Genomic DNA, 288,358 nt, shown 5'->3' with positions numbered 1-288,358 from the left:
TTTAGAGTTGAGGAACAGCGCGGGCATATTGAGATGTTCCTCTTGCGGTAGATGCAGGCAGCAGTCGCCCAGTTCTCCCTGTGTGCATGTGATTTTCACATCTATCCACATGCATGCATGCATCCACACACGCACATGCATGCAAACACGTACACAACGTGTGCTGTCAATGCAGACAAAAACTAGGTAGAATAATGAGAGAGCAGCTTTACATGAATAAAATCTAATAGGAGTGGCTTTGAATAAAGCTAAGCCAAACCTTCCAAATGAATCATGTGTGAACAGTATAACCCACAGAAAGGGACTTCCTGAAGTGATGTAGGTCCTGGTAAAACCCCTTTCCTCTATTCCATAGAAAGGAGCATCTTCTGGGGAAAGCTGACGTCTATACAAGTACAGGTCCCGTTGGAGTTGGAGCCCTATTTGCGCAATATTCCAGATTTACTCATCTCCTTTAAGCCATTACGTGGTTTCCTTTGGACTAGTCAAAATTCAGGATTGTGATGAAACTCTGCCCACTTTTTCCACTGGCATGTGACCTTCAAGTAGGCAGCCCGAACTAGTTTCTCACCCCTGAACTACACCAACATGATATCAGGAAAATGGGTTTAAGATGTGAAAGGAAAGCACCTTCTCCAAAAGGACCAACCCAGGAAGTACCTCAAAATGGAGATTTCCTAGTTGTGGTGTTGGTGAGAAGGTGGCCAAGTTGACATGACCACTTCCGTTGCCACCTGCATGGGTGTTGCAAGTCCTTTCCAAGCAACTGCGACAAGAAATAATCAATTGACACGAGGCGTGCGATTCAGCTTGTCTGTCATTTGCAAGAACTCAGTGGTTGCTGGAGGAAGTGGCTCTGGCAGAGCCCTTAGTGTTTCCAGCTGGATAACACACACCACACAACAGGAACAACATGTTGTACATATTTGTTAGATTTGCAGCACTATTATTCATTACATTTTATTTGCTTGTTGTCATCATGAAAACGGGTTCTGTTCTACATAGTTAATAAAAAGAGCCATGAAACTTTGTGCGCAGTGATGTTTTTGGCCGGCCATCGAAGTGTCAGCAGACTGGCATTGGATGGGATTAAAGGGTCATTTTTCAAGTCCCATCAGAGGCATCTTCTGTAACAACCACTTTGTAACTCATTCCTCTTTCATTAAGAAAAAGAAATCAAGCCATTGAAGAGATACATATGTAAACAAGGTTTATAGGTTTCATTGGATGAGCTCAAAGAAAAAACAACTGCAACTGGTTTTCTGGAAAGCGATACAATTCCCACCCACACCCCGGTCTTCCTTAAGATACCTTTATGCATTTACTGTTTAGCACAGGTCAAAGCAATGTGCTCTACGTGGGGCTACCTTTGAAGGTGACTCGGAAACTACAATTAATCCAGAATGCAGCAACTAGACTGGTGACTGGGAGCAGCCGCTCCAAGTACATTTCTGAGCACAATTCAAAGTGTTGGTGCTGACCTTTAAACACCTAAATGGCCTCGGCCCAGTATACCTGAAGCAGCGTCTCTACCTCCTTCATTCAGCCCTGACACTGAGGTCCAGCACCAAGGGCCTTCTGGCGGTTTCCTCACTGCGAGAAGTGAGGTTACAGGGAACCAGGCAGAGGGCCTTCTCAGTAGTGGCACACACCCTGTGGAACACCTTCCCATCAGATGTTAAGGAAATGAGTAATTATATAGCATTCAGGAAACATCTGAAGGCAGGCCTGTATAGGGAAGCTTCTTAAGGTTTAAGCTTTTACTATGTTTTTATATATGCTGGAAGCCACCCAGAGTGGCTGGGGCAACAAATAATAAATTATTATTATAAAGTAGACCAGGAATGGATACAATCTGGTTATTCTGCCTTGGTTCACTCATGTGCCACGATGAACATATCTGGGACATGCTTACTCCACTGTATCTCAGGATAGGGCAATAGCATGCTTTCTAAAACAATCTTTACAATTAGCCTGTAATGAAAAATGTGTGGGCAAGCAATGAGGTTCATGTTTCATAAGCCACAACAGGGAGCGGGTGGTGCTGTGGTCTAAACCACTGAGCCTCTTGGGCTTGCCAATCAGAAGGTGGTTCGAATCCACGCAACAGAGTGAGCTCCCATTGCTCTGTCCCAGCTTCTGCCAACTTAGCAGTTCGAAAGCAAACCAGCGCAAGTAGATAAATAGGTACCACTGTGGTGGGAAGGTAAATAGTGTTTCCGTGCACTCTGGCTTCTGTTATGGTGTCCCGTTGCACCAGAAGCAATTTAGTCATGCTAGCCACATGACCTGGAAAGCTGTCTGTGGACAAACGATGGCTCCCTCGGTGTGAAAGCAGGAGGAGCGCCACACCCCATAGTTGCCTTTGACTGCACTTAACTGTCCAGGGGTCCTTTACCTTTTACCTTTTCATAAGTCACAGTTGAACACCTCAAGTTGTTAATGTTAACTGCTAGGATTGTCCTTTGAAAACGAATTTTAAAAAAGTCTGAGTGAATATACTGACAGCACAAAAATCCTGTATGTGTAGTCTACCCAGAAGTCACATTCAGTTCAATGGGGATTGAAGTGAACAGGCATAGTGTTAAAGTCTTCTCAGTGCCAAGGAAAGAGGATTCACATGGACTGACAGGTCATTATTTACATTACTACAGTTAAGTAAGCCTTATATATAATTTTGGGTTGGCTGATTTTGGAAACTCCAAGGTAGATTTGCTTTAATGGGAGTGGGGAGGCAGCAGCCGGCATTTGTGGTCTGCAGGCATCTCTCAGTATTTTGATCACCCTTACAAACACAAGCCAAGAAGCAAATGCTTATACACAATTGGTCCTTAATAAGACCAGGGGGGAGAGATAACTTTTTTTTTTATGACCCAACATGCTGTAGGGGGAAATTGAGGAGTAGAGCTAAGCTAAATATCTCCCACCACTGATATTTTTATTAAGGCAAATAAAGACACATCACAGTGCAAGCCTATGTGTGTTTACTCAGAAGAAAGTCCCACTGTGTCCAATGGGACTTACACCCTGCGCTAAGTGTGTTTTAGGATCAGACATAGAACTGCAATTATCATATGCTTCAGGTGTGTCTAAAGGAGCATAACCTTCATGGCTGGAACAATGGTTGTCTAGATCTTCCCCTTAACCTCACTAGAATCAGTGGTGTCAAAATAATCCTTAGCAGATAATTTGTCTAATTTTCATAAAGAATCCATTGAAGAAGTCAAGAACAGTGCAGTCACATTGGGCCATTGCTTCCATTTCCTTCCTGGTCTCACCACTAGACCAGTCTTATTCATGTTTACTCATAAAGAAGTCCCACTGAGTTTAAGCAAACATTTGTGCAAATACATATTTCTGATCTGCAATCATAATCTTTCCTCCTTTAGCTTAATCCCGCAATTCTTTTTCTTACCACTGGGTAAAATGGATTCTTCTATCCTCCTCCTGAGAGCTAAGGATGGGCAAATCTATCAATTTTAGTTTCACTTGGTTTTTCATTTGTCCAGACTTAAGCTCAGTTCTCTGCATTTCTGCGCCAGTTTGTGATTTTTTTAAAAAAAATAACCCTCGGGGAAATTTGCTACCATTTTAGTGCACATTTCTCCCAATATACGCAATTTTGTACACAAATTTTGCCTGATACACAGTTCCACAGGCATTTCCTCCCTAATATAATGTATTTTAATATGTTATTTTCCTGGTATATGCATTTTTATGCACACTACTTCTGATACATGCATGTTGTACACATTATTTCAGAGCTACATCGCAAAATTCAGATCATAAATTTTGAAAGATAGCTGTGTTTCAGTCCCCACTTTGGTTTAGAAAGTGTGAATTAGGTGGAAATTGTGTGTGTGTGAGAGAGAGAGAGAATAAGCATGCTTAACTCCTGGACCTCTTTGTATTGATAGTAATTGTTCTTCTCTTCTGGTAAATGCCGCCCAATTAGTCAAGGTCTTCTTTCAAATATGGCCGCTCAGGTTCAGTGTAGTACTTGAGGCCTAAAGAATCATGACCGGAATAGCTACTTCCTTTTCCTTGGATGGATATGAAGCATCTATCAACACAATTCAAAACAGGTTTTTCCTCATTTTTGCCATGGCATCATTTTATTATATTTAGTTTGTGAACCACCCTAGCCCTCCAGTTCTGTGTGGGAGAGTTTTCACTGCTATTCAGGAGAAAGGAAAACCATTTCACAATGAAAAGAATGATTTTTTGTTGTGCCAATTGAAAACAAGCATTATATTGTAAGTTTTTCTTCCTTCCATGTGAAATGGTAAAACAGTGTTAATTCATGTTAACCTTTAATCCCAAGACTAATTGTCAAGAATATCCATTGGGGTTTGTTTTGGTAAAAGACTTGGTCAGAAGGCACACATAGGCAACTACTACCAAAGACTGGCTGAGAGCAGAACAAAAAACCTGGAAACAGTGGCTACGCCTTATATTTTTATTTTTATTTATATATTCATTTGTATTATGAACTGTGCCACCCTGATATCACTCTACAACTGTAAAAAGGCAATTAGGTTGTATTGCATATGATTAAGACAAAACAAACACAGTGGTTTGAAAGTCTTATATGGTGTCATTTCCCGAGTTGCTGTGACTAAGTTCCTATACCCCAACTAAATGTCTGCAAACTAAGCCAAACCATGGTTGCAGAATGAACCTTCATGACAGCTTGTGGAGAAAGTTAACCACAAACCTGGGTTTGGATGACACACTAAGCTGCCTACCTCAATGCAGCACAGCAGTCAAATGATACGAGAGGAAGAGAACAGCCATCTTCACCCTGGAATCCTGCACATTTGTGCAAACCATGGTTTACTTTAAGGTAAAGTATGAAGCAGGCCAAGTCTATCATTTCTGTGTGGTGTGTCCTTGCCTAATGAACCCTCCAAATAAAATGGCGAAACGTGACTAAGAGAATGAAGTATTATTACTGGTGCATTTGTTGCTGGGTGGGTGGGTAGGTGTGCACTGCAGAATGTTGTGCTCAAGCAAACGCTAATGAAATATGAAAGAGAAAACAACGGACTGCAAATCTGGCAAAGAAAAACAAAGCCTATAGATTTCACTCCGCAATTTCCAACGCGAACCCTCTGAAATGTTTTAAGCCGCTTTCAGATTCCATCTTGCCTCCTTCCCTAAATTTAAACCTGGCCCATTGTTCATGCCTAGGGCAAGTTTTTGTGTGCGCGCGAACACCAGCCCTGAAAGTTGCCTTGAAAACGCCATATGCACTCTTAATGCAGAACAGTTACAGAGAACTCCTGAACAACTGCCTGCTTCAGAATTTGCACAGAATCTATAAACTCAAAACAGGGATACAGAGCGAGTGGATGCCAATGACTTTAACTTCATTTATCTATATTTGGCAAAAATTGCACTGCAGCTGGAGATGAAATGCTGAGCTAAATAACTGCAGTGATGTGAGCTCCAAAACAGCAATTACTAAAGCTGAGCTGCCTTGTGTAAGATCTTACTTTTATTTATTGTATTTAAAGCCCCTCTCAAGCTGTACAGTGCAAGTGTTGCCTAATCAAATAACACTTGATTCTAAGGGTATCATCTCAGCTTCTGCTATTGAAATATTGTGATATATAGGCAGAGCGCGTGCTTTTCTTTGTTTCAGCCAAACTCAAACAATGTGTGGCACTCTTTGTACCTTGTTCTTGTTTGCTCTTAATCTTTTCTTCAAGTGCAGCCATTTACTCTCAATTAAGTTCCTTATTTTTATTTAGTTTTAAAAAGTTTTTATTCTCCCATTCCCATTTAAACAAGTGATGCTACCTCTGAGCATGAGCTATCCCAAAGACGATCACATGGCACTCCCATATCAAATCACATCATTGGTCTAGCCAACCGAGTGCTCCCTGTTCTGACCAATAGGGTTCCTGATTCCCAGGTCTTCCACCTGAGACCGATTAACTGATGCCAGTTTTTAAAAACTGTTACATTCTCATAACAAGAGCTCTAGCACTCAGCTCTGTCTTCTCCCCATATTCCCTTCCATTGGATGAGAGAGTAAGGAAGATGTTGTATTCAGACAGAACACACGTCTCAACTATTTCTGCCCAGAAGAACACTTTATTCTACAAGTGTCCTTGTTATCTCTTTCAAGCATCTTAAAGGGAAAAAGCAGCAAAGCACTGCTAGATCTCAGAAGTAAATTAACATCAGACTTCTGCTGCTCACACGCAAGAAAAACAGACATTGCCTTTCAAGAGCAGCAGAGGAACATTTTCACCGGCCCTCAGAACAAACAGGGCCAGCTCAAGATTTGAGACAGGTCCTTGATAAAGCATCCTTGTGGGAGACCCCTTCCTATGCCACCAGGTCCTGGCAGGAACATCCAGCAGTAGCAGCAGTGGCCATGGCCTGTGGCTGCCATTTGAAATTATCCACAACATTCCCAACGTAGGGTTAGTCTGTGGCATTGTGGGAAATGTAAATGTCAGCTCCAAGACACACAACATACAGTCCTCAGAGCAGGGGTAAACCCTGTCAGGGTACTGTTACCCCACAGCTTACTGGGGATACTACATGCTCTTTCTAGGGCAAATGTTGTCCTTTCTGTCCTGGGTCTGAAAAATATCCAAGTTTGCTTAGCTCCACTAGACAAACCCCATCACCAGCGAGGGGAAAACTGGAAATGCCTACCAAGTGCCCAGATGTGCTTTTCAGTTGTTTACTTTTTAGGAGAGTGTCCACCACACTCCTGGGGGGAAATATCTGCAGAATTCCAAAAGAATTTAGGCAAGACTAATGATATTTTTCTAGGGCATTTTTACATAATTAATTTGCTGCCATATTTCACCAAAAGAGGCATCCCCCCTAAGACAAATGAAAATTTTCAGGCGTATTTCACATTATTAATTTGACTCTATATTTCACATTTCAGGCAAAATCGGACATTCAAAATATCCAAGGTGTTGTTGTTTTTTTGAAGAAAATCAAATGGGTCAATAAAGCTAGCAATTTCTCTAAAGGGATTAGAATATTCTGCTTTCAATTATGTCCAAAACAAGGAATTCTGAATGTAAAGACATATGAAATCAGCTAATCAAACATAAATATAGAAAATGTACACTCACAACATTTAAAATGAAGTGCCATAAAATTAAATATTTTTTTTCTACGTAACTGAAAAAATTAGTCCCTTCACCATGGTGGAATAAATATATTCCTGGACTTTCCAACTAAGACAGGAATGTGAACACACAAGAGGCATCAACTCTTGCAAGCCAAAGCAACAGAGGTAGAATAAGAGTTGTACATAGCATGTCATATTCAGCACAGTGACACAATGCAATTTTTCTTTCCATGTGATCAAATCTGTTTGTTTTTGAATTGCTAGAGTCCAATACTTATATTTTTATGTGTCTCTACTTGATCCAGAATATGCCAGAAGTTCTCACTGAGGAATTCTCAGTACAGTCCTACTATTTGCACACAGGGTTCCTACATGGGTTTTTGTTTTAAAATGTCATTCAGTAATAGCAATGACAGATGCTCTTTTTATTTTTGGAGGTGGGTGTCAATTAATGTTTACAAGTCAAAGACATAGAGTGCAAATGCAACATTAAATTAACAAGGGTTTTTGTTTGTTTACTGATTTCTTTTGAGAAACTCTCTCTAAACTATCTCAGCAGAGAACAAGAATATATAAAACATATAGAGTACTACAAAATTCATAGCATAAAATGCACAACAGTAATCCTTTATTGTTGATTGCATTGGCTGCGAAATGAAAAACAACAATACAGCTGGGGAAGGCCTGAGTAAAAAGAAAGGATTTCAGCAGGTGTCTAAAGCACAGAAGAAAAGGCAGCCATCTAATTGCTACAGGAAGAAAGTTCCAGAATGCATACCTGCCAAGTGCCCAAGAAAAAAATGGGACATTCAATTTTTTTCACGCGAGATCTCGGCAGCCATTTTGGCATAGAAGAAGTGCTTTTTTCAGGGCAAGAGTGCGGACTGGAAGATGCACACCCTAGATTAGGGCCTGAAAGAGTTGGATTGTATGATAATGCTGGTGTAACCATGCTGAAGGCCCTGTTGTTGGTAACCACATAATGAATGCATGGTGGCAGCACCACATGAGCTGAATGCTGCAACCAAGTGGAGGATATAAAAGACAAGGCGGTCTCAGACCTTTATAAATGAAAAAAATGGTAGCTCCAAAACTCTGAAAATGTCAACATGCTGAGATTCTAGTCCTCGAGCTACAGTGGTTACTCATCATCACTTCCTTTGCTGGTTCTACATCTGCAAAGCTTCTAGTCAACTTTCCTCCATTTTTTTTTTTTATTAGTTTCAATTCATTATACAACACCAAACATTAAGACAACAGAAAAGACAGAACAAACAAAAAGAGAAAAAAACAACAAAGAAAAAAGAAACATTGCATAACATAAAACACCAACAGATTAAACTTACAATAACTAAATAACTAGATCACACAACAATAATTGACTTCTCTTCAACTTGGTTTCGGAATATGTTACAAAGGGTTTTTTATCTGCAGTTTCGTTTTCTTAAAACTCTTTATGTTGCGGGCGTTACATCAAGCCTACTGTGATTTTTAATTTTTTTGCATCTGTTTCAATATATGTCATAAATTTATTCCACTCATTATTAAACTTTGTACCTTTTTGGTTTTTTATTTTCTGTGTCATTTTTGCCAATTCTATATAATCAAATAATTTAGATTGCCACTCATTTGTTGTATCAAAAAACCTCTTAACACTGCCTTGCTGGCATCCCAGACTACATCCATATTTATTTCTTTGTTAATATTTAAATCAGATTTAGCCTTTTCAATCACATCCTCTTTCTCAAATAAATAATCATTCATTCTCCATCTGTACATACCCTGGGTGTACCATTTTAAGTGTAACATTATTGAACTATGATCAGATAGTGTTCTAGGTTGTATCTCACATTTCGACACTCTTATTGTTAATTCTCTTGAGATCCATATCTGATCCAGCCTGCTCCAACTCTGATGTGGCTCTGAAAAGTGGGTGAATTGCTTCGTCATGGGGTTTTTGTGTCCCCATATATCTATTAAGTCTAAATTTTCCTCGAGGTCATTAAACGATCTTGGAAGTTTCCCTCAATTTAAGTTCTTCCTTTTCAAGCTTCTGTCTAATTCTGGTATTGGCACTCCATTTAGATCTCCAAGTTACACCAAATTGTTGTTCTCTAAATCCAGTAATGTTTGTTCCAGTTTCTTAAAAAACTCAATTTTATTCGTATTTGGTGCATAGACCGTTACCACATTGAGTTTTTCTCCCTGATAGTTGATTTGTACTCCTAGGATTCTTCCTTCTTCGTCCTTACATATTAATTTAGGTTCTAATTTCTCCTTCACATAAATTACTACCCCTCTTTTCTTCTTGGAGTCTGAATTGATAAACTCTATTCCCAACTTTTTATTTATCAAAATATGTTTGTGTTTTTTGGTGACATGTGCTTCTTGGCAACAAATCACATCAATATTCTTTTTCTTTAAAATCTTTTCAAATTTATTTCTCTTAGACTTTTCATTAAGACCATTCACATTCCAGGACAAAAATTTAAGGGTCATTTCTATATTTAACTAGTGTACGCTTTATCCTAATTTCTAATTTAAATTCTAGTACTTCTATTTCCAATGGTTTCCTCGTCTTCCCCCTCCTCCTCCTCCCCCGATTCCACTTCTTCTGCTTCTTCCTCCACCTCTCCCCCCCTCCTCTCTGTCCCTTTGACCTCCTTCTCCTTTCTTCCCCTCCCCCCTTCTATGCTCATCTCTCCTCCTCCATGTTGGCTTGATTATTTGCATGCCAAAGTTTCCTTGTGGCATCTGACCTCCCCCCCAAAAAAATAATCTGCTGAAGATTTCCTGGTTGACCACCACCCCCATTGTTCAGCCAGGAAACTGAGATCCATGCCAAGGGCCTTCTGGCGGTTCCCTCACTGCAAGAAGTGAAGCTACTTGGCAGAGGGCCTTCTCGGTAGTGGTGCCCGCTCTGTGGAACGCCTTCCCAACAGATGTCAAGGAAATAAACAACTGACTTTTAGAAGACATCTGAAGGCAGCCCTGTTTAGGGAAGCTTTCAATATTTATTGAATTATTGTATTCTAATATTTTGCTGGAAGCCGCCCAGAGTGGCTGGGGAAACCCAGCTAGATGGGTTGGGCTATAAATAATATATTATTATTATTATTATCGCAGCCCCATCACAGACCATTGCTTCTGCTTTCATTCTTCTCAATGAAGGTGTAGACTTCTTTCTGGGCTATGCAACTTGAAGCAGCCGGTGGGGCCTCTCATGATAGAATGTTTTTCCATAGTAAATAAAATGGCTACACACTATAAGGGGGCGGGGACAAGTCAGAATGAAGGATTCTAGACTAAACTTCTGTGTTTAATGCCTTTAAATTGCAGGATTAAAAAAAAATAGAATAGTATGGAGGAGTATTTGATTGCATAAGCAACCAGATGCAAGATATGCTCCTGCATTCCTATAGTAGAATAGGAAATGTGAGGGCATCTTTTTTTCCTTTGTATGTTTAGTAAGAATTGGGGCATCATTCTTTTCTTAGTCAGTCTCATTCAAAGTTTGCCATAATTCATAGCTTCAGGTTAGGTTGCCCTCCCCTTCTACCCTTATTGAAAGTTTGTAAATCATAACACTGGCTGTGCCAGATTAGCCTTCTTCTGGATTCCTTGTAATGAAAGTGGAAGCTGCTAAAAGCTCAGAAATGACTCCTAACCTATTTTGCTGCTACAAAGCTACCTAAAAATGATAAAAGAACATGCAATTGCTGGAGATACAGCATATACCCCATATAGATCAGGGACTAAAATAAGACTTATTACCTTCTTAAAGCAAAACATTTCAGCTTCTACCTTCTTCAGCTGTTTTGATGTGAGTCAAAGAGCTATAGGAGATGGAAGCAGAAATATTTTGCTCAAAGATGGTCATATCTGTTCAGTTAGCCACTGTGATAAATACCGTATTTTTCGCCCTCCAAAAATGAAGGGGAAATGTGTGTGCATCCTATGGGGCGAATGCAGGCTTTCGCTGAAGCCTGGAGAGCGAGAGGGGTCGGTGAGCCTTGGGAGCCCGGCGGGAGTTCCCACGGAAGGCGCCCACTCCGTCTCCAGCAGGGACGCGGCGCACGGGGAGCCTCTGCATGGGCGGGAGACGAGGCGATGCCGGGGCATCCGGCCGAGCTCCGCAGCGCCTGCAGCGCCTGCAGCAACACTTGCTGCTGCTTCTGGAAAGGCGAGCTGCTCCTGATGCGGGGAGAACCAGGGACATGCAGCCGATACCCCTCCGGCCCCGAGTTTTTTCAGCTGATTTAGGACGAATCTGATGCGCTGAATCCAAAAATCACATTGGTTTTGCTCAATCAGGTCAAGTTTTTGAGCTATGGCCACATGTCTTTTTGTACGTTTTTGTTCACATGTACGCTTGTGTGGAGCATTTTAGAAGAAGTTGGTGGGGGTAAAATGCCTTGTCAAATAATTGTTTTGATTGGAAATGATTATTTTAATGACAAGAAGTATTCAGGTCCAATAGTTCTGGGTGATTATGTCGAAAAGGGATCAGTTTGAAGTCATAAAACCTCAAAATTTTCCATAAATTGGTGCAGCAAAGCATAAAGTTGGGTGATCAAAACTAAGTTAATGGGGCAGCCGCCCCACGAATTATCCTGATCTTCAATCAGGACGTCGTCCTGTAGCTCATTGTGATGAAATTCCAGTGCCTATCTTCGGAGAACTTCCTGACATTAGTGACGAAGATGCCTCCAGTGTTGAAGGACATGAAGAAGAAGAAGTGGTTCTTGAAGATGATGCTCCACATCCATTTTCCCAAAAGGAGTTGAATGATCTAGTTCGCGTCCTCAGCTTGTCAAAGGACTCTGCCAAACTGTTGGCATCCAGATTGAAGGAAAAAAACCTCCTCTCTGACAGTGCTCGCATCAGCTTCTTCCGCAACAGGCATCAAGAGTACCTCCATTTTTTCTCGGAAGAGAAGGACTTGGTGTACTGTGCAGATATTGCGCAGCTTCTGCTCAAGCTTGGAGTGCCACAGTACGAACCCAAAGATTGGAGACTGTTCATTGACAGCAGCAAGCGATCACTGAAATGTGTTCTGCTACACAACGGCAACCAGTTTGCCTCTATACCCCTGGCTCACTCGACTACACTGAAGGAGAACTATGAAGCGGTGAAGTATGTGCTGGAGAAAATTGGTTATGATCAGCATAAGTGGTTTATTTGTGTTGGCCTGAAGATGGTGAACTTTTTGTTGGGACATCAGTCTGGCTTCACCAAGTACCCATGTTTTCTGTGCATGTGGGATAGTAGGGACCGTGCTCAGCATTACACGAAGAAGGACTGTCCTGTGCGGGAGGAATTGGTCCCTTGCAAAGAAAGGAACGTCATCAACGACCCTCTGGTGGACAGAGACAGAATATTCTTCCCACCGCTGCACATCAAGCTTGGCTTAATCAAGCAGTTCACCAAGGCTCTGGACAAGGATGGTGACTGCTTCATTTACTTGTGCCAGGCTTTTCCAGGATTGACCATGGAGAAGTTGAAAGCTGGCATCTTTGACGGTCCTCAGATCCGTCAGCTCATCAGAGATCCAAAGTTCGGAAACTCAATGAACGAAGTGGAACTGGAAGCGTGGAAGGCATTTGTTCTGGTAGTGAAGAACTTTCTTGGCAACAATAAGGCCAGAAACTACGCAGAACTTGTCAACAACATGCTGACTGATTTCAGAAACCTGGGCTGCAACATGAGCATCAAGATGCACTACCTATTTTCACATATGGACCCGTTTCCTGAGAACCTGGGTTCAATGAGTGACGAGCAGGGGGAGAGATTCCATCAGGACATGAAAGAGATGGAGACCAGGTATCAGGGTTGCTGGGACGCAGTCATGATGGCTGACTACTGTTGGACTCTGAAGAGAGACCTCCGTGCTGCTGAGCATTCCAGGAGTTCCAAGAAACGGAAGTTCAAACCCTGAAGTTTGAAAAATGGTGAAGCAACATGCAGTTTACGTGTACTTACCTTTATCAATGCCCATCAATTTACAGAAAACCTGACCTGATGGAGAGAAATGGATGCCATTTCCTGATTCAGCAGTGCAAAAATACCCTAAAAAAGTTGTAGAAATCTAGACAACATTCAAAAAGTAAAAAGTTGTTGCCCAGTGTAATAATAATAATAATAATAATAATAATAATAATAATAATAAAGTAGGACATCCCTATTTTCATAGAAGAAAAGTTGGAGGGTATGCAACAGTCTTCATGCTCTAATACATCTCTGGGATCCTTTAGTAACCACATTGCATCATTCAGAATGAACAAATAAGTCTATTTCTGCTCTTTCTCATTTTCACATTCATTCACGTGAGTCCCACTCCATTTGCACCTCAATCTGTGATTCAGTTATTTTAAAATGTGTGGTTTTAGGTGCGTTTTCTCTATAAATGCATGTCGGTAATTTTTTGAGCCAGAAACATCCAGGAAATGCCAAAGCTGATGGATAACTTAAAGGCAAACTCTCCTTGCACCACACTGTGGGGGTGGGATTGGACTGAGCAGACATATCACTGCATACAGCCCTCCTGGAAGGCAGCGCCATAAATACAATGGTTGAATCAGGCCTGGAGCTTTTTGTACAATGCCATCTTGTAAGGTCAACTCAATTCCACAGGGCCTTCTTCCATTTCAGTTACTATGAGAAACAACTAACAAACAGCCTCAGTCAAATACTCCAACATTCAAAGTTGCTGTTTATATTTCAGATAAGTTCTGTGCTGTAAATTGACTGGTGCACATATTCAAAGGTAATCCAGGTCTCACATCCAATAACGCTAAAAGAGATTAACCAATTGGGTCTTTATGATGCTGTCACTCCTGATGTAAAGTTGTCTACTTCTAGCTTCATAAATAACAGGCACAGAGTAAGGTGAACTTTCGCTTGGTTTGCGATTCCTCAGTATAGAAAACAGAAGCTTCAAGGGACATCTGATTTACAGTGCCTATACTTATTTTCATATATAGAACTAGGGGCACAACTTGAATAAAATATTGAGGGGACAGGTAAGCCCCACCCTGCATAATTGATCAGAAGATATGACAAAACACACCTTGTGAATGGCAATGCCCATCAGCTCTGAGGGGCAGCCCCCTCAAATATTTCATTTGGGAAGCCCCTAGGAATTGGCTCCTGGGTATAGAACTAAAATAAATTTCTTCCTTTTAAAGAAACTATGTAGATCCTACCCTCACCTAATTCTAATAAGACATCCTTGCAGACATGTTGCTTCAAGAAATAAGATTCGACTCTCTTCTTGCACCTTTGATTTTTCAGTTAATATCTTAAAGGTAAACTGCCACGATGAAATGCTATCTATAGTTACATGATCAGTTTATCATCTGTTTTAAAACAATTTCTCAGTCTCGTCTCTTGCTTCTGCCTTATTCCTCACCCTACCATGTTATGTAGAAATCAATGAAAGAGAGTAATTTGTTTAGGTATGTTTCTGAGACACTATGTATAAACTAACTGGGATCTGGACATGATCACTTTAAATATCAGAAACAGCACAAATTGGAGATTTACAGTGCAATCCTATACTTGTCTACTTAGAAGTAAGCCCTGCTCAGTTCAAGGAAACTTATCCCGAGGGAAGAATGTATAGAATTGCAACTTTAAAGAACTTTTGACTTTTCACTGCTTGTAAAACTAATTTTAACGTTTTGAGAGGTGTGTCTGCTTAGGCATGCAAACAAGTGCACACATATAAATACACATGTGAATAGCTAAGTTGTGTACCTAAATACCTAATAACACAAATTAATAAAGTGCTGTCTTTCTCCTATAACAAGAAACCAAAGGGAGGAAATAATCATAATAGATACACATACACAAACACACAAGGATTCCAACTCATATATATATGGAATTTGATTCACTGCCTGTATATTATTATATTTAATATAATAATATAATACTTCTAAGTATATAATAATATAATATTTCTAAGTTGCTTAGTACCTGAAGGTCTCTATGTGTCTTACAACACATTTAAAACATAACTGCACATACCTCATACCATTAAAACAGAACAAAACAACCACCATAACACCCAAAGGAAGCCTGGGCAGCACACTGGTAACAAAACAACATCAGTTTAGTCCATCAAAAGTCAGGGAGGGATATAAATATTTATCTGGTGTCAAAAAGATGTCAACAACAGTGCCAGCAGACATCACTAGGTAGAGCAGAGGTGCCAACTTGAATAAAATATGGGGGGCAGGTAAGCCTCACCTCACATAATTGATCACATGATGTGGTAAACGCATACCATTTGAATGGCAATGCCTATCAACTTGGGGTGGGGCATCCCCCTCAAATATAGGGGCCCCCTTGGCCCCTAGGAGTTGGCTCCTATGAGGGAAAGCATTGCGCATATGGGGAGCCACAACTGACAAGGCCCTCACCCTTGCCACCACACTCTCAGACTCCCTCTTAGGATGCGGTTAATGTTCCTATCGGAATAGGCCTTTCATAAGATACAGGAGACCTGAACTGTAGCTTAGGAATCAACACCAATCACTTACTGAAATCCCAGACATAAGTTGAAGCTATGCCTGCTCACTAACATGGACTTACAGTGAGCACACATGCAACATCAGGTGATGGGTGCGACAGACAAACAGCCATTGGAGCTCCTAAGACATCCCTTCCTCTTACTATGATTCGCAAGCACAATGCATTTCTACGGAGGCAGTTCACACCACCAGCAGCAAATCAGGTCAAAATAGGAGTGGCGTCCACCCATGTGTGTTCAAATCTCATGATATGGCATCTTGTGATATTTTTTTCATCGCAGAAGAGCAGCCATTATATTCTTGAGAGACCCTCTTCCCTTAATACACCCTCTTCATACACAAGCAATTATTTGCACAGTTGTTTTTTTAGGACTATGGTTGTGTAGCAGGATTTGTGCTGGCGGTCAGGAACACACTAAATGTGGTTTGCAAGGCAAATGGCATTTATTTTATCACTTTCAGTGATTAATCAGTCAGTGACTGAATTAAGGTCATGCAGTAGGGGTTATAATAGGGACGCGGGTGGCGCTGTGGGTAAACGCCTCAGAGCCTAGGGCTTGCTGATCAAAAGGTCGGCGGTTCGAATCCCCGCGGCGGGGTGCGCTCCTGTTGTTCGGTCCCAGCGCCTGCCAACCTAGCAGTTCGAAAGCACTCCCGGGTGCAAGTAGATAAATAGGGACCGCTTACTAGCGGGAAGGTAAATGGCGTTTCCGTGTGCGGCTCTGGCTCGCCAGAGCAGCGATGTCACGCTGGCCACGTGACCCGGAAGTGTCTCCGGACAGCGCTGGCCCCCGGCCTCTTGAGTGAGATGGGCGCACAACCCTAGAGTCTGTCAAGACTGGCCCGTACGGGCAGGGGTACCTTTAACTTTACCTTTAGTAGGGGTTATAGGCCTGAGGCCCTCATAATTACCCAGCATACCACATTGACGCTCAGAAGGAATGCGCACACATTCCTTTCCATGGGTGGTATTCAGCAGCAGTCCTACTCAGAGTAGACCCGTTAAAGTTCACAGGCATGACTTGCTTAGGTTCTTTCATTTCAATGGGTCTGCTCTGAGTAGGACACAACATAATGGGGCCAGATTCAATTAATGAGTCCTGCTAGTGGAAGCCCAAGCAAGGACTTCTCCCAACACAACAGGACTTCACCACGGCCCACTCCACCTCCTGCCCCCCATTCCCTGCTAAATTGGCTTGGGGGGGTGTGGTCAAGAGAATCTCCAGAACAGCGCACATGGGCAGGAGAAATAACTCATGCTTGCACTGACAGAACACTTGACATAGCACTACATCGAATGTACAATCTGTGTACACAAATAGCCATGTAGCTGTACAGTTGTTCACATGCAATGTTCAGCCAGTACATAGTCTGTGTTCACAACAGATGAGCGGCAAAGATCAACCAGTATACACTTTTTCACACAATCATACTACCCCAGGATCTTCGGATGGTGGTATACAAATTTAAATAATAATAATAATAATAATAATAATAATAATAATAATAATATACTTGCTTAGAAACAGCAGGTACCTGTGTTCAGTGTCAGCTGTTAACAATCTTAACTTACTAAAGTGTTTTCAAATGCAGAACTCCCCCAAACCTAGATTCCGCCCCCCTTCCCCCCCCCCCCATTTCATAATGGCATTGGACTTGAAACTTGCAATCCTATGTGTGACTTACCTGGGAATAAGCCCCCATGGGACTTACTTCTGGGAAAACATGCATAGTTATTGCATTGCATGGATTCATCCTCAGAAATCCCTGGTTGTGTGCTAACTATACCCCTCGTTTCACAGTTTGCACAGCCCTGGGCGACCCCCCCCTGCTGCTATCACTGTACGCAGAATCCAGGCATGAGCAGGCTGGCTTTTGTGTGTGTGTGTGTGTGTGTGTCTTCATGCCCTTCAGTTCTCATTCTTTTCGTTAGCCAACATAAATAATTGCGAGTTAAGAATAGAGCTAAATTCTGCTACTCTGTTTGACATAGGGAACTCGCTGCAAAAGATTCTCAGATCAGCTTTCCTTAGATCCGTCTGTAAACAGTGCAGAAGCCAGATGTGCCCTGGGAGAGCCAACTTCATGTAAATAAAGTAGGTATTATTTAAGACCAAAAAAAAAAAATCAGGGTAAATAATTCAAAGCCCCTTTGTGCCCTACACCTGTGTGTAAATCTAGACCGGGGGGTGGGGAGACAGGGGGTGACGACCTGCAGAATTGTTTTACAGCCCACGCCTGTGCATCTTTATTCAGAAGTTAAAGTCCTGCAAAGTTAAAAGGGGCTTACTCCCTAGAAAGTTAGTCTAGGATTGATTGTTGGTTTCCCACAGGCATCTGGGTGGCTAATTTGAGAACTAAAAGCCAGACTAAATGAGCCATTGGCCTCATCCATCTGGAACCTTCTCATGCTCTTAAGATTCCAGCCTTTAGGTCATGAGGTCAAGAGCACTTATTCAATTTATAATCCATTTCATATTAATAGCATTTTATTTCCAAATAGTGGGGTTTTTTAAGAGATTGGGTGTTACGAAGAGTTAGTGGTTCTAAAAACGAGTTCCCAACCTACTTTGTGCTCTCCCAGTATCGTCTACACCAGGCATCTCCAACCTTCGGCCCTCCAGATGTTTTGGACTACAATTCCCATCATCCCTGACCACTGGTCCTGTTAGCTAGGGATCATGGGAGTTGTAGGCCAAAACATCTGGAGGGCCACAGGTTGGGAATGCCTGGTTTACACTAACCACAATAATTGTTCTTTACCCTCTGTTATAATAAAAACTGCTCCTTTTCCCTTATGGGGTACTCCAGAACCCGTATAGAGTCCTTAAGTGGGTTCCCTATTGTTAGGAGAAATAACAGAGGCCAACCAGAGTATATTGAGAAGCAAAGCGGCTAGTAAGCCTGATCTTTATTCAAGGAACTGTTGCAACAGGGTCCCCACTAAACCTGAACAATGGTGCAAAAGCCCTTATACAGACTTTTGAAATTGCCCACCTTGTAGCCCAAGACCACCCCCCTAAAACATCATACATACATTACAGAAGGAGGTGGTCTACAGCAGAAATCCTGTCTGCCATGATACCAAATAATGGTCACTGATTACATTACCTGGGCAGTCTGGCCATATTTTTTTGTGATGGTTTAATACTTTAGTTTCTGAATCCAGGTCACAGACTCACCTTATTCATACCCAAATGTGCCCTTAATACATGATTTGTAAGCAAATAGACAATGGGAAGGCTTTCCCCATTTGCCTCCCTTACTGCACAGGAATATTTGAGGTCATTGGAAGAGTCAAAATGGCTTCAGGATTGCTCTCCCATACTGTTTCAGGCACATGGTTCATATATTGAGATATGTGTGCATTTATGAATATTTATTCTATATTTGAGACCTTAAAATTCTTACCACACCCTCCAAAAGGACATTTCTCTCCCTGAAGAGCAGCTGCCCAGTGCTTCTCATAGATTTAAGTCCCTGTCTTCCATGGAAGGCACCCGTTTTTATTTTGTTCCATTTGCACAGCTGTCCTGCACTACTATCGCAAGAATCAACCTCATCTTTACTAAGACAATATGGGGAAAACTGTTGTTTGGCACAAGCCAAAGGAAGACTGAAGGGCCCTCCGCACTTCACTCATGTTTTCGTTTGCTAGCTGAAATGTTTGAGCATCTCAGACTGTGTTAAGAGAGTGAAGCTCTCCAAGCTTAGCCAAGGCAGCCCAACAGGATTTAATTAATTTCATCCCTCCTCTAGAGAAAGACAGATCAAAGTGCAGCATGAGCAGAGGGAGAACAATAACACGAGGAGCAAAAAAATACTGCAAACATTAAGACAGCCTTAGCAGCCTTAGTCCACCATATAACATAGGAACACAAGGACCTGCCTTATCCTGAGCCAGACCATTGGCTCAATGCTGTCTACACAGACTGGCAGCAGCTCTTCAGAGTTTCAGACAGACACATTTCAATGCAGTCCCCTGTCACTTTCTAAACCACTTCTAAACTTCGCCGGGGTGTGTGTGGGCCGTTAAAGTGGATTGGTTGTGCTACAGCAACAGGGTACTTTAATCCACTTTTACTCACACCTAATTTTCCCAGTATGTACTTGAATCTCTGCCGCAAAATATTGACCGTCTGGAGATGCCCTAAATCCTCTTTTAAAAACCCGCAAGAGTGTTAAAAGCACTGTGTTCAATTTTGATTCCGTTTTGTGGAGGGTGTTGTTGAACATAAACAATATTCCCAGTGTAAAAAAAAATCTCAGATCAGTGTGAAATGCCAATCAAGACTGTAGTGAAATCCTAGCAGACTCTGGGCAAGTGTGCATGACTCCAAAAAGAACATCCTCTGCTACAAACTTACAAGGGTAAAGAGTGCAAGCCCTGCGCTCTGGTTTGCCAGCGTCGTCACAGAAAATGGCAGACACTAATGTAGGCAAACTCCAGACCCTGCCCCAAGGAAATCACAAACTGTTTTCTTGATTGTATCAATACTGCAACAGCAAGACCAAATATTAGTCTCAAGAACAAAACAACAGCAACTACTCAGACCCTCCAAGTGTCCCTATTTTCCAGGGACAGTCCCAGATTTACAGAAGCCATCCCAGTTTCTGATTTGATCCCAGAATGTCCCATTTTTCCTTAGGTAAAAGTAAAGGGACCCCTGACTGTTAAGTCCAGTCGTGGACGACTCTGGGATTGCGGCGCTCATCTCGCTTTACTGACCAAGGGAGCCGGCATTTGTCCGCATACAGCTTCCGGGTCATGTGGCCAGCATGACTAAGCCGCTTCTGGCGAACCAGAGCAGCACACAGAAACGCCGTTTACCTTCCCACCAGAGAAGGTATTCCCACCTATTTATCTACTTGCACTTTGAATGGTCAAGGGTCCCTTTACCTTACTATTATTAATGGAATAGGACATCCCTATTTTCATTGGAGCAATGTTGGCGGGTATGCAGATACATTACTGGCAGCCCTTAAAACAATCATGTATATGGGGACAACCTTCATAGAGACTGTCATTTAATATGGACTGTAATGAGAGTAAGCCTGGAGCCCAGCACGACTGCAAAAGCTGCAGATTGGAGAACACAGGGAGGGAGGGGAAGCCAAGGAGTGAGGGAGGCAAAGGCCTCGACACTGAAGCTGCAGCACAAGAGTGATGCAAATACAGATTCTGAAAATTAACACAGCCAGAGAGGAAACATCCCACAGGGTGCATCAATACCCAGCAAAGGATAATGGGAACCTTGTTCCAGCAGCTGTGTCCTGCCCTCTGAACATTAGCACCTGTCGGTGGAAGCAATCAATGCTGGTCAATGGGCAGCTCCCCTTACAGCTCAATTCACACAATGATCATTAGCTGGAACCAAAACAGTGGCACCCTGTGCTGCCAAATGGTGTCCTTTTCTTTTCAAACGCAGGCAAACAATGCCTTTCCCAAATAGATGGCACCGCTCTTTGTAATCTCTCTAATTTCTCTCCTGCCCTTCTTTTCTTTCTTTCTTTTTTGCTGTGTGCAAAACAACAAGAATGCCCACAATAATATAGAACAAGGTAAAAATTAAAATATTCAGCCTAATTTCATTAGGGGTTCCACTGCTGGGTGTAAGATCCATCAGTTACTTCAACCAAGGCAAGAAATCATATCCCTTGGTCAGTATTCTCAATCTGCACATTTACAAAACGATCATAATTAATATTTTGCTATTGCAAGGGGGGGATGTGAAATAAATTATTAATAAAAGTGCTGCCTTAGAACATGGTATCTATGACTTCCCTAATTCCCCACCTGAATTATATTTAGATATTTTCAGCATTCCACCTAAAACTTCTGCAGTCTGGTTTTGGGACTGCAATGTGTTCTGAACCCCTGACCTACCTTGTGGCAAGTCAATACGTCAGTACAGGATCAATCCACATGCTCAAAGTCCAAAGTACCATCCCATAAAGATCCTGGAACATCCAAGCCAAGGTCCATCAAGATGACCAGACACAGCCCCTCAGCTCTGCTTCCCTTTTGTTCTTGGCATGCTGACGGTAGCCTCTGGGCTTCATGAGGCAGGTGACCCTCACCTGTCCTAACCCTACTCCAGCTGAGGAATCACACCTCTCCTCCCAGAGCTATTGAGCCCCTCCCAGTGCTCCCTACACCTCAGAGCCTGCCATGTTCTGGGAAACAGGAGCTCCTCTGACTCTGGCGATGGGTTCTGCTACTCTGGTGCTTGTGCACGGACCCCTATGCCCTCACCATCTTCCACCACCCTGTGAGTACAGTGGTACCTCAGTTAAGGTTAAGAACTTAATTCCTTCTGGAGGTCCATTCTTAACCTGAAACTGTTCTTAACCTGAGGTACCACTTTGGCTAATGGGGCCTCCCACTGCCACCGTGCCGCCGGAGCATGATCTCTGTTCTCTTCCTGAGGTAAAGTTCTTAACCTGAGGTACTATTTCTGGGTTACCAGAGTCTGTAACCTGAAGCGTCTGTAACCCGAGGTACCACTGTACTTCCCTCCCCATCCTCATCTTGCCCCGGTGTGTCCCAGTCCTGGCTACACCCCTCACTGGGATCCTCTTCCTCCTCTCCGTAGTCCTGCCAGTTCATGACACAAGCTCAAGTGTGGGGAACCATTTCAGCAGGAGGGACTCATTATTTTCTTTTTAGGGAACACAGGCCAATGGCGGGCTCTGCCAGAGGCCAAAGCAGGCAGAGCAATGGATGTACATTTTATCTTTGTACAATGGACACACACACACACATATATACACACAAACACACAGAGAGAAAGCACTCTCTATCTTCCACCCAGCAATCTAGATTTAAATGTCAGGTTTAAAGACTTCGTGACAAAACACTCAAGGAAGGTATGTGGCAAGGGGTGCTGCCTGGAGAGAGAGGGTGTGGTTGAGGGATCCCAAGGGGTGGACAGAGAGTCCTGAAGGGCCACATTTGACCCCTGCATTTAAGGTTCCTGACCCCTGATCTGGGAACTCAAGGGGGAATGTGTGTTTCCCTATTCTTTCCGCTGACCTCCAGGGACTATCAATATCATCACCAATGGAATCCATTTTAGACTACCTGGTTACAAATGATTTTCTTTAAAAGAGAAAAAAAATCTTGGGAACTCCAGGGACAAAACACTCTCTTCGATTACATTTGATTGATTGGTTAAGATGGTTTAAATTCCCCAAACTGGTGATTCTACCGGCAGATGAAACAACAAGGTCATTGCTAATGTTGTAACTGGTTCATAAATAAAAGGTAAATTAATTAATGCGTATGACAGATGGGAAGTCCAATGTGTGACTAACATAAGGATGCCATCAGAAAGTGTGGATAGGCAGAGGATTCTAACCAATTTATTGGAGCATTCTACGTTAAGAGTCAGTTACAAAAAAACACACATTTGTAACATGGAGGTGGTATGCCCTCAAATGGCATTTAAAGCAATGAAGAAGAAGAAGAGATAGTGTTGAAGGACGATTTTGTTTTGACTGAAAATTTACAAGCTTTCCTGATAACAGAGTTCAGTGTGAAATTAAGAGATGGCCTTTGCTTCCTATTTGCTTTCATGACATTATTCCCTCTAGGCAGAGGGAGCCACACTGGTTAGCAACACAATGACGTTGCAGACCAGCATTTATCTAGGACAAAAACACTTTTTTGTAAGACACTTTGGTTTCTCTTCGTTCCTCTCCTAACTTTTCCTAGAATGTGAAGGTGAGCACCCTTTACTCCTCCACAAATAAAACCACAGAACTATCAGAAGGAGCGCATTTAGAGGATAACGCTGCCATCCCTATATGCCTGGTGTTGATTTAAACATCTGTGTGTGTGTGTGTGTGTGTGTGTGTGTGTGCGCGCGCGCGCACGCGCATGCAATAAAGCCATTATTTGGCTGATATTGGAATGACGTATCTTTGCTGCTGTTTAGTCGTGTCCGACTCTTCGTGACCCCATGGACCAGAGCACGCCAGGCACTCCTGTCTTCCACTGCCTCCCGCAGTTTGGTCAAACTCATGCTGGTAGCTTCGAGAACACTGTCCAACCATCTCGTCCTCTGTCATCCCCTTCTCCTTGTGCCCTCCATCTTTCCCAACATCAGGGTCTTTTCCAAGGAGTCTTCTCTTCTCATGAGGTGGCCAAAGTATTGGAGCCTCAACTTCACGATCTGTCCTTCCAGTGATATTGGAATGATGGATCTTTAGTCATGTCCATTTAAAAGAAAGTAGATGATTGCTCAGAAATAAGCCCAATTGTGCTCAGTGGAACTTACATCCAAGCAGCCATGTTTAGGACTTACATCCTTTGGGTGGTTGCAAAGGAAGGCAGAATCAGCTGAAACCACCTTCCCTTTCCATTCCTCTGGCAAGCACATCCTCCAAGCAGCATTTCACTGATGGGAAGTTTGGCTCCAATCCCACTTGATTCAGCTTGATTGCTTCAATAGTATGAGTTGCCATTTTGACTTGGCTTTGTGATATATTCATTTTGAGGGGAAACTGTTTGGCCCCACACCGTCTCATCCCCTATTAAGTGACTCAGAATCATGAAATCATACGAGTTGGAAGGGACCCTGAGAATCATCTAGTCCAACCCCCTGCAATGCAGGAATATCCAGCTGTCCCATGCAGGGATCGAACCTGCAACTTTGGCATTATCAGCACTACTCTCTAAGCAACTGAGGTTGATAAATAAAATAAAATACAAAGACATGTTTGAAAGAACGAGAACTGTGAAACCCAGAGCTAATTAAAAATCTGAAATAAAACTGAAAGCTTGGTGAAACAAAGAAGTCTTTGCAACTCACTACATTACCCAGTTAAAACATTGTCAGTTGAACCCAACCCCTTAGGGATAGGTTAATTTTAAAATGTGTACATGATGCTGAACTGCACTGAGATTCAAGCTCCAAATCGCATCCACTATCTACCTCTGGAAATTACAATGTATAAACTGGGGCAAAGTCATCCCCCCCCACCCCCACCCCCGTTCTCCTCCCACAAAAATTATCTAATTCTTTCTGATCTTTCAAACTATGTTCCATCCCTCATATTTATGTAAGCTATATTTCATATTCAAAGCACAAGCCGTATAAGGTCATATTCAAAACAGTTTTTAATATTCACTTTTAGGAGGGTATATTTCTGCTCTTATGTCTCATCCTGCATATGCAGCATTTTCTCCTAAAGTGCTTTAATGAGACTTCCTAGGTCTAAATTAGCAGTAATGCAAAAAAAATCATCTCCATTACCACAACCAAGCAAAAAGTCCAAAAATTAAAAAAAGAAATTAAACGTATAAAAGGCAATTTGGTGGTAAAGTTGTGCGGATTTCTCCAGCTCAGCTCTTTTTAATATATATTTTCTTAAATTAAAAAAAAAACCTTTGTGACCCATTTATCTTTTAAACAGTAGCAGCAGCAACAAACTGAGTACAGCTAATTAGCCCAAAGGTCCCTTGAACATCTCTTTATATACAAATAACTAAGTTAGTCTTTTATATTTCAACATAGCAATAGCAAAGGCAAATTCTGATCTGAACATTGCAAGTCAGAGAAGGTCCACGTAGCCTAGACCTCAGTGGCATCTTGTAATTCTCAACCCTATTTTCAGGCAGATAAAATTGGGGGGGCGGGTGTCATTTCACCCACTTCTCGGGGGCATGGATGAATTCTTCAACAGTTTGATTCTACTGTGAGCAGAGGGGATTTTATTTGTTTACTTTTACTAGGAGTAACAGGGGCGTGGGTGGCGCTGTGGGTTAAACCACAGAGCCTAGGGCTTGCCGATCAGAAGGTTGGCGGTTCGAATCCCCGCGACGAGGGGAGCTCCCGTTGCTTGGTCCCAGCTCCTGCCCACCTAGCAGTTCAAAAGCACATCAAAGTGCAAGTAGATAAATAGGTACGGTGTTTCCGTGCGCTGCTCTGGTTCGCCAGAAGCGGCTTAGTCATGCTGGCCACATGACCCGGAAGCTGTATGACGGCTCCCTCGGCCAGTAAAGTGAGATGAGCGCCCCAACCCCAGAGTCGTCCATGACTGGACCTAATGGTCAGGGGTCCCTTTACCTTTACTAGGAGTAACAAGCACACAAGTCACAACAGGCACCAGCCCATACTGGATAGGATCATGCTGCTGGAATTATTATTATTATTATTATTATTATTATTATTATTATTATTAGCCCGACTATCTAAGTGGGTTTTCCCAGTCACTGTGCTAGGAATATAAGAGGCTGCCTTTTACCAAATAATACCACTGTTCCATCCTGCACAGCATTGTCTATATTGACTGATGGTAGTGGCAGGAAATTTTCATATCATCATCACCACCATTTTATTATTTATACTCTGCCCATCTGGCTGGGTTGCCCCAGCTACTCTGGGCAGCTTCCAACACATGTACAAACATAATAAAACGTCAAACATTAAAAACTTCCCTATACAGGGCTGCCTTCACTTGTCTTCTTAAAGTCAGATAGTTGTTTATTTCCTTGATAGGGGATGGGATGGCTGTTAAGTACTGAAGTTCTCACCCTGGGCCAGCAGGGGGATACTGTAGATAGTTTTCACTCAGGTCCACATATGCAAATAAGGGATTGAAAGTGACGTTCAAAGATTGGATAGTTACAGAAAGTGGTTACTGTTGCGTTGTAGTGGAGCTCATATAGAGTAGGCTGACTGAACCCTTCAGTTCAGTTCTGTTCTGGCCTCTGAATAAACAAGAGCTGTTTGAAGAATCACTGTGTCATCTGATATGTTCACCCACAACTTAACAATGGCATTCCACAGGGAGGGCACCACTACTGAGAAGGCCCCTCTGCCTGGTTCCCTGTAGCTTCACTTCTCGCAGTGAGGGAACCGCCAGAAGGCCCTCAGAGCTGGACCTCACCTCAGTGTCCAGGCGGAACAATAGGGGTGGAGACGCTCCTTCAGGTAGACAGTTGTTGTTCCTGGAGGTGCCAAAGGCTGAACCCAGCACTTTCTGCACACAAAAAGCACGTGATCTACCACTGAGCTGTGGCCTCACCCTTAGGCTAGATTTGAGGTTAGGAACTTGGAGCAAATGGAGGGTAATTGTAAAACTATCCTGCAGGATGCAATTAACCCTGCAGCTCCCTCTCTCCTGGTTTCAGGTCATGTGACCTTGAGTCTATTTTTTCGTAAGAACTTCATCTTGGAACTTGCTCTAAGCATTTTACTACAGCATCATATGAATTTTACAACTGTTTTCTGATGATTCATGTCAACTTGTTTGTCGAGTCGGGAGGAGGGCATTTAAATTCCTTTGCAAAGTACGCAGCAAATAAATTTACGCTTGTGGCCTGTGTAAGCTTCCAGTAATCAAATATCCATGGAAGACACATAATTATCAGTTAGAGGAAAACAAGGACGCATAAGTCTCTCACACACCATATTAGAAGAATTATGTGGTTTGTGGTGCATCTTAGCTATTCAGGCAGAGGAGGGTGGGAACCTTCAAAGATTTCTCCATCAATATTGTCCCATTAGAAATAGTGAGCTTACGCTACTGTAAGAGAACAGCATGTTTGGCCTTCGAACAGATGAATTCTTTTTTTAAAAGGGTCCCATAGATCCTTATTGCCATGTGGGTGTGGTTTAAGAAAGCTAATATTTGCACATGGAAATCATTTATGGTTATAGAGGACAGGCCTTTGTGGCCCAGAAAATGATTGATGATACATTTGCAGCTGGAGATTAAATGGAACCACAGCTGTAGCAGTAGCAACCTTTTGCCATTGTGCCAGAACAACAACAAACAACAGCTCATGTCATTAATTGTTTATAAAACCTCATGTTCTCGAGCCTTTATTTCTGCTGTTAACAACTCTCAGCTTAAAAAAAATAAATCAAAGATGCAAACATGCCATCCTTTGGTTTTAGAGCAATCACATCCTTTTAAACAGAAAGGCTAGCATGGGTCATCCTTCAAGATAGGGATGGCAAACCTCTGTAATTCTTGGGGAGGCACCCTCATCTCCAGATAGAAGTACCAAGGCTGTTAAGCATGTTTTACCACACACAAGAGCCAGCCCTGTTATGGGTGGTCTGGTGTCATAATGAAGTCCATTCCAAGAAACAATTAAGTGCTTCTCAGTTAAGGGGCACATTTGGTTTGGCATGCCTAAAGCACAGCAAGAAAAACCCAAATAAATGGAACAAGGGGTGTAGCATTGCTCTCCATTTGGAAATAGTTTTTTCCCACCCCTTTCATTTCTAGTGAAACTGTCAGCAAACTTTTTATCACATTTTGATTAAAAATTGGAAGGGTTGCGGTAGTCCGGAATAACAGCCCAGGAGCTGCCAGTCGACCATTGCTGTCTGATGAGGGTGTGGTTTCTTCACATTTCATCTCTTAACTTATGCGCATGCACACACAAAATTTAGCATGAACAATGCAGCAGACGGAATAAAGTCGGCTGATTAAGAAGAGACCGGTGGTATAAAAGACAGCAGAGCCCTATTTTCTAATCCAGTTGGAGATGCTCAAAGTAGCTAATAAAAATCCATAAAGCTATATAGATAGATAGATATACAGATACAGACACAGACACAGACACAGACACAGACACAGACACAGATACAGATACAGATACAGATACAGATACAGATACAGATAGATATAGGATGGGATTCAACATAGCACTCTGGCGATCATTTTTCTTGCGCAACAGAATGTTCTCTCCCTCTCCTTCCTTTGGGCACCCCCGAAATTTGTTCTAGGGGTTCCAACAGCCCTTTGGAGCAGATTTGGAGATGGCATGGGGATAAAGTGGGATGAGAGGGGGTGAAGTCCCCTTGTGCATGTGGAAGTCATTTTGCTCACACAATCATTTAGCTGAATGCCACCGAGAAATACAACTCAAAAGTAAAATACAGAATCGCACCACAGATCAAAAGCAGGTTTGTGGCACTGTTGTTGTTTAGTCGTTTAGTCGTGTCCGACTCTTCGTGACCCCATGGACCAGAGCACGCCAGGCACTTCTGTCCTCCACTGCCTCCCGCAGTTTGATCAAACTCATGCTGGTAGCTTCAAGAACACCATCCAACCATCTCATCCTTTGTCGTCCCCTTCTCCTTGTGCCCTCCATCTTTCCCAACATCAGGGTCTTTTCCAGGGAGTCTTCTCTTCTCATGAGGTAGCCAAAGTATTGAAGCCTCCGCTTCAGGATCTGTCCTTCCAGTGAGCACTCAGGGCTGATTTCCTTAAGAATGGAGAGGTTTGATCTTCTTGCAGTCCATGGGACACTCAAGAGTCTCCTCCAGCACCATAATTCAAAAGCATCAATTCTTTGGCGATCAGCCTTCTTTATGGTCCAGCTTTATGGTCCAGCTCTCACTTCTATGTAAAAAGACTAGTGATTTTATTATGGCATGAGCTTCCTTGGACTAGGATCTGATAGCTCTTGCATCAGATAATCCAGGCTCTACAGATGCTGCCGCATTTCCATCATCCTTGACCAATGGCCATGATGGCCATGCTGGGGAAGCAATTCCCAACATCACCTGAAGGGCCAGAGGCTTAAGTCATGATAAATTCTTCAAGTCTTCAAGATGCCACCATATTCTCTGCTGTTTTTAATGTGATTAAATTCAAAGTTCAAACCAACAATGAATTGGAGGGGAGGGTGGAAGAGCCAGCAAGTGAGTTAGGCTAAAATAAACAAGTAAATAGATCAAATATGTTAAAAAGAAAACCCAGCCCATATATCCACCAAACCAAGCACAATAACCTTGTGCTTCTATCATACCCATAATTAAGGCTTGAAGTCAAGGTGCACACATGCCCCTATTGCTCCTCGGCAACTGCTATTCAGTGGCATGCTGTCTATGTACCTGAAGACCCCATATAAACATCTATATAATCATACAAGTCATGGAAGGAGTAATCACGTGTACCTGGTTTCTCAGTTTCAAAGCAAAGGTTTGCATACAGCACAGTACTGACTATTGACGGCCATTATTGGAATACTTGTCATCCTCTTCTTCCTCATTTAGAGCAAAGCACTTATCAATATTAGTAAGTTCTGTAAGGTTCATTTGCAGAATTCAGAAGTGCTCAGAAATTGAGATGCTCCTCAGCATCTTTCAGCTCTCCAGAAAAGATGTAAGTGGGCACTTCTAGACAAACCCTAATCTTTACATCTATGGGTTCTGGGAATGAATGGTGTTTTCTTTTCTGTTGCATTATTTGTGATTAGTATCCTCCTGTACAGGCCATAATACTGAACCAGGTGAATCATCATACCTATCCTTGCTGCTTCTTGTGTTCTGTTAGATGTAGCCAAACGATAAAAGAATATTCAGTGCTGTTCTGGCATAGTGAGCAAAAACCATAGAGACAACTGACTCACACATAATTATGGCAACACCATAATGACGGCCCTTCAGAGCACGGCAATTATTTTAAATGGTTTACTTTATTAATTATAACCCTGCATTAAATGGACACAACTCCCACAGCCATTTGGATCGCTGACTCTCAGAAGGGACTGGAGTGTGTTCTAAACTCAATGTAAAAAGAATAATAAAAAAAGAGCACAACTCCATTATCACCCATTGCTATTTAGCACTTAAATGCAGACTTGAATATTTGGTAGAGCAAAATGCTCCAGACCCTTACATTTAAATGAACATGCAGGCTGCTTTTTTTTTAATAAATTGTGGGCGTTAAATAGTTACACGGAAAATAGGAAGGAGCCTTGTCCAACCGTTGGCCATCTTGCTCTAAATTGTCTATACTGGCTCTCTAGGGATTTAGACAGACGTTTCTCTCAGCCTTACTTGGAAATGCTGGGAGATTGAATCTGCAACCTTCTGCATGAAAGTTCTTACAAAGCATCTGAAAGAAAGAAAGAAATGCACACCCTTTTCCAGAAGGACACGCATTGACAGCGCATTTGCCATGCAATATGCAAACATTATCTAATGAGGGTCCTTTGGGACGCCTTAAAGAAAGCAAACAGCCATACTTGGAATTACAGTGACCGTAAAGACTGACCTGAGACCCATTTAAACGAATGGAAATGCCACCACTGGCTTCAGCAGGCTGTGTGGATCAAGCCTGAAGGATCTCCACATGACAATATATATATTTAAAGAAATGATCGTGAACGGAAAGACTGTCCCCTTAATGTCTAAGAGCAACAGCTGCAGTGTTTATCCTCACTGGGCGACAAATTGTTCCGAACGCAGGGCAGCCCAAATCAGTGTCTTCACGGCACTCTGCAAACGCGCATGGCATTTTTATAAAGGCAATTATGTCTGAGTACTTTGTCTGGCTGTCCTGCCAGACTGATTTAGATAAGACCAGTTTTCTGCTCGTGAAAATACCTTGCCATGTACCTGGAGTAGGAGGCAGGAAAAACTAGCAGATCTTGTGATATGATGTTTGGAAAATAATCTGCTACTAGGCCCTCTTCCTCTCTATTTACAGGCAGGGGAGAGAAGCTGACAGATGTACAGTAACTTGGGGGGGGGGGTTCACAATGAATAGATAAAGCATCACAGTCAAAACCAGCCACTTATTTCAGAGGAGTCCTGGAGGATCAGCTCTTTCAGCAGAGTTCAGGACTCAGCTCTACATAACACGCCTCCATGTACTTGTATGTATGAGGTTTTACATACCACCCTTCGTCGGATGATCACAGAACGGCTTACAGAATAAAACAGGGCAGTTTACAATGGGTTTTTTGACAAAACAGTGAGGACTAAATCATACCACTTTGGTGTTGAAAGGTGGAAGGGACTCTCTGATCTGTGTTGTCAACATTCCTATAGGGTCCCCCCCCCACAGTATATCAAGTAAACCCAACATTTTTTTTCTTAAAATGCATTGAGTCCCCACCTCCACCCCCAGTTTAATGTTGAATATACCTGACAGCAAACCTTTGGACCTTGTTGTAAATCTTATTCCACATACAGTACTTTTGCCCCTACTGAAATCTGAAATGGCGTTCCTGTCTATGGGATGGCTCACAATCTACTTAGAAATAACAATGCAAATCCTATACATGTTCCACAGAGTGCGTGGGTATTTACTAGTGATAAAACCAAGTATGGGATCGCTGCCTAGGTCTCTCTTCCAGATATACACACATATCTGTACACATACACACACTGATCTAATCAAGTGTGTAGCCCCCTTCAGATTATGAAACAAAGACAGAATGGGCTGTTATTATATCCTTTCCAGCATTCTCCTCCTTACTCTGCCTTCTGCAAATATTTGGCTCATTCTGTACATGCTGGGGAGGATGCTTGCAACTGTGGATAAAAGACTATGGGGTTCTTTAGCTTTCAATATCCCCAGTAGACACTGGCAACAGAATTATATATGGCATGGTATTGAAGACAGCATTCTTGTATGTATCCACAAATCCTGTAAATCCAAATGAATCTAAGCAGCATTACATTGAAGTTCAAGGAAAACATAGTCTAATTTACTGTGTTGCCTAAAAGCAGGAAAATATTAAAGACAGATGTAATTAATAAATTATACCAATGGCCACATGCCAGTGTTGTCTTGAGAGTTATAGAGACCAAATGTCATACTGCAAGAAAATGCTTTTATTAAAAACCTAGTGGCTGCTTCTCTGGGGGAAAGGTCCCCTGGGCAGGGGAGATTTGGGAGAGAAAAGTAGCAGGAGGGCATCAGCTTTCTCCTATTTCCCCCCTTTAAACTGCCTTTCCCACCAAAGTTTCTTTCCACTCACAGGATTCTTCACCTGACTTTACCCTCTCCATTTCATTCAGTCTAGGGATGAACCAACCTTCCAATTTCTCATTTTATTTTTATTTTTTCACATTTATGGGTCTATTTGTGGCTGAAGAGAATTAAAAAGTTCTCATGAAAATTCATCACCATTTTAGTGCAAATTTCACCTAATTTACACATTTGCATAGAATTTTGCCTGGTGTGTGAATTTCTGCAATTCAATTGTCCTTGGAACAACACATTTCTGTAGACTCTTTTCATTAATATATGCATTTTCCTGCACACTTTACCCTAATACAGGCATTTTTGTGTACGTTATTCGGTTGGAAGACTTCATCGCACAATTCAGAGAAGTGTGGATTTTGAAAGATAGCTGTGTTTCGATTTACATGTTGTTTAGGAAAATGTGAATTAGGTAGGTTCGCATTAAAATCCTAAATGAAAAAAAAGTTCTCCATTTCTGGTTCGCTCTCCTTCCAAAAGCTGTAGTCCTCCCCCCTCCCTAGTATTATTTTGTAATACAAGTGTTTGCCTATAACACACTGTCTGCCAGCTCAAGCACCTACAAGTAGTTAAAGAGGTTTGATAGATTCTAAAGGCCAATGAAGATCTGTACCACCTTTTTTACAGTACAAATACCATTGCTCTCTCTCTCTTTTTTTTTTTTTTCAGCAGCAGGGGACGTTATAGAAGATGGTAAGGAGGAAAGAATTCAACCATACTCACTAAGCCATACCCACACAAACAAAAGCTGTTTTTAGGAGCAAGGTTGGGGATGTACAGTACATATGCAACAAACAAGGAACGAATTTGGCCTGAGGTTCCCATCTGGGATTTGTCTGATAGGGTATCTTTGGACAGTATGTCCCTCCAGCTATCACCTGTGAAGGAGCGGTTAAGTGGCTCTGGAATCTGATGCAATGTTGCATTCTTTCAAGGCCATGACCTTGGGCATGGAATAGTCTTAGCATGGGTGATTATAGCTCTGTAATGGATTCTCTGTTTTCCAACTTCTGTCCAGTTGATCGTGAGTCCAGCACCTCACACAATCCAGAAACTATTTAAATATTAGTGTAAAGATGCATAAGAAATTGAAAGGAAATTGTCAACAGCACAAGATATCACAAGACAAGCACAAGGCGTATCAGGGAAAGAAAGAAAGAAATCTTCATTCCCTACTGAAATCGGGATCAATAACATTTTTCTTCCTGTGAGAAATCTGCAGCGGGGCCCTAACAACTAGGGACATCAGAGAATTCCATCCATGTGGAAGGGTACCAAAAACTGTGCAAAGAGGAACAGATAGGCCTATATAATCAGCATCTGCTGTCATGGTCTTTTTATTTAACGTCACAACTCTCTAACATTATTTTTTCACTATGTTATTGCAATGTCTTCACTTCCCCACCTCCAGCTGAAATGAATGGTGTGGAATTATCTAACAATAGCATAATTAACTGCATTGTTAAATTTGGTCAAGGGAAAAATGGAGCTGAGTAACTTTGGTTTTTGTGGAATCTGAATTGCAGTGGAAACGAACACAGGGTGGAGCAGAAAACTTTGGGGTTCGTTTGGGGTTACATGCTCCCCGACGAACTCCTAATCACAACTTCAGAATAACTCCTAACAAAAAAAAACTCACTCCTTTCCTTTAAAAAATGACACCAGTTCTTATTTGATGCTGTGTTTGTAAGCTCTTTTCCCTGTAGTATTTTTTCTCCCTGTTCCTCGCCTTTCCTCTCCCCCCCCCCCCCATTCCACCCGCCCATCTCTTCAACTCATCTCACATTTCCATCTAGCAGACATTTTGGAGAGGCTAGTAAATATCAAGCAAATGGTTTAAAAATTATGTGTCCTTCTAATTATGGGGTGTGCATGGCTCTCTAGCTCAACTGCCATGTGCACATCCATATGCTAGTATTTTGCAAAAAAAAAGAAGCAAGCATGATTAAGGACTGAAGCTGCTACTGAATGTTCCACTCTTCTGTCGCATGCTGCATCTTTAGATCAAGTTCTAAATGTTTGTTAAGTCATCGTCACCATCATTATTATTTAAAAAATACACTGCGCTGAATATCCAATAGTTTGGTGACAGACAGTTGCCTGGTTAAAACTTCAAACAGAAAAGTTTTGCAGCCATCTGATGAAGGCGGGCGAGAGAGGGTGATCTTTGCCACTCTGCTGGAACAATATGACAAGAGGTAACATACTGTAATCAAGGCCTGGAGTGTGCCAGATTTCTACGTTTTCTCTAGAAATGGGATGGAGCTGAAAGGAAAACGAGTGCTGGCACCCTGCAAAAGTACTCCCAAACTTTGTAGGGACTCCAGCGAAAGATGTGAGAAACAGAGAATCCTATCACGGTAAGGAAAAGTTTTGCAGGCAACACTGTGTTGTTGTTTTTTAAGTAATATAATGAAGGGAGCATTAATATTGGCGCCATTGCAAACGGCAGATTATTTTTTACCACGAAAAGAATCTGAACCATTTAATACAGGATGGGGAAAGTCTAGCTAAACCTCTCCTTGGTCACCCAGTTGAGGAGCCATGGAAATGAAGGGTTTTTTAAGTATATATATATAGCCTACAGACAGTGTACATAGCCAGGGTACATAGTCAGGCAGCCTTGCTGTTCTTAAGGGCTGTTCTCTTCATGGTGTTAAGGACCTCTGCTCCAAAGTCCTGCTCCATCACTGCCACTATCCCAGCTTCACAGCAATATGCTCCAATTTACCTCTGTATACAGAGGAAGTAAGACAAGAGCTCTAAGCATCCAGGCTCTCCCAACCTGTAAGGGCTTTTCCTATCATGGGGAAGGGCACAGAGCTGCTTCCATCACAGCAGTGGAGAAGGAAGGTCACACTCTCGGGCATTCTGCAGAGACATAGAAGCACTGGCCTGGCACAAACTGGATATAAATGCTCAAAACTCAGCGGAGCTGCCCAGCGTATTAGGCAACTGGGCTTATAAGACAAACCCCCAAATTGCAGCTGCCAATTTGGGGGGGTTGTCTAATACGCCCAGTCACCTAATACACTGGAATCTACGGTGTGTATATATATATATATATATATATATATATATATATATATATACACACACACACACACACACACATACAAAGTGGTACCCCAGGTTACATACGCTTAATGTTACATACGCTTCAGGTTACAGACTCCGCTAACCCAGAAATATTACCTCGGGTTAAGAACTTTGCTTCAGGATGAGAACAGAAATCATGCAGTGGTGCAGCAGCAACCGGAGGCCCCATTAGCTAAAGTGGTGCTTCAGGTTAAGAACAGACCTCCAGAACGAATTAAGTACTTAACCCGAGGTACCACTGTATATAATTGATGTAAGCTGCACTGCGAGATAATTGTCTGAAAAGCAGGATGAAAAACCAAGTAAATAAATAACCAAAAGCAGCCTCTGGGTTCCTGAAACACTGCAAAAACTTGCTTGACCACAATTGCTCATGAGATAAGCAAGCCTCACGCCACCGTCAGCAGCACTCTCTCCTTCCCATTCCTCTCTAGCCGAAATACTTTGCATGCTTCCCACACCACCTGGGTAAATGCGTCTGTGGCATATTTGTTTATGAAAGACAGTGTGTATTTGTTTATTTGGGGGGTCAGAGGTACGGTATTTCTATTAAACGCATTGTTCCATTCTATAATGGCTTAATCTTACTTCATTGTTGCAAGCCTACTGATCCTGTTAGTTGAACGATTATTTTATTTTATTGCAAATGAACAGAGTGCTTCAGTAATGAAATAAGCTATCACAGATGAGCTATCATATCAAATAACAAAATAAACTTCTCAGGGGGAGGGGTGCAGCAGTGATAGTAATTACAGGTTCTGTGTTTTCTGTCTTCTCTGCAGTTTTATTTCTGTTTGAGAGCAGCAACCTTCCTTTGGAATATTGAAACAATTCTTCTCAACTATTCCTGCTGTTGTAGAGTTATGATGCTCACAAGGATCCCATCTTAAGCCTCATATAGACATGGAATGTCGAGCAGTGGTATTCAAACTTAGGTCCCCAGATTGTTGTTTGACCACAGCTCCCATCATCCCTAGCCATTGGCTAAGCTGGCTGGGTATTGTGGGACTTGTAGTCCAATAACGACTGTTATTCCAAACTTGAAGAACACCCATGTAGAGGATCACTGATCTTCATTGGGTGAACAGAGAGAGAGATGGGTATGGTGGCCAGCTTCTCTTTCCAGAAAAGGAATGATAAGCTGGAGACTAGGAAGTGTGGACCAACTAACTGATCAGCTAGAATTTCCCAAACTTGGGTCTCCAGCTGTTTTCAGACTACATTTCCCATCATCCCTGACCACTGGTCTTGCTAGCTATGGATGATGGGAGTTGTAGTTCAAAAACAGCTCAGGAAACAATGCTCTAGAGGCTGAGAGTGGCAAGATGAATCAATAACTCTGGTAACAAGTAAACAAACAAAATAATGTTGTCCAGCATGTCAAATACATTTTCTGGAAGTTCAGTTACAAAGGTAGGTGTCACTTTTAGATAATACACATAGCTACAGGGCTTTTTCGCTTCCTCTAAGTCTGCTATATACAGGGGCGGAGGAAGGAGGTGGTGGAGGTGGTCTGCCCCGGGCGTTATCACTGAGGGGGGTGACATTTGCCTGCCCATGACCCGCAAGCCTACCCCGAGCCGTCGGGGGAAGGGACAGAGCTGCACCACCTTGCCAGCGGCCTTCCCCCCTCCCCCCTTCGTTTTGACAGCTCGGGAAAGGCTTGCAAGTCGCGGGCGGGGCAGCACGCCATTGCCCCCCGGTCCCAGGCTGCTTCCGGGGGGGGGGGAGTGAAAGCCTCCCCCAAGCTGTCAAAAGGAAGAGGGAAGGGAGGAGGGCTGCTGGCAAAGTGGCACAGCTCCCTTCCCCGCCCTGCCCAGGAAGCAGCCCACCATGAGTGTCTCACCCCCTGGGACGCTCACCATGGGCGGCACCCCCCTGGGATGCTCACCCCCATGGCCCCATCCCCGGGTGCACAGCATTTGCGCTAGCTCCGCCTCTGCCTATATAGCCCATAATCCCAACTTCTAGTCGAAAAATACCCAAGACGCACACACCCTTTGAACATGGGCATATGACAGAGCTTTGTTTTCAGCTTTGGACAAAGTAATTACATATTTCTAAGATGTTTTGCCTGTGCTTGCACAAGCACATGATATTACACAACTATTTGGATGTAACATTCTTGGTTTGAGTGTCTGTTTTGGAACCAGTTCTGTTAGTAAAGCTTTTGAACCCTATTTTTGGACTGGACAGTTTTTATTTCAAGAAGAGTCGGTTTTTTATTCACCCTATTGCTTCCAAAGGCACAAGATTAATAACCGCAATAAAGGCCTGCAAGATATCCAGTGCGTCTGCTACTGCAGCCACTGAGAACCAAGAGTTCTTTCCAAGGCCCTCAGGCTATTGCAGGAGGGCTGTTCTAGTCTGAGACTGGGTCTTCATAAAACGGATCAGCTCAACTACACATGGGCAGATGAAACAAAGAATAAACCTGGAGTTGTGCTTTTTATATATATAAAAAAACCAGATCTATTTTAAATCTGCCCACGTATTCCACCACAAACACTCGGCACTCTGATTGCAGTGTGCCCTGGGAAGACTGTTTTTGTACAAGAGTGCCCTGCCTGCCTTCTTTCTGGTAACCTTAACACTGTAGCTTTAATAGCCTTCTTTTCTTGTCAAGCTCCAATGCACAGACTCTTTTAAAATTAAATTACTCTTCTCTGAATCACCTAATTAAATTATCTCTCCGCTAATTTCCCTTATCCTACAGTTCTACTTTCCTGTTTCACCTTTGTCACTTACTTTCTAATGATACTTCCTATCCATTTCCCAGAAGATACATTCTCCCATTTAGGGCAATGTGCTGTAACCTTGTAAGAGAACAAGACAGAACTTGGATCAGTTCCCAAGTGAGCTATAAAGGTTTATCATTCAAAAGTAGGTAGCATTGTTCCCTCTCTATTTCTCCCCGTGTCGCTCAGCAGAGAGGCAAGGCAGAGCTCTCATTGCCAAAAGGGATGCCTTCCCACTAGAAACGCATCGTTCGCTCACTGACTACTGTAGCCAAATCTATAATCTCCCTGCCTCCTGCTACCCAAATGTGCCATGCAAAGCCAATTAGATAAGATTAAGATTGTGGGGAAATTTGAAGGGAGGTGGAAACCTCAAAATTCAAGTTGAGCCTCTAGCAGCCGTAAAGCATGGCTCATCTCTTGCTATTTCCGCTTTCTTGTATCTGCAGCTCCTAATATGGTTATGGCTTTGCAGCTGGATCAGCTCCCAGGCTGTAATATAGCAAGGTTCCTCTGAACAGCTCTCTTTTCTCCACTACTTTCCCACTCTGCACACCACTGTAGACATTAGCAGAGCCATGCAAGGCCCATTCAAGTCTCCGCCTCTGCTTATTCTCAGAACACCTGGGGAGAGGAGCAGGTTTAGGATCACATGCATGATTCTCAGTGCATGCCACTGAATGCATGAAGCTTCTCCCTTTGGCGCACAAAGGTCCAAGGCTGCAGAGGACAAGGGCAAGGATGGAGAGGGTGGTATTAGCTTATGCAGACTTGTTCATCCATTAATTCCTCTCCTGGATGTCTGAAGAAGGACTTCAGTGGTTAGATATATCCACAGTACACAGAACTCTCAACTTTCAAGGGGTCATCATTAGGGATGGGTGAATCTGTTGATTTTGGTTTCTCTAAGTATCTCATTTTTTAAGTCTTAAGTTAACCATATTTGCACATCAGTCTCTAATCTTGTGAGTGTCCTTTATTTCAGAGGCTTCTACTCTGCAGCCTCTTATAGTTGTTTTAACTGCGAGTCTTTTAGTTCTTATGCTCTTACAGTTGTTTTAACTGCGTTTTTGTTTGTTTTTAGTTCTTATGTGTTTTAATTATCAGTTTTATCCATCCATTATCCGTGTTTAATCTCGTATTTTATTCAGACGTTTTATCCTATGCTTGTTTCTTTGTCCTTATTTGCTCTAACAAGTATCTGCTAAAAAATCCTAACTGCTATTTTATTTATATGTTTTTTTATCCTGGTCTTGTCAGGAGCTTGTCCTACACTCAAGTAGGACCCTGGCAGAGACACATGCCTGACTGGCATGTTCTCTACCTCCTGATTGATCATTCGGGAGCTTCAAAAACTTTCTTCTGCCCAAACATCACAGCAACTGATGCAAACAGACACCAGCACACTTAGGGATCCGCAGAGTCTGAGTAGTTCACATGACAGAAATCAGCATTTTGGCTAATCTATTTACATATAAACACACACGGAATACTGCAACATGGCTCCCTCTCTCTCTAGCATCAGACAGCAAAGAGAAAGAACAAAGGACAATAGTCCCACTTCACGGAACACAGTAACACAAACATCCTATCTCCATCACTTCCCACTCTGTGGAGTCAAAACATACACCGTCATGTGAAAGACAACAATCCCATGACTGCAGTCAAGGAGCAGGAATTCTAACAGGTCTGTGACCATAATAAAGTTCATCCATTCATTCATACTCTGCAACCTTCCCAGGTACCTGATCTTCAATGAAAGCCCAGGGGAAAGACAGCTTCTCCAATGGGGCTTTTTCATATCAGGAAGCATACGCAGCCCAGGAACCTGCCAAGCATTAGAGAAATGTTTACTGAAAAGAAACATGCACACACATACACACAAACACTCCACCCATGGCTTTCTCACGATGACAAGGCAAGTCCCTAAACCCCAGAACCACTGAAATCCTAAAGAGATCCTGAACTGCCCTGTGAGCAAATCAGGAAAATGAAAGCCTTGTTCACCAGAGGAATAACACTATTTTGAGAAACCGGAGGACAGATTTCAGTCCAGCGCTAGCTGGACTACCTTCAGACGACTTGTGCATAAACTGTATCCTCAGTAGTGAATCCTGTCTGAACCTCAAGCGAAATAACATTCCTGGAAGCAGTGCAGAAAACAGATTTCCAATTTCCTTGCTCTTTCCCCTTTACACATTTTTCAGCACAGCAGTTTCCCCAAACTACAAAGAACAGGTGTAAATGTGAGCTACATTGTGCGTACAGCTCTATAAACAACAAGGCCTTCTTATTTTGGGTACTGTGTCCATTAAATGCAATTTAGAAGGATGATCAGAACTTGAAAGGGCAGATCAAACAGCACTGAAAAGCCCAGCTGTTCTGGCCCCAATTCAGCATGAACATTAAACAGAGCACTCATAGATAATTTATTTCATTTGAGACACACAGATATTCTACGGGACTCCCTTACTTTCACCCTGGTCTCATGGTTTATCTTTATGACATGAGAGCTTAAACATGCCTTTAATAAAACATTTTATATAGGCACAGCAGAAGACAGATATTTAGAATTTTGTGCACATATTTATACTTGTGTAGAATGCATTGTTTCGTACTTGGCTTTAGATTTAGATTTTCATTTTACTTAGTGATTTCCATAACCATCAGGAACAGCAGACTTCAAGGAGGTAAATTATCTTCAATAATTTCAGGCCTTTTCATTTTGCAGGTGGAAGGCAGCTGGGATGAGATAGGAAAGAAAACAACATTTAGACAAGAGTGTTGGCTTTGTACTCTAGTCTCTGCCTCTCTGTGGTGCTCTGGCTATAAACCGGTGTTTAAAAAGGAAGGCCACATTGAAGAAACCCCCTTTTCAGGCTGCAATCCTATACCTACCTACCTGGGACTAAAAACCACAGTGATTTCACTGTGGGCTTACCTCTGAGCAAGCACAGAGCATTGCACTGTAAGAAGCTGATGAGAATCAGCGATTGCATCTTAAAGGTTACCAAGGAAATGCCTAGCAGAATACGGAGAGCAAAGCTGAATCCTAGTGCCTGAAAATCAGAGATATGCATGAAATTATTTGTCAGTCAAGCGCAGCACAGTTCAATTGCTATAACCACCTATATACAAGATATGGTCTTATGTCGTATATAATAAGTTCCTTGTGATTTGTTCGTCTTTCACTTTTAATTTTAATTTTACAATGAAGTATGCTCAGAATGGCCGATGGAGATAGAAAATACTTGGTGGATAAACTCAATACGTGGCTGCATTGCCAAGATAAAGAAAGAACAAGTAGATTGACATGCATACAAAGCCACTCGTACAAACGCGTAGATTATGCATTAGAGGGAAGACAGTGGCTATTTTAAGTAACTATTTTTGACATGGCTGCTAACTGCAGTGGAGACATCTGGTGACAGTTGAAGGTCATCTCTAATGCAGAGATTAGGAATAAATTCTCACAGATGTCCACAACATAGAGAACATGTTTTTTTTTTTTTATCTCTTCATCTTTTCCTCACCCATAATTTTAATTTTTATTATTTTGCTTCCGTGCTCACAGTTTGCTATATCACAACACAGGCACCATCTCTTGCCTCGTTTTTCCTTAGGTGTTTCAGCTGATATGGCACCTGCTAAGTGATAACTCTCTGGAATACTCACGGGGCCTTTTCAAGAACAAGAGATCAATGTTTCCCTGGTCAATATCATGATTTTCTGAAGCAGATCACAATTGCGGCCGAGTGTGTGCAGCGGGGAGATAAATATTCTGCAGAGATTTCTTTCACTTTTCTGTACAACTGCAAAATGTGCTTTGAAGGCGCCACACTCCACAGTTGCCTGAAATATAACAAAAGTGGAAACAGGACGAAGGCAGAAGAATTCAACGCAAGAAACAGTTAGGAATAAGCTTGGAGGGAACCATGTGGTGATTGCATCAAGGATGCTGAAGACAATTCAAGAAAAATGGGGGAGCAAAAATACTGCAATGACTTCTTAGTCCTCTTAGCATTAACAGCGTTAAAAGCACCTGCAAGGTCCTACACCCCAGCAGAAGCCCAATGCTTCTAGAGTTCCCTGTCTCTGCCTTCCTCTTCTTTGTTGCTGTCTCCAGTGCTCACCTGTCTCACAAAGGACAAGTTACAAATATTTTCCTGGCCCAAAGGTAAAGTGATAATGGAAGCCTTCACCTGTAGTGTGAGGGGTTTTTTATGCTATGCGTTGAACAGATGTTAAAGCACAGGAGGCCTGACATGCAAAACTGCTTATTTGCTGTTTACTTTTGCTACTGTCGACTGCTGATACATTTCTCTTAGATTTGGGGTTTTCAGAAATTGTGCACTGTACATCCGATGAAAGACGAAACGGTTGGAAACTCAAGTTCATAGCTAGGATACTTGCGAACATGGTGTGACATAATAGCAGCTCAGCCAAGCTCTGCCTATACAGTGGTACCTCAGGTTAAGTACCGGTACTTAATTCATTCTGGAGGTCTGTACTTAACCTGAAACTGTTCTTAACCTGAAGCACCACTTTAACTAATGGGGCCTCCTGCTGCTGCCACGCCACCAGAGCACGATTTCTGTTCTCATCCTGAAGCAAAGTTCTTATCCTGAAGCACTATTTATGGGTTAGCGGAGTCCGTAACCTGAAGCGTATGTAACCCGAGGATCACTGTAACTTCTCCACAAAATCTCTTACAATTATTTAATAGACATGGGGGTGGGTGGAAACAGCTAGCCCAGACTCTAGCCAATGGTCAATAAACTGTGTTGAAATTAGGGCTCTTGAGTTGTGATTTCCAAAGCACTTTGCAGGCTGCGCACTGGCCTGTGCCGTTTGATTTCAAACTATGTGGGCAAAAAGAGGTCACGTGACATCACTGTGCCATCTGCTGATGGAGCAGTGGGTGGCTCTGCCCACTTGCCGAATTTGTCCTGTGGGGGAGAGAACAATCTGGCCAGCCAGGAGATGTCTATTGCAAAGATGTTTAAATAGATAACTATAAAGATAAATGCCAACATGCCAAACCAAGCACATGGGCTGGATTCTGGGTTTACATTACAAGCATTCATTGTCCTATAGCATTCTAATATTAAGACCTCTTAAAACACCTGGTGGGCCTGATTTTATTCAAGCTTGCTGCATCTAGAATAGAAATATCAAGAGTCTGGAAATCAGCAGCCAGCTACTGACTTGAGAGCTAGTTCTCAAATGTTTGGCATATGGCATTCCCACAGTAGTTAATACGCCACAGCAGACTAATTAGTGGAATACTAGAGCAGGAATTATTCTCAGAGCTCCTCCAGACGCCCTTTTTATTGAGCATTCACCCTGATTGCTTGCACAACACTAACAGGAGCGTTCTTTCAGATTTGTTTACTGAATAGATATAAAACAATGTGCATCTATTCTGCGTGTGTGTGTGTGTGTGTGTGATGCTTATTTCTTCATTCATCCCATACTTTTCATCATCACTTTCCTCACCAAAGAAAGTCCAGGTTGTGGGGGTTTTTTAAGTGGATTTTATTGCCCTAGGGTGACAGAGCACTTTAATTGACATCAATTGCACAAACTTAAATTCCTGGTATATGCGTGAATCCCTCCCACAAAATACTGTCCATGTGGAAGTGACTTCAGTCACATGGTTGCTATCTCCTTCATACACTAAGAAAGCCCCTCAACCCCTATTTGTCTGCCTCCTTTTGCTTTTATAAAAGTGTCCTCTTTTTGCAAAATACGGAAATAATTGAGTGGCAGTATAAACAAAACAGTAGAAGGCCTGTCCCTTCTGTGCCATCGTACCACTTATCAACTTTCTAAGGCGTGTTTGCAAGGGGGCAAATTACATTTTTGTCAGTCCGGCAAAGCAATAACCCATGAAACAGCATTGGTTTCTCCTGGGCACAGTACTCCATGCCTTCAAACACTTAAAATTGCACTTGTGGTACATAAAGGTTTTATAATGATCTCACCCACAAATATAAATTTTATTCCACATAAGGGGTAGGGAGGGAAGGAAGGGGAAAGCAGAGAACACGGCTGAGCACGGCGTCATAAATTCATAACACTTACTGCCTTTTAACAACCAGAGTCACAAATTTGAATGATTTCAGATTAATTTATAAGACTTTGTGATGGAATCAAGCATATCTGTTTTAAACCACTCCCCCACCCTCAGGTATTTTAGGCTATACTAGCATGCCTCAAGGGGAAGATGTGCAACTGCAGATAAGAAGGCATTAGAGGTGTTTGTATGTTGCATTCAATGAGTGTACCGTCTATGTTAGGGTTGCCATATTTCAAGAGGTAAAAATCTGGACACAAAAAGTTGTTGAGCTTTAGGGCAATCACATGATAGCCTGGCCGTCGCTGCCGCCAAGCCTGAACCGCCCACACTAGAGTCAGAGCCAGAGCCCGGGTCACCCGCACCAGAGCCCCAGGCTGAACCAGAACTACCCACACACAATTGTTTGTTGTTGTTGTTGTGTGTTTTTAAAAAAACCAAAATCATGTCTGGGAATTCCTGGATGTATGGCAGCCCTATGTCCTTGTGTATAAAAATAATTGAGCCACACACCCATACCTGTTAATATTCAGCAAGAGCACAGACTGCTTGCCGAGGTACTCTTGTTGTGCCCATAATATCAACTACAGTCATACCTCATGTTACGTTTGCTTCATGTTACGTTCTTTCAGGTTACGTCCCGCAGCGACCCGGAAGTACCGGAAAGGGTTACTTCCGGGTTTCACCACTCACACATGTGCAGAAGCGGTGAATTGCATCCTGTGCGTGCGCAGACACGACGCTGCGGGTTGCACCCTTTTCATGTTGCAAACGGGCCTCCGGAACAGATCCCGTTCGCAACCAGAGGTACCACTGTACTGAAATCAAGTAATATCAGGCATCATATATTCATTCATACACACACACACACACACACACACACAGTTATCAAATTGGCAGAGGAAATTTTTGAAGAGCTTTCTGTGGAAGGAATGTTTTTGTTTCTCAGTTTTGGTGCGGTATGTACCGTATTGCCCCAAATATAAGCCGCATACGAATATAAGCCGCACCTTAAAAATTGGAGGGTGAAAAAGGGGAAAGGAAAAATACCCAGATATAAGCTGCTCCTGCTCCTGGCTGCATACTTGGGGGGGGGGGGAGCCACTCTGCACTGCTGGCAGCCTTTCCCTTTCCTCGCTCTCTCTCCCTTCCCGGCCTTGGGGGAGAAGACAGAGGACTACGCACGGGGTGGGGGCCGCTTCATCGAACTCCTTGCTGCATACCATAAGGTTACGAATATAAGCTGAACTTTAACTTTTCACGGTCAGAATTTGGGGGGAAAGTGAGGTTTATATTCAAGCCAATACGGTATCATAGGAAAAGCGCACACACAAACTAGCTCTTGCAGGCAGATGAGGAGGAAAGACATAGAAGAACAAGTCAAGAAAAAGTGTAGAAACTTTAAGAAGAAAAGCCTAATGGCAGATTACTAAATTTGTATCTGCGAAGTAAATCTTTACCACACACTGATAGCAACTTGTTGTTGGCTTGGAGTGGTGGTGACAGTGGGGGTGGGTGGGCTCCCCCTCGGAAAAAAATGATGTGAATGTCAAGCTCTTTAATAATTAAAAGAAATAGCCCTGAGCTTTGGCAAGCAAAACACCTCCTTGTTTATTTTCTTGGACATTGAGATAGAAATTTATTTTTGAGTCTGGCAGAAGGAAAACCTTCGAAACACCCAAGAGAATGGCGGGTTTGCTTCAGAGCCGACTGTCTGCACCTGTCAGGAGCTTGATTTTCTTCTGCCGCACATATTGGCAGATTGGAAGGCTAACAAATAAACAGCCTGCTTGGAGTTTTTTAAAAAACGCACCCCCCTCCCGCCACCATTAAGCTTAAAGCTTTATTGTGCAGGTGGGAGGGGGGAGCACAGATTTAACATTTTAAACATTTTTTTGTAAGTCTCCACAGAAACCCAGGGGCCATACTAGCAAAGATTTAAGGGAGTGATTGAGAGTCAAGGATTCTGGGGGTGGGAGACATTGGAAGGAAATAATAATAATAATAATAATAATAATAATAATAATAATAATTTATACCCCGCCCTCCCCAGCCAAGGCCGGGCTCAGGGCAGCTAACAACCAATTATAAAATGAGTTGAATGAATACAACTTAAAAACAAGATCAAAATACATATTTTACTGCCTATATTACCATGCTCAAGCATGACATGCTTGTACTGTATAACATGGCAACGCAGTACTGAAATGGGAGGCAAAGACTTGGGTTCTAATTCTCTTAGGACTTGTGGCTATGGTGGGGTTCAACTAATAAATCCCACCAGTGGATGGCCTGCACGAGAACTCCCACTTGCGCAATGGGCTCCCCCCCCCTTTCCCTGTGCCCCCAACCCCATCCCAAAATTGGCTCAGGAGAACCCATGAGAGGGCAGATAATTCCATCTGGCAAGCTGCAGTGCTGCAGGAACGATCACGTTGAATTCCTCCCAATGTGTCCTACTTTCCAGAGGACAGTCCTCTGTTCAAAACTGTTAAAAGGGCCAAGTCTGGTTTAGAGACGAAGAACCATAAGAAGAGAGCTCAGGAGCCTTGAAGTTGTCTGTCAAGAGTTAAAAGCCTATGGCAGGATGCAACTAAGTACAGTGGTGCCCCGCAAGACGAATGCCTCGGAAGATGGAAAACTCGCAAGACGAAAGAGTTTTTCGTTTTCTGAGTTGCTTCGCAAGACGGATTTCCCTATGGGCTTGCTTCGCAAGACGAAACGTCTTGCGCCTTTTTTTTTTAAACCGCCAATGCATTCCTATGGGAAACCGTCAATACACAGTGGTGCTTCGCAAGACGAAAAAACTCATAGAACGAAAAAACTCGCAGAATGAATTACCGTATTTTTTGCTCTATAAGACTCACTTTTCCCCTCCTAAAAAGTAAGGGGGAAATGTGTGCGCGTCTTATGGAGCGAATGCAGGCTGCGCAGCTATCCCAGAAGCCAGAACAGCAAGAGGGATTGTTGCTTTCACTGCGCAGCGATCCCTCTTGCTGTTCTGGCTTCTGAGATTCAGAATATTTTTTTCCCTTGCTTTCCTCCTCCAAAAACTAGGTGCGTCTTGTGGTCTGGTGCGTCTTATAGAGCGAAAAATACAGTAATTTTGTCTTGCGGGGCACCACTGTATTAACACTAGCACAAGAATTAGTGCTAGTACAATGGAATTTCCTCCTTACATATGCAGCCCGTGCTCTTCCTAAATCTGTGCTGGTGATTTGGGGGAACACCCAGAGCAGAATTAGGGAAGGAGAGGGGAGAATGTTCCATTGCACAAGGAAAAATCCTTGCAGTTGTGCAACAGCCACCTTTGCACTGCACGGCATACAACCCCTAGACAAGGCAGGCACAGTCTTCCCCGCTACTGTGCTATGAACTGTATTTATATCGCAGTTACAATGTCAAGGAGATAAAGAACTCTACAACTTTTAGAAGACATCTGAAGGCAGCCCTGTATCGGGAAGTTTTTAATGGCTGACATTTTATTTTACAGTGGTATCTCAGGTTACATACGCTTCAGGTTACATACGCTTCAGGTTACAGACTCCGCTAACCCAGAAATGGTACCTCGGGTTAAGAACTTTGCTTCAGGTTGAGAACAGAAATTGTGCTATGGCAGCGTGGTGGCAGCAGGAGGCCCCATTAGCTAAAGTGGTGCTTCAGGTTAAGAACAGTTTCAGGTTAAGAAAGGACCTCCGGAACGAATTAAGTACTTAACCCGAGGTACCACTCTATTTTATATTTTGCTGGTAGCTGCCCAGAATGGCTGGGGAAACCCAGCCAGATGGGCGGGGTATAAATATTAATTATTACTATTATTACAAACTATTTCTAAATGTGCATCTGCACATTTTCTACAGATTTCTGCCATCTTTTGTCCTTCTTTTTTGATGACATAGTTCCTCTTTTTTGGCAATTCGCCATGGGCCACTCTACTTTGGGTTCCCTCCGGGTGGTCTTCAGTTAGGCATTATGATCTCCGATTTTCAGCTTCCTGCACCTAAAGGCAGAACATAAATGGCTGGCCTCATAAGGCCAAATGCTTGCTACCGATCTGCCAATCTGTTAAAGATATTATGCGGTATTTCATAACAGATAATCAGGGCCTGCCTCCTCCAATTGGAAGCTACCTTTTTGTAGCAATGATTCACTGAGCCAGCTTTTCTTTCATTCCAGGTGCCATATGTTTATCATAAAACCACTTCAGTGTGTTTTTCGAGCTTTCCAGTTACAAATTCACCCCCCAAGATACAAAATCTGGAAATTCCAAAATGGTTTTGGGACATTTTTGGTTGGTCCTAACAAAGGTACTACCCAGCTGTGTATTTTAGATTTCCTCCTCCTCCTCCTCCTTCTTCTTCTGGACCCAAACAGCTCTCTTGGCTTTTTATGGGCCTTCAAGCTGGAAATGTTGGGTTTCTAGGAATGTTTAGTTTTATGTCAATGGATCATGAATTTAGTTCGGTTGAATTCAACGTTACCACTAAATGGGAAATGCAGTATATGAAAAATGGTAATTCCAGATGTGCGTCTATGAGAGAGTACCACACACACCCATGCACATTTCCCCTCTTGGAATAAATGGACTGATTGCAAGAAAGGAGATAATGACTGCTTCCAGTAAAATGTGTTTTGCAGACCTGATTTATACGGCATGCCAGACCTGCAGGAGAAGTTTGTGGTTCAAAGCTTACCCACACTAGCAGTTAGTGAACTGCTTGAACAGTTAATGGCATTCCTTGAACACCAGGGCTAAAGAGACGTGTTCTTCTGAATGCTTTTTTTAACATAATAAGTAAAATATTCCTCGAAGCTCGTTACACTTAGCCTTGTGTGCATTTAATCCCATGTCACCTAGAAGAACTAAGCATTACTATGACTGCAGCCTGAACTTTTATCCAATAGCTGCAGGGCTGAATGGAGCAACTGATCATGGAATGCATTGCCCTACTGTTTGCACCAGTCAGGGCAAAAGAGGGGGGACACAGAGTACAACTGCCCATTTTTGCTGCATCAGCTCCAGGCTAACACAGCAGAGAGGTCTGGAATGAGCCCACATACGCAGTAGCTGGTCTGACTTAGGAACCAGCTACACACCTCTACACACACACACACACACACACACACACACACACATGTGCTGTCATCTAGCAGAATGAAGACCCTGGGATAACCAGTCTCATATAACCAACATGCTTAAGTCTAATTAATGCATGAAGGGGTTAAAACCATAGAGTAAGCTGTCCTGCCAGGCTTAGCTCACCTTGGGACTAGGTAATCAAGCCTTTGTTCCCCTTCAAGTTGACCTGATGAGCACAGTGTGAAGAGGTCTGGGCTGGTTGCTCCAGCTTAATCGCATGGCTCTTATAAGTTATTGAGTTTGTATGGCTCTTATGAGGCTCTTGAGTTCCTATGCCAACAATTTAAGATCTTTCACTGCTGTAAGTTTTACTGCCCATGCAACTTTTTCTGAATGCTGTATGGGAAAAAGCACATGATTCTGACCTTTGAAGAGTTTGTAAGTGAACCATTTTTAACTTGCCAAACACATGGTCTTTTTTCTATGCTAGGGGAACTTTGGAAGGAAGGCATAGGAGGGCATATTTTAAAGGTCAAACCCCTCTATATTTCCATAATTTATTTTTCTACATATTTGGTATCCAGGTATTCTCCTTTTTATTCCATTTTTTTCCCCTAGCCACCAACATATTAGACCAGGGGTAGGCAACCTAAGGCCCGGGGGCCAGATGCGGCCCAATCGCCTTCTCAATCCAGCCCATTGACGATCCAGGAATCAGTGTGTTTTTACATGAGTAGAATGTGTGCTTTTATTTAAAATGCATCTTTGGGTTATTTGTGGGGCATAGGAATTTGTTCAATTTTTTTTCCAAAATATAGTCCGGCCCACCACAAGGTCTGAGGGATGGTGGACCGCCCCACGGCTGAAAAAGGTTGCTGACCCCTGTACTAGACTGACAGATACATTGTCTGCTGCAGCTCTGATTTGCAGGCTTTTCTTTCCTCGTACCCTTATGATCACTGGTATACTTGCGTATACCCACGCAGTGTTGGGATGATCACATCAAGATTCCTTTTTTGCACTGCTTTCCCCAAGACACACAAGTGCAATCAATAAGCTGAAGAGTCGGGGAGGGACATAGATCAATGAACAGAAGGAACTACAAGCTGTGACAACCTGCGCATCTGTGGCAATCTATAAGGAACTTTCACAATCCAAAGTAAAAGAATAAGTGGCTGGTGACCCATCAGGGCAATTCTACAAATACCACTGAAAAATTGGGGAATTGTGTGTGTGTGTGCACATGCATGCGCGTGTGAGAAGAAATTCAGAACTGCTTAAACATCCCTAATTTAAAAAGAAACCTTCATCCAAGCTAAAATAATTTTTGGTACAATTTGTGTGTTTGTGTGTGTGTGTGTATGTGTGTGTGCGCACACACAGGCAAGAACCACCTGGAATGCTGCATGAAACATTAAGGGTTTTCATTTGCTTACATATATTTCATTTTCCAATTTCTCTTTGTAGTTAAAACAAATCTATTATCAGCTGTGTCCTGAATGCCTATGCAAATCCCTGTATAAAAAAAGCTTTAGAATATGAAAAGCAGGAGTTTAACAAGACACAAACCTTATTGTTTGTTCAAGCGGCAGATCTAATTGAGCTATAGTATTCTAAGCCATGCTTGTGTTCATACTGCAGAAACATAATTTCTCTCCCATTTGCTGCTGTATCAGAGAATTAACCTTCATTTAAAACACTCCCATTTGGAACACTTCTTTCCTGCAATGTTTCCTCTGCTACTCTCTAAATTTTTGAATGTTAAATTGACAGACCTGCGTGACTAAGCTGAGGGTAGTCATTCATGATCAAAATGAGGAGGCACATCAGCTATATCTGAAAAGCTTCTGTCGTCAATTCAATTAGTCACAAACAGAAGCAGCAAGAGTTCTGGGCATCCAGAAAGGTCCTGAGACCATTCAACCAAGCTTTACCTACAAGTCCATGGTGCAAATACAACACTTGCCCTGTCTAATTCAAGATCATCAACTTTATGAATCAGTGTCCAACGTTTCTCAGTGCCCACCAATCATCAGCTGCCCTGGTTTGCCAGAAAATCGGTGGCATCACAACCTCTGAGCCCATGGAGAAGGTTGCAAGCCATGTGGGAGGCAGCTATCTTGCTTGCCAGAGTCACTCTTGGGGGATTGGAGCAGAACAGAAAACACATTAAGAAAGGTGAGCAGGCAGAAATCAAAAGCACAATGGGAGATTTTAAGAGTGAGGTCAGGGGACAAAGAGGGCTTGCAAAACCACCAGTGTTCTGTTTCTTATACTTACAGTCCCTTAGTGCCACCAAGTGCAAAGTTCCCCCCCCCCCAAAAAAAAGATTTATTTTTTTTTGAGCACCTGCAAACCTCTGGGTTTACTCTGAGCCCGTTGATGTTGTTGTTTAGTCATTTAGTCATGTCCGACTCTTCATTACCCCATGGACCAGAGCACGCCAGGCACTCCTGTCTTCCACTGCCTCCCGCAGCTTGGTCAAACTCACACTGGTAGCTTCGAGAACACTGTCCAATCATCTCATCAGGTGTCATCCCCTTCTCCTTGTGCCCTCCATCTTTCCCAACATCAGGGACTTTTCCAGGGAGTCTTCTCTTCTCATGAGGTGGCCAAAGTATTGGAGCCTCAGCTTCAGGATCTGTCCTTCCAGTGAGCAGTCAGGGCTGATTTCCTTAAGAATGGATAGGTTTGATCTTCTTGCTGTCCATGGGACACTCAAGAGTCTCCTCCAGCACCATACCTGCCCTTTATTTATTTATTTATTTATGTTTGTTTGTTTGTTTGCTTGCTTGCTTGCTTGCTTGCTTGTTTTTATTATATTTGGCCTTTCTGCCAAGGACCTCAAGGTACCCTACATAGTTCTCTTCCTCTGCGTTTTATCCTTATGACAACAACCCTGGGGTCCTAGATATAAGAGAGGCAGTTTCAGCTACATATGCATGAGTTCGCAGAAGTCTGAATCAGTATCAGATGGTCTGATTATTATTATGATTGTGGTTGCAATTGTTGGCTTATTTCTTACTGCCATAACCTTCACGGGTGCCAGCCTATCCAAGCCAAATATTTTGAAGGACAGGCATACCATATTGATTATTAGAATATTGGATAACTCTAAGGCTTTGTCTTGGATCTCAGACTTTTCATTGATAGAAAGTTTGTTACTTCCTTACTTCACTCCTGTGTACACGGCATGATTCCCAGACCTTTGCTATTACTATTTTTATTTCATTTCATTTCCCTCATTGATAAACCAACCATCATCACATTGCAATCCCTGGGTGGTTTCCAATGCAATATATAAAGCAGAGCACAGTAACTACAGCCATAGGCTAGTAAGAAAAAAAATAAACAATGCGAAATATGGGCTGCATGAGAGTGCATGTTGCATATAATCATATAACAGTGAATTATGGCTATGTTTATGCCTACATAGGATTAAAAATATAAGTCTAGTTCGGATTCCAGAGTAGCCTGTGTGGATTCATTCTGAAAGATACCTGCTGGCCACCATTGACAGTACAGAGCTCTCAACGCAGTCCTAATTATTTGTAAAAGTTCAATTTAGAAGATTATTTCATAAGGTCAGATTTATAGTTTTCAAGTAGCATCAATTTGTCTGTAGTGTCAAAAATGTACTTATCCAAACTGGGAATTTTGTAAGAGTTCCCCAGCAATATTTCCATAATATTTGAAGAATCTGATGTGTAAGCGGCGTAATTGTCCCAAAGAGGAGAACATTATTATTTCTTTCCAAATTCTTTTATCTTTATTCAAACTAAACTGACTTAAAAGTGCAAGGCGCGTTGCCCACAATTCTGATTTCTGTGGGACTTCAACTCATGCCAAAACTCTAAGCCTGACCTTTGAGTTACTAGTTTGGAAGATTAACAAAGGTGATCAGTAGCTTCTTGCATGAATGGCCCATGGGGGCTAATTTGGAACCTGTAGTTGGTTTTATATTAAGAACTCTGATTATTGGTTGTTGTTGTGTGTGTTGTTGTTTTTAAAAAGCAGAATACTGTGATGAAATAATTATATGCAAATTAAGAGAACTGAACTGTTAAAGGAATCTATGCTTTAACCATGGCGTAGATTAAAAATAATTAAAAAATCAGGATTGGAAATTATGGGGGGACCTAAGTCATACTAACTTTTGGTTTTTGCATCTTTTCACGTTACTGTACTCTGTATCAATAGCTTCTGGCTGTGAAATGGTTTATAAATATATACAACACCAGCAGCAACTATCAACAACAACAAGCAAGGAAACAAACAAACAAACAAAAGGTTAAATGAGATGAACGTGGAACCATGTGAGGTGGCAGTCATTGATAGCATGTAGCAGTCCATAAATTTAAAGAATTGGTCATAACTTTACCTCAGCTATGCAGACAAAGCATGCAGGCCTCCCCACACTGAGCACAGGTACCACATAGAACTCTTGAAAGCATCTACTATAGTGATGGGAACCTGTAATTCCCATTAGCCCCAACTAGCAAGGTCAATGACCAGAGATGATGGAAGTTCAAGTCCAACATCTGGAGGACCACATGTTCCCAACCCTGGATCTACTGCTTGGTTTCTGGTGGTGCAACTCCACCCTTGTTCTGTAATGATGAAGAACCTTGATACTGATCCAAACAAAATCTAGAATGAAAAGCTCGAGGATACAGCAGACATTTCATAATTAACTAAATGAAGCATGCTCATCCAATAAAATCTTACTTTTGTTAAGCAAACAAGCTAGCACTTTTATGGATGTCTATAAAAATGAATGTTGTCTGTGATATATTTATTAGCAGAACGCAAAGATGTATCCGATAGCTAGTCTAGAGACCTGCTGAATTTCATGGCACAAGCATGAAAAAAAATCCATTAGCAAGTAACTGAAGGTATTAAGATGTGTGGAATTTTGTCAGTATAAACAGAATTCTGTTGGGCATGAATTATCTTGGCCTGGCAGTAGAACAGCTGACAGTCTTTCAACAACTTTAAAGATTGATTTACATTACTCCATAATTCCAGCAGTATTTTAAACCAGTTTAGGGCCCCAAATATCACTTGATAGTCTGATAAAAACATTTGTGCAGAGTTGTTCATGTGCTGAGTAAAAACAAACAGAAGATGTATGAAATCTATTATGAAAGGTTTGTGACTGATCGAGGCCTTAAGAAAAAGGACACATTAGTTGTAAGAGTAATGATACCAACATGTGCAAGAAAAATTTAGATCTGTCACGCGTTGACTCTATGTAATTATATTACCAAAAATTCGATTAAAAACATCTGAAATCTGTGCAGAGGAAACCCTTACTCAAGAAAAACTGCACAAGTAAATAACACTGACGTATCTTTACTCATTTTAGATGAAATGCTATCATTTGCAGGTTTTCTGCAGGACCTAATTTATCAAAGGCAGAATTTTGGGGAGAGTATGTTTGTACAGTATATGTAACATGGAAGGGGAAAGATACACATTAGAACGGCAGGTTTCCCCCCCAATAATGTTCTAGTCACTGATTTCAAGGCCACTTCATGCCCCACCTTCTGTGGTCATTCATGATCCGGTGTATTCAGAGCAAGTTTATTCAGAGCACAATCATATACATGTCTCCTCAAAGTAGACCCCAAGCTAAAAAAGGTAAAGGGTAAAGGGACCCCTGACCATTAGGTCCAGTCGTGACTGACTCTGGGGTTTCGGCGCTCATCTCACTTTATTGGCCGAGGGAGACGATGTACTGCTTCCGGGTCATGTGGCCAGCATGACTAAGCCGCTTCTGGCGAACCAGAGCAGCGCACGGAAACGCCGTTTACCTTCCCGCCGGAGCGGTACCTATTTATCTACTTGCACTTTGACGTGCTTTTGAACTGCTAGGTTGGCAGGAAGCTAAGTGGGCACAAAATTGTATCTAGAGGTGTAAACAAATTGCCCCCTATCCATGAGGAAATCAAAGGAGAAACATTTCATCAAGCTTCTCTAAGCAGAGGGGAATTTCCCATATTGTTTCTTGAGTGTGAGGCTCACCATTAGCAGTGGCAGAAGTAGCACAGTTCATTTCTTTTTCTCTTCCCCTTAAGTTTTTTGACAACGGTGGCAGCTATGTGGGCAATCTGGCCACCATTTTGCACCCTCCACATTGCCCAAAACCTGTCATCATCCCAGGGCATTGTGTGAGAGAATAGTGGAGAGGGTTGTTAGCTGCCACAAACAACTGAAAATATTCTAAGGAAATTCTGTAAAGTAGCCTTCTTTTGTGGGGGGCCAGGGGGTGAGAAATAGAAAAATCTCAGAAGTTTGTTGTTTGTTCCCCCCCCCCCCTCCAGAAAAAAAGACTAAAGACAAATTTTGGTTCAGCTTTAATGGCAGCCTTACACCTAATAATAATAATAATAATAATAATAATTTATTTTTTATACCCCACCCATCTGCCTGGGTTTCCCCAGCCACTCTGGACGGCTTCCAACAAAACACTAAAATACAATAACCTGTTAAACAATAAAAGCTTCCCTGAAGCTTCAGATGTCTTCTAAAAGTTTGGTAGTTATTTTTCTCTTTGACATCTGGTGGGAGGGTGTTCCACAGGGCGGGTGCCACTACAGAAAAGGCCCTCTGCCTGGTTCCCTGTAACTTGGCTTCTCACAGCGAGGGAACCACCAGATGGCCCTCGGCGCTGGACCTCAGTGTCCGGGCAGAACAATGGAGGTGGAGACACTCCTTCAGGTATACTGTATACACCACAATCCTATACACTCTAACCTGAGAGTAAGTCCAATTGAACACAGTGGGGGTTATTTCTGAGTGGACGTGCACAGGATTATGTTGTCATTAAATCAAATACATTTCTTCCTATTTCAGCATTGCATCCTCACTCTGAAGACTATTCCCAAGCAACCTTTTTATTCAGCTGAAGAATGGGAGAGAAACTTGATTCAGTTCACATTTAAAGGTGAACCTACCTAATCTGCATTTTACGAAATGAATGCAAACTGAAACTTAGCTCAAAATCCACACTTCTACGAATTTTGCAGCACAGTTATCCCGCCAAGTAATATGTACATAAATGTATATAAGTGAGTTACAGTGTCCATAAAAAATTGCAGAGATTGGTGAAAAGAGCATACAAAATTGTATTATTTTAGGGGAAATGCCTCGGCAAAAAAAAAAAATGTGCATATAAAGAAAATTGCATGCAAACATCTGTATAATAGAAATTTGCACTAGAATGCTGATGCATTTTCATGAGAGCTATTTTTTTAAAAAAAAACACACAAAATAGTGTGGAAATGTGGAGAATCGAATAAAAGGAAAAAAAGATGAGAAGTTGAAAGAGACCAAAATTGAGAAATTCACCCACCCCTGAGTTCACAGAGAGAGATCTTATTTTAAGTAGCTCTGAGATTTGTGTGAGTCAAACGCTTGGTCTTTCCAGCTTTCCCTGGAAAACAACACGGGCCTGCTATTTTTATACCAGGGAAGAATTTTGTCGCCCTCTTTTTCAAATTAACACATGATGTAATGGACAAACACACATTGTATTAGTTAATATCCATCATGGATACATAGCCTTTTTATTGTTTTTTGGTTTTTTTAAAGTTGGGATAACTGGGTGGGGGGGGGAGGGGAAATGCCCTAAAAGATAGGAGAGGAAAGAAAAAGAGTTAGCGTTGAATGAATTAATAGCAGGCAGGTGGCTGGGTGGGTGTCATGGCAGATAAACAGTGTGGTGAAGCCAAGGTAATTATAATTATAATCTGGCCAGTAATGCTTTCAGCTGGGGGGGGGTGCATAAACCTCCCTAAGTTAATGCTGAGATAGTCCACTCCCCACCTGCTCCTTGCCCCCACCTCCCTGCAAAACAACAACACCATCCATAGCCAAATTCATACTTCACTCATCTTGGAGCAATACAAAGCAGGGTCGATTTCTGAAAGGTTGCAAACCCCGGGAGGAAAACGCACACAAGCTTCTAGTGATCTGAATCTGCCTCCTAGCCTCTCCCTACATTTCTGGACCGCATCCACTCCTTTCTGTGCTGCATTATTCACAAGGGTACAGCAGGCTCAAGCTAACAGAAGTCAATGGCAGATGTGTCGGCAGCATTCCTTTCTGTAATTTTGCTAAATGGATGTAGCCCATAAAAGCAGCCTTAATTAATGAAAAAAAAATTAAACGCACTTATATTAGGAGGGGAAACGCAGTTGCCAAAAAAGCAAAACTTCACAGGTGGGAGGTGGTGGGAATTAAACCAACTTTGACAAAGATGGCCAAAGTAGAGGTGGCCCTCTGCTCTATAAAATGAATCTGTCTGAAATGTTGTTCGCCGGCCCTTGGCAAAGGGAGGGCATTTGTCTACCTGGGGAAATGCACTAATTAGTCACTTCACAGCCAGCTTTAGCTCTAGGTATGGTGCAAAGTGGAGATTTAAAATTAATCATCCCACTGTGTGCTAGATATTGGGTGTGGGGAAGTGAGACTGCATAGTTCCACTTCCTCGGTCCATATGCAAACCAAAATGCAGCTATCGTCCAAATTTTGCGGGTCTCTTAATTTTGCAAAGCAGCCCCCCCCCCAAAAAAAATAACGTGTCCAAAATAATTTCTAAATGTTACAGTTTCCAGACAGACTTGGTAACGAATTGTATAATTTTGTGTGTTCTTGTCGTAGGTGAGGCAGGTTCAAGTTAGAAAACTTATTCAAAGCAGTGCTTTTCAGCATACGTGAACTATATACTGCAATTCAATGATCTCTTCCTATTAATTGTAGAATTGCAGAGCTGGAAGAGACCACAGGGGTCATCTAGTCCAACCCCCTGCAATGGAGCCATCCCTTGCACAATGTGGGGCTCGAACCCACGACCTCAAGATTAAGATTATCATTCTCTACTGACTGAACTATTGCCACACATATTCCTTGACTCATATGTTTAGAGTCCAGTAAGCTTTGGCAACACAAGTCTTACTGACGATATCCATGCTCTGCTTTGATGAGTGGTCATTTTTAATATAATCTTGTTATTAAACCAGCATTTAGAAAGTGCCTTGGGACAACTAGGGGTGATTTATCATAGGAAGTGATCTATACGATTCTAGCCTGTAATCATACTGCATGGACCAGGTGACGAAGTGTGATAATTTGCTACCCTTTCACCTTTGATGTCAAAGTGGCAGAGATTGATAAATCCAGACACCTGCATTTTCTCATCAGTGTTTTTATAGAATTAAATGTAAACTTAAATTATTTATGTGCATTTATTTGTCTCCTCCTCCCCCCCTCAAAAAAAATTGACTGGAAATAGCTAGAATTCCTCAAGCTCAACCAAACTCAGCATCCTCTCCCAAATTAAGCCTACATTGCTCCTGTTTATATTAATATGGACAAACAGCATGTATCACACCAGCTGGAAGTGACAATAGGGCAAATCCTTTTAGAAACGTTGCGATTGTCAACATCTTCCCTTGTGCGTTACTTAAGTAGCCCCACAGAAAACCGGATCAAGAGAGTGTTCAAAAGATTGGTTGGACCGTGTGTGTATGTGTCCCCAAGCCTTCTTTGAAATCCAAATTAAAATCCCAGTAAGAAATAGAAAGCATTGGGTTGTCCAGGCCAGGAGAAACTATTTATCCAGCAGACTTTTAACTATGCAAAATCATGAGGAGGTGGCAGAATGTACCGACCTAAGGCAGATAGATGGAATCAGCAGAAATATCAAGTCATTATTATACAGAGCCATTAATATGTAACTGAGAAAAGCAATGACAAACCTAGACAGCATCTTAAAAAGCAGAGACATCACCTTGCCAACAAAGGTCCCTATAGTTAAAGCTATGGTTTTCCCAGTAGTGATGTAGAGAGCTGGACCATAAAGAAGGCTGATCACCGAAGAATTGATGCTTTTGATTTAGGGTGCTGGAGGAGACTCTTGTGAGTCCCATGGACTGCAGGAAGGTCAAACCTATCCATTCTGAAGGAAATCAGCCCTGAGTGCTCACTGGAAGGGCAGATACTGAAGCTGAGGCTCCAATACTTTGGCCACCTCATGAGAAGAGAAGACTCCCTGGAAAAGACCCTGATGTTGGGAAAGATGGAGGGCACAAGGAGAAGGGGACGACAGAGGACGAGATGGTTGGATAGTGTTCTCGAAGCTACCTGCATGAGTTTGACCAAACTGCGGGAGGCAGTAGAAGACAGGAGTGCCTGGCGTGCTCTGGTCCATGAAGAGTCGGACACGACTAAATGACTAAACAACAACAACAAACATTAATATGTAACTAGGGCTTTTTACAAGGTAAGCAGAAAAAGGCAGGGCCCCTGACTGAAGGAATGGCCTCCATTCATTGTTTGGACTATAACTCCCATCATTCCTGACCACTTGCCATATTGGCTGGGGCTGATGGGAGCTGGAGTCCAAAAACATCTGGAGGCCACAACATTGGCTGTAGCCCCAGTCACATGAGCAATGAGGAACTAGTCTCCCAGAGTTAATATAACATCCCCTCCTGATTGTTAGCTCCTTCTTGTTGCTATGATACCTTGGCTACCCCTGCACAGTGAACAAGGCACCAAGCAAGTGGGATGGCTAGCTACTGTCATCCCCACCCAGCAGACATGGGACTGGTGGAGAAAGTCCATTCTCCATCTCTTGGCCAAGACTCTCAAACCCTTAGAAATCTGACTGCATTTTTAATTATTTGTTTTCGGAAAGAGAGTGTGAGTAGGCTGCTTGCCAAAAGGTAGACACAATGCAGCCAAAAATTAAGAACTAAAAAAAAAAAAAAAATCCACTGAAATGCTGGCTCAATCATGCCTGTGAGACACACACACACACACCACTCCAGCCTGAAAGTCCATGGCAAATGGCACATCTCCCACAAACTTCAATAGAAACAGAACATCACCTTTGGAGAGTAGCTAAAGATCTAGCTATGTGCATTACACAAAATGCTTTCAGATGGAAAGGGCTGCTTATTCTGACTCAAACTGACATGACCACTCAACAGTGCCTCCAGACTTTTGAAATACATCTGCCATCAGCCCCAGCCAGCAGGTCAGCAATGGTGGGAGTTATAGTCTAAAACATTTGGAGGAACCTCCCCCTACCCAAAAAGGCTGAGCTATAAGATGTGCCATATCCTATGTGAGCAACAAGTTATTAGTATCATGTGGAACATTTTCCTTCCAGTGATGTCAGCTTTCCATACTCTGGAGAAAGGAAGCTCAGGAAAGTATAGAGTATATTTAGCCAATATATTTCCAGGCCCTCCAAGTGTCCCTATTTTGCAACGACAGCCCTGGATTTACAGAAGCCATCCCGGTTTCTGATTTGATCCCAGAACATCCCGCTTTTCCTTAGGTTGTCCTCATTCATCGGAGAAATGTTGGAGGGTATGGTGGGATGTCCCTATTTTGATTGGAGAAATGCTGGAGGGTATGAAATAGGACATCCCTCTATTCATCACAGAAATATTGGAGGGTATGTATTTAAAAGTTAAAGCTATGGTTTTCCCAGTAGTGATGTATGGAAGTGAGAGCTGGACCATAAAGAAGGCTGATCACCGAAGAATCAATGCTTTTGAATTATGGTGCTGGAGGAGACTCTTGAGAGTCCCATGGACTGCAAGGAGATCAAACCTCTCCATTCTGAAAGAAATCAGCCCTGAGTGCTCACTGGAAGGACAGATCCTGAAGCTGAGGCTCCAATACTTTGGCCACCTCATGAGAAGAGAAGACTCCCTGGAAAAGACCCTGATGTTGGGAAAGATGGAGGGCACAAGGAGAAGGGGACGACAGAGGACGAGATGGTAGGACAGTGTTCTCGAAGCTACCAGCATGAGTTTGACCAAACTGTGGGAGGCAGTGGAAGACAGGAGTGCCTGGCGTGCTCTGGTCCATGGGGTCACGAAGAGTCGGACACGACTAAACAACAATGTATTTAAAAGCTAGATTAATGCTACAATTGCCAATTTTATTTTGATTTTTTTTAAAGGTAAGGAAGGGCTATTCATTTGACCAAGCTTTATGTATTAAAGAGAACATAAAATTTGTCCTGTTAATCTAGTATGAAAAATAATTTTAAATTGGGGAAAGGAAGAGAGAGAGAGAGAGAGAGAGAGAGAGAGAGAGAGAGAGAGAGAATACAGGCCAGGTAGAACCTAAAAGCAAATGGAAAGCCAAATCTCTCTTTCCACAGTACCCATCTTAATATGAAAATTAGTGCAATACGATTAGCTCTTCGTCTCAACATGAACAAGAGGATATCATGGGGGATTATTCTGCACAGTGCTAAAGCCAGCTGTATCTGATCCTAACCCAGGGGAAAATGGGGTTGGGGGGGAGGGATATGGATTTCAATTTGTGCCATAATGAAATGGTAAGTGATATAGCTTGGGTCTTTAATGGCTGTATTAATTTCCAGGTGATGGCGCTAAACTAGAATAGAGAGGCCTAGGCAACAGCCATCTATCTGCACAGCAATCAATGCTACGTGTAGGGAAAGCTCTGCTTTGCTAGCGTGGCTTCGAAAGCAATGGAGTTAAAAGCAATGAATATAGCAGATTGTCTGAGAAAGACGGTTACCATTTCTAAACCACCTCATTGACCTCTATAGGTTATTCTGGATCTCCAGACTCTAATACACTTTTTTGAAAATAGCAACTACCTACACACACATTCCTGCTTTTATTATTTTCCCCAATACACCTTTTTTTAAAAAAAAAACCACACACCCCTCCATTTGTGGTAACTAAATTGAATTTGCACCTTTCACTTGGGTTCACATGAGACATTCAGATCTGATCTAACCATTTTACAAGTGAAAATCCACCCCAAGTATATTTCCCCCAGTGTAATTGTTTGACGTCCAAATGTATTATTATTCCATAGACGACAACAAAATGGAATTCACTGTAGACTGAAATTTTATTGAAATACTCAGCAATTTCCATGTATATTCTATGATGTTTTAGCATTGTGTAAAAATCGAGACACATGAGCAAGACGAAAGTCAAGTGTCAGGATTGCTCAAGTTCAGGCTCGTGGCGAACAGATCAAGCTATTTCTGGTCTGTGACACTTTTGTGTGTGCTCATTCATAAACCCATTCTGCCCCATTGACCCATTACTTACGTTTCAAAAAACTGCATGAAAATTGTTATTTAAATTTATAGGGTGTAATCTATTATTGACCATATACGAGGCAGACCCATTGAAACCAATGGGTTTAAGTAGCTTAAGTCCGTTAATTTTATTGGCTCTCCTCTGAGTCAGTGGGTCAATTCTAACTAATATGGGATATCGGCCATAGTTAAATGCTTATTTATATACATATTTTACAACAAAATAGCATTAAAATACACATTTTATCTCAGTGTATGATTTCCTAAAATAAGCATTTTGGAACATTTCTTGACCTAAGAACTGTGGTGCAAAATTTAAAGAAGTGCAAAATTCAAGGATAGTTATATTAATTATACTTATATATTAGTTTAGGAGGTGTGAATTAGGTCAGCACACTTAAAAATACAAACCAAGTGTAAAATCTACTGCATCCTCAGTTCACACACATCCAGAAAGAGATTTACGTCTGGACTCTTCCTTGTACTGTAGTCTTATAGTAATGTGCATATGTACCCAAGTAACAGGTCCTGTGAAAAGACCTTAGAAAATCCCACATGTAACTGACTCAGTCCATGAACCCTCTGCCTCCCCTCCCCCACTCTATCTATGTCTGAGAAGATGCTCTACCACTGAGGTATGACTCCACAATGGACCTTCACAAGTCACTCAAAATTCAGCAAGAGTTTTCCCTCACAGGAACAGAACCTGCTCAGCCACAGGAAAGTGCAAAACTATACTTGGCATGAAGAATCATTCTAACATCTTGCCCAGCTCCCAAACAAAACAAGGTCACACAGTACAAGTGAATTATTGTTTTTGGTTACACATTTCAATCTTACGGCTTAGTTAATTGACTTAGGCAGTTGTCAAGCCACCTTTCTTCCCCTGCTCCTTAAACTGAAATGGCAGTCTTGAAGACGGAGTGTGTGGGTGTGGGGGAAACCAATCATTTGATGAACTTAATCTAAGTGCCAACCACAGAATAAATGTCCCCTCTAGACCTTTCATCGCATTGGAGCGTTCAAAATTGTTGTAGAATGAGCAAAGCAAAGTCGAAAAAATACTTTCCAGATAAGAGACTGTAGCTTCCTATATGCACCCAGTATACATGGTGCACTGGAAAAGAAAATACTCAGTTGCTTAATTCAGCTGAAATGGCAACAATACCAAGCCATGGTTTGGCAACCAAGGGTGCTCCATGGGCTCACCCATTCACACACCTCCCTTCTGCTCAGACGCATGTTGCGTTCCTCCCTCCTTTTATGATTCATGACAACACAAATTCAGTAAACTATGGTTAGCAGCAGAGAGAGTTCCCCAGTATTCAGCATATGGGTTGGAGAAGCTGTGCAACACTGGAGGCAGGGCCAGCAGCGTAGCCTTGCCACTCCTTGTATCCATGTGACAAATCCATGAATGAGGTTCAAGAATTAACTGCCTTAGCAACACTAGGAATTGATAAAACTGTCGATGTTGGTTTCTCTCAGTTTCTCATTTCCTTAGTCTCACATTCAGTTCTCCCCATTTCCCCATTATTAATATCATGCTGACTTTTTAAAAGAAATAGGGGGAAATTGTGTGCATTTCACCTAAGATACAAAAATTTGCAAGCCATTTCCTGTCGTATAATGCATTTTCTAGCGTTATTTTCATAATATAAGTATGGGGGGGGCATTTCCCCCTAATATGTGCTTTGTAAGAGCATGTTCAGTTGGAAAACTAAGTCACATAATTTGGAGAAGTGCAAATTTTGAAGGATAGCTGTGTTTCAGTTTTCATGTTGGTTTGGGATGTGTGAATTGCGTAGGTTCACATTAAAATGTGAACCAAACAAATTTCTCCTCAACAGGTGGCTAAAGCTGCAGCAGGTAGACTGGGGGCCGCCAGTTCACCTGTTCAGTTGATGCTACTTTGACATAGGAAAGGACTTAGGAAAGCAGGGGCATTGTGCCAAACAATGCCAACGCCACTCACGATACAAAGACTCACTCACTCTTATGCTTTATTTCTGTTCACAGGGAGAAAATACGGTTGTTTAAAACTCCATGCTAATTACATCCGCCTTTCTCAAGCTGGTATCTTTGCTAGTTTTGCAGGATGATGGCGGGTGGGAGAGTCACAAACTATACAATTGCTTGGAAGCACTTCAGTATCATTATCCTTGCCCTCTTCTTTTTCAGTATTCTTCTCACATTTACATTTTATGTCTTGTCTCAACTTGTGAATTCTGGTGCGTATGTATTTGTTTATTGTGCATGGTACTGTAAACCAATGTATTGTTTTCGGAATATTTGTAGCATCTCTTTCAAGGGATCGACTAATTAACTCATTAAAATTAATAACAGCATCTCAATGCAGGGTGATATTCTAGGTATAGTAATGGAAATAGTAATTCCCTCTGCTCACATAGTACATAAAGAGCTCGGTCCTATGCATGTTCACTTGGAAACAAGTCCCATTGAGCTCACTTTTGCTAACAAGTTTGAATTAGCACATTCACACTTTGAAATAATTAGTCAGTTATTAATCATTACCATGGAAAGAATAGATTTGCTATCAATGAAATCAAGACCATTCATGAATGTGGCCTCATATTATACCTTCAGAGAAGCCTCCAGATAGTCTCATTGTGCAGCTGTGTGCACTTCCTCTCTGCAGGGGCAGGGCAAGAAATGGCCTTGGCACAACAATGCCCCTTTACTTATTATTGCTTTACATAAATCTCCCAGCATAGAGGCTTGTATTGAAGGTGCAGCCAAGCTGGTGAACTTCAACCCAGATCCTCGGAGCCTGCCCTACCATTAGGCAGAGTGAGGTGGCTGCCTCAGGCAGCCGATTTGGGGCATAATGAAAGGGCAGCACATTGTTCATTATTTAATTATTGTTGTGTTATTAACAATACAATTAGACAGAAAGAGACATGCAGGGTAGTTTTTGCCGAAATAATTTGGCCAGGCTTTGTTACCATGATCCTGTCCTGTTCTGCCCCAGGCACCAAGTGTAGGGGGCCAGCTGTGTAGATACTGTCTTTAATCATACAGACTTTCTTACTGGAGAGACAATGTGCCCACTCGGAGGCGGAGCTAACTGTGCACCCGGGGGCATGGCAAGCATAGGGGCGCCACCCATGGTGATGTCACACACACCCAGGGATGACACCCCGCACCCCCTTCCTCCACCAGTGTGCCCACTCACTTTCTACCATTGTTATTATCACAGATTTAACCAGCATCAAATTTAGGGTTCGTTCGTTCTTTCTCTTTCTTTCAACATTTCACAGGATAGATCATAAAGTAGGAAGGGCACCAGGTAGGTACTGCTGACTTTTCAAGTCCCAATCCTATAGGTAGGAGAAGTGGAAGCTGTCTTTGCAAGAGTTTGTTTGGCTGCCTGTTGCTCCCAGTTCCACGAGCAGCAGTGGCCCAGGACAAGTGACTTAGTAGAACCCTGTTCTTTGTAGCATTACAGAATGGTTCTTACAACCATTGAAAAGAAGTATGGTTTCAAGAGCAGCTGAAAAGAACTAGGCTGGTATCCCACCCCGCTCTTACCCACTTCAAGCACTAAGAAAGCCCTGTTGAACAACAGTGACCTTAACTCCAAAGCAGGGCTTTTTTTGCAGTGGGAACTCACCGGAACTCAGTTCTGGCACCTCACAAGTGGGCACTATTGCCATTCTAAGAAAATGAATGGCATTCGGGGTGAGTTTCAGCACCTCTTCTTTCTAGAAAAATAGCACTGATTCTAAGTAAATATGCATAGAATTGTTCTGCATGTCTGATGTATGAATCTAATTCCTTGTTCCATGATCTCAAAAAGGGAGGGCTCTTTCACTGTTAAAATGTAATAAACATGTTGAAATCATAAAAGCGCTGTCATCATCTGGCCTTGGGCCTTATCTTCAATTCCGTCTCATATCTCCCAACACTTCCATGTTGGTTTGTTTTTAAGCACCTTCAAAAGCTTGAATCTGGACCAAAGCAAAAAACCATCTGCAGAAGGTTTCAGAGTGTTCTGGTTGCAGTTCCTTAATGAAATAAAAAAAGAGCCCATCTATTTCCAAAGAACCAATTTGAACCAGTGGTTTGATCATTCCCAGTCAGGATTCGGTGAGCGTCAGTTATCACTAGCAACACTGTGAAACAAGATCTCTTCCTCAATTCGACAGCTCCTGTTCTGCACACATGTTGTGGATCCAAGATGCACACACAGCTCTGTGGGTGTGAAGAGGGGCTGGCAGTTCAGAAACATGCAATCTAACTGTTCAAATCACACTGCTCAGCCATGAAGGTCACTAGGTGGCTTGGGGGAAATCACATTCTCTCAGCATAAGCAAATCCATAGGATGAAATGCGACAAAGAATGCACCTGCAAAGTACAAATGAGACAAACAGACAGGAGTCACCCAATTTGGGATACTATTCAATTGAGTTTTAGTCCAAATCAACCTGCTGTTTGTCCATTTCAATGGGTCTACTCTGAGTAAAACCTAGTTGACTACCACGCACGCATGGGGAGGAATTCAACGCGGCACTAAGTTAAAGTCCCTTAGTGGTGTACTATTTGCACTAGCAGAATGGTTTGCAAAAGGGAAAGCCAGGAATCCAGCACAGTTCTCATGGCTGGTTCTGCAACAGATTACTTGATGCTTCCCATTGCACAACTAGCTGCATGACAAGCTTCCGCTATTGCAAGCGTTGTGTTGAATTCCATGTTGTCCGTCCATTATTCCTGACCGCACGCTAGTGCATCAGCCTTTGCCCTGGTGGCCAGAGAGAGTACTGAATCCAGGCCTTTGTCTCCAGTGACTTGTCCAAGGTCATACCTGTTCAAGAGCAGAGGGGGGAAAGAACTAAAATCTGGGTGCAACTTGGTGAGACTCCCCTAATTCCAGACTGATGCTCAGAATGCTTATTATGCCTCCTACCTTGAATGAGAGGAAGATAATGGAAATACTTTGCCTTTGTTTGTTTTTTGTGTGTGTGTTCTTTCCCCCCGCCCCCATGTATTCGAGTTTATCGCTTCGTTGTATCATGCCGCTTGGCATCTATATGGTACGGGAGGCAGGCTGAATATTAAGCATCCTGCTTCATCTGACTCATTCAGTCCTAACACAGGTTAATCCCTGTATCATAGGCTGCCACCAGTTTCCTAAGCAGCTTAAAAGGACATGTTATAACTTCGACAGTGACCCGCTAATGGTTTTACATTTCTCAGAAGTATTATGAGCTGTCTTTGTCACTTTTATCTTCTAATGAGATCAATAAATTTAGGGAGCAGACATCGCTGGTGCAAAATGCAATGCCTCAGTCAAGGACATGGCGTATAATGGCTATACTATAAATAATAATCTGGGAACTATCATCAGACCTTGACTCCCCCCCTCCCATCAGTGAGCAACACCAATGCAGGTCCCCTGGAGGAAACAAATCTGCTTGTGCATTAGGAAAACAAGGTAGCCTGTGATTTTTTTCTCCCTTTCAGATCGCACTGTGCCCCTCTTAATGAAAACTCTCACACTGGAAAACAGCTTCTGAGCATCACCTTTTCTTTCTGTAGGCTGTTATAAGTATGGGGGGGTGTCTTCTTCCCCATTTTATCATTGACAGATCTTGTTGGGTTTAAATGTGAAATAAAGCATTTAATAAAGGTCCAACTACATTGCGTTTCCCCCCAATGTGGACCTTCTCCATTTACATGTAAATGTGGTGGGTTTATCATTTAGCTTTTATCTAAATGATAAAAGCTATGAATCCTAAAAGAGCTGCTCCTGGCCTTGCAGGTCTTTTTCCACCTGGCCTAGGAGGGCAGGGCCCTGACTGACTCCAGCTACAAAAAGCTAAGGCTGCTGCACAGATAATTGGGTTAATTAAATCCCTAAATCCTAGCCCTCTAACTTTGGTCATACCAAGTCAAATACCAAGGCTAAATGCTCACAGACTAACCATTTAATTATTTGTTCTAGGACCTTTTGTGGTATTGACGTCAAGCTCACGTGGGTCTTCTTTCCTTCCCCCCGCTTTTAAAGATGGGGACAACATCTGCCTTCTTCCAGTCTGCAGGGACCTGACCTGTTCTCCCAAGAATTCTCAAAAATTATAGACAGAGGCTCTGAGATTACACATGCAAACTCCTTGGTACTAAACCATACTTTGGTTTAGTGCTATGCATGAACTGAGCCATTGGGAATAAATATGCCTGTGATCCTAGCATGGAATCATAAGATACAGGTTAAAGATCAAAGCCAACGTTCACATTTGGACAAACGCTGTTTTCCAAACTATCAAAAACTACCAAGGGGGTGGGGAAGGAGGGGTGGAAATCACAGGCCTCTCTGGATCGTCCATAGTGCATTAATTTTGCTCATCACACAAGAGGCGCCAAGGAAATGGCACTGAAGCCCACAAAGAGCCTCTCTCTCCACAAGGCACAAGACTGGTATGTGCAGCAGCTGCTTCAAGGCGGCAGCATTTATGAAAACGAGATGTTATGAATATTGCACAAATCAAACCATCCTCATATTCCAAGTTCAAGCCACAGGAAGGTTCAGTGGACTCTTGACATATGGAAGGGGAAGAGGAAGCCCTAAGGTTTCCAGAGCCAATAAAGCAAATATGCATGACAAAGGAAAACCTCTGAAAGGCTACCATCAGAATGGCAGCATGCGTGCACATGTGCCTAATGTCTAAAATAAAATAAAAACATTTCTGTTCTTGTCATATATTTTCTTGGTGGAGGGAATGGTATGGCATAGATATTAAAAGTGATACAGACCTTTGACTGCATGTGCTATTGATGTCTAATCATGGCCGGGGACAGGGGGGAGAGAACAGGCAAATTGACATAATATACAGATCCAGACAGAATCAGGTATTCACCCGCTAACCCTCCAAAGTGTTCAGAATTTGGATTAATGAATACAATGTTCTCCCAGATGTTCCTTCAATGGGCCAGAGTGGGAAGGAAAACTGGCTGCAGACCAAATCAAATTTTTATATTCCTCTAAGATAGTGCCAGACACTAAGATTTCATCAATGTAACATCTGAGGCACAGAGACAATGCTCCATGGTTGGCTAACCCCCCATATTCAATCCATTTTGCTGAAGACAGGACAAATAAACTCAGAATCAGAGCATCCAACGACTCATATCAAAAGGTATAAATTGAAAGTCAAAACTTGTACTGCCTATAATCTTGCCAAAGAAGAATTTATAGCTGAAAATTTTCCTATGTAGAGAAGTGCTGCTGTTTGCTGATAGGCTCCAAATGCTAGCTTTAAACATTTCGAGCCCTTTCAAGTCGAGAGTTTTGCTCTCTTTGCAATATCTGCTGCGCGCACACACCCTTCTAAGGAGTGAGAAAAAGAGGAAAGTTGGAAGAGAAATGAATGACTAAAAATGGCTACTTTATATCCCCAAGAATGCTGTTTTAGTTATATTAAACGACTGGGGGGTGGGGGGGTAGGCGTGGGGGTGTAGGCCGTAGTTTAGCCATTTAAAGAAAATATAATAACAATGAAATAAGTCCCAGTGAGAAAAATCAATCAGGGAAAGGTTGAATGCCTACTAATTTTTCAGCCAAGGTGTTCTGTGCAAATGAGTCGTTTGTCAGCGATATCTATAATGACCACCACCACCCTCCTAGAAGAGAGATATCCATTCATTGCCTTATATAAATCCAGCAATATGTTATGCTTCATGTCGAGGTAAACTATTCATGTGAGCCCAAAACCTTTTGTTTCCTAAACAGCAGGTTGCCAGGCATGCGCCAAGCATTTTGAAATGGAGGTTTCAGAAACAAGTTGGAATGGACACCAGAGTAATGCTCAGAAATAGCTGTTGAAAGGGGGGGGGGATCAAACATTTCACTGGTCTTCGGCAAACCTTATGTGTAAGACTAAGCAGCACTCGGAACCCTAGCCAGGTGATGTATTTTAATATTGTTGCAGTGTACTGGTTAGCTGCCTTGATTTTCTTTTGAAAATTAGACAGGATGTGCTTAAAATATAGTATGTCGTTTCCATTGGCACCAACAGAAAGGGTTAATCTCCTTCCTTCCTGTTGTGGTCCTGATCCTAATCAGGGAGCCCAGCAGCTGCTATTTACAGCAATGAAAAATGCACTCCTTATTAAGCCACTGTTTAACCTATGTGCGGCTTGAGCCTCAGACTCCAATGCAATGCAGTGTGCTGAAGGAGTAAGTTTCATTGAATACAATTATATTGTTCTTTTTCTCTGTTGCTGCTTTTGATTACAGTGGTACCTCGGGTTAAGTACTTAATTCGTTCCGGAGGTCCGTTCTTAACTTGAAACTGCTCTTAACCTGAAGCACCACTTTAGCTAATGGGGCCTCCCGCTGCGCCTGCGCCGCTGGAGCACAATTTCTGTTCTCATCCTGAAGCAAAGTTCTTAACCTGAAGCACTATTTCTGGGTTAGCATAGTCTGTAACCTCAAGCGTATGTAACCTGAAGCGTATGTAACCCGAGGTACCACCTCTTTGAACGGGCCTTCACTCAGACAGGGTGTCTTTAAAAAACTGTTTAAATCATAATTCAACTGGACTTACTTCAGAATAAACATGTATAGGGATTTATATACCAACCCTCTAATTACAAAATGTCCAGCAGCATGCTAGAGCATTGGCCCATAATGAAAAAACGTGATCTTGACTGTACTTAAACTAATTAAAATTGAAGATTAATGCCCATCCACTTTATAAATCAATTTGTAATCATTAATATTTTGACAATGAAGGACATTGGCTGCAAGAAACTGCAGAGCTGTTCCAATAAGGTATATAAGAGCAAAGTAATTAGAATTGTATTAATTCGGAAGGAAAAAGAGCCTTAGCTCTCAGTTTACTACTGCAGTCCACTTTTTGCACACGAAGGAAGTCTTCACGGTATTTCAGTGTAGAAATGGGATGAAAATAGCCAAGTGAGTACTCACCATGTTCACATTACAATCACACCTGCCTTAATAGACTGGTGGTGGCCAATTTGCATGCCTGGGAATTTGGGTGTATGCCTCGCCCTTGAAGGAGTCACAGTCCATCTGAAGGAGAAGGACTGTAGCCTAGAACTCCACTTGAATTACGTGCCAGCATTGATCCAGCTGGATGCCGTGAAGACTTCCTGTTACTAGTTCTGGCTGTTCTGTGCCAGCTCTAGCTTTTCCTGGAATGAGACAGCCTTGCCACTGTGATCCTTGAAACCTCATGTCTAGACTACTGTAAGCTACCTCAAGGCGCATCTCTGCCTGTTGTCATATAACACCAACTTGGGGGGGGGGGCGGATCTGCACTGGCTGGCCAACGTTACTGTGCCTGACTGAAAATGTCAATATTAGCCTTTAATGAGCTGCGACCCTGCCACCCGTCAGAGCTCCTGCCATATCAACCAGACTTCTAATTGTTCTGCTGTTGGATATAGCTCTTGGACAGTGACACAAGGTAGGACCTCTGTTGTAGCAGCCTGCCTATGGAACTCTCTGTCCACCTGGAGATGTGATGATGAACGGTGTGAGGACACATTTGTTTTCTCACCTTTGGGTGAACTTTATTGGTTATTTCAGGCTTCAGGTTTTATTTATGCTGAGTTGTATTGCAGTCTTGTGTTTTGTGGATGATTATTTTTATTTTGTTTGGTTTTACCTAGTATAATGGTTTTATAATATGTTGTACACAGCCCTGCGATCTCTTGCACGATGAAGACATTTCATAAATAAGTGAATCAAAATTATACCATTGGGCACCTGAAATTTCCATCCCTTGTCAGCTGTCATGGGTAGGAGCTTTCGTTATGGGATCCTGAGGTTTGCTGGTGATGTTCAAGAGGTCCAAACAGTTTGTGGATGCTCTTTGAAGAACACAGCGCTACCAGAATAATACTGCTGGAATGTTGCATTATACATCTGCAACATATAACTGAAGATAGGTAGCTGAAAACTAAAAGGCCTCACATTGTTTGAGTGAGCGTGTGGTGTCATTGTGAAACAAATGCATAACAAAGCTCTGATCAACAATAGAAGATGCCATATGAAGCCATCTAAGAAAAGGACTGGAGGAGACTCTTGAAAGTCCCATGGACTGTAAGAAGATCAAACCTATCCATTCTGAAGGAAATTAGCCCTGAGTGTTCACTGGAAGGACAGATCCTGAAGCTGAGGCTCCAATACTTTGGCCACCTCATGAGAAGAGAAGACTCCCTGGAAAAGACCCTGATGTTGGGAAAGATGGAGGGCACAAGGAGAAGGGGATGACAGAGGACGAGATGGTTGGATAGTGTTCTCGAAGCTACCAGCATGAGTCTGACCAAACTGCGGGAGGCAGTGGAAGACAGAAGTGCCTGGTGTGCTCTGGTCCATGAAGAGTCAGACACGACTAAACGACTAAACAACAACAAGAGAAGGACTCTAACAGAAGAAAGATGACTGCCAGATGTGAATATTATCAAAGGCCAGTCTTACTTATTCAACGACAGCCCTACAGATTTTGGCTAATCAAATGTACTGCCCCATTGGCTCAGTGTACCTTGTAACTAACTGCACTCATGAGGAAACATTGGGGTCTGTCATTTATTCTGTGGTGAAACTTGCATCTCACTCAACTAATAGCATTTTACTGCTCCTAAGAATGTACTCATGCTCATAACAGTTTTAGTGAGAGTAGAAGATTAACAAAAGAGGAATTTATAGTGGGGCTTAGTAATCGTTAGGAAAAATCAATCTCTTTAGTGATAGGCGGTGTTGCTCAATATACATGTTCTAAGTCCCTTCAATGCAACTGATAACAAGTTTCTGGGTGTGGGAACATGCTGGGAGGAGAACCCTGGGATTTTTTGTTTCACTGGGAATGTAGAAGTCCCAAAATATGGACCACAAACACTAGCAAGCGGCCAGGGCATTAATTAAATTACATTTAGGGATATGGGGAGGAAAGAAAATTGAAAAATAGCAATCTGGCAATCTGCTTTGACAAAGTGCACAGACTGTGGAGCAGAAACAAATTTTGGCAAGGGAAACAAACCAAGCAAAATCTCCTTAGTTGGAATTTCAAGTTCAGCATTCATTTCATTTTTAGCATTTCCCATTCAGAGTGCTGTGGATCTGGGGATTTAAGAGGGTGGTGGAGGTTTAAAAACGTGTAATTAATTTTTTTATTATTATTTTATGTCTTTAGGAATTTAAATTTAATGTCTAAGTTACGTGTCTCTGAGAGTCACACTTTGTCAACAAATGTTAGAGATTCTGATTCATAAATTCTGGTTTGTAATTTTGAAATGGCAAGAAATGTAAGTTTCCAATCCATTTACCTGGTGGGAAATGCAAAGAATCCTAGAAACTGCAGGTTCCTAATGCTGATGGGAATTGTAGCCCTCTGTTTGCAGGATTCTTTGGGTGTTGCTTCAAGTGCAAGGTGTGTGAGAGCCTAGACTTGAACCCAGGACTTGAACCCTAAATTCAACCTGCCGAATTTAGGGTGAGAGTTACTTGATTTATGGAACACACGCACACACATATGTTGGGCTTCCCTAAACTGCCTTTGGGACTCTTGCAGCTGAGAAGGACGGGGGGGGAAGTCCATGGATCAATTCTTTGGCTTGGAGAGAGACCTTGATGGAGCAGCTATATTGACAAGGGAAGGAGATGTTCCAAAACTGGCTTTACAGCAACATGGAAAGGGGATTAAACAGAGGAAGAATGGGAAAACTCCCTTACAGATCTTCAACCCTCCTCAGAAGAAATAACAAGCCCCAAGCTGTTCGCCTTCCATGAGTCTGGCAGCTTCCTTCCTGCATTTCTTCCCTGTCCCCAAAGGGACAGATCTGACCTTGTTTGGAGGAGGACAGTGGGATAAATTGGCTGGACTTTACACTTTTTTAGTGTGACGACCATAACCTCCAGCATTTCTCCAATGAAAATAGGGATGTGCTAAGGAAAAAGCAGGACATTCTGGGATCAAATCAGAAACCAGGATGGCTTCTGTAAATTTGCAACTGTCCCTAGAAAATTGGGACATTTGGAGGGTCTGTGACTCTTCCCTCAGATCAAGGGCCATATAGCCCAGCCAACACAGCCAACAGTTAGTGATGGCAAAAGGTGTTTATTTTTCAGTCTGCAAATTGAAAAAATCTGTGTTCCCAAATCTTGCATGCATCTCTTACCCCGTGGCTGTAAAAAGGCAGCTTGGGAAGGGCAATTTTGAACTGGTTACACAATTTATCTCTGGCGGTCTGCCCAAGCTAATGTCAGCTTTTTAAAATGTGGCGTAGGGGAAAAAATGGACAGAATTCAGTGTAATATGCACTTTGAGCCCAAGATACTGGTATAACACAGACCTCTTCAATCCAATCCTGTAAATATATTACACTGCTATTTGGGGTTGCCAGATTATTATTTTTTTCTTCCTCCTCTAGCAAACCTCTTGTAAATGCTCAGAAATTCAACAAGTGAGGCATATTAAATCCCTGAATCTCCATGTTCACAAAAGTGCTTCAGAAAGCTTTACATTATTTTTATTTGTTTTTTCATATCATGCAGCAGTTAAAGTGCACAGGACGATGCCAGAAATAAAAAGGCATTCCTGCTGCTTTTCAAGAAATTATGTTTTCATCGAGTTTTAAACAAATCTCTTGGAATGTCTCGTCCTATTTACCAAATACTTGTCTCTTTCCTCATTTTTTTCACTGCCGGCCATTGGAAGATTTCAGAATGGGCTATGTGGAGAAGCAGTCTATTCTGGCCACCGTCCTGTGCAAGGCTTGTGTTAATATTCCCTGAGGTAAATATTTTCACATAGAAAGAACAAATTTATTTAAAGATACTCTTGAGATAGCACAAGGGCTTTAATGTAAGCATTGTGTCTGTCAGGCACTCGTGTCCAAAGGTTCGAAAACACCCAGAGTGGAAACTAGACAGAAGATAGGCTGACAGGGTAAGGAATGGTCTGGCCATCTCCATCTGTGAAAGGTTACTTAGGGTATGTTCACTTACTCTTCATGTGAACTCAGCACATGTCGAGTGCAGTATCTTTGTGTTCACGTAATGTTCTCAGGATGCATGCACACCCTGTTTCTTTTGGGGTGGGAAATGGTTGAAGCTTTTTTTCCTTTCTTGTCAAACTGGCTTCGCAGACATTAGAACCTACATGCGGATGCAGATTTTTCTTTACTTGGGCATGCTGATCGGCAGTTTGACTCGGTGCGACAGGTTGAGCTCCTGTTGCTCTGTCCCAGCTCCTGCCTACCTAGCAGTTCGAAAGCACACCAGTGCTAGTAGATAAATAGGTACCGCTGAGGTGGGAAGGTAAATGGCATTTCTGTGCACTCTGGCTTCCATCATGGTGTCCCATTGTGCCAGAAGCAGTTTAGTCAGGCTGGCCACATAACCTGGAAAGCTGTCTGTGGAAAAACGCCAGCTCCCTCTGAAAAGTGAGCTGAGCGCCATACCCCATAGTCGCCTTTGACTGGACTTAATCGTCCAGGGGTCCTTTACCTTTTACCTTACATGCAACAACACTGACAGGAAAGACATGCAGACCCTCCAAGTGTCTCTATTTTCCAGGTTTACAGAAGCCTTCTCCTGGAATGTTCCGCTTTTGCTTAGAATGGCCCTATTTTCATGAGAGGAATGTTGGGAGGGTATGGAGTTATGTGACCCATGCACCCCCAGGCAAGGATAAGTAACTACACAACCTTTAGAAGACATCTGAAGGCAGCCCTGTACAGGGAAGTTTTTTTAAAAAAGTTAAATGTTTTATTATGTTTTTATATCTGTTGGAAGCTGCCCAGAGTGTCTGGGGCAACTCAGCCAGATGGGTCGGATATAAATAATACATTTATTATTATTATTATTATTACTACTACTATCATTATTATTGAATAGGACATCCTGATCAAAAACGTAAGAAACAAGAAACCAGCTAGGGAGGAAGTTAGACCTTTGGATGACCAAGGAGTCAAAGGCTGGATCTAGTCATGTCAATTCATTTAAACGCGTTGTAAACTCATACAGGGAAATCTGGTAGGGAAAGACAGGACTCCACAGTGCCATCTGGTGTCACAGTGTTATATCGTATATACAATGCATATAAAATGCTTTTTCTTTACCAATCCAGCTGAGTCCAAAGGAGAAAGTGGTGATTGTAGAGTAACTGAATTACTTGTGCCTGTCCCCACAGCAAAATATGTAGGGTAGATCCCTGCACTTGAACTAACTTTTTCAAGCAGAGAGTCTGAAAAACTGAGGTAAATAATTGTCACAAGAGATTAAGTTCTAGTCCTTATTGACAAAAACTGACCAAATCACCAAGTCTAGGTGGCACCCACCCAAAAGTTCTAAAGGAACTCAAATGTGAAATTGCTGATCTTCTAAACACACACACACACACACACACACACACACACACACACCCTAAGGTGGACCCCAGGACTGAAAAGTGTTTAGTGCAACACCATTAAAAAATAATAATAATCCAGGGGTGATCTAGAAATCACAGGCTGCTTAGTTGATGTCTGTTTTGGTAAAATTGGTGGGCACTGACATCTAAAATCCTGATTTATAATAGCTATATTCATAATACTGACTGTGCCAGCAGAAGGCACCATCTAAGATACACTTTCGAAAGTCAGCTTTTCCTCTTTCAGAGAAGTGAAATCAGGCCATGGGAGGGAAATCAAAATATTTCCAGATTATTTAAAGACGCACAAGATAATGTGAGTGTAAACAAAAGCTTAATGTTTGCTGCTGCTGTGAATCAGAACAAACAAAAACAGCCTTACCTGAGAATCTGTAGCATGAAAACAAACACTTGGATGTCTGACAAGATTTCGAAACAGACTCAAGAAATAAAGCTTAGCTAAAGGGCTGGCAGCCTTTCCTTACTTCGATTGCAGAATTTGAAGTGTATTCCAAGAAAGTTCCTTCCACTTGTGTGAGGTGTTTCCCCATCCACAAGTCATGCATTGTGATTTGGGTGGAATAATGTGCTCATACATTACATAGGAAGCGTAGACAGGGCTGGCACCAGCGCCTGGCATCCTTGGGTACATGCCAGACCCTCATTGTCTGTGGGGCTCGCAACTAACACATGCACCTGGTCTTCTTCCTTCACTTTTCATACCGGTGCTGTGAGCAAGCACTGGCACTTGCCTACGTGTTAAGTAAATTTCCCACAATGCTCCTGGTATTGTGTCACCCCGGTGCATTATGGGAAATTAAAATGGTTCTTCCGTAGCCACATTGTTGCTACCAATGGTCCCCGTTGCCATGTAAGCCTTCCAGGGCTCATCAGAAAAGAGGGGGCACCAGAGTGAACTTTGTCCAGAGCCCCCTGAACTCTGGATAGTCTGGTATTTCCTTTATATCAGAAATGTGATTGAAAGGACCAAGAGATCGGAAAATCTGCCTTGGGATCTAGGAGCAGTTACTCAGGACGGGAAATACAATCATTTGGGAGAAAACATGGCTCCCCTGGAGCACACACACGTGGTTTGTCTCCTGATGGAAGATAGAAAAGTCTTCATTACAGTCTTGGTTCTTAAAAATTGTTTTAATTTGTTGGAAGCCACCCAGAGTGGCTGAGGCAACCCAGTCAGATGGGCGACATATAAATTATTATTATTATTATTACATGAAAAGAGCAGGAATGAAGATGATGAGCTGACCCTAGCTTACAATTCAAAACACAGATTAGGCACTGAGACAAAACCTTTGGGTTCAGCCTATCTTTCTACACAATGCACCCCCACAAAAAAAAAAAAATTGGCCTCCACAGACACACACACAGCATCCTGTAATACTTCCAGCTTCTCAAGCTATCACATTATGTTATCCAGGAAGTTAAAGACACTAATCTGCCTCACCTTTTCCAGACACTCCAAGTGTCCCTATTTTACAGAGACAGTCCCAGATTTATAGAAGCCATCCCGGTTCCTGGTTTGATCCTAAAATGTCCCACTTTTCCTTAGGATGTGCCTGTTATCATCGGAGAAATATGGGAGAGTATGGAGTGATGCCACACACACACACACCCCTCTGAGCCAAGGAGGTAAGTAACTGTACAACTTTTAGAAGACATTTGAACAGTGCTTTTTCTTCCTGGGGGGACGCATACCCCTAAACATTTTGTGAATCTAAGTTTGGCCTCATTGAGGGGCAGTATTTCAATATAAGTAAGAAAATGAGAGTACCCCAAACATTTTTTTAGGAAAAAAAAGCACTGCATTTGAGGGCAGCCCTGTACAGGGAAGTTTTTAAAAAATGTTTAATGTTTTTTATATAGGTTGGAATCGCCCAGAGTGGATGGGCCAACCCAGATGGGTGACGTATAAATAATAAAATTATTGTTATTATTATGAACAAGGACGTCCCTGTTTTCATTGGAGAAATGTTGGAGCATATGGTTTCCTAAAGTGCTATTCTCCCTCATGCTACAGTCTAGACAAAGCAATATGTATGTCAGGAATCAATGCTGCTGAGATGATGGGGAAGTATATCTAAAGGGACCCAAAATAGATTTTAGCAGGGATGTGCATAGAAAGCTGCTTAATACTGGGTCAGAATATTTGTTCACCCAGTCCTGTCTGGCAGTAATACAGTGATACCTCGGGTTAAGTACTTAATTCATTCTGGAGGACTGTTCTTAACCTGAAGCACCACTTTAGCTAATGGGGCCTCCTGCTGCCGCTGTGCCGCTGGAGCACAATTTCTGTTCTCATCCTGAAGCAAAGTTCTTAACCCGAGGTACTATTTCTGGGTTAGCGGAGTCTGTAACCTGAAACGGATGTAACCCAAGGTACCACTGTACACCAGGATCTCTGGCTGACATCTTTCACATCACCTGCTACCTGCTCACCTTTTTTAAAAAGCAGAAATACCAAGGGTTTAACCCCACAACCTTCAGCACGGAGAGCAGGTGTTCTGACACAGAACTACCCAATCCATCTCGGCAGGTCTTGTCTAGGATTTGAACCCAGGAATTTTTGCAAGAAACCTACCCCTAGAGCAAACCATTCCTTCTTTGTCTTTGGATGTTCTTTCAAAAAAAAAAAAAGTATAAGTTCAAGATGAAGTAATTCTAGTGGCTACGTTATGCGATAGTGCCCTAGAAAAGAGAATTTTGTTGTTACCAGATTGTTTCAGATATTTGATCTTTCCTGATTCCGTGAAAAGGTTTCAACTTCTAAGCCTAAGAGGCAACAGATGAAGTTTGTTTGAGGTGCTCCATTCAATTTGGTTCCGAAAGTCACAGTTGCTCACATAAGTACTCCAATGATCAAAAGTAAACTTATGACGATGGTTATATTGAAAAGTATTTCCTCTAGTCTCTTGGAGACTGAGGCCGAATAGGGGGTGGAGTTGACTTCTGGGATCATTTTATTCAATGGGTTTGCTTGTGTTTGTGTGCATGTATAGATTGTGTTTTTATTTCCTCATCTTATTTTTATTCTGTGATGTTATTGTTGTACTTTTATCGAAGATATTGCTCCCCGTCCTGAGATACTTAGGTTAGGAGTGGGATATAAACATTTTAAAATAATTTGACATTAAAATTTAAATATTTTTCAACAACAGAGAGAGAGAGAAGGCTATGACTGGGAGTAAGAATGAAGAGAGGTTGCTCAACCTCTGACCTGTTGATAAATCATCAAGTTGCTTTCATACCTAAAGAAAAAAAATGTATGGTGGAACATTATCTTTTCTTCCCTATGGCGAGAGATATTTAAACAACCCTTTGAAATGGAGCCATTTAGTGCATGTTCTTCAAATTTGATTTGATTTGTTAACATCATTGAGCAAGTAACTAGTTAGAAATATGTATTTTTCTTTTAATGAACAGAATCCTATTCCATCGCTAGAAATTTCCATGGTAATACATCTCCTTCTGAGGCATGAGATCTCTGACTTGCTTTTTTTTTTCCTAATGAGAGGAATAGTGGGGAGACCATCTGACTTATCGATTAAACTACTATAAGGCATATGTTGGTTCTTTTCCTGCTGCTGAGACAATGGCCTTGGCGTTAGAAGAGCAAAATGAGCTCAGTGAGATTTCAAACTAACCCAGCAGAAGTCTTTCGGGGCAATTGGAGAAACTGGGTGTGGTGCTTTTGGCCTTCTCAGTCTCTGTTTAACTTGTAGACAATTTTAAATGTACAGTGGTACCTCGGGTTACATACGCTTCATGTTACAGACTCCGCTAACCCAGAACTGGTACCTCGGGTTAAGAACTTTGCTTCAGGATGAGAACAGAAATCGTGCTCTGGCAGCGCGGCAACAGCGGGAGGCCCCATTAGCTAAAGTGGTGCTTCAGGTTAAGAACAGTTTCAGGTTAAGAACAGACCTCCGGAACGAATTAAGTACGTAACCACTGTACACAAAAAAATTGAAAAAGGTATGTGGACAAGGGAGAAGGTATTTGAGGGGTGAAACCGTCACAGCACATGACAGGACACTAGGGGTGGGGATGGTGGCAGCGGGAGAGGAACAAAAGACTTGTCATAAAGGCATTATTTAATCAGTCTCTTCTAGAATGCCAGGCTTCATTTGCACACCATGACCTCCCTAATCAAAAGCCATCCAATTAAATCAGTGAGAGGGCAATGAACCTATGCAAGAAATTCATAGGTCTCCTCTGTGGATTGTTCATTAGTCGTTCCCAAGTGCCCATTACGGGCTTTACCCATGAAAATGCACCTTGAGAATAAAAGATCTACATCACCAGCACATACACACCCACCAGGTGAATGGTATTCACTTTTAAAATCAACCCCTCCAGAATGGATAAAGTACAATAACCTTTGCCTACTTGAAAGGGACAAGTGATTTATCAGCTGGAACAAAACCAGAACCCAGTAAGATTAATTTCATACTAATCATAAAGTATTATATGAAAAACTAAACACACAAGCACAGAATGTGCAAAAGATTTTTAAGGAGACGTCTATGTAGCAATTAAACACAAGCATGTGGTCATGTTTCAATAACTGCACGCCGATATATTCTAGAACTTCTAACAAATATGAAGTCACAATAATTAGCACTTCCAGTTTGACATCATTTTACAAATGAAAAACGAAGATATTTGCCATTAAGCAGTATTGACGATATGCATACAGTACACATATTTGTCAATTTCATTAACCTTCCAAAATTCACAGTGCATTAATGATAGCAATACACATCATTCCAATATTCAGTGCAATTTCATGGGAGCAAATTCCACATCCTCTCTTCCTTATAGCTGCTAGGAAACATTATACTTTGCAAATATCCCATTGGGGTAAGCAGATCCTAAACAGTTGAATCTGAATAGACTATACAGTATTATGCCCCCAAATTAATCCCAGATAAAAAGTAGGGGGCTGTTTTGAATCTATTCATCCTTTTTGGATACACAACCTGCACGGGTTCTTTCCACTAAACACAGTCACTTCATCTGGAAGAAGGGATCTTTCCACTATCAAAAGTAGGCTACTTTTCTAAGCCACATGAAAGGGATATCAGCCTTAAATACATAGTTGATCTAGGCAAAGTAATAAAATAGTATCCCATCTGGTTATAAAGCACCCATGTTTGGGTTGGCCACCCTCATCCATTTCAAGGCAGGCCCCAGGCTTGAGTAGACACTCGGCATACTGCTGCAAATGCCCCCTCTGCCTATCAGCCTACCTGGAACTACTGGTATTGCCCTCTTGGTATTGCCACCATCTCCTGATGCTGCTTGGGCCCCCTGGTGGCATGACAATTAGTCCTGCCTCTGCTTATTAATCTGGGCAGGTAGCTCCTCCAGTTGGTGCCAACCAACAGCCATGTTTTATCTCCACAATGCAATGTCCAGCACCCAAATGAGTCAGCAAATATGGAAGTTGCCCAACACCAATTGGAGCCAAGAAGAAAACCACTGTTGAGTAAACCTGCTGGGGCAATGGAAAAAGGGAAAATGTTGGTTCCCAGCTGCAGAGCTGGCAGGGCCAGCACCCTTCACCAGCTGAAACAAGTGATGTTGGGGAATATGAACTATAGCATTGTTGCTGTTATTATTCTTATTTCACACCTAACTTTCACTTTAAGGTCCCAGGATGGTTCTGGTGGGCCCTGACAGTGGCCACCCCTCCATATTCTATAGTGTGTTTGTTCTTTGGTTTTTTTATTACGAACCAGATTGCCAGTTGCCATCACAGCCTCTTCCCATCTTCTGGCAACATGCCCTGAACCCCCAGGTTCAGTCGCAGACGACTCTGGGGTTGCGCGCTCATCTCGCTCTATAGGCTGAGGGAGCCGGCGTTTGTCAGCAGACAGCAGTCATGTGGCCAGCATGACTAAGCTGCTTCTGGCAAACCAGAGCAGCACACGGAAACACCATTTACCTTCCTGCCAGAGCGATACATATTTATCTACTTGCACTTTGACGTGCTTTCGAACTGCTAGGTGGGCAGGAGCTGGGACCAAACAACGGGAGCTCATTCCATTGCGGGGATTCAAACCGCCGACCTTCTGATCGGCAAGCCCTAGGCTCTATGGTTTAGACCACAGCGCCACTCACATCCCCAGCCTACCTGGCGGCAAGTCAGTATGTCAAATCCTCAGTCCTGGCTCAATCCACATGCCCAAAGTCCAAACCGAAGCAGTCCCACAGAGATCCTAAAGCATCCAAGCTGAGGCCCACCAACATGGGCAGTTGAGCAGACACAGCCCCTCCGCTCTGCTTCCCTTTTATACCTTGCATGCTGATTGCAGCATCTGGGCTTGATGAGGCAGGTGACCCTCACCTGTCCTGAGCCTACTCCAGGTGAGGAATCACACCCCTCCTCCCTGTTGTCATGCTAGTTCATGACACAACAGAGCTGAAACAGAATCACAGCCCAAAAGTACTGCTAAGGCTGGATCTAGACGCATCAAAGAAGTGTTTCAATTTAAAGCATTGTAAGTTTAAACATGGAAAACAGGTAGAGAAAAGCAGGACTCCATGTCGCCACCTGGTGGCACAATGTTATATCGCACATAAGGTAAAGGTAAAGGGACCCCTGACCATTAGGTCCAGTCGTGACCGACTCGGGGGTTGAGGCTCATCTCGCTTTATTGGCCAAGGGAGCCGGCGTTTGTCCGCAGACAGCTTCCTGGTCACGTGGCCAGCATGACTAAGCCACTTCTGGCGAACCAGAGCAGCGCACAGAAACAGCGTTTACCTTCCCGCCGGAGTGGTACCTATTTATCTACTTGCACTTTGACATGCTTTCGAACTGCTAGGTTGGCAGGAACAGGGACCAAGCAATGGGAGCTCACCCCGTTGCGGGGATTTGAACTGCCAACCCTCTGATCGGCAAGTCCTAGGCTCTGTGGTTTAACCCACAGCGCCACCCGCGTCCCTATATCGCACATACAACGCCTATAAATTGCTCTTTCTATACCAGTCTAGCTGACTCCTAAGTCTCAGTACTGTTAGGTCTGTCTCTCTCCCTCCCTATGTTCACTAGCCAGACTGGTTGGGCCTAAATATTCTGCACCTTTGCCCCCCTTGAACTAAAGCATGCAGTGGTCCAAATGTTTTCTCCTCCCTGTGCCTCTCCCTGCCAAGGGTCTTAAAAACACATTGTTCTGCTGTTTTTTTGGGGGGGGGACATATTCTATAACATGAAGAGATGTTAACATTGTAATCCTATCTGTATCTACTCAGAAGTAAGTCCTGTTGGGTTTGGTGGGCCTCACTCCTAAGTGAGTGTATATAGGATTTCAGTCTAAGGCTGTGCAAACCTATGCCAACTTACTTGGAGGTAAGCCCTATTGAACTTGGTGAGATTTACGTCTGAGTAAATATACATTGAATTAGGCCGAATGGCTCATAATGAAACTAGAAGAATTCAACTGCTGCCACATTCTAGGAGCCAATACAGCATTTTCCCAAAGAGGTGTGATGTATATAAGCCATTTCCTTTTCCTATCTTGTGTTAATGTAATTTCACACTAATTTAATATGGCTTTATTTCATTTTATTTTACTTAAAAACAGGCACCAAAGTTGCTTATTGGCTTGATAGGAAACGTTTCAAAATGCTCCCTTTGTCCCACAAATCCACACTTATTTTTGTGAGCTCTTTCTATAGGATCAGTTGAATTAGGCAGACATTCAATTATTTCTAGGAAGATTTGATTTTCAGTCTTCAACGTTCATTGTTTCAACATGATGAAAGCGGGAAGGGGAGGATGACAGCAACTAAGAAAAAAAACGTTTGCACCGTTTTGAGCTTCTCTGTTATGATGAACAGAGAAAGAAATTAGTGCAATTATATGCATGTCCATGCACACAGATCTTGACATATTTATGTCTCAAACATTCCTCCAACACACACAGAGAGAGAGAGAGACAGACAGACACACACACACACACACACACACACTTTTTTTCACATTGAGGAGTGGAATATTGTCAAGCACAGTGCTGAGGCTACTTGGCTTGTTCCCATACAGAAAGAACCTTTGGCGTTCCCATATTCCAATGGGCAATTCAGTCTTGGCAGAAATGTGCCAATGGATGCTATAAAGCAGCAGGCAGTGGGTGTGTGGTGTGTGCAAGCATTTCAAAACTGCTAACAGCAGCTCCGTTGTGATCCAAACAGCTGTGAGCAAAGACACAGGTGTACTAACCCAACAAGGCCTGCTTGTGCCTTCCCAGTATGCTATTGGCCAGGTTTGCGAAGTTGCAGCTGACCACATAACAAACAAGGCTGCCTGAGAAACATCCGCTTGGAGTAAACATTGGGTATGCTTAGTGCTATGTTCAACTCTCCGTAACTCTAAAGAGCAAAACACAACAACAGCAAATCCCATTGTCCTAAGCACTGGCTGTTATGCTGAGAAGGTCCCTCATCTTGGTTTGTGGACAAGTTGGGGTTTTCCTATAGGTGCAAATGTACCTGTCCAATATTGCTGGTCCGCCATGCCAAGCTGAAGTGTTCATCTGCCATTTTTATTGACACTTCCATTCTCGTGCCCATTCTCAGACATCAGCACAGTTAAACAAACTTCAGAATAGGGCCTTTGGATATTTGCATAAACAATGCATTCCCTTGCCATTTAGAAAAGAAAAAAGATGTCTTGGCAGTGTAGATTAGTTGGAATTCAACCAGCTTACACTCCACAATAAGAGTTCAAATTGGGTTCCCGCACTCACCCTCTGCAACAATTATCACCACGTTATGAGAGACTGCTGGATTTGAAGTGGATTGTAGAGCTAAGACTGCTTGCCTAATGAAAACTAAAATTTCTTTGACTTAGTGTGGGCTAGCTGTGGACCTCCAGCTCTTGTTGGGACTACAGTTCCCATAATCCCTAACCACAGGCCATGTTGGCTGGGGCTGATGGGAAGTGGAGCCAAAACAAAACTCCAGAGGGCCATAGGTTCCCCATACCAAATGTCCAAAGAAGACGCTCTAAGAATTCGTGCTGGTGCAAGTAGAGTGCCAACCTAGCATTCGTTCCTCTCTTTCATTGCATATTCCTCCTTTTTTTGTGACAGGCCATAAAGCACAATGTACACTGAGGTAATAAAAAATATAATCATCTGTCCATCATCATTCTGGTACCCTCGAGAGATCCATGTCAAGAAAATTATTCTGCCCTGACTAATAGGCACACACACACCTTCAACTGCAGACAAAAGCCCTTGCACATAAGTTTTGATGAGATGCAATGACTCTCCTTCAACAAACTAGAACTTGACTAGTTTATGCACACAGTTCTCTGCAGTTAGGACCTAGATTAGTCCCTGCAGAGTGTTGAATGTGGCAGTTCTATCTAGGAATTCAGTTCACTTCTACCTAGGAATAACTAAGGGCACCCCCTCACAAATGTTATAAGAACAGCTTTTACATTCTTACAAGCATCTGAAGCCAGAAACACACCTCCGCAAATTCACTAAAATTAAATCAATCCAGTCGTCAAAAGTAATAGGACCAATCAGACTTGCTTCACAAGAAACAGAGGTTTTTAATAATTGTTTTCTGTGCTTATTTTTTGAACAACTGCCTTGAAGAAAATCAGATTTCTAGTTGTGATTTCTTTTCAAAATGTAATTATTGCATATAATAAACCCTTTCTCTCTCACACACACCATTTTTCAACTAGTCAACAGTAATATGATCATAATGTGCCATTAATTATTTTTTTCAGAACAACCTGGAAAACTTGACATTATTTTATCATGAAAGGATATGTCCCAAAATTTGATGGTACCTTTGTCCATCGTGACCCCAGTAATTTCATAGAATTCCTTCCATTTCTACTCCTGTCCATCCTGCTCTACACTAATAAGCCAGTTCATAGACCTAAATTGATGATGATGATGATGATGATGATGATGATGATGGTGGGGTATACCTGCAGGTCTCAGGGAGGTTTACAACATAAAAACACAATACAAAAACACAAAATACATAATAAAAATAAGAACAAGAACAACCTAGCACATTTTAAAAGTTACTGATTTTAAAATAAAAATAACGATCAGCACAAACTTCTTCACATTTGCTCAGAACTAGGTCCTACTGTTTTCAGTGGGTCTTACTTTTAGGTAAGCACACATGGGATTGCAACCTAAGGTTGTCTTGCGAGTAAATTCTGCTGAAGATGGTAGTACTCATGTTTTTTAGTGAGAATTCATAGGACTGAGTGATAGCTGAGCATGGCCAATGGCCAGTGACAATGGGAACTGTAGTTCAGCTCCCTCTGAAGGGCCAAAGGTTCCCCACACCTGGGTCAGGAGAAAGAGATTTAGCATCCTGCTAGCCATAGATCTAATTGCCTGTTGAACCTCTTCTTACTACTTGATTCTTCATAGAGCCTAGAATTTCACTTCACTGTAGGAAAACTTGTCTGGATCCCCATGTATTCTACTTGTGTAGAGTCATACTGCTTGTTCCTATTTTCATCAAAACATTTGGTTTCCTTTCCCTATCTTGCATCACAGCCAAATTCTCTTGCTCTTTAACTTCTCTGTCACATGTCAGAGGGATTTACGTCTATGGATCCAAGATCAAAAGATGCAAACTACAATAACTACAGCAGAAATGGAAAAAGGGATGGTCAGTTGTGGGGGGAAAGAAGCCCGTTTTTCTCATTCATGAAGCAAGATTTCTTTTTTCTTTTCTTTTTTTAAATCCCAATTATTATTAATATTATTATTATTATTATTTTGTACCATTTCTCCAAAGCAGGCCACAGAAATTAAAATCAATTCACTGTTATAGCAACTCATGCTAGCATAGTCAAAAAGCATACACAAATCGGCCTCATGTCAGCCTTTCATCATTCAGAGCAGTGAGCTCAGTGGCGACAATAGAGCTCACGCTATTGCATAGAAATGTGAAGCCCAATTAACATCAGAACACACGCTAATGTTCTAATGAAGTAAATGGACTTCAGATGAGGAGGGGGGGGGAAATGCCTATGCACCAATTAGCTGACACCAAAGGCATGTGAAGAAATAGCACGAATAGGAACGAAACAAAAGAGAGGTAAAAGTCACAATTTAAAGTAATTACACACAGGGGCTTATGCCAAGATGTTGCAGTGCCCTTCATCACAGTGAGAGGCCGGCAATTCTTGTTCGTAGGATGTGGGCAATTCACATTTCACATTGTCTTTCTGTGGTGCCCACATGCTCAATTTTACAGAACAACAGGCCCCACTGTAGTTTATTTACCTACTGAAGCGAAAACCCACTTTAATGTAAGAACGTACGCCGAGGTGTCGGCTTGAGCAGAAACCAAGCACAAAAGAACTCCTCCAACTTCATTTGAACAGCTGGGGAGAGTCTGTTATGTATCAGAGAAAAAAATTAACAAAGGCCAAAAAGGAAAGAAAGAAGGGAGGTGGGGGAAAAAACAACCCAGCAGCTCAGCATAGAACTAGAGAGCTAGCACTGCCCTCGCCCAGCTGTTGCACGATATGGAAGCGTCAGAAGAGGTGGGGAAGTGGAAAAGCTGCAGCACATCTGAGCAAAAGGGATGCTTCCTCCTCCCCCGCGTGAAGATGATAATATTATATAAAACGAAAAGCAAAGTCAACTCTGTTTAGATCTAAAAGCGGCCTTGGAAGACTGCGAAGGCAGTAGCTCTAAACAGATTGTGCACCAGAGGAGAGGAGTATTTTGTGATAGAAAGGCTATATAACAAGGCTGACCTGTTTCCTGTCCATGGGCCATATCTCCCCTACACACACACACTCAAACTGCTGTACTCTTTAGGCAGGAAGCTGGCTTATAGCAAGTCAAACGAAGAGTCCATCTTAATCAGTATTGTCAACCCTGACTGGCAGTAGCTCTCCAAGGTTTCAGGTAAGGGTCTCTCCCAACCTTACCTGGAGATGCTGCCACGGATCAAACCTGCCATGCTCTGTCCCTGGACTATGTATCCTATATGCTTAATATAATTATATGTGCAGTGTGGCTTTGCATTGAACTGGCCATAACTCTTTAGTTGAATCCAGCCCATAAATACTTGGACACGCAGATTCAAATTCACATTTAAGTACACTAATGAAATAGTAGACTACTTGAAGTCAGGGTGTACAAGAAATATTTAGAACATGGATGGGGAAACTGTGGCCCTCCAGATATTGTTAGAGTCCAATTTCCATCAGCCTGCCTCTGCAGCCTCCGCTTCTACCTCCGATTCTGGACTGCTCTCTGCCGCAGACTCTTCCTTCTCACTAAACCCTGTTACCTCTTCAGCTTCCAACACTGACTCCTCCCAGTCTGTTCCCTCTTCTCCCTCTGACCACTCCTTGTCATCCCACCGCCAATCCCCCGGCTCTGAGCCTTCTTCCCTTGGGGGTTCCCAGTGCCTCCCACCACTCCTCTGCATAACAACAAGCTTAAGAAGGAAGTCATAAGAACTAGTGGCAGTGAAGTCCTATGCATGTCTACTCAAAAGTAAAAATCACTGAGTTCAATCAAAATGCCTCCCAGGTAAATTTGAAGAGGACTGAAGCTTTAATGCCTGCAGTCCTATAATCCTATAGACACTCTTTGGTGTCATAAAACTCAGAGGGGCTTACTTCCTCCTAGCTAATGTGGTTTGTTGTTGTTTAGTCATTTAGTCATGTCCGACTCTTCATGACCCCATGGACCAGAGCACACCAGGCACTCCTGTCTTCCACTGCCTCCCGCAGTTTGGTCAAACTCATGCTGGTAGCTTCGAGAACGCTGTCCAACCATCTCGTCTTCTGTCGTCCCCTTCTCCTTGTGCCCTCAATCTTTCCCTTCATGGATCACTGCCTTGCCATGGCAAAGGGGCTTGAATAACTCAGAGAAGCTATAAGCTATGCGGTGCAGGGCCACCCAAGATGGACAGGTCATAGTGGAGAGTTTTGACCAAACGTGATACACCTGGAGCAGGAACCGGCAAGCCACTCCAGTATCCCTGCCAAGAAAACTCCATGGACAAAGACAACAGGCATATAAAAGCTAATGTGGTACAAGAGGTTAAAAAAAAAAAAATCTGAAAAGAGTCTTCTTTGAAAATCTGGAACCAGGCTCACTGGTTTCAAGACAGGGTTGGTTTTAAAAAACAACAACAACCAAATATTTAATATAATGAATTCATCCTGTATATATCTGATCAAATCAAATGTTTAATTAAATAACTGCCAGAATATGCTTTTGCACATTAGGTTTCTTATGTATCTTATTCCAGTATTCAATAAGGGGTTTCCTGTTATCTCGTAAAGTCCTGGCCTTTTGTTTCCCTTAATATAATCAAACGAAACTTGACAGTGTATCCATTATATGCTTTGCTGAACCCATTACAAAGATCAGGTGCCTTTTTATTTTGCCAGTTTTAGTCAATATTACCTTCAGCATGATTAATGAATTTCTTACCAGTCCTGCTGTTTTGCAATATCTTTAATTAATCCAAGTAGTAATACCTTGGGATCCAAAAGGTAAGCTATAGCTAATCATTTCTTTTAAAAGAAAGTATTGAAATAAGTCTATAATTCAACCAAACACTGTGTGTATTTGTATTTTGTATTTCAAACATATATTCTCTTTTGTATCTCAAACAGCTTAGCAGATACTTTCTGAGATGCATGCACAAAATGTACCATTAATATACCATTCTATAGGGGGAGAAGAGGAAGTTCCCAAAAGTGGAAATCTAATATTCAGACATACTATGGACCATCTCATGAAGGACCTTCATCTAGTCAAAATAGATTAAAATGGCTGTGAAACAGAACAAAAATTATCCTGATTAGTTAGGAGGATCATCAAATATCAGTTCAGAGATGGTTTACCTTCATTAGCTCAAAGCAATGAGAAAGTGCAAAGCTGTTGAAACCAGAGTCCTTTTTGTTGGTCAAAAAAGGCTATTTATGTATGCCACCACCGCGGCCTGTGTTTTGTTAGCCCAAAAATTGAAAACGAGCAAGGTCCCAACTAAAGAAGAATGGCAACTTAAACTGATGAAATATGCGCAGCTTGCGGACCTAACATATAGAATAAGAGAACAAGAAGAACATACATTTAAAGAAGATTGGAATTGGAAAATGTTTATAGAATATATGGGGGCAGATTGTGTACATTTGGAAACCTTGGCAGCCTTGAGATAAATTCAACAGTGTAAACAAGTTTTGTTGGTTGTAATAATGGAATACTGAATGTTTAGCTTATGTAAAACATGCAGGGATATATGATATGCAAAATGAACCATGGAAAGAGAGGAGGAAAGTCACTGACATTTTAAGGTTGTCTAAATGAATATTATAAAGTGTGAAACAGAAAATTTAATAAAAAATTGTGTGTGTGTGTGTGTGTGTGTGTATGAAAATGCAAAGCTGTTGCACACCCTCCAATTCCTTCCCCATCTGCTGCAGAGCAGGTGAGGGAGGAAAGTGAGCGGACAAATGGAACAGGAAATGGATCAGGAAACAACTATAGCACCTCATGTTGTAGTGGTCACAGTGGTTGCCTGTCTTTAAGGGTGAAGCTCAGTGAAATAGCACCTGTTTTGCATGCAGAAGGTCAATCTCAGGCATCTCCAAAGAGGAGCTAGGAGGGACTCCCGATCTGAAATCCTGGAAAACTGCTACCAGTCACAATAGACAATGCTGAACTAAATGGACCAATGGTCTGCTTCAGTCCATGGCAGCTTCCAATGTTCCTATCTGGGAGACTTCTTCCAGTCACAAGGCCCACTTTACGGCACTATTGTGAACCTAATCCAAACCCACAAATTATGTTTCTACAAGGCTTTGGCCTAGACCTGGTATCGGTATTCTCTCAGGCTTAGCGTTAACATTACACTCACCTCATGATGTGGGGAGTTCTCATGTGATGTCTTTGCTCATTGGCATTGTATATCATGTGCAGTTGACATTCTCTTGCTTTCCACCTCTGGAATCTAGCCCAGTAATTTCATGATTGCTCAGTTTGCCATCTTGCTCACATAGTAACTGCAATATTTACCTTAAGTTTATGTGGAGAAACTTCCAGGAGCAGGAGTGCCAGCTTGGCCCTGCAACTGTGAGTGCCTGGGGCTGTGGGTGCCACACAGGATGGATGGTCCTGGCACCGAAATTTGTGGGTGCCCAGCCCCTTCATGGGGAATTTTGTGGCTTCTCAGGCACCCAGAATCCCAAGGAGTTGGCACCTATGTTCAGGAGAAAGATATTTCTCCATCAGAACAGAATACACAGCACACAGATGGCCAGTAAAGTGCAGGGGTGGAGGAAGGGGTTGCGGTGGCTGCGGGCCATCCCGGGTGTCACCACTGAGGGGGGTGACAAAATGCCAGGTGGCACTCACCGTGGGGCCTGCAGTGCACCCGAGCCGCGCGTCTCTCCTGGGAGAGATGCAGTGCCTTGGGCGCTCACAGGCTGTCCGCTGCCCAAACGGTCTGCCCACTGCCTCCCGTCCCCCCAGCTGTAGGGCAGCTGAGTGGGAGGAGGCTGGCTGAGTGGAAAGAGGCCCCGGCCCTATGGGTGGCTCACACTGCTCCTGGGCGTGCCACCCCAGGCGCCCAAGCCGCTTCCTCCACCGCTGGTAATGTGGAGACAGTCTAGCTTTCTTCTTCTCTATGGTTTTGGTCAAGGTACTGGCACAGAGGGACTCTGCCAGAACAGAGTGGCCATATTTGTAAAGGGCAGACAATACGGCCAGGGTAACCAATATGGAACCCTCTAAATGTCATTGGACAACAATTACCATTGTCTCTGTCCATGACCAATGGCCATGCAGACTGAGGCTGATGGGAGTTGGAGTCCAACAATATCTGGACTATACCTCTGCTCTGCAGAAACAGAAGTCTTGACTTCCATTTTATTGTTAACTATTGTTGATGTGGTATCTATCCCAGGGGGAAGGAAAGTACATTACAGAAGACTCACCTAGGGCAAACAAAACATGTGTCAACCAACATTACAGCTCATTTCCTATACCAGCACATCACAATGTAGTAAGGATAACTTTTAAACTTCACCTCAGTATCCAAAGCTGGTAGCTGGCTTCAGTTTTTCACACCGTGTAGTTTTGTTCTAAAGGGATGTCTATTTACAACCTTAACTGTACCCAAAGAAGGTGGTGGTGCTTGTTTTTGTCTGATATTTATAGGCTATACTTTATAGTTAAAATATATAATTACTGAAGAAGGCATAATGAAATCTTCTATTGTTAGACAACACACAGCAATTCTAATTAACAGGGGAACTGATAAAAGAATTTACAGTGGCACTGCTGCAGGAAAATGCAATTTCTTAGTATGGCTCTTGCCGTTTGTTTTACGGCACTGCGGTTCTTTTTGCATTCATGGTTGATTTGGGGAACTCTTCTACAGCAAAACATTTTAGGTACCACCAGCCGTGTCAAAAATACTACAGTGTAACAAGCAACAGAATTTCTGGGATGACACCACAGCTAGCAGCAGAGAGGATGGTGGGACGGAGGCACTTACCTGACCTCCTGGCGGGTGAATTGTTCCTGCTTACCATGAGGACAAGGCGTGAGGCAATGCAAACAGACAGGCAGGAACCAGATTGGTTCAGCTGATTCATTTTACCGTATATAATGAACCGCCCTGTGATCCTTGGATGAAGGACGGTATAGACATTTAATAAAGAAAATAAAAAATAATTTGCGCCACATTCCCATGTTGTGAAGTGTGAAAGGACTCCTTTAAAAAGTGTCAAGTGTGTTTTGAGAAGTTGTTGTTGTTGTTTGCTCCACTACATCTGCAGGAACAAATCCTTCCAACTCTACAATTCTACGACTCTATGATTCTGTGAAAATAAAGAGTATGTAAAAATTAATTTCATGATCACCCCATGGTAAGATTTTGTCTGTAAAAGCTAATTGCACGAACTTAGCTTCAACGCAAGGTACTGACAGCAATATCACCCTTTAATTGTTTGTATATTCACCATCAACTCAAACTTCTGGATTAAATGAGAATAACCCATCACACCACATTAGTGTTGGGTTAGGACTGGCAAGAGCTAGCTTCCAGTTCCCACTTAGCCATAAAGCTCTCTGGTAGGGTTGTGCAAATCTTGTCACTTTGGTTTTTCTTTCAAATCTTAAGTTCAGTTTTCTACACTTCCACATCAATTTGCAGCGTCTTCTTTTTTTTTTTTTAAAGACCGTCTGCATAAGAATCCATCAGCATTTTAGCGTGACTTTCTCCTAATATGAACAAATGCAATTTGCCTAATACCCATGTTTTTGCAATTTTTCTCCAAATATTTACATTTTTTACACACATTTCACCCGAGCGTATATGCATTTATTTATTTTTTACATATTACTTGTCTGGAGATCTGCACTGCAGAATTTGGAGAACTGCAAATTCTGAAGGATGTCTGTTTTGGTTTATGTCTTGTTTCCAAAAAGAGGAAATAAGGCAAGTTTGCCTTGGAATGCAAACGGAATCCAATTTCTTCCCCATCCCTGCTCTCTGGTGATATGGGCCCAGTCACTATCTCTTTCCTTTACCCACCTTGACAGGCTTGTGGTGAGAATAAAAGGGCGGCATGTACCTTGAGATCCTCAAAGCAAAGGCTGGATATAGTTGGATAAAATTAATAAATAGTGCGAGAATTGGGGTGAGTTTTTCTAGGGCTCTGTTAATAACTCAAGAAACATCATGATGATGATGATGATGATGATAAATTTGTATCCCGTCCATCTGACTAGGTTGTCCCCGCCACTCTGGGTAGCTTCCAGCATATATAAAAACATAATACAGTGGTACCTCAGGTTAAGAACTTAATTCGTTCTGGAGGTCCGTTCTTAACCTGAAACTGTTCTTAAGCTGAGGTACTTTAGCTAATTGGGCCTCCCGCTGCCACCGCACCGCCAGCACTTGATTTCTGTTCTCATCCTGAAGCAAAGTTCTTAACCTGAGATACTATTTCTGGGTTAGCAGAGTCTGTAACCTGAACTATGTGTAACCTGAAGCGTCTGTAACCCAAGGTACCACTGTAAAACATGAAACCTTAAAAGGCTTCCCTATACAGGACTGCCTTCAGATGTCTTCTGAAGGCTATAGAGTTGCTCATCTCATTGACATCTGATGGGAGGGCGTTCCACAGGGTGGGTGCCACTACCGAGAAGGCCCTCTGCCTGGTTCCCTGTAGCTTCACTTCTCACAGTGAGGGAACCGCCAGAAGGCCCTCGGTGCTAGATGTCAGTGTCCAGGCTGAATGACAGGGGTGGAGAATACAAGTGTGCAGTACTGAGGCCCATGCATCAAGCAGCAGTCAAGAGCATCCAGATCTTATTAAAACAAAGAATGCCTACATCTGTTACTCAAGTTATTACAAAGCCACCAGTGTCATACTTAATAAATAACGAAGCAGGCTTTTTAAACAGAAACCTGATGTAAACTTAACACTCACCAATTTTTTTTTTGAAATGTAACGTTAAAAGCGAGCTGCCTATGTAGAAGGACTCTGACGATTTTCCACGCAGATGAGGAAAGTGGAGCAGCCTGTGCCAAAACTTGGCTCTTTTTGCCATAATCGCTGTGCTGGGATAGCTGTGCTTTAGTACTATTTGTGTAAAACAGCGTCCCAGTGAAATGTGGGCCAGGAGTGAAGGAGGGGGGGGGGAACGCACAGAGAGAGAGAGAGCAGCCCAGACACTGCTGGTTTATTAAAGTGCCCTTCATTCACCTGCTCCATCCAAATCAAACAGCTCTGATTGGCGTTCCGTCTTGTAAAACGGGTATTGTGTGAGCAGTGGGCAGCTGGAGTCCTCTGAGAATCTTCACTTGTCAGAGATGAATCAATCATCTAGAAAGATGTCAGCATCTGCCCAAACCATTTTATATTAGAATAAATGGCAGATGGTGGTGTTTTTATATTTAATCAGTTCCACCAAATGCAGTTTCATCTCTTATAAAACTAAACCATCTGCAGCGTGTAGGTGTACAGATCTAGCTAAATGCCCGCTGCAGAAACCTCTTCTCTTAAAGGTAAACGGTACAAGTTAGTGGCAGCATTTTGGCACCATAAACTACAGGAGGAAGGGGAGGCGGGGGGAGAGATTTGACTTTTGCTTTTTAAATATCAGTGTGTTCTTGCAAAGGCTTTCTGTGTAATCATGCCAATAATTTATGTGTAGTATCAAGGCCCGTGCTTAATTCATAATTTAGATGGCACATATCTGCGTCAGCCTGCCCTGGATTGCATGAAAAAAATCACCTCCCCCACTATGTATGTATGAACATACATCTTCTTTTTTTTGCAAAGGCCTTTGGCTATATGCAATGAAGTTTATTTACTTCGCTCTGGGTGTAATATTTGTCCATCTGCAGGCCGGTGTGATGAATCTTTTACTTGGAGGGAAGTCCTGCCAACGTGACAGGTTGCAATGCACACTTACCTGGGAGCGAGCTAAATTGACTAAAACAGGACTTACTTCTGGGTAAACATATATAAACTAGCACTTACCTTTAAAAGGTTGTACTGTTATTCCCCGATAAGGGAGCACAGAATGAATTTCGAAATGTGTTTTTTTTTAATCATTGCTTTAATCTATTGATTTTACTTAGCATTTTATTGATCAAATGTTGATAAATAGTTTTATCATTTTTCGTCATGGGCATTTTTCCTCATTGTTTTCAGGGCAGGGAGATGCTCGAATCCTCTACTTCAGGGATGAGGAAACCTGTGGCTGCCAGCTCAACAACTTTGTCTGGATTTTCATGGCAGCCCTACCTAGACTACAACTTTCATTAAGAAGAAGAAGAAGAGTTTGAATTTGATATCCCGCCTTTCACTCCCCTTAAGGAGTCTCAAAGCAGCTAACATTCTCCTTTCCCTTCCTCCCCCACAACAAACACTCTGTGAGGTGAGTGGGGCTGAGAGATTTCAGAGAAGTGTGACTGGCCCAAGGTCACCCAGCAGCTGCATGTGGAGGAGCGGAGACACGAACCCGGTTCCCCAGATTACGAGACTACCGCTCTTAACCACTACACCACACTGGCTTAACCCTTCCCAGGGGTGCCAACTTGAATAAACTATTGGGGGGTGCCCTAGGTAAGCCCTGCCCTGCATAACTGATCACATGATGTGGTGCATGCAAACCATTTGAATGGCAATGCGCATCAACTTGGGGGGCCCAGTACCCTCAAATATTTTATTTGAGGAACCGAAGGGACCTTGGCCCCTAGGAGTTGGCTCCTCTGTCCCTTCCCATTGGCACGGCTGGCTGGGGCCAGGAAGTTGCCTTATACCAAGTGAGGCTGCTGGTCCATTTAATCCAGTGTTGTCTACACTCTCCCGGTTTCCAGGCAAGTGTCTCTCCCAGCCCTACATGGAAACACCAGGGATTGAACCTGAGACCTTCTGAATACAAGGCAAAGGTGCTACCACTGAGCTACAACCCATCTGCAAAACTGATGGGAGTCTGGAGGGCTACAGATTCCACGCTCCCTGCTCTCACCATATAGTACAGTGGTACCTCAGGTTGCATACGCTTCAGGTTACATATGCTTCCGGTTACAGACTCCGTTAACCCAGGAATAGTACCTTGGGTTAAGAACTTTGCTTCAGGATGAGAACAAAAATCGTGCTCCGGTGACACGGTGGCAGCGGGAGGCCCCATTAGCTAGAGTGATACCTCAGGTTAAGAACAGCTTCAGGTTAAGAACGGACCTCCAGAATGAATTAAGTTCTTAACCCGAGGTACCAATGTATATGTTTAGCTGCAGAAAGGCACGGTTTCTACCACTCCCAGTTAATCTCTCTTTCTTCCTTTCTTTTTTTGGTCACGATTTCTGAGTAGAGCAGGTTGGGTACGTTGGCTGCATGGTATTTAACCAAGATGAGAAATAAAAATAGACACCCACAACTTTAACGTAGATTATCTTTTGAGCGCATACGTCTGAGTAGCACCATCTGGGTGGGGTTTGACCAACAGCAGGTTACAGAGCTGATTTCAAATACAAGCAGATGGATTTCCCTTTACTTTTGGCTGTATGAAGCAAGTACACATCTTACCACCAACTGGACTATTTGTGAGCAAGTAGCATCGTGGAGAGATCAACTATTTCAATATATTGGACTGTGTTCCAGTGTATGCTTCGACTGCAGCGTTTTTGATGCTTCTCAATTCTTGGCAATCAACTTTTTGAATTGGAGTGTTTAGTATGTTCCAAGTCCAGTATCTTAAAAGTGCCTACAACATGTCAGAGGACATTTACCCCTTCTTGTTGGTGAACTACAGTGGTACCTTGCAAGACGAATGCCTCGCAAGACGAAAAACTCGCAAGATGAAAGAATTTTTTCCTTTTTGAGTTGCTTTGCAAGACGAATTTCCCTATGGGCTTGCTTCGCAAGACGAAAACGTCTTGCGCCTTTTTCTTAAAACCGTCAATGCATTCCTATGGGAAACCGTCAATGCATTTCCTATGGGAAACCGTGCTTCGCAAGACGAAAAATTCACAAAATGAAAAAACTCGCAGAACGAATTAATTTCGTCTTGCGTGGCACCACTGTATATGTGCAATAACATTACTAAGTTGCTAAGGAAAGTCTGGATTTCTTTAAGCATGAACAAACACACAAACAAACACACACAGAGAGACTTTTTTTTGAATACCATCTTAGCTAGAACTAAGCATCATTGAACCCGGTGGGACCTTTTAAGACGGTCAAAAACTAAGGATGCTTCTAGGCCACTACTATTTTTGCCTGGGATTCAATCACATGGCGACAAATTCAGGTTGTACAATTATAGTGGATTTCGCAGTCCTGTGCAAAAAGAAAAATCCTGCTTATCGGATCAAAAGATCAGGAAAGGGCCAGGAAAATGCACTGGGAAGTAGGAATGTGGGTTGCCATCTATTCAATTTGCATTTAAAGGCAGACATGCATAATTTGCATTTTCCAAAACAATATGTGGCAGGTCATACTCTGGAATTTGTTTTCTCAGCTGGGTGGGAACTTTCTGCTGAGCTTTAGGCTTTCAGCACCTTTTCCCCTCAGCAGAGGCGGGGGACCTATGAGATCATAATCTGAGGCCCTTCTCCGTGTGCCTCATCCACGAGGGGTCCAGAAGGTGGCAACACAAGAACGGGCCTTTTCTGTGGTGGTTCCCTGTTTATGGAATGCTCTCCCCAGGGAAGTTCATCCGGTGCCTTCATTATACAACTTTAGGTGCCAGGCGAAAACATTCCTCTTCAACCAAGCCTTTGGCTGATTAACATCCAATACCCTTTTAAAAGTGTTGTGGGATTATTGGTGTTATGTACTGAGTTGAATAGGATCCAAAATGCAGAGTTTGATTGGTCCTAGAACAATAGGATTCAGAATGCAACAGTCTGATTGGTCCTAGAACAATAGAATTCAGAATGCAGCAGTCTGATTGGTCCACAAGAGCCACCCAATCCAGCTCCACATGGAAGTGAATCCACAACCTAATTGGCCTACAGGAGAATCCCGGAATTAGCCAATCACGTGGGGCCCATTGTGTAAATAATGTATATAAAGCAGACATTCTGGGGGAACGTCCATTCCTCCTCACCACTATGAGCTGAATAAAGAGCATAAAATCCACTCTCAACTCCGAGTATATTTCAATTGGTTTGCTTTGTTCTTATTTTTTATTATGCATTTTGTGTTTCTAAGGTCATATTTTTATGTTGTGAACCACCCTGGGATTTATGGGTGAAGGGCGGTACCCAAATTTCATAAATCAACAAAATACAATAAAATAAATAAAAAGCCCGGATCTTCAGAAACGGCAAGTTTTACTCTCAGCTACATATAATTGTGTATCTTAACAGCCTAATGCATATAAACAACACTTCCGATTGCCAAATACATTTTGACCATACGGATGTAATTTACCTATCAATATGTGCCACTGAGGAAGACCGTATGGTCAAAATGTATTTGGCAACTGAAAGTGTTACTTGCATTAGGATGTTAAGTGGCACTCTCTTCTGTCATTAAAAAGACCCCTAAGGATCGGTACTGGGGTCTGTGCTTTTGAGCTTGTTCATAAATGATCTGGAGTTGGGGTAGACAGCGAGGTTGCCAGGTTTGCTTGTTCGAGGTGGTTGGAACAAAAAGGGATTGTGAAGAGCTCTTAAAGGACCCCGCCAAACTGAGGGAACGAGCAGAACAGTGGCAAATGGAATTCAGTGTAAACAAAGTGTAAAGTGATGTTGGGGCGACAAAGACAAAAATCTTAATTTCACATATACACTCAGCTGGCATTGAATGATCGTGAACAAGACCTTGGGGTCATAGCAAACAGCTTAATGGCGATGTCGACCCAGTGGGCGGCAGCTGTGAAAAAGACAAATCGCATGCTAGACATTATTAGGTCGGGAATTGAAAAACAAAACTATCATAATGCCGTTATACAAATCGACGTAATACTGTGTACTGTTCTGGACGCCTTACCTCAAAACGGATATTGTAGAGTGGGAAAAGCTTCAGAAAAGGGCAACCAGAAGTGATGGTGTGACTCCCCGATGAAGAATGGTTGCAGCGTTTGGGACTTTTGAGTTTAGAGAAGAGGCAAATAAGAGGTGACATGATAGAAACTTATAAAATTATGAATGGCTTGAAGAAAGTGGATAGAGGGGGGAAATCTGCAGGTTCTTGTTGTGCTAAAACATTTGTATTTCCTCATTCAGTTCAGAAGCTGTTTTACCTTACTGTTTTGTTTTTGATTGGTATATACTGTACACAAATACGCTGAGCAAAATTTACAGGGTAGGGTTGTGTACATTTTGTTACTCAACAAATCTGTAGATCAAGCAACAGGTCAATAAGATCTGACTGCTCAAGACAGCAGTCCAATCAATGGAGTCTGGGATTAACCCAGAGCACTGAAATTAAATCCAGCTCCTGGATCTATATCTGCGCTGACCACCCACTGCCTTGGAAGATAGCCTTGTACGTGTGTGAAGCCTGGGGCAGCTACCCTTGCTCCCCCCCCCCCCAACACTACTCCAAATGGCCTGTCACCATAGGCCATGGGTAAGCCCAAATGGCCCAATCGCCTTCTAAATCCAGCCCACGTACGGTCCGGGAATCAGCATGTTTTTACATGAGTAGCAGTGGTGTAGCGTGGGGGGTGCAGGGGGTGCCGGCCGCACCGGGCGCAACATCTGGGGGGGCGCTCGCACTCGCAGCTCTCTGCCCCTACCTGGCTCCACAGGTTAGGGGGCGCAAATTACTTCCCTTGCCCCGGGTGCTGACAACCCACGCTACGCCACTGATGAGTAGAATGTGTCCTTTTATTTAAAATGCATGTCTGGGGTATTTGTGGGGCCTGCCTGGTGTTTTTTACATGATTAGAATGTGTGCTTTTATTTAATTTAAAATGCATCTCTGGGTTATTTGTGGGGCATAGGAATTCATTCAGTTATTATTTTTTCAAAATATAGTCCAGCCTCCCACAAGGTGTTGAAGGACAGTGGACTAGCCCCCTGCTGAAAAAGCTTGCTGACCCCTGATCCATAGGTGCTGGTTCCTGGGAGCCAAGGCACTTTGAGTCCCCCAATTTTTTTTAGGGGGGCAAACCCCCTTAATATTCATAGGGCATTCAGCTCCTCCCCCTGGGTCCTCACAACCTCGTGTGTGCAATGTCAGGACATTGTGCGACCTCAGGGTATTGTATGACGTTGCACACATAACACCAGGACGTCGGGCCCCTTCGGTCGTCTGGAAAAGCTGGCATCTCTGCCTATCACCAACTCTCTTCGTCCCCAACCACTAGCAATGTACAAGGCAGGGGGAGGCTGGTGTGCTCTAGCCAACAGTGGCTCTTCAAGGTCTGAGCCAGAGAGCCCTTCTTAGCCTGTCAGCTAAGATCCTTTAAATGGCGATGGAACTCTGCTGTGACCTTCTTCTATCTGCTTCTGTATTTTCCTCCAAACCTGATGGAGCTTTGATAGCCTGGTTTGTGCAATCACATCTATGGCATTTCGAATAAAAAAAGAATACTAATAATTGTGCAGAGACACCCTAAAAGAAATCACAACATCAACTAGCAGTATGTGGGGGTTTGAGTTTGGTTGGTGGTTGTTGTTTTTTTTAGGAAATTCACAGCTTGCAACTTTTGGCTAAGCAGGCTCCTACCAGCACACCCTTTAACTGAGCCAACCAACCACGCAGGAAGGCCACCTCTGCTGAGAATTCAGCGCATCTTTTATAGAAAATGACAATATGGCACGGGGATTATCTAGAGCTCTCCTGTTGTCCTAGTGAAACATGCCGTGGCCCTGTGATGCATGTCGCGGCAAAACTTTGTGAGTCCCCCCCCCAAAAAAAAAATTGATGCAAATAAATCACAAAGCCTACTGACTCAGCTAGGTGGGCAAATCAAGATAACAGAGACAAAACATTTGGTTCTGTGCTCTGAGCCAAAAAGAGACTAAGTGCATCATTGATTTGAGGAGGGGAAAGAGGGATCAGTGAGAAATGGGGTTCCATTTGCATTTAAATACAGACCTACCTAATTCACATTTTCTGAACCGAAAGAGCCATCCTTCACAATTTGCGCTTTTCCAAGTTTTGCAATGCGGTTCTCCAACGTACAAAAATGCATATACTAGAGGGGAAATTGTGCATAAAATGCACTTATTAGTGAAAATGACATACAGAAATGCATTGTATCGGGGGAAATTGCTTTGCAAAAAAAATGCATATTGGTCCAAATTGCATGGAAAATGTATATATTGGGATAAATTTGCTCTAAAATACTAATGAGTGTACATGAGGACATTTTTATTTTTAAAAACTCACATGTGGAAATGTGGAGAAGTGAGCATACAATTAGAAAAACTAGAAACTGAGAGAAACTGAAATTGATGAATTCTCCCGACATGCTATGGGGCAACAAGACTAGCAGTTGAATCTTACTTCCACACTGGTTACAGACTCCGCTAACCCAGAAATAGTACCTCCGGAGGCGCAGCAGCAGCAGGAGGCACCATTAGCTAAAGTGGTGCTTCAGGTTAAGAACGGACCTCCGGAACGAATTAAATACTTCAGCCAAGGTACCACTGTAGTCTTTTGTTTTAGTTCAAACATGCAATCCCTGACCTACAATCCAAAATGGCACAGGAAAAATATTTATCCCGTGATTCTACCAAGTACGTAAACTGCCCTGCAGATTCCAGAAGGGAGGCCATTTTGAAATGTGCAGAATTTCATTACAGCTGCAGTTTGATATGCATTTCCTTTGGAGTAAGCCACATGGAACTCAGTAGGGTTTACTTTTGAGTAAGCATGCATGGGATTGGACTGGTAGAGGTCAATCCCGAAATTGTTGAAGCACTCATTACACCGTGCTTCAACAGAATACATGCTGTGAAAAGTTGCCGCTGATTGTAAATATGATTCGCTAATGTTCTCTGGGTTGAATGTACTGTGCTCTTTCCCCCCCCCCTTTCCATCTTTCCCCCTGCATGTAAATTGATCTACTGCGTCAAAACAGTACCATTTAAAACAAAAGGGGTTGATTTATAGCCGGTCCCTAGACTCATAAATCACACCTGCAGTGTGGTGCTCCAGAACCCCTGTGTTCTGCCAGCATTTACCTTTTATAAATGGTCGGGGCTTACCTCCCATTGTGACGGAGCCTAATACAATTGCATTCTTCTCTCCCAGCATTCCCTCTCATTATTCCCACTGGGGAATTCAGACCTCGTTTTTGCATCCATGTCAGGTTTCTTTTCTTAAAAAGAAAAACAGGAAAAGAAAAAGGAATGTTGAATTAAATATGTACACTTGTATTTTGTAGCTCTGCCTACTCTCAGACATGTGAGGTTGGGCCTCCACCCCACCCCTTTGAGTTACCTAACAAGAGAGAGAGAAAAACAAACATATTATTTTACTGATAAGGTAACTATTTTGAACAAAAGTGGCCGTATTTCAAAATATCACATGCAGAGAGTTTGAGATCTGCAACTAGCTGAGATACCTGCTTTGGCCTTGATGCCTTTAAATGCTGGTATTTGACCCTGTATCTTTCCATTTCCTTGGTCCTATTAAACAGGTTTTACCTGCAAGGTGTGTAAGAGAAGGGGGGGGGGAGATACCAATCTACTGGCCCTATCCAACCCTTTTCTGTATTGTGTAACGCAATAGATAGTTGCTAGGCTCCTAGAAACATAGAATCATAGAGTTGGAATGGACCACAAGGGCCATCGAGTCCAACCCCCTGCCAAGCAAGAAACACCATCAGAGCACTCCTGACATATGGTTGTCAAGCCTCCAAAGAAGGAGACTCCACCACACTCCTTGGCAGCAAATTCCACTGTCGAACAGAGAAATTTCTACCTGCTTTGGCACCAAGCATTTGCCCACCCAACTGCTGATAGTTTAGGAGCTATCCTCACACACAAATCAATGGGCAAGAACATGTACAGTGGTACCTCGGGTTACATACGCTTCAGATTACAGACACTGCTAACCCAGAAATAGTACCTCAGGTTAAGAACTTTGCTTCAGGAGGAGAACAGAAATCGTGCTCCGGCAGCGTGGTAGCAGCAGGAGGCCCCATTAGCTAAAGTGGTGCTTCAGGTTAAGAACAGTTTCAGGTTAAGAACAGACCTCCAGTACGAATTAAGTACTTAACCTGAGGTACCACTGTATTTATTATTGCTACTGGTATTAAATTCACAGACCACTCATCATTCCACAAGAGCCCAGAGGCAGGCTTCATGATGGACTTGGCCAGGCTAACCAATATTCACCTTCTTACTGTCTAAGAGCTAAATGCTAAGGGTTATATCCCAATGGTTGTACCCTTTCCTCTCCTTCTGCTCCCCAAAATCTGCTCTGGAGGGTCCCCCCAACCCTCCGGAATAAATTTGGAGGAAGTGTTGGGAACAGCAGGAGAGAAGAGAAGAGGGGCTTTTGTTGTTGTTGTGCAAACTGAAGTCTGCACCCCAAGTGGAAACGCAGTGTTAGATACAACTCTAAGTACCCATTTCCCTGCTCTTCCAGCAGCAAAGGAATGCATAGGCCTTCCAAGGTGGCATTAGGTGTGTGCATTGTGTGTATGCCTTTAACAGCAATCAAGCAAGTTTGTTGAGCATTCGTCCTGATTTGTTTGCACAAAGTTTGCACAGAGGTTAGACAGTGTTGGCTATTTAGTGAGCATTCCTTTTTATTTGTTTGCACTGGGGGAATTGTACAATGTTGCATCAAGCATTACCCTACACTTCCAAGTGCATTATTATTAATTATTATTATTATTACCCTGACCATCTGGCTGGGTTCCCCTAGCCACTCTGGATGGCTCCCAACAGAATATTAAAAACATGATAAAACATCAAACATTAAAAACTTCCCTAAACAGGGCTGCCTTCAGATGTCTTCTAAAAGTCAGATAGTTATTTATTTCCCTGACATCTGATGGGACGGCGTTCAACAGGACGGGCGCCACCACCGAGAAGGCCCTTTGCCTTCCTAATCACAAAAAGTGAGTCTGTTGCTCCAAAGCACCAAATCAACTTTAATTGCATAACCCAGCTCTCAAATAGCATCAGACTGGAAGCACCTCAGGAAACCTATGTACATGGCTTGTACCATGGTGGAATCTCCTCTCATGTCGGTTTCAAAAGACTGGAACTGAAAAGCTAAGGAGCTGAGTACAGTACCCATATATATTAAGAAGCAAATTCTTTACTCAATAGAGGTCTTTAGCCTCCCCCACCATTCACACATTAAAATAGTGGCATTCCTTCATTCTTCAACATGAATGAGTGGGGCCAGGGGCAGAGAGCTGAGCAAAGGATTTCCCTTACTCCTTCCCCCATTTAATTGACACATGAAAAAGATAGTCCAGCTAATCTCTAAAAATGGTAATCCTTACAGTCTGAAATTGTTTTAGAAGAAAATCCAGGTGCCCTGACAAACAGGCTGAAAGGCTTTAATTGAGCAATGGCCTGGATCTGACCCTTATCCTGATCTCAGGGCCTACCATACGTGCTCCAGAAGGGCTATCCAATAGCGAAGCAGGATTCCACACTCGGCATTCCATTTCACTTACAAAATCTTTATTCGGGAAATTTGTTCTCTCAGCTATGGTGATGGGAATACACTGGGGTTTTGTTTGTTTGTTTGTTTTGCTTATCTAGACTTCTAAGACAGAAATGGCTCATTCCAGATTCTGCGTTTGGGCATTGTAACACCGCTGATGTATATATCACGTGCAGGGCCGGATTTAGGTTCAATGAGGCCCTAAGCTACTGAAGGTAATGGGGCCCTTTACATGTCCAGGTGTCCTTTGTCAACAACAAATTTCCGCTGTTCTTTGTGTTGAATATATGCTATATGGTAAATTATGGACCTAATATGTATCTAAAGCCATTTGCACATGTTGCCATGCAACCAGTCCATGCAGAATGTAGGCACCCTATATATAGAAATGAGCAAACCAGTGATATTTTAGGGAGCAGGCTAGCAGTCGGGGCCCATTATTAACATCAGAGGACCCTACACAACACAAAACACTGTTGCTCTATGTAGGTTTTATTTTATTTTATTTTATTTTTATCTTATATTTTGGAAATGTACATCCAGGTTTTTTTGCCTTTAATTTTTTGGGGGCCCCAAGAGAGCAGGGCCTAAGCTATAGCTTGTTTAGCTTATATGTAAATCCAGCACTGATCACATGCACCATGTAGACGCTGCTTACAGCTCCTCTGCCACTACCACCCCAATATGTCTTCCAAACTGCATGAGATTATAAAAATGCCTGGCGCACTTTTATCACTTAAAGTGGAACCTAAAAGGGTGAATAATTTGCCATAATGTAGATTCCATCACAGCTGCATAGCAAGGTACAGATGTAGATGTAGAGATATCCCGAAGAAGGAGAGGAGGAGGAGTTTGGATTTGATAACCCACTTTATCACTACCCGAAGGAGTCTCAAAGCGGCTAACATTCTCCTTTCCCTTCCTCCCCCACAACAAACACTCTGTGAGGTGAGTGGGGCTGAGAGACTTCAGAGAAGTGTGACTAGCCCAAGGTCACCCAGCAGCTGCATGTGGAGGAGTGGGGAATCAAACCTGGTTCACCAGATTACAAGTCTACCGCTCTTAACCACTACACCACACTGGCTCTGTATGGACCATACAGTATGTGCAATGATGGCTGGATGCTGAGTGACTCTGAGTGGGAAGACTAGGAAAAGGCTGGGGTTTGATTGGCGTGAACGAAATCCTGAATACTGACTGACAGAGGTTCTACAGAGTTTCAGGCAGGGATCTCTCCTCCTACCTGGAGATGCTGGGGAATGAAACTGGGACATTCTGCACTCAAAGCAGATGTTCTACCATTCTGCTATGCCCCTTCCATAGGTCTCAGGAAATTATAGCCTTCCTAGAATCAGTGCATTGTGTATATCATTTTCAATAACAGATGCTTTTCTGTGCACCTCTCCCCTAGTGTGTGCATTCTTGCACACATTGCTTGTCCGGAGAACTGCAGTGCAAAATTCACAGAAGTGCAAAATCAGAAGGTGCCTGAAGTGAGTGATGCACTGGTCACAAGCAAACACTTACCTGTGCAGGTGTTATATGCATCAGAAATCACTTTTTAAAAAGTATTTAATCTTTATACAACTGCTCTGTGGGCCTTGTGTTTTATTTCAACAAGTGATCCCTTTGGCAAATTTGGACTTGATGCAGTGTGTTATATCCCTGGAGAGTGAGTTTGGTAGATACAGTCATACCTCGGGTTGAATGCGCTTCGGGTTGAGCACGTTCGAGTTGCGCTCCATGGCAACCCAGAAGTAACGCAGCACGTTACTTCCAGGTTTCACCGCTTGCGCAGGCGCTCAAAATGACTTCACGCGCATGCGCAGAAGCGGCGAAAAGCGACGCATGCGTGCACAGATGTGCCGCCGCTAGTTACGTTTGCTTCTAGATGCGAACAGGGCTCCAGAACAGATCCCGTTCGTATCCAGAGGTACCACTATATTGTCATATTATCACCACCATTAATTTTAAGGCTTGGTTTAGGATTGAAAAAGCTGCTGCACCTTTAAGGATTAATAAAGCAGAAATTCAGACTGAAGTGGCACTGTGAATTTCTTCAGAACAAGTTGTGTTTGTTTCCTTTTAGCACAGAAGTGGCATAGCAGTGTGGACTCCCTAGAGATGCCACAGCTATTTTCAGCGGTGACAGGCACCCACCCAGAGCATGACTTCTAACCTGTTCAAACCTCTTGGAATACTAAGCAGAAACTCTTCCTCCATAAAGCAAACGGAACAAATAACACACTCACCCTTTTATTCCTGTAGCATCTGCCTCTCTTTCTATGGCATGCCGGCTTTGCAAGCTGATCGTGTGGTTTTCCACTCATAGATTTCAAAGGGAGCTGGATTAGACCAAACATGCTCTCAATCTGGGGCATGAGATTCCGCAGGGAACTGCGCATTTAAACCAAGGGCGATATACAGCATCTAATTAGAAATGAACAACAATAGAAGAGCAATGATTCATCCTCAATACATTATGATAACTCTTATTAGGGATGCAAAGCCATCTCATCTATGCTTTGGTTATCAACTCAGAAATTATGAAGTAAATTAGGTCTTCAGCAAGCTGATGTAATACTGGGGGGAAGAGGCGTGTGTGTGTGTGAAAAATAAAGTTCAAGCATATAAAATGTTATTTTACATTAAATGAACCTGCTTCATAGGAGGAAGGAATGCATCTACGAACTGCAAAAACGTGTTTTAAAGGCACAGAAAATTGTTTATGAAGTTCAAATGGAAGTTCGAATGCGTATTAAACAACCACAATTACCCTAGTAGATGGCAGGATCCAGACTCAATCCAGACTGAATGCAGCATGTTGAGGATGAACTCCAGATTGTGCAAAGACTACATTTTTTGTGTATCCCTCTTCCAGGAACTCTGGAATTTGTAGCTCTTTGGGGGAAATAAGGGTGGGTGGTGCTGTGGGTTAAACCACAGAGCTTAGGACTTGCCGATCATAAGGTTGGTGGTTCGAATCCCCACGATGGGGTGAGCTCCCGTTCCTCGGTCCCTGCTCCTGCCAACCTAGCAGTTCGAAAGCACAAAGTGCAAGTAGATAAATAGGTACTGCTCCGGCGGGAAGGTAAACGGCATTTCCGTGCGCTGCTCTGGTTCGCCAGAAGCGGCTTAGTCATGCTGGCCACATGACCCAGAAGCTGTATGCCGGCTCCCTTGGCCAGTAAAGCGAGATGAGCACTGCAACCCCACAGTTGGCCACAACTGGACCTAATGGTCAGGGGTCCCTTTACCTTTAACAACTCTCAGCACCCTTAAAAACTACAGCTCCAGGATTCACTGGGGGAAACCATGACAGTTTAAAATGGTATTATGCTGCTTAAAATTTATAGTGTACACAGGGCTCAGTTTTGGGAGCGACGGGAACAATGGAGGTGGGAGATAAAATTGAATATCCTGTAAGAGGGCATTGGCTAGTTTCTTAGAATCATAGAATCATAGAGTTGGAAGAGACCACAAGGGCCATCGAGTCCAAGCCCCTGCCAAGCAGGAAACATCATCAGAGCACTCCTGACATATGGCTGTCAAGCCTCTGCTTAAAGACCTCCAAAGAAGGAGACTCCACCACACTCCTTGGCAGCAAATTCCACTGTCGAACAGCTCTTACTGTCAGGAAGTTCTTCCTAATGTTTAGGTGGAATCTTCTTTCTTTCTTTGCTGCAACCCTGAGCAAGATCACTGCACACTGGAATATTTTGTTGCAGATCTTGTCTTTACTGTTATCTGGGCGGTACTTTTCCGTGGAACCAATCTACACATTTTAAATAGAGCTAAGCATATCTACTGTGGCAGCAATAGGTCAGTGTGTCTGGCTGTTAATGAGAAGGTTGGTGGTTTGAGGCCATCCAGGGATGACTGAGGGCAGGGTTTAGACCAGATGATCCCTGAGGTCACTTTCAACTCTGCAGCTCTATGATTCTGATTCTACTTATCCTTTGAGTTGAGTAAGAAGTGATAAAAATAAATGTGGTAAGACACAAACTGGCTTCAAGTCCACACTCAGTCATGGGCCAGTCACTATATTAGATTATAAATGTTAAAAAAGGGGGTAAAAGATAAAGGACCCCTGGATGGTTAAGTCCAGTCAAAGGTGACTATGGGGTGTGGCATACATCTCGCTTTCAGGCCAAGGGAGCCGGCATTTTCCACAGACAGCTTTCTGGGTTATGTGGCCAGCATGGCTAAACCGCTTGTGGTGCAACGGAACAACATGATGGAAACTAGAGCATACAGAAATGCCGTTTACCTTCCTGCCACAGCAGTACCTATTTATCTACTTGCACTGGCATGCTTTCAAACTGCTAGGCTAGCAGGACCTGGGACAGAGCAACAGGAGCTCACTCCTTTACGGGGATTCGAACCGCCAACCTTCTGATCGGCAGGCCCAAGAGGCTCAGTGGTTTAGACCGCAGCGCCACCCGCATTCCTGCATTATAAATGTAATGAATAATAAACCGAACAGATCCTAAGGAAATACAGAACTGCATTATTTTGCCAACTAAGTAGAATAACTTCTTTTCCATTGTCCTCTCATCAACACATTGTTAATTCTTGCATACTGTTTCATTGTCTTTATGACAATAATTGCAAACCTGGCTCTCCTTGAACTATGACTCCCATCCTTGTTGACCACTGGCCATTTTGGCTGGGGCTGAAGTGAGTTGGATTCAACAACATTTTGAGGTCCCTATGTTGGTTACCCCTGCTTTATAGCACTGAACTACTCAACTGGATCTGTGAATGAAATATGTCTATTTATTGCCGTGGTTCCCAATGTGGGGCACACACCCCACAGGGGGGCAATTTGATTTTTAAGGGGGGCAATTCGAGAATGAGTTAGACCAAGCTAATGGCCTATTAGGCTTCCTCCAAGTGAATATGAGCTCACTTTTTGAAAAATAAGAATTATATGTCACAGGGGGGCATCAGGATTTTAGAGATGCTTAGGTGGGGCATGGCCAAAAAAAGGTTGGGAACCACTGGTCTATTGCAGGACAAATCATATACTGATAGTGATCATCTACAAGTCAGGCACCATAAAAATATTTTTGTACAAATGCATTTCCTTCTCTGCATCAATTCTGACAGGGCTATAAATGAGGTGCAGAGAGATTTGCAGAGATTCTTTTTTATAAACTGAGTATTACAAATATATAAGCATTTGCACATGTTTATGCCACGTACTTATATTATGGAAAAAAACATAAATATTTGACCTGCTTCCATAATGCAGTGCTAATAAAATCGTTTAAAACAACAGGCTTCAAGAGGGATTTGCAATAGGAATGAATGGTTGTCTTGCATAATTGTGTTAGCTTTATTGGTTATAGTACTACTGCTTCTGTCTTTGTTTCCGACGTCCTTTTACACTGCATTACTTGTGGCATTACACAACTGTAGCTTTTTGATCAATATGCTCCCATGTCACACTTAATTTCACTCACACCAGCAGATGTGGTGTGACACAAGGCATGTCACCATCACACCCTTTGTGCACAAGTGTGCTTCTGGCTGCCCCCGCCCCCCCCCCACGCATCACATGTGAAAATGGCAGGAAAGAACTGCATGCTGGGATACCCTCCCAATCTTCATCCTGCGACTTTCCAGGTTAACGGAGATGCAAGCAATTTTTCCCCCCTGGAAGTGGTTAACAGGGAAATGAGTGCTTAACCTCCACTAGAGTCACAGAAATGGCAATATTCTGCCTCCCTCACAACACTTTGCAATACTCGCTGTTCAGCAAACCTGCACAGCATGAACAAAAGATGCGTTTCCCAACTTATTTTTAGCCCCAAGTTCAGTTCCAATCTTTTTATCTTTTGAAATGATGAATTTCCAGTATGACAGATAAGAGATCAGATATGTGTGGAGTTTTTACCCATCTCTTCAAAAGGAGAGCTGCTGACTGTCTACTGTATTATAATGGAAGTGGCGCTTGAATAACAATAGAAGGAACAGGCCTATTATTGCCTTAAGCTATAATTAGTTTTCTGTCAAAGAAGTAAGCAGATTTCAATCAGAACTGGGGTTTTTTTCTAAAAAGAAAAAAGGGGGATTCAGGATCTTTGCAGCAGGATAAAATGATTAATTCTCCTGCCGCAGAAGTCACACCCCTAGATTGCTTTTACAGGCCTGTACAAATGTATAGAACTTTTATACATTTCTAGAATGAGAGTTGTTGTTGTTGTTGTTGCCTACCTAACTGTCACAGCTATCCACAAAGAATCCTGGGATCTGTAGTTTTGTGAGGGTGCAGAGAATTACCTGATAAAGATCCATAATGTCCCTCACAGAACTACTGTTCCCAGAGTTCCGAGAGAGAGAGAGAGAGAGAGAGAGAGAGAGAGAGAGAAATCAATGTTCGAATCAATTTAAATTTGGGTAGCGTAGGGACACCCTTAGTGACACAGGTGGAATCTTTTGTTGTTGTTTAGTCACTTAGTCGTGTCCGACTCTTCGTGACCCCATGGACCAGAGCATGCCAGGCACTCCTGTCTCCCACTGCCTTTTGGTCAGACTCATGCGGGTAGCTTCGAGAACACTGTCCAACCATCTCGTCCACTGTTGTCCCCTTCTTCTAGTGCCCTCAATCTTTCCCAACATCAGGGTCTTTTCCAGGGAGTCTTCTCTTCTCATGAGGGGGCCAAAGTATTGGAGCCTCAGGTTCAGGATCTGTCCTTCCAGTGAGCACTCAGCGCTGATTTCCTTCAGAATGGAGAGGTTTGATCTTCTTGCAGTCCATGGGACTCTCAAGAGTCTCCTCCAGCACCTTAATTCAAAAGCATCAATTCTTCGGCGATCAGCCTTCTTTATGGTCCAGCTCTCACTTCCATACATCACTACTGGGAAAACCATGGCTTTAACTATACGGACCTATAAAAACCGTTTTTAAAAATACATTGAATTTTCCATAAGGCTCACCATCGCCTTCTAGTGTCACGTTGTATGTTGCACTTAAAACACACTTAAGATGTTTTTTGCAACTGAGTCCAAAGTTCAAGTCTTGGGAAAGGCAGGGCAAACAGGGGTAGAGAAATGACTGCCAGGTTGTAAATGGATTCCAATGCCTTAAGCATTTCAGGGTTTATAAATGCTGAAAGTCAGCAATGAAATCATGGATCACTAGGAAGTACGAAGGAAAGAAAACTGCTGTGTGTTGTTTTTTGCAGGGACTGAAACTTAAGAATGGAGACCTTCATCTCTCTTCTGCCAGCTCCTTTGCTAAAATATTAGTTTAATATTATTTGAGAGATTCATCTCCTTCTCACCCTCCCCTCCCCTCCCTGCTCTTTGTTGGCATCTCATTAGAGCCCATTAGTGCAATACTTGTTACAGTTCATTTAGGGAGGGGGGGAAATCATTAAACACATGTCACTTCAAAACTGTGCGACATAACATGAAATTGAAATGACCTTCGTTCTGGCACGGAGCAGCACTGACTTAGAGAGAGCACTCCTGAATTCTAACAAAAAAAATAAAAAATGTTACTTAGCCTGATAATAGAATTCCAGCAGCATGCCAAGACAGCGAAGACCATTACCTACTGCTTGATAGCAGAAGTCTGCAGATTTCAGCTAGAACAAAGGCATTAAGGGTTAGTAACCTTTCCTTGTGAAACTGAACTAGAAAGGGGCGAGGAGAATTGCAGGGGGGACTGGAATATAACAGAGAGGACAAGGATGAAATTAAGAGTCTCCAAGCTGTTTTTACACCACGCAGTTAAAGAATCCTGGGAACTGTTGCTTGCTAAGGGTGCCGGGAGCTGTAGCTCTGTGAAGTGTAAATCAGGATTCTCGGGGAATGATAACCAATTTAAAGGAATGGTGTGTCCGCGATTTCGATTGCGGGTTTTTATTCTGAATTTAAGGTTGCGGTTGCTTCGATTTGTGTTATAGGTTTACTATCGCATTTTTATCTGAAATATACAGTGGTACCTCGCAAGACGAAAAACTCGCAAGACGAAAGAGTTTTTTGTTTTTTGAGTTGCTTCGCAAGACGAATTTCCCTATGGGCTTGCTTTGCAAGACGAAAACGTCTTGCGCCTTTTTCTTAAAACCGTCAATGCATTCCTATGGGAAACCGTCAATGCATTTCCTATGGGAAACCATGCTTCGCAAGACGAAATATTCACAAGACGAAAAAACTCAAGGAACGAATTAATTTTGTCTTGCGAGGCACCACTGTACTCGGAGTCGAGAGTGGATTTCATGCTCTTTATTCAGCTCATAGTGGTGAGGAGGAATGGAAGTTCCCCCAGAATGTCTGCTTTATATACAGTATTTACACAATGGGCCCCACGTGATTGGCTAATTCCGGGATTCTCCTGTAAGCCAATCAGGTCGTGGATTCACTTCCACCTGGAGCTGGATTGGGTGGTTCCTGTGGACCAATCAGACTGCTGCATTCTGGGTCCTATTATTCTAGGACCAATCAGACTGCTGCATTTTGGATCCTATTCAACTCAGTACATAACATTATCTATAACCTTTTCCTCAAAAGGAGCTCTGGGAACTGTGTGAGGCCTGTTACTCCTCACAGCAGCCTATGGGGTGGATTAGGCTGAGAAACAGTAACTGGCTTTGCACAAACAAATCAGGATGACTGTTCAATAAGCAGGTCATCTGGAAGCAACCCCAAGTTGTAACACTCCAAACACAACACCACACGGGCTTTTATTATCGTTGCATGCAGCGCATTGGAGATCGCCTTGGGCACTGGGAAATGTGGAAATATGATTTTTGATTTTGTAAAAAAAAAAAAAGAACAAATGCATGAGGGCATAGATCTAAGCCCAACAATCAATTGAGCCAATAGTCATCATTTGATTAGACTAAAGTTGTTTCCACATGGGAACACTTTAGCACTCTGGAAGCTTTGATTTTTCTCAATAAGCTGGAAGTGAAAGAAGAATAGGGGTACCAAGTAGTATTTAATATAATGCCCTATTATTTCCTTCCCCCATGCCCAAGATCCTTCTACAATGTTTACCCACAGGTGATTCCCACATGCTAAAAGTCCTTTCCCAATTATAATTAAAAACTTCCGGTTTGTTGATTTTGCCCATTTCATTGCTTCCTGTTTTGTGTGGTTGTGTGATAAGTTACAAATTACCCAAAGGGTGCAATCCTATACATTAGGGATTGCCAACCTGGTGCCCACAGGTGCCATGACACCTGTGAAAGCCTTCTTTGGCATGCCTAAGCATCATGGAGAGAAGCAGCACTGACTATACTCTCTCTAATTTTGTGTTATGCCGCCCAATCGCAGCCATGTTGTGTTATTCCACAACTCCATGGCAGCCATTTTGTGACTAGCACCCACAACACTTTTCCAAAATTCAAAATGTACCCACTGGTCCAAAAAGGTGGATGACCCTTGCTATGCATGTTTACTTAGAAGTAAGTCCTACTCACATTTATGAGACTCCCCAGAAAATGTGTTTAGAGTTGCAGCCCGAATTGCCTCTTATTAATTAGCTTCTGATCCATGCTGGGAAAGGTGTTAATTACTGGTTTCTTTGCATTATTTTTATTTTATTTCTTTGCACTTAAGCAATTAACCCTGACTTGCTAATTAGAATCATCTGTCTATGGAATTATATGGTTGAGGAAATGGCACAAACCCTAAATCTCCTGTCTAAATCTTAACACGGGTAAATCATGTAACGGTTTGGTGATGAGCTGGCAATGGTGGAATAGGAGCATTGAGTCTTCAGGGGGATATTTCTTTTTTAAATAAAACATTTAAACACTGCTTTTCAGGACAGCTGTCCTCACAAGGCAGGATGTGAGGAAATGAACAGAATACAGCATGAGGGCAAAGTGAGATGATATTGTAGGTGTGAAGTTTCCAATGAATGCATTTATTCTGTGTTTATAACTATGTTTAATAACTATCCGCCTGTAGACAGCAGGACCATTTAAATAAAAAAGCTAAATCTAGATGTAATAGTCACTGTATGCCATATTCAGAGTAGCGCCACTGAAATCAATAACTTGCCTATTAGTTTGAGTATGACTAACATTGAATATATCACCCATAGTCTCACTTGGCGCCCATGTGTGGGTGCCCTTTTTGTTTCTTGGTATCTGTTCACTGGTTTAAACCATAAAGACAAATCAATACATTACTCTCATACAATTGCAGTGGAATCCTAACCCCTGATCTGTTCTGCTGGAGAAGGTTCAGATTCAGCTATACAGGTGCAAATAAAACGTTTCAAGTGTGTTGTAAAGTGCAATATACAAATGTGACACTAGATGGCAGCAGTGAGCTATGGCAAATTCAATGTATTTTTCAAAACTTTTTTTAAAAAAGCATTTTCACAGCGTTTTTTAAAACATGTGTCAATTCCACTTCAATGGTGTGGAGAGCTCCACTGCCATGAAGGTGTCTCCCTTCTGTGCCCAGCATAGCAAGAAAAGCCATTGAACAGGGTGTTTTGGAACAGAGTGTTAATGGCTCTGGCTCAGCTGGATCCAAAGAATTATGGATTTTCAGAGTGACCCATTCCTCAGGTCATATTTCTCCCTGAACAAAAGCTCTGGTCACTTCAAAAACTCAACTGTAAAGAGCTATATTTGCAGCAGCTCGACAGTCTGTGGAGTGGGCAGAACAGGTACTAGTGCAATTAAAAACAAAACCAAGTGTCACAACCTTGCCAAACTGTCTCCTCATTGCCCAAGGCAGGCACCTCAGAAACATCCACCAGCCTTGCATCATGTCCACCACATCACTGAAAGAGAAGGAAGGAGCGTATTCAATCTGTTCCTGAAACTACCAATGCCATGATTATGCAAACTATCACAAGTCCCCAATTGTTGCTAAACAATTTTTAAAATAACGGGAGGACAGGCCCAACCAACAATAATGCGAGGACAGACCATGCTAGCTATGCCGTTAAGTTACTTCAAAGCTCATTTCAAGCTGTCATAGATCTTAGAAGCTGCAACTTCAGAACTCAGTCTAGGCAAATAAGAATAATGTTTAGACTGTGCAGAAGATGTTCTACAGCTTCAGGAATGTCACTCCGATGCTGAGGGTCATTAACTTTCTGCATAATTCGTTCATTTCCCCCCTCGGCTTAGGATCTCCCCTCCCCACTGTCAAGCTTCAAAACTCCAAGATAAAGACATGATTGGTTCCTCAGATCTGCTTGAATGAGGGGGTGCATTGCTACTCCACCGGGTGCGCTTTCCATGCATTTCCGACAGTGGCCCTTCTCTTAAGGTCTAGAAACACAAAAGACATTTTGTAATTGCCAATCCTTGAAATCGAATTGGTGGTATTTCAGTGCATGACCCATAAAGGAGAGCTGTGGGGAACGCACATGTGTTTGACATACACTTTCCACCTCTTCGAGACTTACAGATGGAATCAAGATGTGTGAACAAGGCTTCCCAAACAGAGACAAGGGGATCTCAAGGTACCTGGCAGAGTGCCATGTGTCAGAGTTAAAGGAAGCAGATACGCCATGGGGTTTGGGACCCGCCTAGGTGCTGCTGACGATATCAGATTCCAGAACCTTACAGCAAGAGGACTTTGCGAATAATGAAAAGCAACACACCAATTCCTTCGGGAGAGGCTGGCTGCCAAATGGACGTGAATGTTAACGAGAGTGTCTTCTCCGTTTTGGAATGTAATAACGATTGTTTGATGGGGCTGTGTGCATTCCTTCATTTGGTGTTCTTTATTAGAAAGAAGAAGAAAAACTCCATTCCAAATAAAAAAAGAGAGAATAATTGTGTTATTAGCGTATGAGCTGTGACAACACCAGCAACTGTTTCTTGCAACAAACAACCTCTGTGGAACTTGTAGCAGAAATTTCACGTGCGACTGTGAAGTGATAGGAGAATGTTATAGAGCATGAATGTGCCATTAGCAGCAGCCTAAACTGATCGACTGCACTGTAGTATCACTGAAGTCAACATGATGGCCCCAACAATAAAGGATGAGTTATTCACAGTGCAATCCTGTGCATATCTACTCAGAAGTCGTTCTTATTAAGGTAAAGGTACCCCTGCCCGTACGGGCCAGTCTTGACAGACTCTAGGGTTGTGCGCCCATCTCACTCAAGAGGCCGAGGGCCAGCGCTGTCCGGAGACACTTCCGGGTCACGTGGCCAGCGTGACAAAGCTGCATCTGGCGAGCCAGCGCAGCACACGGAAACGCCGTTTACCTTCCTGCCGGTAAGCGGTCCCTATTTATCTACTTGCACCCGGGGGTGCTTTCGAACTGCTAGGTTGGCAGGCGCTGGAACCGAGCAACGGGAGCGCACCCCGCCGCAGGGATTTGAACCGCCGACCTTTCGATCGGCAAGCCCTAGGCACTGAGGTTTTACCCACAGTGCCACCCATGTCCCGTCGTTCTTATTAGGTTCCTTTAAATTCAAAGTGATTAACTCCTGGGTCTGCTTGTATCCGGCAACCACCTTAAATACAGCACTTAATGCTAGATGCCAATTTGTGTGCACCTGCCACGCCTTCCTCCTTTTTGCCCAAGGATATTTCTGGATGCAGGAACAGTATGGGCAGAACCAATGACATGGTTCTTTCCTATATATGTGTGTTTAAGAGAATAAGAGAATATCAGCCCCATAGGTAGTGTGAGACCTAAAGTGTACTCATAGTAGTTGGAGCTAGTGATATTAATGCTATAAATTTTATAATATAAAAGATACACCAGGCAGTATTTGTCTGTTTGCACAGCACCCACAGCAGCACATTACAGGCTTATAATGACAATGGTGTTAGAATTCCTGATCCATGATTGCAGTCATGGGATTGTTGTCTTTCACATGATGGGCATGTGTCTCTGCCAGGGTCCTACTCAAGTGTAGGCTGAACTCCTGACAAATGGTGCCGAACTGAGAAGTGCCAGAACTGAGTTCCGGCGAGATCCGGTGAAAGAAAGCCCTGCATTTAACCCTTCACACACACACCATTTTCTTGCCCTAATTTAATGTGCTATTACTTTCTCAGGCGTATTGGGTGGGAGGCGACAGCCGTAATATGAATTAGAAATTTCCCTACATTCCTTGCTTACATAGCATTCAAGAGTGAATTAGCCATCACTGATCCAACAGGATAAAGGCTGAGGGGATTTCTAGGCTTCTGCACTTGACTGACAGGCATTGAGCCACAAAGGAAATGAAACCCACACATGCAAGCAAACAAGGGCTGGAGAAAGGGATTTGGGGCCTTAGAAATATGACGCCAGCAGGTAAAGTTAACTAGACCTTATAAACATCCAGCCGATATGAGTAATTTCCATCTCGGTACATGTAATGTCCCTCCCGTGTAGGGACATGGGGCACGTAAGCATTAGAGCATTTATTTTATAGGAAGTTCAAAATATACAGTGAGAGAAAGCAAATGCATGCATATCCCAGATCCTTAGCTACAAATGCAGCTCCCAAGAGTCCACCTGCAACTTTTAAACCTGCCATGAGAAACAAGCAACTCTCATATATATGAAGTATTTGTAGAAAGCAGACGGCATCCTCCAAATGCACTGGTGACCTCATTAAAGCAGGACGTTGCGGTCTTGAGCCTTCTACTTGTTTTCCTGCCACCGGCTATTCTCAGCTGATATGATGGTAAATCTATGTCCTGGTTTTACCATTTCAGAGGCTGGAGCTCACCTAATGGAATGCTCCTCCATACAACCAACTTAGGACTCAGCTACACTGGCAAAGAAAAAGCGCTTGATAAGCGTTGTATATGCATTATAACATTGTGACACCGGATGGTGCTGTAGAGTTCCATTTTTGCCAAACCCGATTTCTCATACAAAGTTTACAATACAGTTAACGGAAACATTTCTTTGATGTGTCTAGATCGAGCCCTAGTAGCAGTAGCTGTAGTATGGTAGGGCTGCCATCTAAACACCTGAAGTGACTCCACCGATACGGGCTGGTAATTGGCTGAAGGGCTTCCTGTTCCTAGCTTGAGCAACATGGTCTCTTCCTGGGCTCTGTTGCATTCCTGTATCCTTGGTTACTCTGTGGCCCTGGCTCACTCTCTGATCCTGTCTCCTAGTTTTTCTTTGATTGGCTCTTTTGGCCCAGACTTCTGGCTTGTTTCACATCTTTTGGCCCAGGGCCCTGCTCTGATCCACCTCCCACAGAAATCTAGTGAAGGGCCACGGACAACATGGTGCCTCCAGATTTTGCTGGTTTCCATCATCCCTGACCATTTGGGCATCCAAGAATAACTGAAGGGCATTGGCTTCCCCAATCCAGATTATAGGCTTCCCACTTAGAGTGTGGGTGCCAGGCTAACCATGGGGTGGAATTCCAACTAAAGAGTCCCATCAGCAGAAGTCCTATGCAAGGACTTCTGCTTACGCAACAGAGATTCTCCCCCTCTTCCTTCCATTTGCCCCTGAAATTGGCCAGGGGTGTGTTGGGTGGGGAGAAGCCCCAGAACAATGTGTGGGAAGAGGAGAGGGTGGTTGTTCCATATGGCAATCTGCAATGTTTGCCCTGATGGACCGATCACTTTAATGCAACACTGAATTCCTCCCCGTGTGAGGTTGGGGGCAGGGCTAGCACTGAGTGAAGGTGGCTCTCCTGTTTGCAAGAACGAGGCTTCTATCACTGTGGGGAATATCCAACATTTAGCACATTCTCCCATAAGCTGTGTAACATCATCAGAAAGCCAGCCCAAGATAAGGGCACTGCAGGATGACTGAATAATATATGAAAGCAGCTGCTCATCAACAAATATGACAAAAGCGCATGATTAGCTATGATTTATTACTCATTTTTACAGTAATCATCTTTACTTTCCCACCTTTTTCCCAAGGAACAATGCACAGTGGTTCAAACAATCCCTGCCTTGAACTGATTTGGTGCCAGTTTTATGGTGTACACTGCAGACTTAGGCAAATAAAAGGCTTAACCGTTTGTTTCCCTTCACGACGATTAAGCATTACATTGGAATACCAAGTTAAGCATTGGCTACAAGCCAGACTAGGAAGCTTTGACAGGAAGCTATGCCTTTATAACATAAGCAAGACAGGTTCCTCACCTCCACAAGGTGACAAGCAGGGCGTCTTCTTATACAAAACTTCTCAGTAGGGGCAGGTGGGGTTAAGTCCTCAAGCAAAAATCATGGTTTAGGGTCTCAAGAAGGGCTGAAACAGCAAACCATGTTTTATTTATTTATTTTTTAAAAAAACATTGTATACACTTACACAAAAAGACATTACCAAAACAATGGGGCATAGTAAACCTTCATTGTACATAGGTAAGGGGGGAAAGGGGGGGAGACAGGATGGGGGGACCCTAAATCAGTAACCCTGACTTAAAATGTGATTTTTAAGCAGCCTTATGCCAGTTTATCCATAGGAGGGGCCCAATAATTTTCCACCCTGTTTCCATTTAGTAAAGTAGCAGTAAATATAGTTAAGGCAGATGTCTGCACAGGGCCCCTCTGTTGGATTTGAAGTACCATAGTTTTCTGTGTATAAGACGAGGATTTTTTATGAAAAAATAATCATAAAAAGGGGGAGATCGTCTTATGCAGGGATAGTGCATAGGGGTGACAGTGGATTGGTTGCTGTCGCATGCTGAACTTTGTCAGCGTTGTTTTAGCAGGTGATTGGTGGCTGCTTTCCAGGGGCTGGTGTTGATTGGCTGTCGCAACGGTAATTTTGTGGGCGATATGCGACTGCTGGCATCATGGGGGCAGACAATTGCTGGCAACCCCCTCCCCCCCAAAAAAGCTTAGCAATTCTGCACAATCTCCCCCATTTCCCTAAATGTGAGTCCCCCAAAATAGGGGGCGTCTTATACATGTGTTATACACGGGAAAATATGATAGTTCTATTTGCCTTATTAAATTAGCCTTCAGCTCTGTATCTCAATCCTAACCATATTTATATGGAACTAAGTGACACGGGTGGCGCTGTGGGTTAAATCACAGAGCCTAGGACTTGCCGATCAGAAGGTCGGCGGTTAAAATCCCTGCGATGGGGTGAGCTCCCGCTGCTCAGGCCCTGCTCCTGCCAACCTAGCAGTTCGAAAGCATGTCAATGTGCTAGTAAATAGGTACCACTCTGGCGAGAAGGTAAACGGCGTTTCCGTGCACTGCTCTGGTTCGCCAGAAGCGGCTTAGTCATGCTGGCCACATGACCCGGAAGATGTACGCCGGCTCTCTCGGCCAATAAAGCGAGATGAGCACCGCAACCCCAGAGTCGGTCAGAAACTGGACCTAAAGGTCAGGGGTCCCCTTTACCTTTACCAGTAAGTGACACTGCCTCCAATTTCCCCCAAAATGGGAACAGGACAGGAGGAACTGCATGTCAACAGCAGCGGAGGGATGGACTCACAGCCCCTTTCTGCATTCTTCCATTTCATATGAATAAAGTCCGAATTTGACTATTGATGTAAAGCTCCTTTTTAGATTTTATTTTTAAATATGTATATATGTACAAGAAAGTGTGACAGCCACCAGCTTTACCACTTGCTCTTGTTCCTTACTGGGCAGCTGCTTCCCACCCTAAGGAACTCATCTTGGATGATGCTGGAATGGCATCATTCCTGCAATGGATCTCCACTAGCTCTATAATGAATACATGCCAGAAACAGCAAGATGCAGGCAATTGTTCTTGCAAAGGGGCTGGATTCCCAGCTGCTGGAATGGCTGGCCGTTTTGACTGACACAATTGACAAAACGGGTAAATAAATTATAAAGTACGAGAGCCGCTCCGGTGGACGAGTAGGGCTAATTTTAAGCATGTGAAACTAACCGTCTGCTCTCTGATTCTTGGCTTTTCTCCCCAGCTCAGTTCTTGGTTTGGCCTCAGCCATGAAAATAGCCTGTTTTGTTGGAAAGCCACATAATACCACAGCTCTCCATTAGTACCAAAGATCAAAGAATTGGTGCTCTTCCCACCCTATTGTCATAGTTAAAAGCTGGGAAGAGCACACCATGTAGATAGAGAACTGCTGGAAAATCAGCTTGATGGTTTATAGAAGAAGAGAGAGAAAGGAGGCAGCAAAGAATATATCTGCAATGCCACCAGTAGTACCATAACAGTAGAGGAGTACATTATTATTTTTTTAATTCTGCCCCCCGTTTCGAGAGGAAGAAGAAAAATGTGGCCACAACAGCTGTGTTTTGAATGCCGAATGGTATTTTTGGTCCTCCTTCCTTGCTGAATCCATATTTGGTGCTGAGGCAGCCTCAGCAGGGTGAAAAATAATTCCATTCTTGACTGGAAATTCCATGAGATAAAACATTCTTGCACTTGGTCCAGTAGAAATAACTGCATTTCCATTGCAAATTCCACAATAGTTATCTTGCTTCTGGTGTTTACACTGAACTTAAATATTACAGATCTCCTCCCCACCCCCCTTCTCTCTCTTTCTCTCATCACACACAGACTGATTTCTGCGATTCGTTCACACCGCTAAAAGTTATCTTCTTCAAGCCAGACTGTGGGTTGATCTATTGATTATTGTTTATATCCCACCGTTCTTCCAAGCTTGCCGAGGTTAGGCCCATCTGCCTTCAGAAAAAGTGCAGCATTGCACACTGAAACCTAGAGTGTGACCTACAGCCCCTCTTCCACTGGAAAGTTGAGACTTCACCTATGTATTGCCCCTGACCACGCCTGCCACCTGTCCTACAGTAGCTCTTCGTGTCCTATATTTTCAATAGGAAAATAGAATGGAAATTTTAAACAGCTGATTACCGTATTTTTCGTCCTATAGGGCACACCGGCCCATAGGACGCACCTCGGTTTTTTTTGGGGGGGGGGAATGAATAAAAAAAAATATTTTCCCCCCAGCCGCGGCTGCCGCCCCAAGCCTTGCACACACCTGCCCGAAGCACGGGGCGCCCTCCGGAGGGCTCCCCGTGCTTCGGGCGGCAGGCTGCCGCCCCAAGCCTCGCACGACCGGCGGGACCTCCCGCCGGGCGCGCAACGCTTGCGGACACCCGTCCGAAGCACGGGGAGCCCTCCGGAGGGCGCCCCGTGCTTCGGGCTGCAGGCTGCTGCCCGCAAGCCTTGTGAGCCCACGGGAACTCCCGCCGGGCTTTCAAGGTTTGCGGATAGCTTCCTGAAGCCTGGAGAGCGAGAGGAGTCAGTGCGCACCGATGCCTCTCGCTCTCCAGGCTTCAGCAAAAGCCTGCATTTGCCACATAGGATGCACACACATTTCCCCTTCATTTTTGGAGGGGGAAAAGTGTGTCCTATGGGGCGAAAAATACGGTAAATGTCCATTCTTTTCTTCTAGGAGTTACTTCATGTACTTACACAAAAGCCTTTAGGGGGGGCGATTACTGGGTGTGAGCCATAGCCCTTTGAGGAAACACATGTTTTTTGTGGAGAAAGCTCTCTATGTTCAATCCATAGCACTTCCAGTTAAAGCAGGTGTCAGGGAACTGTCATTGGCTCAGAGGCAAGAGATAGAGGGGCAGTTGTGTTACAGGGAGCCTCCGAAAATCTTGCAAAGCAGTTCCTCTTCCGGCGAGGAGGAAAGCCCCACCTCCAGTGGAGAAGAGGTGGAAGGACCAGAGGATGCTAGGAAGAGCCTTAACACCGCACCTGAGCAAGCCGGAGAGGAGGGAAGCACACCCCTGCCATCACCCACCATGCGCAGTAATTTGAGGCACAGGGAGGGGTGGAAAGGGCTGGGGGTGATGAAACTTTTATGTTGGGGGAGGTACAAAAACAGACCATTCCCGGATTCTGCTAGCGATTGAGCCAGACATGAACTTATGACGCTCTTCACTGTAAATAGTTTGCACCCAAATAAAGCCTGTAAAAGACAGGTCGGAGTCCTGCCTGGTTACTCTCGAGCAACTGCAACAGCACCTGACAGCAGGGGTGGGCAACCTCAGCTTTAAGGCCATGATCAGCTCCAGATTTAAGGGACCCTCAGCACAGTGCTGGCAATAGGCCCCCACACAATCCAACATACACACACCACCAGCACCCCAATGCAGCTTCATAATATTTTTTTGCCCCTCTCTGGGGACCCAGGTGGTTATTTGAGTAGTAGGTGGGCAACAGTGTCACTTCTGAATGGGAGCCAACTTAGTTTGCATCCTGTATGCCTGCCTTCCACCTTAATTTGCCCAAATTGCAATACTCCAGTTTACCAAAGTATGAGGCAGCATCGCTGCCTGCCTACCACTAAAGTAGTCATCCAGTGGGGATGAAAATGAGCATCTGGGACCCTCAGTCAGCAGACCCCACAATCACCTAATCTAAAAAAAAAATGATCTGGCAAATTTAACTTTTTTAAATTATGAGGAAATTAACTCATCTAATAATAATTAGATGGTGCCTTTGTGAGAAGAATCTAATTCTGCAAAAGGAGAATAATATAATGAGTTAATAAAATGTAACAGAAATTATACTACTTTGGTCAAGGCTCTGGACGCTATCATCAGTGATATATGTTACTTGGTAGTCAAACCCTATGAAATTAAAGATTTACTTTCAGGGAGTGGGGGATATATTCCTATCCAGATTATTAGATATGCAGACACTTTGCATTTTGCTGAAGTAGATTTATGAAGACCTATCAAAATACCTTTTCAAGTTGCCTTCCTTGAGGGCTGCCATTTAACAATGTTAATTATTATACTTCAGCTCAAAATAGATATGGAACATAAATGTAAAAAGTTCATCATTTACAGTCATACAGCTGGGGAAATAAGATTACACACTGAGGAAGGGGGGGAAAGAGCAAGACAAGTTAACATAATACAACTCCCCCTGGTATTACTGAGCAAAATCTGTGTCAACAAAGCATTCCTGAAGGAAAGGGAGCGGGAGAGAAGATCATTATAATGGAACCGAAAAGCTGCAACTAGAAAAGCTAAGTTGAATAATAAGTGGTAATAACCCAATCAAACTTTCACACCATTTTCTTAAATTGGCCAAATTCGGAATGGTGAATCCTGAATTTCAAAGGTTTTTAGTTTGGATTTCAGAATCAACATTAAGGGGTGCTTAAAATATCAATTCTTAAAGCCTGATGAATTTTAAAGTTGATATGGTTAAGAATCAGCTTCCAGATTCAATAGATCGACGTATTAAAACAAACATAGCCTCCTCCTTTGTCATTCAGGATGTTGAACATTTTTAAATTAGGAAAATGTTTTTTTGAAATGAATTTGTAGAAGTAAAGGTAATGTAGAATTTGCATGCATATGCCAACCTTGCCTCCTACGGGCACACGCACACGCGCACACACACCATTTCAGCTCAGTAAATGATCAGGGATATGCTGTTGTGATAATATGACCAATGGTAACATCTCGTGTTCCAAGTTGCTTCTGGGAGCATTTAATCAGAAGTGCTCCTTTGGTACCCTCAATTACTCTGGAAGCTCTATAGAATGTCAGGAAGTAGGACTGTCAATGATACCATTTGCCAATGGTAGCTGCAGAGGGCAGGGAAGGGTTAAAGCTGAGGGATCTCTCCCTCAATATCTGGCCTCCCCATTTCCCAAAGATGCTTTCCTTTTTCATAAACAGCAGCATGGCTTTGTTTCACGCATCTGTGTGTATTGTGCAGTTAGCCCCTGGAAGGCAGTGCTTTGCCAAGGCCACCTCTGTGTGAGATTGACAACTGAAAGAGGACTAGAATCTGCATTCCCCAGAGCCAGGCAAACACTTTCGAAAATATGCCACAATAAAAGAATATTTCATGAAGGCCTGACCCTGAATCTTAGTTATGATCAAAAAATGAGATGCTTTCATGCCCTCCAACATTTCTCCGATGTAAATAGGGATGTCCTAGTCAACAACAGCAACAACTATAATAATAATAATTTTATTATTTATACCCCACCCAACTGACTGGGTTGCCCCAGCCACTCTGGGCAACTTCCAACATATATAAAAACATAAAAGCATTAAACTTTATTTTAAAAAAACACCCTGTCTGGCTGCCTTCAGATGTCATCTAAAGGCTGCATAGCTACAGCGGTACCTCTTGTTGCGAATGGGATTCGTTCCGGAGGCCTGTTCTCAACCTGAACAGAACGCAACCCACGTCTGCGCATGCGCGGGTCGCGATTCACCGCTTCTGTGCATGCGCGTGATGTCATTTTGTGTGTCTGCACATGCGCGAGCAGCGAAACCCGGAAGTAACCCGTTCTGTTACTTCCGGGTCGCCGCGGAACGCAATCTGAAAATGCTCAACCTGAAGCAAACGTAACATGAGGTATGACTGTACTTATCTCCTTGGCTCGGGAGTCACATAACTCCTTACCCTCCAACATTTCTCCAATGAAACTAGGGGCATCTTAGGAAAAGCGGGACATTCCAAGATAAAATCAGAAACCAGGATGGCTTCTGTAAATCCAGGACTGTCTCTGGAAAATAGGGACACTCGGAGGGTCTGGCCTTTTATTGGACCAACAAGTCTTTATACCTGATGAGCCCTGCCTTTGACAGAGAAGCATCCGCCTAGAGCAGGGATGAGGGGGATCCCTTAATTCGTTCTGGAGGTCCATTCTTAACCTGAAACTGTTCTTAACCTGAGGTACCACTTTAGCTAATGGGGCCTCCCGCCGCGGCACAATTTCTGTTCTCATTCTGAAGCAAAGTTCTTAACCCGAGGTACTATTTCTGGGTGAGCGGAGTCTGTAACCTGCAGCGTCTGTAACCCAAGATGGGAGTTGTAGTCTGACAACCTCTTGAGAGCCCCAGGTACTCCATCTGTGTTCCAGTGGCTACTTTCAGAAACACTTGTCTCACATTTTGGTTGAGATGTCATCTTTTTTTTATAAAAAAAAGGACAAAAAAACACAACCACCTTCTGCTGTCACACTGAGAAATGGAGCCATCACTTCTACTTACAGGAATCCCTTCATATATATTGATTTACACACACACACACACACACAAAGCAACTGACATAAAGTCAGTTCTTAAAAGCCGTTGGAGAACGTTACTTTAAATGTCTCAATACACCTTAAAGGGTGTGTGGAGCCAAAGGATAAGATGTGGTTAAATATGGTGTGACCCCAAACAGCATAAAGCAAATTCATTTGCACTCATGTGCACACACACAAAAGCTACATGTGCATACTGATATTCTACCAAATTTCCCCTCTTTCCTCTCTGGTGGTTATCCAGGCATTATAGTTAGCTATATGTTATACTGAGGCATGTCTTATCAGTCAAGCCAGACAATTTAATAAGAGAAGACCTGTCAAGCAAATAGCATTAGCTCTTGAGAAACCCTTTCACCATCGTTCCCCCAAAACAGGAAGGTATTTAGCAAGAGGTGTGCAAACTGGCTGTAAATGCAATACTTGGAGTCAAAGGTGGATGTCATCAGTTAAAAACAGGTTTAGGAATGTGCAATTCCTTGCAGCAGAAATACTTGAGCCATATGTTGAAATCTGTTTCTGTAGCTTAAGAACACGCATTACCTTCCTCCTCTCTAGAGTTGCATGTTGTCTATTCCTATTTCTTTTATTGATCGGAAGGCTCTCCCCATATATGCCTTTATATGACCATAAGCAGCAATCAGTCGAAACAAACAAGACATGAAGTATTTTCAATTATTTTGTTGCCAGCATACATCAGTTTCTATATTAGTCACTCATTCCAAGGCAAAAGACAGAATAGGTTACTCCCAAGAACCAGTGATGGCTAATTTGAGCTCAAAAACTACAGCTCACCTACAACAATTCATACAATGTGATTTAGGTGCAAAGAAATGTCTCTGTGTTATATAAGTGAATTGGAGGAAAGTTCTCTATTACTTTAGCTGCAATTCTACAAACATTTACCTAGAAATATGCCCCACTGAACGCAGTTGGACTTCTATAATGCTGTCCACACACAACATTTTATTCTGGCACCTTCATTATATAGCTTTCGGTGAATGCTAAAGATCTACCTCTTCACCCTGGCTTTTGACACTTGAGATGTATACTTTTAGGACCCACCCTAATTATCTAGCTTTAACTTGCTTTAAACTATTTTTAATATTGTGTACTATTGTACTGTATTTTAATACTGATGTTGTGGTTTTAATTGTTATAGCCTGCTCTGGGAATTTAGGGTGAAGGGCATGTAATAAATTGTAGTAGCAGCAGCAGTAAAATCAGTGAAGACACGGACTAATGTAGACTAAGTAGTCCACACACAATCTAAACCTCTTGTTTTGCCCCTGAAAGGTTATTCTTGAGAGTCTGGTTTTGTTTAGAAATAAAAGCTCATTGCAGATAGATTCTGTTATTACCCTGCAGCATGGCCATTTCAAAGCATGTGTATGTGGTCCAGGCCATTGTGTGCAGGGTGAATCCACACTTGCCCAATGACATTGTGTGTGGACATATACCAAGATTGTGTTACGTGTACGTGCATACACATACATTACGTGTATATGTACGTACATTTTACATGCAAGTCAAGGAGAAGACAGAACCACCCAGTGCCTATTCCATACACGCCTGGTATTTAGATAATCACACTACATGTGTGGCTCAGCATTGCAGGCAATGACTTCGCCTTGATACCTGTCCTTTCCCACTGCCTTTCCCAATGTCCACTTGAATAGCATGGCCTAGGGGTAGCACACCCAAACCGTGGCCCAAGCACCAGCTGCTGCTAGGCCAGGACTGGGGACAGAACTTGCAACTGGACTAAAGGGCATATTGTCTCTTTGTGCCAGTGCTAAGCCCCTCTGATGAGCTGCTGGCTCAGGTCTTATCCTACATACATCTGGAATTTGCACAGAAATGGCACTGACATCCTGTACTTATTACATTCTGTGGCCTTTTGGCCCCACTACCAACAGTTTTTTCCTGTCCGCCTTCTTCGATCTGGTGCCCTTTACCTGCTTTGGACTACAACTCCCATCAACCCCAGCCATTGCTCTCTAGATCCCCAGCTGCAGATCCCCAGCTGAACAGAGAACTTCATGAACATGACAAAGCAGGGCTGCAGTCCGTGGATGTTTATACTATAATTAAACTCTCTTTAAGGTACCACAGGACTCTTTACTGGTGGTTTTTGTTGCTGCCTTGGGTGGAGGGCGGGGGCAGCTCCCGGGATGAGAGTGTCAACCTCCCAAAGCCAGCTGAAACTATGGTGTTTTGTAAAGCTGTGTCCGAAACTGCTCAGAGTTTTGCAAGCCTTCAAGAGGAAGGAGTTTCAATGTGGGAGGAAAAAAAAAACCCACCATCTTCTCCTGATGTAACCAGTTTCTTCAAGGTCCGTCGTGAGCATTAGCTACCACAAGCTCCTCAGCTCTGCCACATAACTAAACCCGGGGTGGGAGGGGGGAATCCAAGAAATTATCCAGCAAGCTTGTTAAGGTACGCCCTATAATAAACTCATAAAATGTGCCATAACAGTCATAAAGTCACCTTCATGTTGGTGGAGAGAGCCAAAATGAGATTTGCACACCTGTTTACCCCACCCCTTGTATTCAGGATTAAGTGGGATGTAAGCCGTGTCTGGACCTTGCGCTGGCCTTCTCTGTTGGTATGGACTTCACTCAGGGATAACAGTGTTTGCTCAGGTGCACTATCTTGGGTGTTCTCCTGAATTCTAACACAACAACCATTCTCTCTCCCAGCTAATAAAAGCCATCGACAAGGCCAGCAGCCTATGAGTTTTCTCGCATGTACTTCTTCTTCTTTCATAAACCCCTTTGAGTATACATGGGTGTCAACCTTTCCATGGAAACACCTTAGTTGGAACACACTTGCATTTTCTTCATCAACTTTTTACTGAGACATGTAAACCAATGACATGACATCAAAGTAGCAAAAAGCACATGCTGCAATCATTTAAGGACTGCATATTCCTTTAAATGGTTCCCAGTTACGTCTATCATCCACTCCCTTTCCTCTTATATTCTTAAATAACTGGTTGATTTGTCTGTTCTGTTTTAACCTCTCCTGTACTATTGAGCTTCTTTTGCTTTCTTGCTTTTAGGCAATAACCATCTTGGCTTCAGCAGAAAGGCTATGTATCAGACACATTGGTTATCTAGAGACGAAATATGCTGAGGTCATGGCTATACAATGCACAAATACACCAATTAGGAGTAAATTAAAACCTAAGTTGCCCCAAATCAAGAAGATGTAGGCATATCCTGTACCCCCCAGTACCATCTTCCGAATCACATTGTTCCCATTCATGAAATGCACAGCCTGAACAACTGGGGGGGGGGGGGAGATCACTGGTTAGGAGATTCCCCCTAAAAAAAATGGACCCACCCCCACAACCCTGAAGGATCTGGTTTGCAAATTAGGAATCTTGAGTTCAAGTTTGCAGTTGTGGCCAGCAGCACTTTTGCTCAGCTTCAGCTTCTACACTGGCCTTCCCCTTTTCTTGGAGAAAACCAGTCTGGCCAATGTCATACATGACTTGATTACACCCAGATTAGATTACTGCAATGCACTCAATACAGAGTAGCCTTTGAAAAGCATTTAGAAAATCCAATTGGTTCAGAATGTGGAAGCGAGAGTTATAACAGAAGCCCCTTTTTTCAGGTCACAAAACACCAATATGTACCACTTTATTTGCTCCTGTTTTCCCGGGCAAATGGAAGTTCTCGTTCTTACCTTTGAAGCTCTAAACACATGTGAGGCCGGGAGAATATCAGAAGGACCAGCTCCTCTCATATTAACCTAACACATATGATATCTTGATCCAACATTGTCTGAAACAGATTGTGCTGTGTATATAAAACTCTTTGACAGGACACCCAGGGTGTAGAGTTAGTGATTTTAGAGTAAAACTACTTGCTTTGGTTTAGGTGCCAGTCCAGGATGCTAGTATTTAAGCAACCACCTGACCTGAGCAGTGGTTGAAAATTCTTGCTCTTTTTTATTTGTTTTACTGCCTCTGCTGTTTTGTTTATTGTTTATTGTTGTTATTGGCAAGTGGGTCATTTTAAGAATATTTGTATTCTATTTTCCTAGTTTTCTGTTTATCATGAGTCACCTTCATTGCCCCTCGTGGACATAAGGTAGGACAGAAATATTCCAATAAAAAAGAATCCCCCTTCTCTTTTCTTGATTGTCTAGGGCAGGGGTAGGCAACCTAAGGCCTGTGGGCTGGATGCAGCCCAATTGCCTTCTAAATCCGGCCCGCGGACCGTCTGGGAATCAGTGTGTTTTTACATGAGCAGAATTTGTCCTTTTATTTAAAATGCATCTCTGGGTTATTTGTGGGGCATAGGAATTCATTCATTTTATTTCCCCCCCCCCCTCAATATAGTCCAGCCCACCACATGGTCTGAGGGACAGTGGACCAGCCCACGGCTGAAAAAGGTTGCTGACCCCTGGTCTAGGGGACTTCCAATGCAAGTAAATTTTTACATGGCAAAAATGTGCTGGAGGATATTTCAAGAAAGGAGGGAAGAAACTTGTATTGAGAATGGAAAATGAATGCAGCAACAATGCTTCTCTGTTATTGTTTTGTTGGGGGAAAAGCATCTTGGAGGCTGAGAGGTGATGCTTTTGATGAGACAAAGAGACAGCTTGGGCATGGTTGGATCAACAGCACTTCAGAAGGAAAATCCAAGGAGTGCCGTCAATAACAGTAAGAACAACCAGAGAGACCAAAGGAGCAAAATTTGGATTTGTCCTCCCTCAGCTTCTCAAGATAATCATACCTTCATTAAAGAGTTCCTTTCTGTCAAAGGGCATATCCTCTATGGTCCACCACCATGCTGTGAAACAGAGGTACCAAAAGTGGAGATCATGCTTTAAGGAAGAATAGCACATAGCTGAATGGACAGTAAGGTTTTGTTTCACCATGCTTCATACAGAAACCTTGGTCCAAGTGTTTTTCCCAGTATATTTTCAGAAGATTATAAGGATTCTTTTTTTAAAAAAGGCAATATAAAATTGCTACTTTTATAGAAACTGCTGTCCAGTAATAAGCCTTCTGGCCCATAATGTCATGTTTGCAGGCTTTGTTGTAAAAAGGAGTGGAGCACTGGCTAGATTTCCCTTAATCTGTGTAGCATTAATTGTTAGAGGAAGCAGGAGCACAGCTTCCAATTCCAGTAGGCCTGTATCATTTGACAACTCGGCCTTATCCCAAGCATGAGAGGCACAATGGCTGAAGGTCCCCATCCTCATTTATTTCTTAAAGAACTAACAGATGAACATTGTGAACCTCACTCCTGCAACAGTAGGAGTTTTAAAAACAAACAGCACTTGCTGTTGCGCCTGTTGGAAAGTTGACACAGAATGGAGGTGGGGGGGGGGAGTCCAAAGGACAATGATTTTATGAAGGAATAAGTGGCTCTCACAGGACATTCATTGGGAGAGGTCCCAATAAATGTCGCCTCACCTTAAGTGTGGGATGCTGTTGTGTATGGGAGAGATAGGAGAGGCTGATGATCCTAATCTTCCAGAGCTTTGTAGAAGATTTTACCTGTGGTCTGCACAGCCACATTCTCATACATGGAATTGAACAGAACCTACAAAGAAGAACACCTGTATACAGTGGTGCCCCGCAAGACGAATGCCTCGCAAGACGGAAAACCCGCTAGACGAAAGGGTTTTCCGTTTTGGAGGTGCTTCGCAGGACGAATTTGCTATGGGCTTGCTTCGCAAGACGAAAATGTCTTGCGATTCCTGGGGGTTTTTTTCCGCTCCCCACCCCCTTTTTCTAAGGCACTAAGCTGCTAATAGCCTTTTAGCAGCTAATCCGCTAATCCCTTAAGCCTTTAATAGCCGCTAATAGCCGCTAAACCGCTAATAGCGCTAATCCACTAATCCACTAATGGGATTGCTTCGCAAGACGAAAAAACCGCTAGACGAAGAGACTCACGGAACGGATTCTTTTCGTCTTGCGACGCACCACAGTATTAGAACAGCTTATGGTATCGGCTGGTCTACTTTCAACAGCGAAAATGACATTTGCTTTCTTACATTTATTCACCACCACGTCTTACATAAATGCCCACAAGCGGTGACTGGAATGCAGAGAGGATCCCGTAACAGAGGAAGTGCATGGCTTGTGAGGAAGGGAGAAATCTCCCCCTTTTGTTTTTATCAGAAGGCTTCCTCTTTCTCTTCAACTCCTCTCCAGAACTCACTGTACCATGCACAGGTCATGCAATCCTATCTGTGACTAATAGAGGAGACTTTTGCCAAATATTTTATTTTGAACTTTTGACAGTGTGAGGATAAAATATTGTATGTTTTAATCCAGCAATGTATCCTCCAGAAGGTTGGTGGGGATGAAGATATTTCATATATTTGGGGCCTTAAGATATTTATGGCTTAAAACACCAATATGAGCTCCTTGAATCAGCCCCAGGAATAAACTGGCAACAAATGCAGCTGTTTTAAAATGGGGGGGGGGGGTTATGTGAGTTCTAAATGATTGAAGTTACCAAATCACCTTTAAAGCTAGTTCTAGTATTCACATGCTGTGTATAACTGGACTACACTTTTCAGAAAAAAGCTTTTTGAAGCATATTTTTCTGACTAAAAATTGCAGCTTGACTTTAAAATAAGGTCTCAGCTAGATGAACGGTTAATTACACTTCACAATTAGTAATATTTCACTTTCTCGATGAACTCATCAGAAAGTGCTGCAAGGTAATGTGGCTGTTCCGCGACAATGTCAATAGGAACGCATTCAATTTTCTCACACGCATACACACAGACGTTGTGAGAAACAATTAACACTTCATTAATATGATATAAAATGCTAATTTACCTTGCATCCCAAGAGACCCAAAATACCCTTTTACCCGTATGGGCAAATAATTGTTATCGTAATGCAGAGTGTTTGAACCAGGTTCACAGTGCGTTGGGAGAAATCATTGTATACGTTCTCTGTACAATAGCAATTAGTTAATGAGAAGGAAGAGTGGCACATCTTTAACCCTGTGACAGATGAAAGCACCCTTCTATTCCACTTGGCTAAGGTACTCTGTGCCACACCAGGCCCAAGATAAGTATGCATACTGGTGAATGGCTTCTAATCTCATTTTTAAGAGTAGATTGAAATGAAGAGCTACAAGCACTGCGACGGTAGTTGTTACAGACAAGAATTGCCCACCGTAAACTGCACAGCACAGACATTCACTGGCAGTTCCCAGTGATCAAAGTATTTGACTTAAATAATTGATTTATTTACACTAGTAAAAAAGATATTATCATACCACTGAGGAATTAAAGACACTCACGCACGCTTTGCGCTTCGCAATGCCCTGCGGGTGTGATTAGGATATCGCACATCAAAGAGGATTCGCTCTGAAGGATTTCATACAATAAATTAATAAAAATAATTGAGTTAAATAATTCCTCTGATTGCCGGGGTGCCTTCTGCAAGATCTGGCACAAGATGCTCTGTGCAGAGTTAACAGCTGCGCAGCAGTCAGATATAGACCCATCTAGGAAAATTTAGAACCCCGCTCAGTTTGGGGCTCTGGCATTCCAAATTGCTCTGCTGAAATACACACACACTTTGCAATATACACAGCACCACAAGCGAAAATTGGCAGCTGTTTGACAGGTTCCCTCACCCCTTCTTAGGGTGTAGTAAAATGGACCCATGTCCTAACACAGCAATGTTTCACTTCTCCCACCTCTGTTCTGCATGCTGCTGCCAGGATCAGAGAAAGGCCTCATCACGATGAAGAAGACATTAATAACTAGATATTATGAAAGAGAAGAGAAGGAAGCCATTTCTACTGGCATGCTCGAGTGTATTGAAACATGCTGTTCCTCGCATAAGGAGTTCCCTTTCATTCCTTTGTAAAGAAATAAGATGTCTTTGCTCGGTATCTTGTGTATGTGTGTTACAAGACAACAATACCTAGGCCCCATCTGCACTATAATGCAGTATCATGCTGCTTTATACAGCCATGGCTTCCCCCCAAACAATTCTGGGAACTGTGGCTTGTTAACGGTGCTGAGAGTTGTTAAAAAAAACTCCTATTGTCCTCAGAGAGGTACAATGGTCAAGAGCTTCCTGAAAAGAGGGGTATTCATTAAACCATCCTGGACTTGTAGCTCTGTGATGAGAATAGGGGGGTCTCCTAACAACTCCCAGCATACTTAACAGCAGTGCCATTTTTCTAGAAAAAGAGGTGTTGGAATTCACCTTGTTCTCTTATAATGGCAATGGTGCCCACTTGAGAGGTGCCGGAACTAAGTTCCAATGAGTTCCAGCTGAAAAAGCCCAGCTTAACAGCAGTGGTTCGCAGGACTCTTTGGGTGAAGTAATGGCGGTTTAAAGTGGTGCGATAATGCTTTAAATGTATAGTTCAGATGGGGTCCTAGTGTGGGGTTACTGGGCAGAGTGTAACCCAGTAGAAGGCTTGAAATCAAGATCCTGTTCAGCCATGACAGTCACTCGATGACCTGGGTCAAGCATTATCTCTCAGCCTAATCTGCCCCACGGGCTCACAAGGATGGGCAAAAGTGGGGAAAGCCAATGGATATTGATTTGCACCCAGATCTTCAAAATCCAGTAGATAGATAGTCCTGGCACACTGTAAGGAGAGAAACACCAAGGGAAAGACCAATGGCCCATGCTCAATGAATCCAGCTCCTTGTCATTCTGCCTAGGCTGGCGAAGCCAAAGTAATGAAATTGCAACAGTTCTGGTTGCAGAGTAACGACAGCCCAAAATGCTCCACATGTGAATTGGGCTTTATTCTACTTTGCATTATTTCAGGGAACGTCATATTTCAAGTGACAGCTGTTGTTGGTTTTTTTGTTCTCTATGCTTATGTGGACCTACGGAAGTGAAAGCAGTTCTCATCAGCAGTTTGGTGCCTGTGATAGGAGCAAATCAATCTATTTCTAGTCCACACTATTTTCACATGTGCTCCGTCCTAAGCCCATCCCATTTCTGCATTAATCCGCACCAGTTATTATTTTTAAGTTCAGGCTGAAATTCACAAAGATCAAATTCCTGAAGCCTCCCTACTCAGGAACAAGATTGGAGCAGAACTAGCGGATTGTCCTCCCCACCCCCACCCCAATACCATTAACTATCAGACCTTGGGAAGTCATTAAATGATTCACTCGCCCAACATTATTGACCTATGAGAGCCAGTGTGGTGTAGTGGTTAAGAGCAGTAGTCTCATAATCTGGGGAACCGGGTTCGCTTCCCCGCTCCTCCACATGCAGCTGCTGGGTGACCTTGGGCCAGTCACACTTCTTTGAAGTCTCTCAGCCCCACTCACCTCACAGAGTGTTTGTTGTGGGGAGGAAGAGAAAGGAGATTGTTAGCCGCTTTGAGACTCCTGAAGGGGAGTGAAAGGCGGGATATCAAATCCAAACTCTTCTTCTTCTTCTACCTATTAAAGAGCTTTGCATGGAGTTGAGCATTGTTTTCTTTGGATGGTGGCCACTTGCTGGGATAACACAGAGATATTGTTCTCATTCCTTCTTAATGGGAGATGTTAGGAACTGAACCTGGCTCCTGTACTTATGTGGAACTATATAGAAGGATGAGGACAACAGTCAGACATAGAAATTTAGTGACCACCGAGGGAATAGCTACCCAGAAATGACTCCACAGAAACAGTGCAACAACAGAACAGCAGGGAAAGGCATGAATGCAAGTTTGTTTAAATAAAGTTCTTCATCTTATATTACTCCTGCTTGATAACAAACACCACTTGATATAGGCGAGATGTTAATAGGGAAGATGTTAAATTGTTTTTATATGCAACAACAGCGGCAACAGTATTGTCAGCCCAGAAATGGAAGCAAAAAGAAATCCTGACAAAAGAAGAATGGCAGGTAAAATTAATGGACTACGCAGAATTAGATAAAATGACAGGAAGGATTCGAAACTTGCGGGACCAGAGATTTACAGAAGATTGGAAGAAATATACAAACTATTTGAAGAGCAATTGTAATCAACAAATTACGCTAATAGGACTACAAGAAGTTTTGTAAGGAGAAATATATGAAATATTGCACAGTAGAGAAAGAATAGGATATTAGTTATGAGATATAATGTAAGAATGTAAGAAATGTATATTAAATAAATAGATTGGAAAATTTTCAGATGTGACTGATGGAAGTAAAAAAATAGTATAAGATATGAAAATATGTTTAATTATTGTTGAAAATGATATGTTGAAAACTAATAAAAAGAAGAAGAGGATGAAGAGTTTGGATTTGATATCCCGCCTTTCACTCCCCTTCAGGAGTCTCAAAGCGGCTAACATTCTCCTTTCTCTTCCTCCCCCACAACAAACACTCTGTGAGGTGAGTGAGGCTGAGAGACTTCAGAGAAGTGTGACTAGCCCAAGGTCACCCAGCAGCTGCATGTGGAGGAGCGGAGACACGAACCCGGTTCACCAGATTACAAGTCTACCGCTCTTTACCACTACACCACATTGGCTCACAGAACGCACGTACGATGCTTCTGCTCCATTCCTGGGACCAGCTATAGAGCTGATGTGTCCTTCGCCCTGCATGATCTCCATATATGATAACAAACACCACTTGAAATAGCATCTGCTCTTCAGAACTCCTCCCTAACCCATCCCATGTCACCATCCCATGTCAGAAAGGCTCCATCTCTATCACCTGTTCAGCACCCATGGAAAGATTTCTCCTTTTTCAACAAGCCTTTTAAGTAGAAATCTTTATCCCCACCTGTGTCTCTATTGGATTTGGAATAGGTTTTGCATACGAAATAGCTTTTAATTTTCCACCCACGTGGAATTGTTGAAATTGTTTTTACACATGGGGTTGTTTTTTAATTGTTCTTTTTGTTGATATTTTCACTGTGAAATCGCTGCGAGGTATTTTGTGAGGTGCGATCCATAAATGGGATCAAATGCATAAATAAATGCTTGCGTGACTCAGTTTATGTTTCGAACGACTACCCTGGGCTCAGGCCATACAAATGTACTCATTTCTGAAGCTCAGGGTTGAGAAACATCACGAGATGCTAGTGTGCTTTTCAGTTGCTTGGGTGGCAGGGGTTAATTAAAACAACAGAAATTTTTTTAACTCAACAACAATAAAATCGGCTCAAAACCTGTAGAAGCAAATTAAACATTAAAAAAAGCTTCAAATATTAAAAGTGAGCTGTGTGGGCTGACAGCTGTTCCCATGACAAGGGTCTTTAAAAATCTCTTTCAAAGGTTTCTGAAACAAATCTCTGTGGCAGTGTGGGAGCAAAGAGCTCTGTTAAAGCTTTCCCAAGCGGAGGGAGAGGAAAAGCTGAGAGCCAGCTAGGTAAATAAAGGAGGACTCCTATGAAATCAAAATGATGCCTATCACAAATCTGAGAACCTTCGTGTTACAAGGACTCACAGTTAAAGGGGAAAGGGATTTTACGTAGAAATGTCGGAAATGTTTAATTAGGCCCAGTTCAGGTGGTAACAGTGACCAACCACTTTTTGGCTCCACAATCCTGTGAAGCTGTCGTTTCTGAGAACTCATACAGCCACATGGAGCCACAGAAATCCTGTTCAGACCATTAACAGGCAGTGTTGAATTCGTAGAAGGAGGAACAGGATCACAGCTGTAGTTCACACACACCCTAACCTCTGGGCATTGAGCCAGACCTCCGTTCAGAGCCTAAACACAGAGTGATGTGCACATGGGCCCTGTGCAAAATTTACACAAAGGTTGGGGTGGGCCGGCCATTGTCGCCCCCCCACCTTTCTTCCCATCCATCCAATGTACCCTGTTCTTTTGTGATGTAGGCAAATTGCTCAACAGGTTGCTTCAGTCCCAAACCTGCAATCATACAAATCATATTGGACATGGAGACCACACTCACAAAGGCACAAAGGTAGCACAAAATTGTTTCGGACCAAGTTCTGTGGCCCTATAATCTCTCAGTAACTTGAGCGGGAGTGCCAGTCTTTACATTTTTAACAGATCCTTAATCAGTTAACTATAGGGATGAATGAATCTGTTAGCTTTGAGGTTTCCATATTAAATCCAGTTTGCATATGAGCTTGTGATTAAAAAAAAAAACACCTCACAAAAATTCATCAGCATATCAGTACACATTTCTCTTAATATACACATTTTGCAATAAATTTTCCCCAATATTTTTGTAATGCTGTTTTCCTAATTTTTGTGCACATTTTGTCCTAACAGGTGCATTTTTGTACACACATTTCAGTCGGCAAACTGTATCACGAAATTTGGGAAAGTGTGAATTTTGAAAGATTCGCTTTGTGTGTTGTGCATTGTTGTGCCGAAGAGCAAATTAAAATGCAAACCAAATCAAAAGCCTCCCCATCTCTAATGAGGAGGGCCATTTTGTATACACAGTGAGAAAATATGTTCATTATATCGTGCCTTACTTGGGATGAGAAAGGAAGACTGTAAGAAGCATTCATAACACTATTAAATAAGGAGGAATCATCAAGCTTTGCACTTAATTCTGTTTCGACTGAGACGCTCTAAGCATTTTGCACTTATTACAATAATACTTACAACAGTTTTTTAACACCAGTAGTTTCCACCCCCATTATAATTCCCTGCTATATTGCCAAATTGCACGCTAATATCTGAGAGGGGAAGTTCTCGTGCTGCAAGACACCTAATTTTCACATGAAGAACCGTTAGCATGAGGTGGCTGAAAAAACAAAGGACTCATTTTCAAACATTTTCCCTGGCTTTGTACTTTTCCTCTCTTCCTTGCCCCCAAATTAGGATACGGCTCCCACACACAAGCCGCTCAACATGTAAAAAATGAGGCAGTAAAAAGTCCCCGCGTGTGAGAACATAGCTACCTCAAAAATAAATGTGTGAGTTGGTTGCAAGCCCTCACTGGCTCGCAGAATTTGCTAAATCCTTGATGTTTATGGAGGATATCAACACTGTCTTTGACAGCCACTTTGTTGAATACCTGACTGAACTGTATAATAATAGTAGCTAAATTCTAACTACTAAAAGAATCAAAATACCCCCAAGCCAACCAGCCAACCATCTTGTTCATGTGTGCAATGGTGTTTGGGCTAACATTATTTACTCCACGTCTGCCCATTCTGCCTTATTCTGTCTTCATGGGAGGGTAGAAGGTAATTAATGCCTTCTAGAAGAAGAACATGGTCCCAGTCACATTGAGGGAAGTGTTCATGATGAAGAAGAAACTCTTTCTGGACCTGAACAGTCAGTGACAAATATCCTTTTGAGGAGCATGGTACTTGAGCAGAAGATGCTTGTCTGCTCAATTCCAGGATGAAACAGATTGCTTAGACTAGTGACAGGGAACATGTGTCCCTCCAGATGTTGTTAGACTCCAATATTCAGCTGTCCCTGCCAGCAAGACCAATGATTCCCAGGCCACAGGTACCTCATTACTGACCCAGGCCACTACCAATCTTGAATCAGATGCGGATTGGGGACTGAAGCAACTTTGATTGCTCTGTTAGACAGTTATTGCTCAAGTAAGAGTGTAGCTGTTGATTTTCTGGACCTCTCATGGATTTTCAATACTATCAACCCTAGCATCCTGCTGGATTGGGGACCATTCCGTGGAGGTGCACATTGGCGGATTAAGGGTAGGCAAAAGGTGGGATTCTGATTGTGCGGTGGGCTTTCCCCCTTCTTCTCTTTCTCCATGCCACCCCAGTTGGTTCAGGGAGGGGTTCAGGACAACCCTCAGGACAGTGAATAGGGAAGGAGAGGGTGGGGATCGGTCTATCTGTCAAGCCAAAATGCTTGCCCTTATGGAACAAGCACGTGATGTGTTAGGATATTTCCGTTTCACCTTAAAAGGAAGCAGGATGTTTGTGTCACAGCCTGCGTATTTTCCTGTTTCACAGGATTTTTATGTTGTGTCTTTGCTTTCGTTTCTCTCTCTCTGCTGGAGACATCTGAAGCAGGCAGTCATGTTTTTCTTTGTTCTGATCAACGCTGAATAAACTTGTAAATCATGCTCTCCTGGGTGCATCTTCCGCTGTGTGCATTATCTGCTGATAGAGTGTGCATCGGTTCTGGAATGTGGCAAGCTATTTCTAGAGCTCGTGTCGCTAATTGCTGATACTGCGTGTCTACGGGAGATCAATGGACGTCCGGAGACGACGTGGAGTCGAGATGGACTTTGTCTCCCTGGCAGTATCCCAACATGATGTTGAATTCCTCCCTGTATATTTAAACTTCAGAATCCACTGCCGCAAGGTGTGTTGATGGCCCACAATTTAGGTAGCTTTAAAAGGCAACTGGGTGAACTCACCATAAGAGCTATATGCTACGTGGAGGATCAGAAAGAGCAACATGCTTCTCTGAATACCAGTTGCCACAGAGGGCTATTGTCTTTATATCTTTCCTATGGGTTTCCTGGAGAAGCAGCTGATTGGCCGCCATGGGACAGAGGAGGTTGATCTTGATGGACTTGTTGGACTGCTCCCATAGGGCTCCTCGTGTTCTCATGATAACCAAACGCAAGCAAGGGAGAGAGAAAGTGAGATTATTTTTTATCAAACAAGAACACACACACCACAATCCACAGAACATTAAGCAATAATTGGCTTCCATTTTGGATCATGCCCATTTAAAAAAAAAATGCACTCGACTTGGCAACCAAAAATGGTGAAACTTGAAATCGGGTAGAGTGGGGCAGGGAGAGCCCTTAGTTTTAATTCCTAAACAACACTTCGGTGCCAGTTGTGAAGTTGGCCAAAGTTTTGCCATCATGTCGTTTGCGCTTATCAGAAGCCCTCAGGCAAAAGGGGTAACAGGAAGTAGGTAGGCTCCAAATTATTATTGGTAAGAAACTCTCATTCTTTATCGTGCCTGGATAGGTACACTCCGTTAACTGGGGAGGGAGGGGGGACACAGAAATGGTGCTGGGAGTTTAGTTCTCCATTTCCTCCCCCTCCTGAAGGACAAAAGTCAAGTGAAAATGATAAAGGTGGTAACATTCCCATTTCAAAGAGGTGTGATCCCATTTATTCTGGCATGTGCCCCCCAGCCTCCCACTATCATGCATACAATTAAGTTCAAATCTCTAAAATCTTACCTGTAATTGGAGCCAGCTGCAACCTTCTGACACGTGCTAATTGCCAGTAATGATTTAAGTGCAGTAAATCCACATGCTGCAATTGTTTTAAATAAGGGAATCTCTTGCAGCTTTTTTTTCCGTGAGAAGGGAGGGGCGGGGGAGAGAGATGAGGACTTGCTAATCTTTGCTTCTGACTTATCAGATCCTCCAGTCACATGTTTGCCATCATTTTCATGACCTGATAATGTGTTTATTAGAGCCATAATGTGCAGGTGGAAGTATAAAGGTCTCAGTAGCCTATGAAACCCGCCTATAATGTATTTACTGTGGGAAACCTTCAAGTCACTCTCGGGCTTGCCTGTTCTCAAAAACAAGGGCAGCCAAACTAAGCGCCTTTCAAGTTAAAAGTTCTTTTGATATTAGTGACCTGCTCCATATGCGGAGCAAAAACAAAGGGTTTTCTTTAGGGTTGCCAATTCTTTTGCCAGACCCTGCTGTTCTTTCAACAGCAGCTTCATCTAAAGGAATTAGCAGGCGATAAAAACTTATACCATGCCATGGAAAACACATTCGCTACAACATGCCAAGATGCTTGTAAAGGCACAGGAGCAGACCGGGTCATCTTTTTTTTCCCCTGGTCAGTTGACAGTCATTTTCTCCTTCCCAGTCTCAGGCAATGCCTTCAGCCACAATCATAAGTGTTTAGTCTGGTGTCACTGCAATTTTGGAAAATCCCTTTAAAAACAAACAAACAACCATTTAGTGGGTGGGTACAGTTCAAGGGAAACCCTGCCAAAAAAATCAAGGAAGAGGGTTACAGTGGTACCTCGGGTTACATACGCTTCAGGTTACATACGCTTCAGGTTACAGACTCCGCTAACCCAGAAATAGTACCTCGGGTTAAGAACTTTGCTTCAGGATGAGAACTGAAATCGTGCTCTGGCCGCGCGGCAGCAACAGGAGGCCCCATTAGCTAAAGTGGTGCTTCAGGTTAAGAACAATTTCAGGTTAAGAACGGACCTCTAGAATGAATTAAGTACTTAACCCAAGGTACCACTATTATTTATCATGCTTAACCTAATGAAGTGGTCATAGGTTTTCCATTCCCTTTGCTCCTCACATTTCCTAATGTTAAAAAAAGCTGCACAGTGCTTGTAATGGTGGGTTGCTCTTTCTACAGCTGGTAGCCAGCAACTCCTTCTACCGCTGGCTACACACCCTGAGAATATCCCAAAAGGGAAGCAGCACCCCCCCCCACACACACACACCTGAAATAGTTCTTCCCCAGCAGAAAAGCAGCCTCCATTTTCAGAGGGGAAACTATATTCAAGAGACTGAGGGTGGAAAGAGATTTTTGGTCCCAGCCTGAGTTTGTAAACATGTTGATCCACTAGCATTCTGATTTCTCTCTATGTGTTTTTTTCCCAAGCAGATTTTATTTTTCTTATTAGAAGACTTACCTGACCATTGACCTACTAATGAGGACAAGAGGCAGGCGACATCAGAGCCCATAGTTAAGCTATGGAACTTGCATAGGATGCAATGTTGTCCAGCAAATTGGATGGCTTTAAAAGAGGAGTAGACAAATTCTTTGAGGACAAGGCTATCAAGGGCTAGTAGCCATGATGGGCATGATCCACCTGCAGGATTGGAGGCATCGTGCCTCTGAAGGCCAGCTGCTGGGAACTGCAGATGTGCAGAGTGCTGTTCTGCTAATGACTGCCTTGCAGGATTCCCATAGGCACCTGGTCAGTCTCTCTGACTAGATGGGCTAGATTGTTTATGACAAAGGCTCCTCACCTATATTACAACACACATAGTATTTATTAGCTAGGCTAGGTAGCCAGAGGTAAAATTGCAACATGTACAAGGCAGAGATAAAAACCCTAAGGGTGCGTTGGGATCTTATCTTGCAATGCAATGTTTAGGCACATGCATGTTCTTCTGGTACATACCTTAAGGACTGCTGACTTCTAATTTGCCCCCCTGCCCAGATGTTAGGAAATCTTCTCAGATACCTCTGGCAGCAAAGATGACACAAGTAGTGACCCAAGACGGGGCCTTTTCAGTGGTGGCATCTCATCTCTGGGATGCACTACCCAGTGAAGCTAACCTGGCACCTTCTTGGCACCTTTTAGCCAGAGTTGGAGAAACTGGTCCTCAAGATGATGGTCGTTCACATTCCCATCAACCCCAGCCAGCAAGGCCTGTGGCCAGGGCAGATGGGAGTTGGAGTTCAACAATGCCTGGAGGGTCACAGGTTCCACACCCCTCGCTAGGCTTTTAAATCTCCTGTTTTACTCGTTGGATCAGACCAGAGATTCATCTAACCCAGCATTCTGCTTCCCACATGTCCACAAGTAGGACGTGAAAGCAGCAGCCCTCTCACACTGCCTTTAACCCTGAAGAAAGCATGTGATATGACAAATAAGCATTAGTAGTAGCCTTTGACAGATTCCCCACCCACCCCTGCTCCACAAATATGCCTAAGCTCATTTTAAAGCCATCTAAACTGCTAGCCATCACCTCATCTTGTGAAAGTGAATTCCATAAATTAGCTGTGTGCTGTTCTGTCCAGAATCTCCTTTTGTCTGAATCTCCTCCAATTTCATTGGATGACCCCGAGTTCTGGTATTTTCGAGGGGGAGGAAAACATGTCTGTTTCCCCTTTCTCCATGCCATACATAATCACCATCTTATCTCCCTCTGTTGCCTTTCCCCCGCTTGCTCCCTAAACTAAAAAGTCCAGCACTTTGGAAATTTCCCTCTTAGGGATGTTGGCGTGTTAATCCTAACCTAGTTCTAGTTTTTATCTCTGTTCTCCTGCTTTTGAACTAATTGTTCCATGGTGATTAATAATTTTATTATATGTACTGGTTTTTAATTATCGTACAGTTGACAAATGGAAGAGAAATGCTCAAAACTGGGAACCTTTATGTAGCAGTTACCTTTTTCTACGTTTGTTCTCCTTCACCGTGGCAATGCGGACTCAGTGACCTCTTGCTAAGATTTCCTGAAATATTTTATTTGTTAAATTTTAAACAAAGCAATAATATTACAGTGGTGCCCCGCAAGACGAATGCCTCGCAAGACGAAAAACTCGCCAGACGAAAGAGTTTTTCGTTTTTTGAGTCGTTCCGCAAGACGAATTTCCCTATGGGCTTGCTTTGCAAGACGAAACGTCTTGCGAGTTTGTTTCCCTTTTCTTAAAGCCGCTAAGCCGCTAAGCTGTTAAGCCGTTAATAGCCGCTAAGCCACTAATAGCCGTGCTTTGCAAGACGAAAAAACCGCAAGACGAAGAGACTCACGGAACAGATTAATTTCGTCTTGCGAGGCACCACTGTAAATAAAAACATGCACCCCCATCCCCAAGACCACTCCATTGTAACTATTCAACTTCCCAAAATGTCAACATCTCTTGCGATGGTTTGACCCCTTTCCATTTTAACAGTACGAATTCTGCAAACCTCCTCAGAATCATTTCTCCTCCATACTCCCCATCTTATCATTAATAGCTAGGTTCCTGGAATATATTTGCAGGTTGGGTATCATCATTTATCAGCAGATAGGGTTTCTGAATAACTGCTTCTTATTAGTATTGGACCTGATCTTGCAAAATACACCAGGCACAAACCAGCTTCAGCTCTTTCAAAACTTTTTAGTCAGTTTAGATGCAAGCACAGGGCATGGGGAACATAATTTAAAAATAATAATTAAAGAACAGTCTCTGAGAGGAGATATGCCCTTGTGTACTCTCGAACATATTGAACCAGTATAATAATTCCAGCAGTATGTGAAGCAGTTGTGCAAGGAACTGGGGTGAGCGAGAGACCCCCCTGCAATGAATCATGTTGGAAAGAGGCTCTGCTAAGTGTGTGCCGCGTTCAATGCCAGCAGAAGACAGACAAAGGGGGCAAGTGGAACAGTTTAGCTCAACAACGATGGCTGAGCTTCTGGGGTTAACGTGGGATTTCTGTCTTCACGTAGTTTGGTTCACAGCTTGAACAGTGGCAATGTTGGGTCCTAGCAAACAATTGGTCTCTGAAAACTATAGAGGTCTCTGCCAAACATATCATCAGTGGCTGCCGGCCATCTCACAGCCCAGTCCCCGAGGACAATGAGACACTGTCTTGGCCGTTCCAGAACAAATGCCAAAATTCTCTTTTCCAAAGAGGTGTTTAGAATGCTCAGAGCAAACGGCAATCTTGCTGGCTTAACATTCTTAAGTGCTTTAACATTTATAATGTTCCTGAAGCCTGTTCTTGTGCCCAGTAATCTCCCGAATCTTCATTTTATGTAAACTCTATGCCAGTGCTGACCATGCCCAGACTAACACCTCTTGGAACAGGGTTCCCTACAGCAGAAAACCATGCCAATGTAAATAAATACACCAGTTTATTGGGCGATCTATTCCAAATCTCCTTCCAGCTCTCACTACTTCCAGTAGTTTTGAGACCTGCAACAGCAGCAGATTTAATGGCTCCACCTGAACAAACTGTTTGTTCTAACTTTAATTTTGCAAATTGCTGGCAAACTGTTGCTCTGCATGCAGGGCAGAAAACACAGAAGTGGGGCACTGCTAGACTCCTGGAGCCAGTTTCCAAGAGTGGAGACTCCATAGCTCAGTTTAGGAAGGTAATAGCAGATAGATGGGCCAGTTACCAGGTTGACCCAATGCCCCTGTTGTAGATGCTTGGATTTCTGCAGGGCTGGGCCTATCCAACCAACTCCATTTCTTCACGCTTGGTAAGAAGTTTGGGGCAGTTCTATCGCTCAGCGGTAGAGCACATGCTTTGCATACAGAAAGTTGCAGGCCCAATGTTTGGCATCTCCAGGTAGATCTAGAAATACATTGGCCAGGTGTCCCCTGTTATTCTGGACAGTTTGCTATTTTAAGGTTCTGTCCAGTTAGAAATTAGTCTCCTGAAAATCCAGGAGGAACTCTGTCCATGTGACCATGATCCCCCGCAATTTGTTCTTTGTTATTGGGAGAGCACACTGCTGAGACTGCAAATTTTCATCTGGCACATGTTGCAATGATGAACGCTACTGCTCATAATGCTCAGCTTCTTACCTTTTCCTGACATGGCTCCTGCACGCTTAAATCATTACCTGAAAGAATTTCAAGGAACTAGTTGAGGTTGGTCAATGAAGGCAGATGGGTTGGTGTCCTATCACCTTGATTTGTCCTCAGCTAGCTACCTAACCTGCCTTCCTTCATATTTACAAACTACCTAGGGGCCTGTCACTGCCTACGAGCTTCATCCTCCTTATTCTCACAGTTGCCTGTATAGAACTCAACAAAGAGGAAGATCAAGACAAAACTAGAATTAGTTAGCTCCCCTTGTCATTGGCTCCAGCGCCATCTAATGTTGACCTCCATGCCTTCCATGCTTTCACTTCTAATTTGCATGAGCAAGCAACATGACTTTTCCTGGCATGGAGAAAACTGCGGCAATGGAGAAAAACTTCAGCAGTTGTTCAACTTCTACTTGCCTGCGGAGGAGCAGCTTTTCTATTGTCTCCTTGGTCACCATTATTGCCATCCGTGATTACTGGTTGATGAGAGATGAAACATGATGTTCTGTAGTGGGTTACGGGGGGGGGGGGGCAGAGAGGAGATACATCAGCATAGCAACAAAGGAGGGATGCATGTCAGAGGCCACAAATATATTGAGGCCCAATGTATTTCAAGTTATAAGAAGAAGAGTTTGGATTTGATATCCCGCTTTATCACTACCCGAAGGAGTCTCAAAGCGGCCAACATTCTCCTTTCCCTTCCTCCCCCACAACAAACACTCTGTGAGGTGAGTGAGGCTGAGAGACTTCAGAGAAGTGTGACTAGCCCAAGGTCACCCAGCAGCTGCATGTAGAGGAGCGGGGAATCAAACCCAGTTCACCAGATTACAAGTCCACCGCTCTTAACCACTACACCACACTGGCTCTCATGTGCTGGGCCTATATACTGTGCATGAATTTGGCTCTCACAAAACATGAACTCCAGTTCCAAATGCTTCTAAGAAACAACTGACAATTAAGCAAGGAACAAACTTCAGGGACCCCCCTCAATACAATACAACTTATTCCTTGTAATCAAATTCCAGGGGAAAGTGGAGGGGGAGTGGATGCCTCAACAACACTGAAATTTAACTCACAGAATTTTTGAAATACAGGCCTAAATTAATTTATGTTATTAAACTGCTTTGAGATACTTGCTTTGTATAACAATGCAGACAATAAATTGTAGCTTGACAATACTGTAATAAAAACAGCAAGAGGGAGGAATGTCTTTGTCATATCATTGTTTATAAGATTTAATGCTCGGTTTGAGCTTGACATTCAGGGCCAAGGAAAGTGATGTTTTCTTGCCAAAGTCTCCCCGACAATATACGTTATGTTTTGTCTATTAAGAGCAAAGGCATGGAAGAACAAATATGATGAGTCATTTTTGTGCTTAAAAAGCAGGGAGTAGGGAGAGAGAATTGTGAAGCTTGCCTGTCAAGTCACCTGGTGGCCAAATATTATTCACCAGAGGAGACCAGGTAAAAGATTATCGGGTGAGTGGGGATGGAGCAGGTCAAGTGAAGATGATGGTGATGAGGATGGATGAGGATGATGATTTTATTTATACCCTGCACATCTGGCTGGGTTTCCCCAGCCACTATGGGCAAATTCAGACTTTAGATGAGTATGAAGTTCTTTAACTTCCCACAATGTTCTAGCCATGGAATCCCAGGGCCTTCCTAAACTTTAAGCTCAGGAAGGACTTTGGTTTGCTTACTTGAAACGGCTTTTTTGTGTTCAGGACTAAGCTTTCAAATGCCTGTGGTTGTAGCAGATATTCCACTCCCCCAGCTGGTTCTCACAAGAATGTTCATTGCCAGTTGAAACACACATCCAGTGATGGTTTGCATGTGCAGATCCTAAGCACCATAACAAGTGTGCGCTTCCCATTGAATTTAGAGGGACCTTCTTTTTTGTGTACTGCAAACGACAACAGTTTAAATTTTCTAGTGTGAATATTTCACACATCAAGTAGCGATAAATCAGCTGATGGGATCAAGCAAAGTATATGTGTATGTGAACCAGTCCTATGACTTTTTTCTCTCTCTCTCTAGATATTTATATGAAAATTGAAACATGCCAAGATATCAATATCAAAGCACTAAAATATAGGCAACAAATTAGTGGATGAACCCTACTCAAAAGAGTGATTATTAGGTTGGACAGGGATATCAAGTGGAACTCTGCAAAGCGCTGTCGCAGCTAATCATGATTTTGCTGGATGGCTACAGAATATTATTCTACTAATAACCTAGAAAACTTGTGTGGAATTGCAAGCATTTTGGAGGACAAGCTTGGAATTCTAAATCAGAATCATACCCTAGACAACTGGACTGAACATTTTAAGAACAATCATTTTCAAATCTAGGAGGTCCAAACGCAGGATTGAATTAGTCGTCTTATTCTTTTCCTTTTTTTACAACGCTTCTATGTCTACATGTATACAGGATCGGATCCCTTGTTCATTTCAAATGAAGGTTGAGCCTGGCAAAGTCATAAAAATAGAGAATAACAGATTTAACTGCATGCTTGCAATACTTCATAAGTGGGCTGCTGAGAGCCATACGTGTTTACACTCCTCCCCTGCTCATGCAGTCAAAGTAAATGTGGGGGGCAGGGGCTGTCCGTTCACCCATTGAAAAAAATGATTTAATAGCTGTGATTTTAATCCATACATATAAGTTCACATTGGCAAGTGTTAGGTGGTTCTGATACTGATGCACTGTGAGGTAACTTTTAGGTTAGGTAAAGGTAAAGGGACCCCTGACCATTAGGTCCAGCCGTGGCTGACTCTGGGGTTGCGGCGCTCATCTCGCTTTATTGGCCAAGGGAGCCGGCGTACAGCTTCCAGGTCATGTGGCCAGCATGACTAAGCCGCTTCTGGCAAAACCGGAGCAGCACACGGAAACGCCATATACCTTCCCGGCAGAGCGGTACCTATTTATCTACTTGCACTTTGACGTGCTTTCGAACTGCTAGGTTGGCAGGATCTGGGACCAAGCAACAGGAGCTCACCCTGTCGCGGGGATTCGAACTGCTGACCTTCTGATCAGCAAGCCCTAGGCTCTGTGGTTTAACCCACAGTAACTTTTAGGTTACTTCAATTAAAATAAGTACCGTATTTTTTGCTGTATAAGACTCACTTTTTCCCTCCTAAAAAGTAAGGGGAAATGTGTGTGCGTCTTATGGAGTGAATGCAGGCTGCACAGCTATCACAGAAGCCAGAACAGCAAGAGGGATCGCTGCTTTCACTGTGCAGAGATCACTCTTGCTGTTCTGGCTTCTGGGATTCAGAATATTTTTTTTCTTGTTTTCCTCCTCCAAAAACTAGGTGCGTCTTGTGGTCTGGTGCGTCTTATAGAGCGAAAAATACGGTAGTTAAGGATGCCAAGAAGTAGCTAATCCAGAAAACGGCTTTGTCAATATTGCAGAATAGTGATTTTTAAACTGGATTTATCCTTCTTAATGACTATGGTGAAGAGAGAGAGAGAGAGATGCAGGAATCTTTTGCCCGACATGGGGCTTGAACCCACAACCTTGAGATTAAGACTCTCATGCTGTACCGACAGAGCTATAAATACATACATGACTAATGCATGGCCTTGCTCATAATGTAGGCACAACTTGCCAGCTTGTGTAATGTGCAATGACTATTGACTATTGCAGTGAACTACTTGAGCGTTGCAATGTGTGATGTACACTGTTTCAGCTCTGCTTTTGGAAACGGACACTCTTGCCTGATTGGTGTGAACAGTTGCTAACAAGTATTGAGGAAACTCTTACAATGCTGAGGCCTAATGTTCACAGGAGGACTGTGGGACATGGCGAGGGCACCTAGAAACTGCTGTAGTAGCTGCCTAAAGTTGGGTTTTATTTGGTCCTCCTTTATTGCCTGCATTTATGGACCCATAAATGTCCCAGCATGCCCCTCGAAGGAGACCAGTCTGCAATGAGAAACAGCATTGTACTATAAACTGTTCTGTCGAAACAGCCTCACCGTTAAAAAGTTCTGTGATATTTATCATGAAAAAAATCCCATGTAAACAATAGCTCACCAACCCCAGAGGACCTTTATATCAACCACAAAAGAGAACCGATGATTCAAATCTCAGGGGACAGTATGAGGGAGAGAAGGGGAACTTGCGATAAGCATCTTTCCCAAGGAAGACTGAATTATGAGTCATTTTGATAAGCCCTTTATTATTGATGTCCATGCAGCCATGATGCTAATTGGATACTAAAGGGTATGTAGACCAGTATATATCAGAAACAGAAACTATGAATAAGTACATTGTTTTCTCATGTTCGCCCCAACCTACCTTCCAAAAATTAAATCCAGGCGGTTGCTCTAGTCTAGCCATTCTTTATTGGTGGCATGACATCTGCTGAATGCAACCTCCCTCCATCCTTCAAGCAACTAAGCTGAACACAACCTGTTGTTTCTTGCAGCAACACACATGGACTTCCTGGAAGACACCACAGCATCTTCTAAACTCCTGCTGCATCTCCTGCCACCTTAAATTTTATGTATGTTTATGCATGTATGGGTCAAGATGAGCAGTGCTTTGTGCCCAGTCAGACACATCTAGTTCAGGGGGGAGGGGTCGGTCTGGCTGGTATCTTAGGTCCCTTCCAATTCTTGGGATCCTGTATCCCAAGCTTACCAAACCAAATCCCTTTGGCAACTAGCTTTGGCTGGCTAGTTAAGGACCACAATTTAGCACAAAGAGATTGCTCTGTGCCATAGAACAAATGGATGGGCCTTCCCCCCAACACTGCTCACCTAGCTGCTACAAGGAGAACCATAGCCAAGGTGGGTAGGTTTGAATCTGGAAGCAAGCTAGAAGCTGCAGGTAGAGGACACGTTTCAACCTTCAGCTGAATCAGGGTTTCTCATGGAATCTAACTGGGGAAGCAAGTTCGATTGGTGTATTAATGCTGTGAGACCCTTTTTACCCTATGCTCAGGTTGTATATATGTGTAAATATAACCACATATCCTAAGGACACCACAGTCTCTGCTGGCCTTCATTCCAAGGAAACCAAACCCTAGGTGAGGGCTTGGAGACTGAGGTTTGCATAGAATGTCCATGCTGACTGGTCAGGGCTTTCCATGACCTTAGACAGGAGTCCTTCACAGTCCTTTTTCAAGGTGCCAGAGATCAAAGTTGGTGCCAGAGATCAAAGTTGGGACTCTCTATATATACTAAGCATGTGATTTACCACTGAGCTATAGCACTCTGGGGACGCGGGTGGCGCTGTGGGTTAAAGCCTCAGCACCTAGGACTTGCCGATCGAAAGGTCGGCGGTTCGAATCCCCACAGCGGGGTGTGCTCCCGTCGTTCGGTCCCAGCGCCTGCCAACCTAGCAGTTTGAAAGCACCCTCGGGTGCAAGTAGATAAATAGGGACCGCTTACCAGCGGGAAGGTAAACGGCGTTCCGTGTGCTGCGCTGGCTCACCAGATGCAGCTTGTCACGCTGGCCACGTGACCCGGAAGTGTCTTCGGACAGCGCTGGCTCCCGGCCTTTAGAGTGAGATGAGCGCACAACCCTAGAGTCTGGCAAGACTGGCCAGTACGGGCAGGGGTACCTTTACCTTTACTTTATAGCACTTTACCCACAAGCAGTTTGAAGAGGGACTAACTATGTCCTCAAACATTAATGCTTCTTAATGCTAGGAGGAGAAAAGAGAGGGGGGGGCGAGCACAATTGCCAGTCACCTGTTCTGTTTCTCTGGGGTGCAACAATTCAAAGACTTTTTATCACTCCGCACCTGGTTGATCTTTTGACTGGCCTGGCCAGGATGCTCTTTTTGTTTTATGCCTGGGCTATGTTTATCTTTAATTGCCTGTTCCCTGAGGCTGAGATTTAGAACAAACAATAGATTGTAACACTACCTGCATGTCACGTGGCTTGATATACCTGCCTCAAGGCCCCGGATGAGAGGCCAATCTACTGTACAAGTTTGTTTGTTTTATCTAATTATACTTGTGGAAGTGATGAGTGTTTTCTTTACTACCAGAGTCTGAGAAACCCAACTCTCTAACAGGTGAGTCCAGCATACATCTCTGTCAATAGACCTGCTGAGGGCATCTATCTGCCTGACCGTGTCATTAAATAGTAAAAACCATAAACCAAGCAGCTCACAATATGGATCAACAGATATTAGTATTACACACAACTGAGAGTCCTTGTGACCTCCTTAAACACTTCTCTTCATGGAACTACTACAGTACAGTGGTACCTTGGGTTAAGTACTTAATTCGTTCCAGAGGTCCGTTCTTAACCTCAAACTGTTCTTAACCTGAAGCACCACTTTGGCTAATGGGGCCTCCTGCTGCTGCCGCGCCACCAGAGCACGATTTCTGTTCTTATTCTGGAGCAACGTTCTTAATCCGAGGTACTATTTCTGGGTTAACGGAGTCTGTAACCTGAAGCATATGTAACCTGAGGTACCACTGTAGTTCAGCATGAGCGTGAAGTTGTGGTAGGCAAAAGGTAGGTAAAGGTAAAGGATCCCTGGACAGTTGAGTCCAGTCAAAGGCGACTATGGGGTGCAGGACTCATCTCACTTTAGGCCAAGGGAGTCGGCGTTTGACCACAGACAGCTTTCAGGGTCATGTGGCCAGCATGACTAAACTGCTTCCGGCACAACGGGACACTGTGACGAGTGCCAGAGTGCACCTTCCCGCTGCAGTGGTACCTATTTATCTACTCACGCTGGTATGCTTTCAAACTTCCAGGCTGGCAGCAGCTGGGACAGAGAAATCCCCGTCATGTTGATTTGAACTGCTGACCTTACAATCAGCAAGTCCAAGAGGCTCGGTGGTTTAGATGCCGCCTGCACCTCTTTCTGTGGTTAGTACATTACATGGGTGCAATAGTAGATTACATGGGTGCCTGTAAATAGTGAGGTAAAGCTGTTCTTATCTGTATGTATTTTAACTTCACATAGAAATGCAGCAGACTTACTGCTATCATTCGCATTTCACAGTGTTATATTCGCATTCCAACACTGCTGTCCCATTTGTGCAAGAATTTCTGCCTTTGCAATGGGAATCCACCTTCCTCTCCTCTCTCCGTGTTCCCCCTACAGTCCATCAAACTTAGCAGGCCTAATGTCTCTCACATTGCACTGTACAGCACCTTGTATTCAGGGATCAGAGCATTCATGAGGAGTAAGAAATTAGCTATAATCACCATCATCTCCCCCTAGAAAAGAAGCTGCAGAATCACCTTCTTGTGGAACACGGAGCTGGAGAGAGCAGCCTCACTGTGGTAGGTTGAAACTGGCAGCTTTTGGTAGCTGGAGAGCACTGATATTATTCTATCAATTTTGGCCACTTAGCACAGATCACCTGTGTCAACAAGGAATTTCCTCCTTTCTGTATATTGTGAGCCATCCCTGTTGCACCTGCAGGTGAGGGAGGAGATTAGATTACCTCATGAGTATTTTTTTAAAAAGAAAAGAAGCAAACAAACTTTTGCTCCCTCTTCCAAACTACTTTTCAAAGAAAAACACCCCTGAGTCAGTCCTGAGTTGCCATTTCACTCATATCCAAAATTCCCACCCCCATAACCTTCAGATTTCACTGCTGTGCATGCACAGCTCAGAAAGAATTGCCTCAGTGTGAGCAACCAAACCACCACCACCCCCCCAAAAAAGTGGAAGTTTGCTTATCTCAAGACACCCACGCTGCTGGGACACATTCTACACCTGCAGTGGTGCTGAGCACAGAGAGGGCTTTTTGTTATTTGTAGTATTCTGCATGGGTTCTTTCTTTCTCTCTCTCTCTCTCTCTCTCTCTCTCTCTGTGTGTGTGTGTGTGAGAGAGAGAGAGAGAGAGAGAGAGAGAGATGGGGTGGGGGTGGGGTAGGAGAGGGAAAGGGAGAGAAAGGCAGTGGGAGTAATTAGCGAGCCAAGTTTCCAATACTGCTGCTGGCATCGCTCCAAGGTCCCATGACCCCTTGCAAAAATGTCACCCGAGGATATTGCTAAGCAAGCTGCTCAGGCGAGAGAAATAAAAGTCCCTGGTGTTCCTGTTTGCATTGTGCGGCACCTTGGGCTTTAGTTAACACTGGTCTCCCACGATTCCAGTGTGGTCTTGGTTTTTTTAAAAGAAGAAACAACAACAATTACTTACCAATAACTGTATTGGTAAGAACTGTATACTGATGAAGTTGGAAGGACAGTCTGAGGACCGTGAAGGGGAGATCTCGAAGGCTGGGAGGTTGGGAGAAGAGGTTGGGATGGGCTCAGGTGAGAGCTTGCAGGACACACCTTCCTCTGCAGGGATGAAAGTTAAGATAGAGCAGTGAAAGAGGAATTTGTAGTTTGTTTTTCAGTTCTTTCTTTTGGTTTCTTTCTTTTCTTTATTTCTCATAAATCACTTCGTTCTCTTATAAATGTATTGTGAAAAGTGAAGGGAAAAAAATTCTATCAACAACTTGCCCAGTCTATGTATACTTATCAACTTTCCTATGGAAATATATCCCCAAAACATGCGAACAGGGGAGGGGAGAGAGAGAGAGAGAGACTAAAGAAGGAAGTGCTACTCAGTGCCATAAAATCTAAGGCCAATTGCCCATTAATGGAAACCTGGCATATAAAAGATCCCTCTCATGGTCGGCTCCTTCAAGAAGCAGCGGCGATTGCAGCAGAAGGATAAACAGGAACTTGTTAATGCCAACTTGCAAAGGTTAGATAACGAAAGCAGGTGCTGAAAGACCCTTTTCTTTGAACACTTGGCTTCCACCTGTGAGAAGATCTTGCTGCAGTATTTCTTTCTCCCTTACAATGCAGACCTTTCCAACAGATACACCCTATCGATTACAGAACATTTTTTTATTTTTTAATAACAATCTCCTTATTCAGTCCATGTCCTTGTAGTGGGCAGCTTTACAACGCTCACAATCTACTCCTTCCTCCACTCCTCAAAGACTTCATGTCCACATTCTGACCTCCCCCCTCCCAACACCTGTCACCGTGCCTTGGCTTTGAGGGTGGGTCTCGCGCACTTAACCTCATCTTGTACAGCTGCAAGAATTCTGCTATACCCATGGAGGGATCCTTCATCTGCAAGTGGTTTCCCCTTGGTTGCCAGGACATGCAAATGCTACGAAGAATGATTGGAGATGTGGAGTATCATGGAAGCCACTGAGCTGTGTACACATTTAAAGCGCACACGCACACGAGAAACCTGGGAACTATAGTTTACCTCTCACCAGTGCTATTCAAAAGGGATGCCAGAACTCACCATGAACACCTCTCTTGTTCTCTTATACAGTGGAACCTTGGTTTACGAACTTAATCCGTTCCGGAAGTTCGTTCTTAAACCAAAGCATTCTTAAACCAAGGCGTGCTTTCCCATAGCAGCAGGGGACTCAATTTACAAATGGAACACACTGAACAAACAGGAAGCAGAACATGTTCTGCTTCCAAGGCAAAGTTCACAAACCAAAACACCTACTTCCAGGTTTGCAGCATTCTTAACCCAAGTTGTTCATAAACTTAGATGTTCTTAAACCAAGGTACCACTGTACTGGCAATGGCGCCCACCTGAGAGGTGCCAGAACTGAGTTCCAGCTGTGGGGGGGGGGAGCCCTGCCTCTCACACAGCTACAATTCCCCTTAACAAATTGCAGCTCCCAGGAGGAGGTGCTTTAAATGTATGATGTGGCCCTAAGCTATTTAGGACTGGGAGCTGTCAGCCTTACAAGGGCTGTTGGGTACCGTCTCCCCTCAGCTCCAAACAGCACAGTCGGTGGTCAGCTACGATGGGAACTGGAGCTCAACGACATCCCAAAGACCACTGGTTCCTTGCTTCAGAGCTTAACGCTAACATTTTGGCAGCTGATGCTTCTGCTGGTGGGGGTGGGATTGTTGAATGTTGGTTATTGCTCTTCGTATAAATAAGTGAAAACAATGAAATAGATGAGATAAATATGTATAAAAGCAACCACACAGTGTGCGCAGGTTTCACATAAATCACTTGATTTCTCTGCACTTGATGATTGACAGCTGAACGTGTGAATGAGCTCCATTAAAAAAAACCAGGGTCGAGGGGGACGTAAAAGTCACAACTACATAATAATAATAATAATAATAATAATAATAATAACAACTTATTATTTATACCGGGACGCGGGTGGCGCTGTGGGCTAAAGCCTCAGTGCCTAGGGCTTGCTGATCGAAAGGTCGGCAGTTCGAATCCCCGGGGCGGGGTGCGCTCCCGCTGCTCGGTCCCAGTGCCTGCCAACCTAGCAGTTCGAAAGCACTCCCAGGTGCAAGTAGATAAATAGGGACCGCTTACTAGCGGGAAGGTAAACAGTGTTTCCGTGTGCGGCTCTGGCTCGCCAGAGCAGCGATGTCACGCTGGCCACGTGACCCGGAAGTGTCTTCGGACAGCACTGGCCCTCGGCCTCTTTGAGTGAGATGGGCGCACAACCCTAGAGTCTGTCAAGACTGGCCCGTACGGGCAGGGGTACCTTTACCTTTTTATTATTTATACCCCGCCCATCTGGCTGGGCTTCCCCAGCCATTCTGGGCGGCTTCCAAAAAAATACAAGCATCAGATCATGTGTGCCCTCACTTGATGTTGCAGCATGTATTGAAAGCGCAGGGGACGCGGCTCAAAAATCCACCAGATTCTGAATCACAAACTGTGCTCATTAGAGAAATGGGTTTTCTTAGCTGTTCTTGTTTTTTCAAAATCCCCAAAGCACCGCTAGTAATATTCATTTGACTTCTTTACAGTCAGCATCCAAATATTTATTTTGCCAACTTATCATTTTGCAGACACTTGGGGCGATGTTGTTGTTGTTGTTGTTGCTTCATAGTAGAAGACTGAGGAATAAACACATCTTTTTCATTTTAGGGCATTAGAGCTCTCTTTAGTCAAACACTTGATTAAAAAAATTCAATCGGCACTGGTTGAGCACCACATCATACATACACATTGCTTTATTACTCCATTTGTGTTCTTATATTACAACCAGCTCATAATGTACCTGACCAAACCATCTGCAAGTGTTAATTACAGAGCAGAAAAGAAATACTGTTGCAAAAAGTTTATACATTCATACCATTGTTCTCCTGACACAAAACTGAGAACGGCTTGCATAATGTCAACATTTGTGGATCCATCTAATCTATGAAAGCCAACAGAAATCATTTGAAATATTTTCATGAGATTTGCATTGAGTGTGTATCTGTTACATGGGAGCTGTGACTGTGAAGTCCTGCATTTTGGTAGTGGGTTAGACTAAGCCAGGATGGGGAAACTCTGGCCCATGAGTCACACCTGGTCTTTTAGGGGTTCAAATTTTGGCCATGTGGCTGTATTCCCCAAACGACACCTGCCTGCCCATACACCTGATGCCATATGTAATACTTTGCAGAGATGCATGCCCTCCAACGTTTCTCCAATGAAAATAGGGATGTCCTATTCCATAATGCGAAAGGCTGGGCTGGATGAATCCCAAACTGGAATTAAGATTGCCGGAAGAAATATCAACAACCTCAGATATGCAGATGACACAACCTTGATGGCAGAAAGTGAGGAGGAATTAAAGAACCTTTTAATGAGGGTGAAAGAGGAGAGCGCAAAATATGGTCTGAAGCTCGACATCAAAAAAACGAAGATCATGGCCACTGGGCCCATCACCTCCTGGCAAATAGAAAGGGAAGAAATGGAGGCAATGAGAGATTTTACTTTCTTGGACTCCATGATCACTGCAGATGGTGACAGCAGTCACGAAATTAAAAGACGCCTGCTTCTTGGGAGAAAAGCAATGACAAATCTAGACAGCATCTTAAAAAGCAGAGACATCACCTTGCCAACAAAGGTCTGTATAGTTAAAGCTATGGTTTTCCCAGTAGTGGTGTATGGAAGTGAGAGCTGGAGCATAAAGAAGGCTGATAGCCGAAGAATTGATGCTTTTGTGCTGGAGGAGACTCTTGAGAGTCCCATGGACTGCAAGAAGATCAAACCTATCCATTCTGAAGGAAATCAGCCCTGGAAGGACAGATCCTGGAGCTGAGGCTCAAATACTTTGGCCACCTCATGAGAAGAGAAGACTCCCTGGAAAAGACCCTGATGTTGGGGAAGATGGAGGGCACAAGGAGAAGGGGACAACAGGGTAAGATGGTTGGACAGTGTTCTCGAAGCCACCAGCATGAGTTTGACCAAACTGTGGGAGGCAGTGGAAGACAGGAGTGCCTGGCGTGCTCTGGTCCATGGGGTCACGAAGAGTCAGACACGACTAAACAACAACAACAACATTCCATAATGATAATTTCATTACCTATACCCAGCCCTTCTGACTGGGTTTCTCCAGCCACTCTAGAAGGCTTCCAACATATATAAAGACATAATAAAACATTAAAAAAAACCTTCCCTATACAGGGTGGCTTTCAGGTGTCTTCTAAAGGTTATATATCTCCTTGGCTTGGAAAATGCATAACTCCATACCCTCCAACATTTCTCTGATGAACATAGGGACATCCTAAGGAAAAGCAGGACATTCTGGGATCAAAACAGAAAGGGGGATGTCGTCTGTAAATCTGGGACTGTCCCTGGAAAATAGGGACACTTGGAAGGTCTATAAGTAGCAGAAGTGTATCCATGCAGCCCAATCCCCAGTCAACGCCTACCCTGGGGCACTGACACTCTACATTTCTGTTTACCCAAAAATACACCTCAGTATGAGACTTCCATAATTTTGCTCTTTCTGGTCTCAGGGCTAAGCCACTTGCTTTTTGAAGTAAGCCTAAATTCAGCTTTTGTCTGGAAATGTGATGCGCCGAAACCAGAGGTAGCTTGAGAAATCGTAAGCAGCTTCTTCCTCTCCCCCACCTCCATATAGATAGAGATGCAAAGAGCAAATGGATCTGGGTGAGATGTATATGACCCACATTTCCAAGCAGGCTGTAAACAAACAAAACAAAAAAAGAGCAGAAAACGTTTGCACCAACTTAAGGGAATGGATTTATATGATGAGGATATGACACGGAACTACAAAAGGAAGTAAATACCTCGTAGACATTGAGCCAGCTTAACTCACTTTAAGATCCTGATGCTAAATATTTGCTCAGCCTCTGTGTTTGCAGTGCCAACAGATCACATTCCTATAAGTCACTGCTGCTATTTCCTCTTATGATGGAAGGAAATTCTACAGTCACTTATTTATTTTTATTTTTTGAAAGACCATGTTACATGCATAGAAGGTGGATTGCAAAAATAAGGTTTGTTGTAGCATGCTTTAGTATGCTCTCCACACAGACGTTTACGTAGCACAGAGCCTTATGTCTTTTCAGTACAAATTATTATTATTATTAATCAAATTTGTATTCCTCCAACCGCTTAAACTTTCATTCTGTGTTGTTAAGGCTGCTGGAATACTCTTGCTCTCTTGTTCGTGTGCAATGCTATTCAAGGCTATTCTGCACAAGCAAAAACGGGTCACCTGGTGTCATAATGCTGTCAGGTGAGTGACAGGTGGGCAGATAGGGATTTGTCCTATGTTGCCTTCCAGATCCAGATCTCCAACTCTGCTGAATTGGCTGTATTCGGACCCGCCAAGTGGAGAGTCCCAGATTTACAGAAGCCATCCCCATTTCTGATTTTATCCCACTTTTCCTCAGGATGCTCCTATTTTCTTTGGAGAAATGTTGGAAGGTTTGCTGCATTCTTTCTATTACTTTTAAACTTTTATTCCATGTTTTTAATGCTGCTGGAATATTACGGCAGGGGGCACGGGGGGTGGCACTAACCTTCCAACTTTTTCTATCCTTCTTCCTTCCCTGGGAGCTCTTTGGAGCTGAAAGGCAAGGAACGACATTTGTCAAATCAATAATGAACAAGTATGCATCCCTTCATGACTGCAGGTGGCTTTCTGTGTTCTGTGTTCTGTGTTCTGTGTTCTGTGTTCTGTGTTCCTCTCCTTTGGGCCACACCACCAAGCAATTACTCCAGGATCAGGGGTTGCTGGACCCCGGCACCCACCATCAACTCATATGACCAAAGATAATGAATAATAATAACAACAATAATAATAATAACAGGGCGGCTAACAAGCAATAACAAAACAAGTTGAATGAATACAACTTAAAAACAAGATTAAAATACAACATTAAAAATATAGAAACATTAAAATATTAAAATGCAGCCTCATCACAGGAGAAGAAAGGAAAAAGAAAGAGGGGGAGGGAATCAAATTGGCTCCAAGCCAAAGGTCAGGCAGAACAACTCTGTCTTACAGGCCCTGCGGAAAGAAATCAGATCCTGCAGGGCCCTGGTCTCATGAGACAGAGCGTTCCACCAGCCCGGAGCCAGTGTTGAAAAGGCCCTGGCTCTGGTTGACGCCAATCTAACTTCCTTAGGGCCCGGGACCACTAGGGTGTTGCTATGTATGGACCTTAAGGTCCTCCGTGGGGCATACTGGGGGAGGCGGTCCCGTAGGTACGAGGGTCCTAGGCTGTGAAGGGCTTTAAAGGTCAAAAGCAGCACCTTAAATCTGACCCTGTACTCCACCGGAAGCCAGTGCAGCTGGAAAAGCACTGGGTGAATATTCTCCCATGACAGGGACCCCATGAGGAGCCTCGCTGCATCATTCTGCACCCGCTGGAGTTTCTGGGACAGCTTCAAGGGCAGCCCCGCATAGAGCAAATTACAGTAGTCAAGCCTGGAGGTGACCGTCACATGGATCACTGTGGCCAGGTCGGGGCGGGAAAGGATGGGAGTTGTAGTCCAAAAACACCTAGAGTGCCACAAGTCCCCCAGCAATGATTTATTCAGACATCCCTATCTCGAACTGACTGAGCGAGCCAGAAAAAAACTGAAAGCCAGCTGAGCATTATTTGACAGTGGGGAGATGGAAAGCCCATTTGGTTTACGACAGGCAGACTGGTCTAGCGAACGCCACAAAACTACCCAATAACAAACTAATTAGAGATGTGGCATTTGCCCGAAACTTTCATTACTAACTTGAGCAACAGGAAGGGGAAGGTAGAAGCTTGTGGGTTCCAGGGGAAATTTCACCATCTCCCCCTTGCCATCTGGAACTTCATCTCACTTAAATGACTAAAAGGGAGACCAAACAAGCCTAAACCTTAAAGATTACTGGTGCATGAAATAATTGAGAAATACTTTCAACCTGAAAACAATTTCACTTCCTGCATGTTACCACAAAGAACCTACTTAATAAAGTTTGTCCCAATGCAGTTATGCATTTCTCTCTCTCCGCCCTATTTGTCTGTGTAAAAAAGCTTGTCGAACAACTTATGCAGGTGTCAACCAAAATTCTATACAGTAGGTCAGCTTCCACCCCTTCTAACAATTATTAAAATAAGCTACTCTTACTATAAAAAATAAACATTGAATGAAGAAGGAACTTAAAAGCATCTGCTAGCTCCGATAGATTACAATTCAAGGCTGGTGAGTTCCACTTGGTTTGGTGTATAACCATTCTGCAAGGCCTGAACTGAAGTGATTATTACTTCATGGCCGTCTTCCATGATTTTTTGTTCCATACATCACACGTAAGTTGAGTAAGCAAGCTATTCTGTTCAGAACCGGTGGGGTGGTCATACCAATGGGCTGGAAACCAAACCCTTTGATTCATGAACACTTCCCAGTTGGAGAGCTGGGGAAAGATACTCAGAGGTATTCTGTTATTATTCTGGAGAGCCAGTGTGGTGTAGTGGTTGAGAGCGGTAGTCTTGTAATCTGGGGAAACGGGTTTGTGTCTCCGCTCCTCCACATGCAGCTGCTGGGTGACCTTGGGCCAGTCACACTTCTCTGAAGTCTCTCAGCCCCACTCACCTCACAGAGTGTTTGTTGTGGGGGAGGAAGGGAAAGGAGAATGTTAGCCGCTTTGAGACTCCTTAAAGGGAGTGAAAGGCAGGATATCAAATCCAAACTCTTCTTATATCACAAGTCTCAGGATGAAACCTGGCATTTTCTGGGAAAGGCAGCATTCTTGGTCTAAGCTGTGAAGTGTATTAAGCACAGTTCAGGACAAATGTATGTTTTGGTTGCATCCATTATACCCCATTTTCCACATAACATTCCTTCCTAAAGATCAGCTGTTGACTACCCAGTCATGATTGGCAGTCATGATTGGCTCAGAAACGATCCATAGGGCCATGTGGCCAGCCCATGAAACTTACCTGCGCACAGGTATATTTCTAGATTTCCCCCATCTCTCTCCCACTTCCCCTGCCCCAAAGGTCCAAAAGGGCTCTTCAAAGACACCCAAATCTAAGAACAATTCACAGAACCAGAAACCCATCAGGACCAAACTTGGTGAACACACCAGTCCCATCTGTAGTTTCCCCAGGCACAAATCCCAATATTTTAGCCTTCTGTTTGGGTCCTTTTTTCTATTCTTTTCTTTGCACTGTGTGATCCACTGTCTTAAGGTCACATGAGAGAGCCACACTGAGCTTCCTGAGATATCTGTGTTAAATTCATTAGTCTCAAATTAATGCCTTTTAGAGCATATCTAGTTATCAGGTGCACAACACAGGTTGTCACTGTAGTGTTATCTCTTCTTAAGTTTGTTGACATCACTATGGAGGCACATTCAAAGTAGGTAGACAAAAAACTCAACATAACACAGTCAAACTAAAAACTGTCAGAGCTGTCAGACAGCCAGTCAATAAAGCCACGGTTTAAAAAAAAGGTCTTTGAATGCCATTTTAAAATATCAATAAATTCTTAATTACGCAGAATGAAGTGATAGACTGGAGTAGCAGAACTCTGAACTGTACCACTTCAGCCTGTAGGTGGGGAGTGATCATATTTTTCAATGTGCATATAAGAAACTAGCATAACAGAGAGAAGCTATGCAAAAATATTCTCTCATGGACTCACTCACTACATGCAAGGAGTTTCTCACGTGGGATTAAAAATACAAAAAGCAAACCCTACTGCCTATACTTCAAAGTAAGTAGAGCAGTCCCTAATTCTATCAACTTCAGTCTACCCTTCCATTTGTATAGTGGTTTGAATGGACATACTTTTTATTATTTAAACCCATTATTTAAAACCCCTCCCATTGACCCTTGTTGCTGCCAATGCCATTATTATTTTGACTTTCAGAAATCCTTATTTTTGTATGTGAACTGTTCAGTCCTTGCCTGCAAAAGATACACACACACAAACACACACACATATGTAGTAAGTCTAGCCACTCAAGTGTAACTAAAACAAGCTCAGATACGCGAGGAAGAATGCCTCTCTTTCCACCCCCATCTCTTAAGAGATAAACAAAAGTTGCTAAATAGTACATGTCAACAGACACATATATAAATCCCTGGTATTGTTGCTGCACAATTTTGGGCTTTAGAAAGGATGGATCTGTGGGGGTGGAATAGTCATAAGGATAAAGATAAACCCTTATGGAATATAATGTATATAATTTCCATTGCTGCTGTGTGAGCCTAATGCTTCCTTGGTGATTCAAGTTCAGCACCGACTGCTGATATTTCTAATACAGCTAATGCCCCTGTGAGTCCTCGGTACACACTCTTCATTTTTAAAAAAGCAGTTCTGATCGTTTTGTTTTCAGGCTTCAGTTTTAATTAAAAAAGGGAAAGAGAGGCAAGTTTCTAGTAAAGAAAGGACCTGGTGCAAGGAAAGTTAGTGTGTTGCTGGCAACCATTCCACGAAAGCAACGCCAATGCCGCAACTTCCTTGAGATCCTGCGTGCTCCCAGTGCGTAGTAGCTGCAGAAGAAACGACGTCTATAGGTATCCACACCTATCTCCTTGGAAACAATGGCACCACCCACCAATCAAAATAATACTCACCAAGGACACCCCTATATTAGTCACACACGGATGGTCCCAGTCAACAGAAGGTGATAGCTAGGACATAATGGCAACATGACGCAACCTTTCCTGTATGCATACAATGCACTGCACAGGGGTGGGGAACCAGAGGCCTGGGGGGCCAGATGTGGCTCTTTGCCTGGCTCCCAGGCCACACCTCCTCACCAACCATGTTTGGGTCCCCAATAACTGAAGGCTTGCTGCTTCCCATATAAACCTACCCAAGTCCTGAGATTGTCAACAGAGGACCATCTCCATGTCCCCTTACAAGTTGAGCCATGGTGGGTGGGTGGGTGGAGCAAAAAGGCATTCTCAGTAGTGCTGCCTCCTCACTGACGCATAAGACACACACACACACACAAGAGGTTTGGTTAGTGACCACTCTTGTGCCTTTTTGTAGCCAAGCAAAGACCTTTTCATTTCCATGCCCCTAATATCTGGACGTGTTTTAATGTGATTGCCAACCATGTATGGAAAGGTATGTTATAGGGTTTATATTAATTTTGCTGTAGTATTTTGTGGGAGGTTTTCTTAGCACCGCTATTTGGAATTGTTGAGGTAAGTGAAATGCTTGCTTTCAGCTATGTTATTATGTGTGTGTCACTCAGGGAACAACTGCTAAACAGGGGTACTTCCAGCATACTAGTCCTCACCAGGACGAAACCAAACACTCAGTAGACAGAAACATGTAGCTTGGTTGTTTACACCAGTATACCTGAAAGAGCGTCTCCACCCCCAGTGTTCAGCCTGGACACTGAGGTCCGCCTCTGAGGGCTTTTAGGTGGTTCCCTCACTGCAAGAAGTGAAGTTACAGGGAACCAGGTAGAGGGCCTTCTCGGTAGCAGTGCCCTCACTGTGGAATATCCTCCCATCAGATGTCAAGGTGATCAAGAACTACATAACTTTTAGAAGACACCTGAAGACAGCCCTGTATCAGGAAGTTTTTAATGTTTGACGTTTTATTATGTTTTCATATGTGCTGGAAGCCGCCCAGAGTGGCTGGGGAAACCCAACTAGGTGGGCGGGGTATAAAATAAATATTATTCTTATTCTTATTCTTACTTGCCAAATGAACTGGCTCTGTGCTTTTGTCATCTTGTGCTTACCACATTTGGACACACACAGAGACACTTTCCCCTATATTTTAAACTAAAACTGCTGACACATTTTCAAATTTGTCTCTACCATCATGTGGCCTAGCAACATGGCTTTAAGTTGCTTGTGTTGTTGGGATTTCGTGCTAGGTGTCATGATTCTACCTTCGTAGCACACAATCCGAGCCAGGCAGGTTTTTAATTCCACCATGCAAGAGGGCAAAAGTGTGTGTGTCTCTGGGGGAGCCATCGACAGAAAGCTGAGCTGCATCAGCTGACACAACTCTGCCTTTGGCACTTGACACATATTGAGCAAAATTTCCACTGAGTTATCTGCAATACAAAGAGAGCCCTTGATTATCCTTTCACACAGAGGCAGCAGAAAACTTTGCCTTCCTATATTAATCAGCCCTATTAGCATATGGACTAATTGGAGCATCATTCTGATCTTGCTTTTACACCCTAGATAACTCTTTGATGCTTTGCTCCGGTTTTAGACAGGATACTCTGACTATTTTTGCAGCTGTTATTAGCAATGCTTGCATATTCCTGGTGCCATCTCGCACAGCCAAGCTGTCGGTCTTACAGGGTTCTCCCATCCAAACCCTAATTGCATCCCATATTCAAGTATTGTGCTATTTGATTTTATTTTAAGTTATGAAAGCATCTTGGTTAAAAAGGAACATTTTGCAAAGCAGGCTTTTTTTTTTTCTGGTGGAAAGTCTTTACTTCCCAGAAGGCAAGAAAACAATTGTTTCCAGTAATTGGACAGTTTGATTAGAGGCAGGTGGTGCCGAGCTGAGGAAACTGGAGCCACGAAGCCAATTTTAGCGTCAAGCACATTTCCTTTTACTTGAGGATCCAGCAGCATAACATGCAAATTGCTTCCAACAACAACCAAAAAGACAGGGGGAGAGAAATGTAAATTTAGTTCCTATTTATTACCTCTAAGTAACAGGCACTTTCTTCAAAGTTGAGGTTTGCAACATTTCATACCTATTTTGTGTCTAGCAGCACAACAGCAGCAGCAGCACAGGGATATAAGATCATGGGAGTTAAGGAGGCTATTGGCTAGATCATGAAGTACATCTTTCTGCAAAGGCAGATTAGAGGTAAATTTAGGATCTGATCCCACAAATGTCTGCTCAGGCAACTAATCTTAGCTAATGCTAATAATCTCATTGACTTCACTGGACTTTGACTGCAGGTTGCTCCGAGGGGATCTCATTGGCAAGGACTCGAATGAACTTCAGCGGAACTGCTAGGCTCTAGAGCCAAGCCTGTCTTTGCCTTATGTCCCACCCCCCAGTGCACCCTGACTGACATCTGTCATGCAGACATCAGATACATTAAATCTTGCACAGAGAGAAGTGCTCAACCAACCGCCACACCGGCTACTTCAGTCCGACAGATTACAGCATTGAGCTGAACACCTTCGAGGTAATAAATAAACAAGAAGCATAGAACAAGGATGGAGGAGAAAATTAAATACAGTGGTACCTCGGGTTACAGACGCTTCAGGTTACAGACGCTTCAAGTTACAGACTCCGCTTATCCAGAAATAGTACCTCGGGTTAAGAACTTTGCTTCAGGATGAGAACAGAAATTGTGTGGCGGCGGCGCAACGGCAGCAGGAGACCCCATTAGCAAAAGTGGTTCTTCAGGTTAAGAACAGTTTCAGGTTAAGAACAGACCTCCAGAACGAATTAAGTACTTAACCCGAGGTACCACTGTACAGTGTTACCTCAGGTTAAGAACTTAATTTGTTCCAGAGGTCCGTTCTTAACCTGAAGCACCATTTTAGCTAATGGGGCCTCCTGCTGCCACCACGCCGCCAGAGCACAATTTCTGTTCTCATCCTGAAGCAAAGTTCTTAACCCGAGGAACTATTTCTGGGTTAGCGGAGTCTGTAACCTGAAGCGTATGTAACCTGAGGTACCACTGTACAGCTTGAACCTACCTCATTCTTACTTTCCAAAGCAATATACCAACTGAAATACATCTATCCTTCAAAACCCAGGCTTCATTTTGTGACACGGTTCTCCAACTATGTAATCTGTACAGAAATGTGTATATGAATCACAGAATCAATGTAGAGTTGGAAGAGACCCAAAGGCCCATCTAGTCCAACCCCCTGCAATGCAGGAATCTCAGCTAAAGAATCCATGACAGACTGCCATCCAACCTCTGCTTAAAAACCTCTAAGGAAGGAGAAAGTGTACCTAAAAATAACATTTAAAACCCATTAATTAGGGGAAATTGGTTTCAAAAATGTGTATATCAGGCAAAATTGCATTAAAATGTGTATAGTAAAAATTGCAAACTGATGCAGAACTGTGGAGAACTAAACTTAAGATGAGATAAATGAGAAAGTGGGTGACCCTGAAACAGACAGATTCATCCATTCCTAGTGCAGAGTGATATCTGCATTTACTGAGGGTAGGGAGTTGCTCATTACTATTTTTTAACATTATTTTCAGTTGACAAAGGGACAGTGGTTCCCCCCCCAAAAAAATTAATAAAGGTGTTACGTTTAACAGGAGCTGTTTTGCAAAAGACATGGCAGAAAATACGCATTTATCATCATGGGAAAATGCTGCTAACTGCCTCCATAGTGTGCATGACATTTATGGTGGTAACATGCATGTTTTGTCCCATGCATATTGCATTCGTATGCAATGTGCTTACCACCATTTGCATGCATGTGTCAAAAACACGATGAAGCCCTTAGGCTCAATTCAGAGCACTGCATGTCCAATTGTGCAACACAAATAATATTTCTTTAACATATAAAGTGCAGGGGGGATTCCCTCCCAGCCGCCATGAATTCTCCTTCCCCCCGTGAACTCACCACACATACACACACCCAGAAGTGCTCTTATATTTCTGCTTGGCCCCAAATTACATTTGGGGAAATCAACATGCAGCTGTAGCTGTTGTTCCTGTTCTTCTCTAGACTGTGTCATTTGGGATTTTCCATCCTGGTGTAAGCAAAACCTGCGCCTATGTAATGCCCACAGACCCGGTACTATAAGGAGATGCTAAGCTTTCAAGCACTTGTGTGCAGACTGGGTTGGGGAGCAGGGGAAGAAGAAGAGGAGTTTGGATTTGATATCCCACTTTATCAGTACCCAAAGGAGTCTCGAGGCAGCTAACATTCTCCTTTCCCTTCCTCCCCCATAACAAACACTCTGTGAGGTGAGTGAGGCTGAGAGACTTCAGAGAAGTGTGACTAGCCCAAGGTCACCCAGCAGCTGCATGTGGAGGAGCAGAGACGCGAACCCGGTTCACCAGATTACAAGTCTACTGCTCTTTACCACTACACCACACTGGTAGATACACATGGGAGGAGTAAAAAGTTTCCAGGGCTTTGGAAGTCCGGAACTCCATCTCCCATCAGATTGCCTTGAAGGGATCCTTCCTCTTTCCCAGTAAGGGAGGACAGCTGGAGAAACTGGGGGTCAAGGATGCTCCATTCCATCGCCAAAAAATCAGCCAGAATTCTGTTTCTCACTGAGCTGCATTAGGGTGTCTCCCCCTTGAGTTTTTCCCAAATATTTTTTGTACTTCTGTGAAGCTTGGGCTCGCTCCTCCCAAAGCTTGCCAATACCTCCTTCTTGTGTCCAAATGGTGCTGTTTTGTCTGCATAAGAACCCATAGTTGAAGAATTGGTTGCACTCAATTTATTTATGGACTGTGTCTTTCCACAAATACACCTGTATTCAAAGCAATTCACATAAATACAGCCTAAACACAACAACGATAAATAATAAAACTTGCACTATCAGTACAAGGTAACACAAAAAAATGATTAACAGATCTCAAAATCACTAATAGATATCAAAATTTAAGTGAGCATAAAGCTCACCAATAGGTGAAATGAAAATACTCACTAACTTCCCATTAAAAAGTAACTCCAAAGCTGAAATTATGAACACCTAGTACCTAGTACACCTAACCCTTTATGTTTCAACCTCAAAGGCCAGGAAGTCCCGTCAGAGATCTTCTAGAAGCAACTCCTTTACAAAGGTTCTCGGGGCTGGAAGGTGAAGCAAGGCGGGTGGGTGACAAAGTCTCTCTCACCTCACCATTAAATGGAGGCTGCTGTTAGTATATTTAATTTATGCACTAAGTGGAAGCTGCTAAAATTTGAACTAGCAGATGGGTTGCTCTTGAAAACCCATTGCTGAAGCTTGAGAAATGGCATTCTATGTTTTTAAATATGTAGTGAGTTGCTTGAAGACTTCTGTGTAACAAGTGACTAACAAGTCCAAGGAGGAGAAGGAGGAGGAGGAGGAGGAGAAGGAGAAGGAGAAGAAGAAGAAGAAGAAGAAGAAGAAGAAGAAGAAGAAGAAGAAGAAGAAGAAGCATTCTTTTACTTCCACTGACTGTCTTAAATGATCCAACATTCAATGAATGTCCTTGAGTTCTGATGTTATGAGAGACTGCAAGAAATGTTTCTCTGTCTACACCTTCCATAATTATATACGCCTCTGTCATGTCCCCTCTTACATTGCCTTTTCTCCAAACTAGAAAGCCCCAGATGTTTCCTCACAAGGGAGTTGCTTCATCCCCTTGAGCATTCTGGTTGCCACCACAGAGCACTTCAAAAGCATCCAGTTCCTCTTTCTTCATGTCAATGATGTTAGTTGCAGAATCTGGTAAATGGATAGAGGTATAGAGATGATAGATAGATGATAGATAGATAGATAGATAGATAGATAGATAGATAGATAGATGATAGATAGATAGTTGATAGATAATTTATTACGGTCGGAGACCAGCTTATAAAACACACTTGGGGGTTCAATCCCAGAAGGAAAACAAACATTTGAAACAATGTACAGCAATAAATTTAAAAATTATAAATGTGATAAGCGTATAGACACTTAAAACTTTAAGATAAGCTACCGCAGAGAGATGACCCAGAGTCACCCATGGAACCGAGTTTGGGGATTTTCTCAACGAACCAGTTTGAGTCGAGGGATTGTCTGCACGTACAGATCTGTACACAGAATCTGGCGACCATCCAGGTCATCTTATGATCTTTGCCTAACTGGTATGTGTCTCTCAAAATTAGGGATGGGGCTTTCTGAAAATCTCAACGTCAAGCTTATACACATGGATTTCCACCCCCACCCACCCCAATCTTGTTGCTTGATCTTGATGAGAAGCAAGTTGTTGTTCTTCTCCAGTTCCACCAAAAATATGAACAATTATCCTGTGAATTACTGCATGCATACTGTATGCATCGTTACATGCATACTGTATCCAACTTTGCATTACAAAGATGTGTGCAAATGTATGCAAAAAAAAAAAAAAAGCAGAGACATCACCTTGCCAACAAAGGCCCGTATAGTTAAAGCTATGGTTTTCCCAGAAGTGATGTTTGGAAGTGAGAGCTGGACCATAAAGAAGGCTGATTGCCAAAGAATTGATGCTTTTGAATTATGGTGCTGGAGGAGACTCAAGAGTCCCATGGACTGCAAGAAGATCAAACCTCTCCATTCTTAAGGAAATCAGCCCTGAGTGCTCACTGGAAGGACAGATCGTGAAGCTGAGGCTCCAATACTTTGGCCACCTCATGAGAAGAGAAGACTCCCTGGAAAAGACCCTGATGTTGGGAAAGATGGAGGGCACAAGGAGAAGGGGACGACAGAGGACGAGATGGTTGGACAGTGTTCTCGAAGCTAAGAACATGAGTTTGACCAAACGGCGGGAGGCAGTGGAAGACAGGAGTGCCTGGTGTGCTCTGGTCCATGAGGTCACGAAGAGTCGGACACGACTAAACGACTAAACAACAACAATGCAAATAAGGCATGAAGTCTGGCAACATCAACCCTGCTGTGCTGGAATCCCTTGCAGGTGACCCCAGTGCCAAGAGATAGACCATCAGGTTGCATATCTACAGCAGTGACCAGAGGAGGAATGACTGCTGGGAGAAGCGCAGAGAGAAGAAACACCATGGTGTGTCTGCAGCAGCTCAACTGGGCAACTTCATCTACCCCAGCTGCAATAAAACATGACTCTCCTGTATTGCTCTCTACAGTCACAGCAGGTGCTGTAACCTTCCAGCAGTTTGACTTAACCTCCAAAAACGGACCCCTCCAATGTCTCCTGAGACAGACAGATACCAGCAAGAACTATATGCATATACCCTCCACATTTCCTAAAGTATCCAGAATATAAACAGATACATTCAGCCATGCAAAGATACTTATATATTAATACTTTTAAAATTATGCAGCAGAAATACAGAACCACATGAAGCTTGACTCTTTCATATGCATTATACATATGATATACAAAAATAACGTGGAAAACTTTGCATATGATTAGTTGGGCCTTAAAAAAATATAAATCTACAGTCGGGAAAAAATAGGCAGGTGCTTGATGCAAGAGGTGCTTGAAGATCGATCAAGTCGGAACCGCCAAATTCAGTTTATAAATCCATTTCTTCATCCCTAGTCAAAATAAAAGGTTTTCTTGCACGTGTCACATCTCTGTTTGATTCTTATCTAGATGGTGCCTGATTTTCTTTGGTCATGTGGTTCACTTCCTTCCATTTTCTCCTGTGTACAGCATTGCTCAAGATTGTGGAATGCTTCTTAGGCTGTCTTGCATTTCTATCAGTCCACTGCAAATTAAGTTTTCAGATAGTTTGATTTCAGAATCACCTGTTAGGTTTGATCCCGATCTTCTGTAGCAATTCTGCTTCATCCCATGGGAAATTTGAGTCTGTTTCTGCCATCTGTCCCAATTTTGTTTTTTGAATGCCAAAGAAAAGGAGGGGGACAGAGCTTTCTCTCTCTCTCTCTCTCTCTCTCTCTTAAGCAATATTTGAGCCTTCATAAATGTCCTCGCCACTGGGCTCTCTGGTCCTTTGTTCCAAAGGCAATCACAACAGTGCTTCGATTTCTGCCAGAAAGTACACCAGAGAAGTTAAAACAGACAAATGTAGTAACCTTTACAAGCTCAAACAATTTGGCTCAGCAGCATGCTCTTGTCTTCCTTAGGTCAGACGGCACATTAGGTTAACTGCACTTTAAAAACTGCCCATTTTGTTTTGAAGGAAAAGCAGCCAATCAGCAGCTGTCGCTGGTGAACAGACATAACCGCACAGCACATTACAACGTCCTCTCACTTCCCTTGCCATTGATCACTGGCTAGAAAAAGAGGAGAGAGGGAATGGAAGACCCCCAGCCAGGAAGCTTTTGGGAGCCCACCCCCTGCAGCACCTTGCATGAGTGGTCACATTCACAGCATACATTTAAAACACTGTTTACCAATTTAAAGAGTCGCAGGGATGTATGAGAAACTTGGTTCAGTTCACATTTAAAGGCAAATCTACCTCATTCATACGTGCTGCAACAATGCATAAACCAAAATGCAACCATCCTTCATAAATTTCCTCCTGGTTTTTATTTTATTTTATTTTCTTGTAAAGCACCCGTTTCAATTTTTCAGTGCAGTTCTGCAACTAATTAATGTGTAGGAAAATGCATGCACCGGGCAAAGTGTGCATAAAAATGAACATATTAGTCATTTACACAAAAAATGCTTTATATTACTGTAGAGGAAATTGTTACAAGAATGTGTATATCAGGCTGCTTAGTATAGGAAATTTCCACTGAATTTCTAATGAATTTTCACAAGATTTTTTTTTTAAAAAAACCCTATAAACTTGATGTTTGGAGAATTAAACTTAAGATTGGGGAAGTGGAAACATGGAATTGAAATAATACTCATGCTGACTCTAGACCCTTCCTCTGTTGGGAGGGAATTTCACAGTTTTGGAGCTACCACAGAAGAAACCCTGTCTGATGCCATCATCTCTCACACCCCAAAGAGTGGTGAACGATTCTAGGGACTCCTAGAATATTGAAGTAAGCAAATTACTTAATTTGCGCACAGAAAGAATAAACTTGAAAGGTGTCAACAAATAAGGCTTGCTCAGAGAACAGAAATCCAAGCATGTTTCAAGCACACAACTCCAGAGGAAGTAGAGTATATAAAACTATGACTGAGTAACAGTCTTTGTTATAGAATATGCTTTGCATGCAGAAGGTTCCAGGTTCGAGTGCTTATACAGTGGTACCTTGCAAGACGAATGCCTCGCAAGACGAAAAACTCACAAGACGAAAGAGTTTTTTGTTTTTTGAGTTGCTTCGCAAGACGAATTTCCCTATGGGCTTGCTTCGCAAGACGAAAACGTCTTGCGCCTTTTTCTTAAAACCATCAATGCATTCCTATGGGAAACCGTCAATGCATTTCCTATGGGAAACTGCTTCGCAAGATGAAAAATTCACAAGACGAAAAACTCGCAGAACGAATTAATTTCGTCTTGCGAGGCACCACTGTATCTCCAGGAAGGGCTGGGAAGGACTCTATGCCTCAGACCCTGGAAAATTGATGCTGGTCATTGTTGATAATACAGTGGTACCTCGGGTTAAGAACTTAATTTGTTCTGGAGGTCCATTCTTAACCTGAAACTGTTCTTAACCTGAAGCACCACTTTAGCTAATGGGGCCTCCTGCTGCCGCCGCGCCGCTGCCACACAATTTCTGTTCTGATCCTGAAGCAAAGTTCTTAACCCAAGGTACTATTTCTGGGTTAGCAGAGTCTGTAACCTGAAGCGTATGTAACCTGAAGCGTCTTTAACCCAAGGTACCACTGTACTGAGTTAGATGCACCAATAATATAAGACAGCTTCTTGTGTTCCAAAATCCAAACCCAAAGTACTATTTCTGGGTTAGCAGAGTCTGTAACCTGAAGCGTATGTAACCTGAAGCGTCTTTAACCCAAGGTACCACTGTACTGAGTTAGATGCACCAATAATATAAGACAGCTGGAGGAACATATGCATTTCCGAACCTCTTAAAAATCATATTATTCCTAGTGAAAAATCATATTCTCCCTAGTGAAAATTGTGTTAGGGTTCCTGTTCTTTCCATAAATTCTGTTTTGCACCCAGTGGTTCAACTCTCGCGGATGCCCATCTACTGGGTGCTATTCTCCAGTTTCCCTGGGGAAAGGTTGCAACTTTACGAAACTTCATAAATATCCCCGAGGGTTTTAACAGGTGAGCAGTTGAGATGCTCCTGCATAAAATAACGTAGGCAAATACTTAGTTACCAACAGGTGCATCTGTTGTCAAACCAGATGCTTACATGAGTGACACTGCTCATTAGTTCTGCTTCCAGCGAGTAGCTTGTGTTTGTACCATCCCTACCAGAAGTCTTCACAGCCTGAATCATCTCCGGAAAGGACAAATGCTGCCACTTAGTAATGTCTCAGCTAGCAGGCATGCTGGTGATGTGACAGGTGTTTGCTTCTCTTGGCAAGTCCTGATCTAGTGTCCATGGGATTTTGTTTTGTTATTTTGTTTCGTTGGAGGGAGGGGCAGGTTATAGGCAGATTTTTCTGAAAGTTCTACAGCATCTCCAACCTGTGGCTCTCCAGCCAGTTGTGGCTAAGGGCAAACAATAATAGGAGTTGCAGTCCAGCAATATCCAGAAGACACAAAGCTGGGGAGATGAGCTGCTCTAACAGTTCATGTACAAAGTACTCTGTTTACACTGAATGCTTTAGTGCAGCCCAGAAGAAGTCAACAGTGCACACAATAGACCTAATCATTGCTTTCAGTGAGAAGTCATTTAGCGATGCTAAATCAGGTGGCTGATTTTAGTACAGTGGTATTAAGTTCGGGTTGGGACGCGGGTGGCGCTGTGGGTAAAACCTCAGCGCTTAGGACTTGCCGATCACATGGTCGGCGGTTCAAATCCCCGCGGGGGGGTGCGCTCCCGTCGTTCGGTCCCAGTGCCTGCCAACCTAGCAGTTCGAAAGCACCCCCTGGTGCAAGTAGATAAATAGGGACCACTTACCAGCGGGAAGGTAAACAGCGTTCTGTGTGCTGCGCTGGCTCGCCAGATGCAGCTTGTCACGCTGGCCATGTGACCCGGAAGTGTCTGCGGACAGCGCTGGCTCCTGGCCTATAGAGTGAGATGAGCGCACAACCCTAGAGTCTGTCAAGACTGGCCCGTACGGGCAGGGGTACCTTTACTTTTATTAAGTTTGGGTTAAGAACTTAATATGTTCCGGAGGTCCGTTCTTAACCTGAAACTGTTCTTAACCTGAGGTACCACTTTAGCTAATGGGGCCTCCTGCTGCCGCCACGCCGCCGGAGCACAATTTCTGTTCTCATCCTGAACCAAAGTTCTTAACCCGAGGTACTATTTCTGGGTTAGCAGAGTCTGTAACCTGAAGCATCTGTAACCTGAAGTGTATGTTACCCAAGGTACCACTGTAATAAGTTGCCTATTTAAGTTACAAAACCCACAAATTTCACATATGAGTTCCGTTTGAAGTCACAAATACATGCCACCTGATCTCTGAGCCTTGTTCATTTTTTAAATTTCTCAATTAGCTCTTGCAGGCATCAGGTGAAGCACAAACGGTTAACTCATTCCCAGACCCTTGTTCTGAGAATGCTGTCCAGATATACAACGGGCGCTAAGAAATAATCAGTCCCCTCTGTGAAAGGGCAGAATGCAAATATTGTTAAAGATTTGGAGTACTTAGTCTGTTGGTGAATTTGAAGGCTGTCTGGGGACTCAGCTCGATTGGTAAAGAAAAAGCGATTTATATGTGCTGTATATGCAATATAACATTGTGCCACCAGACGGTGCTGTGGAGTCCTATTTTTTTCTCTACCAGTTTTCCCTGTTTAAATTTACAATGTGTTTAAGCTGAAACACTTCTTTCATGTGTCTAGATTGAGCCTGGGAGAGACACCTTGGATTCCAGTGCTGCACTGCTGTGGGGAACAAGCCCCTTTTGATATGACCATGCTGTAGGATCTGGACTCCCTCCATCCAAACTCAGGTGTAAGTATGTGAATAAATCATTTTTCTTAAAGCTATGACAACCTCCAAAGGAACATGGACCCTGGATGAGCACCTGGGACCCCCTGAAATCTTATCATAGCTCGGCAGAGATTGCAGGTGGTGTCCAACTATTTTAAACAAACAACCTAGCAGTCTACTGCATTGGGTGGGGCTTGCTGTCCCCCCCAGATGTTGCTGGACTCCAACTCCCATCATCCCTGTCTGTGCTGGCTGGGGTCATGGAAGTTAAAGCCTGCCAACATCTGGAGGACCACAGGTCCCCCCACCCCTGGTCTCAACAATGATCTCACACACACTTCCACATATTCTTCTTAGTGCTCAACAAGGCTTAACTGATCATCTTATACATCCTGTATTAATCTACTTATACTGTGTGTGCTTAACACACACACAGCTGCTTAAGTAGAGTGTGATGCATAGCACTGGCTGATCTTGTTGGCAAAATTTACCCCAGCCTCAGTAAAATTCCATTTTTGGATATTTATGGGTTGTTTTTTCATTTTCGCTGAATAATTTCGAGTAGACATGTACGTAGAGAGCTTGAATGGAGGAACCTTGAATTGAGAAGCTGACTGAATGTGCAAAGCACAAAATAAATTTAATTCCATCGTAATTAGAGTCAATTATGTAATCCCCACCACTCTGAAAACATATCATTACACTTCGCATGCTTTGTGCCACTCATTTCTGGAATACTAAAACCATTTTGTAAATGGCAGGCTGCAGACTGAGGAGCTGCTGGCCATAGCGCAGGGAAGGAATGACAGCAGTAGACAGCAGCCTTTCCCTATTCACTGAGCCACTTCTAGTGAATCTCAGTGAAGCTTAACCCATCTCTGAAGTTATTACTCCCAAACAAGGGTCTAAGAACGCAATCCATTAAATCCCAAAGAGGTTCCTCTATGCTGGAAAATGCTGAACGCACGCAAGTTCTACACCTATTGGCCAAGCCTCAACTCCCAAGCAAAGTTTTCTCCATCTGCCTTGCCAACTTGCCAGTCTCCTCTTCTAAGCCCAGACTGAGTTTCACTCCAGCTGTGCAAATGGCCATTCCATGAACAGCTGGATTTACAGCATGGTAAGGACCATAACCAGCCATGCTCATCACTCCACTTCCTCCAGATGTTGGTGGTGATGCCTACAGGGGGGTTTCTGTGCCTTCACATGCCAACATACATGAGCTCTGCTTCTGCAATCTGTGCCTTTCACTTTTCTAGGGAAGCATCTTCCCCCCAACCTGATGCCCTCCAGACAACCACGGAGGTGTTAGTTTCTGTTTTGCCACTGTGCAGCTGCTTAGAGTCACAAGGCTCTGTTTACATTCCAGAGACATTCCAGGCTATTGGAAGTCTCACAGGAGACGGATGTGACATTAGTGGTTTCCTGTTCCTTTATTCCTTTGTTTCAGTTGCTCTCTGCTTTCATAGAGAGAGGGTGTATATTTCTTTGCTGTCTGCGTAGTAAGAAATAAAGCATAGCGATGTAGCCATAAATCTCATCACTTCCATGTGCTGGAAACTCTGCTGAATGGGAATGTGCCTGAGGCCTCATCAAAGGCTCAGGTCGTTAATTATCGTCTGAGGACTCGGCCGGAGGAAAATAAGGCTTTATCAGCTTGGCCGAGCGGAGATCCCGACAGGAGATGGTGGGAGTTGGTCAAAGTTGTGCACAAAAAGAAATTTGGAGGGCACCAGATTGAGGAAGGTGGTTCTAGGTTTGCACGTCAACATCCTCTACAGAAATCACCTCCAAAACGTGGAGATCATGCAGGGTGAAGGACACATCAACTCTATAGCTGGTCCCAGGAATGGAGCAGAAGCATCGTACGTGCGTTCTGTGAGCCAGTGTGGTGTAGTGGTTAAGAGCGGTAGTCTCGTAATCTGGGGAACCGGGTTCGCGTCTCCGCTCCTCCACATGCAGCTGCTGGGTGACCTTGGGCAAGTCACACTTCTTTGAAGTCTCTCAGCACGAATCACCTCACAGAGTGTTTGTTGTGGGGGAGGAAGGGAAAGGAGAATGTTAGCCGCTTTGAGATTCCTTAAAGGGAGTGAAAGGCGGGATATCAAATCTTCTTCTTCTCTTCTTCTGTGAGCACAGATATAGGTGTCATTAACATGCAAAGGGGAAAAGATAGCCCTCTCTTTACAATGATGCCTTCAGCAACAAAAGTTCGAGAACTTGGCATGTGCAACAAGCACACACAGAGAGAAAGACAGATTTTAATGTCCATGTCACGGGAACGTATGGGACAGGACGCAGCCAGCCACTTCTTTCCCCAGAGCTCCCACCTCTGTACTTGTGGTGGTCTCCTGCCAGCCTCGAGCCCGAGGCCATTATGCAAACAAACATGTATAAATTAGAACAACCTCGAGATAAAAGGAGGGAGGAGCAGGGAGAGAATGACGAGCCAAGGAAGAAACACTAATTAGATTCAAATGGCTTGATTTGCCTTGTTTGTTAAAAAGAAATTAGTTACCCAAAAAAAAAAGGAAAAAAGGAAAAATGTAAATTAAGAATAAAGAGCTCCCCACAAGAGGAGCCAAAGGTTTCTCCACTAGAATCCATGATGAGTATCTGAAAGAGGGAATTGTGTCTAATTAAACATTATTTTATGTCATTCTAATTAAGATGACCTCATATTATAATTAGAGATATGCTAAATTACTTGGAAATAATTAGAATGATTGGATACCCACCGTGTATGCCAGTTTGGAAGGCTTTAGTGCTCACAGTGATTCTGTTCACCTCAGTAACTTTCAATCAGAGGCTCCCTCTGTCTTTGAATGGTAAGCAGGTACCTGCCTGCCTTGCAGGGGGAAGAGACGTTTTTCCCATGTCAAGTGACGTCACTCTGTTCCTTATTAGTTTTGCACTCACAGGACACAGCACAAGGCAAGGTTATGTAATACGGCGTCAACGTAATCCTTTGGCACTTATCCAGTCTTGAGTCATGCACGTTTGACAACCACAGTGTTCATAAGAAAACAGTATTAGTAGTAGTAGTAGTAGTAGTAGTAGTAGTAATTCTCATCACAATGAGCATGCCAGGGCAGAGGTGTTTCCCAAATCCGTTTTAACTTTCCACCTATATCTAAGGAGGCCCACGCAGTTGTAAACCGGTGTCTGTCATCAGTAATTAAAGAACTGGTGCTGTGCTGTTTTTATTGTAATTATTGGTATGTTTTAAACCATGGGTAGGCAAACTAAGGCTCGGGGGCTAGATCCGGCCCAATCGCCTTCTAAATCTGGCCCGCGGACAGACTGGGAATCAGTGTGTTTTTACATGAGTAGAATGTGTCCTTTTATTTAAAATGCATCTCTGGGTTATTTGTGGGGCCTGCCTGGTGTTTTTACATGGGTAGAATGTGTGCTTTTATTTAAAATGCATCTCTGGGTCATTTGTGGGGCATAGGAATTTGTTCATTATTTTTTTTCAAAATATAGTCTGGCCCCACACAAAGTCAGAGGGACAGTGGACCAGCCCCCTGCTGAGAAAGTTTGCTGACCCTGTTTTAAACAGTTTTTATATGTGTATATAGTTTCGATTCAAAAAGTTGTTTTTCAGTGAATGGTTTTTCTATGTTTTTGGTGATTATTCTTTTTATCTGTAAGCCGTCTTGAACCTCATCTGGGGAAAAGGTGGAGTATAAACAGCAGCAGCAGCAGCAGCAGCAACAACAACACATTGAGCCCTGGCAACTTTCAGAACTATTGCAACACATTTGACTAGAAATAGAAAGTTGGGACAGGAAATCTTTTAAAACACTTATGATGCTTTCGTAGCTTTTTAAAAAGTAAATAATAATAATAATATTTTAAATAATATTATACAGTGGTAAAAAGGTAAAGGTAAAGGTACCCCTAGGGTTGTGCGCCCATCTCACTCAAGAGGCCGGGGGCCAGCGCTGTCCGCAGACTCTTCCAGGTCACGTGGCCAGCGTGAAATCGCTGCTCTGGCGAGCCAGAGCCGCACACGGAACGCCATTTACCTTCCCACTAGAAAGCGGTCCCTATTTATCTACTTGCACCCGGGAGTGCTTTCGAACTGCTAGGTTGGCAGGCGCTGGGACCGAACAACGGGAGCGCACCCCCCGGTACTATTTCTGGGTTAGCGGAGTCTGTAACCTGAAGAGTTTGTACCCCAAGGTAGCACTGTATTTTTGAAAAACATTTAAAAGGAGGGATTTTGATCTTGATTTTTGCACTTATCACTGCCTTCCCTGAACTTTTGTGATGGGTTCATGTTGCAGATTAACTTAATAGGATAGGTAAAGGTAAAGGTACCCCTGCCCGTACGGGCCAGTCTTGACAGACTCTAGGGTTGTGCGCTCATCTCACTAAAGAGGCCGGGGGCCAGCGCTGTCCGGAGACACTTCCGGGTCACGTGGCCAGTGTGACATCGCTGCTCTGACGAGCCTGCACCAGTGCAGCACACGGAACGCCATTTACCTTCCCACTATAAAGCGGTACCTATTTATCTACTTGCACTTAGGGGTGCTTTCGAACTGCTAGGTGGGCAGGAGCTGGGACCGAACGACGGGAGCTCACCCCGCCGCAGGGATTCGAACTGCCGACCATAGGTAACTTAATAGGATACCTGTACCTTAAAAAACAACAACATTATTTCATCAGCAGTAAGGGGATGAGGAAGGGAGAACAAGGTGGTGGGATTTGTTTCTTCCCTTCTTATCCATGTATCTATCTTCTGCCAGACACACAAACACACCTTTGGGTCATGGCTGCCACCCGCCTCCCAGTACCATACTACGGAAAACAATTACAATTACGTTGTTCAGTCATGTGAACCCTCCTCAACAGAAGCTGGTGGCACAACACCAATGTTAGAACAGCATCCCAAAAATAATGGACATGGATGAGTCCCCAGAGAAATATTAAAACGAATGCTGCAATCATTAGTATTATAGTTTTATTCGTCTAAGTGGCTAGGGACACATCCAAAAGGCACGCTTAATTAGAAGATCATATAAATGCTAATTCTTTATGGCAACATGGGCACGGGACTGTGCAAAAGTACATTTTCATAGCAAAAAAAAAGTTTCAGAGAGCAAATGCGCGGATTATGAAGGGTGGGGGATCTGTGTTTTGCTTTACGTGTATGAATAAATTGCGTTTCTAAATTTAAATCAAAATGTATTAAGTCCTACAACAGTTCAGGATTGTGGCCGGGTTAAATGGTTAAATTCCCCCCTCCCAGCACCATTCTGGATCCGTCACCACTCTGTGGCTGCTATTTAGCAAACAAAAAACAAGCGCACAAGGGCCACTCCTGTGCTTAACCCCACACACTTACGTTGGCCCTCTATCTATTCTATCGGCAATGTCTCCCCCTCTTGTAACATGACCCTATATAACAGGGGTAGTCAGGCCTAGCCAACATGACCAATTGGCAGGAATGATGGGAGCTGTAGTCCAACAATGTCTAGAGACTACCACATTGGCTACCCCTACTATATTGCTCTACATAACTACAGAACCATAGCATTTCAGGGGACGTGATAATACAGCATTTCAAATGCAATCTGACAAATTTGCAATAATAGTAAATTAAGATGTCATTAGTAGCGTTTTATAGCAGCGCATCCATGTGCCTCTCACAGAATATTTATGATTATTTAACTATAAAAAAGGGTGGCGCTGTGGGTAAAACCGCAGCGCCTAGGACTTGCCGATCGCATGGTCAGCGGTTCGAATCCCTGCGGCGGGGTGAGTTCCCGTCGTTCGGTCCCAGCGCCTGCCAACCTAGCAGTTCGAAAGCACCCCCGGGTGCAAGTAGATAAATAGGGACCACTTACCAGCGGGAAGGTAAACGGCGTTCCGTGTGCTGCGCTGGCTCGCCAGATGCAGCTTGTCATGGAAGTGTCTGTGGACAGCGCTGGCTCCCGGCCTATAGAGTGAGATGAGCGCACAACCCTAGAGTCTGGCAAGACTGGCCCGTACGGGCAGGGGTACCTTTACCTTACTTTAACTATAAAAAAGTTACATTCCGTGCTGTTTTTCTAGAAAAAGAGGCTCCAGAACTCACCGTGAACTTCTCCCTTGTTCCCTTAGAATGGCAACGGCACCTATCTGAGAGGTGCCAGAGTTGAGCTCCTGTAAGGAGCATCTTTAAAAATAGCCCTGGTTACATTCCACCTCAAGACATTGCCAGCATGGATCATTATACCAGGGACCACCAACATGATGTCCATGGAAGTTCAAGCACCCATAGGGTCCCCTGCTGAAATTAGGCTTGAAATAAGCCTTCTCTTGTAGCCAATGGATTAGGTTTTACAATGTTCTTGGCTGTTCAATATTTCCTCCATTTTGCAAATGTGCCCATGGGTCCCAAAGGGCTGCCGGCCCCTGTATTACACCAATTCTAAATGATCTACACTGGTTGCCTATTGTCTTCTGCGCGGAATTTAAAATGCTGGTACTGACCTCTAAGGTCCTAAATGACTAATGGAGGTTTCCTCATTGCAAGGAGTGAGGTTACAGGGAACCAGACAGAAGGCCTCCTCAGTAGTCATGCCCACCCTGTGGAATGCCCTCCCGTCAGATGTCGAAGAAATAAACAACTATCTCACATCTGAAGGCAACCCTGAATAGGGAAGTCTTCAGTGTTGGATGTTTTACTGTGTGTGATGCTTTAATTTGTCAGAAGCCAGCCAGAGCTTCTGGGGGCAACCCTCCCCACCCCAGCCTGTCAGAGTCCTTAGATCTGAGGGAGAACACCCTTCTTTTGGTCTTACTACCAGGTGTGGTGACACAGGATACAACCTTCTCTATGGCAGATTCCCGTACCTTGGAATTATGTGAGACACAGACACTTTTGACGTCATAGCACCTCGTCTATAAACTTTGGGAATATGAGTCCACTGGAAGTTCCAATGCTGCATTTTTACCCACTCTTATTTAGTTAAGGTGGGATGCAGGTGGCGTTGTGGGTTAAACCACAGAGCCTAGAGCTTGCCGATCAGAAGGTCAGGGGTTTGAATCCCCACAACAGGGTGAGCGCCCGTTGTTCAGTCCCAGTTCCTGCCAACCTAGCAGTATGAAAGCACGTCAAAGTGGCAGTAGATAAATAGGTACCGCTCTGGCGGGAAGGTAAACAGAGGCTTAGTCATGCTGACCACATGACCCAGAAAAACTGTCAGCAGACAAACACCGCCTCCCTCAGTCAGTAAAGCGAGATGAGCGCCGCAACCCCAGAGTCGTTCGCAACTGGACTTAACTGTAAAGGTCCCTTTAAAAGGTAAAGGTACCCCTGCCCGTACGGGCCAGTCTTGACAGACTCTAGGGTTGTGCGCCCATCTCACTCAAGAGGCCGGGGGCCAGCGCTGTCCGGAGACACTTCCGGGTCACGTGGCCAGCGTGACAAGCTGCATCTGGCGAGCCAGAGCCGCACACGGAAACGCCGTTTACCTTCCCGCTAGTAAGCGGTCCCTATTTATCTACTTGCACCCAGGGGTGCTTTCAAACTGCTAGGTTGGCAGGCGCTGGGACCGAACAACGGGAGCGCACCCCGCCGCGGGGATTCGAACCACCGACCTCTTGATCGGCAAGCCCTAGGCACTGAGGCTTTAACCCACAGCGCCACCCGCGTCCCACAAAAGGTCCCTTTATTTAGTTAAGGTAGCCATGTTGTTGTCATCCTAAAACCCTGTAACCTGCCCTGAGTTCTGCAGATGACAGGCATACTCTGAAGTAAACAAAGGGGAACTCCATTATGAATGTCAGATGCTTCACACATGAATCGCAGTCATATTTCCTGCACCGTACCAGCTTCCCACAGTACACATGTTGTGTGAGAATATCAGGCACAAATCTCCATTTGATGAGGACATGTGCCAAGGCAAAGCCGGGTTAGCTACCATTTTCAAGCGAGTGACCATGGTGAGTTTCCGGGATGCCCATCTGCCCTTCACACGTTTCGATGCCAGTGCTATTTTTCTAGAAAAAGAGGTGCCGGAACTCACCGTGAACTCCTCCCTTGTTTTCTTAGAATGGCAATGGTGCCCACCTGAGAGGTGCTGGAACCGAGTTCTGTCAAGTTCTGGCGGGGGGGGGGGAGGGAGCCCTGGCCGTAATCACACAGTTTTAAACGACTGCCATGTAAGCTGCAGTGCAGCCTTCTCCTCCTCCTGAAGCAGTTTGGTGTTCCGAAATCCCCACTTTGAGCATTTTATGACAGCGACATATATGAGTCCCATCCTGTGGTGACATTTGTACCCATGAATAATCATGGAATGAAGTGGGCAGGGGGGGGGGGCATAATTAGTATTTCACTTTGCCAGAGGGAGGTACTTAAGGGGGAAAGTGCCTTTTAGTTAGGAGCAGCTGATATTTGTCAGCTGGAGGACGGGGCTAATTAAATGCATCAGGCAACGGTGACAAGAAGCTGAAAAACAGCCTGACAGTTCTGAAATGACTTATAGCACATGATTAAATATAAGAGGTTTTATTAATACGCACACATACACGCACAATGCAAACAAACACACACAGGTGTGCGCCCCTCATTTGCTAAGTACCTCCTGCGCTTTTTTTGTTCTGGTGCTTAAACAGGTGCAGAGCAGATTCCCTGCTCATCAGTATATCCTCTGCTTCCATGGCAGCATATTGGTTGCCTAGCGGGAGGCTGCCACAAAGGCTTCACCTTACAGAGTGAGACAGACAAAGCAGGAAAGGTCGGCTTCAGGTGTCCCTTCGCCTGGAGGAGGAGAAATGGTTCAGGCAAAAAGCAAGCAAGCAAAAAAGGGGGGGGGGAGAAAGACCACCATAATGAAATTGCTTTTTCAGCTCCTCCCACTTTTTGGCATAGCAGCTGGTGGGTAGAAAGTTATCAACAGCACATCTCAACTACGTAATGTCCATCTCAGCCTAACACAGAAGCCTAACAATTTCATACCCTCCAACATTTCTGCGATGAAAATAGGGACGTCCCAAGCAGACTTTTAGAAGACATCTAAAGGCAGCCCTGTATTGGGAAGTTTTTAATGTTTGATGGTTTATTATGTTTTATATATTCTGTAAGCCACCCAAAGTGGCTGGAGAAACCCAGTCAGATGGGCAGGGTATAAATAATAAAATTGACTGCTGAATCATTGTTTCACAAGAAACATTCAGGAGATGCCTGAAGCATTTGCACTATCACATATACCCCCAAATTCACAACAACGGCCAAGCTTCTTGGGGGTTGGTAGCAGTCTTGTAAGAAATCTTATAAATAAATGCATATCATTTACCAGTTCTACATTAAGCACTCATTGGAAACATAACCACCAGTATCCCCTAAACTTTAATAAGTAAGTACATTATAGTGCTGGTGCCAATATAACATTAAAAAATATGGTTAATTTTCCATTGCCTGAAAAGGCCCGAGTCTCCCTGAAGGCAAAGCACAATGACTAGGATGTTCCAAACTGCTAGTGAACAGTGTTAAAACAGCTCCTTCGAAAAGGCCAAGAAACTAAAATATTAAGTGGGATAATTTCAATTCACCTGCACAAACCACAGGACTGTTTCAAGCCAACTATACTTATGTATTCAACATAATTAGCCTAATATCAGTATCTTTGGCTGTCTCAAAGAGAAAAGATACGGTTTCTCTTTGTAATAAAAGCAAACACGCTTTACCTCCGCGCACACATTTGGCACCCCTGCATTCTGAAGCACCTGTAGTAGATTTCTGTATTTATAGCCCTCTTGGTGCAAGTGTTTTCAAAAGAAAAATCATTTCCATATACAGCACCTATTGTTCCTCCTTATTATTCATGTGCAAGAACCAAAGATCTGTTACAGTCTGTTCCCCCCCCCCCATCTTTTCCCTTTCGTTGACAGTGGAAAATAAATCTCAGCATTCTCTATGGGCAGCGTTTAAAAGGCTTTAAAGCCAGGCTTACAAAATAGGTGCCAGATTGTGAGGAGAATCTCAAAAGGGTCATTAGAAGTGCCATGATTGCAGTTTCAGTGGCTGAAAGAAAATGGGGGGGGGATCTTGAATGGGACTGTGTCCCTCTCCAGTTCAACATTCACAAAGATGAAAATCTTAACAGAGCTACTTTTGAGGGCAAGGAGGAAGAATCTGAATAGGTCCACTTAGAAATCTAACACATGCTTGAGAAGGCAACAAGGGGATTTCCTTTCAACATAAACAGCAACTTCAGAAAAGGGATTTTCCGCAGGAATGCAACAGGGGAAGGAAGGGTTAAATTCCTTTCCCCCCCCCCCAGCTGCTGCTGCAATCCCAAGGCGATTTGCATTTTTTAAAAACATGCAAATTAAAGAGTAATACAAGTCTAGTGTAGCCCTTAAGTAGCATTTTTAAGGCATTGATCACACAGTTATGACTACACAGTTGTAGTCAAGGTTCTCAAAGGCAGGAATAGTCCCATTGTCTCCCTGACCTCCACCACAGGACGGATGCTCAGTTGAGTAAGTAACCTGGAGGAGCTTTAAGGATTAGTTTCTTGCAAGGTGTGCAAGTGTGTTGATATATGCAAGGCCCTGTGTCTTGGACTAAAATGCTCCAAATATCTTCCAGCACTATGGTTTTGTTGTAGGTGCACCTTCTTACAGATGCTCATGTCACATGTTATTCTTTGAGTCATTCTTTGGGTTATTCTTTGGCCTAAGGAACTTCACTATCCTCACTCCTTCTTGTCCCACTTTCTGTGGACACCTGGAAACCCAGGTAAAGGAGAAGAAGATGGGCATACAGGGAGATAGGGTCTGACTATATAGGGCAGGGGAGAGACCAAACCTCTGTAGCAGAGGGCATGATCCGTATGAGTAAAAATCAGAGCCCTGGGTCTACTGCTGGCTTCTCGAATTAAAAGGGCATCAGGTGGAAGGCAAGGGAAAGAGGGAAGAACTCATGCTGACACAGTGCTGTGCAAGATGAGCAAATTGTTTGACTCATTATATAGCGCCTTCGTATGTTCGGCTGCCAGCAGCAAGGGTATTCAGCCCATCATATGGGAATGGCAGTGAGGAAGAGGGAGCAGGTTTTTTCATGGCCCTTTTGCAGAGCAAGCCTGCCAGAGCCACAGAAAGGAGGGAGAGTCTACCCTCATTTGCTATCGCTGTGTTATAGCTCCTAGAAAAGCACAAGGCACACCAACTGCTGTTCTATAGGTTCAGGCTATGGGTTTTTTATAATAATAATAATAATAATAATAATTTATTATTTATACCCCGCCCATCTGGCCGGGTTTCCCCAGCCACTCTGGGCGGCTTCCAAAAGAATATTAAAATACTGTGATACATCAAACATTAAAAGCTTCCCTAAACAGGGCTGCCTTCAGATGTCTTCTAAAAGTCTGGTAGTTGTTGTTTTTCTGCAAGATAGCTTCTCGATTGCAAACAAAAATAATAATTTGGGCTACAGACCGCATTGTCTCACAAGTTGTGCAACTTCCTTCATTTGCAGTTTCATAAGATGGGCTGGATAAACACGACTGGAAGTGTTCAGTGAACGCTGCCTGGTTGCACAGAGCTAGAATAGGTAACCCATGAAATCCTGTGCAGTCCTGTTATTGCACCTAAAGTCTAAGCAATCTAAGCTTGGGGGATGCTAATGTCCTAGAAAATTCTGTCTCAGGATGAGGATGAATGGTGTATTCCTGAAGCGCCTGCATAAAGCGAAATGTAAGAACACAATGTGAGTGTGAGCACTTAAATAACGCAGATGGGGTCCAGAGAGAAGATAAATTCTGCTAACACTTTGGTGAGGAAACTGGAGAAAAGCATTTGAGGAGAAAGGAAGAGAGAGGGTTTTTTTTTCTTTCTTAGGCCAGGCTTTGTACAGAGCAAGGATTCATTCAACCAAACATGCAGAGGAAAACTCCCTCAGAACTACACAACAAATCAGGGCATGTGCTACCTCAGCGAACACCATGTTACCATGCCAGGTTGCTAAGCAACACTTCTACTACCACCCCCACCCTCTGGGGTTAGCTGACTTACTGGTGATGGAAATAACCCTTAAGTTACAAACTGAATGGCCCCTGCTGCTGCATAAGAATCCTGATGCATTAGACCAAGGGCTTATCTGGTTCCACATCCAATTTCCTACAGTGACCAGATAGGTGCATCTTGGGAAGCCCACTAGGTTCCCCCAATGTTGTTCCCAGCTGGTTATTCTTCTCCCTCAGAACCTGGAGTCAGCATACAGCCGTGAAATGAAATAAAAACACATAGGGTTTGCCCACAAGCCACCCATGAGAAGGAAAGGGAAAGGAAAGGAGGGAAATTAGGGGAGGGAAATCAATTTGACTACACCAAATTGAAGAGGTGAGTTTTTAACAAGAATTTGAACATGATTAACAGAAAATCGCAAGCTGTGGCAAAAAAAACAAAACAAAACCCACCAACCTAAGTAACAGAGAAGTGAATTTCCCATGCATGAGTAGTAATTCCCATGCAAGGCAGCTCCCATGTAGACAAACGCGTCAAGAAATATATGTCATTAACCTCTAGAGACAGAGACAAACGGCCGCACAGCGAAAGGTAAAGGGGATTGTGTTCTGTAACAATAGCTGCCTCGAGCAAATGGGAATTACACATGCCTCTTCCACCAACATATTACTACAGTATATCATGCAAAGAATTATTGAAATGCCATACTTGCAATATGCAAAAGAGAAGAATAAAAATTGGGTGGTGGGTTGTTGTTGTTTTGCTTTGTCGATGAATGTATATCACTCCCTGTCTCCAGTGAGCAGCAAACACACTCATTCTCATTGTCGATCTCTGACACACTCACACACAAAGCTCGATCCATTTGTGCCTCAGATCGTTTCCTTTAACCCTTTCTATTTGCATCCTTCTGAATTGCAGTTTTACAGGATGTGCAATGAGAATGTAGCCGGGGGGGGGGTGTACGTACGTACACACACACACACTTTATCAACACATAACACTGGCAGAAGGATTCCTTGTGTTCTCAAGTCCTTGTGCACACACAAAAATTGCCACATTTAAATGTAATCATTTCTGCATCTGATATACTCATAGCAATCTGCAAGGACTGCAGTATGGATTATATCCCCCTACCCTGTGGCCAGACAGATGCTACTGGGATACAACTCTTATCATCCCCAGCCAGCATGGGCCAGTTGTCAGGGGTGGTGGGAGTTCTTGTGAAAGCACTTTAGGAAGGTCACAGTTTCCCCATTCCTGGTTCAAACACATATATACAAACCCAATCCTGGTTTCAAATTAAGCCCTAGTTATTGGGCGGGGGTGGGGAGAAAAACTAGGACACCCACCTTACATTGCAAAGTCATGCCGTGAATAGTTCTTTGCTAAAGGATAGGCGTCCGTTGGTCACAAAGGGCTCTTTTGTTGTTGTTGTCTAACCAGAATAAGGTGAAGGATAACCGTACAGTGGTACCTCAGGTTAAGTACTTAATTCGTTCCAGAGGTCCGTTCTTAACCTGAAACTGTTCTTAACCTGAAGCACCACTTTAGCTAATGGGGCCTCCCACTGCTGCCGTGCCGCCGGAGCACGATTTCTGTTCTCATCCTGAGGTAAAGTTCTTAATCCAAGGTACTATTTCTGGGTTAGCGGAGTTTGTAACCTGAAGAGGTATGTAACCTGAAGCATATATAACCTGAGGTACCACTGTAATGTGTAAATGTGGCCAGGTTTTTACCGAAATGTCTTCTCCTTTTGGGGAGGGACAGGAGAATCGCCCCTTTAAAACTGCCAATGGTTTTTGGCTGTTGTTAATCATGTTCTCAGATTATATATATATATATATATATAGACACACACACACACACACACACACACCAAAAAAACCCCCCCTGTGGCTGGCTTTAAGGGTCTGAGACTATGAACTTAGTAGATTTGAAAAGTATTTTTTTAAAAACAACACCTGTGTTTGATGATGATGATGCCACCCATCTGACTGGGTGGCTGCAGCTACTCTGGGTGGCTCCCAACGAAATATTTAAAATGCAATACAATGTCAGCCATTTAAAACTTCTCTAGCAACCTTTGTAGTCTTATTTGGAAGACTGTCCTAATCTGTTGCCACCCGAAGCCAAGGAATATGTCCCACTGAACTTGGTGGAACTTACATCTGCATGAACATGCCTCAGATTATGCAGCTAGTTTAGAAGGATAAGATACACACACATGGGGGACAATAATTCTACATCCGACCACCTGGAGCTTGGTTGGCAGGCTTTGCTGCTAAACGTTATAGTTGCGTGCCTCTTCAGCAACTCATGCGTGTAGAGGCTTCCTGGTGAATGGCAAGAGGCGCTACGGAAAGCCCATTAGTATATAGTTGGTGTTCCTGTCCCTGCACTGGAAAATCTCATTCAATAGAAGGTTGCTGAGAGAAATGTCGTTCAGCAAGAATTTGAGTTTGCCTCTTTCTTCAACCAGTTCTTACGGAGACTATTTACAGGTTCTTAATAAGATTCTTAACAGTGGAGCTGCAAGGAATCCTTTGTATGGCCGACTGAACATGCTTTCAGGGGTCAGTTCGGAGGTCTGTGCATTTAGGTTGCTTTCTCGGTCTATGCCAGAGCTCAGGGTGGGTAACAATCCGGGGGGGGGGGGGTATAAAAAGGATGCTGTCTGTTTGCAGTTTTCTCCATCGAAGTCTTGCTACAGGCGCTCTACAGCTAAACGTGAGAGAATTTCTCTGTCTAAACTACGTTCCAAGGATCTCTCAGGTTCCGCAACCCTAGATGTCATATCTTTTTTCTAGTCAGAACTCACTGGAACTCAGTTCCAGCGCCTCTGATGTGAGTTCCGGCACCTCTCAGGTGGGTGCCATTGCCATTCTAAGAGAATGAGGGAGGTGTTCATGGAGAGTCCCAGCACCTCTTTTTTCTAGAAAAATAACACTACATATAGTCTTATCTTATTTTATCTTCACACATAAAATAAGAAAATTTGGGTGAGAGATAATGGTTCGTCAGAGGCCATCTTGGGAGCAGCATTTTGATCTTGGGCCTCCTCTGTCCAAAACCAACTGCGCCAACCAAGACTTATTCCTATCATTTCCTGTGACTACTGAATATTCTTAACTCTTACCTATTGGGATTTACAGACTCAGACCCAGAACACTTTTTTTTTCCTTCTCAGACCCTCACACCTGCAGAATGAAGATAACAACACTTAAGTTACCTACCTCTGTGGGATGTTATGAGGCTTAATTAATGTTTGCAAAAGAACTTTGAAATCCACAAATGAGGAGTGCAAAAATAATCAGTTTATATTTCAATTTCTCCCTTTAATTAACAGACTGCCAAACACATTTTCCAAACCACTAACCTGCCTAACATTAAAAAAATAACCAAACTGAATCTTTTTTTTAAAAGGAAAAAAATGTGCTAAAAACAATAAGACCAATCAATCAATGTGATTCCCTGTTCCACAAGAACAAAGCTTTGGGAGCTGACATGTGGCTTTGTTTTGGATTTTTAAGGGACATCTACCTTCACCCTTTTTGTTACTTTATATTCGGCAGCTGATTCATTGGTTACGGGATACCGCTCTTGATTTAATAACGGCTCAACATTCTGAATGGGATTTCAAACGCGAGACAATTTGGTGAAGACTCGGCAAATGTCAGCTGACGCCTGAAACAAATTGTTGAATTAATTCAGTCACCTTAACACATGACTGAGACCATGTTCAAATAAAGCAGTGATTTACTGCCCCATGGCAGACGTGACTGACGTAAACACGGTGGAGGCTGGGCAACCAGAACTTAGCTCTACCAAATGAAATTATCTGAATTTTTATTTTTATTTTTTTAAAATCTTTTCCCCGCACCCCAAATCTCAAAGCCACACTGTTTTCTGTCCATTTCATTGTAGACAGGATGCTTGCCAAGGTCCCATTCCTTGCCCAATCAGGTCTCTGCACCACTCAGCCAGTTTCAAGCCAAAAGGATTCCTATGGCTAGGCAATAATAAAATAATAAATAAATAAATAAATAAATATATAAATAAATCTGGGCAGCTTCCAACAAAACACTAAAATACAATAACCTATTAAACATTAAAAGCCTCCCTAAACAGGGCTGCCTTTAGATGTCTTCTAAAAGTTTGGTAGTTACAGATGTCTCACCCATCTGTCTCCTGGCAGAAAAATAATAATAATAATCTGACTGGATCTACTGGCTCTTTGCTCTGGCTGTGCCATTTCCCCTTCCCTCTTGTTGTCACAATCTGAATCCAGCTAAGGTATCTTGAGGCGAACTGGTCTACTTCTTATTTCACCTGGTTGCTAGCATGCTCAGAGTTCCTTCCTTCAAGTCATGTCAACATGTTACCCCACTGGTGAATGAATTGTAAAGGGACCCCTGACCATTAGGTCCAGTCGTGACCGACTCTGGGGTTGCGGCGCTCATCTCGTTTATTGGCCAAGGGAGCTGGCGTACAGCTTCCGGGTCATGTGGCCAGCATGACTAAGCCACTTCTGGCGAACCAGAGCAGCACACGGAAACACTGTTTACCTTCCCGCCGGAGCAGTACCTATTTATCTACTTGCACTTTGAAGTGCTTTCGAACTGCTAGGTTGGCAGGAGCAGGGACCGAGCAATGGGAGCTCACCCAGTCGCGGGGATTCGAACCACTGACCTTCTGATCAGCAAGTCCTAGGTACTGTGGTTTAACCCACAGCACTACTTGCCAAATAGTTCCAGGATAATTTCAAGCTGCTGGTTTTGGTGTAGGTGTATAAAGCCATTCGGGCAAAACCACATCTCCCTGCCCTACACCTGATGTCATATATGTGGGATATATCCCGCCTCATATAGCCAACCTCTTAACTCTAATTAATGCATGAAGGGTTAAGACCACAGAGTAAGCTGTCCTGTCAGGCTTAGCTAGGTTAAACCCCTTCACCTTGGGAGGAAGGGTTACCAAACTCTTCATTTTGTCTCCTTTTCCACTATGTGAACCGACTAGTAATGATGTCTGGGCTGGTTGCTCTAAGGCCAGACCGCATGGCTTTAGCAAGCCGTCTTTGTGTTTCTATACAAACAATTTAGAAGCATTTACTAATTTTACAACTAAGTAGTGCTGCCTGTCTTTTCTTGCTGCTTCATGTGAAAGCACAGGAATCTGACCTTTGAAGTATTTATAAGTAAGCCATTTTTACCTTACCAGACATGTGGTCTCTTTCTATGCTAAGGAAAGTAGGTAGCTTCAGAAGAAACTTGGGGATATTTTAAAGGTCTAACAGCCTTTATTTCCACGGTTTACTTTGCTGCATGTTTTGTGATTTTAAATCTCAGATTCAGAACTACTTTAGATTACATTTTAGTAATGTCTATTTATGGTTCTTTGTAAAACACTGCATTGAGTATCCCAAAATAAAGGCAGAGTATAAATGTTTGAAATGAAGGAATAAATACCAAAACAAAACCCAAAAGTGAAAAATAAAATTATTCAAACCCTATTTTCCAGATTTGTCCCAGCTATCAAAAGTAAAGCCATATAAAATGTCTTACAATGCTTCTCAAAAAAAAAAAAAAAAAGATTCAGCTTTGCAGAGTTTTCGTGGAAGGAAATTCTGGGGCCATAATCAACTCACCAAGAACACCACAGTAGAATTCCAGGCAGCCTAAACATTTTATATAAGATGGTGGGCTTGCTCCCTGGAGAAATCTGAGTTTATATCATCGTCTGTCACTAAGCTTTCAAACTGGCCTTGGGCAAATTGCTTTCTGTCAACCTGAGATCTCCCTCTCTAAAATGGAATAAAAATTACCTCCCCTCTGTGATGGTTATGAGGGCAAATGAGGAAAGGCGTATGAAGTGTTTTAGTCATGCAAGATGTAAACAGCATGCATGGTTCTGAATCTAAGCTCCTTGGGTTTGCTATTTTCTCAGAATTTCACTTTATCTCATACTTCACGGGTTGAAACAGCCACACGAGGTGCAATATTAAAGGTAATCCCTCCCACAATGTTTGGGTCAAATTTGATGCTACGAAAAGCGCATGATTGCTTTTGACGTATCATGTTTCTTTCCAGGAAGGCTCCTCCTATGCTCCAAGAAGAAACAAAGCAGAGTTACCAGGTCACAAGTTAGATACCAGTTGTCCTTTTCAATTTGCCCCTGAAGTAGCAGGCAAGAGCCATTGCTTCTCCAAGCCCCAACCTCAGCCATTTCATCCTCTCCTCTCTCCCATCAGCAGTGCAGTACGCTTCTCAAACGGCTCACTACGGCATGTGGGCAATGACTTCATACACATGGCATTTTATTCGATAATCAACGGAGACTGAATACTTGTGGGAGGGAGGTTTCTAACATAGTCCACACACAATCTAGACCAAGTGCTTTTTTCCTTTTTTTCTTGGCAGTGCTGCACAGTGTTGCTGGTGTGCATATACAAAGATTGAAATTTCCTTTTCCATTCATCTGGGGCATGTGCAGGGAGGAAAAGGCATGGGTGACCTAACCAAAACATTTCAAAGAGGAACACCCACCCTTGTAGAATCATAGAACTGTATCGTTGGGATCCCAAGGGTCATCTATTCCAACCCCCTGAAAAGCAGGAGTCTCAAAACATGTAGAGTCATAGAATTGTTGAGTTGGAAAGGATGGCAGGGTCTAGACCAGTGGTTCTCAACCTGTGGGTCCCCAGATGTTGTTGGACTACAACTCCCATCATCCCTGAGCTCTGGCCTTGCTAGCTAGGGGTGATGGGAGATGTAGTTCAACAACATCTGAGGACCCACAAGTTGAGAAAAGCTGGTCTAGATGAAAAGCAGCACGCTGAAGATGAGTGCGAATGATTCTAAATTGAGAAAGAAGACTACACTGCTGTGCTACAGATGGGGCAGTGTGTACACAGCCAAAGTGTACCCAAAAGGAATCTAGAAAAGGCAGATACAGCTGTGGCTGCCTCATCTCCTAATTTAGCAGTGAATTTAAAGGTATATGGGTTATGACCAGGGAAACATATAGTAAAAATGGCCCCTCTAATCCACAGACTGCCACCTGAGGTGCCTTCACATGATCATTGAATGAGAATGAGTTTTTCATCTGATAGCTAGTGCCACGATGCTCTGATCCAAACAGATCCAGTGAGGAGGCAAAAGGGGGAAGTGCCACGGCTGCGTCGCAGTTTAAATCACCCGCGGCCACGCCCCATGCTGGCATTGGTTGGCCGGTATGACACAGCCGAGGGTTGGTGTGAGGGGGGCATCAACCCTCCGCCCCCCCCAACCCAGATCACTGCACGGGCCCAGAAGCCTGGCCACAACACCACCCATCACGAAAGGTGAGTGGACATGTAGCAGAGGCAATTTTCTCAGAGTGGTTTGGAAGGGAAGGAGTGGGGCTGCTGGAGGACCATAGAAAGGAGAATAATTGGTCTAGAGTTAGAAACAACCTTTGTTCCCAAGGCATTTGTAAGATGGAGGCACTACAGTATAGAAAAATGCTGTATTAATGTTGCAAAGACTTCATTAGTACAGAGGTTAATTGCCTTTCCCTGTCATATTTTTGCTGCCTACAACTGTGTCGTATCGTTGTTTGCTTCATTAGTTTTTAAAGTGGAACAGCTAAAGCTCAGGTTATTGAAATAACAGGTGCATTAACTGTGCTTCTGTATGGCGCTATCTGCTTGCCGTGAACTGATTAATCACCTCCATTTCCAGCAGCAGCAGCCTTGCGCCTGGAGGAGAGCCAGGAATATGGGTCAGTGGGGAAAGCCTTATCAGCACTCAGTGCTCCCACCTTGTACCAGGAGAAAGTAGCATTCCCGTCTGCAATTCCCCTGGTAATCTTACAAGAATTGCAGTCATCTAGAAGGAGGTGTGGAAAAGAGCGCCTGGTGGCATTTGTGAAGTTCCAGTCTCTGCGTTACGTTTAATATTCGTTTGAAAGACTGTAAGTGCCTAAGGGATACAATATTTCACAGGAACGAAGGAAGCTACCATATATGGAGTCAGACCACTGGTTTCAGACTTCCTGCATGGACATCTCCAATTAACTATAGCCTCTTGTATCATCCAGACTTGGAAGCTGTGGTTACTTGGTCCAAGGTTATCTTTATTACAGCTGCAGCATTTAAAAGTATTTAAAAATCAGGTTTTAAAATGAAGCACAGTCGTACCTCGGAAGCCGAACAGAATCTGTTCCAGAAGTTCGTTCAGCTTCCAAAACATTCAGGAGCCAAGGCGCGGCTCCCAATTGGCTACAGGAAGCTCCTGCAGCCAAGTGGAAGCCATGGAAGCCGTGACGGACATTTGGGTTCCAAAAAACGTTTGCAAACCAGGTTTTGCGGCATTCGGGAGCCGAAACGTTCGACTCGCAAGGCGTTCGACTCGCAAGGTACGACTGTATAGGAAAAACTAGGGGGGGCTAGAACAAATGTCAAAGGGAAATAGAATGGATTATTTATGGAATTAAATTTTGGTAAAGAACAACTACCGTATTTTTTGCTCTATAAGACTCACTTTTTCCCTCCTAAAAAGTAAGGGGAAATGTGTGTGCGTCTTATGGAGCGAATGCAGGCTGCGCAGCTATCCCAGAAGCCAGAACAGCAAGAGGGATCACTGCTTTCACTGCGCAGCGATCCCTCTTGCTGTTCTGGCTTCTGAGATTCAGAATATTTTCTTTCTTGTTTTCCTCCTCCAAAAACTAGGTGCGTCTTGTGGTCTGGTGCGTCTTATAGAGCGAAAAATACGGTAGATTGCTTTGCAACTGAGAAAAGTACATAAAGGATACTTGGCATTGGATAGTTATCAGGTGGTGCATATTTTGGCTTATTTGATTGAGGTATTATCTTCTAAACCAGCCCTGTTTTGTTTCCTGTCCCCCAGTCAAGGTACACAATGCTCCTTTCTCGTTCCTCCAAATGCCACCCTTTAAGATCCTTACCCCTTACACTGGGATTTCTCACCTGTCAGAAGATACCTACTCCATCACAGGTGTATATTTATCTTCTCTAATCCGGTTAAAACTTCTGCAGGATTGAAATACAAGGTTCTGCCATTCTTGACACACAATGAATTTCCACATTCCACATGCATTCTGCTGTATTCCCTCCTCCCCACCTCAATCTCTTGCTATTAATGTAAATATATTCTGTTTGAGGAGCGGGAGAATGTTACTCTACATTCTTTCAGCAACTCTGCACTTGAGGGTGGGTCTAGCCATGCACAAAAGGATCCCATCTTTCAGAAAACACTCTTAAAGCAATCTATTGATTTCCATTCATTTCCCAGTTTTCCCCTCTCCCTCCCCGCATATCCCGGAGAACAAATCACTTGCAGTATAGTACACATGAGCAAGAGAAAATAATTACACACACTATATCTCAAACCCTACATAATTACACTTTAAATTGGTTTATTCTGAATCCTTTCAGCTCATCATTGTTGCCCAACTCTAATCAAGCCTGACTACTGAAGTCAATATAACAACATCTTTACCTTTATGCTTCTGCCATCCCTATCTCCTATATAAGCTTCACAGCCCTGTAGTCTTATCGAACTCCTGGAATTCAGCATGTAATGCAAAGTCATTGTCACAATCTCGGGCTTGACTTTTCCTCGCTATTAACACTACAGGACTGAATTTTTCAGAACAAGCCACCAAAATAATTCTGTCAGCATCCCCACGCGGGGGTGGGGGGGTGGGAGGCTCTCTCTCTTTTGCAGCATCAATCTATATTTGTGCTTATAAACACGCTCTTCAGTTTCGCTTCCCATGTTTCCATCTCCCTTGAATGTTTTCTGTGAAATATGCAAAACCTGCTTAAGGCCCTTGTAGATTATCTACTTAATTAAAATATTTCTATTCTGCCCTCAAGGCAGCTCACAAGGTAAGTTAGAACTATCTACAAAATGCACCCAATAATAATATTTTTTAAAAAGATGATGGCAGACCCAGAACTTCACAAAACGGAGCAGAGTCCGCTGGAGGGGGGTGGGTTGGGAGGGAGAGGACAGCAAACAAAACCATATTGAAGTTTATCTAAACACCAGCAATGGAGGGTCTGATGAAGCTTCCAAGGAGAGGGAATTTCACAACTGAGGTATAACAACAGAGGAAGCTCTCTCCTGTGTCCCAGCTAATCCAATGGCAATGGAATCCAAATCAAAGCCACCCATCTACCCAGTCTGTTAGCAGCCCACCCAACTAGGGGAGTGAGTGAGTTAGCATATGCACCATGCAATCGTTTACTCAGTCGCCATATTTGGGGCCAGGGAGTAATTTTCTCCTTGCAAGTTTTCACCTACCTCATGGGCAACTGTGGCAACTTTGGTGGATAAGGCATTGGGCTGGATCCTTAGTCATGGGGGTGACCTGTTAAAGGGGTCCAGGAGGGTTGACTCTGTCCAGGAGTCCACACCAATGAGCCAATGCACCTCTCCCAATGGAGGCCTATGCAGGGTCGTGGCACACAATTCATGTCAGGGGTGACTCCCCAGCACAGAGTCAACCTCACTGGGTTCCTATCAGGCAGAATGCCCAATGCATTAGCCAAACCTGCAATCTTACTTGTAATCAATAGAGTTGTGGCCTAATTTCAACCTAATCCCAGTCTCCTGTCAGTTGTTTTAGGCCTCCCTGCATCAGCCACAGATATTATGTGCCTGTGGCGGCAAATCTGCTCTTTAGTGCTAGGGTTGCCATATTCTGAAGAGCAAAAAAGGAGGACATATTTGCTGACGTCTACTTTTAACTATGGATCGCTAGGATGACTCTACCCATGAAAAAGAGGGTGTGCCCTGGGAAAAGAAGACATATGGCAACCCTAGCAGAGCCAGGGTCCATCTAGAGAAAACCCAAATTGCTGGACTGAGCGCGAAAGATTTGGACAGCAGGAGGTGTGGCTAGGTCTCCATGCCCATCATTCAGCCCAGACACTGAGGTCCAGCACTGAGGGCCTTCTGGCAGTTCCCTCATTGCAAGAAGTGAAGTTACAGGGAACCAGGAAGAGCCCCTTCTCAGAAATGGTGCCCCCCCCCCCTGGAATGCATTCCCATCAGATGTTAAGCATATAAAGAACTACACAACTTTTAGAAGACATCTGAAGGAAGCCCTGCATTGGGAAACTTTTAACGTTTGAAGACTTACTGTGTTTTTATATGTGTTGGAAGCTGCCCAGAGCGGCTGGAGCAACCCAGCCAGATGGGCAGGGTATAAATAATAAAACTATTATTATTATTAGCCCTGTCTCACTCTTGAAGCTGTAGTATAATTATTGACTGATAGCAGTAAGTAATCGGGGAGGGGGGATCTGTAAAAAGAACAATGGTTTTGTGGCAAGCTGTGCAGATGGGAGCAGTAAGAGATCAGATACCTTGAAATTGCCCATACAGTGGTGCCTCACAAGACGGAATTAATTCGTTCTATGAGTTTTTTTCGTCTTGTGAATTTTTTCGTCTTGTGAAGCACCACTGTGTATTGACGGTTTCCCATAGGAATGCATTGGCGGTTTTTAAAAAAAGGCGCAAGACGTTTTCGTCTTGCGAAGCAAGCCCATAGGGAAATCCGTCTTGCGAAGCAACTCAGAAAAACGAAAAACTCTTTCGTCTTGCGAGTTTTTCGTCTTGCGAGGCATTCGTCTTGCGAGGTACCACTGTAGTTACAACTGGCAATCCGCAGTTACTTTTTGTTCTACTTATACAAAGTATAGACATTTGCATGAATTTAATTTGCTTGCCTTATGTGGGTCACACTTTATCAGATGTAACCTATTGCAACATTCACTTACAGAGACAGGAACTTTGAACAAACTCTGCTGGGAAACAGCCACTGAAGGTTCCAACTATACACCATGAAGTTTTCAGCTTTCAGAAGCAGCTGCCCATACTAATGGCAAGTAGGCCACACAGTTTCCTTCTCGTTTTATTAAGACTCTAATTCCAGTTAACTCTAAAATATTAATAACTGTGCAGTGCATGTATGGAATGAATCTTTGCATCTCAGAGAGTCAACTTGAACCTTCAGAGCTGTGCATCGTCAAAATCATCCTCTGTGACCGTAAATGCATTCATTTGTCTATATCTGTCCCATAATGCCATTTGGACTTCCCACTACTTCCTCACTGTGGCTTTTGCATTTTGACTTCAGAATTCTCTAGGGGAAGATTTAGTTTAGTTTCAACCAAAGTTCTCAGAGCAATATTGCTCCATGTATGCAAAAAAGAGAGATAATCAGTCATTTTTCACCTTCTACGCATGCAAACTAAATACCAGAGTTAAACCACATTTCCTAAACAAAACAAGTACATGTTTAGTGCACAAAACAAAGGCATTACATAGAAAGATTAGTTAAAGCCTGCAGTCTACCCTTTTTTTCTACTTAGAGGCCTTGAAAGAGGTTTGTCTTTTCTTGTCACCTGAGTCCCAGGATGCACACGGTTATTCCTGAGGTGCATGTTGATCTATACTTAAAGTGGGGTGCAGAATCTAAGCATGGGGCTCTTAAAAATATACTGTGTAATATGTACTGTCACTCCCTGCATGCTCCCCTCATTTGATCTGGGGGGGGGGTGAGTGACTGGAATAAAGCAGACAGAGTGAAAAGAAATGGCATAATAACAAGAACAGGGTATAACTGGAGGGGAAATAAAATGGAGGATTTTGCCTTATTTTCAGGGTTCAGACCTACAAGGGGGGGGGGGACTTCTTCAGAACTCCAGGTATCAGATCTCTAACTGACTATATGCCAATCAGAATCTGCTGTCATTCAGACCAACAGCAGAATTAACCCCTTAAGTCACACATTGGACAATTTCTGCTATTGCTCCTCCAAAAGGGAGAACCAACCCAATTTTGCTACAAATTGTCACACACACCTATCAAAATCTCTTTGTCCACTCCCTTTACTAAAATATGAAATTGTAAACCCAGCAGCACCTCCTGTGCTGGGCTGCACTAAGAGCAAGGAGTTTGGGGCCAATCATCAAACACTGGGAACAGTCAAGGGGAAAGCTGGCGACTTTCCTGGACACCTAAGGAAAGAGGTTCATCTCACATGTTGTTTCAAGACACTCTGGGTGCATTCAGACATGCAGATTACTGTGTAATTTTTTCTGATGCTAGCACTTCTCTGACATTGCTTTTACACTGCGTTGTCTGTCGTGCTACAGAACTGCTGCTTTTTTAAAAAAAAAAATCAATATACTCTCACGTTACATTCTTTTTAAATGGTGGGAAAGAACAGTAATGACAGAATACCACCCCAAATTTCATAAAATGAAATTACAACACAAAACTCCCATGGTTTTATGAGTTAGCAAACAGATTTATGGTAACCTGGAAATGAGTGCTGAACTCATTCGGATTCGACTGTATTTCCGGATTCGACTGTATTTCCAAAAGAGGGTTGTGTGAAAGATCACACAAAACACGGAAATCATTGGGTAAGGAAACATTGGGGGAGGAATGGGATAAAGTCCTGTCTGGATGCAGCCTCTGTTCCTCTACTGAACAACAAGCTTTTACTGCTTGCCCATTCATTAGGCAGCTTCTGTCTTGCCGCGGCATCAGCATAAAACTTGCATTCCTTTAGCGTGTATGTCAAATGCCTCGGAAATGTAGCAGACAGCTTCACCGGCCTTCTTTCTTAAGGACCCATGCAAGTTATTTGCCCTTACTCAACTCTAGTTTCTAGGTTCTGATAGGAAAGGAGAGTATTCATGTAGTGCACTATATATCTAGGAAAATGTCATGCTTCGTACATTCAGTTATCAACCACTCTGGCAAGTGCTTTATGTTATCTACCAAAAGCAGACTGCGGAGGGGAATGAACTACAGCAAATCAAAGTATATTACTAAGAAAAGAGGGAATAGCAGCATGCAAGGCTTATGGTGTGCTCCCAGCTATAGCCACAGCTCTATAAATAAGTTTGCCCGGTTTATTACGTAGGACAATTAATGGCTGCCTGGACTCGGCATGCAATCACAAGCCCTTGAAGGGTTGCCATGTTTTCCCTGTCAGGGCTCCGGGGTATTGAAGAGCTGCCTGGCAGGCAGAAGTTCAAGAAGTGGCCCCCATTTCCATGCTAGGACAATATCATACCATCCAACAGGATGTCATTTCCGGGTCCACACTCCCATGTGAGTCACGTGACCCATACAAGATTGTGGCCCCAAAACATGCAGTTGGGGGCATTGCACGAGATTGCAAACCCCCCCAAAAAATGCTTTTTCCAGGATGAGATCTCAGCCCAAATACCCGCCATGCTCTTGCAGGAACTGTTTTTCTGGTACAGTTGATGAGTATGCAATATTGTAGCCTGAGTGATCATGATTTGCCCAGCGCCATCCAGTGAGCTTTATAGCTAAATAGTAATGTTGTCATTTATTATTATTATTATTATTATTATTAATAATAATAATACCCCAGCCACTTCCAGCAGAATATTAAAATACAATAATTCATCAAATACTAAAAAGCTTCCCTAAACAGGGCTGCCTTCAGATGTGTTCTAAAAGTCAGATAGTTGTTTATTTCCTTGACATCTGATGGGAAGGCGTTCCATAGGGCGGGCGCCACCACCAAGAAGGCCCTCTGCCTGGTTCCCTGTAACCTCACTTATCACAGTGAGGGAACCGCCAGAAGACCCTCGGAAGTGGACCCTGTTGTGCCTTTAACCAGTGCCTCACCTGCAGACATTCCACATTGCTTTTTTTTTAATAAAAAAACCCACACACCTGAATTGTTGAGTTGGAGCCCCTTCCAACTCTGCAATTCTATGAACCCCACTGGAATGCCCTGAGGGATTCATCTCGGAATACCTGCCACTATACAGGTCATCCTATGAGGCCACTGAAATGTGCCTGAGGTGGGGTGGGAAGTTAACGCTTATAAAAATTTTAAAAAAGAATCAGTACTGCTAAGCTCTTGAATAAAGCCGATCTTGTGGCTTGTTTAGCAAAAGTGCAAGGAAGAGGAAGGTGGCTGTGGAGCAGAGGAGAGAGAAACGCTCTTCCTTTAGCCTTGTTTATTATGCGGGGGGAGGAAAAAAAAACCAGCGATGGCCAGTGATAATGTTGCTCAACGGTAGGAAATCCTGTGCCTGGATGCCACCTCGGTGAATACATGGCACAGTCAGAGCGTTAGTGCCCTACATGCCTGTGCAATGCAAGTGGAAAGACCAGTAGCAGCTGGCAGGAAATGGGTAAAGAAAGCTGACCACAGATAAACTGTTAGGACGCTGAGTAGCAGCAGAAGATATACTCTGGGAGAGGAAGCGGCACTGTCAGGTTGCTCCGTAGTGGAGTGCATGCAGTACATTCGCCCTGCTATTGAAGTATGCAGCCGCCAGATAATGGTCAGGGGACACAGCTGTCAAGCTGTGATGAAGTAACTCCCTGAAGCCCAGGGCTTGCTGTGGTACAGCTGCGGATGTTTCTGTTGAGGAGGATAAAGGCTGCCTGTCAGAAGAGGACTGAAGCAAATTCAGTGTCATGTGTTGTGAGAGCAAGCCATCAGCATGGGCTTGGAAAGGCCGGTCGGAATCCTCAGTGACAGAAACATGACTGTGTGTGTGTGTGTGTGTGTGTGTCTATCACACACACACCTGGGGCAGAAGACTTGCCGTTTTAAAATACAGGATACAAAGCAAGGCACTTATGCTCCTAGGTTGCTGCTGGTTATGCATTAATCACCCTGTTCTCATAAGTCACAATTCTCAGGCACTTCTCTGTACAGAATGGCCTCTCAAGACCCTTGGGGAGAAAGAGAGTTTTCCCTGCGTCAAAAGCAATCTCGAACCCTTTTTTGTAATTAGGGTTTTGTTTTGTTTTTAAGACAAATAAGGGGAGAAAAGTACAGTTGGAGGGAAAGAGAGGAGAGAGAGAGAGAGAGAAGAGATGGAGGTGTTATTCTTTCATTCCATTACCTAGTGTTAGTGTACGGATCCTACACATGAATAGTGTGTGTGAGAGAGAGAGAGGGGGGGGTTAAGGAATCCAGAGCTTGCTTGGTTGTGTTCAGTTGCTTTCAGTGTGGCTTGTTTATATGGTGGGGGCAGGTTGTTGGGTCAGGTAAACCCTATTGATACATATAGGTCATTGTCCTATTGTGCTGTGTATGAGATAAAGGGGAACCACACTGGGGTGAAGGAATCCTCCTTTGCTTGTCCCCATGCTAATTTAAGTTTGTTGGCTAACTTTTCCAGTAGGGCGGTTTCCCATACGTTTTGGTACCAGTGGTCTATGTTCACTCCTGATAAGCCCTTCCAGTGTCTACTTACAATGTTTCTTGCTGCCAAAATCCTTTTGGAATCAATGGCAACAATACATATTACTCACTGGAGCAGGTAGAGCAGGGTTACCCAACCGTGGGCCTCCAACTGTTTTTGAACTACAACTCCCATCACCCCTAACTAGCAAGATCAGTGGTCAGAGATGATGGGAATTGTAGTCCAAAAACACCTGGAGACCCAAGGTTGGGAAACACTGAGGTAGAGAGACCTGGGGCATTTTGACTGTCCTTTCGCATGCAAATGAGAGCCAGTGTGGTGTAGTGGTTAAGAGCGGTAGATTCGTAATCTGGTGAACCGCGTTTACATCTCCGCTCCTCCACATGCAGCTGCTGGGTGACCTTGGGCCAGGCACACTTCTCTGAAGTCTCTCAGCCCCACTCACCTCACAGAGTGTTTGTTGTGGGGGAGGAAGGGAAAGGAGAATGTTTTGAGACTCCTTTGGGTAGTGATAAAGAGGGATATCAAATCCAAACTCTTCTTCTCCTTCTTCAAATGTCTTCTTCTGCCTGGCCTGCTTGGATACTGAAGTTATCCACACTAAATGGGCTTTGCACTTTAAGGAATCAATGGATCTTTTAACCTGTTGAGTACTGCAAACCTTACAATCAAAACTAGCTAAAATCCATAACTTTTTGACAGTATCCATCTACACAGGCTTGCTGAGGTCTAGCAATCTCTGTGCTAGGAAGTGGTTTGTAATCTTCTCTCCAACTGCGCGGCTGCACTGCACTTCCAGCACAAACCAGTTGATCTGGGTTTCCTTTGTGTCAGTCGAAGTGCTGCAGGGTAACAACAGCATTTGTACTCTGGCTGACCCTCAGCAGACATGGGATTTGCTGCTTTCAGTGAAATGCACACATACAGCCTTCTCCAGGCGCCTGTGAAGTCAAAAGTTCCCAAAAGCTTTTGGCAATAGGCTGCAGAAGCTGCCCATGCAAAATTTTGGCGTCCCAAAGCTTTTAACCAAATATCAGCTGGGATGAAAATTTGGACATCTCCTGGGGTAGGAAAGTGACCAGGAGAGGACCTGCTTCCTCAAAAACACAAAACTATGGTGTTAATGTGGTTTGTTCCCATGCTCTTCACAGAGAACCACATAGGCATAAGCCTACAGTTACTGGTGTTTACTCTTCTTTGGTGGCTGTTAATGAGGTAATGCACTACCAGTACTGAGAGGGATGGAGAACGGATACCTATCTTTTAATGTTTGGTGTTTTACTATGTTTTTATATATGCTGTAAGCTGCCCAGAGTGGCTGGGGGAACCCAGCCAGATGGGTGGGCTTTAAATAAATTACCATTATTATTATTATTATTATTATTATTATTATTGCAAAGTGACAGCATGAGAACAGCTAGGTCAGCACATGGCATGAGTGTGGACCAGTGTCAGTGGCCTATGTTGGCCTCGCTGGCAGTTCCAGGAGCCATGCACTGATCAAACAGGCCCCAGGCTTACTCTGTTGCCTCACAATGCCTGCCAATGAATGCCTCAGGTTCCCCTTCCCATCATTTGCAGAGGACTCTGCTTCCCATTGCACAAGACGTTGCTGGTCTGACTAAGCCCATTCTGTTCATCCAACATGATGCCTGAGAAGCATTGTGAGCAGCGCTATTTTTCTAGGGGGGAAAGGTGCCCAAACTCACCCTTGCTCTCTTATAATGGCAATGGCACCCACCTGAGAGGTGCTGGAACTGAATTCTTGTGCGTTCTGGCTGGGGAAAAGCCCTGTGTGTGAGAGTCTGGACAGCAACGGCCACCCCAACCCTGCCCCCGCCCCACTACAAATCTCTTCAGGCTCTTTAAATAAAAAGGCCACATCAGTGAAGAGGTGTACACAGCATGAGCAAAGAGGACCTATGGCAGGGTTGCCAACCTTTTGGGGCCTGTGGGTACATTTGTAAACTGGACAGGCATTTGTGGGCACCACAAAACCAAGCACACACTGCAAACCTATTAAATTAACTACACAGTGGTCCTGTGAGGTAAAAGGTAAAGGGACCCCTGACCATTAGGTCCAGTCATGGCTGACTCTGCGGTTGCGGCGCTCATCTCGCTTTATTGGCCGAGGGAGCCGGCATACAGTTTCCATGGACAGCATGACTAAGCCACTTCTGGCGAACCAGAGCAGCGCACAGAAACGCCATTTACCTTCCCGCCGGAGCGGTACCTAATTATTTACTTGCACTTTGCCGTGCTTTTGAACTGCTAGGTTGGCAGGAGCAGGGACCGAGCAATGGGAGCTCACCCCGTCGCGGGGATTCGAACCGCCGACCTTCTGATCGGCAAGTCCTAGGCTCTGTGGTTTAACCCATAGCACTAAAAGACAGTGACTGGTTCACAGTCACTTAGTGAACCTAATGACAGAGCAGGGATTAGAATCTACATCTGCTTAATGATAAGTCTGCCCCACTGCCATGGGTCTCCACATGAAACACTAGTCAGCAGTATATATGAACATGAAAATGAGGGCTAGGACATTGTGGGCTGAAATAGGGATGTCCTATCAATAATAATAATAATTATTATTATTATTATTATTATTATTATTATTATTATACCCTGCCAATCTGACTGGGTTGCCCCAGCCACTCTGGGCAGCTTCCAACATATTTTAAAACATAATAAAACATTAAACATTCTTTTAAAAAACTTCCCTATACAGGGCTGCCTTCAAACGTATAGTTACTTATGTCCTTGGCTTGGGGGTCGCATAACTCCATAGCCTGCAACATTTATCCAATGAAAATAGGGACGTCCTAAGGAAATGTGTGACATTCCAGGATCAAATCAGAAACTGGGGTGGCATCTGTAAATCTGGGGCTGTCCCTGGAAAATAAGGACACTTGGAGGGCCTGCACACACACACACACACACACACACACACACACTTAAGAAAAAGAGAAGGGGTGGAATGAACCAGGGCTCACCACAAAAGACCTAAGTCTCAGGCCCCCATAAAAACACCCCATATTTCTCTAAGCAAGAGTAGGGGCAACCCAAAAGCCCCATAGCCTTGATAAGTGTTGAGTTCTTAGGAACAGCCTGATGAAACAAGCTCAAGATACACACATGATTGTGTTTCAACAGTGGCAATGTTAACAATAGGATTGCCACAGCTGAAACACAATCGTGTGTACCGTATATCTTGAGCTTGTTTCATCAGGCTTTTAACGACAAAAGTATTTTCTCTCTGAGGGAATGACCTCAAGGTGGTGTTCCATAATGGCCGTCCATGATGGAGAATGCCAAGGGTGTCTTGCCGAGAGTCAGAAGCCATAAGGACCCACAAAGAATGTTTTGTGCACAGAAATCCTGTCCAGGGTGGGTGCTTCCAGCTAAATGATAATCATAAAGTACAACGGTATTATGCCAGCCCAAGAAAAGGGAGGGACTGTTCTTGAAGAGGGGCATGGTCCTCACTGTGGCGATGTTTTGTTCCTCAGTGAGAGAGAAGCTGCGTGACCAGGGGGTGGGGGAGAGAAAAAGAGAGAAATTATAAAGCTGCAGGCTGCTGCCTGGGCCGTTTTGATTTCACAACCTTCCCTGCGACCAGAGCAGTTGGTGCACGGCTGTGACTTTTGCCCAAGTCATCTCCTTCCAAAGCAAGGTCCCGTTTTTCGATAATGAAAAATGACAAGGCCCTCACACCTGGAGTGCGGCTGTTGCTGAGCTGCATCCTGCACCAGCTCAGGAGGGGTTAGCTTAAAAACAAAACAAAACAAAAACGAGCTCAGCTGCGCAGCTGACTCACTGCTTGTTCCTGGAACTGTCTGAAGGAGGGAAGGATGCTGTGGGTAGGCTCCGTATCATCTGGGTTAGGGCCGGTAGCAGATGGGCCTAAAATCATACTTCCATGTGGGTTTAAAATAGAACAGCACCCACAATCAGCTGAATGGTGAAATGTGCAAATGCCTGTCACATGAAAAAGTGTGCTGCTGCTGCTGCTGCCGCCGCCGCCACTGCTATGCTACAAAAGGCTTTTGGTTCAAAACTGAACTGTGCAATCTCTGATCAGCTCCTGCAGGCACCATGGGAGAGCGTGTGAGGGGATCTGATTGGACTCTGACTCAGATTCCACCCTGAGGGTGCATTGGAATTGTTTCAGAAAGTTAACGCAGAGTGATTCTGCCGAATCAGCAGCAGCAGCAGCAGCTTCACTGTCAGGTCCATGCTATCAAAGTTGTCCTGACAGAGGCAATAGCAGGGTGGATGCCAATTCTCACGGACTGTTGAATGCAGAGGACTGATAGGAGGCACCAACTGAGGAACCCCCAAGGGAAGAGTGTCCAGAAGGTTGCCACCTGTCCTGCATAATACAAGATTGTCCAATATTTCATTTTAAAATGCTACATCCTGCATTGATACAGTTTTGTCCTGTATTTCAGGTCTGGTCTCTCTCCCTCTCTGTCTCTGCCAAGTTAAGGATCCTCTCCAAATGCATGTGTTTGAAAAGGTGTGTGAAAGGCCATGTATTTAAGCTCTGGATAGCCAAGCACAGCAATATTTACAAATAAATGTGTATTTGCATGTGCACGTACGCGTGTGACAAATTCCAGAGGGGCCACTGTGTTAGGCTGCAGTATTGTCGAAGCTACCAGCATGAGTCTGACCAAACTGCAGGAGGCAGTGGAAGACAGGAGTGCCTGGCGTACTCAGGTCCATGGGGTCACCAAGAGTTGGACACGACTAAATGACTAAACAAGAAGATTGTACAGTGGTACCTCAGGTTAAGAATTTAATTCATTCCAGAGGTCTGTTCTTAACCTGCAATGGTTCATAACCTGAGGTACCACTTTAGCTAATGGGGCCTCTCGCTGCCACTGCTGCTGCCGCCACGTGATTTCTGTTCTCATCCTGAAGCAAAGTTCTTAACCCGAGGTACTATTTCTGGGTTAACAAGGTCTGTAACCTGAAGCGTCTGTAACCTGAAGCGTCTGTAACCCAAGGTACTACTGTAATGGATTGCTTTGAAGTCACTCCAGCACCAGATGAGGGGGGGGGAATCACCCCCCAACTGCACCGTCCTGTATTTTTACAGAAAAAAGGTGACAACCCTAGCAGTGGATTGATGGTGGGATGACAATGAGTGGTCAGAGGAAGGAGAGGAAGGAGACTGTGGGGAGGAGGTGTCAGAAGATGAAGAGGTCGCAGGGCTTAGTGAGAAGGGAGAGTCTGTGGCAGAGAGAAGTCCAGAATCAGCGGCAGAAGCTGAAGCAGGAGAGTAGGATGAGGGAGGCCAAGAAGAAGCAGAGATGAGTCAGGCTGGTGAAGAGTTATGGGTGTCTCCCCCCTTCTGCTGTGACAAGCTCCCTAGCATGCTGGCCGGTGCTGATGGAAGTTGTAGTCCAAAACATCTTTAGGGCACCAGGTTGCCCCTATCCACTGGCCATGCTGGCTGTAGCTGATGAAAGTTGGAGCCCCAAAAGCATATGGAGGGCCACAGCTTCCCCATCTCTGCCTGAGAATATCATCCTACCCCACTTTTACTTGGAAATCCCACTGTGCTCAATGTTCTGTTGCGCCATAAGCAGTTTAGTCCTGCTGGCCACACAACCCGGAAAGCTGTCTGTGGACAAACACTGGCTCCCTCGGCCTGAAAGTGAGAGGAGTGCTGCAACCCCATAGTCGCCATTGACTGGACTTCACCGTCCAAAGGTCCTTTACCTTTTTACCTTAAACCCAACAAAATGTTTGTATGATTGCATACTCAGTTTATTCTTGTTGCTGCTGTTGTTGTTAGGTTACCTTCACAAAGATGGCTGCTATTTGGGTTTTCTGCCTTAGGCATCAAAATGTCTTATATTGTCTTTGTGTGCTAACATCGATTTTGCTCATCATCAGTGGCCGAGAAACCCATATAGCTCCAGTTGCTGCTGAACGTATTTTTAATGAAACTTGTTTATTACAGTGAATTTTGCAGCGGAAAATCTCACTCCAATATGTGGGTTGGAGAGAAGAGATTATGGCACTCTCTATAACTTGAGGTTGTAAACCCCCTCCAGAAACTATTGGGCTTCAGCCCACTCGTCTATTTGGAAAATGTATCCCCTAATATTTAACAATTTGATTCCAAATCCTGAAAGCGCAGATATGTTGTCATTGGAAAGGCTCTATTAGGTCATTTGGATATATTCTCTCGCCATGAGAGAAATTTCCCCCTTGTTTTGTCTACTTCTAATCATTTCAAGGGATGCTTCTTTAAAAATGTTGGCCACAAGCAATCTCACGACTCCAACCTAAGAAGCAGGTCCAGATCCAGCGAGAAATTATTCTGTTGGCTTTAACCCAAGCTAGATCAGGTCTTACACGAAGTTCAGAAATATAGAACTATGTCATATAAACCAAAATGTGCTTGGCACATGCCAGTAGTATGTTAGTGTAATCTTTGTGCCTTGAATGCAGATTAACGTGAAGGAGATGACTCAATCTCTACTAAAAATAAAATATGAGTCTGGGACTAGGATGGCACAGGGACCATCTGCAAACAGGCGGCGGAAGAATAGGAAAGAGTTTTGCTTTACTCATGCTGGCATTGATGCTCTGTCTGTGCCTTAGTCAAGACCAGACACAAGAATAGCCCTCAGAAATGCACTGCACAGGCCAGGAGAACGCCATCAACTTTACGCTTTGATTGTGAATGCCCAAAGGACTCTGGCTGAAGCAGAACATTCAGCTAGATGGGCCTCAGCCTGATTGGCAAGGCAATTTTTTTATTTTCTGGTCTATGTTCTTAGAAGGGACCACACTTATTAGATTGAGAACATACCTGGAGCTCTGACCCTATGCACACTTACAGATTTGTAAAGGATATTCTATTCTGTGGAGGGAGGAAGCAAGAACATGTGCAAGTCATTCCTATTGCTCCCGGCATACAGAGTATTAAAGGTATCAATTCATATTTGGGCACAGGGTCAATGATACTCAACTTAGAAGATGGTTGTTGCAGTCCTACAGATTTGTGGCCTCAGTGAGGTGCCGAACTATTGTCTTTGCTCTCTTGCACATTGTTACAACCGACCAGTGTTGGTTGCTTTGCAGACAAGGCCAGCTCAGGAGCTGTCTGCCTCAGTTAAACTTACTCTATTTCAAACTTTTATTCTGCATTCTCTGCTGGAAAATTAAAGGGCCCCGAAGCATTGTAAAACAAACCTTTAAAACAGCAAGACATCGCAATAATGAAAACTTTAAAATATATAAAACCGTGTTGTCTTAAAACTTTGCAGCAGGGTCAAAGCCTAGTCAGGTAAAGTGACAACAGAAGAGCAGAAAATATGTTATATAAAACGAAACAACAACATTTGGGAAGAAGTTGCTGTTTCCCTCCTTCTCTCCTACGTACACATTAAAATACTCAACTAATCATGTCACAGTAAGTCTCAGTGCAAGTGGTACAAGTTTCACAGGACCTATGTGGGCAAAAACAAAGGTAATATATGCATTTTTCTTTCTTTTGTTCAGGGTAAAGGTAAAGGTACCCCTGCCCGTATGGGCCAGTCTTGACAGACTCTAGGGTTGTGCGCCCATCTCACTCAAGAGGCCGGGGGCCAGCGCTGTCCAGAGACACTTCCGGGTCACGTGGCCAGCGTGACATCGCTGCTCTGGCGAGCCAGAGCCGCACACGGAAATGCCGTTTACCTTCCCGCCAATAAGCGGTCCCTATTTATCTACTTGCACCCAGGGGTGCTTTCGAACTGCTAGGTTGGCAGGCGCTGGGACCGAACAACGGGAGCGCACCCCGCCGTGGGGATTCAAACCGCCGACCTTTCGATCGGCAAGCCCTAGGCACTGAGGCTTTAACCCACAGCGCCACCCGTGTCCCAGGGTAGGTGAATTATTTATTTTGCAGGCCACCCTATAACTAATGTTCTCGTGGTGGCTTACCTGGAAGACTGGAATTGGGGTAGAATTCAAGTCTGTAGAACTTGCGATCCATCAGGCTGAACATGGGCTACCACCCAGTTATGGGAGCCTGCAAAAGACCTGGAACTATAAAGTGGGCAGTGATGGGCTACCTTTAGAGCCATAGTAGGGGGGATGGGGAAGGTAAACTTTATATGAGGGGTTATTTCAGTGGAGCCTCACTGGAGAGCCAGTGTGGTATAATGGTTAAGGTGCTGGACTATGTATGACCCGAGAGACCAGGGTTCGAATCCCCACTCATCTATGAGGCGCATGGGGTGCCCTTGGGCTAGTCAGTGCCTCTCCGCCTAACCTACCTCACAGAGCTGTTGTGAGGATGAAATGGGGAGAAGGAGAACCATGAACTCCTTGGAAGAAGGGGGGAAAGGTGGTCTATCAATGAATGAAATAAATAAACAAATCCAAAATAAGATATTGGAATTTGATGTGGAAAATGTTTTTGTGTGTTTGTTGTAAAATGGAAAACAATTAATTAATTAAATTTGTAATATATTGGCCATCACCAGTTTGAAAAAAAGGTATAACTGAGCTAGGGGAAAGTACAGAAAAGAGCTAAACAAGCCATCAGGGGATTGGAGCACCTTCCCAATGAGGAAAACCTTCTTAGAGGCCTCTTCTTAGAGTGGTTAGAGTGTTGGTCTAATATGGGCACTTCCACGCAACCTGCTTACTGAGTGTCCGTTCTGATTTGTCTTTTATCATGTGACCTCTGATCATGTGACCTCTTCAGGGCACAGGTGGAGAACCTTCAGGCTGAGGGCTGCACATGGCCCCCTGCCTAATTTCGTACGGGTGCAGGGAGGAGGCCAAAAAGCACAGGAGGAAGGAGAGAGGGGGGAAACAGGGCCAAACAGAACCGAACAGATGGAGCAATGGCCAGAGGAGGAGGAGGGGGGAGTCCTCTGCAAGCAATCAGTTCAGGCTTCTGGAAAATGCTATCTGTTCATCTCCGAGAAACCATCTGGGCAGGGAGAAAGAGAGATAGCAGAAAGAGGGAAAGAAAATGAGTTTGGGGGGGGGGGGAGAAAGGAGGTAGCAGAGAGCGAGAGAAGGGAGTGGCCTTCCCTAATCCTGGCTTCGTTCCTGTCCCCCCCCCCCCAGCAGTATGCACTCCTCTCCCCACCAACAGATTGGGAATCCAGCTGTCAATGGAAGAAAAAATATCCCTGCCCCTCTAGAGGCAAAGGTTGCTATGCTGGATGTGGAAATAGTGGCTGTATTGCCACCCAATGCTAAAAATGGATCAAGTTTAAAAGCTGTGTAGATTTAAATGTATTGCATATGAACAATGGCTGGGGAGGCCACCTTCCTGAATATAGACAGGCTTTTATAGGGGGCTTGTTGCCCCTATCGTGCAGCACAGTAAGCAAAACCTTGCTCTCCAACAGCAAAAACACCGTCTCTCGCTTTATTTTGTGAAGGCTCATTAGCACAGAGGCAAAGTGTAAATATTTACAAGCAACAATCTCATATTCCTTCCTTCCTCCTCCTAATGACTATTTAAAGAAAGTCAGGACCTTGTAGAAAATCAGATGCTGTGTCTGAACTGTGTTTTTCTGGGCAAGTAAATATTAATAAAAATAAAAATAAAATTAGCATAAAATTCAGTGTACAGTCTCAGCTAAGCAGCATATCACGCTGGGTCTTTGGCACACATGCACATACAAAACTCAGAGCATACTAAAGTCATATGAATGAAGAGAAATAGAGAAGTTGAAGAATAATTGTTCTAACTAGCAACGCACCACAATTTCCTACCGCCTTTTAGATTTCAGTCCTATATATCCACTTACTAGGAGTAAACACACTGGAACTTGCTTCCAAGCAAGCATGCGCAAGGCTGAGTTGTTAATGTATATTATATACTGCAGACCCTTTTCTCCTTTGTGAAGCTTAAATATTGCTTCCAGACTGACACTCTCTCACTCCAGCAGTTAAAACGGGACCAGAACCTGCTTAGGTTTAGCAACAAAACTGTGTGATACGCCTTCAGATCATAGACGTTCTACATCTGCTGAGGGAGGAAGCATGCCTTTGAATATAAGTTGCTGGAAATCACAGGTGAGTTGAGTGCTGTTTTGTGGGTTTCTGGTGGGCATCTGCTTGGCCACTGTGAGAACAGCATGCTGAACTAGATGGACTGACCCTCCAAGTGTCCCTATTTTCCAGGAACAGTCCTGGGTTTACAGAAGCCACCGTGGTTTCTGATTTGATCCCAGAACATCTCGCTTCTCCTTAGGACATCCCTATTTTCATTGGAGAAATGTTGGAGGGTGAAATATACTCTGAGTCCTGTAGTGATTTCATGCTCTTTACTGCAGCTTGTAAAATAGTGACTGAATTTCCCCCAAAACCTCAGGCCTTTATATACATTATTTACACAATGAGTCCTGTCTGATTGCCTGATTCTATTTCCCTCCTGTAGCCTGATTGGTCTTCTCCTGCAGACCAATCAGCTGTTGCATTCTACGATCCAACCAGCCTAATAGGCTGATTAACTTCCTCCTGAAGCCTGATTGGTCTTCTCCTGCAAGCCAATCAGTTGTTGCATTCTAGGATCCTACCTGCCTATTGTTCTAGGATCCAAGCTTAGTACATAACAGAGGGTATGGAATAGGATGTCCCAAGGCCTTTTTTTAAGCCGGAACTCACTGAAACTCAGTTCCAGCACCTCTCCATTCTAAGAGAATGAGGGAGGTGTTCATGGTGCATTCCAGCACCACTTTTTTAGAAAAATAGCACATGTTCCTATTTTCATTGGAGAAATGTTGAATGATATGGATGGGCCCTTGACCTGGTGTAGCAAGACTCTGCTTATATTCTGGTGTTCTTTTAGCTGTATTCCAGGACAATGCAAAACATGTAGCATGGTTGCTAAAACTCTCTTTGTAAAGTTTCTCATGAATATTTGGCAGGATATTAGCCTAAGTTCTGAACTACTAGACCAGGGGTCTGCAACCCGCGGCTCCGGAGCTGCATGTGGCTCTTTTACACCTTTGCCGCAGCTCCGGGGCGGATACTAGCGAGGCGAGGAGGCGCATTGTGCGCCCCGACACTCCCCACTGTGGCGTGCGCTGTACTGGCTGTGATGTCGCATGGGGGCGGTGCATGCGTTAGTCACATGCAGTGTTATATTTGTTTTAAATGTCGCAATGGTTTTGCGGCTCCCAGTTTGTTTTTCTTCGGAAATGGGTCCAAGTGGCTCTTTTTGTCTTAAAGGTTGCAGACCCCTGCTCTAGGCTGTGGAGCTATAGCATTTTGAATGCGTTGCTGGATGTTATTGGGGTTTTTTTGTTAATATGTTACACGTTTTGTGTTTTCATTTTGTATTTTTATGTTGCAAGCTGCCCTGTGATCTTCAGACAAAGGGCTGTATATAGATTTAATAAATAATAATGATAATTGCAACTAAGACAGTCAAATGTAGAGAGTTCTGAATCACGAGACTTTGTTTTGAGTATTGCCATTCTTTGTCTGCCTTCTGGAAAGAGGTATTGCTGATGTTCTCTGCCTCAACGAAGGTTATAACGTCTTGCATGAAGAAGAAAAAAGTGAAGTTGAGAAAATGACGTAAAGGAAGAACTTCGTGGCAGAAGGGGGGAAAGTCCCTTTTGATACACCACTTCAGACTGGAAGGATGTTTAGGGTTTCATAACAACATGACAATGAGATGGTCTAGTACAGGGGTCTGCAACCTTTAAGACAAAAAGAGCCACTTGGACCCGTTTCCGAAGGAAAAAAAATGCGAGCCGCAAAACCATTGCGACATTTGAAACAAATATAACACTGCATATATTGTTTCTTACCTTAATATCCGATCTGACATCGGGTGGGAAGGTGACTAACGCACACACCGCCCCCATGCAACGTCACAGCCAGTACAGCGCCCGCCACAGTGGGGAGTGTCGGGGCGCACAATGCGCCTCCTCCCCTCGCTAGTATCCGCCCCGGAGCCGCGGCAAAGGTGTAAAAGAGCCACATGCGGCTCCGGAGAAACGGGTTGCAGACCCCTGGTCTAGGTCTATCAATCTATGTGAATGTACTCACTCGGGCGCCTTGTACAGAGGCGTGTCCTGCAGCTGGCGGCAGGGTGAGCTGTCCATGGGGGTGGGGTGATCCGCCCATGGGGGACGGAGCGAGCCTCTCTGCCGCCTCCTCCTCAGCTGTAGGACAGCTGAGGGAGAGGCAGTAGGCCAACGCAAGTCCCATGCTGCAGTTTCAGGCAGCATGGAACCTACAGGCACCAAAGAAGAAGAAGAAGAGGAGGAGGAGGAGTATGGCTTTGATATCCCGCTTTATCACTACCCTAAGGAGTCTCAAAGCAGTTAACAATCTCCTTTCCCTTCCTCCCCCACAACACTCTGTGAGGTGAGTGGGGCTGAGAGACTTCACAGAAGTGTGACTAGCCCAAGGTCACCCAGCAGCTGCATGTGGAGGAGCGGGGATGAGAACCCAGTTCACCAGATTACGAGTCCACTGCTCTTAACCACTACACCACGCTAAGCCACCACGTCATTCCTAAAAAGTTCTGAGAGCCCAATTTTATTTTATTTTAACTCATGTTGTCACACACACCCTCAGTGAGGACACCCAGGGCAGCCCGCATCCCCTGTACCCTCCTTCCTCCGCCTCTGGTTAAATGCCATTTACCATGTGGCTTTTTCCTACTTTTAATTGCGTCAGCGTGTTTCTGGTTTTTGAGCAATCTACGTCCTATGTCACTTCAGAAGAACGAATGCTCTCTGTGCAAGTGATACAACCTATCTGGCAGGGGTTCATTTTTTCTTCTGCAAGTGATGTCTGCATTGCGGGCACCATGCCACGAGTCACATCCACATAGGAAGTAACCCACAGTCCAGGAAAAAAGGGAATAAATGAAGTGAAAAGAATATTTTATTATAGCTGCCTTGGTCCTGCAACATGGAAACGCTTTGAGCCTTCTCAAGCATGGTCAAGTTAAAATCTAGGCAACTGAAGAAACCTAATCGGGAGAGTCAGGCTGGCATCACCCATATCCTCAAAAGAGATTATTCATCCAATGCCAAATAATTCTGAGGTGGTGTCACCTGCCTTAATAAAGACATTCAGCCCTTGAAAAAGCAGCTGAATTCCTGATTCTGAAAAATTGCTTCACCCATCATTCCACTGCATGACAGGATGTGAACGTGCTGACACATGAGGAAAGAATGAAAAAGCTTACACCTGGGCTCAGTTGAAGAAGTTATCCATTTGATGCAGAAAACATTAACAGAATTAGACAGTGGCTCAATTTGCATGCAACACTAAGCCAAACTGTGGTCTAGTGTGGCCATGCAGATTCTCAAAAAGGAGATTGTAGTTGCTTTGATCCTGCTTAGGTCCATAGTTTAGCTCTTGTTTTTCACCAGAAATAGGTTCAGAGTACCCTCAGCAGCTACAATGTGATGTGGCAGGCTGTGGGCTGCCTTGGGTGCCTTAATAAGCATGCATTTATTTACCTGTATGCTAGAGACAAAATGTAAACATAACCCACTCAGATATTTCGTTTCCAGAGACTCTGGGTTGGGATCTGAGGCCTCCTGAGGAACAACAATGCTACCAACTCAAACTATTAACAAGGCCTTCTTAACATGTCCAAACAGGGAGAAAATAGGGGTTCGTTTTCCAGAAAATACAGGCACTTTTCTCAAAGACCCTGCAAGATAAGCCTCTTTGACTAATGTCCCATGAGAATAACCCTAGGCTCATAACCCACCTACTCCTAATGGAGGTTCATTAGATTGGCCTAGACTTTAGGGGGCAGCATTCAAGCATGCACTATGACAAGATAAACTATGACACGGAAGAGACTGGAAGTTCTTGAGCTAAACTCTACAGTTTTTTCTTATGCTGCTTTGAAGGAATGGGAGTTGTTCAGATTGCACTTTGCTTCAACCAGCCATGCATACTGTGCTGACTCAGGATCAGCTATTAAGAGGAAAGAGCCATGAGGGAACTCCCAGACCAACTGCATCTCTCCCAAGAAGAGCCATTACATCTGTTTCAAGGAGGCCTTAAGTAGGAGGGATGAATAAGTAGAGGAAAGGATTGTGGGAAATACAGGGGAGGGAGAGAGCGAGAGAGACTGAGAATAGCAATACTTGGTGAAAAGCTCCTGTTAGCAATTATCCCATCAGCACCAAAACACTAAAGCTTTTTTTGAGGAAAAATAAAATCCCTGCTCCTAACTCTGGTTTCACGTAGATGCGGTGATATGAGATGTCAAGAGTTTAACAATGATCAGCCAGAGAGCGTATTAAACCACAGCAGAACTAGACAGCCTAGAAGCTGTTGTTTTGTTAAGTTCTTATTAATGTTGATAGTGTGTTTTGTACTGCTTTCTTGTTTTAATATTTTAACCATAAATGTCAAAGGCTCAGCTTGAAAGACATGCACAGATCTTAAATCAACAGCAAACACTACGGTCAAAAGTAAATCCAGGCATTTTGCGATGTTAAATTACTTGGTTGCCATTTGCTTCTTGTTACAAGTTTATGGCCAGGTTAGAAATAACTGGAAAAACAAACAGTCACATAGCTATTAACTAACTGTTAAAGGACAGGGGAAGACAAGCTATAGAGTTCAGCCTTTTACTAACCCTCGGCATGGGCAAAGTATTACCTAGAGGTCAGCCTTGGAAAGTGATCGTTCTGAATTGCAGTTATATTATTCCCCACTCACAGAATAAAATGTTTTTACTTGCTATGTAGTAAAGCCTTGCCACATGTCTCCCCGCTCTGAAAAGCTGCAAGGCAGATCTCAGCCGTTCATATTTTGTGGATAATAGTTTGTACTGCAGTTATGGAATGTGATGGAAGGAAAACAGTTCAGTGCATAGCACTAAGTTATTATGTGGAGGCTGTAGCCATAAACCAGAGATGAGAAACCTGTACCCACCCACCCTGTTGATGGACTACAACTCCAATTATCCCTGCCCCTTGTCAGAGTGGTACATGCACTGGTTATCCCCGGTTGGACTACTGCAATGCGCTCTACATGGGGCTATCTTTGAAGGTGACCCGGAAACTACAACTAATCCAGAATGCGGCAGCTAGACTGGTGATTGAGACCAGCCATTAGGACACTATATCACTGGCCCTGAAAGATCTACATTGGCTCCCAGTATGTTTCCAAGCACAATTCAATGTGTTGGTGCTGACCTTTAAAGTCCTAAATGGCCTTGGCCCTGTATACCTGAAGGAGCATCTCTGCTTTTTAAGCAGAGGTTGGATGGCCATCTGTCATGGATGCTTTAGTTGAGATTCCTGCATTACAGGGGGTTGGACTAGTTGCTAGATGAACCTTGGGGTCCCTTCCAACTCTACAGTTCTTTGACTCTATAATCAAAGGTAAAGGTAAAGGGACCCCTGACCAGTCGTTCCAGTCGTGACCGACTCTGGGGTTGCGGCGCTCATCTCGATTTATTGGCCTAGGGAGCTGGCGTACAGCTTCCGGGTCATGTGGCCAGCATGACTATGTCACTTCTGGCGAACCAGAGCAGCGCATGGAAACGCCGTTTACCTTCCCACCGGAACGGTACCTATTTATCTACTTGCGCTTTGACGTGCTTTCGAACTGCTAGGTTGGCAGGAGCAGGGACCGATCAACGGGAGCTCACCCCGTTGCGGGGATTCGAACCGCCAACCTTCTGATCGGCAAGTCCTAGGCTTTGTGGTTTAACCCACAGCGCCACCTGCGTCCTTATAATCAAAGGTACCTGGGAATATTTATGGCAAAGTTGCAGGTTTCACAGGAGTAAAGCTGTTCATAAAAAAGCGCCCGATCTTCTCTCTCCGTTTTAAACCGAAAGCAGTCCCTGACTTAGCAATCTGTGGTTCTCATATACAAAGTGTTAGTTCAATGTCAGATCTTCAGTATTCTCTTCTTAAAGAGCATCAATGCAGTTTGGTGCTAGAGTGTGACACAAGGGCAAGATAACCACATTCTGCCGAGAAACATAATAGAAATAATGGAAAAGTACTCCGTGCCATTTGTTAGGAATGCAACTTGAACACCAGCAGCCAAAACAAACTAAAAGTAAAGTCAGTATTCTGAAATGATCTGAAAACGCGCTAGAAAACATTACGGCAATGTAAAAGGCCATATTTCCTTCAAAGGATAAGCTGTCCCTGAACCACGTTTTTTGTGTGCGTTCTGACAATCCGTGTTCTTTATTTTCCTCCTTTCCCCCTCCTTTCTTTTCCCTAGAACAAATATTTACCCCTGATTTATGTTTGCATTCAATAAATCCATCTCTCCTTATAGTATACGATATATGCCTACATGAAACATATGTATATAAACAATATTTGTAGACTAGTGTCAATCAAATGATTCACTGAGAATAACAGGAATTAAAAATTTGGCAAGGCTGGGGTTTTCTGAAGTAATTTGCCTGGCTCAAAGCAAGAAACAGCTCTTATTAAGAAAGTTATTCATTTACATACTCCTGGCTGAAGCATAGCTTAAGGTATGCATGCTTGGCATGCTTATTAGGCCTTTTCCCCACAGGAGAAAGAAACCTCAGGCCTGGGGACCAAGTGCAATCCTGCAAGCCCGTCAAACTGACCCCAGGTCATGCCACTTTCTGGCCTGCTTTATACGTTGAATGTTTTTTCCTCCTGGAGTGTGTCGTTGAACTCTGCTTATGCCTCTTGCTTGTCTGGGTTGAAAAGAAGAGAGGGCTGTGCAAGCATTCTGTGCGAAACTAGCATTCTGTGCGAAGGTAAAACTCAGGTCCATTTTTGTGTCCAATTTTGCCTCTGCTCCCCCCACCCCACACACACCAAAAAGGAACTCAAAAAGTTCCCCACCACCACCGTTTAGAAATATCACGTGGTGCCACTCATCCTGCTCCTCTACCACTCCACTTGGCTTATTCAAATTACCCAGCCTGCCCACCTTGTTATTAACAGGTGAAAAGCTCCAGATTTTGATCATTTGCATCATGCTAGTACCTCATAAAAGGTAAAGGGACCCCTGACCATTAGGTCCAGTCGTGATTGATTCTGGGGTTGCGGTGCTCATCTCGCTCTATAGGCCGAGGGAGCCGGCGTTTGTCCGCAGACAGCTTCCAGGTCATGTGGCTTGCATGACTAAATCACTTCTGGCAAACCAGAGCAGCACACGGAAACGCCGTTTACCTTCCCGCCGGAGCGGTACCTATTTATCTCCTTGCACTCTGACGTGCTTTCAAACTGCTAGGTTGGCAGGAGCAGGGACCAAGCAACGGGAGCTCACCCCGTCGCAGGGATTTGAACCGCCGACCTTCTGATCAGCAAGTCCTAGGCTCTGTGGTTTAACCCACAGCGCCACCCGCGTCCCTTTAGTTCCTCATATTTTGCCTAAACTTCCCACCCGCGTGTTTCCTCAAATCAAGAGATGCTCCCCAACTTTGGAATTACCGTTCACCCCCTCCAAGAGGCGGGCAGGGTTTGCAACCCAGCGTGGGGCTTCCTGGGACCAGGGTGCCACCCACCTTGGCTACAGGGTGGCCGTCACCCTGCCCCCGTCCTGGCAGGCCAATGGGCTGCGGGCTGTGCGGGGGCAGGAAATATGGCCGGTGCTCATATTTTTTCTTTCCAGGTCCACCCTCCCGACCCTCCCTAAAATATAACACGGTCTTCTTTTGCAGATGAACCTCTTGCTTCCTAGGTCAGCGGGCGCTGCTATGGTCGTAAGATGGTTGCTGTGTTCCAGAACCGAGAAGGAATTTCCCTGCATTGGCAGGTTTTGCCTTCCCTGTAGCAAATCGTCACAACTTTGGCGGTTTTAGGCCTTGGTCAGTATTCTACAGCAGGAGTAGGCAACCTAAGGCCCGGGGGGCGGATGTGGCCCAATCACCTTCTCAATCCGGCCAACAAACGGTCCGGGAATCAGCGTGTTTTTACATGAGTAGAATGTGTCCTTTTATTTAAAATGCATCTCTGGGATATTTGTGGGGCCTGCCTGGTATTTTTACATGAGTGTAATGTGTGCTTTTATTTACAATGCATCTCTGGGTTATTTGTGGGGCATAGGAATTCATTAATTTCCCCCAAAAAAATATAGTCCGGCCCACAACATGGTCTGAGGGACGGTGGACCGGCCCACGGCTGAAAAAGGTTGCTGACCCCTGTTCTATAGTTTATCTTTGAGAAGGGGGGTAGCATCTTCATGCACCCCCATGCAGCGGCGTTTGCAGGGCCCGTCAAAGGGTTGATTGCGGGAGTCACTGGCCCACATTTTGGATTTTAATGGGCTGTTTTAATGCATTGGCATTTCTGAGTTACAAACTTCCCTGGAATTTTTTAATGAAGAGTGCTATAAAAATGTTTTCAATCAGTAAAATTATCAATTGATTTCAAAGTACCAAAAACCATGAAGCCATCATTTGAAGTAGTGCTAGGACAGGCTTACTCAACCTTGGCCTGCCAGATGTTTTTGGCCTACAACTCCCATGATCCCTAGCTATCGGGACCAGTGGTCAGGGATGATGGGAATTGTAGTCTCAAAACATCTGGAGGGCCGAGGCTGAGGAAGCCTGTGCTAGGACTTAACTCATCTGGTCACACAGTCATATCTGATTGGTTAACGTTTTTCCTTTTTTCTGATTGGTTAATTCTTTTAACATTTGGAGTTAATGGCTTACAGACCTCCTGGTTTTTGAGTATTTGGGGTTCCTGTTATCCAGCACTTTTCTTCTTCCCCGGACTGGAAAATTCTCCTGATAAGAGGGAAATTCAGCCAGCTGACTCCAATAATATGCAGGGCTCTGCAACGCACCAGTTCCTCACATGGTGCTTGTACCCACAGACTGCCTCCTTGCCACTGAGAGCCAGGTGCAGTATATAGCACATCAGTGTGAAACCACCATCATACTGAACTCAGCAAGAGGATATTGGCTTTGGCAGCCATGCAGACCACATGGCTTTGCCCTGAACTTTAAATGACCTTGAAAAAGCTAGTTGTTGATCAAGGATACTGGTGAGAAAATAGATGGCAAGGCTGCCTTTCAGACTTGGCAATTTATGCTCAGCCCCAGGATCTAGTGTAGAGCAATAAAATCTGGAGGGTTCATAGGACAATGTCTAAAATGGAACATTTCATAACCTGCAGGGTTCCGAACTGGTGACAAATCGTACCTGATTGTGGAGCTGAACTATGATTCATGAGCCGTCCTATCTCTGAGTGACACGGTAGGATTTTTACTCAGAAGTGAACTTCAGAGCATTCAAGTGGGCTTGAAATTGTGTAGAAAACAACTTGGTATTTAGAAGCTGCCTCATCTTTAGAAAGTATCTGTCTTATTCACATGGACATCTGTCCTACCCACCCACGATGATCTTTGTTTTCTTCTTCATGGACAAGGAAGAGAGCTGACTGTACTTCAAAACTCAAAACACCACTTCACAATTCCAGACGTCACTTTGCTCTCCTTCCACCATTTGCAAGAATATCAACATTCCGCTGTCGTCATTCTGTCCCTCCACCCACCCTCTTCCCTGCTCCTTCCTTCCCCATTTCCTAAGGCCCATTCATCTCATAAAAATACCTCGCAGAATCGTAGAGTTGGAAGGGATCCCAAGGTTCATCTAGTCCTGACCACAGCCATCCCTGGGGGGGCTCAAACCCCCCCACCTTCTGGTGAACAGCCAGGCACAATGACCCCTTGCACCACAGATCATTTGGGTGTGTGTTTACCCTCACTATAAAAATCACTATCATCTCACGTTTAACCTGGCAGAATGCTGTGGCATGCTGATTATGAGGTTGTTTTCGAAAGCACTGAAACTTCAGCGAACTTGGGTTTTGCAGCGTATATCTCTGTTCTGAGCCCTAGTTTCTCTGTTCATGTCTTTTGTTGCTGTTTGCTCTTTTTTTTCCTTTATTCACTCAGCATCGACAACCACAAGAAGAAAGTAGGTACTCTTGCTCTTTGGTTATGTCACTCCTTGGCATAGCTGTCAACTTTTCCCTTTTCTTGCGAGGAATCCTATTTGGAATAAGGGAATTTCCCTTAAACAAAGGGAAACGTTGACAGCTATGCTCTTTGGTTTGTCTACAGGAAGTTTACAGAGCTTGTCTTAATGGTTCGTTGACCATATTAGCAGTTCCAAACAAGATGTACAGTAGTAGAAGAACACATTGAGGTCATGGAATAGTGTAAGGGAATTATTCAGAGATGTGGACACGAAACCCACAGCCTACCCCATTCTGAAAGCCCCTTCATTTAAATTTTCTGTACTAAGATATGATACTGGAGTGGAGAATACACATGTCATGTATGACATCTGCATTGCACATGTGGGAATTGCATGCCAACTGTCTTATTTCTTACTACACACAGGCAGCGATCAAGTAAGGATTAAGCCCCCTATCTGTACACATTCTTAAAGGGCTAAGGGCGGGTAAGAAAATGCACACATGTGTACACATCTGCGGCTCAACTCATATTTTGTCATCAGGTATCATATGCACATCCTATGTACATCCTATGTACTACTATGTGCTACATCCTATGTAGCAGTTCAAAAGCATGCCCACCGCAAAAAAAAGGGGAAGTCGATAAATAGGTACTGCTCCGGCAGGAAGGTAAACAGCATTTCCATGCGCTGCTCTGGTTTCGGTATTCTGTTGTGCAGCTTAGTCATGCTGGCCACATGACCCAGAAAAACTGTCTGCGGACGCTGGCTCCCTCGGCCTATAAAGCGAGATGAGCGCCGCAACCCCAGAGTCGTCCACAACTGGACTTAACTGTAAGGGGTCCTTTACCTTTACCTTTTTATGTACAAAAATAAATCTTGCTTGAGGCGGCTCAGAAACTGGCTTCCAGAAAATTAAAGCTGTAGGGTCAACTCTTATTACAAATAATATTTGATTTATATATATATATGGCTCTCCATGACTTGAATTGGGAATCTCATGGTCTAGGGATGTTCTGGGGGAGAAATGCAACTGGATCTCCCAACATACTTTCCATCTTCTGAAAGAAGCTGTGGGTCCACCAGTTTAAATCAGGGACATGGTCCAAGGAGAAGGGGAGTCCTAAAAGACTTCGGACCCAAATACCTGAAGGAAGCCCTAAAAGGCTTCGGCCCTGAAGGAGCATCTCCACCCCCATCATCCAACCAAGACACTAAGGTCCAGCTCCGAGGGCCTTCTGGTGGTTCCCTCATTGTGAGAGGTGCGGTTACAGGGAACCAGGCAGAGGGCCTTCTTGGCAGTGGGGCCTTCCTGTGGAACGCCCTCCCATAAGATGTCAAGGAAATAAACAACTATCTGACTGTTAGAAGACAGGTCCAAATCCCATCCCCAAGGTCTATTAGCCATGGAGATGAAAACATACAAGCACCAGTCATGGCTGCATGTTTCCCATCCATGGTTAACAGCAGTTTGGGGGTGGTTTGGATTAGGGCTATAGCATAGGGGTGCCATATTTCAGGAAGTGAAAATCTGGACACAAAAGTTGTTTAACTTCTTTTGTTATGTTTGGGCCAATGTTGTTGAGCTATTTTTTTTGAAAATTCGCCAAAAAGTCAACACTTCCAATATAGACTGCTATACACCTGGACGCTATTTTCAGTGGACAAATCCCAGATGTATGGCAGCCCTACTATAGCATGGAGCAGGACATTTTGGAGGCATGTGCACAGACCCCTGCCATGCCAGGGATGAGGGGGGGATACATTTGCAGGCTTCTTTCAGACTAAGGACCACTTTCCATTCTTGGCAACTTTCCAAGAATAACCTGGCAGTGGTGGGTGGGGCCAGAGGCAAACATGGGAGGAGCAACAAAAGTGGGAGGAGCAAGCGTTTACCTTTGACTATCCTCCTTCCATATGAACAAGAAGCATCAACAGAGTTCAAGAACACATTCCAGCCAGGCAAAAGCACATGAGCTGCAAAGCAAGGACTAGTGAGGCCTGCAGTGTTATGAGGGCTAGACAGAGAGGCCTGGAAACTGTAGAAACAAAATGAGTGCCGATTCTGTTTGCTTTTCAAGTGCAAAGTTAAAGTGTTTCTATTTTTTCTAGGTATTTCAGTTGTTTACGTTTTTATTGCCTTTTTTAAGCAAAAAAAACCCCATATTGTTTTGCTTACATTTTATGTTTATATATTATGGTTTCAAGACCGTTTGTTGGGTCTTTTCTTTCATACACTGCCTTCCATATCTGACTGATGAAGGGTGGTTTAAAATATTTTAATAAACGAATTAGTTTAGATTTCAAAAGTGATGTTTTAGGAAGCTAGCACCCCTTGCTTTTCCACAAGCACAAATACACACACACACAAAGATAGGGGAGAAATTTGTTTCAGCTGACATGTGAATATGAAACTCTAATTAACACTTCCTGAAACAATATGCAAACTGAAGTGCAGCTACCCTTTGAAATTCACACTTCTCTGAATTCTGTGGTGCAGTTTTCCAACCAAATAATGCATGCAAAATGTGTATATTAGAGGAAAGGGTGCATAAAAATGTGTGCATCGGTGAAACTAACATACAAAAATGCATGACACGAGACAGTATTGTTTGCAAAAAAAAATGTGGCTGTTGGACAAAATGACACACAAAATGAGTTCATCGGGGGGCGGATTCCACTAAATGCTGACAAATTTGTATGTGGCCTTTTCTTTTCTTTTAAATAAAAGCAAACTGGTTCAGAAATGCGGAGAACTGAGTTTAAGACTGGAAACATGAGAAACAGAAAGAAACCCAAACTGGCAGAATGATCCATTTCTCCCACTAAAAGCGACACAGAACCCTTTCCATCATGACTACTCAATCAAAGATACCAGTGCATCTCCAATACTCGCAAATATACCTTGCAAGGGCCGCCCTGAACCTCCTAATGTTTAAAAAAATCCACCCAGGACCACTAGGCTATACAGAGGGAATGTTGGGGACTATTGTATTTGATGTCTTTTGTCAATTGTTGCTTTATAATTAAACCCGTTAAATGAGTCCCGAGGAGAAAGAACATTCAAAAGAAACAATTCCAGCTGTGTTTTGCCTTCTTGAAGCCGGAAAACAAAGGCCATTAATTCACACCACATTTTTTTTCCCCTCTCCCAGCAAAAATCTTTGCAAATTGTATGGAAAATATGATTTGATATCAAGCCATGCAAAACTTTCAACAAAGATCAAATGTTGAGTCTAGCCTATAGTATTTTACTCACTGTTCCAGTATGCGGGGGGGGACGGGACACAAAGGCTTTTTGAAACATGTTGACCAGAGACTCTCAATCTCTTCTCCTGTACCTCCCATCCCAACCTCATAACAATATGTCCATGCCTCTGTGGGTGACAGACTCTCTTCCCTCAGCCTTGCATATATGTTGTGTTCTGCTGGAGAGGGGTCAAAAAGAAAATAATGTAGCAAGTAAGAAGAGCTCTTCTGGATCAGGCCCAAGGCCCATCTTGTCCTCTCACTTGTTCCCAAGGGGTCAACCCAATGCCTAAGGGTACAGAGAAAAGGGTTTCTCAGAACTATGGTTTTTAGGGAAGAGAGCTGTGCCAGGTATTGCTAAGTTATGTATCTCCAAAGGCCAGAAAGTCATTTTCTAAAACATGGCACACTGAACTTCATTGCAATCATACAAATCCAGGAATTGGGGGGGGGGGGGGGGGGAGAGAGAGAGAGAGCCAAAAGTGCCCAGATTTTAATCAATCTGTTCTTTCAAGCATCTGGAAAAGGAGCCAAGGTTTTTAGACATTGGGTGATGTCTGAGGACAGGCATCACCTCCATTCCAGTATTCTTTGCAGATATCCTGTGAGCAAGGGATTTGATGGCTTAAGCAGATTCTTTCATATATAAGCAAATAGGTTTGAAAGTAGGAAACAAACTTCCCTGCCCCGTGTTTGGATTAGCACCCAAAGGAGGGCCATATAAGCCACGGATGTCCTCCGAGAATGAGCATACTGTAAAAGCATATGTGGCTTCTTGGATACCTCTGCACCCTTTGTTTTATATAGTTATAAATATATAAATAATGAATATCTGCTGTATAGTCAAAAGATGAAACCTTGGGAACTGTTTTGGTCTTCAAAAACACTTTTGAATTGCCAAATGCCGGTGTTAAAACAAAATGACTACAACACAAGCTGTAACCTATTTCCTTCAAAATTGAGCCGGAGAGGGTCTTATAAAACTGTCAGCTTAGATTTGTGTTGCAAAGCCACTGCTAAAACAGAATCGCACTTGATACCACTGATCTACTACATGCTGTATGTAGGTAAATCAATATTAGCCTGATTGCCACCGCCTCTGCCATCACTACCCAGGAGTGCTGGAGTCAGTTGAGGCACAGTAATCAAAGCAGACTGGGATTAATAAAACATCAGAAATGCTTATGGCTTCCTTAAAGACTCAACAATCTTTTAAAAGTTAGAATGGATGATTCAAGGTGCAACAGCAGCAGCCTGACAGCAGAAGGGGATCTTTCTCACGGAAACAGAATCAAACAACCAAATCTGAGAGGGAACAATATTTCAGCATTTTGCTAGGGCTGCCATACGTCCGGACCTTACCAGGATTTTGAAAGCGGAATTGACATCCATGGAGAATTTCAGGTTTTTCGGGTTGCCCTGGTTTTGGCAAACTTAATTTTGCCTATTTTCTGTGGGTGTGGTAAGTGGTTGCAGGCATGCAAACTATTGTGCCTATTCCATCCAGTGCATCATAAAAATATTGCCAGGGAGCAGCAAATGGTACGTCATCTCTGACGTACAGAACAAAGGATGTAGTAAGCTCTTTGGGAGGATTCCAGGTGTTTGGCCATCTTTTAAATTGGGAAAATGCTGCTCAGAAAGCCCAAAGAAATCTTGATGCCAGTTTGGAAACTATAATTAATCCAGAATGTGGACGCTAGACTGGTGACTGGGAACAGCCGCCGGGACCATAGAACATTGGTTCTACATTGGTTCCCAGTATGTTTCCGAGCACAATGGTGGTGCTGATCTTTGAAGCCCTAAACGGCTTTGGCCCTGTATACCTGAAGGGTGTATCTCCACCCCCATCATTCAGCCCAGACACTGAGATCGAGCACTGAGGGCCTTCTGTTGGTTGCCTCACTGCGAGAGGTGAGGTTACAGGGAACCAGGCTGGCGGCCTTCTCAGTAGTCGCACCTGCCCAGTGGAACACCCTCCCATCAGATGGCAAGGAAATAAACAACTGTTTGACTTTTAGAAGACATCTGAAGGCAGCCCTGTTTAGTAAAGTTTTTAATATTTGATCAAACTCTGTTGGGAGCCGCCCAGAGTGGCCGAGGCAACCCAGTCAGATGGGTGGCATACACATTATTATTATTATTATTTCAATGGGGAATTCAAAACATTGATGTTTTTGAATTTTGGGAAGCCTCTGTGGCTATCTATCCAGGTGGTGTTAGCCTCCAAGTCTCATCAGCTCACCCAGAGTCATAATTCAGCCAACTCTGAAAGGCCACAGGTTCCCCATCTATGCATTAAAGGGAGCCTTCCACTGACTACTGCTGTCTGATCCAGTGGATGCACCCCATTTGCGACAACTTCCGCCAGACCATGTGACAAACTTGCTTCTGCTGTGTTGATGCTTTCCCTCTTCCTGTTCACACATACAGTGGTACCTCGGGTTAAGTACTTAATTCGTTCCGGAGGTCCGTACTTAACCTGAAACTGTTCTTAACCTGAAGCACCACTTCAGCTAATGGGACCTCCTGCTGCTGCCGCACCGCCGGAGCACGATTTCTGTTCTCATCCTGAAGCAAAGTTCTTAACCTGAAGCGCTATTTCTGGGTTAGCGGAGTCTGTAACCTGAAGCATATGTAACCCGAGGTACCACTGTACTAAAGTTTGCTCCTTAGGGATTCGAGACAGCCATTATAAGAGGCATTTATAAAGATGAAAGAGTAGTCCGGCGAACTTTTCCTAGGTGCTCAACAAGAACCGTATTTGGGGGTCCAAGTCAACTGAGGTGAAAAGCTCATGCACTGATCTGGGGCCATAACGGCACAATTAGGTATATGAGATCCCCAGACATAGTTCTCTCACGAAAAAGATAGCAAGTTTGTATAAAGTTAAAATTGCTTTCCCCTTTTATTTTACTTTTTATTAACTAGTCAGATACTTATTATGCACTCTCTGTGTCACATCAATATAGACCATCTGCCGGGACCATATTTCAATATTTAATAGTTTGCACAAGCAGCCCGATCCTAACTGAAGGTTTGTGATGGGTAAATCTTACTAAAAAGCATTGGCACTTGAGTGAGTTGAGATCTTGAGAGCCAGTGTGGTGTAGTGGTTAAGAGCGGTAGACTCGTAATCTGGGGAACCGGGTTCGCGTCTCCGCTCCTCCACATGCAGCTGCTGGGTGACCTTGGGCCAGTCACACTTCTTTGAAGTCTCTCAGCCCCACTCACCTCACAGAGTGTTTGTTGTGGGGGAGGAAGGGAAAGGAGATTGTTAGCCGCTTTGAGACTCCTTCGGATAGTGATAAAGCAGGATATCAAATCCAAACTCTTCTTCTTCTTCTTCTTCTTCTTCTTCTTCTTCTTCTTCTTCTTCTTCTTTCAATACCATCGGTTTCAATAGGATTTACAGCACAATCCTACATATTGTTATGAACTGGGGGCGGGGGGCCGTGTAGGCTGTATGCCTGAACCCCCTTCTAATTCCTTGATCCCTCACATATTTCATTCCTGGAATAGGAAGCCCAGCTTCCTGGTGAGGTAATGACCCTCTAAGTATGGACCATTAAGGTAACAAAGGAAATGGTTCTGTGCCAGAGTTGAGGCAGAGAGAGGGGGAGGAACCCAACATTTGTTAACATGATGCAGTTTCAAATGTGTATATTACAGACAAACAAATGCTCCAACACAGAGATTACATCACATAACTTGTAACTTTCTACATGCATGTAGAAAGGGCATGTGTGCATATGCACATGTATCTATGCACCAAAACTCAACTTGGAGCCAGTCAGGTACTTAAGTGATAATCGGAGAAATCCCTGATCACGTGTCACTGCAGTGCGAGTTTGCCTTGCTAGGATGGAGGCATGCAGATGTTACCCAAACGCTTCTATTAACTTAATCTTCCTCAGAAGAGCCCTTCTGCTGCCAAGTGCTTAAGAGTGACATTCAGGATTTAGATGCCATTTTTGTTCGCTGCCGAGGACTAGTCATGTGTAGGAATCTGCGGGCCAGATAATAGGGCTTAGAAGAGAACGCCATGATAACAGATTACTTGCTGCAGTTGATGAACTACAATGCAAACGCGAGCCAAAAGTGTGCCTAATCTCAAAGTGCCGTTTCTAACAACTAATTCTTAATTATTTCATTTGTCAGGGGGGCGCTACATGTGTGTTTCTGCTTTTAAAAAGCAAAACTAAAGTCAAGCAAAAGCCTCATATGCTGCTAAACGACATAGAACAATCTGTATTATCATTCATTGGTTGTGCCGTATTAATATTGATTGGTTATACTATTAGAAAAAAGACAGAGAAATGCATTAAATCAAACAAGGGGAAGTTTTTCTTTAAAAAAGAAAAAAAAACCCAGGCAGAAATAAATAAAGTTTTAAAAGATTTATACCTTAACACAAAACTTTAAAACATATTCAGCACAACAAACGTTATCGGGCTGTGTCCAGTTGTCTTGGCATATGGTGTTGTCTAAGTAATGAAGCTTGCCTTTATATGTTTTTAGCTCAGTTGTTACGTGGGAGGAAATAATTGTACAAGGGGAGGAAAATACCCCAAAGAAAGAATGTTAGCAAATTTAACTTGTTATGGTCCAGTCCTCAGCTTTAAGCCTTCATAACTGACATGGTGGGAAGTGGAGCTCTTCACTTCCACCAGTGCGGCGGAGAATTGCAGTGGAGAGTTGCCATGGGGTGGGGCAAGAGCATGTGAAACTGGACAGTGAACCTGTGGCCCTCTGGGTGCTGTTGACTCCAAACCCGCCCCCCATAAGCTCCAGCCAGCATGGCCAATAGTCAGGGATGATGGGAGTTGTAGTCCAGCCACATCCAGATTCCCCACAGGTTCCCTGCCGCTGCTGTAATGCGACTGGCCGCCTCCCTCAGAAACTTTAATGTCATCTCCCCACATAGACCAACAAGGAAGACAAATAGAGAAGTGAGAGGGGAGGGGAGTCCAACCACAACCACCCCCACCACCCCCAGAATGTTTCTGACAAAAGTTTCAGACTCGGTTCTTTTTCCAGAATTAGTTGTAAGGTCACTGCAGTCACACACAGAGGCAACAGAAAAGGTCTGGTTCTCCTATGCCATTGGACTCCTGCTTTTTTAGATTCCTACTTTGATCAGGGTGCATCATTCCCAGTTTACAAATGGGAACTGAGACTGGGGGCTCATCCACACTTAACTTTTGCTTTCTAGGCAGTGTGTGCTGAATCAGTGCAAACAGCAATCAGGATTCTCTGTGGAATTGTTTTCAGCAGTAAAGAGCAGGTTTTTGTGGGGAAAGTGCCAGGGCACTCAGACGCAGCGCTTTGAAGCACAGACCTGCACCTAGAAAGTGTGGATAAGCCCTGGCTTTGAATCAAATCATGGGTGAAATACAGTGGTGCCTCGCAAGTCGAAAAGAATCCGTTCCGCGAGTCTCTTTGTCTAGCGGTTTTTTCATCTTGCGAAGCAACCCTATTAGCGGATTAGCGCTATTAGCGGTTTAGCGGCTATTAGCGGCTATTAAAGGCTTAAGGGATTAGCGGATTAGCTGCTAAAAGGCTATTAGCAGCTTAGTGCCTTAAAAAAAGGGGGTGGGGAGCAGAAAAAAATCGCAAGAATCGCAAGACATTTTCGTCTTGCAAAGCAAGCCTATAGAGAAATTCGTCCTGCGAAGCGCATTGAAAAACGGAAAACCCTTTCGTCTAGCGGGTTTTCCGTCTTGCGAGGCATTCGTCTTGCGGGGCACCACTGTATGAGTTTAATTCAGTTGTCCAATGCCTCTCTTTTTTAAAAATAAAAAAATAAAAAAATCCCAATGGACTACCAAGCTGAACCATACAGGCATGTAGCTATGGTCCCCCTAACTCCATAATAAAAGACATCAGGTTATCTGGATGATCTTATTATCTCCTGCTGAAGACTGGAAATAGTTTTTTGGGGGGTTTTAAGTGCACTTTGCCACATGCTTTTCCCATCTCAACATCTACAAGCAAATTTAGATTTCCAAAGCTAACATAAAGTAGAATCCAGTTTCCCCACCTGTGAATGATCCTAATGTTTTGTGAATGGGCCTTCCATGTGCACCCCATCTGTGCTGTTGTGGGAGGTTTTTAGGCAAAACTGTGCAATAACAAAACAAAAGTGAAGATATAGGCTATACACTAACTGGCATATCTTCAAGTTACCATATAGTCCCAGTCCTACAACTGTTTTCACATAGTACCAATTTCATGCACGCAGGTATGAGTGTTAAACTCTGACCACCCATGTTATTCTCCATTCACAGGCTCTTCCTGATCAGATAGGACTTTTTGCTGCAGGGGGTGGGGTGGGGAGGACAAGATGGTGCTCCCCATTCCACTCAGGGTAGCCAACCAGACTGGCTATTTGATATTACTTCAACACAGGCAACAGGAAGCTTTCTCTGCCACACCTGAGCTCCACAGACTACCTAAGGAAGACAGCTATGTTCTCCTAGTGCCTTGATTCCATTTTCTGCTCTCCAACTTATGCTGCCTGAGACAGTTACGTACCTCACTCTTCCTACTGGTAGGGCTGGCTCTGCTTCCTGACACATGTTTCACAGAATACAAGTGTTAAGTTGTGGGTGAACGTATCAGACGACACAGCGATTCTTCAAACAGGTCTTATTTATTCGGAGGCCAGAGCAGAACTGAACTGAAGGGCTCAGTCAGCCTGCTTATATAGAGCTCCACTACAACATTACTGTAGCAACTTTCTAAAACTATCCAATCACTGAACGTCACTTTTGATCCTTCATTTGCATAACTATCTACAGTATCCCCCTGCTGGCCCAGGGTAAGAACTTCAGTACATAACACCAAGGAAACTAATGGAACCATGAATATTTCTTTTAAGGCCCCTCAACAATCTGGGTTGGGTGGATGGCCTTATCTCTTCTTAAGGTTCTGCAGGGCCCTGAGAAACTGGGACTTTTTCATAAGGAAGTGGGGAAATAAATATAAAAGCCAAAGCATGTCTTTACGCCTGTGTTTACACTTGCAGAGTGACCATCCAATTTCTTTGGCACAGGGCAACTGTACATCGGCAGCACCTGGAAAGGAAAAGGGTGGGAGGGAGGCAGGAACATTGAGTTCTATGCTCCTTTCCATACATTTCCCCCCACATAATAAATTCTCTATAATATATTCTTGGTAAGCCATCTTGAATCAAAATGGTGTCCAGTTGTACCTGAACAGAGAGGAAAAACCCTGCCCACAGTAACCCTCGCAGAAAATTTGGTCAAAATATCTTCAGAGGTGCGCAAATGCATAGCAAACAGGCAGATTTCCACAATATATAGTAGATGAATGTATAAATACCTTTGGTCGGGTGGATTCTAGCAGCAGGGTTGTCCCATTCCTTGGTCTTGGCAGGACCCTTCTGTCCTTAAAAGCTGTATGAAAAGCAGAAAGTGAAGCATGAGGATTACTCCTCCTACTACAATTTATTACCTGCTGTTCACCTAAGGGCCCAAGCCAGGTTGCAACAATTAAAATACAAAATCAATATTAAAACACAATAATACGCAATATTAAAAAAAGCTTAAAACAACTTAAAAATGGGAGGGTCTTAAAAATATAGATCTTAAGTGTCAAAAACTAGGAATAAAGAGGTGAATCTTCAGCTGTTTCCCAAGCTGCACCTGCCTGGTGAAGTTCAAGCTATATCATACCTGTTAAAGGCACAAGAGCACTATCAGAAAAGTTGCCAACACCTGTCAGGGAATTTGTGCCAGTTGTATATCATGAACAACCCACATGAAGCCATCATGCTGATTTTATGAAAGTTTTAAGGGGTGGGGTATGAGCTGCAATTCTATGCACATTTATGGGGAGTGAATCTCAGCAAGGCTTTTTAAAAAAAAAGTTAGCATGTTAGGCTTCACAATGGTATAGTATATCTTTGGTATAATGTTCACTATCATAGCCATTTCAAAACTGCAACCCTGGATGAAATTCTGCATTATTCTGAGTTTAAGGCATTGTAAAAAGGAGCAATCCGTAATACAAATTGTACCTATAATATAGGGCAGCCTATTCCTCTCCCTGCTTGCCCTATAATATTTAATCACCATCTTTCATTGGTGTATCAGTTTGATGTCCTCCAGAGATTTTGGGCTACAACTCCCATCATCCTTGTCCATTGACTGATGGGCACTGAAGTCTGAAACATCGAGAAGACACCAAGTTGAAGAAAGTTGGTTTACTGTGGAAATAATATACCAGCTTAGCCTCCATAATATAGTCTATATTTAAAAAAAATATCAAACTAGCATCATATTGGGAATTTTTATCTTCTGCTGATTTTTCTAAATTAATAACTTTTATAATTAAAAAAAAAGAGGAAGGATATAATGGGAACAGTCTGTTGCATTTCGTCGACCTCAGCGTGAGAGTTGATTTAATATTAGCAGTATACAGAGCATCCACACACACACACAGGAAAAAAATATCATACAGGCTGAATCCTGAATTCCAGTTTAATTCAAAACGACTTGGCAGAAAATCTCTAGGCCACCAAATGCTATTATAAAGCACTGCATTCTCATTAAAGGTCTGAGTCTCTCTTCCCGCCCCCCCTCCCTGAGGGCAGGCTCCTCGTGAGGCTGTCCCTCTGGCATAACATGTGACAGAGCTAATCTGTCTTCACTTGGACAGCACTGCAGATATGCAAACCCAGGTGGCACTAATAGGTTTATGGAATTGGATACAGTATGTTACACTGTGAGAAATTCCCATAGATCAATTCTGCAGTGAAGGTTAACCGACAAACAAGGGACCGTAATATTCTCCCCTCCCTCCCTCTCTCCCTTTTCATGGGCCTGCTAACAATTTTATGCTTTTAAAAAATAAAAGCAGGGAGATTCTCCCATTCTAGAATAGGGGGTGGGGGTGGGGATTATTCGCTAGCTTTTGTGTGTGCGTATGAAGAAACTCAGAGAGAGAGGCAAATCCTGCTTTCAGGTATTGTAATTCTAGGACACATTCGCCCCCAGTTAAGTTGACTAGCAATACAACTGTTCTCTCTGTTCTCTATGATTGCTGGAAAGGGATAGATAGGGTGACTTGGAAATCTCCCCTCTTTCAGAGCGGAATCAGGATTTTTGCTGCTGTTCCATGGCACAGAGATTCTACTGAGAACAAAAAGACTGCTGGTCACATTCTACTACAATGCAGGCAATCTCCTGGACCAGGAAGGCACCTGATAAGCAAGGAACAGTGAGATCTTATTTCTTATGCGCATATGTGTGTGAGAGAGGGGGTGAGCGGGTTGTGGACTATGTAGGATGACATCATATAGGAAAGAGCCATAGCTGAATGACGGCACTACACAAACTAAACAAAAGCTCTGACTCATTACAAGGCCACGTTTCATTGTCGTGATCACCATGTATGGATTGGTGCTTTCTATACATGGCTAATGGGAGGGGCATTGTTAGTGTGAAACCACGGAATCGTAGGACTGTGGGGTTGGAAGTTGACCCCCCTCCCCAGGGGTCATCTAGCCCAACCCCCTGAACACAGGAATCACAGCTGAAGAATCCCTGGGAGATGGCTATCCAACCTCTATTTAAAAACCTCCAGGGACAGAGAGTCCACCACCCTTCAGGGTGGTCCATTCCACTGTTGAACAGCTCTTACCGTCAGAAAGTTCTTCCTAACATATAGTCAGGATCTCTTTTCTTGTAATGTGAGTCCATTGGTTCGGATCCTACCCTCTGGAGTGGCAGAAAACAAACTACCATGTGGCACTCCTTTAGATACCTGAAGATGGCTATGTCAGTGGTCTACTAAACCCCCCTAGATCATTTTCACATTCACTGCTGTCAAACCACCCTACATTTGTGCATCTGGTTATTCCTGCCTAAGTGTAGAAGGAGGAGTTAGCAGATGATGATGATGATGATGATGATGATGATGATTACCCTAGCCACTCTGGGCAGCTTCCAACATATATAAAAACATTATAAAACATTACACGTTAAAAAGCTTCTCTATACAAGGCTGCCTTCAGATGTCTTCTAAAGGTTGTATTATCTCTTTGACATCTGATACCAGGGTGGGTGCCACTACTGAGAAGGCCTGGTTCCCTGTAACTTCACTTCTCACCATGAGGGAACCACCAGAAGGCCCTCGGTGTTGGATCTCAGTGTCCCGGCTGAACAATGGGGATGGAGATACTGCTTCAGCTATCTTGTCTCTTGTTCCCATAACTGTTCTTGTGCTTTTTTCCTTTGCTGTCAGAAGTTCCGAAGATCACGACTATGCTATGCTAGTTTGAGACCAACCTAACAGCAGCTGGCACAGAGGAACTGTAGGCTTGGCCTGCCTGTTTATCCTGATGTAAACTCAGACGACATCAATAAGAGACCCACAGACAAAGGCAACAGGTGAACAATATATGAAACACCTCAGTGGGAAATCTGAATGAGGGCCTTATCTAATTAAAGAGGGCATTGCCATGATTACCTGAATATCAGTCTAATTATTATTAGAAAGTGCATATTCACAGTGGAGGATTTTAGGCTAAAAAGTTGATGAGCTGATCATTTGCGGTCATTTAAAAATCCCAAGGCACCCTTTGTATGATGAGTGGTTTTAATCTCAGTATCTTGGCTGGTTTCCAAACATTGGTAATAAATTACATTCCTCTCTTCCTAAATTCCCTGTATTTTACCCCAGAGATGGACAAACGTCTACTGACAGACGAAGGCTTTCATCCACATGAATTGCAAACCTTTAATATTGGTGTTGGGGGAAATGCAAAAAAAATTCATAGCTTTGGGGAGATGGGGGGAGGGTAGCAACTCAATAGTCTAAGAGTTCAATCCTTCAGTTCAGTGTGGGAATTCAAAACTGGGCATAGAGGTTACACTCCCCACAGTCATTGCTCTGTTTATTTAAATAGAAAAAGTTGTTCTACACACAGGTAAATTTGCATACAATATTGAGCTGCCTCCTCTACTGGAGTTAATGAGGCAGTTTCCGTGCACATATATTCTTGTGTTCTGGGCTAGGGGGTTGGCCTAGGAATCGTAGAATTGTAAAGTTGGAAGGAACCCCCTAAGGGACATCTAACCCAACCCCCTGCAATGCAGGAATCTCAGCTAGATCATACATGACAAACAGCCACTCAACCTCTGCTTGAAAGCCTCCAAAGAAGGAGAGGCCTGCCACAGTGGAGTCTCTTCCACTGTCAAACAGACTCACTGTCAGAAAGTTCTTCTTGGTGTTTAGTTGGAATCTCTTTTCTTGTGGCTTGAATCCATTGGTCCGGGTCCCATCCTCCAGAGCAGGAGAAAACAAACCTGCTCCATCTTTCATTTGACAGCCCTTTAGATATTTGAAAATGGGTATCGTATCTCCTCTCAGTCTCTTCTTATCCAGGCTAAACATACCCAACTCTTTCTACTGTTCCTCATAAGGCTTGTTTTCCAGACCCCTCATCATCCTGATCACCCTCCTCTGCGCATATTCTAGCTTGTTGACATCCTTCTTAAATTGTGGCACCCAGAACTGGACACAATTCTCCAGGTGTGGTCTGACCAAAACTCTTTAAAAGATTTCAAATGGACAGGTCACCTGACACATGGGCAGAGCAGTAAGACTGCGGTCTTCAGTTTTCAAGTACACAAGGGTATGAGAGAAGCGGAACAGCTAGGTTCTCAAAAGAAGTGAAGAACCCACTGTGGTGATAATTGTTGAAGGGGACAGTCTTTCTTCATCCCTAGTTATACTTTGAGAATGGCTGAACAATGAAGACTGTTTCCTTCTTTCAAGGCTAACAATGTCACTGTTGGAGAATGTCCTTTTCTTTAAAAAAAAAAAAAAAAAAGAGGGGGAAGGACAAAATTAAATGTGGGGAAAACAAGTGACTATGCCGCCATTCAAGGACTGTTATTAATCTGAGAGATAACTACAGAGACCACAGTGTCACAAGCTTCCCGCTCACCCTATTTCCCACAAGATGGAACCACACTGCCCAGTCATGCACAAGGCCGAAACGATGAACTTCTCGCTGTAAATTCTCCCTGTTTTGTCATTCCATAGAAAGGAATGTGACCACCAGATTCAGCCAAAAGCACGTGCCTCTTCTGTAGACAAACAAGTTAAGATTGTTCAGTCCTATTACCAAGAGGAAGCAGGAGAAAACAATAAAAAGACGAAGGAGGCAATGTGAAAACGCCAAGCACAAATGTAAAGAGTTCATAACAGGGTGTAACAGCAACAACTGCTCAGAGACTGAAGGGTCCCTGCCATCCTGGATCATGAACTTCTCTTACACAATTTTCCTTCCATTGTGATGCCTCCCACTTTGAAAGCCTACTCATCTTCACATTCGAAGGATGGCATATGGGAAGAGGGAAGTGGGACAACGAGCTCAGAATAACTTATGTGGCAGCAACTGATGCAAGATGAAGTCTTGCCTAGAGCGATCGTTATTTCCCCCCTCCAGGTTGTCCTGCAGCCGGCGCCTCAGAAAATATTTGTGGGGCTTCGCCACAGCTGCTGTTTCTGCCCTCTGGTAACTTATCACTGGCAGCTTTGCTCTGAAAAACACCTTTGGTTTCAATCTTCTGAGGCATGATCTACACCAGGGGTAGGGAAACCTCAGTGATGCTCAGCGTTGGGGAACCCAGGTGCGCAACAAACCCTACTTATGACACCCCACTCAAGAGAGAGCATAAAGCCACACAACCAAAGACCAGATTGCTAGCAGGGGTGCGAGTCGGGACAGAATGTAATGGGAACAGTCAAATGGCCTACTAAGAACTAAATTTGCTGTGAGGGAATTCTGTGAGTGATGACAGGTGTTGTGGGGCATAGAAGCTGCCTCAGTATGATTGTATTTCATTTCCTGTAGGATTTGGGGGTCCTTCTGAATTAAAAAGCAGGACAGGGATCGAATGAGCAATAACAAAATAGGCTGTTCAATGTATCAGGGCTCTATCACTTCGTGTGTGTGTGTGTGTGTGTGTGTGTGTGTGTGTGTGTAAGAGGGGGGAGTGAATTTAGCATGAGGCCTATGGAGAAGTTGTTGATTTCTAGTCTCTTTTGTGTGGAGATGAACAACGTGAATTAGATTTTAGGATAAGAAAGATTTACCTTAAAAGCAGAAACAAAACAGCAATAGCTAAGGAACAAGCAAGAATAGACTAAAACCATCCCAAGTAAAAGATATATTTTTTATTTTCTTACTGGGGTGCCATCTTGATTTTCCTCCTCAAGCACCACAATGTCTTGGACCATCTGTGGATATGTGTAGGTACCCTGGCATCATAACCCTGTGCTAGCCCTCTGCAGATAAACAATCTCCGCCAATTTGATCCATCTCTCTCCGAAAGATGCTGACAGAGAACATTAAACAAAACATCAGAAGAAGAAGAAAAGGCAAATGAAGAAAAAAGACAAGCTTGCTGCACATCAGCATCAATTGGCCATGCTCCTTTGACACTTCCTTATTTTCCAACAAGCAATTTGATTTCGCTCTACCTCAAAGCAAAATCATGGGGTTTCTTGAAAAGAAAAAAGAACAACAAAGATTAGTTATTTTAATATATTTAACAATGATTTCAATGAACAAATGAAACGATGAATTCTGACTTTCCATGTCACTGTTGCCACACACTTCAATTTATGCCTCGGAAGCTCTCTCTTTTCCCCAATTTATGTGGGAAGAATGGGGCAGAACGACATCCATAGTCTCTGCTTCGAACCCTACAGAAAGATCTGGTCTGTGGGTCAGGTGAGACCCCTATCTGCACTGAATGAGACCCCCTATCTGAAATCCCGGAGGGCTGTAGCCAGTCTATATATAGACAATATGGAGATAGATGGACCAACAGCCTCACTTAGTATTCCAGCCTTCTTATTTGTTTTATTTAACAAAACTAATATGCTGCTAATATGCTGTGAATAAACCTCTAAGTGGCTGCAGCCTCCCCATATTCAGCTGAAGGTGGTCTGACTGCAACCTAAATCGGGGACCCCAATCACACAGCCTATACATGTACTCTCTGCTTGGGAGCCTTAGGGTGCAGAGTAAATTTCATTAAGCTCAAAGGGGATTGCTTCTAGTAGGTAAGTATAGGATTGCACTCTTAATTAATTAATTAATTAATTAATTATTAAAAAAACTTTATTTATATCCCGCCCTCCCCAGCCAAAGCTGGGCTCAGGGCGGCTAAAAACAATAAAATAGTACAACATTCTAAAATCATTTCATTATAAAATTAATTCAACTCAAATTGATGGCAACCATTAGGCTAAAGTTCTGTAAAGATTGCCAAAGGAGGGAGTCAGGCTGTGCCCTGACCAAAGGCCTGGTGGAACAGCTCTGTCTTGCAGGCCCTGCGGAAAGATGTCAAGTCCCTCAGGGCCCAATCTCTTGTGACAGAGCGTTCCACCAGATTGGAGCCACAGCCGAAAAAGCCCTGGCTCTAATCAAAATGCACTGATCGGAGAGGCAGGGACAACATGCATAACCCCAATGCCACACACATTCCATGCACACAATATTGTGATGTGCAGAGAGCCCGATTGCTAGTATTTTCGAAGTTTTTTGCTTCAGTGGAATGAAAATGGCAAACTGAAGATGCCACTACCAAAAAAGGCTAGCAGAGTCCAGCTCAGGGGTCAGCAACCTTTCTCAGCCATGAGCCAGTCCACCGTCCCTCAGACCATGTGGGGGGCTGGACTATATATTGGGGGGGGTGAACAAATTCCTATGCCCCACAAATAACCTAGAGATGCATTTTAAATAAAAGCACACATTCTACTCATATAAAAACACGCTGATTCCCAGACCATCCATGGGCCAGATTGAGAAGACAAATGGGCCCCATTCAGCCCCCGGGCTTTAGGTTACCTACCCCTGGTTCTATATAAGAAGACGCAAAATAAATACAGTATTTGCAGCTTTAAAAAATATTAAAGGTAAAGGTACCCCTGCTGGTACGGGCCAGTCTTGACACACTCTAGGGTTGTGCGCTCATCTCACTCTAGAGGCCGGGAGCCAGCGCTGTCCGAAGACACTTCCGGGTCACATGGCCAGTGTGACGAAGCTGCTCTGGCAAGCCAGCACAGCACACGGAAACACCGTTTACCTTCCCGCTAGTAAGCGGTCCCTATTTATCTACTTGCACCTGGAAAGTGTTAGTCAATAAGCTTTTTTGTCCACATTCCAAAACAGGAGGGCTCATGAGAATTATAAAGCCACCATTTAAATTTTCCACAATGTCCCTGATGCCACACCTCTCGGTGATATTGTGGGAGATTAAAACAGCAGCTAGGCTCAGCTGCCCAGTGCTGCATGAAGCACTGCCACCATCACGAGGGAAACCCACCAGGCCCACTGACTGAGTTAACACCAGACATTGCTTTGCCTATCAGACCTTGTCCATCAAACTCAGAGCTGAAACCCTGAATAGTATGAGTACCATGAAATAACACTTGCTCTTCAGAAAGGCACACTTGTTATGCAGTTTATCTGTTGACCTGAGATTCCTTCTTTAATTGATATGTTTTAATGGGATTAGGGGATGCGAGTGGCGCTGTGGGTTAAACCACAGAGCCTAGGGCTTGCCAATCAGAAGGTCAGCGGTTTGAATCCCCATGACAGGGTGAGCTCCCGTTGCTCGGTCCCAGCTCCTGCCAACCTAGCAGTTCGAAAGCACATCAAAGTGCAAGTAGATAAATAGGTACCGCTCTGGCAGGAAGGTAAACGGCGTTTCCGTGTGCTGCTCTGGTTTGCCAGAAGCGGCTTAGTCATGCTGGTCACATGACCCAGAAGCTGTACTCCGGCTCCTTCGGCCAATAAAGCGATATGAGTGTTGCAACCCCAGAGTCATCTGTGACTGGACCTAATGGTCAGGGGTCCCTTTAATGGGATTATTTCATTGGGTCTTTTAATTAGAAAAGTTTATATGAGATTGTTTTATCATGTATTCTAACCATGGTATATTTTACTATTATTCTGTGTTTTAATAAGAAGCCATTAAACAATACGTACATTTTTAGCAACAGCACAAACTTCTCCTGAGGTTTTTATTATTATTTTAAAAAAATCAGTCTCCCATCTGCATCTGCAGTGGGGTCAGGGGTGCTAACTTGAATAAAATATTGGGGGGGGCAGGTAACCAGGTGAGCCCAGCCCCGCATAATCTATCACACGCACATCACTTGAATGGCAATGCCCATCAAATTGGTGGGGAGCAGTCCCCTCAAATATTTTATTTGGAGGGCAAAGACGCCCGCCCCCCTAGGAGTTGTCTACTATGAGTGGAGGGTATTCAATGGGCTTTTTCAGAATGTGCAAACTGATCCGCAGTGAATTTCACAAGGTCAGGAGGAAGTGTGAAACAGAAAGAGGTGTGGAATAAGCCAGGTCGCCATCCTACAGGTCAACACACAATCACCTTTGTCTCTGAGTAATTTCCCCCCACTGACCTTTACATCTCTGAAGGGACAATTGTGAAAAGCAAATATTTGGGTCAGATTTGTTCCAAGGACTTAAGATGCCTTGCTTTGCTTTCTGTATTGTTCACTCAAGCTTTTATCAACATAATCTGAAGGAACGTGAAAGCTTTGCAAAGGCTCAGACTGTGCCAGATTTGGTAAGGATTTCAACTGAAAATGGAAAAAGACAATGACGTGTAACCAGTAAGGTAAGCAGAATGAACATAGGTGGTATCTAGTTCCTAAAGGTGGTCTGATTCTAGCAGATTTTCCGCCCAGACTTTCCATTTAAGGGAAGATTTAGGGCACCCACATGGGTGGGCTCTAGATATGTGGGGCCCTTAGCCCTCCACATCCCTCTCCTATGTCAGTGCTTCCTGGGTAAACTTCAGGCTTAGCAATTGGCCTGAGCTAACCTACCACTGTAAATTTCCCACAATCCCCTGGGGGCGATGCTATGGTGAACATTCCAGGGCATTGTGGGAAATTTTAAATGATGGCTTGAAACCACCCAATGCAGGGGCCTAGGGAACCTATTGCCAGTGGACAGAGCCCAGGCAGTTGTGCAAAACTGCCAGGTAGCATCAGCAGTCTCGATACCCACTTAACTTCCATGCCACATAAGCAGTAAACACATTCTTCAACAGTCTTCCACAACCTGGCACACCCAATGTTGTTTGAGGCCATCCACACAAGCCAGAATGACTTGGGTTGCCATATTTCAAAAAGTGAAAATCTGGGCACAAGAGTTGTTGAACTTTCTCTGCCCAGACACTGTTTATGGGGGGCAAATTCCGGCTATGTCTGGGAAATTCCAGACATATGGCAGCCTTAAGAATGACCAATCAGGGATGATAGGAGAAAGTTTGACCTCCAAGTACCCATGCATTACCTTAGCCTTTCCATCCCATTTTCTCTGGACCCTGAAGTTGGGGGTCAAAGGCATGCCAATCTTTAGAAAGGTATAAACTTTTAAAATTCTGAACTGATACACCCTAGACGGTACTCACAGTTCTTAAGCCTGCAAATGTGAAAGTTCCAACAGTTCATTTGAGTTTTCATAATCATACCAAACAAATGTGTAGGGTACAAATAAAATTATTATTATTATTATTATTATTATTATTATTATTATTATTATTATTACCTACTGCAACCTTGACACAAGCGTCACAACAGCAACATCAGTGACTAAAGCATGAAAAATAGGGACCTGGTTTCATATAAATGAATTTGAAAATGAAAGATTTAAAATTGTAGATAAAGGAAAATTAGTACATTTCCCCACCTCCCCACACCGACCTCCCAATATGGTCTTAAGGGGCCAGATATGAAGTCCTACACATTACTTTATAACAGAAAATGATACATTTTTTTTAAAAAAATCAAAATTTAAAAATACCTTATGCATAATGATTTCATTTGACATCTACAAGCCACCATCATAAACATTTAAATACTCATATAATCATAGCCATATGTGGAGCTATTCTCTTTGCAGCTACTTGGGAGACATTTTACAGAAGTCCCTACACATTATTTGCATTAACGTCAATTAGGTGAACAACCATAAAAGCAAGTGACATTTTGAGAAAATACACAGAAGCCTAAATTAATAACACGGGGCACAATACAGCTTGAGTTAGCAGCATAGTACATGAGGCCCATTGGAAACGATCAGAAGGCACTTCCTTGTACTGAGTTAGTCCATTAGCCCAGCTCAGTAGTACCAACACAGGCTGGCAGCAGCTCTCCAAGGTATTCTCCAGCTTTATCTAAAGATTTCAGGGAATGGACCTGGGACTTGTGTTCTACCTCTGACCCTTTCAATGGGAGAGATTCAAGCATATAGAACATAAAACTGAAGAGTTGTAAGGGACCCTGAGGATCATCTAGACGAGGCATCCCCAACCTGCGGCCCACTAGATGTTTTGGCCTACAACTCCCATGATCCCTAGCTAGCAGGACCAGTAGTCAGGGATGATGGGAATTGTAGTCTAAAACATCTGGAGGGCCCAAGGTTCGGGATGCCTGATCTATTCTAGACCCCACAATGCAGGAATATGCAGCTGTCCCATACAGGGATCGAACCTGCAACCGTGGCGTTATCAGCACCATGCTCTAACCAGCTGAGCTATCCAGGCTTGTTCAGCTCTTCCTTTTCTTCCTTTTCCACATCATACTGAAACATTAAATTAACTTACAAAATGTTGTAGGCTGATCCAGCCTCAGAGTTACACAAAGGGAAGGCCAGCTAGATGTACTGATATTATTTTGTGCCTCGGGCCTTATTCCTGGCATGTTGTGAATGATACATGAATTGCTTATTACAGGCAACAGCTACTATTATTCTTATTTATTCGATATATACCCTGCTCTTCCTCCACAAGAAGTCTAGGGCATCACACAGAGCAATTATAGGTTAGGGAAGAGAGACAACCTCATCCCTAAATGTTAGTGGGCGGGGGCTGCCCCCCACATTTTTTCCAACGCATTTCATTCCCTCCCGTCTTGTTCCCTCTGATTTTCACTCATGTTCCCAACATTCCTGTCTTTTTCTTTCGTTCCTTCTCCGTTATTTCCCTGCCTGCCTTTCCTGTATTCTCTTGGTTTCTGAAAGTCCAGGGGCAGGTGAGGGGCAAACTGCTTGTGCAATATGAGAGAGGCGAGAGAGAATAAACCTTGCATTGAAGGCTGGGCTTCAACTTTTCCTTGATCTCACTGTTGAGTTGCCCTTGCTTGTCCACCCAGCTGTAAACGGATGCTTAATCCACTGGGATTAGGAAATCAAAAGGCGACTTCACGCGGTGAGCCTCAGTATACTGCCTTGTGTTCTGCTACAAAGTCGTGGAAACTGTCTACCTTAAAACAAACCTGCCTCATGAGCTGGAAGCATTGACCTTTGGTCTGATGATATAAGGAGGAGCACATAGGTTTCATGGTAAAAGATATTCACATGGGAAGTCACGTCGTCTGAAGGCTGCAATCTTAAACACTTACTGTTTAGTTTGCAATCTGTTTATTAGCCTGCAACAACGCCTTTGGACTTTAACCCAAGATCTTACAAGTTTTTAAATATCGGTTCATCGGTTTTAATGGGTCTACTCTTGAGTGTGACATGTAGGAGGGTGTAGATTATTGCCCTGCCTTCAACCCACATCAACTGTTTTCAGTTCCTCATGCAGTGCGGCACCCAAGGCCAGTCCACATACGTTTTTATGGTTGTTTACAAGCCATTGAATCACCCTCGGTTTCTACTTGGAACAGCTTTCCTCTCCTCAGCTACGCCCTGCTCTAAATTATTCTCAGCTCCTTCATATGTACTATTTCAGTGCAGAGCCCAAAAGGCGAATGGGAATGTTCTTTTAAACATTTTGACCGAGGCAATTTTGTAATAGTAAACAAGCAAGATACTTTTGCTGTCGCCGCAAAAGCTACCCACCATGGCCTTGCAGACAGTCCTTGCATTCCAGCTCAGCTCTGCATTTACTAGCAAAACAATCCAAAACAATCCTTGAACCATTCGAAGAGTTCCCATTTATATGGCTTTTGAAAAATGTCAGCCGAGCCCTTGTCTGGTGTCACCCAAGAATGCCAGTCTTTCTATTACGAGCAGCCGTTACTCATTTCCAGGAAAGTCGCCATGTTAGGGTCCTTCCACATAAGAGGATGATTGTGGAATTAATTGGTGTCGCTCATGGACTTAAGTTTTTTGCACCATCTAAATGATGCCGCCATCCTCAAGATGCCAGTCATTACTTTAAAAAAAAGTAATCAGCCTCTGAAAATTGTAAGAATTACCACCCCTTCTCCACGTACACACACAACTGTCAATGCTGGAAAAAGTCCAAGACAATGACTTCAGCCCAATGCATGAGTTAGCAGTCATTCAATCTTTTCATATATATTGTTCTATGAGCTGTCAAGACCAGACCCTCCAAGTGTCCCTATTTGCCAGTGACAGTCTCGGATTTACAGAAGCTGTCCCAGTTTCTGATTTCATCCCATAATGTCCTGCTTTTCCTTTGTTGTTGTTCAGTCGTTTAGTCGTGTCCGACTCTTCATGACCCAATGGACCAGAGCACGCCAGGCACTCCTGTCTTCCACTGCCTCCCGCAGTTTGGTCAAACTCATGCTGGTAGCTTCGAGAACACTGCCCAACCATCTCGTCCTCTGTCGTCCCCTTCTCCTTGTGCCCTCAATCTTTCCCAACATCAGGGTCTTTTCCAGGGAGTCTTCTCTTCTCATGAGGTGGCCAAAGTATTGGAGCCTCAGCTTCAGGATCTGTCCTTCCAGTGAGCACTCAGGGCTGATTTCCTTAAGAATGGAGAGGTTTGATCTTCTTGCAGTCCATGGGACTCTCAAGAGTCTCCTCCAGCATTATAATTCAAAAGCATCAATTCTTCGGCGATCAGCCCTCTTTATTATCCAGCTCTCACTTCCATACATCACTACTGGGAAGTCCTTAGGAAGTCCCTATTTTCATCAGAGAAATGTTGGAGGGCATTGTGTTGTGTGACACACACACCCCAAATCAAGGAGATAAGTAACTTTACAACCTTTAAAAGACAATTGAAGGCAGCCCTGTATAGGGAAGGTTTTTTTAAATGTTTAATGTTTTATTAAGTTTTAATATATGTTGGAAGCCGCCCAGAGTGGCTGGGGCAACCCAGTCAGATGGGCGGGTTATAAATATTATAATAATAGTAACAGTAGTATTTGTAATAACAATAATAGTAATAATAATAATTGAATAGGGTGTCCTTATTTCCATCGGAGAAATGTTCGAGGGTATGCAAGACTCAGGAGACATAACTGAAAACCTGATGATCTCTGGCACATATGCATGCTTGCTTACAACATTAAAGAAAGAAACCTCAGTAGCTCTCCAGAAAAGCAAAATGAAAACCATCCCAAACATAGCTGTCAAGTGTCCCTTATTCGAAGAGACAGTCCCTTATTCCAGCGCCATGTCCCGCTGCTTGCATGCCTTGTGTGTGGCTAGTTAATGCAAGCTGAGAGGTTTTTTTGAATGCTGGACGCCATTTTGTTGCACGTGCTGCTGCAAACTTTGCAGTGCACTGCAAAGCCAGGCCGGGGAGCCATCTTAAGTTGAGGCTGCATAGGCCTTGCGGTGCATGCGATTCAGATTCTATTCAGTTGAAGCTCTGGTTACAAAGTTGGTTGGACAGTGTTCTCGAAGCTACCAGCATGAGTTTGACCAGACTGCAGGAGGACAGGAATACTGGAGTGGCTGGAACAGGTGAGGCCGCAGGTCCCTTATTTTGGCTGCTGGTCCCTTATTTTCAAGGGTGCTGGTCCCTTTTTTTCAAATCTGTAAGTTGACAGCTTTGCTCCCAAAACACCTAACCAGCATTTTAGCGGTGGAACGCACCAGGGATAATGACTGCTCTTGATAAATAAGGACAGTTGGGACATACGTCAAATAGCATTTCAATATACACGTCATCTCACCCTTAAAAACGACAACAAACATTTCATTTAGTTTTCATGAGCAATTTACATTTCAGTTGAAGTTTCTGAAGAGGAGCCCTTTGGCACAGAATTTGCAAGAGAAACGCTGCAAAAGGTATTTCTCCCTCTCTCAGGGAACAGAGGTACAGGAGCCTTCTCTGTTCTGCCACTCCAGAGACATATGTTCTGCTATCCCACCAGTTATGAAGTGATTATTAGAGTGGCACAAACAGATTTTTTTTTTAACTAAGTGAAGGTGCTATTTTCTCAGGTTCTGCGAGAACGCACACACTAATTTTTACCCATCCAATCTGTTCTCTAGGAGCTCAATGTCCGCAGGGTTTATGAGGCCATCTTAGGTGTTGGAGTTTTAGCAACATTTATAGGGTGCTACCTAACAGCAGAAGTTTGAAGGGTGGGGGGAGAAGAAGTGGAAGAGAACAATAGAAGTTTTAAAGTCTGTGGGGGAAATAATTTAAAAACCAATTTGAAGTTATTCACCCAGACTTTGCCTTGACAATACAAACAAAGCCATGCTTTAAAATACAACTCTTTGAGAAAACCATGAATGGTCAACTGAAGCAGGGCCTCTGATTTATTATTTCAGATACAGTGGTATCCATTGACGAACATTTCGGTTTCCGAACACCGGAAGTAAATGCTTCGGTTTTCAAACACACCTTGGAAGTCGAACATGCCATGCGGCTTTCCATATTCCATATTCCATGTGTTTTCCATATTCCATGTGGCTTCCATATTGAGTTTTCGGTTTTCAAACGTTTCAGAACTCAAACGGTCTTCCGGAACGGATTGTGTTCGAAAACCAAAGTACCACACTGTATTTGTATAAACCTTAATATTCAGAATTTCTAAGCAGTGTGTCTAAAATCGTTTCTTATAAGAAAAATGTTGATTGAGAATTTTGACATAAAATACAGTCAGAGTCTACAGAACAAGAATAGAAAAAGCAAGAGGAGAAAGAGAGCGAAAAAGAGAAAAAAAAACCCTTTATAAAGGCCCTTTATCATATTTTTATCATATATATCCTATCATTTAACCACACAGAGAGAGGTAGACCCTCCCATCTCCCACCTGGGACCCTACTTCTTCTCGCTGGGAGACCCTTTCTATCCTGCCTTTCATGCCAGGACCCCCCTTCTCCAACTGTCCCCTTCCCATGTGTGTCCTCTTCAGTCCAATTTAAAGGACTCTTCCCTCCCACCCAAAAAAGCTTTTTATAAATGTTTAATACAGAGAATATGAACAATTAAAATTCACCACGCCAACAAAACTGAACTACCTTAACATGCCTGTTGAAATAAAGTCTTTGTCATGCACCTGAGATTCAGCAAGGAGGGTGTCTGTCTAATCTCAGGTGGGTGGGAGTTCCACAGGCTTGGGCCCACTATACCGAATGTACAGCTTCAAGTGCCATGCAGCTGAACTGGGGGGTGGGGAGGGGAGGGGACCCACCAACAGAGACCCTGAAAACCTCAGAGTTTGGGAAGGGGTGTTAATTCAACTGTTAATGGATTTCACATTGACCAAATGAATTAAACAACTATTTGTTAAGAAGCTGTAGAAGGAGTTAAAGGGGCTTGTTTTGTTTCTATTCAATCAGGTGGTTTATGAAGGTGCAGGAGCAGAGCAAGTAAATAATAATAAGAAAGTTGGCAACGCCATTTTTAAATGCATACCTTGAGCTGTCACAAAGGCTTGGTTGGAGTAGTTAACAAATGTAAGACCACCACAGACCACCTTTCTCTGGACCCCCTAGCATTTGTAAATTTGGTGCACGGACCCCTTCAGAAATGTTAGAAAGGAATCTGTTGTTTAAATGGGCATTGGCAAAAGTCTCTCAAAGTTCTCAGAGGCCCTACTGCACCATATTTGATGAGCAGTAGGGTGCACCTTCTGGGGGAAATGTGCCCCAAATTGATTTTTCGCTGGGTCGCAAAGTTAAAAGTCTTGTCATTTGCTCGTTTCTGTCTCCAGAGATAGGACAAAAGTTGTTCCGAGGCAGGGACACCCCCCCCCCCAACTTTCTGACTTTTTAAGAAAACAGTGTCAGTGCGTCTGAGAACCGTCTATAGAATGAAACATCCTCTCTGCTAGAGGAAAAAGTATTAAACCAATGTTTCCAGAAATAGGTATTGGTTTGCACTGAGACAAATATACTTACCACTTCCTAATAAAGAATGTGCAAGGAGCCATTCTCTCTCTCTTCTGTTGAAACACCTCCGCACCATCTTCTTAGAAAATGTAACCACATGTGCTATCAAGCTTCTTGAACTGGGGTTTTAAATACAGTGATGGAGCGGTAAGTTCTGAAGTGCAGAAGCTCATCGTGATGCCCCCATAGCCACGTTCCCAAAGAGAGTCCAAAAGATGCAGGCAGCTGTGTTGATCCAAATACACAGCCACACACATACATATACACAAATATACACCCACCAAAAAGCATCAGTTTGTAGCATAATAGGATCAGCTCACAATCACCAAATAGATGTTTATGGAAGAAATTCAACTCGAAAGACAAATGGAGCTTTAACAAAAGCTGAAATGAAACCTTTTGATTTTAATTCAAAACAATCTTGCAGAGTGATGTTGCCATTTAAACGGATAACCTGAAGTAGGGACCCCATCAAAGGAAAGGAAAAGGTATCTAGCCTCTGCATTAATGTTTTCCTCATTCTCTGGCTTCCCTCCATTCTGACATTTACTAGACTAGTCTAGCAAACCACTGTGACTTGGTGCAACTGCGTGAAGGAGAAGGATCCAATGGAAATACTTTTCATGAAGGCCATGCTGTGGGCACATTTAGCATTCTTAGCTAACAATCATTATAGCGCTGAGCTCTTGCTAAGCCGTCAGCACACTTGCTGAAGACAAAAGACCATGAAGTTATTAGCTGCTATCACTGATCAATGACCAGTGGTGGGGACTTAGGCAGGCATGAACCTTGAGATTGTTCATTGGGAGTTTGTGCATCAGCATAGTGCCTGAGGATCCCCCAGGACCCTCTTGAGATGGCTGGAAGTTATTGTGTGTGACACTGATGTTGGAGAGAATGGCCTGCTAATCTAGGCAATGTGAAAGCAGAGCCACAAGCAACAGAACAGGCAATTTGTCCCAGAAACTTTTTGGATGAGTGCTGCAATATCAGCCCATCATTTACTGAACTTCATGAAGGTAAAAAATAACATGAAATCCAGCAATATAGCCACAGGTAGTTTCCTGCCTCAGAGCAACTGTTCTACTAGCAATCCTAGGGATGGCAATGGCTTTTGGATAGGTTCACAGGCAGGCAGTGGCCATGTGCATAATGTATGTTTGTGGAGGGTCAGTTCCAACAGCCAAGTGGACATGTGGTCAAGAACAAGGATTGCTGCCACAATCCTGCTCCTTCAGGTGTGTTCAATGTGCCTACAGTCAATGCTTAAAGGCTTAGCATGTGCACCTTTAAAATACTGTGATGTGTTTGTGGGTGCTAGACTTCTCCTAAATCCCTAGGACCAATAGGTGCTAGAATTCAATTAAGGCTTGGGTGTCAAAAGCTAATTGGGAGAGGCTAGTCTCCTGTGTGAGATGATAGCTCGACCTGTGTGTATTTGGGCTGTGTCAGAATTAGCATGTGCGAAAAGCTAACTTACCAAACTGTGTATTAAAGGTAAAGGGACCCCTGATCATTAGGTCCAGTCGTGACCGACTCTGGGCTTGCGGCTCATCTCACTTTATTGGCCGAGGGAGCCGGCGTACACCTTCTAGGTCATGTGGCCAGCATGACTAAGCCGCTTCTGGCGAACCAGAGCAGCGCACGGAAATGCCGTTTACCTTCCCGCTGGAGCGGTACCTATTTATCTACTTGCACTTTGACGTGCTTTCGAACTGCTAGGTTGGCAGGAGCAGGGACCGAGCAACGGGAGCTCACCCCGTCGCGGGGATTCGAACTGCCGACCTTCTGATTGGCAAGTCCTAGGCTCTGTGGTTTAACCCACAGCGCCACCCGCGTCCCAAACTGTGTATTAGGTACTTCTAAATCTTAGGGAATCAACATGGGTTAAGAACTGATCAAGACAGATTAATTTCCTTGTAGGTGGTTGCCCGGAGGTAATGACCCATCAGCACACAGTAATGATATATGTGTAAATAAACCATATGTCATTAAGACATCAGTCTCTGCTGTGCCTCACTTTCCAAAAAGAAACATAGACCATGGTAGGCATGCCTGGTACCCCTGGAATCTCGCACTGCTGTCGATAATGGGGTGGCATGTAACAATACTTTTGCGGGACATTTATTGTACTTAATTTCACTTTCCCCAATAACTTCCCTGTAACTTTGGAAATATTTCTGCCACAGCAAACATTTTTGACTGAAATTTACCTGTTGTAAAATCTGAGGAATAATATGCACGGTCCTTCATTTCAGACACTGAACAATGGAACCAAACTTGTTCTCTGGGAAGTCTGTAAGAAAGCAGAGAGTGGTTTTTCAAGCCAGTCAGCATTGTGCTTTGATGTCTGAGAGCACACCGGTGCTGAACAGGAGCTCAGCATCACCGATATTAAGCGAGTGCGATGTCTCTGGTGGGTTCTTTTCATGGAATCAAACAGTCTCCTCCTCAATGTGCCAGGACTTTAAATACGGAACAGCCTGGCCTGCAAAGGATGCTTAGCCAGTCTTGAATTATCGGATTGCTGAAAGAAACAAGACTGCAAAGAATTGGAATATTGAGTAGGAGAGATGGGGGGCAACCCACTGTTTCACTGTGTGTGTCCTCTGTGCAATAAGAAGGGGGTAAAACATCTTTGCAGATTCAACGGAGCTATGATACATGTACGTTGTATCTTGTCAAAAAATGTTCAGCGGTTTGTGTGTATGTGTGTTTGCAGGAGATTGCTGGGGAGAGATCTGTCTCTGCACCATTTAACGTGCTTTGCTGTTGAAGCAGCAGATATCCTTGATTAATAACAAAAGGGTTTTCTCTTCTCTCCCCCGGCCTCCCCCCCACCTCCGCCTCTTAGGGATCAGAGCCGTTTCCCACCCTCTGTATGCAAACCCAGCAACACAAACTGTGTCCATTAGCATTTCAAGGGACTTCCTACTAAAGAGCGGCAATAAAGCTCCTCTCCGTGGGTAAAATCCATTTTGTCCTCTCTGGTGACATCTGTTCTAACTTCTCAAGCCAAAAAGGAAACCAGATAATGCCACAGAGCCTTTTGATTTACTGTATTGGCACTTGCAGCAATGTGTCGAACTCTTAAAGCATGTAACCCTAGCGGACGTACATGGCTGTGTCAATGGGAACATCTGCATATTCCCACCACATAGTGTGAACGGAAGGAATTCCAGAACTCCCTTCCCCGGCTTTTTTACTATCACACTTCACATTTCCATTCTTGCTTGGTCTGCTGTTGGACAACATGCATTTTAAAACACCACCACCACCATTTTTGCTGTATACAGGCTGCTGCTGGTTTCCATACCCTCCAACATTTATCCAATGAAAATAGGGACATCTATTATTATTATTATTATTATTATTATTATTATTATTATTATTACAGTGGTACCTCGGGTTACATACGCTTCAGGTTACATACGCTTCAGGTTACAGACTTCGCTAACCCAGAAATAATGCTTCATGTTAAGAACTTTGCTTCAGGATGAGAACAGAAATCGTGCTCCGGCAGCGCGGCAGCAGCAGGAGGCCCCATTAGCTAAAGTGGTGCTTCAGGTTAAGAACAGACCTCCGGAACGAATTAAGTACTTAACTCGAGGTACCACTGTATTATTATTATTATACCCCGCCCATCTGACTGGGTTGCCCCAATCACTCTGGATGGCTTATAAAAACATAATAAACCATTAAACATTAGAAAAACTTCTCTATACAGGGCTGCATTCAGATGTCTTCTAAATGTTATATAGTTACTTATCTCCTTGGCTTGTGGGATTGCATAAGAAGAAGAAGAGATATCCCGCTTTATCACTACCCTAAGGAGTCTCAAAGCAGCTCACAATCTCCTTTTCTTTCCTCCCCCACAACAAACACTCTGTGAGGTGAGTGGGGCTGAGAGACTTCTGAGAAGTGTGACTAGCCCAAGGTCACCCAGCAGCTGCATGTGGAGGAGCGGAGACGCGAACCTGGTTTACAAGATTATGAGTCCACCACTCTTAACCACTACACCACACTGGCTCGCCATACCATCCAACATTTCTCTGACGAAATTATGGATGTCCTACCATACCCTCTACCATTTCTCCAATGAAAACAGGGATGTCCTGAGGAAAGTGGGACATTCTGGGATCAAATCAGAAACCAGGACGTCTTCTGAAAATCCAGGACTGTCCCTGGAAAATAGGGACACTTGGAGGTCTGGCTCTGAACCCCTCTTTTCCCACAAGTTGGCTTTCATTCATAACACAATAAATAATAATAGTCAAGAAGATGATCAGCCCAGATGACCAATTACCAACTGGTAACTTGCTACAATACGTATGCAGATTTTACAAAATGTTGGGCTTGAATGGTAGCCTGCACCAACCCAGAATTATTATTATTATTTGGTGGGGGGAGCGGGGGCAGAGAGACATGGGAATCTTGGTATTTATACTTTAGTTACAGACGCCCGAACAATGCAGGATAAAAGACCAAATTTAAAACGTGCAGGATTCTTACTCCTTTATACCATCTGTGCTGTATAGGCCTTAGCTCTTTTACATTGGTCATCCTGGGAACAAAAAGCTGAAAGCAGATTCCAGCAGTTTTTCCATTCACTATTCATTCAGAGGTTCATCAGCTCCATATGGATTCAGCCAACTGCTGTGTTAAATCAGAGGCCTTTCCCAGAATTGACATGGTAATGAAGTCATGGTATTGCTTGCAGAGAAGGCCTCTATAGGTATTCTACTCTTCAACAAACCCAGCCTTTTCACCCTATTCAGTCCCCAAAATAGACTCAAACCGTTCCAACATCTGTGAACTGGGTTCTGGCCGCTGGGTGAGCGATACGTTTTATGACACCAACATGTTTTAAGCGCTGGTTAACGCGACTCCTACATGGTCCTCGGAAAACGCAACGGATTCCAATATATGGGGCACTTGCTAATACGAACTGCATCCCCTTTTTATTCATTTGCACTCAAAAACATATTCAAAGCTCGCACTTGATCTGTAACCCGAGATATTCGGTGTGAGTCTTATAAACATTGTCTTTGCTAAGGAACACTCTGAGGGTTAAAAAACAAACAAACTGGCAAATAGTCTAAAGGACAAATAGTTTGAATGACGTACTAATAGCTAATGAACCAGTGCCTTTTTATCAAGTTGCAAAAAAAGTTTGAATTCAGACTGATCAAGGATAAGGGAAATACATGATTTTGTAGCACACTATCTGCAGATCAGGCAGACCCTGATCAAGAGATAGTGATTATTAGCTTGTGAAAGCACATTTCTGCTTATCCATCACCTGCTGGATTAGTAGCGGCACATGCAAAAGCCACATGTGCAAAACCATGTGCATGTAGATCTCTCCCAAGAGTCAAGCAGATGCCTGGGTCTTAAGGCACTCGGGGTTTTAAAAGGTGAGCACCGGCACTTTTGAACGGAGCCCAAATACTATGCAACAATTGCAAAAATGCAAATGTAACCTACAGACAGCTGCAAATTATGACAACTGCTTACTGCTGCACAAGTAAGGGCTAATAAGCACAGACATGCCTCCCTCCCCACCACAACTTCTTTTTCTTTGCTTTTACAAAGTCAGTGAAAGGTTGGGAGGAAATGCTCTGGCATTCATGAAAGGAAAGACACATGCACACAGGTGTGGTCGACAGATGGATCTTGCATAGTAGATTACTCAGAAAAGTTTACTTCCCATGATGTAATTCTACTGCCTGAACATTAAGATGACAACTGCTGAGTCACACAGAACTGGCCAGTCCCATGTGATCCTGCGCTTGCAAATTCTTTGAAGTTTAAAGCACAACCGGATAGAAAACTCAAAAGAACTTTGCTTTAAAAACACAGCAAGGGACAGAAGAGATGTTCTACGTGTCACATTAAACCACAGTTTACTCTAAAGTAACCTTGGCTTCCCCAACTGTGGTTCGCTTGAAAGAAACAAATCACAAATGCTGCGCCATGCTAAGCCAGCCTCTGTTTTTCCTCCTCATCCACCTTACTTTCTGGTATAGCACAAGCGGGAGCAGGGAAGGAGCGAATCAGGACACTGCTCTTACACATTACACTATAATTTAAAATAAATTCTGGTTTAATGTGACATCTGAACCTGGTCTCTGTCTTAAATATAATGAATTATACTGTATAGCTGCTTTCCGTATTAAAAGAGGAGAGGAGAGAGGGAGGGATTACATATCAGAGACAACAGTTGCATACTAGTACATAGATTTACCCTGCATAGTTAAACATTCAAAACAATTCTGTAAATTTTTGTACAAACTACATAAAAGTTGTCTGCAATAAAGGTTGTTTCACTTTTTAAAAAATGTGAATAGCAGGCTCTGGTAAATCTGCCCCTCATTTCTCAAACACGTATGTTTAGTTGGGATGGCCATGACAAAACAAATAGTTAAGATAAGCAGCAGTGGGACACATTAGCTCAGTTGGTTAGAGTGTGGTGCTGACAATGCCAATGTTGCAGGTTCAATCCCCGTATGGGGCAGCTGCATATTCCTGGACTAGATGGTCTTCAGGGTCCCTCCCAACTTTATGATTCCAAGAGAGGCACATTTCTGAGTCGCACCAGCACCACCATTTCAGATACGACAGTGCATTTGCTCTTTGCTCTCAAATTCATTGGGTTAGGCACCGCATTAGCACTGAATTTCGGAATACTCATTCCTTGCTTTGGTGCCAAGAAAATCATGATGAAGGGCGAGTAAAGATATTGGGTCTACAGCAGGAGATTCTTTCATGCAAGTGTGTGTGTGGCAAGAAAAAACCTTCTCTACCATCGTTTGTTAAGGGGCTTAAAAAAAAACCCCTATTGTACAATGTTGGCTGAATTTTCTTTCTAGTGTTAATAATGCTGCCTTTACATAGCTAAAAATAAAAATAAAAATTGCCACTGCTGTATTTGGAATTAGTGAATCAGCCAACTGAGGGCATCAGAGGCTGTTTGTTTAAGTCCCGTACAATATTCTGGGAGCATAGCTTCTTTCAGCAGCTATATTTTAAACATGAACCAACCAAATGACCTTTGTTGCTGTGCCCCAACTTTTACCTCTGGCTGTACCCACCAATGAAAAGTGGCCCCTGAAAGGCTGATCAGGAAGAAATGTGGCCCTCAGGATGAAAATTTCTACCATAACCCGATTCCTGAGAGGGAAAGCAGGAGTCTCCGTTATGCCAACTGCCCATGAAAAATGTTGCAGATAGCATGGTATGAACAGTGGCGTAGCGTGGGTTGTCAGCACCCGGGGCAAGGCAAGTAATTTGCACCCCCTAACCTGGGGCAAGGCAAGTAATTTGCGCCCCCCCCCCGCTGCACTGTCCCTCCCCCAGATAGTCCCTCGCTCTCTCTCCGCACCGCACCGCACGCCTGGCACCCCCCCCCCCTCCACAATGGGCGGCGACCCGGAGGCTCGGATCGGATTCGCACAGCCAGCACTGCAGTGAGAGAGAGTGAGTGAGCCAGGTAGGGGCAGAGAGCTGCGAGTGCAAGCGCGCCCCCCCCCCCCCGATGTTGCTCCCGGTGCGGCCGGCCCCTCCTGCACCCCCCACGCTACGCCACTGGGTATGAAATCTTCACACATCACAAGAGATGAACACAGTGTGGATTTGAAACATGAGTGTCCCATGTTTCCCAATGGTTGCTTTCCTATTAACTGTGGGAAGAGAGAACGAGGTTCCCGAGTCCTTGCCCACATCCTTGAGAAGAAACCAGGATCTTCCGTGTTATCACCAGTTTTTGTAGCTTTTGTCAATATATAAAAACGCTCAGGTCAAACTTTACAGGCTCCTTTGATAAACAGCAAGGCGGCTCTTTCATACAGCGTTGCAAGTTTCCAGGGATTAGGGTGAGTAATTCTCCTATTGTTGTTGAAAGCCGCCATCAGTCATACTCAACGTTAGTCAACTGGTCCAAGCACATTGCAGAGCAAGAGCTGGGATAGCGGTTTGATCATAAAGAACCCAAATAAAGGCTGAAAGAAAGGGAAACAAGGTACTAATCATAGGCAATATATATATAAGCTTCTCCTCCCCCAATTTTGCTTAATTTATTGCATTGTTTTTTGAGTTAGGGTACATTTTCCATCCGTTTTCTTGTTCGTCTCCCTGATGGCCGACCACTGCAGTACCTCCCATGCAGATCTTTTTAAAATGCTAGACATCGACTTAACAGGGAAGGATGTTTGAGAGTTATTAAATGGAACAGTCTCCAGGATCAGGAAAGGAGTTGGATCTGACAGAGTTCCCAAGCTGCTTATACATGTCCGTGTGAATAACATTCTTATTAATCTGTTAATTCTAGACTCAAGATGCATTAGCACGGAGACAAAGAAAAAGGTTAGCCCTCTCCTTGCGCAGCCTCGGGCCTTGTTTGCTTATCACACTTCGCTGCACCACCTCCGTGAAGACAGACCAGTGTGTCTTCATCTACCGCAAACATAAATAATCACTTGGTTTCGGCCTTGGTTGTTAAGAGAGTTCGGAGTCTCTGCTACAAATTGATGCTGGTTGAATCCACTTCCATCATCCATCTCACCTGCATTGTCTGGCTTTTTGAAGGCAAAGGAAGCTCGCCTAGGTCAGTATTGACTACACTGACTGAGAGCAGCACTTCTCCAGATTTTTAGACATGGTTCTCTCCCAGCCCAACCTGGAGATGTTGGGGATTGAGCATGGGGTTTTTCCAAGCCAGGGAGATGGTCTGCTGCTGAACTAGTCCTTCCCAGGAAGGCTTGGCTTCCTGAAGCATAGCATGTCAAGGTTGAAGGTTCGATCCCCCTATGGGACAACTGCATGGCAGGGGGTTGGACTAGATGATCCTCAGGGTCCCTTCCGACTCAACAGTTCTATGATTCTATTATCTCTCTCTTTCAAGAGAAATAAAGTGTCTCAATATTTTTACTTTTTTAGGTGTGGAAACAAAACTCATGAAAAATGATGCTGTTCCCTATCCCGTCCTTTTTGCCACATTTGCTTCATTGTACGTGCCTAATCTAATAGCTGGGCAATATCCATTCAGTGGTAGACACACATTCAGAAGGGAAACTTTTTTGCCAAGGGGATTTAAGACCTAACTTCCCCATGGAATTCCTGCCTTTTCTTCCACAGTTCTGTATCACTCTGTGGAACTCTCGGCGACCAGATGGAGAGGCTGTGGCCTCAAATTAATTTGCAGCGGTGCTTATTCTTCTTGGGTTACACAAGCGCAAAAAGAAGGTCTTGTTCTGCATCTGAAAGATTCTGGGGCTTTGGCAAGCCACCTAAAGGAAGGGAACACCAGGAGCATGGCACAAGGGATGTGCACAGGAGTTAACAACAACAACAACAACAATTTATTATTTATACCCCACCCATCTGGCTGGGCTTCCCCAGTGACTCTGGGCGGCTCCCAACAAACTATTAAAACACCGTAATGCATCAAATATTAAAAGCTTCCCTAAACAGGGCTGCCTTCAGATGTCTTCTAAAAGTCTGGTAGTTGTGGTTCTCTTTGACATCTGGTAGGAAGGCGTTCGGGACACGGGTGGTGCTGTGGGTAAATGCCTCAGCGCCTAGGGCTTGCTGATCGAAAGGTCGGCGGTTCGAATCCCCGCGGCGGGGTGCGCTCCTGTTGTTCAGTCCCAGCGCCTGCCAACCTAGCAGTTCGAAAGCACTCCCGGGTGCAAGTAGATAAATAGGGACCGCTTACTAGCGGGAAGGTAAACGGCGTTTCCGTGTGCGGCGCTGGTGCTGGCTCACCAGAACAGCGATGTCACGCTGGCCATGTGACCCGGAAGTGTCTCCAGACAGCGCTGGCCCCTGGCCTCTTGAGTGAGATGGGCGCACGACCCTAGAGTCTGTCAAGACTGGCCCGTACGGGCAGGGGTACCTTTACCTTTTAGGAGGGCGTTCCACAGGGTGGGTGCCACTACCGAGAAGGCCCTCTGCCTGGTTCCCTGTAACTTGACTTCTCGCAGTGAGGGAACCACCAGAAGGCCCTCAGCGCTTCTCCTGAAGGTCTTGCCCCCCAGTTACTGAGACTGAAGGTTTTGCAGTCCCCCCCCCCAAATAATGAAGAAAAAAACCTTGTTTACCAGAGAAGTAGGCCAGCCACTAGGAGCAGTGGCAGCTCTTTCAAATCTCCTTAACACCCCCCCCCCCCCAATAATATATATGTAAATGTTTATGCATTTATCAAAAAATGGTGTTTGGATACTGATAAAAGGAGCCTAATTGATCTTTTGCAACTATTGTACATTTTTAAAAACAAAAACTCTGCCATTCCCAGCATACTACATACTGAATGAACTTCAACTTTTCCATCAGTCTAGTCTGGAAGGATCAACTGGAAAAAAAAAACGATAAAAGTAGACTACTGCATTGTTACATTTCTGCAAATAATCCAGTTACTCCACATCTAAGACAGGAATCATTTCGAATTTGTAAGCCCGAGTTTTAAACCTCCTGGAAATAATTGTTTCGTACAGAGCACCCCTGAGCTGTGCAAGCATGTTGCCATGAGCCAGGATTGTTGAAATTATATGGGAACCCTGCAGGCAACAGCTGGGTCCTGCTACATATTCGAAAATGACCGATAATAAGCACCATGGAGATTCCCTTAATACCAGTAATAGCAGTGTCAGTTAAGTCACCCTGCAGAAAGCATGTGTTTTACGTTACTCTCCATTCCTGACTTGGTGGGTCAGAATGGGGAGCAAGCAATGCCAGTACAACAAACTTCCACGTTTACTGAGAATTAGCTCATATATATAATCTGGAGATCTCAAACTTCCCCTAAAACTTTAAGCTGTGATGATGATGATGATGATGATGATGATGACAGCGACATAAATAATGCAGGGCACTTCATGCAAATCGGTCTTAACACCACCCCTGCTGCTAAGAAAGAAAGGCTGGCTCCCCGCTCAAACAGTCACCTGGAACATATTTCTGAGATCTCCTCGCTAATCCAATTTCCCATCCGCCACCCCAAAACCCTCCGACGAAATTGAAACGGCATTCTATGATCCTCATTCGCTGGGGTCCTGCCCCTTGAAATCTGTCACCGAGGCTGTGGTGAACGGCACAGAAAGATGCTTTTCGAAAGAATCGGGAGGTATTATTTTCAATTTAGTTTTCCTATAATTCCACGAGCTGGTATCTGCAAGCAATTTTCCAACAGACTATTCCCCTGCCTAAAAAGCAGAGACATCACCTTGCCAACAAAGGTCCGTATAGTTAAAGCTATGGTTTTCCCAGTAGTGATGTATGGAAATGAGAGCTGGACCATAAAAAAGGCCGATCGCCAAAGAATTGATGCTTTTGAATGATGGTGCTGGAGGAGACTCTTGAGAGTCCCATGGACTGCAAGATGATCAAACTTATGGCTTTAAATGCCTGCAGCAAAACCTCAGAATTGAGTCAGTAGCTAAAAGTAAGCCAATGCAGATTTTTCTCAATACGATGTAATATGTGCAAAAGCTCAGCGTCCTCAGTTGGTAGAGCACAAGACTCTTAATCTCAGGGCCACCGGTTTGAGCCCCAAATTAGGCAAAAATATTCCTGCATTGCAAGGGGTTGGACTAGATTGATGACTCTAAAACTCTGAGATTCTATCCTCGCAACTGCATATTATTGCTATTAGAGTTTTTGCCATACAGTTGGTATGTGGGTCAATCTTAAGGAACAATTTGATGCATCTCAACAGACAAAGATCATCTCTTTTAGACTGGTCTCTGCCAGCATGTTGGAGAATTCTTTAAAAGTCATCCATTGGTGGTATTATTTCGCCAGTGTGTTTGGTTCTTATTGCAAGATCGGGATCTCCCTTGTGCTGGTGGGGCTGTGGAGACACATGGTGGAGTCCATTTTGGAAACAAATTATTGCAGAAATCAGTCCACTTAATGTGATTCTAGGCCCTACTCTATGTGTTTTATCTGTTTTTGGTAAAGGCAATGTGGATCTTCTATGTAAACAGTTAATGGTATATCTGGCAGCTGCTCATTTAGTAATCGCTCAGGGCTGGAAAGATGCTTCGTGTTATACCTAGATAACTGGTTCAAGAAAGTTATGTTCTCTGCTATTTCACAGACATTGACATGTGATCTTTGTGTTGCTAGGGGTTACGCCAGGTCAGGCATAGGTAAAAAAACTCGGCCCTCCGGATGTTTTAAGACTACAACTCCCATCATCCCTAGCTAACAGGACCAGTGGTCAGGAATGATGGGAATTGTAGTCCCAAAACATCTGGAGGGCAGAGTTTGAGGAAGCCTGGGTTACGCTGACCCTTCTGATTTCACCTCTGTTTTGGGAGTTATTTATTAAATGTATGACATCTGCAGTGACACAGTTGGCAAATTCCTTCAAAATATGATAGTTTGGCAGCATCTGTAAACAGGCAAGACCCTTCTTCCCACCCCCCTATTTTCTTCATTGTAATTTGTGTTTTTATACCCTATTTATAATTTTATAGTTTTATAATTTCATAATTGTACCCAGTTGATTTACTTCCTGGTTGTTGTTTTTTTTAAAAAAAATCCTTTTACTTTATCATCAAAATTTCATTGTGTTGTATACATATGATTTTGTTGTTAATGTCCATTTTTCTTTTTGTGTATATCGTCTTTAGAAAACAGTGTAATGTAATATATAGATCACTGTCACAATGTGTCAGGCCTCAGGGAATCCGATCCCCCTCTCCCCACCCCCAGGGCAGGCTGCCAGGGATTAAGTAGACAAGAAAGCTCTTACCAGGTCTTTTATTCAATATTCACAGAGAGAGGCTTAGGAATGCTGTCTCTTGGAGTAATGCCGTTGCTCCGGGTAATCTCCACCCCTCTTCCCTTCTCATTCATCCCCTGTGCCGCCGCCCCCTTATGGGGGCAGCTTAAGGCCAATTGCCTCTTAGCTCTTTGTTCTCCCACTTTGACTGCTCGCCAGGTTCTGGGAGAAGGGAGGTCTGGACAGCTTTCTAGTGGTGACATGGCAGCCAGTTGCTCCTGCTCAGCTTCTCCCCCCTCCTCTTCCCCTGTTATTCCCCAGCTTTGCCCCTCTTCTACCTCTGAGCCATGCCCTTCTGCAAACCACTGTTGTAAATCAATACTGCTTCCCTCTTCTCTGGAAGGTCCCACCATTCCTCTTCAGCCCGATTCCTGACACAATGCTATCTGTGTGCAGGAACAGTTGCACTCGCTGCACCAACCAAAATCAACAATTGTTCCAAGCCACTGAGGTCATGTGGACCTGTAGCGATGAATCTAAGAGCACCAGAAAACTAGGCACTTGCTCCATAAGATGGAGTACCCCCCCCCCCCAGAGCTGGTACACCGCCCAATTCCTGATCTAGGGAGCAGCACGTCCATAATGCCCAGATCTTGTCAGACTTCAGTCACCGTTTAATACCTTTCAACCAGCCCATGACTGCATGCACACATCACTTCCAGACGTGTGCAGAAATTGAGGTGGGCATCATCATCATATTGACACCTTGTGCCTAAATGACCACCTCCCACCATTGATATTAAATATCGGGAACAAAACCATGCCGTGCCACCTCCTCACACAACAGCATGATAGGAGTTGGGAGTTTGAAAAGATCTGGAAGACACTGGGTTGAGAAAGGCTGGCACACACTAATGCATCTCAAAGCCTATTGCAGGCTGAAAAGCAAAGCATATGTATATGGTTGGATCCTGGACATCATCGTACTTGGAGCAGACCCACTGAAACCAATGGGACTCAAGCTGGCCATGACCAATGTAGGACCCATAGATTTCAGTGGGTTTACTCTTCAAGTGTAATTTATGTCCAGGATCCAACTCAAATAGAAATGAGAAACAGCATTTCAAAAGTACAGGAAGCGAGGGTGCCAACTTGAATAAAATATGGGGGGGGGAGTCCAGGTAAGCCCTCCCTCACACAATCCATCACAAGATGTGGCACACTAATTATTATTTATTTATTTATTTATTTATACATACCCCGCCCATCTGGCTGGAAGCCACTCTGGACAGCTTCCAAAAAAATATTAAAATACTGTAATAAATCAAACATTAAAAGCTTCCCTAAACAGGGCTGCCTTCAGATGTCTTCTAAAAGTCTGGTAGTTGTTGTTCTCTTTGACATCTGGTGGGAGGGCGTTTCACAGGGTGGGTGCCACTACGGAGAAGGCCCTCTGCCTGGTTCCCTGTAACTTGGCTTCTCGCAGAGAGGGATCCGCCAGAAGGCCCTCGGCGCTGGACCTCAGCGTCCGGGCAGAATGATGGAAGTGGAGACGCTCCTTCAGATATACTGGACCAAGGCCGTTTAGGGCTTTAAAGGTCAGCAGCAACACTTTGAACTGTGCTCAGAAATGTACCATTTAAATGGCAATGCCCATCAACTGGGGGGGGGCTGGCCCCCTCAAATGCTTTATTGGGGGGGAGGTGAAGGGACCTTGGCCCTTATGATAGGAAGGTTTTTCGTTTTGGTATCCATTTTCTAAAGCGTTCTGGTAAAGTACTGGTTCACTCTGCCTCGAATAAAGATTGTCTATGATAAATGGGGAGGGGGGAAAACATTGGAGATCTCAAGTTACCGCAAATAGCAGTAACAAAACATCAACATATTCTGCATCTGAACCTTGCTTCTTTTTCTGCAGGACAGCCAAACCTTTAGAAACGAAAAGCGCCGCGGTTTAATACAAAACCCAGGGTTTCTCTTGCAAATTTACACACACACCCTGCACACACACATCTGGCTCTTCTCTGCCCGTCAGCCTTGCATCCGCTCGGGCGACGCAGGCGTCTGCTGCCCGCCGAGGAAGCCGCGGCCTGGTCCGCCTCCCCTCCCCGTCGCGGAACTGGAGCCACCGGCAAAGTTTACGCAGAGCAGCACGCGACCGGCGTGTGGCGGAGAGTTCGCAACAGCGGCGCCTGGTGTTCCGCAGAACCGGGCGCAGAGGCGGAGGGAGGAGACACAGAGGGCGGGGAAACCGGGGGGGATGGGGTGACGTGTGGGGTGGGCGGTTGGCGCGCTTGTTACCTCGGGGATAGGCGGCGTGGAGGAGTCCAGAAACCTCGAGCAGAGCCTTTGCTGTGCGGGGGCAAAAGGGGAGCCGGAAAGTTGGGGGGGGGGGAATCAGCCGTGCGCATAGCAAGCAAAGGGGTGCGCGGTGCAAAATAATAAAATAAAAAATGGAAATGGAAAATAGAAGGAACGAGTCAGCAGCACACTTCGAGGGAGACGAGCGTGAACGAGTTTGCACATCTAAGGTCACCAAAGTGAACGGGGGGGGGGAGATACCGCTTGTGCATGTAGCTTGATAGCGACGCACTAGTTCTACCACCCCTTAAATAAAAATAAAAGCAATTAAGTTGATGGTGAGAACTCTGAATTGTTTCCGATGGCGAAGTTTTCGAAGGTGCCTTTGCGCCCCTTTGCCACTACTCTGCGCCCAGTTACAAGAGGCGGCGGCGAACAGCAAAGAGCACAATGTGTTTCTTGTTAAGCAGCCCAGCCCGGCTTTCCCCTTTCTCTTTTTCTGTATGGGTTACATCGTAATATTAAGCTGCAAGTTTAAGTTCTGGACAAACAATCTCTTGTTGCATCTCTAGGGCGCGGGGGGGTTGATGAATTCCCACAGATGATGTTGCCCAAACAGTGATCGGCTTGTGACTTGATTTCAAGCATCATGATGGCTGGTTGGTTGGTGTGTATGTATGTGTGTGTTTGTGTGAGTGTGTGGAAATGGAAGGAGGGAAGTGGGGCGGGGAGGGGGAGGGAGGAGAGGTCAGTACAGAAAAGAGCTTTGAAGAGAAAAGGCTGCCTACAGCAGGATTGTTTCTACAAGCTAATTGTACTGAGTGCAGCTGCACAAAGCTGGATCAACAGTAATAGAAGGCGGCGCAGACTTCCTGACGCCAGCCCTGCAGAGCTCCCACCAACACTGGCAATTCCAGATTGTTTTCCAGACCTTATCTCTCCCTAGTTAATTTCTTTCGCTCGCTCCAGTTTTGTGACCGGAACAAAAGTAACAGCAGAATCCTTTGTGAAAGCAGGAAAAAGTAAAGGGGGGGGGGAATGCTGTTCGAGATCAGTGCACTTCACAGATTTCTGCAGCAATGTTTCGCAGGCATTCCTCTCCTGTCCCAGCCAGAGTGCGCGCGCCTGCATGAGCTGTCCTTCTCCCCTCGTTTTCTAAAACTTTTCTCTCTTTGAACAGATGGGCAATGCGATGCAAACAACAGTAAAAAAAAAACAACAAAACCAGTTTGCAAGTCACTGCCCTGGTTGTTAAGTCGGACAGGGTTCACGCAACCCCTGCCCTGTGCAATTCTCGATCTACTGTATTTACAGTGCAAATTCTATGGCGTGTATGCATGAGCAAGCAAACCTTTCTCCAGATAAGCGCGTGTAGGACTGTGTAGCGACTCGAAACACAAGCATGTGGGATTCTGTCAAGAACCAGAAAATGCTGGGATCCTGCAGGTTCTAATAACATCACCTTTGCACTGCATTGTTGTGGCACTACAAGAACTGGTTTTGAGTTTGCAACCCCCCCACCCCGCTTTTTGAAAAAAAAATTAGTGCTTCATCCCCGTCATTCGGCTGTTTCCACATTAAAGCCACTCCCCATTAGAGTGTGAGACGCTTGTGAACCCCGCAAAGCAACGACTTCAACCTTAATCATTCATCCAGGTAACGTGTTCCTAAAAAAGCAGAACCACTTGTGGCAGCCTTGCAATTAAATCTACCGTATAGGTAGCTGGTTAACAGCGTGGTGCTGATAATGCCTGCGTTGTGGGGAACTGGGCTAGATGATCCTCAGGGGCCCTTTCGACTCTGCAATTCTATTAATTCTATATAACCTTAATTACATAGACCTGCTTTTAATACCCCCCCCCAAAAAAAAACCCTTTCTTTTGAGTGTCTTTAGGATTTTGGAGGGTGCGCCCAAAATGGATTGGAGAACAGGAAACTTTTCAAACATCCGCGAAAGTCACTATTATTCAACTCCCCACCCCACACACGCGACAAAAAATAAATTTCCATGATCCTGACATTGGACACATATATACACGCAAATGCCTATGTAACCTGTGCCAGAAATTATCACGGGACTAGGAAAATATCTCAGCCATAGAAGCAGTTTAGGGGTGCGCTTTCCGTTCTTGCGCGGCGGCGCAGACTGGCGGCGAGCGGTGTCTCTCTCTCTGCAGAAGGAAAGCCTCCCGGGCCCGCTTCGCTCCTTCCGCGCGCGCGCACCAACACACCGTTGCAAAGAACAAACAAGCGGGGGGGGGGAGGAGAGCGCGAGCTGCACTGCAGGTGCGGGTGAGAAAAAAGCGCGCCGCTGCTGCTGCTGCCAAGCCTGGGCCGGGCCGGGCCCCGCCTTTTGCAGCCTCCCCCAGCCCCGGGCCGAGCCCCGGTCTCCATGGCAGCCGCCTGAGAGGCGCCGCCGGCCTGGACCGGGAGGGAGGGCAGGCAGCGGGGGAGCGACGTCACGGAGCTGGCGCCGCCGAGTCGGGCCCGGCCTCTGGGTGGGAAGGAAGGAGGGAGGGAGGGAAGGCAGGCGGTGGGAGGCCTGCCCGGAGGAGCGGGAAGGGAGCAGGAGGAGGAAGGAGGCGCTCGGCTGGGGCGCGCACGGCGGCGCTAGGGGAAGCCCCCTCTGCAGCCGCCACTTGCTGCCCGTGCCAGCCCAGGTGCAGAAGGCTGGGATTCGGGGGGGAGGGAGGGGCGGTCCTTTTTATTGCTCACTTATGGAGGGGGGTGAAAGGAAGTAGGTCGTGAAGAGAGAGGCCGGGCTGAGGGGCTTTCCCCCGCCACCCCTTTTTTTGAGGCGCAGGAGCTCCTAAGCGAGATTCTTTGCACACTTAGCCCTCTCCCCCCTTGCAAGAAACAGGAGAGACAGCCTCTCTTTTTTCTCACCACCTCACCCCCCCTCCAATTGTGTACCTCCCTCCGCCGCTTCCCTGTAAAAGGAACCGGAGGCGGGTATTAGAGTTGGAAGGCACCCCGAGTCATCTATACCAACCCATAGCTGTCAACTTTCCCCTTTTTTCAAAGGGAAATTCCCTTATTCCGAATAGGATTCCTCTCAAGAAAAGGGAAAAGATGACAGCTATGTACCAACCCCCTGCTAGGCTTGGATCTCTTTGCCTGCGTGAACCCGCGACCCTGAGGTTAAGAGTCATGGTCTCACTCTCCTGGCGCCCCGGTGAAAGAGGAAGATGGGCACCCATTGCATACATAGACGGCTCCCACGCCTCGTCCTCGCCCTCAGAGGTGGCTCAAGCGGACTGTTCTCTTTCTTGCGACAAGAAGAGCCGAGAGGGGAAATGTTGCCAGGCTCTGCCACTTGGATGGACAGCTTTTACCTCAGGCCCTAAACAAACTGAATTCCCAACCAATTTAACACTGAAGCCATTCTTAGAAAGGACTTCTTATTCCAGCTTGCAATACGTTTTAGAGTCCTAAAGAGGAGGTTCTCAGAATGCACTGATTTTAGTCTTCAGGATACCACACAAGGATTTGGGGGCTTTTTCCATCTGTTGTGCCTTATTTTGCAAAAAAGGAAGCAGTCTCCTGAGTCTGGGAAGCCAGCATGAATAACTCTGGCTTAAATGTTAAGCTAGTGCAAACTACACCGGATCTGTTTCAGAGCAGGGCTTTTGCCATTTGAGCTGGCCTAAACCTGGCAGAGGAAAACAAGCCTTTAACAGAGTTTGACTTACACCACACTTTTTGCCAGGCTCCTAAATTCTGGCAGGTTGCCACGCCACATGACCAAGCTGAGCAGAGTTAGGATACAGCTTAAAAAAATCCGGCACGATCCCACTCTCCTGGAACGGCCATTTTTCAGAGTTTACTCCAGCAGAGGTTTCACTGGTCTCAGCTCAGTTGACTTGAGGCTGGCATATCTCCAACTGAGTTGGGGTTAGGGACTTGCTGCCAGCATAGCCCAGCTGAGCTGGGATTTAGTATGCTGAGCCAAATATCCACTGCATCTTAACTCATCCCAGCAGACCTATGGCTAGGATTGTACCCAACCTAGCTTGATGAGATAGAAAGAATCAAGCGTTGAACCGGAGTGCTGGAATGCAAATAGGCTTGCAGAGCTGTACAATCTAGTTTAGATTTAGGTTGCAATGAGAATAAACCCCTCTGAATACACCACGACTTCTGAATAAGCATGCATGTGACAGCTTAGTTTCTGGAGAACACTAGTGCACAGTTTCTCAATAAAATACAATTGGATATTAAAGTGGCTTCCAACGGAAAAGAAAATGCTAGAGAAGATAACATAGCCCATGGTTCGCCTCAAGCACAGCAACACTTCAAAAGTATTTATAGCAATGAATTGCTTACAAAGGTTAATACAATAGTAATTGTGTAAATTTGGTAGTGGAAGTGGTAAATGTATACTAAAGTAATTTTTATCAGAGTGTCCATCCACAAGTTCTCTAGCACTGATTTCAGTGGAAGAGATTTAAGCATCCAAAGTGTTTCATAAGTGTCATGTGCCAAATTAGTTTGGTTTTAACAATGGTTTCAGCCTTCCGTTTAAGATGCTATCCTCTGTATTTCAAAGTGACTGCAGTATATCCTGCCAGCCTACCTATTTTTTTTTTATCTTTCCCTACCTATGAATGTTCTTGGTTATTTTTTTCCCCCCTGAGCATACAGTAACAAACCAGTGATAAAAGTGTTTGATTTGCATACAGTCTCGTCTGAAATAAAAACATGAAGTGATGAAATCTGACATAGCCAGAAAAATGTATCTCGGAAGACCTCTAACACAGGCTAAGAAATCAGCTAATCATAAGGAAATATTGTGGGGGTTAAGTCCTTGGGGGCAAAATCATGTGTTTTGGTGTGTTTTTTTACTAGCCATCATACGTATTTAAGAAATAAAATTGTCATGAACATTATTTTGTGGCTAAAAGATACGGCTGCGATCTTGCATGTTGCTTAAGGCTGAAGTCTGAAAGGCACTCTTGTTAAGTAGCAACTCTCACTGAGCTCATTTACTTCTGAGTAAGCATACTTAGGGGTCATGCTGCATGGATCATGGCCTTCCACTGGATTTAAGTAGCCTAACAGCTGGATTGCAGGTTTAAAGTGCAGCCCTGTGCTTCGTTACTGAGAACTCTTCGGTAGAACTTCCATATTATCTGCATAGCATTACAGGGTCAATTAATCTTTTCTTTAGCACAAGGCATAGTAAAGCTTCAATTAAATGAGTGGCGAAGTACACAGGAAACACTACCAGGTCAGTTCCTTAGTCCACCTAGTCCTGCATTGTCTACTGGCAGCCATCCTCCATGGTTTTCAGCCCTGGATGGGGATGCTAAACACTGAACCTGTGCTATAACTCGGCATCATGGGCGTAGACGTAGGGGGGCAGGTGCCCCCCTAAATCAAGTAAATAAATAAAAATACTTAACTCATTGGCCAATTGTGTTGCAGATAACTCAATTCTGCCCCCCCCCCCAACAAAAAGCCTGTCCCCCTGGCCACGCCCATGCTCTGTACCCAGGTACCCTGATTAGGAATGTAATCTTGTCGCAGAGAAGCCACATACCTTGGGGAGGAGGGAGAAGTGGCGAAAGGGTTGAGCGAGAGCAAGTCCAGGGTCATATCTTGGTTGGTTGGTGGAAGCAGCTACTGCCCTTCAACCTCTTCTGTTCCTTTCCAAGAACATGTAAGCTGGCACTCGGTGATTACAGCCACTTGCGTGGAGTGCAATTTTATTTCCCTTGCAGGGTGGGAAAAGAACATTTACAAACAATAACGCCACATGAGGAAATGTCATTGGGATGTTAACAATCCACACCTTTTTTTTTAACAACAAAAAAAAGATATATAGGGGAGGGGCACCACCTGTACTCATTATGGGAGAGAGTTGCTCACAAATTATGAGCTGGATTGAAAGGCAAAAAAGTGGGAGAGAGGAACATGAGGGATAGCAAAACCTGAAGACCTTCCAGTAGCCCAGAGAGGTCAAAAGGCAGAGGTGCCAATGTCTGATCTTACCTGCGCAAGTAATCTCCCTCAAAGCTAATTTCAATGTACAGTATATATGTGTGTGTGTGTGTGTGTGTGTACACACACACACACACACACACACATTGCATTATAGGCAGCATAGATATTGCAAATAACCTCAAAACCACCCATGCACCCCTGAATCTAATGTTTACTGGAGGTATATTTATTTTCAATGACAACCCCCCATGTCATAATTAAGTATAATGATCTATATGGTGTAGTGGTTTGTTTGGAGCAGGCTTCCGCCATAGTTATCTTCAAGAAAAGCTTCACACATCCAAATAAAGGCATTCATATTTGTCCTGTGATCCCATTATATCTCTAAATGCCATGTATACATTAAAGGGGCACAATCAGGAGCCTTACATGAGCAATATATGTCTATGGGTACTACATATGCACGTTAGCCTAACGCTCTGAAATTTATAGCGTCGCTTAGCTAGCGTACTTGCGAAACTAAACAACTCCATCACCTCGAAAACTTCTGGATTTCTGCACCGCTGGCAGAGGGAACAGTTCCATTTAAGCCTCGCATGTTTGACAGATGTGCTTGACTAGGTTACAGTTACCCCCCTCCTGCGGTGCCTCAGCTTCCAGCATCCAATGATGTCTTTTCACTAAAATAGCCACAAATAAACTATTCAGTTGTTTTAGCCAAATAATTACAGTATCTGACCGTGAGTGAGATCACACACACACTCACAAATCTCAAGGGAACTGCTTCAAAATAACTAATCTGTGATTGCAAGTCTTGGGCCAATCAGGCTTGAAACAGACTGCCAGAGAAGGCTGGAAGTTACTATCACTGCTGTTTGGTTTGCTTATAAAAAGAACTTGTATGTTTCTTTTTTGGTAGGCAATGCATCTAAAAACCACTCTTGCGGGTTCTTTAAAATATATATATTATAATACTAACTCTGTGGCCCGTACATGGAAGAAAATTAACTTGTTACACTCTTGGTGACAACTGTATATGATGCATCCTATGTCCAGTTGGTGGGAATGACACGCAGGAAGAGTGGGGTAGCCATAGCCACTGTGAGAGCAGGATGCTGCCCTAGACGGAATCTCGTTGGCCTGATCCTGCGTTCTTTTCTCAGGCCTGTCTCTTGGGAACCAAGCTGCAAAGAGCAGCCCTTTCCGTGCCTTCCTCTCCCTCGGAATGGTCTCGGTTTGACTCCAGGCTCGGCGCTTGCCTGTACACTATTTACTACCCACAGCTGTGCTCGGGGCCCGCCCCGCTCTGCCAGGATTGGCTGCGAATGCGGAAGGCCCGAGCCTTCTCTTCGGCTGCCTTGGCGCCAGTGAGAAGTGCCTGCGCGCCTGACGGACGTGTCCAGGGTGCCCAATCGCAGCGCGCCCAGCCTGGATTTGTCAGCTGCTGGACGTGCGGTATAAAAGCAGGGACGAGGCGCCTTCGGCTTCATTCCGAGCGCGGATCGGGCAGCTGCAAAGAGCAGGAGTCGGAGGAGGAGACAGCGTGTAGAGAAAGAGAAGCGAGAGCCATTTCCTCCCCGCGGCGCGTGCGTTTTTGCGCTTCGTCTCCAAAAAGGCAAAGCCGGCTCTCTCGCTCTCTTCTTTCCACCAGCATGAAAGCGTTCAGTCCGGTGCGGTCCGTGCGGAAAAACAGCCTCTCGGAGCACAGCTTGGGGATATCCCGGAGCAAAACCCCGGTGGACGACCCGATGAGTTTGCTGTACAACATGAACGACTGCTACTCCAAGCTCAAAGAGCTGGTGCCCAGCATCCCGCAGAACAAGAAAGTCAGCAAGATGGAAATCCTGCAGCACGTTATCGACTATATTCTAGACCTCCAGATCGCTCTGGACACGCACCCCAGCATCGTCAGCCTCCATCACCAGAGACCGGGACAAAACCCTTCCTCCAGGACCCCGCTGACCACCTTAAACACAGACATCAGCATCCTGTCATTACAGGTAAGCGCCCTGTCCTTGGCTTACTTCTTCCTCCCCGGCGATTTCGTGTATCGCATCTTTAATAGGATTTGAGAAAGCGACATTGTTCTGAACCTGCGCGGTTTTAGATCTCTATTAAAAAAAAGGGGGGGGGGGTTGGATTCAAAGGGAATGCATAATGAGTTGGGGTTCCTTGTCCGTTCTAATGTCCCCCATTGTGGTCAAATCGGAATCCTTGCCCGTCACGTTTAGTGCCTTTTGTAATCTGGAGTGTACTTCATATGCTTTCTTGAACTGTTAAGCATCTTAACACCACACTGTCTTCCCCCTTCCCTCCCCCGTTGCAGGCGGCTGAATTCCCCTCAGAGTTAATGTCAAATGACAGCAAAGCACTTTGTGGCTAAAGGAATTGGTAAGTTGTTCAGGTTTCTTTCTGTTTTTTAAGTGTATGATTTAAGAGTGTCGCCCATCAGAAATGTGGGAGGGGTGTGTGTTCAGAATTGCCCTTGGAACTGTCTTAAAATTACACAGAACCGAGGATCCTATCAAGTGGCAGTTTAAGTCATAAAATGCATGTTGGCTTCTGCATATTCTGTACCCAAAACGTTGGGTGCTGTAAATTCAGGGACAACCTCCAGAAAGCTTAAGCAAATGGGGCAGTGAAACTTAACATGGAGATACAGAATCGTTCCTTGTTAAAGAACTTGTAATCAAAGGATAATTGCTCAGAGAAGTAGGTTAGTGTCTCTTGTCACCGCAAAGAGAGATTCAAATAGTTATTATATAGAGAATTTGGGGGCAGAGGGGAGGGTGTTACCAGGAGTCTCTTCATACTCAAACCCCAGACAATTTTTTAATTTCATATGTGGTGTCTGTATCAGAGTATGTGTTTGTGTGCGCATGCTGCATCTGGACGCCAGGGTTTGCCCAATCTTTGAGTGTTTGGTTAAATGTTCAAACTGTGGCTTCCTCTCTGGCGCCAGTCTGTCCGGATCTCTGCCCTGTTAGCATTCTTCTAAATATGCCTCTCTTCAATCTTTTGCAGGTGTTTGCTGACTTTTTTTTTTTTTTTGCACAAGAAGACAGCCTCTTTTTTTCCTCTTTTTTTTTTTGGGCGAGCTGCTGAATCTGATTTTCAGCTGTATCTGGAGGGGGAGAATCCATATCCAGTTAAATGGACATTTTAAGCGAAATTGTGGACACCCATCTCCCCTCTTCTACAACATGGACTAATCTTAATTATTTATGAAGAGACTTTTAAAAATGCCCTTTCTCTAGTTGGAAGGCTTCATTTATATAATATCCCCACAACGGGGAGCAAAATGAAATGTAAAAAACGAAACAAAAACTCATAAGGAATTGCCCGTTTTAAATGCAGACTTTGCCTTTTTTCCTCCAAAGGTGGAGCGTGAGTACTAGAAGGATTTAGTGTTCAGTTTTTCGGTGAAGTCTTTGTCAAAAATTATCCTCTTTTGACACAAACGTAGGACTGAATGCTATGTATATATTTATATATAAATATGGGAATGAAACTTTGAACTCTTTAATTAGAGTTTTCTTGTATAGTAGCAGAAATGTGCATTTCTGCAAAAAGTGTAATGATGTACGTAATCATGCTAAACTTTTTATAAAAGTTTAGTTGTAAACTTAACCTTTTTATACAAAATCAAAATAAATAATGTGTGTTTATTGAACAGTAGTTTGCTTGCTTTATTCATAGTGACCAAGTTTTCTGGGGGTGATTTGGGGGGGGGAGTTTTTGTAAAACCTACACAATAAAAAAGTACCTGAAATGAATGTATGTTCCTAAGTTGCTTAAAAAAAGAGGGGAAGAGGTTTGGTAGATGTCTGATAATCAGCTTATGAAATCGCTCTAGGGGAAACTGCTTAAGTTGTTCATTACCTAGAGAATGATGTTAAGCTCTGGCAAAATCAAACTCAGTTTAGCCAGAGAAATTCCTCTGGTCGGTCTGTTCTTCATCCTGGGTTGATTGACTTGTGTTAACTTCTCACAGGAACTACTTCAACTCCAAGCAAACTTGCCCTTTTGGATAATTATGCCTAACTAAGATTAGCATAGAGCTGTTACATTTCCCCAGCCACCCAGCTTCTGCAACACATTTTAACGGAGAAGCTGATGTGTAGCACTGAACTGAAAATTTTACCTAAATCCATCCAATATTTCAAGGCAAAGGGTATTAGTTAATCAGTTGCAGCAGCTTCCCTATATGACTAAGCTATTGAGAAATGAAAGTCACCCCTCATGTTATTGATTAAACTTTGGCTGCTCTAAGCATCACCCTCTCCCTGCAAAAGAAACTGAGTTGTATTTGTAGTACTGCCTTAAGGCAGGCTGCAATCCTGCACAAAGCTAGGATGTTGCAATACAGTGATTCACATGGAATTCTGGCGGCGTAAATATGTGTAGGTTTCTCCTGCTCCCCCCACCCAAAAAAATTATGCACCTTTTTTTCCCTGTTCTGCATGCAACCCCAACCTTCTAGTGCAGAAATAATCGTTTGTAGCAGCTATACTGTACCTGCCTGTTGGAAATTAATAGGATGTGGTCAGTTTCGACCACCAGCAACAGCCAGTTCCCAGCACACTACGTTAATTTCTGACTTTTGGCAAAGCTGCACAGCAGAAGCATCTGCAGCAGACTGCACTAAGTTTTGGGGAAAGAGTCCTGCTGAAGAATGTCTCCGTTTGGCACCTGGGCGTGAGCCTGGGCATTCTGTGCTCTGGGGACTCTTACACTGAAATGCAGAAGCCTCACCTGGGGCCTGTAACACTTTCACCAAAGAGAACAGGTGTGTGGGTGGCGCCGCACAGTCTGCCGCAGCTGTCTTTCCTCGCCCTTGACATCAAATCTATCCACAGAGACCGGGGGGGGGGGGAGCCAGCTCAGATCAGTTTAGTACAGAAGCTGCCCCAACCAATCAGCGGCCCAGCCTTCTCAAAAGGGATCAGAGCAATCTAAGCGGGAAGAGAGCTCATCTTCTCTGCCTCCTGTGTTCCGTCACTATTTCCGTCAAATTAATGAGGACCTCAAGCCTTAAATATACGATAAATATGATTTTATCTTTCACCAAACGGGCAAAGTTCTGTCGACAGCAGAACGCTAGGAGTTTAGAGTCGCATAGCTGAACTTTCCACGTGCTCTGGGATGCAGATCTGCAAACTGGAATTTAATTTGCAGAGGGTTTTATTCTGTAGAGTATTTTGGCTGCTCCCAAGAGCAACCCATATGACTCACTATCCTGCTTCCTCTTTCTTTCAAGGCATTTCATCTTAATACTCAAATTCGGGCTCTTTGGCATAGGCAGAACAATGTGTCATTCATGCCACTAATGTATTTGACTCCTCCCCAGGAGTAAAGTAATAAGAACACTGAAAACTTTCCACAGTTACTTTCAACTTCAATTTTGAACGCTTGGGCATCAGCGGACACTACAGAATCTAAACCCATAGCTGCCTCCTCCCTACCAGTCAGTTTTAGTGTTTGCACGTAACAAATGAGGGAACGGTAGAGAATTAATTAAACCTAAATGACAAATAATTGCCTTAAACTGCAATAACTGTCACATAAATTGTGTATCTACCCCTTTTTGTATTATGGGCTTCGTTAGTTGCATGATTCTGCCAAACAATTCCTCAGCATTTCAACGGAAACAACAGATTTTACATCAAATTTAGTTTTTCTGTTAAGACGGGTTCCACTGTAGTGTGACAAACCCAACACTTTACAAGAAGGTACAAGTGTTATAAAGATGGCAACATACCCTCAAGCCTGTATCAGATTGTGAGAATGGAACAGGAATAATCTATCATTAACATGGTTCATAAATACAATTTAGATGGAAGTGAATTTGAGGGAACAGCCAGTCTCAATATTTTATTTTCCAGATTAACTGATCTGTGGGGCTTGCTCTCAGTCACTGATATAGAACAGTTCCCAGAGCAAGCTTCTGAAAAGCTCTTCACTATACACTATACATTTTAAAAAGTAGAGACATCACCTTGCCAACAAAGGTCCGTATAGTTAAAGCCATGGTTTTCCCAGTAGTGATGTATGGAAGTGAGAGCTGGACCATAAAGAAGGCTGATCGCCGAAGAATTGACGCTTTTGAATTATGGTGCTGGAGGAGACTCTTGAGAGTCCCATGGACTGCAAGAAGATCAAACGCATCCATTCTTAAGGAAATCAGCCCTGAGTGCTCACTGGAAGGACAGATCCTGAAGCTGAGGCTCCAGTACTTTGGCCTCCTTATGAGAAGAGAAGACTCCCTGGAAAAGACCCTGATGCTGGGAAAGATGGAGGGCACAAGGAGAAGGGGACCACAGAGGACGAGATGGTTAGACATTGTTCTCGAAGCTACAAACATGAATCTGACCAAACTGCAGGTGGCAGTGGAAGACAGGAGTGCCTGGCGTGCTCTGGTCCATGGGGTCATGAAGAGTCGGACACGACTGAACGACTAAACAACAACAATACAGTGGACGCTCGGGTTGCGAACGTGATCCATGCAGGAAGCACGTTTGCAACCTTCAGTGTCCGCGCCGCATCTGTGCACACACGGGTTGCGATTTGGCACTTCGCACGCACAAAGTGCGATTTAGCGCTTTGTGCATGCGCAAGTGCCGAAACCAGGAAGTAACCCGTTCCAGTACTTCCAGGTTCGGGGCGCTGTGCACAACCCGAAATTGCACAACCCGAAGCGTCTGTAACCTGAGGTATGACTGTATTCAATATGATCATACTTCTGCTTATATAAACAGCTTGATGAAAAGGTAGAATGCCCTGTTGACTCACTAGTGAACAATTCCAATGTGTGTAGGGTACATCTGACTCAATTCACCAAGAGTATGTTCATTTAAAAGCCTTTCGCAAGAGGGGTAAAAATACTGCATTTCATCCTGCTGTGCAGAAAAAGAAATGCAGTAAGGATTAACTGAACTGTTTGGCAAAAGTTTCCTAAGGAACAAACATCAGTATGCCAATAGTTCTCTCTTTGGGGGCCTAATCTAATGCAAAACAGGATTGAAATAGCACATTTGCAGATACAGCACTGAGCAAAAAGGTGGTCAATACAGAGCAGGACAATCTATGGTCAGAGGTGTGTCAGCTAAGGATAGCTGACAAAAATGATTCCATGTGGCAACATTCACACAGTGTAAGCCAGCCTTGTAAGATGCATCACTGTCAAGTTCAAATTACAAGAACGTCAAAAAAAAGTTAAGGGAACTGTCCAATCACAATTTTGGGTTGCTAAGAATTTACCAAAGTGCTTTACAAATCCTCTCTCTCTCTCTTACCTAAAGAAGCCTGCCATTCTGAAATGTAACTGTGAGGAAATGCATGCAAATATTGAATATTCCTATTTTTGAGAAGCATTCCATTCGTGCCAAACATTACTGTTTCTGTCTGTGGACAGTGAGCACCACCTTGCGGCCTAGACAAAGATGACAACTTCCACTTAAAAAAAAAAAAAGCAGGCTTCCTGCTGTATTTACAAATAGATCAGAAATATCTATTTGAAAGAGATATTGATAGAAGTAAATTTGGAAGTCTGAACTTATTTGCTTTATTAAGTTTATATCCCACATTTCCTCCAAAAGAAGCCCATTTTAATGATTCGAGCGACACAAATGTCCTTGGGCGTTTTCTCAAAAAGTTGGCTTGTGATTCTGTTATAACTCATTTCGGCTGCCAAATAAACACAAACTCTTTCCTGTCAAAAAAGGCCAGAGAGTCCAATGAAATATGGGATGCCCATTGTATTCTATAGGACAAGATATTCTAATTCAAGTTCTCCATTGATCACAAGTCTCTCCACAACATTTAAGTAGCCCTGCTTAGCATTCCATCCAACTGCATCTGAGAGATGAGGCACAGAAGCCCTCCCACACCACAATTCTGGCTGGGAACTGGCTCCTTTCATTTATTTCTTTAATTGTAAGATTTTTCCAGTGCCCACTGCAAGGTCCCAGGGCAGGCTGCAGCAATAAAAGGTAAAGGTACCCCTGCCCGTACAGGCCAGTCTTGACAGACTCTAGGGTTGTGCGCCCATCTCACTTAAGAGGCCGAGGGCCAGCGCTGTCCGGAGACACTTCCGGGTCATGTGGCCAGCGTGACAAAGCTGCATCTAGCAAGCCAGCACAGCACACGGAAACACCGTTTACCTTCCCGCCAGTAAGCGGTCCCTATTTATCTACTTGCACCCGGGGGTGCTTTCGAACTGCTAGGTTGGCAGGCGCTGGGATCGAGCAACGGGAGCGCACCCCGCCGCGGGGATTCGAACCACCGACCTTTCGATCGGCAAGCCCTAGGCGCTGAGGCTTTTACCCACAGCGCCACCCGTGCTGCAGCAATACTTTTATACAATAAAAAGCACATGAAAGTCCAGCTGTTTATACAAAAAAACCAAGCAGAACTAATTCAAGCAAAAACAGCAGAGCATAAATTAACCAAAACAGAAAAGTTGGGTCCCACAATACCATAACTTATCAAAGTGTAGGCATAAAGGGGGTGCATCTTCAGCATGACATGGAAGCTATACAATGAATATGCTAGAGGCACCTCTGTGATTTTTTCTGGACCACTGTACTTGAGGGTGGTGGAATATCAAAAGGGCCCTCTTTGCTCTTAACAACACCCAAGAGGGTTGGTAGGGATAGAGGCGGTTTTTCAGATATTTGGGCACTAAGTTGTTTCGGGCTTTCCACCCAACTATAAACACCGTGAACTGGGCCTGGAAACAAACCAGCAACAAGTGCTTTAAAATCAAGGCTTATATGAGCTCTAAATGAAATGCCAGCCAGTAACCTGGCTGTTGCATTTTAGAACAGCTGGATTTCTGGAGTCTCCATGTAGAGCGCATTGCAATAGTCCAATATGGCAATTTCCTGAGCATGGAGGGCAGTCGCCACATCATCTCTGTCCATGGGGAGCCATAGCTAGTAATGAAGGCACTCCCAGCCACGGAGGCTTCCTGAACGTCCAGTGCTGGAGCTAGATCCAGGAGCACCCCTAAGCTATGAACTGGCAGGACAACAGTGAGGAGGAAGAGGAGGAAAAGAATCCCTGTGAGGGGTGTAGCTGGGACTAGGACACATTGGGGCAAGCTTGGGCTGGGGAAGGAAAGATTGGTGCAGAAAGTACTCACAGGGTGGTGGAGGATGACAAGGAGATGAGGGTCAGTGCACAAGAACCAGAGCAGCAGGGCCCATCACCAGGGTGGCCCCTGTCTTCACAAATGCAACGGGATCTGAGGCCTAGGGAGCAGCGGGCAGGGTGCTCTATGAGGCTGAGGCAGGCAAAAGCCCACAGCCCAGCTCCCTAGCTGGCCAGGTGAGGCTCGCTAGCTCTGGGAGGAGGTGTGTGATTCCTCAGCAGTAGCAGGTTTGGAACAGGTGAGGGTCATCTGCCTCAAGCCCAGATGCTGCAATCGGCAGAGCAGAGGTGCAGTCTGCTCACCTGCCCCCGTTGATGGCTCTCAAATTGAGTGCTTCGGTTTGGACTTTGGAAACGTGGATTGACCCCCGACTGGGAACTTGACATACTGACTTGTTGCTAGACAGGCCAGGGGTTCAGGACAGGGACCTGATTTTTCTAGGGGGGTGCAGTCCTGTTCAGAACAAGCAGTCTCACCCTTCCCCCCAGACTCAAGAACTCAGAGCACCTCTGTCTTTTCAGCATCCCATTTCTCCCAGAATGCATTTCCAGCAGCAGCCATTCAAGTCAGTAGAAGAACAACGATGCAACTACTATACTGTATATATGAAACAACCAATGGCATGGTTCGGTGGCTAACTGAATGCCTTCAGGAAGGTAGGAGGCAGGAATGAAGTCAAAAGCCTTCTAATACAAAGTATTTGGTATTCAGCAACTTAGGTGCTTGCTATTCAGAGACTAGCAACAGAATGTCAGAATGTGAAATGACAGCGTGCAGTAGTTAAGGCCAGCCATGCCACCTTTCAGGACAGAAGAATTTCCATCTTTCCCCCTCACACAACACTCTGATTTCTGCAGCCACTGAGCATTCAGAGTTCTCATTTTCCTGTTTGGGGGTTCCTCCTTAGGTTGTTTCTCTAAAAGTACTTCCGCAAATATTGGGAGTTTCCTAATTTCTGCTACATAAGGATTGTCAGAGAACGAATGCTTTATTAGTATACAGAATACAGTCTTTGAACATAGCAAGTGGACTGAAATTGGTGCCATTGTACCCGCAGAATGACACACTAGAGGTGTCCGATAATGGAAGAGGCAGATTCTGCCTTTCCTGTTGTTCCCTGAAGCTGAATTTCTGGCGATGCTGAGGGTGAAGGGAAGAGGGGGGACATGCAAAAACTGACCCAATCTCTCTTTCCTGGACAGTCACAGTCATTGAGACCTTACTCAGCAGCTGGATACCATTTTTGCCCCATTTGCCATTCTGCTGCAGAGGGTTCTCATTTTGAGAGATCTTCATAGTATGCTTTTAACTTCACTGTACTAACTGGATGCCCTCTGAAAACCTCTGCTACTCCGCCCTGGCTTCAGATCAGTTCTGAATGTTAATGCAAACAGTCCCAACACAGCTCCCATATTGTGAAAATGGTCCACTCCTGCAGCTTTCTGCTCTTTAACCAGCTACAGCTGCTGCCCCATGATTCATATCCTGTGTGACGGCGAAGTTTGCTCAGGAGTCTTGGGTGTCAAAAGCCCAATTGTCTATTGAATCACACCATCAATATGCTTGTTGACACTCTCAAAAGAATTCTGAAAGGTTGATAAGGGAAAAACTTCTCTTTGTAGAAGCCATGTGATGCAACATCGCCAAGGCTTGTTCTTTTGCATAGGATTAATGCCTCCTCCCATATGTACTTACGAGTGTACTCATGTTTCAGAAGCCACACTCAGTTACTCTCCGAGGCCTGAAATTCTGTAGACACTAGGGATTCTTCAGTTGCTGCACCTCAGCCCTGGAAAGCCCAGCTTCTGGCATATAACCCCAACCTGGCTATTTAGACAAGCCTTTGGGCAGGTTGGCATAGCTACTAGCTGTGGCATATATTTCACGAGATGGGTCTTTTTTCCTTAGCTCAGCTTTTTATTTTTAAATGTATCACTTTAAGTTGCACGGCAGCTACAAGCAAAACAAAGGCAAGTCACAAATTATTGGGGGGGGGGGGGGACACTGATCTAAAATTCTCAAGATCCATGTTTTAAGATGGGTGCTCATCATAAATGAGGCATACATTTACTAAATCACTTTGGGAATATAGTGGTACCTCAGGTTAAGTACTTAATTTGTTCCGGAGGTCCGTTCTTAACCTGAAACTGTTCTTAACCTGAAGCACCACTTTAGCTGATGGGGCCTCCTGCTGCCGCCGCAAGTTCTTAACCTGAAGCATTATTTCTGGGTTAGCAGAGTCTGTAACCTGAAGCTTATGTAACCTGAAGCATATGTAACCCGAGGTACCACTGTAATGGAAGACTGATCAGAGGTTTAGTTTGGCGTGTAATATATGTGAAAGCGCAGACCCACGTATATAGCAGCATAGCTCTAATACATTATTTTTTGTTTTTCAATATTTTCTCCCACAATGATTCTATTCAGAGGCTTCTAATTTATTGCGTTCGAGAACCTCTGGCATATAAAGCACAAACACTATTACAACAGACTCCGTCCCTATGTAGATTCTATATCTGGGCATTATTAACTTATAGTAATTCCAAGATATCACAACATATGCCCCTTCAACTGTACAGAAAATCTTCTAGATGCTCGCTAAAAAGATTGGAGTCATAACCAAATGAGACATTTGCCACACTTACCTGAAACCAGATGGGATTCATCTTGTATGGGAGACGTGTACAGGTGCAACATCAGCAGCCTTGTGTTTAACTTGACTAAGGATTTGACTATTTAAGAGTCTTCATAAAGGCAGAGTATTATATGATTTTAAGGCTGCCCCTAAGGAAACTCCACCTTTCTTATTAAAGGAGACCATGGGTGAGATGCAAAGTGGCACCAGTGGGCATCTGCTCATGCAACAGGTCTTCCCCCTCCTCTCTTCCCTCCGCAGAACCCCAAAAATCTGTTTTAGAGGGTTGGGGCCCTTTGGGCCGTATTTTGGGGGCACCCAGGAAAAGGGAACGGAGAAACCAGATTTTCATTGTGCAGGCAGGCAGGACATCCTTGGATGTTGCCCCAAGAGAAGGTAGAGCTGCCCTCCTCCCTCATCTCTAACCTCCAGCTAAATGCCAAGGAACTCTGAACCGGACAGATTCATTAAGGGTGAGGGATGTGACCATCTCTTTTTAACAGTGAAGAGGCACCCGAACTTGTACTTCAGCAGATTTCCAAGGAAAATTAATTTCACAGCAGAGGAGCAGCCTCTAATAATACTCCCATTACTTGTCCTTGCAGCCCCATCTTGAGGTATACTAGAAAATTTAAGAGACCACTGTTCAAACATTCTCAGAGAATCCGCACAGTGCGGCGAAGGAATAGGAAAGGTGTCTTTGTTGTGCAGGGCCCAGGCTATCTGGAGCAGCAGAGATTCTAAGCAGAACTTGGAACTGATCCTGTACAATGTTGGGAAGTCAACACAGGCTCTGAAACACTTATGTGCTCCTGGGCTCTCTGCACAAGTCAAAGCTTTCAGACTGCCGTCCAAGGGCAGCTGTGTGACGAGCACAGTATATGCCTGAAATGTGGATTGCACTGTAATTTGTGCCAGCATAATTCTCTCGTGCGTTCGAGTATATTTCAGTTGCCTGTAATTGGAATGTTCTGTAAGCTATATTGGGGGAAAGACTGCATTTTCTCAATGACAAAATATGGCAGTCAGGATGCCAGCGAAATGCAATACCCCAGAAACAAAAGCTCTTCCTTGGGCAAAGATATCTGGATCCTCCACAACTGCGCGTGGAAGGAAAAACAGGGTTAATCTGACCATGGAAGATGGCCTGAGCTGTTTCAGGCAGCAAAGTGAACATGCTTTCTCCTAAGACACCCTGCCCCATAGAAATCACTGTCCTACAAACGAAGATAGTGGTGGAATGAAGGCAATAAAACCAGTTTAAAAACATCTAGCCCTAGCATTGGCTGAGGCAGGGGGTGTACCGAGGGGCAGAAGAGATGCAATGCAGTGCTCTGATTCAGGCAGCCTTCTGGACTAGCAGTGTAGAAAAGTTGCCTGGCCTCACCAGTCATTTATCAGGGCAAAAATCCCAATGTAATTTTGGAAAGCTGACAACCTGGAGTGATGACAATTCTCTGGATCAGCTATAACCCCAAACGTATGTCTGTATGCATATAGAATAGGATACCTCGCTTTAATGATGCTCCCAACCTAAAACAGGGTTTTTAGGAATGTGACCTTATTTTGAAAAACGTATTGGGGACTTAGAAAGGGCTCTGGTTGCCAAAACTTTCTTGAGGTTAGGCTGATGTCACATCTTCAAGTCTTTGACCAGTGACCAGTACTGCAAACAGAGGATCATATCCTGTGTCCATTCCACCACTCCACTCCCAGAATGTGACAAAAGACCGATCCTTTTCTTGTTGAAGAAGTTTGAAAGACCTAAGCCACAAGAGGCTCTTACACCATCAGATGACTTCCTATGTCCATAGATTTGCCCCCCCCCCCCCCCCGGAGACAGCAGGTGCCCATGAATAAGATGGAAAAGAAAGACAGGATAATTTGACCTGAATTCCCTCTCCGCCCTCTGCCCCCCCCCCCCATTGCTTGGGAAGAGATTAGTCACAGCTGCTATGTACAGGAAAGCCAATCTCTTTCATTCTGTGCTCAACGTGGGCAGATGGGTACCTTCAGAACCTGGGAGGGAAAACCTATTGCCTGGTTTTATATGCTTCTGAGTCCCACTGAACACGAATAAATACTGTGAGCGCACGTAGTACTGAAAGAACAGTGGGCCAGAACAATAATTGGGATTCCTTTTCACAACTAGTTAAGAGAAGCAGCTGCAGGAAAATCCTGAGAATCCATCTTTCCTAACTGAGGGATACAGCAAAGGAACGGATAGCCGTCAACCTGGAAATATTTAATACCAGACTGAATTGTCAGACCAGGAACCTCTGGGAAGTTTGGAGCTTCCGCACGGCTAG

The 288,358-nt window shown here is 43.8% G+C and overlaps 2 protein-coding genes across 9 annotated transcripts; one reads left to right on the top strand and one right to left on the bottom strand.

Annotated features, from left to right (window-relative positions):
- Positions 1-92,859: 92,859 nt before the first annotated feature.
- Positions 92,860-275,588, bottom strand: LOC310673400 (uncharacterized protein). 7 transcript variants are annotated; one of them, XR_014508975.1, is made up of 7 exons: positions 142,960-143,896; positions 142,174-142,365; positions 133,332-133,461; positions 121,062-121,167; positions 108,258-108,435; positions 103,581-103,693; positions 92,860-93,771 (listed from the first exon to the last, which is right to left on the bottom strand). XR_014508975.1 is itself a non-coding variant. In XM_083431870.1 (6 exons), the coding sequence occupies exons 2-6, from the start codon at positions 255,537-255,539 to the stop codon at positions 108,373-108,375; spliced, it is 450 nt and encodes a 149-aa protein (XP_083287996.1). In that variant the 5' UTR covers positions 255,540-255,582; positions 275,240-275,588; the 3' UTR covers positions 108,258-108,372. The 7 variants fall into 7 exon arrangements, 1 of the variants encoding a protein (XP_083287996.1); XR_014508974.1 differs by having other exon boundaries at positions 142,174-143,896; XR_014508976.1 differs by lacking the exon at positions 142,174-142,365.
- A 151-nt stretch (positions 275,589-275,739) lies between these two features.
- Positions 275,740-277,933, top strand: ID2 (inhibitor of DNA binding 2). 2 transcript variants are annotated; one of them, XM_083431834.1, is made up of 3 exons: positions 275,740-276,260; positions 276,587-276,651; positions 277,285-277,933. In XM_083431834.1, the coding sequence occupies exons 1-2, from the start codon at positions 275,913-275,915 to the stop codon at positions 276,641-276,643; spliced, it is 405 nt and encodes a 134-aa protein (XP_083287960.1). In that variant the 5' UTR covers positions 275,740-275,912; the 3' UTR covers positions 276,644-276,651; positions 277,285-277,933. The 2 variants fall into 2 exon arrangements, with proteins under 2 accessions (XP_083287960.1, XP_083287961.1); XM_083431835.1 differs by having other exon boundaries at positions 276,587-276,655.
- Positions 277,934-288,358: the final 10,425 nt, after the last annotated feature.

This window comes from Podarcis tiliguerta, assembly GCF_965153285.1.
Source record: "Podarcis tiliguerta genome assembly, chromosome: 3".
In the NCBI taxonomy this organism is placed as follows: domain Eukaryota; kingdom Metazoa; phylum Chordata; class Lepidosauria; order Squamata; family Lacertidae; genus Podarcis; species Podarcis tiliguerta.
Note: the sequence above shows the minus strand (reverse complement) of the source record. Positions and strands in the feature narration are given on the sequence as shown.

Bases quoted from the DNA above. Each gene is read 5' to 3' on its own strand.
- LOC310673400 (XM_083431870.1), bottom strand. From the start codon at position 255,539: ATGAAGGACCGTGCATATTATTCCTCAGATTTTACAACAG. The intron at 156,292-236,500 runs GTATTTATACAT...TCATCCCTGCAG, and splicing joins TAGAATCCACCCGACCAAAG to AGGAAGGTGTGTCCTGCAAG. The intron at 108,436-133,331 runs GTGAGGCGACAT...ATTTCTAATTAG, and splicing joins AACAGCATCCCACACTTAAG to ATGCTGTATATCGCCCTTGG.
- ID2 (XM_083431834.1), top strand. From the start codon at position 275,913: ATGAAAGCGTTCAGTCCGGTGCGGTCCGTGCGGAAAAACAGCCTCTCG. The intron at 276,261-276,586 runs GTAAGCGCCCTG...CCCCCGTTGCAG, and splicing joins TCAGCATCCTGTCATTACAG to GCGGCTGAATTCCCCTCAGA.